The 253,261-nt window shown below is 50.1% G+C and overlaps 1 protein-coding gene across 3 annotated transcripts; it reads right to left on the reverse strand.

Moving 5' to 3' along the window:
- Window positions 1-4,795: 4,795 nt before the first annotated feature.
- GLIS1 (GLIS family zinc finger 1) lies at window positions 4,796-231,049 on the reverse strand. 3 transcript variants are annotated; one of them, XM_068537974.1, is made up of 11 exons: window positions 230,982-231,049; window positions 229,674-229,962; window positions 92,927-93,104; window positions 87,777-88,659; window positions 27,660-27,821; window positions 22,702-22,812; window positions 18,526-18,658; window positions 13,407-13,563; window positions 8,431-8,609; window positions 7,739-7,906; window positions 4,796-5,288 (listed from the first exon to the last, which is right to left on the reverse strand). In XM_068537974.1, the coding sequence occupies exons 2-11, from the start codon at window positions 229,918-229,920 to the stop codon at window positions 5,131-5,133; spliced, it is 2,376 nt and encodes a 791-aa protein (XP_068394075.1). In that variant the 5' UTR covers window positions 229,921-229,962; window positions 230,982-231,049; the 3' UTR covers window positions 4,796-5,130. The 3 variants fall into 3 exon arrangements, with proteins under 3 accessions (XP_068394075.1, XP_068394076.1, XP_068394077.1); XM_068537975.1 differs by having other exon boundaries at window positions 230,968-231,014; XM_068537976.1 differs by lacking the exons at window positions 229,674-229,962; window positions 230,982-231,049 and adding an exon at window positions 115,000-115,075.
- Window positions 231,050-253,261: the final 22,212 nt, after the last annotated feature.

The raw sequence follows: 253,261 nt of genomic DNA on the forward strand, positions 1-253,261 counted from the left end.
TTACCTAGCAGCATGTCACAGCAACGTCATGCAAGTGCCGTAGGAGCCGTAAAACATGGGCTGCAGCAGCTTTTTTGGTGGGCCGGCAGGGTATGTGGACAGAGCACAGGCTGGGTCCAGGAGGCCAGGGTTCTCCCCTGATGGTCACTGACCTGCTCTGTCACTTTGGACACATCACATCTCCTCTGGGCCTGTCTCCTCATTTTGAAAATGAGGGGTTGGTCAGGCAGTGAATTAACAAGTATTTGCTGTGGCCATACTGTGCACAAGGTTCTGTGCAGACGGGCCCTTGTTTCCTTGCTCCCATCTCTCTGCTCCATCAATGTATGTAACAAACAGGTGTTGAGCACCTCTGTGTGCCCGGCGCTGTCCTAGAAGCTGGGCAGTCAGCAGTGAGGAGGACAGGTCAGGACCTGCCCTCACGGGGCAAACATTCTAGTGGGAGCTTCCCCAATCCTTTCCTCCATGGGCGCGGGCGGGAGGTGGCATCTCAGATATCAACCTGGCGCATCCTTCCTGACTGGTTCCTTGCCTGGAGCCCCATTCTCCACGCCCTTTAGGCTGGATTAGGGAGTGTGCGTGGAGGCTGGAAGCGGTTGCAGAAATGGAGTCTCTCTGGGTCTTTCCCCATCTGTGAAGTGAGGAGGGTGGGGCAGGTGGCCTCAGCAGGCCCTCTCAGCCCTGATGGTCTGGGTCACAGGGGACCAAAAGGACCACCAGGAACAGAGGATGGGAAGGCAGGGGAGTCCCTGGAGGGCAGATCCAGGTATGTGCCCAGCATCAAGGGGAACCCTGGGCCTGGCTATGAAGGCAAAAGGGGAGGTCCTAAAACCCATTCACCCCAGAGACCCCTGGCAGGTGGAATTCAGGCTGAGGAGGGCATCAATATCATGGGTTCCGGTCCCGGCGGCAGAAATAGGGCAGCTGGGGCAGCAGTGGCACAGCAGGGGTCAGCGGTGGCTCAGGGAGCGAGAGGTGAAACAGCCTAGAAGCGCCGGGGGCCCGGGGACAGCCAGAGGGACCGGCCAAGGGATGCGGGCCGGGTTGCCGCCACCACCAGGGGGCGGTCCTTCCTGCCCACCCGAGTCCTGCTGCCTCCTGTTCAACCAAATGGGCTGCAACTCGCACTGCTCTGTGCCTGCTGCCGGCGGCGCCGGGATGGATGGACCAGGAATCATGGGCAGAGGCCTGAATGTGGGTGTGGGGGACTTGCAGGCAGAGGAATCCAGAAGCTTTGAAGTCACAAGAGAAGCCCTCACCATCACTGCCACTGTGGGGCATCTGCGTGGGTAGCGCGGCCGGGGACACGCGACTTGACAGGAGACTGAAACAACAACTGGCTGGGGGCTGGTTTTTAACCACAGAAGAAAACAAGTATCAAAGCACAAGGCTGGGAGATTCCACTTCCGACAGAGGATGATCTGAGTTGACACCATGCTCCTCTACCATCCCCACTCCAAACACATATAAATGCTGCATAAAATATTACTGGGGGAAAAACCCAACTGGCCACTGCCCCCAAAACCTCTCCCACCAACCTCCTCTAGGCTTGCCTCTCAGCCCTCCTCTGCCCCTTGGCCATCAAGGCTCAATGGGGCCTTGAGCAAGACCCCCTCGGCCCCTGGACCACAGAGACTCAGACGGGAGTGAGGAAGAAGGAAGCACACACGGGAGGGTCGGGAGAGAGAGAGAAGGAAGCCTCCTTATCTGGGATCAGACCTCGCAATTTAAAGAGAAAGGGAAAGAGAAAACGGAGGAAAAAGAGAAACAAAAGGAATAAACTGGGAGGAGCTGAGAAAGGGAGGAAGGAGAGAATTGGAGGAGGAGGGAGGGAAAAAGGGCACTGCAGAGAAATGGTGAGACGGGGAGAGGGAAACGGGAGGGAGGAGAGCCAGAGAGAGCCAGAGAACAGAGGGACAGGGAGACAGAAGACAGACAGGGAGACGGAGGACAGAGCGACAGGGAGACAGAGGACAGACAGGGAGATGGAGGACAGAGGGCCCCGATGGAGACAGAGACCAGGCCTAGGGAGGCAGGCCAGTCTCAGCCTGGCCTGGACAAAGGCTAGGGCTGCTGGGCTGTCTGGAGCGGCTGCGCTGGAAGGGGAGCGTGGTCAGTCTCTGCAGGCCTGTGTGTCTGCACTCTGGGTCCTCCTTGAGGTTCCCCAGGCTGACTCAGCTCCACTGCCCTACAGACCCCGCAGGGCTCCCAGGCTTGGCCACCTTGGACGGGCTCCCCAAGTGAGAAACACCACGCCCTCCACCTGACCCGGGTCCTCCCTTGGGAGGGTGGGCAGCAGGCATGCCTCCTCATTAGGGGCGGTAACCCCCATGCCCCCTGTGATGGCGTGACTCCTGTGGCGGAGTCTCTGGCACAGGGTCAGAGCTCAGGAGGGGCCATGGTTCTCCGTGTTTTCTAAATAAGGGATACAAACAGCACTGGCTGGGAAGGCGCTCAGGTCCGGTCCCCCAGAGGGCCCTGCCTGCTGCTGTGCTCCCCTAGACTTGGAGGCACCCTGCGGGCTTGGGGCATCAGGGCAGAGGATCCCCGAGGATGCCAAGAGGAGGAGCCGAGGCTCTGAGAGACCCCAGCAGGGAGGGGAGCAATCACATTTCTAGCTCATGGTCGCTCACGAAAGCTATGACCTACCGAGCCCTACTGCGTGCCGGCTCTCAGCACCCGCCTGCTCCCCAGCTCACTTGTCTGTCTTTTCTCTTTCTTTGTCCTGTGCTTCTCCTGCCTTTGTCTCCTTTCCTCCCTTTCTCTGGCTCTCTGAAATTAAATAGAATCCAACTGCCAGCTCCCTGTGTGTTCTCCTGCTCACGACTCAGCCCTTTTCATTATTAATAGAAATATGTCCTCATTGTACAGCTTAATTCTGCTTATCTGGAGTGGATTAAGTGCTCACAATGACATGCAGTATTGATTCCTGAGCATCCCTGTTAAAGGAATTCTACCACGACCTAATTAGTTCCATAAAACCAGTGGGGGACGGGACCAGGGGACGAGGGGAGCCTGGGTGGGAGTCAAGAGCCCTGGATCCCCATCCCATAATGTCAATGTGCTGAGTGACATCGTGCCCGTTCCTCCCGATGTCACTGGGGAGGAACTGGCCTGCTCCGGGAGGCTGGAGCTGGGAGAGGAGGTGGGAGCCAGGTCACCCCGAGTCTTCAAGGGGTCAGAGGTGCACTGGGTGAGAGCATGCGTTGTGGAGCCCGAGGCCTAGGTTTGGATCCCAGCTCACCATCTGCTGGCTGTGCCGTGAGGGCAAGTGACTTAACTTCACCGTCCCTCAGTTTCTGCATCTGTAAAATGGGAGGAACTGTCAGTCCGGCTCTGGCAGGAAGCAAATGGCCCTCTCAGTCTTGGGCAGTTGAGGAAGTTTCAATGAAGGGACTACACACAAGGCTGTGAGCCGGGTGTCAGGCAAGCAAGAGACAGTGCACTGTGCTGACTTCTCTAGGAGTGGGAGCAATTCCAGTGCCAGCCCCTGCCTGAACAGGTAGGCTGGCGGCCATATGAGAGGGCCCCTGACCTTCAGTGGAAGATATAGCCTGCCGGGGACCCTCCTTCTTGCCCTCACTTCCATGCTGGGCTCCTCATTAGCTGCAGCCAGCTGGGAGCCAGCACGAAGGGAGCCCCAGAGATAGGTTGGCCCTGGACACAGGGCAGGCAGAGCGTCTACCTGGGGTGAACGGGCGTCGGCGAGCTGACCCAGGAAGCACACGCAGGCCAGCACAGAGCGGCACTCACAGACCCCCGTAGATTATGGTGGGGGGGAGGCACGCGTCACAGGTTCTGTCGCCACTTGGCTGGGTGACCTCTCTGAATCCTAGTTTCCTCTCTTTTTTATAAAGAAGGGGTTGCTGGATCTTTCCATCTTGCTTTGCCTAACGCAGCCACGCAATACGAAGAGGTCTCCCTTTGACCTGGCTTTGAATCCTGGTTGCTCGTCTCACCTAAATGGGGATAGAAGGACCCTCCACAGGGCTGTTTCCCAGAGCGGGGGTGGGGTGGGAGGAGAGCCCTGCACAGAGTAGGTGCTCAGTAAACATGACCTCCATTGCTTCATTTCACTTCAGCAGTAATGAGGCAGGAATTTTCCCTGAGGATTTGTTTTTACAAGCTGACCTTCAGGATGACATGGTGAGACACAGGACACTGTTCAGGGCACCTGCATAGGCCTGGGCTGTGGGGAGGGCGGCCGCCTTGTGGGAGCCTTGGTGCCCTCCGAACTGGCCTCCTCTTCCCTCCCTCCTGGGCCACTCAGGGTGGGTGGGGCTCTATGTGAAAAGGATGTTCTCTGCACCCCCGCCCGCCTGTAGGGGCCCTGCCTCTGCCCCTTTGTCCGCTGGAGGCTGTTCGGGCTCTGTCGCTGGAAGGCCTGCTCTGCCCTCCCCTGGCTTCCCCTGTTTACCCAAAGCCAGTGCCAGAATTGAAGCACGTTTTCCCACCAGCTGAGGAGTCAGTGCAGAGAGCAAAGGTCTGGTTCATACAGGGATTCCAATTTCAGTCCCAGCCTTGGTCTGCTTGACTGCCAGTGGGGGTGAGCCTGCCTTTCATTGATGTCCGGGGACCAGTGCCGGTGTCTGTAAGGCCCACAGCACGTGGTGGCGGCCCTGTGGTGCGGGCCCCCGTCCCTGCCGAGGGAACCCAGGGACCGAGCTGGGCTCCGCACCTCGGCTCTCTTACACACGCCTCCACTGCTCTCCTGGTCTCAGCCTCTAGGCTGAATCGCAAAACAGAACCGGGCCCCCAAGTCTCATTTCCAGTTTTTAATGTTTTTCTTGTAAAACCAAAAATATAAAACTGGCAGGGGAATGGAAAACAAGTTCTGTACATTTTATATACACGAGGTCTGTGATTTCGAAACCATGGCGGAAACAAAAGGAAGACACGGTCAAGGGATGCCACAGGTCATGGATGCTGACGGGCACCTCTGAGCACCTGGCTCAGGCTCGGAGGCTCAGTCCCGGCCAGTGCTGCGCAGCTGCCACAGACCAGGCACCCCGCGCTCTGCGGAGCGGTGGCCTGGCTGCTCGGGCTGCGTGCCCCGAAGGTGGGAACAGACGGCGGGGCGGGCAAGGGAGCGTCTGCGGTGGAGGTCAGGCAGGTGTGGGCGGCGTTCCTTCAGGTGTCTGTGTAGATGGAGGGGATGTGACTCAGGCAGTGGTCAAAGGCCCCGTTGGGGAAGAAGCCGCAGTCCTCGGGGCCGCTGGACACGACGTCTTCTGACGACTGCGGTGGCAGCACTGTGGGGCATGGGGCCTCGGCCAGGGCCTCGTAGCCTGTGGGTGTAGGGGGACAGGGTCCAGACTGGAGAACTCAAGGGCCATGCCTTGTCATCTTTTCCCAGCTCCCAGACCCCACCCTCCTGCCCAGGCTCCCTCGTCACGGTGTCCCCTCAGCAGGGTGCTCTGAGCCCTCCGCTCTTCCAGATAGGGGAGCTGGTGGGCGGGGAGGGGGCTTGGGAGGAGGCTCCCTAGGCCTTGTACCTCCAAGGGGCCCAGGGCAGTTGGGGAGAGAGGCAAGGGCTGGCGTGGGGCAGCCCATCACCCAGTGCTGGACTGTGGGGCGGAATGTGGGGAGGAAGGGGAGGTCGAGGTGGGACCATCACAGCTCTAGCCCTCAAGGGCTGGTTTTCTCCTGGCAGAAGGACCCCAGCCCACCGCCACCCTTTCAGGTTCCTCTGACCCAGCAGACACAAGAAACCCAAAGAAGGGGGCCAGCACTCATTGGGCGTTTACCAAAAGCTCATTTAAATCTTGTCTCACTTAAGCTTCACAACAATCCTATGAGGTGGGATTCATTATCCCATTTTACAGGTGAGAAGACAGGCTCAGAGAAGGCAAGCTCCTTGCCCCAGGTCATAGTAAGCAGGGGAGCTGGGATTTGAACCCAGGTCCATCTGGCTCTGAGACACCTGGCTCTTCCACTGGACACACTGTCTCTGGGGTGGGGGCCTGAAACCTAGAAGGAGCCTAGAGAGGTCGTCTTATCCAGTCCCTGACCTAAGGACTCTGTCCCTGAGCTGCTGTCATGAATTTGTATAACCTGAGACAGATGGGTCTCAGTCTTCCTGTCTGTGCAATGGGATCTGACCAAACTAATCCTGAGGCCCCATGGCCCTACCTTGTTGGTCCGGATTCAATCCTGTGAGTCTGCTCTCAGCTTGGCAGAGGAGGTGTGGGCAAGGGCACTGGATGCTGGGCTGCCACCCAGACAGCAAGGGAGAGGGGAGGCCAAAAGAACCCCCTACCCAGGTGTGGGGGCATGGAAGCTGCCTCTCGCCCCCCCCTCAGAGCTATTTATTTCAGGGCTTGCTGCTAAACCAAGAAAATCCCGCCTAGAGCTGGATGGGGCCAGGGGGAGGATGGGGTGGTGAGAGCTGGCAGCGCTGGAGACGGCGGCGGCGGGTGCCTAATCACGCACCAACCCACGTGCAAGCAAACACGGAACACGCCCTCCCGCCCCCCGCAGACCTGTGGTCAGGTTCACATCTGCCTCTCGTGCATGCGTGTGACACATGTCCACTCACAGAAGTATGTACACCGTACCCGAACACACAGGCACACACGTGCACACAAGCATGCTCATATGAAATGGCCCAAACATGCTAATACACAACCATGCACACACACGTGTACACACACAGAGGGGAATCACAGGAGGAGGACACATGTGTGCACAGACACGGCATGAACATCAGCACAAGCACGATGTGGAGCACATGTCTGCAGACACAAACACATGTGCCACCGAGCTCCTTACACACATGGGGGGCTGACACTGCCGGGAACCCACCGTGCTGGCCCTGCATGCACATGCATGCACATGGCCACACAGATGTGCCCCACAAACACGTGTAGAAAGAAGACACGCACAGACCCGGAGCGTGTGTGTGAGCAGGAACACGGGTCCACACGCAGGTGACCCACAGGTTTGTGTGTGCTCCGCTGTGGCCTTGGTGCTTGTCCCTGGTCCTTATCCCTCCACCCCCAGCCGCACACACCCCGAGCTGCCCAAGGGGCCTCTGGGAAGGGTCTCAGGCTCCCCTTTGTCTGGGGCCCCACCATCCTGCCCAGGCCTTGCAGCTTCCAGCTAGATCTGAGCCCCGAGGCTGATCTGGGGTGGGCTTGGCTTGGGGACTTCCGGTACCACCCATCTGATGCCCCCGCTCTGACCAGGCCTGGCCCTGGGGTCTGAGACCTCCACTCGGGCCGTACGCAGCCCTCCCCTCTCACTGGGTTCTCCACCCCAGCTGGGGGCATTACTCGAGGAAGGCCCAGGGCCCTGAGGGGGACACAGATGCAGCATAAGGAACAAGCACAACCTCTAGGCTCTGTCTCTTCCTACAGTGTGGCCTCTGTGGGCCTCGGTTCCCTCATCTGTTAAACGGGGATCAGTATTTGTCTCATTCCCTGCTGTATTCTCAGGGTTTACAACTGTGCCTGGCACACAGTAGGTGCTCAATAAATATTTAAAAGGAAGCATCAGTTAGACGGGGAGCTCCTAGTCTGATTCTTCTCTGTGTGAGAGTGTGGAAGGAACACTGAGGCTGGGGTCAGGCAGCGTGCAAATCCCCACTCTGTGGGGTCCTGGGGCCTCCCTGCGCCTTTAGCTCCACCTCTGTAAAGTGGGGACGACTCTACCTCATAGGGCCGTCCCAAGGCTGTGGGACAATATGCACGAAGCACGCGGCACAGGAATGGAAAGGAAGCATGCAGGCGGGGCTTACCTGTGGCAGGTAAAGGTGCACTGAGGCCATGGTAGCCATTGGGCCGCAGGAGGTTGAAACCGTGGGCCTCCCCGGCCAGTCCATCCCCACTGGCGGCCTGCTCGGCTGACCGGTAGCAGTCACCATAAGGGAAGCAATTCTGGATGGAGTGGAAACTGCCCTGGTAGCCTGCAGGGGGAGTCAGCGGGGGCTGCATTCAGAGGGAAAATGCCCAGGGAGGGAGGGGATGGTCCCCCACTGCAGTGCTCAGCCCCCCACACTGTCCTGTGGGCATGGGGGGTGTGAATGAGTGAAGAGAGCCCCAGGGTGGAGGAGGTGCCGGGGGTCCTGCCCTGCATGGGGTTGGGCGAGGTGGTCTCACGTGGCTGTGCCCGACGACAGTGCTTGGGGGGAAGGGACTGTGGGCCCTCCCCCGACTTCCGCTCCGAGATACCCCATCACTCACTGCTCCTCCAAGCAGCAGGCCAGTCCCACCCCCAGCCATCAAAGGGAACGCTGTTCCCTTTGATGTCTGGTCAATGGAACAAACTCTTACTCAGCCCTGCCTCCCGGCTTTTCCCAGTGTGGCCCTCAGTGCCTGCCATCATTCCGAGTACCCACCTGCCACCCCCAGGCCAGTGTCTCCTGCCTCTTGGGCAGCCTGAGTGGAATCGGTGGGTACATATGGAGAGGGCCCCCTGGCCAGAGCTTACCTTGCGGGCTGGGCAGAGGCTGGGGCGGAGGGCTCTGGAAGGGCGGGTAGGGTGGCTTGCTGGGGAGCGTGGGGAAGGACTGGCCCCCTGGAGAATGGCTCTGGGAGGATGGTGGCAGCGGCGGTGGCGCAAGCCCCTTCAGTGGGCTGACCATGGGTGAGAGGAGGCCGGGTCCCAACCTGGAGAGAAGAGACAGCCCTTAGCAGGATGGGCTCTGGGGCATGTGGGCGCCACAGGCGTGCCTGCCACTTCTTGTTCCCCTCCAGCAACGGTGAGCTCACTCACTGACCTGCTCTAACTTACAACAGTGCAGTTAGAAGAGGAAGCTTTTATTTCTGATTATGTTCAAACCGGAATTAAAATTTTAAATCCTGTAAGCTTTAGAGTCCAAAGGAACCACTAAAGAAAAGCTTCTATTTGGTATTTTGGACTGATAGTCAAGACCACTGGTTATAACCACAACCTCTGGAGTCAACAAAACTGTTTAAAACCCCATCTGCTCTCACTGCCCATGTGACTTTGGGCAAAATGCTTAATGTCTCTGAGCCTTGGTTTCCTCACAGGGTTGCTGTGTTCTCCACCTCGCAACTCCACTGCAACTCTTTACCCAGGGCTAAATACCAGCCACCCCTGCTGGATCCCCACACCCTAACTCTGTGCAAGCCACTCTGGTCACCAGCAGGATGAGTCCAGGAACAGCCCCACTGAAAGCCGGGGCAGTTTCTCAGCAGGAGAACATCCCAAGGCACTAACAGTCACCATTCACCCATTGAACCTCTGCCTCGCTCCAGACCCTGTGAGAGATGTTCACAGATCAGAAAACCAAGGCTCAGAGAGGTTGCCCAAGTTAGTCCCAGCCACACAGCACTGACCCCATGGGTTATGGTGAGGATAAAATTAAATAAAGCAATGTAGACAAAGCACCCAGTATGATGTCAGATACATTCTTAGCCACACCGTGAATCATCAGCATTATCATCAAGGTGAAAGGAAGGAAAACTAGCACTTAGGTCTGATGTCCAAATTGGCCTCTAGTCCTCTGCATGGTGTACTTTTAGGGACCTTCTGTCTCCATCTCTGGCCATCTCTCCTCCACTTGCACACATCCTGTGATGGGGGACTCACCACCTCCCTTCGTACACAGCCTGAAGGGGTGCGGGCCTCAGCCCGTACTCTCTGGAAGCTCACGTTCTGAAACGAGCCTGCAGCCGGCCTGAACCCAGCTGAGCCCCAGTGGGCTGTGTAACTAGGCTTCATGTCACTGTACACCAGGTTCCTTCCTCTTGCCGCCTTCCTAAGCCTCTGAGGTCTGCTCACAGGAACCCAAATGACCCTGGGGTCAGGGGGACTTGGCTGAAGGCTCACAGCCTATGAAGCATTTATGTGCACTGCAGAAAGAGGACGAGTGTGAGGGCTCAGAGTCTTTATTTTCTTGTTTGCATTAATGGTTATGTTGGACCATTCACGTTAGAATACTCTATGAACTCAATGTCACAGCTCCAGGTGAAGCTTCAGGTGACCTTTTCAGGCTAGGCATGTTACCCCTGCCCACCCTCCAACACATGAAGAGGTGTGAACAGACAGATCAGTGCCTCTCTCTGAGGGGAGCAGGACTGTCTCAAAACAAGGAAAGATCTGGGGAGAGGTTGGTGGGCTTCACGTCTGTAGCTCTGCAGGGTGCCCATGTGCTCTAACTTGAGCATCCTGCTGTCACTGCCCCTGTGATGACACTGCACTGTCATCATTCCCATGTCTGGGACCCCCACCACTGTGTGAGTACGCTGAAGACAGCAGAAAGGGGCTTCCACGCCAGGTCCCTGGTCCCCAGGCCCAGCATCTAAGGCCCTGGAGGTACACGTCAGCCTCCGTAAGCTGATGAACTGATCCTCATCGTGACTCCATGAATTAATTGTCATTATCATCAACATGTATATTTTTAGACCTGTCTCACAGGGCCATCAAGTGGGTCTACAACTGTGCTCTATAAACTGTGTAGGGCTGTGCACAAGCCATGGGTCCTCATAACCAGTTCTCTCAGCTGAGGCTGGGTCCAGGTGTGGCCAGGAGGGTGGGTCTTCCTCCTTCCAGCCTGCTGAGTGGTACCCTCCTGTCTTATGCCCACCCCATCCTGGCACCCACAGCCCAGTTCTTCCGCGACTTCCTGTCGGTCCCCTCCCCTGGGAGCCCCTGCGGGGAGGGCCAGGCCTGGTCCTCTCAGTTACTCCCTGCTCAGCACCGGGCCTGGCACGTAGCAAACAGCTGATAAATACTAACAAATGGGCTTCTGAATCACTCAGCTACAAAATCCAGAGATTAACGGCACTGCAGACTTAAGGAGAACCAGATCCGAAGGGGAAAAAACATGCATTTTCAAAGTTTGTTTCTCCTGTCTCAAACCTGCCATAAATTCCCATTTGCCACCTTCACAGCCAGTGAAATTAAACAGAACACGACTCTCCCCTCAGCAGACATGAAGGCTGAGGTTATACTGCTCTACCTGAACTCTTTAAAAGGAAAAAAGATCATCTGGAGCTCCTCTTCTGAGTCATGCAAATGATCCCTAAATCAAATATTTTTGCTTCAATTGGAACCTATAAAAATTAATATAAAACCTCACTGGCCTGGCAGACTAGGGCTTCATACCTCGTACGGGGCCGGGGAGAAAAAAACCACCCTATTGAGAGTCTTCTCTTAGCCAGGGTAAACAAATTTGGTCATGAAGTCAGGCCCTCTTAGCATATTTTTGAGTGAATCAGATAATTCTGTCAAGCTATTTAACGTCCCAGCAAACCACCAGGGAGCTGCGAGTGGCCTTCCATGTTGACTTTGGCAGGAAGGGGAGGCTGAAGGCCGTCCCCCCTTCCTCGCCTCTTCTCAGGGGCTGAAAAAAGAAACCCATTCAAGCTGGGCCTGGGCCTGGTGTCAGGCGTGAGGGCCCTTCTCTCGGGCAGCCCATGGGAGCCTGGGCACCTGGCTGGTGGGGATGGCTTGCCCGTTGCTCCTGCAGGCACGGGTGGCCGAGCGGGCCTGGGGCCCTGTCTCCGTCCTGTCATCACTCTGCCTCTCGCTGCAGGAATTCTTGATGGGCACTTATGCAGGCGGCAGGGAGGTGACGAATGAGGCGGAGCAGAGTGCACAGGCCTGAGAGGGGAAAGGCCTCTGGTTTATTTTTCTTTCGTTGGTGATGTTTTGGGGCTGGCTGTGGGTGAACAGGTGGCCTGAGCCAGTGGGTGGGGGACAGGGGGGTAGTGTCCAAGGAACCTGTACCGGGTGACACATACATTGTCAGGCATGTGTAGCTGATCCTCACCACCTTCCTAGAGGAGGGTATTTTAATGCCCATTTTACAGAAGAGGAAACTGAGGCTTGGGGAGGGCTTGGTTTTCTGGGTCCGCCTTTGCACTCCATCATGCTGCCTCTTTGTGGCTCTTCCCCTACTCATAGCCAGTCTTCCCTGCTCACCCAGGGGTTCATCTCTGACCAGCCCTCCTCTCCCCACCCAGCCAGAGTGTCCTCAAGTCCTGCTCATTCCATGGCACTCATGCCTTCTGAGTGTTCCTCCTCCCTCCCACAGGTGCTGGCTCAGGCTGCCATCCACCCACCTTGGACGCTGCAGTCCAGCCCCACACTGCAGGCTGTGCCTTCTCATCCCCAAACCTGACCTGCTCACTGCTCAACACCCTTCAGACAGAGTCCTGTCACAGGCCCCGTGATCTGGCCCTGGTGACCGCTCTCCTGAGCCTATCACCCCACACGAAGGTTCAGGCTTCTCAGAACACACCAAGCTCTCACCACACCTGCCCATGCTCTGGCTGCTCCTTCCTCCCAACCTCTCTACTCGGCCAGCTCCTACTTAACCTTGGAGGCCCGGCTTAACACCACCTCCAGGAAGCCTTCCCTGACATCCTCCCCCCCCACACTGGGTTCTTCTCTGGGTTTCCACAGCGCCTTCTGCTTTCTTCCCTGAGGGCACTTGCGCCGCATCATCAATCCCTGTAGGTCTATCACAGGGAGCTTCACCAGGGCTGGCTGGGGGCATCAGTGGCCTCAGCACCAGGCCCAGGGCCCTGCCCTCATCAGGGGCTCAATAGCTGGACACTGAATGAACGGATGAGTGAGTAGCAAGAGGAGCCCTGGACAGCGAATTTGGTAATGAACTCAGGCTGATGGCCCCACGCACAGGCGGGCCACAGCTGCAGCCTTGAGAAGGAAGGGCAGGGGAGGAGGAAGGTGATGGGACCAGGCCTTGGGGGACAAGTTTGATCAAGTCAAACTTGGGGAACAAGTTTTGATCAAGCAAAAGTGGCAGGGAGGGCAGGCGGTAGGGCTGTGAGGCTTCCCTCTGCCCATTTGCAAGGAAAACAGATTTCTGAAGCATTAGGGGCCGGCAATTAGCACATTCCTCGTTTCCAGCCAATTAAATGGCCACAATGGGAACCACCCTGAATGCAGAAAGAGGCCTCCTCCCTCCAGTGATCCTGCAGTAAGGGCTTCTGGACAGCCCTGGCGGGCCGGCCAATGGTCACAGCTGCGTCGGCCGGAAGTGGGGACGAGACCAGGCGGGCCTCTCTGGAGTGGGCGGTGGGCAGTCTGCTCACCAGATACACGGTGCCAAGCAAAGAGAAGTCAGGGTGAGGCTCCCAAGGAGGCCTGGCTGTGGAAGCCCAGAATGCAGGGTCAGGTGGGGATGCAGCATCTTCCCAGGGCCGCCCCCCAGGGAGTAGAAGGGGCACGAGGTGAGGCACTGAGAAGCCCCAAACTGATATCATCCACCTGGTAGGGTTACTGTGAGGCACTGATGAAATCGTGCACGGCTAGTATTTGGTACAGAGCACAGTACATGCAGGTGCTGCATAAACGCTGGCTCTTTTCATTATTAGTAACAACCATTTAGTGTGTGGGACGCCTGCCCTCACCTGCTGCCCGTGCAGGTGCCCACCTGCTGTCCCGGAGGAGGACTGGCTTGCTGTACATACCCATCCCTGGTGCTCTCAGCCGTGGGCAGAGGGGACAGATGATGGTGGGAACTGGTGGTGGCGTCCAGTGGGTGGTGCCTGGAAGGGACATCGTGCATAGGGGGCAGGATGCTTGATGCGAGCCCATTATGGGGGGTGATGGAGCCGGGATACACGCCTGCAGGGAAGCAAACAAATATCACTGGGCTTCGGCCACTCCCCAGAGATGGCTGCGGATGCCCCAGAAGCCGTGCGCCTGCGGAGAGAGAAAGACAAGAAGGGAAACCAGCGAGGTTGTATTCATAGAAGGTTAGGGGCCCAAACGGGGGAGACGATGGCCCCACTCTGCTCTGTTCATGCTGTAGCTGAAGGGCTGTGTGCGGGACTGAGGCCTGTGCTGAGAGCAGGGGTGGACTGACAGGGGCTGTCAGAGGCATGGGGTGGTCGGGCTGTGTGTGTGCGTGTGTGTTTACTGGGGCAGAGGGGTGTTGAATGGAGCAGGCTGCCTCAAACCTCTGGGGCTGTTCTGGGAAAGAAGGGGCTTGCTCTGTGTAGCCCCAGTAGACAGAGACCCTGGAATGAAGAGAAGTTTGAGAGAAGCAGACTCTAGCTCCAGGCCTGGCCATTCCTTCTAATAGGCAGAGCTGCTGTAGGGTCACAGGCTGCCTTTGGAGAAAATTAACTACCCAACCCCAGAGATGTGCAAGCAGCGCCGGGATGTCTGCTGTGAGGGGTTCTAGAGAGAGAGGATGACTATGTAGCTGGATGGAAGGCTGGCCTGGGAGACTTGGGAGGAGGGATACCACAGATGGCTGTGTAGGCTGTACACTGCACAAGGGTCCCGACCGAGGAGAGGTGTCAGCCATGCTCTAGTCTCAGATTCTAAACCTCTAGCAGACACCTGCAGGGTGGTACCACCTTTTATCACCTTTTACTCTCAAGGGTCTTACCCTTGTTAAGAAGACAGGTGGGCTAATGAATCAAATGGGGGACACTAGTCAGTCCAGGGTCCCAACTGAGGGTCTGAGAGTAGTTACTGAGGCCACTGCTTCCCAAATGCCTTCACCAAGGAACCCCAATTAGAGGGGAGAATGAACCCCAACTCTGGGACTAGAGCCTGAGAAGGTCACAGCAAAGGCTGCAAGTTTTGACGTTCCCTATTTCATCTGAAAAAAAAAAATGAGGCCAATTTTGCACCCCTTCTTTAATCTGGCCATGTTTATTTGAACATTAATAGAAATTGACATCATTTTCCCAGAAATCAGTTCATCAAGTTGATGCCCTGGGAGGACTCTGTGAACCTGGGGGCTGTGCCCCGAGCTGCACTGATGCAGCGTCCACTCTGTCAGCTGCTACGTTTCGAACATCACTCTGGTCATCGTGGATCCAGACCCAATGTTCTCAGCACCTCATGAGGACCATCTGAGAACACACCACACTCCTTTCATGGATGCAGTAAAGGAGGAACTTTTACCTTCTTAGGTGGTTCTAAGGCTAGCCCATCCCAGGCCTGCAAGTCAGGGAACTACTACCAGGAACTGAGCAGGGCTATGGCAGGGATTGCAAGCTCAACGCCTTAGGTGGCACGGCAGGGAGCAAAGTAAATGAACCGGCAGGGTTTACGGTAGGGGACTGTGGCACCACACAGGTTGTAGACCAAACAGTTTGCAACCCCTGGCCAGGAGTTGGAGCAACAGACATCCTATGGAAGGGTTACATTAGGTGAAATTCTAATCTATTATTAACAACAGTTAATTAAGAATATACTATACATCAAGCTCTTTTTCCACACTATCAAGTTTAAGCATCTCAACAACTGTCAATCGGGCAGATAATATGATCTCATTTAAAGATGAAGAAACTAAGTCTTAAGAACTTCGGTGATTTGTCAAAAGTCATGCAATGGGCAGCTAATCAGGCCTCCCATTTCCCAAGGAAATGGCCTGGGGCTCCAGCTCAGGCTGCAGCCTGGATGTCTGGCTAGGGCCCTCTGGTCCAGGCTTCACTGTGGGCTGGCTGTGAGACCCAGGCTCTGAATGGGCTCCTGGGAGCCTCCGCCTCTCAGCCCCAGTCCCTCCCGCTCCGTCTCGGGGACCTCTGTTCCCACGGGCAACATCCATCGGCCGTCTCCTTCGGCCACACATCCCTCCCAGCTTGGTCAGGAAGGCACAGGAGGGGGTTTCTGCGGATGGGGCCTGGCTCAGTGCTGCCCACGGCCTGCTCCGCTCACCGCTCTCTACGGCACCTCCTCACCTGCCATCTTGAACCAATCTGGGAGTCTGACAGCTGGGAAGGCCTAGAATCCTGATAAATCCTGCTCCCTCTCCCTCAGCCATGCTGACCTCATGCTTCTCATGTCCTCACTGCCCATCACGTTACCAGGGTCAGCTGAGGGAGGCCTGCCGGGTAAGCTCCTGAGGGTTTCCTGTAAAGAGAGCTGGTCCTCCCTGATGAGAGACAAGCTAGAGGGAGCTTCCCATAGTCAGACAAATGAAGATTTGAGGCCACCCTCACCAGCCCCTCCCTAACCTCACCCCTCTGTTCTGGACTCTTCTGTCCACACTCATCGAATCTGTCCCATTCCCCCTGCCTTTGCCCTGCCTGGTCCAGGTCCCTCTCTGTACAGCCCCCTGAGGATGAACACACGGTAGGCAGCTGAGTATGCGGACCAGGCATGTTGAACATGTGGACAGACAGCGTGTGGGAAGGAGGGAACCACTGTATCGTGAGGAACAGCAGGAGCGGGGACACCATGGGGCCTGCCCGTTCTCTCCCCAGAACATACCACTTCAGGCTGTAAATCAGCATCATCAATCATCAGCCGTGAGCACTTAACCTCTGGCCCCAACATCTGTTCCCAACCGTGCCTCAGGCATCTGCTGTAGGGTCTGTAGAAGAACCTGACGGTCGAATCCCAGGGGGACCCAGGACTCCTGGGTTTTTCTGGCTGGTCCTTTTCTCCCCACTGTGCTGGAAGCAGCTCAAGGACAGGGACTAGAACAGAGCCTGGCACACAGTAGGTGCTCAGTATGGCGAGATGTAGCATTGGCAGCAGGGAGGCAGCAGATGGTTTGGTTAAGGGCACAGGCTGCAGCCAGATGGCCTGGGCTGAAATTGGCCTCTGCCATTTACTGGTTGTGGAACCTCAGCAAAAAGTTACTTAAGCTCTCAAGGCCTCAGTTGCCTCATCTGGAAAAGAAAGAGCATACTAGCATGTACTTTCTGAGACTGATGTGAGGATTATGTTAGTTAACACACATATGTATAGGCCCTAGAACGGCTCCTGGCAGCACATATTCAATAAATGTTGGCTGTTGCATTATTAGGAGATGGATGAGTAAATAGTTACTCTTCTCCTTCACCATGAGACACAAAAAATAATGATAAAATTCTCAGTCACATGGGTTCATATAAGGGATCACATCCACAGTCCCATTTGTTGCCACGGCAGGTGTGGGACGGGGCGGGGAACTGAGGCTCAAGGCAGGGGAGACACCCCTCACTCACTGTCGGAGCAGGCCTGGGCAGGCTTGGTATTACCCCAGTGCCCTTCCCGTCCACGATGCTGCCTCAGTGACTTCACTTCTCATCTGCAGCATGGGCTCACTGGTGACTGGATGAGATGATGTTTGTAAAGTGACCAGCCCAAGCAGGTGCTCAAGAGATGGTTGTTGCTGGTTCCGACTGCTGTTGCTGGGACAAGCCCTGGGATAGCATCTGGGAGAACAGGCTTCCAAATTGGATCTGTTGCTGACTTTTCTGGATGACCTTGGGTCAGTCCTTTTCCCGCCCAGACCTGAGTCCTCCCAGGGTAAAAATGATGCGGCTGCAGGACCTCGGCCCCAGGGTAGCCATTATTAATCAGTCCCAGCCCTCTTTCCTGCTGAGCCTCAGAATCCTTCTCAACACACAGCTCCAGCCACAGGCAGCTGGCACTTGAGATGCAAACCTTTATCCCTAGACTAGGTCATCCCTAGGGTCTCTTCTCTACTAGGGTCCCTATTTTAGCAACTCTGACCCTATGAGAAACAGCCATGGCAGATGGGCCCCCTAGCTGGAGGGAGGTGGGTGTGGTCCCTCCTCCATGGACCCATCCTCCTGGGGTGTCCTCACCTTTGTGGACCTGTATGAGCACAGACCCTGTGAAGGGCTACCTAGAGAAAGAGGAAACACCTTCTCTTCCCGAGGTTGTTTGGTGAGCGCTTTGACACAGTTTTAAATTTGCTGCAACTCTAAAGCTGAGGGGGGAGAATTTTTAAAAACTAGAAAATAAAAAATGTTTAAAATGGTTGGGGTAATTCAAGAAATCCCGAAGGGTGGGAAAAGCTTTTTGCTCTGATACTGTGGTTTCTTTGGGGGTTGGGGAGGGGGTAGAGCACAAGCATTATCAGCTGGAATCCACAGGCCACACTGCCCTTTTCTGGGCTGGATTCCCAAGCATCCAGGAATTCCTGCCAGGGCCTGAGACCTGCTCCATGGCCCGCGGCAGCTGGGAGGGACACACAGGCTGCCTCGGCTGGACCAGAGGCTCTGAGTGTCCGGATGGATAGGCTGCAGGGTTCCAGGGATTTGGCGGGCCCTATCTTATGATGAGCTGGAACTGATTATGGCCAAGCTGCCCACCCCCTCAGAGCCTCGGTTTTCTCCTCTGAAGCAAGGAGTCGTGGTGGGGAGTACATGGGACTTTAAGTTGGGGTCCAGGCCTGAGCCCTGAGGCAGGTCCTGAAGGAAGTGCAGGAGCTGCCTTCGTGAAGGGGAGGGGTGTGGAGGCTGGCAAGGTGTGTACAGTGGTTCAGAGGCAAGAGGGAGCATGGGGTGTTCGGGAACTGCGTCCAACGTGCCAAGGTTGGGGCAGGAGGCGGCCAGGAGTGCCTAGGCCCCGTGAGGCCTGGGAGGCCCAGCTGGGAGGAGCCTGGGCTTCATCCCACGGGCAATGGGGAGCCACAGAGGAGTGTGAAGGAACATACGCCTGGTCAGATAAGCTGCAGAGTCAGTAAGCCCCAAGGAGTGGGTGCCCTCCAGCAGGTCATGCCCACGTGGCCCCCGCTGCCCACAGAGCCTGGCCGTCCTCCTGGAGGGCTGGGTACAGGAAGGGGCCCTTCCGGGCTGTGCGCCTAGCCCTGCCTCCCTGCTTGCGTACCTGGGAGCAGCTCCTGGCTCAGGGTGCGGCCACCCTTCCCGTTGCTGGCAGCCAGCTGTGTGGATGCGTGGAGCTGCTGTAGGGCCAGACACTCGGTCAGGACATCGGCCTCGGCATCAGGGCACACGTGCAGCTGGCGAGTGAGCAGAGAGAGAGAGGGTGTGAGCGCGAGACCACCTGCCCACCGGCAACCCTTGCTTTAGGGGACAGGGCAGGAAGGACAGTGGCCCCAGGGCACGACCCCTCCCTCACTGTACCTCAGTTTCCTCATCTGTCAAATGGAGCTAATTATGTACACAGCGAAGGTTGTGTTAGTTCAGGGCTGAGAAGCAGATGCTAAGGGAAGATTGAACATGCAAGGGTTTTAATAGGGAGAGTGCCTGTGTGAGAGAAAACAGGGAGAGCTGGGCAGGCTGGGAGAGCCGTCAGACCAAGGGAAGGAGGGAGGGAGAGGAAGCTTCCTCGACTGGGAGCCTAGGGACCAGGGAGTCCTCAGGGAGCCAAAGTCTGCTGGGAGTCAGGGGGGTCCAAGTCTCCCAGGAAGGGGTCTGGCCTCACATCCCCACAGGGCCTGCCGGGCTCGGTCTCTGGCTGGGAGCGCCCGCAGGAGGGGTGGCCTCGGCACAGACGCTGAGAGGGCATCAAAGTGCAGCAGCTGGGGCCTCCCAGGTAGCTGGAGCTCTGTGAGGCCCATTCTCCGGGCTGCTGCCGGGGTGACCAATGCCATGGAGTAAGATACAGGGGGCGCGCAGTTAAGGGTCTCCTCTCTGGCCCTCCCCTCCCCTGCCCGTAATAAGCAACAATACCCCTCAGGCCAGGCTGCTGTGAGGAGGATGAGAGGATGGGCATGAACGCTTGTTGAAGGTGCTGTGTCAAGGGCTGGCTGGCTCCACTGGCGGAGTCCCCCAGGCTCACATGACAGTGGGCTCGCTGGGTCGATACCTGGCCTTGAGGGTGTTGGCTAAGAGTACGCTTGGGCGGGCAAGTCTTTGGCCAACCGCCCTCAGCTGTCCCTAAAGACAGACTTGAGCTCGACACCTCAGACCATCTTCACGTCTCCAGATGGGGCCAGATGGGCACAGAGAGGGGCTGGTTGGGGCCCTTGGGCAATGGGGGGGGGGGATGGCATGCACCAGGATGGGAGGGCCCACTTCTCCCAGGGAAATCCCAAAGCTGACCATCAGAGTTCTGAAGATTGGCTTGTCCAAACCCTCATTTTATCTGGGACGAAACCAACCCAGAGAAGGCAAGAGCCTTGTCACATGTCACACAGCAGCTGGGAGTCAGCCCTGAGGGTTTTTCTACCCTCTCAGGCCAGCTGGGCCAGCACCCAGGCTTGGGGAAGGCATGCCCAGCCTCCCGATGGGCTCTCGGCTCCCTGACCCAGCAGCTGTTTTCCATGTAAGTTAAGTTTCTGGCAAAAGAGGGCCAAGGCATGTTCTTACAGACCGCAATGTCGATCGGATTAGGAGCAGCGGGAGAGGAGAATTAAGGAAGAAAAGCATTTCTAATTCTCTCTGAAACGCAGCAGGGCTGCCAAAGAGCTGTCATAATATAAGGGTCGCTTTACCCAGAAAGATACATCATCCCCGATGGCTTTTAATGGATGCTTATTGTTGGGAAGTTTGCAGATCTGCGGCCCCGGGTCCCTGGGGCTCAATGCAAGCCAAGCACAGGGCCTGGGAAAACCAGGGCAGGATTCTGGTCCTCGGGCACCAGTCCGCTTGGGACGGAAGCCCCCCCCCCCGGTGTGGAGCCTGGGCCGTTCCCTGTCCCTGCCCAAGCCCCTCAACCTGAGAGCACTGGAGAGAGCTTGGCCCCGGAAGCAGATGGGTCTGGCACTGTCACTCCCACACTGAACAACTCTGGGCAGATTTGTTACCTCCCTGAGCCTCAGTTTCCACATCTCTAAAATGGGGGGAAAATTGCCCACGTCCTAGTTATAGTGAGGACTAGATGAGATACAGTCTGTGAAGCACCAGGCTCGTCTCTCCTTTCTCAGGGTGAACGTGTGTTCACGGCGAGCTCGTGGCCCATGCTGTGAACATGTCCCTACTCTGCTCTGCTGCTTCCAGGGGCTCCCAAGCCTGCCTGTTCCCTCCTCATTGTCTTTGCCACTGAGGCCTGCTTGCTTCCAGCACGCCACCTCTGTATACACCCATCCCACGGACTACAACAGTCTATTTCTCCAGCCTCTAGGCCTTTCTCTGCTTTATTCATGCCGTATCCACAGTTCTGAGACCAGTGCCTGGAGGACAGGAGCCGCTCCATAAATCTTGCCGAACAAATCAATGGGCTCTTCCCCCTCTGTCATGCTCATGTCCCCAGGTTGGCCCCTGGTGTTTCTCCCCCCCCCATACCCTCCCTGGCACTCAAGCACCCGTGGGCCCGGTGGTCCTCGGGAGATGTGGGTTAAACCCAGCGGCTCACACACCGCCTGTCCAAAATAGAACCTGCTGCTTTCTTCTGCAGATTCTCTTTCCTGGTGAAGGGGACCACCACCCATCCGTCCATCCTGCCCCCAAACGTCTGACACTGATGCTCCTTCTGCCAGCCCCTCCACTGCCTAGCCAAGCAGTCGCCAAACCGAATCCCCTCCCACCTGGCCCCAGGTCAGCCCCCACTGTCTCCCCTGCTCCCCAGCGGTGGCCTCCCTGCCTTGAATTTCCCTCCAACCACCTCGACCCATTCATTCTCCACTAGGCCCCAGAGCCATCTTTCAGGGTGACAGGCCCCTTATTTGCTTATAACCCCTCGATGGCACCCCCTGTCCTCAGCCCAGACTCCTCTGCAGGGCTTTGGGCTGTCGTGTCGCCCTGTCCCCACCGCCTCCCCTCCGTGTGGCCTGCTGCTCAGCTCCAAGACAAGTAGGGGGCCCACTGGTCCTCACATAGTGATTTCAGCTTCAGTTGCTCTCTTGCGCACCATCTTCACCGGCCCAATGCTTACTCCTTCTTCAAGACTTAACGACAACACCCACCGACTTGCGTTCTGAACTTTTACTTTGGCCAAGTACTGCTCAAAACCCTTGACATAATTTACTCACTTAATCCTCATGACAACACTTTAAAGCAAGTCCTCTTTGCCCCATCTGACAGCTGAGGACATGAAGAACAAAGGCGCTAAGACGCGTGCGTGCCCGAGGCCACGGGGCTAGTAGCGGTGAGCCCGCAGGCTGGCCAGAGCGCACACCACTGCCCCACCCCTGGCCCCATGTCACTTCTTCCACGACCCTCCCATTCCCACCCTGACGGGCTAAAGCCCCTTCTCTGTGCCCTGTTCTCTGCACACGTCTATTGCAGTCTTTGTCATATCTCTTTATGTCTGTCTCTCACTGCCAGGTCCCCATTGAAGGTGGGGACCGTGGTTTTGTATTTTTGCATCCTTGATGCTTGACATCAAATATTTATAAACAAGCCATGGCCAGTGGGCAGATGGATGAGAGAGGAGCTGGTGGACAGTCTGTGGGTGGATAAATGCCCGCTGGCTGAGGGTGAGGAAGTACAGATCTTCCTCAACTTATAATGGGACTACGTCCCCAATAACCCACTGTAAGCTGAAAATACCACAAGTCAAAAATGCATTTAATACACCTAACCTACCAAACACCATAGCTTAGCCTCACCTACCTTAAATGTGCTCAGAACACTTACACGCACACAAAGCCTATCTTATAATAAAGTGTTGAATAGCTCATGTAACATATTGGATACTGTCCTGAAAGTGAAAAACAGAACGGAGGTCTGGGAACAGAATGGCTGTTAGCGTATCAGCTGTTCACCCTCGTGATTGTGCAGCTGACTGGGAGCTGCGGCCACTGCCGCTGCCCAGCATCACGAGAGAGGATCTACTGCACATCGCAGGGCTGGAAAACGATCAAAATTCAAAATTTGGAGTATGGTTTTTACTGAATTTGTAAAAATACCATCGTACCATCATAAAGTTGAACAATTGTAAGTTGAACCATCATAAGTCAAACCATCGTTAAGTCAGGGACTGTCTGGACACTTGGGCTGGTGGGAGGCAGATGGAGGGCAAGGGACAGCGGCACCCTTGGGTGTGGAAGGCTGAACGCACGCAAGCAGTGTGCCTTGTACCTGCCTTGATGCTGGACGGGAGGCCGGGAGGCCGGGTGGGGGCATCTGCAGAGATGGACCTGGAACGGAGCCCTCTTACCTTCTTACGCAGCTGCTGCTCTTTGGCTGCATGGGCCTTCACGTGCTTGCGGAGGGAGCTGGGGTCTGTGTAGCGCTTGGAGCAGCCAGGGATCTGGCAGGCGTACGGCTTCTGTAACATCAGAGGGCAGAGGTGGGGTGAGTGAGGGTCCACCTGCCAGGCCCAAGGTACCGCTGCGTGGCCTGCAGTGGGGAGGACGACTGGGCAAGGGGCGGCTGCAGGCTCACACCCTGTCCCTCCCTCCGTGTCCTGGGCCAGGAGGGGTCTGACTCAGCCAGGCCTGCCGATGGGTGCGGGGAAGGTGCCTGGCCTGGCGGTGAAGGAGGGGGTTTGTGTCTCCATTCTACCCTCATGCTGGGACCTCAGGTAAGTTGCCTCCCCTCTCTGAGTCTCACTTTTCTCCTCTGCATAATGGGGCCAACTGAGTTCTAAGGATTCTTTCTTTCAGCTCTAACACTAGCTCTGAGAAAATATACCCTTTGGGGCTCATGGCTGCAGAGAAGCAGCAAGTAGACAATGAGTAAAGTGAGGTGGCTGCCTTGGAGAGGAGGAGGAGGAGTAGGGCAGGGAGATGGAGGAGAGGGGGACAGCACAGGGCAAGGCGGGCACAAACATTGGAGCCAAGCTGCACAACGGCAGGGCCCGGGCTGGGAGCAACTGACCAAAACTTGCCGTGGGTCCAGAATCACAGGTCCTTGACCCAACAACCGCAGGAGACCAGAGGGAACTGGATCTCAGACACAGCCCTGGGGAGGCTGTGCCTCCATCTGTGCCCTTTGCGTACCTTCCCCTCAGAGCCCCATCCCTCCTCTAGAACGAATCCATGCCCACCGCCTCCCCTAGCTCCTGTCCAGACCCCACCCTGCTCTCTGCGCCTCCAACCTCCCCTCACACTCACAGCCAGAGGGCCTTTCTCACAGGCCTGGCCATGCTCTCACCTTCTAACCCCCCTTGGCTCCCTGGTGTCCTTGGATACAGCCCACGTCCGGGCACTGATGGCCCTTTGTGACTTGGGCCCTGCTTGAGTCCTCACCCCTCCTCCTGCCCCTGCACACCCACCGCCCAGCCCTCGTCACCTCCTCTCCAACCTCTCCTCGAGTCTTCTTCCCACTGCCACCTCCCGAGCTGCCACGGGCAGCGCTGTCCACCTGCGCTGCTGGGTCTGTTCAGTGGTGAGTTTTCCTCAGGAGAGGCTCCCTTCTGATTCATCTCAGGCCCCAGGGTCTGACCCAGGGCAGGGACCCTGTGGCTCTAACTGAATTCTGAGCTCTCTGTAAGGGCCTCCACAAGACCTTGCTTGGGGACTCCAGCTGCTACTTGAAGTCCCTAAGGCGCCCTTTTTGAACACATCTAGTGGCTCCGATTTCTCGGGGCCTTCTGGCCTCCAGCGACTGCAGGGGATGTCATGGGGAGGGGACGTTCGGAGGTGATGCCTATGTCCCCGTCAGACACGCCCACTGGAACTGCCCCCCAAACCTCAAGGCGAGTCAGCCCTTCTGGACCTCGTGGGGAGGGGGAAGCAGAAAGAGACGGCCATACCTTGGTGCTGCCACGGAGAGTTGCCAGGTTAAAGAAACGGAGGAGAGCAAAAAGAGAGAGACAGAGCAGTGAGAGGCTTGCCTTGCTCAAAGGAAGGTATGGGCGGGAGGGTGGAAGGCAGGCCTCAGACCTGTCCCCACACAACCACACGGAGACACAGACACAGACCACCAACACGCTACAGGGTCCCTCTCACACAGGCCTGCTCCCTACCCCAACATATGCGCGCGTGCGTGCGCGTGCGCACACACACACACACACACACACACACACACACACACATAGACACACACTTTCTCTCATGGGCCCTACCCTGCCCTGCCCCAGGCCCAGTCCCCTGGGGACGCTGATACAAATCCACACGCTTTTGTCAAAAAGCAAACAAACAGAGCTCCGTGTGTGCAGGCACCCTCGCCTGGAAAGAGGGCACAAGGCCCATCTCTGTGTTTGTTTTTCCAGGGCCTGACGTGTGTAGAACATTCCTCTGGCCCAGCTCCCTCATGAGCCCTCAGGAAACCCTGTGGCTGTCCCAAGCAGAAGCCAAGGCCCGGGCCTGGAGTCCCCACACCAGCTCCGAAGCCTCGTTAACAGCAGGACGCTCACCGCCGTGCTGTGAGCATGGAGCACCTCACAGCGCCCTCACCTACTGAGTCCCCAGAGTGCAGGCCCTGCACGCGGGGCTGGCCACCCACGATCTCCTTTCAGTCTCACACCCACCCCGGGAGAAGCATCCCCGCTCTGCCGATGAGGATATCGAGGCTGATGCTTTGCCCAAGACCTCACAGTGAGTGGAGTGCCCATGACACTCTGCTAGGGTGCCCCCTCTCTTCTGCAGCCCTGAAGGGTCCAGGGAAGTGGGCAAAGGAGAGATTATCACCCCCTTCTTCCCTATAAGGAAATGGAGGCCAGGGCAGGATGGTCTGTGGCGGTCGGGACATGAACCCTACGTGGAGTGCCTGGGACATGGCAGGATTTAGTCAGCATTCAGTCAGTGAGTCATAGGTCAGGAAAGGAGGGACTCAAGTTTGCTGTGCAGATCCTGTGTCTGGGCTCCACATCTGTCACCTCAGTTGATCCCCTACCCCTCTCATGTGAGGTAGGTGTTTGAGGAAACTGAGGCCAGAGAGGATGGGTGGCAGTCCTCGGACCTCCGGGACCAGGTGGAGGGCCAGGGTTAGAACCCAGGCTGGTTCTCTCCAGTCTGTCCCACTGCTTTCCTGCCCATGGAGAGAATCCCATGTTCTCTGGTGTCAGAGGGGAGCTGGGGACACGACTGGGTCCTCTCTGGAAAACAAGGCCCAGCCTACATGGGGCTGACCCAATGGGCCTGAGCCTTGGGTGCTGGGAAAGCAAACTAGCCACGGGGGGTCCGCCTGCATGTCTCCATGGGGCTGGAGAACGCGGGGGCTGCGCTTGGTGGCTGCACCTCCCGGGCTTGACCAGGACCTTCTGGGGAGATGCAGGCCTGAGACAACCCTGCGGGCTCATTCTGGGCCTGACCCAACCCAGCCCTCAGAGCTCTGTTCACACACCAAGTTGGGGCCAGAGGCGTGTTGCTTTGGGGCTGGGTCCAGGAAGTGCAGTAAGGAGAAGGGAGGAAGGGGGTGAGTCAGGGTAGGTGACCCCGAGATGCTGGAGGGACGTCGCCCGGGGGGAGGAGGGTACAGAGAGGCCTTGTGCTGTTGAGGCTGCCTTGTGGCCTCTGGGAGATGTAACCAGGGTGCTGGGGCACAAGCCATGCCTCTCAGGGCCGGGACAGGTGCCAAGGGCCCCAAGGGCTGGGCGTGTGAGGAGGTAATGAAGGCAGAGGGATTTGTTAGCATACCTCCTCACTTCATGTCCCCAACCCCCGTGACAGTGAGCCTGAGAGGGGAGGGGTGGGGACAGCGGTTGGGCTCAGGTTGAGGGGGAGGGCTCTCCCTTCCCACCCTCTCCCCTCGGCTCTTCTCCCCTTTTCCAGCAAGGGGCACCGGACTTGGGGTCAGGCAGACTGGGTGGCATCCCAGCTCTGCCACTTACCAGCTGTGTGACAGCCAATGACTTCATCTCTGACTTTGTTTCTTTGTTTGCAAGATGCGGATAGGCCCCTACACCTTGTGGTTTGTCACTAGGATTAAACTGGGGGACAGTGTGTGTGATATTAGGGGAGAGGGGAGATGTGTAGAATATTCTGCCCAGGGCCTGGCCTGGCCCCAAAACCTGACTTCCCTGCTATTTTCTGCTACCCACTTCCCCCATCTTTTTTGGGTCTTGGTTTTCCCAGCTATAAAACCCCAGAGGGCCTCTAGCTCTGACCTCTATTGTTATGTGGCTTCCAACTTACCCTGGAGGGGTCAGTAGCCCTCCTGGGCCTCTGTTTCCTCATCTGTATGTCTGTATACTGGACAGGCTGGGCTGGACGGCCACTCAGGTCTCCCAGCCCCCGACCAGCAGAGTTCCCCAAACATTTGCACAAAATGCAGAGACACAGGCCAGTGGCCCAGACGTGGAATCTGGCTACGGACCCGTCTCCTGCTGCACATGGGGGCTGGGGGCCTCCCAGGCTGGGTGCATCCCATCACATAGGCCCTATGAGACTGGGGTGAGGCCCAGTTCTGAGTCAGCTCTGCCACCTTCCAGCTGAGTAGTGAAATGCCCAGAGCCCCGCTTCCCTCATCTGTCAAATGGGCTAGTGACCCCCTGACTGGCAGGGTCACTGTGAGATCATGGGAGACGATGTCCTAGGAAGTGCTCTGCTAACCGCTGAGGTCTGTATGCACAGGAGAGAATGCTTGGACTGATGTCATGATGGAGCTGCAGGTTATCACACTGGCACAAACAAGGGAAAGGAGGTGGACCCACGGGCATCCGGGGCCCAGGCCACTATTCCAGGGGCCTGGAGTCTTAGGCCCTGCTCACCTCAACTCCTCACCCACCATGCCCGGGAGATACAGAATGGCCCTGGAGAGCCTCTGGCCTGTCTCCATGGAGGGGGTGGGTGGGAAGAGCAGGGAGGACCTGGTCTGGGGGTGACTGACAGGCCTGGGGATAGGATGCAGGATGTGAGCCCACCCTCTCAGTGCGGCCCACACTAGTGCCTGGGCCGGTACCCCTGGGCTAAAGCAGTGGTTCTCAACTAGGGGAGAGTTTAATTCCTCCTCCCCGGGATTTTTGGCAACGTTGAAGGACATTTTTGGTTGTCATAACTGGGAAGTGGGAGATCGCTCCTGTCTAATGGGTAGAGGCCAGGGATACTGCTAAACATCCTATAATGACAGTACTTCCCTCTCCCCGCAAAGAATCGTCCTGCTCAAAATGTCAACAGGGCTCAAGGATGAAGGCAGGGTTTCTGCCTGGAGCCGCCTGCTGCCCTGCATAGGCAAGTGGGGGCAGAGTGCGCGTCCTCCAACCCCACCCTCGGCCTCTGCCCTCGGGCCTACCGTGTCGAGGTGGGTGCGCTGGTGCTTGGCGCGGTCGCTGGAGTTGCTGAAGGCCTTCTGACAGCCCGGGTGCTGGCACAGGTACGGCTTCTCGCCCGTGTGGCTCCGCAGGTGGATCTTGAGGTTCTCCAGCCTCGAGAAGGCCTTGCTGCAGCCCTCAAACTGCAGGAAAGGCTGGTGAGGGGTGCTCTGCAGCCCCCCGAAGGCCCACCGCCCAGCCTGGAAGTGGGCCCCAGCATCCTCTGCCCCCCAACCCCCTGACCCTGCCCGAGGCCTCCAGCTGCCCCAGTTCAGCTCCCCATGAAGTGCTCAGGACCCAAACTCTATCTGGGAAGCCCTGGTGGGTCCAGAAAAAAATACACCCCTGACTTACAAATGGCCACTAGGGCTTGAGAAAAAAGTGGTCTTTCCAACTCTGGATCTGGACAGGTTTGCCCTCCATCGGCATCTGGAAATGACGTGCTGCTCTAATGGCAGCACTGCCCTGAATGGCCAGGATGTAGGTACACGTCTATTGCAGACAGCCCTGGATTTGGAACCCAAGGCCTGGATGTGAGTCGGGCTCTGTCCCAGTGAGGCTTTGGGCAGTGCCCTTGACCTCCCTGTGCCTTATTTCCTTGCCTACAAACTTAAGACTGTGTGGCCACCACTCCGGGCTGATATGAAGGTCCCAAGGGGTAGGACACTGACTGTCAAAGGGCTTTGCCCACCTGGAACACAGCATCAATGCTGACTGCTGTCAGAACAATGACCACATTTGTAAACTCAGTGTCTCTGATTTACCATTTGGCCGTTTATCTGTTTAACATCCACCAAGTATGCACTAGGCCCCATGCCAGGCAGTGGGCATTCAGTAGGTACAGCACAGACATGTGATGCCCCTGGTCAGGGTGGGGATGAGCAGAGAGCAACAAATACAGTGCCGATCCCAGCAGCCTCTGCCCAGCTCCCATCTCTCTCCCCAGAATCCTCTAACTTCAAACTCCTCCCTCCCTACTCTCTACACAGCTACCCCAGGAGCCTCTGGTGTAGGAAAGGGACCCTGTTGCTTCCGCCTGAAGTCCTGCGGGCCTGGCATTCAAACACTCAGCCCGACACACGTTCCAGCCCCTCTTGACTCCCCACCAGAAGCTTGAAACAGCAGGGGTCCTCCAGGCAATTTCAAGCCTTTGTTCTAGAAAGGTACTCAGCAAAGAATGTCCTATCTCGTAACAGTGCATCCAACCCCCTTCAGCCTTCAAAATCCTTCAAACACTGCCCGCCGGAGCACGCCCTAGTCCTGGTGTGACTGGCTCCTTCTCCCCACTGTCTGGCCGCCATTCCCACGGTGCTCGCTGTGGGCGGGAGGAGGAGCTACACCGGCCCACCCCTGCTCCATCCGTCCAGGTGTGGTGCCGGGTGTTTAACCACATGACAACCGTGAAGTGTGCGGCCTCAATGTCCCCACCTCAGAGACAGAGGCTTCCAGGGGTGATCACAGTGTTGGGACAAGATGCAGGCCACATCAGGGGCAAAGCCCAGGTGGCTACTCTGTGCCCGCTGCCTTCCCAGGGCAGGGGGGCAGGGGGAGGTGACCCTTGAGGAAGAAGAGATCGGGGAGGCCGGGTTTCCTCTCATGAGCCATTGGTTCCATCCCTCAGGCCAGGGCAGACGTCAGAACAAGGACCCAGAGACAACGGTCTGGGGCGGGCTCTCCTGGAGCCTCTCCCTTGAAGACCCGGCCACAACTGCGGGCCGTGCTCTGCTGGGGCTGGTCCCAGGCAAGCTTCCCGCAGCTGGGTTTTAGAAGCTGTTCCGCTTCCTATTTCCAGATGTTATGCCTCTTCCGTGCATCGAAACCAGAAGGAAATCCTGTGTGGGGAGTAAACAGGCCACAAGCCACGCCCCCCTTGCTCTCCTGCAAGGCCGGTGCCAGGTTCGCCCACAGTGAGGTGGGGCAGCGGCTGAGGAGCAGGCTGCCTCTCGGCTCCCAGCTGGTCCCTCTGTCCCTCTCTGGCCCGAGCCGGGAAGGTGGACACGTGGGGCGGAGGGGCAATAACCCTTCACGTGCCGCGTGCCGCTCCTGACTTTGCAGGGTCCGCCCGACTCTGGAGATCCATATATCGTCTCCCCACCCGGTCTGTGCGCCTATCTGGCCAGCCGTCCGTCTCAGCACCGTTGCCCCCACCCCCATGCCTTTGTTCGGGCTGTGCCCCTCCTGGGACACCTTCCCTTCCAATTCGCTGACAATTCAATTCAGACACTTTTCACGATCTGCAGCTTGGTGTTCGCGGTCTTCCAACACGGCTGGACGCCTCTCCCATCTGCATACACCCCACACGTTATGCTGTAGCCACACAGGAGTGATCAGACCCCGAAAGTGTCGGGAACTTGAATGCCCCCAGGCCTGCTGGAGCTGTTCCCTTGGAATGGAACGCCTTGCCTTCCTTCACTCACTTAGCAGACATCTACTCATGGTGCCCAAGCACCACCTCCTTGGAGAAGCCTCTGCCAACCTCCTGCTCCTCCTCGGTCACACCCTGAGCTGTGTTGAGGTTTTCACTGCACACCCTTTGCCCTTTCTCCATGCCTCCAGGCTAAGGGTTTGGGAGTTCCCTGCGGGCAGGGCTAGCATCTCACTTATGGGGCAAAGGGTGAGTTAGAAATGTGATCCAATGGTGGGTAAGAATAAGGGTTCTGGAGCCGAGGGGTGCACACGCCTCCCTCGTGTTCATCAAGGTACCCCACACCTGCGCATGTGTGCTGTGCCCATGCCATGCCTGTGTATGCCCAGCTCATCCTGCCCACACCTACCCCATTGGAACTTCCCAGAGCTGAGTCCCAGGCTGGCCAGGGCACCATGATGGGAGACCCATCCCTCAAGGTAGAACCAGAGGTAGCAGCAGGTGGGGTAGCAACTGCCCCATCAGGACAGGTCTGGGACGAGGCTGTTGCAGGTACACCTGGCAGAGCAACGCCCCCATCAGAGCCAGCATCCCAGGCATGCCAGGGCCTTGAGGGGAGATGGGCTCTGCCTGCAGCTGCTTGCCAAGGTCCCCGCGACCCTCCCCCTTTAACAACCCCAGAGATGGGCTAACAGAGGCAGAGAGAAGAGGACGGAATGCTCGTGGGTTCAGCACCTGTGCGCTCACTCTGCTAGGCCTGGTAATGTCCCTAGTGTGATCGAGTATCCTCTCCATAGCCCTCGGGGCAAATATCTCTCCCACTGTCAGGAGCCAAGGCTCGGGGGAATCAGCACAACAGTTACAGACATGGACCCTGGTGTGGGACGACCACGGCTTGTGTCTTGTCTGCTCCACTTGTGAGTGATCCGAAGTGAGTCCCTTCAGTTCTTTGAGCCTGTTTCCTCATCGTAAAACTGGGTGAGTTCTACCAACCTCAGAGGGTGGCTGTGAGGACTGCACAGTATAGTGCTTATCTTGGAACCAGGTTCTTGCTCAATATCGTCATTGTAGCTATTATTTAGGATCACAGAGCAGGTAAGTAGTGGAGTGGCATTCTGCCTGCGGTGGCAACTCCCGGGCCTGCTGGCCCTCTGCAGAGTTGGAAGGGTGCGTGTGTATGTGTGTGTGTGTGATGTCCCGCTGGGCATGGTGGGCTCTCAAGTCCCCCCAAAGTCCTGTTTCTACTTCTCACTCCTTAACCCCTCACCTCACTCCCCATCTTCCTCCTCCAGCCTGACATCCAGACTAACCTTCTCAACACACCCTGGGCTCTCCAGCCCGTGGACTCAGGCATATCAAAGGGGTGTCAGCCTGCTCCTGGGGCCTGGAGCAGGCTGGGGACTGGGCAACAGTCTGGAGGGGCAGGTGCCCCAGCACCTCCTGTGATGGGGAGTTATCCCAGTGCTGTCCTGGCTCCACCTCCAAGGAACAGGTGCCCTGGACAGGTCTGCTCCCCCACCAAGCCCCCCATCTGTACCCTGGGGAGCCAGGACCTGGCAGGGCTCACACAGTGGTGGAAGGGCCTGGTCTGGAATCCTAGATCTGGGGCACCTGAGTTTCTCATGAGTCCTTCTCTGCTGCCTTACAGCTGGCAGCTTCATCAGACAGCCCCCAAGACCCCTCCAGCTCTAATGCTTTATGAGTCTATTTTTAAATTGTAAATCTAACCAGGTCACCCCTGTTCAGGACCCTCCAGGGCTCGTTGTTCCTTCTGACATCCGGTCAAACCCCTCAGCCTGGCATTCAATGCCCTCCACGGTCTGGTGTGTCAGAGCCTGGGGTGAAGGGTTCAAACTTGGAAAGCAGACGGCTCTGTAATCTTGGCAAGTCAGTGCCCTCTCTGTGGCTCAGTTTCTTTCTCTGTAAAATGAAGACGCGAGGAAGCAGCTCACAGAGTTGTGGCAGTGGGGCAATGTGCATATCTGCATGTCACGCAGGACATCAATGTTGTCACTGTTATCATGGTGGTGGTGGTGGTGGTGTCTTGCCCTGAGGGAGGACACCCCTGTGGGGCAGGTTTTACTGACCCCAGAAGTAAAGAACAGGAGGCCCTGGTTGATGGGTTTGCCATTGATTGGTGTGGCCCTAAAACTCTTTCCACGCCAAGCCCGTGGAGTACCTTGTGGGCACCTCCAGAGAGAGTGAGGCTGCCTTTTGGGATGGGAGTGGCTTGAAGGGGCCCCATGCACTGACTGTGTGGGGTCTGGGGGGCAGCAGGGAGAGGTGCCCCACCACTGCTGTGTCATGGGGGTACAGATGCTGCCAGAATGGAAACATGGGTCTTGTTGGAACAGAAATGAAGTCGACGGGCACATCCAGGCTTTGGGTCTCAGTTTGCTTGAGGGGGGTGGAGGATGGGCCTTAAGGCAATGCTATGGTGACCCAAGGGTGTAATGATGCTTCCGCAGGGTCTGCACCCCACGGGGTACACGCTAGGGTGGGGCCTTCCTGACATTCCTCCCCCAACACTCCAGTCTCCTGAGGTTCTAGGGCAGATTTTGCCCTGGACAGGCCCCTCCTCTCTGTTGTCCATGTCCAGGTGTATAGCCTGCAGAGCACACCTCCTGGAACAGCCCTGCTCCCACTGCAAGGGGGCAAGGAGGTGTAATTGCCCCCACTGTGCCAGAGGGCACCAAGCCTGGGCTCGGCTGCAGTCAGAACTGCCGTCTCTTCTAGAAAGAAGTGACCCATCCATCTTCAACACAAGGTAGCAATGTCAGACAAACCCTACAGCTCTGAAAGTCACTCGTGTGCCCCAAGTGTGGAGTCTTGGGATCAAAACATCCCCAAACTCACCTGCTCCAGAATGAATCACCACCCCATGGGTTTGAATGAAGGGACCCTCAGAAACTCCCATTTCTACTTCTAGATCTCCTTCCCTTCCTCCCCTTCATTCCGGCTCAGCAGATTCTTAGCTGTTTCCAGAATATACACCACCCCTCCAAGTCTGCCTATGCCCTCCACTCTGTTTGTCCACAGAAACTGCCCTGTGCAACCATTCACATGGCCCAGCCAACGGTGCAGCACAGGGCTATTCACTTGGGGAACTCTGGTGCCACTTCTGCTGGTTGGACTCCCCGGCCACTGACCTCCCACCTTCCACCTGGACGCTTGAGCCAGAAACCTGTTCCCTCCTCCCTGGCCCCTGCATCCAACCATCTGCTAAGCCAGGGAAATGAAACCTCTTAAACATCTTTCACATCCACCCACTACTCTGGTCCACACCCCAGCACTGCTCACCAAGGTGACTGTACCAGCCATTCTGCCTCCACCCTCCCCTCCCAATTCATTCCCACATGATATCCAGTATCTAGAACAAAGACAGAAGCCTATAGGTGTGTCTGAGCCCCCTTTCCCCGCCACCCCCGCTCACACCCTGCATGGCTCCCCAGTGCCTCGGCAAGTACAAACCCTCACCCCAGCATTCTGGCTGGTGCGACCTGGCCCTGGTAACGGCTTGGTGATGTCTGCCCTCTCCACCCCACCACCACTGCGTTTCAGCATCAAATTGGCCTGGGTTCAAATCCATTCTTCAGAACTGGATGACCTGGGCAAGTTCATTTCACTTGTCAGAGCTCAGGTGCCTTATCTGTAAATGGGGGCATCCACTTGGGCACACCTGGGCACACGGTGGGTGGGTGCTCTCTGTGAACCACAGGGTATATGCAGCATCCTGTGGCCAGAGCCCTGATGCCACCTGTGTGCATCCAGAGGATTACCCAGGCACCTCTTATTCGGGATGAATTTGCAACACATCAGTTCACATAACCAAACACAACAGATTTATCTGGCCAGAAGCCAAGGCTCACATGCCATGGGCAACAGAGAGGTCACTACTGTGGGTAAGGCGTACACGAAGAGGGGAGAAGGAAGAGAAGAGATATCTAACAGTCTAGAAAAATGTAAGAGTGAGTGCTAGGTTTTCTTATTTACTTAGAAGGCATAAACATTAAGATATGTACTAAGATGAACCTGGGGTGAATTCAGAATGACCTTAGTGACTGGGTGACACCCTCTCAGTCACCTATCAGGAGCCGGGAGCCATGTGTGTTTTGCGTGGTACTTCGTTTAATTGTGACAACATGCTCTTCTGGTGAGGCTCCTTTCTAGCGCCACTCTGCAGATGAGGAAACTGAGGGTCAGAAAAGTGACATCACTGGCCCTAAGTGATGTCACACAGCCAGTAAGTGGCAGAGCTGGGACTGGATCTGAGGTCTGGCTGAAGTGCAAGTCTGTATATATTTGTCCCTAACTGCTCTGGCTACCGCCTCAGGGACCCCTACAGAAAGCACCAAAAACAGGCTGGTACTCGGGAACTATGACCGTGATTTCCAACTGGGCTCACATCCCGGGTTCCTTTCCCAGGCAAAATCAGGCCCAGAGCTGATGCAGAGCTGATGCATTTGCTGATGCAAATCAGGATGCAGAGCTGATGCTGGGCAAAGGGGATACCCTCCTTCCTCCGAGTGCCTCCGAGAGGAGAGGCCACCACACAAAGAGGAAAGCCGAGGCGACACAGCAGAGAAGGGCGAGCCCGGCTGAGGCACAGAGTCTTGAAAGGCCCAGTTCCCACATGTGGGGCGTGTTACAAAAGAAGATTCAAATAACGGGGGAAAATACCCCGGGAACCATGAAGCCCTAGACCATCTGGAATTTTATAGTAACAGGCAGGGGAAAATCAGAACCTAATTGAAAAAAGTCCACTGCAATCCATTACCGCTGCATGCAGCTCACAGAACCAAGGGCAGGAGATGAAAGACTGAGAGGAGCCATCCCGGGAGCTGGGGAGGGGACTCCCTCTTCCCTTCCAGACCAAGCCCAAGGACCCTTCAAACTCTGGCTGGGGGAAGGAGAGGGCACTGGGTCTGGCGTCAGAATCTGCAGGGCTGGGCTCACCCCACTCAGCAAGCTGCCGTCTCTGAGCCTTTCTCGCACCTGTGAAAGGGCAGAGCGTGTTCATTCAGGGCAGCCCCGGCACGGAGCCAGCTGGTGCCGGGCATGCCTGTTCTCTCCCTCTGGGCCCTGGGGGATGATCAAGGGCCCTGTGTCACGTGTGAGGTGTGGGACATTGTGCCACAGGCCGAAGGCCGCGAGGTCTTGCAGACAGAAGTTTGTGCCAGGGCCTCGCCACCAACCGCCACGAGCTTGGGCAAGTCATGTCCCACCTCTGCCCTCATTTTTCTCCTCTCTAAAATGGGGCCACCACAAACGGCTGCTAGAAGAAAATAAAAGGACATGCCCAGCACGGGACCTGGCACACAGCGGTCCCTGAGGAATGTCAAGTTTCCTCCCTGTGGCTGACATGGGCCAAGGAGGAGGGAGGCCCTTTTCTCATGCTCTGGCTAAGGATCTGGACACAAAGGGCAAGGAGGAGGTTTGGAGGAACAGGGCACACGGGTGGGGGCAGGAGAGGAAATGCCTCCAGTTTTGGCCTTTGCCAGTGACTTGCTTCTAAACAAACACATTTCTGGTTTAAGGGTAAAATATATTGGGTTTCAACAGTCTGGCAGGCCATTCGGGGATCAACTTTTCATTTTCGTACAAACTTTTAACCTACTTTATAACAGTGATTTGGATGGGAGAGCTGCATGGTGCCAGATCCTTCTCCAAGATGTCAAATAATTCTGTGTTTGGCCAGCTTGAAAGGCCAGCCAGCCGGGAGCTGAGGTCCATGCCTCACCCTGCACCCCGGGAGGTGCAGGGTGCACCCTGCACCCCTGCACTTACTGTCCTCTGAACCTCACGGGTTTTCCACGAGGGTCTTCTCAAGGCCTTGTGCTTCGAGGGTCCTCGGAGGTAGGTGGAGGCAATAAGGGGAGGGACAAATGTGGAGAGTCCTGGGAGGTGAGGCTGGATGGCACTGGCCTGGACTGTGCCCTGTGAAGGCTGTGAGGGTTTGGTCCAGCCTCGGGTACCTAGTGCCGTCTGAGTGAATGAATGAACGGGCAGATGGGGGCAGGAGGGAGACCATGACTGTAACAGCAGCTATCACATTTACCAGGTGGGGGACTGGGCCAAACTCTCCCTAAACACGTCTCCTTAGTCCCATTAACCAGCATGACAGGTCCCCTTGTTACAGAGGCGGAAACTGAGGCCCAGGGAGTTTATGTGAGAGAGACCCCGAGCTCATGAGGGATGGAGCCTGGGTTTGCCTCCAGTGCCCTTCTGTGCCTGGGCCCACTCTTGTCCTAGGCAGCCAGGACCGAGGGGCGCCATGAGATCCAAGGCGAGCGTCTCTCAGCTCTCTAGGCCTTCATGACCACCTAGAGAAGCTGGAGGCACACAAAAGGCAGAGAGAGACTGGGCTAGGGGGCCACAGGCCTCCTTCCCAGAGCTGGTCAGACTGGGCCTGCCCTTGGGAGGAGATTTCTCAAGCTAGCGAGGTGCGGGCTGGAGATTCCCCAACTCTTCCTCACCAGGACTGCGCTGGAGGCTCTGCGCTGGGCCCTTTTCCAGCAGAAAGTCCCTGTCTGGGCAAGAAACAGGTTCCTGTTCCCAGCCAGAGAGAGCCAAGAGGGCTAGGCCACCTTTCCAGGGTATGCAGAGCCCCCCAGAGTAGGAGGTGCACGGGGAGGTTGAGTCTGTTCACCAGTAGACAGGTGGGATCCAGGGGGCTCCCTGTGCTGGCACATGGCTTGAGGTGTGGAGAGAGGCTCGGCTAGGGGCCAGGGCCCAGCAGAAGTCAGACTGCGCAGAATGGCTGACACACCCACACACACATAGCAAGCCACCAGCCGCAGACCCAGAAATGCAGACACACACACACTCTGACACCTCTTCTGCCAACCAAGCCACACATCAAAGACACAGAACCCCAGGACACCAACACACAGTGCACGCGCGCACACACACGCACAATCATGACTCATGCCACACACACAGGCCAGCACGCACACACACACACACACACACACACACACGCTCATACATACACCCAAGGACACCCAAGCCCAGACCCCACCACAGGCACAAACATACAAACTCCGCAGACTCTAGATGCACTGACACACAGCCCCACGTACAGCACAGCAGAAACTGGCTCACATATCAGAACACAGATGGCCTCATGGTGGTCTGTGTGTGCACAGGGAGAGACACCCAGAGACAAAATCCAGCAAAGGCTTCCTCCAAGAGGCCAGTGGATAAAGACATGTCCTCACACCAACATCTCCACACCCAACACAGCCAGACCCATGGACAGTCACGCTCCCACACGCCTCTCCATGGCTCCAGGCCGCCCAGGAGAGGAGGCTGCAGGTGGGAAGAGCCAGCTGAGCCCGCTGTACCTCCTGATTTTCCCACGGCAGCTGGACTGGCTTGGCTTTGGGGAGGGAACATGTGGCCGTAGAGAACTCCAAGACAGGGCCGCAGGCCACCCTTTGGTCCCACTGACCTCTAGCCCAGTGCCCACTCCCCCTTTCTAAGCTCCAGCTGCAGGCCTTTGCCCATGCAGTGTCCTCCGCCTGTCCGGTCCTCCCTGCCCTTCTGGGCTTGGCTCAAGCCTCAGCCCTCCCCTCCTCCTGTGCCAGGCCTTCCCTAATCGCCCCTGTTCCCACCCTGCCCTGAGTGCCCGGACACCACCCTGATGCATTGAGGCCAGGACGGCCTGTCTCCCACTGCTCGTCCTCTCTGCAGACGCCGCATACCCCCTGGGCCTTGCCAGATGCTGCCCGGCCTCTAGAGCTCACCCCCAAGAGGGGAGGCAGGCACAGGCGGGAAAGCCACAAGGCAGCCCATTCCATCTCCACAGCCAACTAAGAAGCAGAAGCACCTGGCCCATTTGCTGAGGAGACACCTTTCCAGGTGCATCAACATCTGATCCTAAGAGCTGGGGGTAAGGCAGGTGAGCGCTGCTCCAGGAGGAGGAGGGGAGGGACTGTAATGAATGAAAGGGTTCTCTCCAGCCTCAACCCTCCCCCAAATAAGCCTGCGCCCACAGCCTGGGTCTCAGGTCCAATTCCTCCTCTTCCTGGCCCCTGCGAACCTCAGTGTGCACCCTGCAAAGGGGGTGACACTCCTGGCCTCAGGAGCCTATTATGGACATCAGGGTGTGGCCTTGGTACTGGGCACAGGACAGGTGCTCAGTCCTCTTTTCGGCTCCTCTTCCGAATTCCAAGAAGAAACAACAGAGGATGGGTCCATGATGTGAAAAACATTAGGGTCTGAAGACCTGATTCCAGCCCCGGCTCTGTCACAGGTTACTGTGTGACCTTAAACCAGTCACCTGCCTTCCTTGGGCTTAATTACCCGGGGCCGCCTGCCCAGGATTGGCGAGGGCACGGGTGGCGACTGCATGAATTAAGCCCTGTATAACCCGCAGCACCCTGGGGCTGCCCCGGGGAGAAAGGAGATCCAAGACATGCCACCCATCACCTGAAAGAAAACCTCATGTCACGTCAGTGCGAATCATGACAAATGTACACGTGCGAAGTTCCCTTCTGAGGTCATGGTTGGGTGGGAGCAATCTGCCCCGTGTGCACCTGGGGCTCAGTTCCCACCAGGAATGTCCCGTGAGGCTCTGGGCCCCTTGGGAGGGGGCAGGGGCAGGGCTGGGCCAGACAGCTGGTGTGTGTAGCTCTGGGGTAGCAGGGGCCTGTGGAGGTCGTAGTGAGGGTGTGGGGAGCCACAGAGGGCTGTGCTCAGTCAGGGGGAGCCCTACTGGAGAGGACATGAGTGACCCATTCCCAGGTGCTCAGGAACAGAGTCGGGTGACTGCATGTTCACCAGGGCTGCTTGGAGGGTGCAAGATGGTTCCTAAGTTACCTTCGGGGATATCCAATGGCTCTAAATTGGGTTGGATCTGACACCTGGGCCCCAGTGGGATAAACAGGCCAGGCTGACCTGCCTCAGAATTGTCACCACTGTCCCACCCGCCACAGATCCTCTGGGAGGCCCTGTGATGGCAACTTAGGGCCACACACTGAAGAGGGTCACGTGGCTCCACATTGCTCGCTGCTGCCACTGACTGAACCCAGTGCCTGGACTCACTAATAATGGTGGATGGAAGGAACGATGACAGCCCAGCTTTCAAACTCGAGCTAATGAAGGAAGGTCAATTGCCATTAGGAACCAAGTACACAAACAACAATAACAACAACAAAACAAATGGAATCCAACCTACGGAAGGACGAGAAGCTGGGAAGAGACAGGGCAGACCTTTCCAGTGACCAAGTGCCTCAGTCTGCAGGACACCTCTCTTCCCTGGTCTAACCAGTATCACGGCCACCCCGCCAGAGGCAGGACTGAGGCTCACAGGCTCGCTCTGGGGCTTCTCGGCGGTTGGGAGCCACTGCTCATGCCTCCCAACGCCCAGCTGGCCCACTGTGCAAGAGACATCCAGCTGTGAGCTGTGCACCTGGCTGGTTCAGCCACAGAGGACTCCCTTGGGCCAGGTGTCCTGGGGACGTCCCTTTCCCTGCTAGGCCTCAGTTCTCATCTGTTAAATGGGTATGTAGTAATAGCATTGTGCCTCCACCCAAGTGCTTCTGGAGGAGATAAGTTGGCAGAAAGCAGAGCAGATAGGAGTGAACTCGTGGCTTTTGGGTTTCAAAATCTCAAGTCTCAGGGCCGAATGGAAAGAACTCTGGAGACAGAGATGAGTCACGCACGGTAAATATTTCAAACGATTTTCTGCCATAAACCCATCTGAGAGTGCCCAGCACAGGCCTGGCACACAGTGAGCTTGTGTGAGAATATCTGTTAATGAATGAAAGAAGCAAGCAACAAACATACGAACCTTGAGGGAAGTGTGGAGCAGGGCAGGGAGCCCCCCAGATTAGTGGAGCCCAGGAGAAGCCTAGGCAGGAGGAAGAGCAAAGCTTCCTGTGTTCCCAGCCCTGGAAAATGTCTGGCTGGGAAAGGAACGCTGGAGGGAAAGCAAGACACGGGGAGATGGCAGGGCTCCCTCAGAGTGGGGAGGCTCAGAGCTCTGCCCTTTCACCCTGGGGCCAGGCTCTGGTGTGCTGATAGCACCCCCAGTTAGGCTTGTGGGACCTGAAGCAGGGCTCCTCCAAGGCAGGGCCGAGGCCCCCTGTGGGCAGGACTCTGGATCTCTCAGGAGGTCCCACACCCAGAAGTTGAGTCCAAGCTGGCCCCAGGGCAGCCTTTCAGATGGACGGGAGACCGGTGCGCTCTGGCCAAAGACGAGGTGGGATGCTGGACGGCTCAGAAGACGCCGGTGTGAGAAATGACTCTGAGGGCCCCTCGGTTCAGTGCAAGCCCCCCCCTACCCACAGAACTGGCACAGGGGTTTGTGAACTGCCTGAGATTTGCTACCCAGCTACGGGGACTCAGAACAGGATGGGAGTTCAAGGAAGACTTTCAAGTTACATTTCTTTTCTCTCACACTCAAGTCTGTGGACTTCAGGTTCAGACCTGACATAAATAAAATAGAGATCACTGTCTGCCCTGTCACGAGGATGTGGAAAAGGCAGAAGGGAGGAAAACTGCTCCTGAGGTGTGCACCTCTGAGTCGGCCTGTGCGGCCCCCTTTCTGTGCACCGCCGTCTGTGCTCTTCAGGGCACCCTGGACAGAAGGTGCTCTATCACCCTCTTTCCCAGAGAGCCTGTGCTCAGGGCGCCCAGGGCTTAAGAGCAGCAGCCGGACTGAACCCAAGGCTGTCTGATGCCAAAGCCCTGTCCCTGTTCCCACATCGCATTCAACAAAAAGCAGACGGGTCTGCAGATTTAGGAAACATTAGGCCACGGGCAAGAAATGACTAGAAACAAAGAATTAAATGTTTCACGTCACCAGAAAATAACAATACTAGTGATAATAGCCACCACGCTGTTTTTCGGATCCCCTGAGAGTGTTTATTTCCCTTAAAACACAAATTCTCCAGATGTTCAGTCCAACACAGGTTGGAAAGCGCTGGAAGGGTCTGGGGGAGGCATCCCACCCCTCACCTGCGCCTGGTGCCTCAGAGGTCTGAAAAGGAAGCATGCCTTCTGCTGGGCCAGGGAAGCTGTCTGACTCTCGTGGGAACCTTCCGTCTCTCGAGCAAGGGAGAATCACCCTGTGGTCACCACACAAAAGAACGACCAAGTAAACTGAAAAAAATTACAACCATATGATAAAGCAGGAAGGGGTCCTTAAGGAGGAACACACTGCGAGGCACTTCTCTGAGAACCGAGAGGGTGGCAGGAGGGGCGTCCTGGGGAGCAGGGCCCCGCCCAGATGGCTGGCTGCACAGCCTGACTCAGGGGGACACCTGGAACTCATTAGCATTATGTCAGGAATAATGTAAAATTAAAACATTTAGCTTTGGATTCTAAAATTAAGGAGGACAAAAAGAGAAGGATGCCATTGTGCTGAGCCACTCAGCTACGACTTGGGCACCAATAATTTACAGAAAATAAAAAAATCACTGCCTTGTACTGGGGCCCAGCCGGGGCACCCTGCTAGTGGGGGCTGAGGACAGAGAGCGGAGTCTCCAGCTCCGTCCTGGGGGAATCAAGTTGGGAGCCTGGGTGGGGCCCAGGTGAGGTCTTCCGACCACTCACTCCCTCTGGCAGTGCCAGTTATATGCCAATCCTGCCACTCTCCTCACTGTCTCCACCCTGGCCACCGCCCCCAAATCCATCATCTGTCCTGCAGCCAGAGAGACTCCTAAGTGGCAACCTGCCCCCATCATTGCTCAGAACGGCTCCCTACTGCCTTCAGGATACAACCCAAGGCTTTCAGCCTGGCATTTCCAGCTTCCCACCATCTGAATCTGCAGGCCTTCCAGCGGTGGCTGGCTCCCCAAGCTCCCTCCTCCCTCTCTAGTCTCCACTTACCCTGACTACTTGGGCTCTTGGACCTTTATACCTCTGTTCTCTCACATATGCTGTTCCCTCAGCCTGGAATTCCCTCAGACACCAGGGCTCAGCGCCAATGGTGGCTCCTCTGCAGAGGCCCTGGGCTCTGGGGGCAGGTCCTGGGCCAGACTCCTCTCTGGGTCTTCCTAGGCTCATGGGTAACAGCAAGGTGGCTGGGCTGGGCTGCGTGGGGACCTGAGACTCACACAATGTCAGGACTGGCCAGCCCTCGGAGGCCCCTGTGTTATAGGTGGGGACACCACGACAGCCCAGAGAGGGCATGGCTACCCCTGCCCCCAGCTTTGGCCCCCCTGGATTCTCAGGGCATGCTCATTCTGGGTTAAAGAGTGCTCTGAAGTCATCCAGGCTGAAGTTCAAATCCCAACTCCCCTTCCACTCTATGAGAGGCACAAATCACCTAATCTCTCTGGGGTTCAGCATCTTTGTTGGCATTGCAAGGATGGAAATGATGGTATAGTGTTACCCACTCCCAGGGCTGTGGAGAATCGGCACCAGGCTCTGCTCTATCACCACCAGTCACTGCCAGTGACCCCCTGTGCAGACAGAGAAACTGAGGTCCAAGGCTACAGAGGACAGGGAATCAATGACAGGATGGAGACGAAGGCTCCCGGCTCTGGAAAGGTAGTCTGGGCAGAGTTCACAAAGCCTGACTTGTCCAGTGGCACAAGAGAGCAGACAAGTCATTCACTCATTTCCTCACTCATTCATTCACTCAGCTAAGTGCACATGGCTAGGTGTCCAAAATACACTGCAGTGAAGAAAGCAAATTACCAAACAACATATCTAGTATGATTCCATTCCTGTAAAGAGTATAATTATCATATACACAGAGAAGTCTGGAAAAATACTCCAAAATGTTAAACAGTGGTTATTTCTGAGTACTATAGCTAGAGGTAACTTTTCCTTTTTTCTTTATACTTTACTCTCCACTTTCTACCTCTTGATACATTATACTTTTGCTTTATACTTTATACTACTCTGTTTTGTTGAAGTTTAAAAAAAAATTCACAGTGGCCAGTGTGATATTTTCATAGACAGATCTAGGTTGCAGAAGAACTAGACTTCCTTCTTAATTCTGCACGTGGCTTTGGGTGAGTTGTCCTGCATAACAGGACCTGGGGATGTTCCCACCCTCGATGTGGAGCCTGAAAGATCTGAGTCAGGTCTGGATCCGACACTTGCCCCTGTCCTATGTGATGTGGGCGAAGGACTTGCCTCTGATCTCAGTTTCCACACAAATACATGGGAACAACATGATGACCTCCAGAGGGGATCTGAGGATCAAGGAAGACATGGATGGTGACCAGCTTTCATGGATGGTGACACAGCCCATGACGATGACAGCTGTGTGCCTGCATCAGGGAACCCAGGCCCACCCCATGGGATGCACTGAGGGATGCCTCCTCACAGAGTGACATCGCCAAGCTGTTTCACACATGGTGACCAGTGATGACTGAGGAGTCTCAGGAGACAGAGCGGCCAGCTTAAGTAAACAGTGGACACAAACAAGCTCACTCCTAGGGCAGAGGACACACAGGCAGGTCCGAGCCACAAGACTGCATGGGGGCGGGCAAGGCTGCATTTCACGCTGCAGCAGTAGCCATGAGCCACAGAGCGCCGTGGGGAGCAAAGGCTCCTTCAACATCCTTCTCTGCAGCCTCAGCTGAATGTCTGGGGACACGTCTCTGAGCCAGGTAGATGGGCTGCGGGCTTTAGAGCAGGAGGAGCTGGGTTCAAGTCCCAGCCCTGCTGCTGACTGGCCCCTGCCCTTAGGCGTGGTACTTAGCTGCTCTGGTCCAGAGCTGTCTTCTGGAAAACAGTTAACACTCCTTCCTTGTAGGTTTATTGTAAGGGCCAAATGAGATAAGAGACTGCATGGGATCTATCATTTCTTGCTCCTACAAGTGAATCAGTAATAATAAGTTTAATTTTTTAAATCTATTAAATCATATAGAAAAAAACCCTAATACCCATCAAGTGATGAATAGATAAACAAAAATAGTATATCAATACAATTGAATATTATTTGGTCATAAAAAGAAGTAAAACACTGATACATTCTACAATATGGATAAACTTTGAAAACATTATAGCGAGTGAAAGAAGCCAGATACAAAACACCACATATTGTATGATTCTATCTATGTGAAATGCCAGAATAGGCAAATCCATAGAGACAGAAAGTAGATTGGTGGTTGTCAGAGGCTGGGTGGAGGGGAGAATGGGAGTGACTGCTAATAGGTATAGGGTTTCTTTTTGGGATGATGAAAATGTTCTGGAATTAAGATAGTAATAATGGTTTCACAACTTTGTGAATATGCTCAAAACACTGTATACTTTAGAAAGATGAATCTTGTGAGTTATATTTCAATAATACTTTAAAACATTAAAAAGAGAGAGGGAGATGGCAGGGCCTTCCACCTCTGGGCGTGGACAGGCCCTCGCCCCAGCACTACTGCATGCCAGGCATGGGTGTCATTCTCCATGCAGCCTGCACTGATGTACCTCTGCTCCCATCACCTGCCACTTCACCTGGCAAAATTCTGCTCATCCTCCAAGTTTCAGATCATATGCCACCTCTTCCAGGGGGCCTTCCTTGATTCCCCTACTGTTAGGGCAAGGCTCCCCTGGGGTCCCACAGCCCTGGCCTTCCCTCATCACAGACCCTAGGACTCAGGATCGTAACTGTCTGCCTCTGGGTCCCTTGCTCCCACCACCAGGGCTGTGACTCAGACATGGAACAGTGTTGGTCCCACCAGCTGGCCTCTCACCCAGGGCCCAGCAGTAGACTGTACTCACAGCAGGGGCTCAGGGAATGTTTGCTTACTGAAACAATCTGCTCAATTGGGGTTAGCCACCCATGTCCCATCCCCCCCTGGGTAAGGAGAAAAAATCACAGGTCTCATTGGAACAGGTGTTAGAATAAGTCTGCCCGTTTTATACTGGGGAGACTGAGGCTGGGGAAGGAGAAGAGACCGGCTCAAGGCTGCCCAGAAAGTCAATGGTGACACCAAGACAGGGAGCCCAGACTCCAGGCTCCCAGCCCAGTGCTCCCTGACCTTTGGCCTCGGGGCACTCTCCTCCTCACACCCAGAAAAAAGGCAGCAGCTCCAGTTTCAACATGGGCTGACGGTGGTAACAACAGTGGGTCCTCATCTGTGGCCCCTCCCTCTCCTCCTGCATCCGCAGAGAACTAGCGGAGAACTAGCTCTTGACTCCTGGGTCCCGAGCTCTCCTCCACCTTTCACGCTCCTGCCTTTAATGGATGGAAGGTGTTGCTTATCTCTGTAAGGTCCCATTTCTCAGGACCTAACCCAGGCAGTCCCGCCGACACATGTAGCTCCCAGAACTTCACCACCAGCAAGCCCTCCAGTGGACCCCGCAGGCCCACTCAAACGTATTTGCTAACTGCACGCTACACAATGGGTTTTCATTGTCTTTTGAATGACTGTGCATTTTGGAACGCAAACTCGGTGAACCGGGCTCAGACTGGGTCTGGCAAATTCTATTTGTTGCTTCTCCCTTCGTGCGAGCCAAGCCGGGCTGCCGGGGATTACCGGAGCAGAATGACAGTAATTTCTCATTCGAAATATGTTTCATAAAGTCCATTTCCATTTTCCTCAAGGAGCCAGGAACAGCCCAAAGAGGTCCAACTTGAGAGTTTCTTTGTGAGGGAGCCGCAGAGAGGACTTTTGTTTTCTTATAAATCTATGATTATTGTGTTTTCCATGTTTTCTGCAACAAGCATATAAAAACTTTTACGAATATTTATTTTTAAAAACTCAAGGATAGAATCCTCCTGCTTCTCCGACTTCTCCCTGCTGGCCTCTCGTTGCTCCTTTGTACGGGGTTGGTTTCTGCTGAACACGGGCTGAATCTCTCCCCTCCAGCTGCCAAGCTCTAACTGGACCTTGTGTCTGCTGGCTTTACCTTCTCAGCAACTCCACCTTTTAAAGATGACTCCTGTCCAAGGCCGCCCCAGGAGTCCCTGGCTGACCGGGACCTGAATGCAAAAATGCACTTCCTCTTTTCCACTATACCACCTCGCCTCTCTGGGCCTCAGTTAACCATATATAAAATAAAGGGGGACTTCCCTGGCACTTCCACTGCAAGGGGCACAGTTTTGGTCCTGGGTTGGGGAACTAAGATCCTGCATGATGCGTGTTGTGGCCAAAAAATAAAATAAAATAAAGGGGAAGGGACTGAAGGTGGTCTCACAGACCCCTTCTGGCTCTGGCATGCCACACCTCGTGTGCACCGCCAGGCACCTGAAGGCAAGGCTCAGGGGTGAGTTCTGAGGGCCTCCCTACTCACACCAACATTGGACTTTGCCCTTTCCAGCAAAAGGCCCTATATGTGCATGTCTCTAATTGGAGAACTGGGGTCTCTGTGCAGCACTGAGTAGGTGTTTATCTGCCAGACCTGTAGCATGCTGCCATTGGCACTGCCATGTCCATCATGGATGGGGGTGTGAGGGGGGGGACTCGCATGGCAGTAAGGGGCAGGGGAGGAGGGCCACACATGATATGTGGACCCCTGCTCTGGGCCACATGCTTACACCTATGACTTCTGCTAATCCTATGACAATGGTGTCACGCTAACGTAATCCCAGCTCAGGGTCCCACCACTTAACCACACTGTCTTTCACTGCGACCACAACTCTGGGCCTGGCTTTTGGGGACAGGCCTGCATGAGTTCAGAAGTTGCTGACCTGCTATGGCAAGATGAGGATTAGATGGCCTCTGCCCTATGAAAGCAGACCAGGAGGAATGCTGAGGGTGGGCCAGGTTCTTTGGGTGATGTCATTCTGTGTGTCTGCTTCCCTGTGGTCTTCCATGAGCCCTTCATAAAGTCTTTTTTTTTCTTTTCTTTTTTTTTTTTACAGCTCTGTTAAGATGTAATTCACATAACCATAAAATCGATCCATTTGAAGTACACAGTTCAGTGTCTTGAAGTATATTCACAGAGTTGTGCAACTATTACCACAATCAATTTTAGAACATTTTCATCATCCCTAAAAGGAACCCCATACCCATTAGCAGTCATTCCTCCCTCTCTGTAACCCCTGACAACCACTAATCTACTTTCTATTTCTATAGATTTGCCTATTGGGGAAATTTCATGTAACTAGAATCATCCAATATGTGGTCTTTTGTGGCTGGTTTCTTTTGCTTAGCATAATGTTTTCAAGGTTCATTCATGTTGTTGCGTGTTTCAGTGCTTCATGCTTTTTGTGGCTAAATAATATTCCATTCTATGGATGCACCACATTTTATTCATCAGTTGATGGATATTTAGGTTGTTTCCACTTTTTAGTCATTGTGAATAATGCTTCTGTGAACATTCGTGTACAAAATTTTGTGAAGACCCATGTTTTCATTTATTTTGGGTATATATATCCAGGAGCAGAATTTCTAGATCACATGGTAATTCTATGTTTAATTGTTTGAGGAACTGCCAGACTGTTTTCCAAAGCAGCTGCACCGTTCTACCTTCCCATCCTCACTGTATGAGGGTTCCAATTTGTCCATGTCCTTGTCAACACCCGTTACTGCCCATCTTTTTCATTACAGCCATTCTAGTGGGTGTGAAGTAGTATCTCATTATGGTTCGGATTTGCATTTCCCTGACAGCTAATGATGTTGAACATCTCTTCATACGGCCATCTGTATACCTTCTTTGGAGAAATGTCTATTCAAGCCCTTTGCCCATTTTTTACTTAGGTTATTTATCTTTTTCATTATTGAATTGTAAGGGTTCTTAATATATGCTGGGTACAAGCCCCTTATCAGAAAAGTGATTGCAAAAGTAAAGTCATTTTTGAGCTAAAACAACAACAGCTAACATTTACTGAGTGCTTAGCATGTGCTGGGCCCTGTTTCAAGTGCTTTACATGCAGTAAGTGTTTTAATCCCTACAACAGCTCCACAAGGTAGATTTTACTGTTGTTGTTGTTATCCCCATATTACAGATGAGTAAAGAGAGTCACAGAGCAGCACCCTTTTCAAGTCACCCATCTAGGAAGGGGCAAAGCGGAAGTTCTGGGGTACTAAGGGAAGGTCATGGCAAACCCTTGAGCCATGGGACAAACTGGGAAGTGATGCCTCCTTGGACTGATATGGGGCAGAGCAGCCAAGGACCCCTGAAAGGGGACTCAACTCTGGGACAGGAGACAGGGCCACAAGACTGAGCCCACCTCACAAGGTTTTCTGTCTCCTCTGCCAGCCTCAGGGACTCTGGGTTCAATTTTATTCAGGAAGGATTCAGTTTCCTTCAGCCATGCATGCTCAGATTGGGTGGAGATTGCAGACTGGCTCAGGAACTGACCCACTGCAAATCATGGGTGATGTTTTCAGCCATCAGCACCAGAGGGAGCCCAGCCCATTAACACATTAGCAAGCGAGCTTCCCTGGCCTTTCTCTGCAGTAGGCCTGGGCAGGAAGGAGGTGGTGCCGGTGGAACACAGGGCTCAGAGGGGGCAAGGGGTTGGAGGGTTAGATGTGACAGTGGACAGAACGAACACTGGCTCACACAGAGCCAGGTTCCATTGCTCTTTGACATCTGGGTTCTGGGCGCCCACCCAGGCTAAAGATCAGACAAACTTTGTGCAAGAAGGTGGTTAATGAAACATTCTTGTTACCAAATATGAATAGTGGAAAATTAGGAACAACCTAAATATCCAACAGTGGGAGAAAAGCTGAGTAGACTGCACCACAGTCCTCATGATAGACTACAAGACGGCTATGAAAAACGATCGTGATGACGCACCTGGAATCACGGGAAATTTCTTAGCCCCAGTGCTAAATTCATCAACGCTTATTATTGTTAATAATCTTCTCAACAATCCCATTGAGAACTTGAGGCACAGAGAAGTGAAGCACCTCATCTGAGATGAGGCCTGGACTGGTCCATAGCTTGGACCCTTCTCACTGTAAAATCCTGGCAATGAATCTGAAATCACCCCTGTTGAGCACTTACCATGTGACAGACATTGTGCTAATAAGCACCATGTCATACATGGATGGGCTCATGACCGAAGAAAACATTCCACTCTGGTGGTTTGAGTCATCTGTTCTTTTTGGTTTTGCAAAATTTCTAGCAAATGATTATGTCACACTCAGAGAAATTCAGAACACCCAAAACACCCACCTCTTGGGGATGCAAGGAAGCCCTTGGGACGTCACAACGTAGCACTTTGGAAACTGTGGCGGCCCACCTACACTCAGCACCCAAACCCCAGGTCCCCAGGATGGAGGCCTCTCCCAGCTGGTGGGAGATGCTCAGGTTGGGAAGGAGGAGCCTCAGGCCGCTTCCTCCCTCCCCTCTGGTCCGGTGTCCTCATCCGCCAAATGGGGTAACAACCTCTGCCCTATTGCCTCCCTGAGTGCTGGGAGGAGGCCAGATCAAGCAGTGATCTACTGCAGGCAGCGCAGAGCCCTGGGGGACCAAGGTGAAGCCTCAGGAAGGGGCTGCTTTTCTCAGGGACCCCATGAGTACCTGAGAGAGTGCTGTTGGCAATACCGCCCCTACTAGGGCCTCTTCCATTTGTGAGCTCTGCAGTCATGCCTGCTCCATCTCTCCCATCCTCTGCCCACAGGATCAAGTCTCCACTCCTGGGCTTGACATTCAGACTCACCAGGCCATGGCCCAAGCCTCACTTCCTTCTGCCCTCCCTCCCCCTACACTCCACTGCTTTCCTGGATGCACTGGCTGACCTGCCTCCTGGTCCCTCTGCCTTGAAAGTCCTTGGACACCGTGCTCTTTTCACCACTCCAGGCCCTGCTCAATCTCATTCCCTCCAAGATTCTCCCAGATGTCCCCTCCAGCACCTCACATGGTCCTCAACTTGAGGATGAAGTGGGGGCTACAGGCTCCTGGGTTCAAATCACAGCCTGGGCTGGGCAGGAGACTCTTCTCTCCCAGCCAGTGTGAGCCCTACTCCCTCACCCTACATCCGACACACCCCCCCCCCCAATGCACATCCAACATCCTACCACACGCCTAAATACACACACACGAACCCCAGGCCAACACACACGCCCATACCCAATATATATGCACGTACAGCAAACAGATTTTCAAATACACTCCTCCAAACACACGTGTGCCTTGGCCACGTGCACACCCAAAACAGTCAACGCCCAATGCAACACCATACACCTGACACACACACACTGAACGTACGACACTCACCCAAACACTCAAACTACTCCCCACAACACAAGCACAGACCATGACCACCCACCCCCAAACTTAAACTCAAACTCATACCCCACACAAACATATGCACACTCACACTCACTTAACCTAACCACACACACACGCACGCACGTGTACTGGAGGAGGGTGTTTGAGAGTGTGCTCTGGGAGTGTGCTGGATGTGTGCATGGGCGTGGCATCGGGAGTGGCTGCGTATGCTGTGGGTGTTGACATACAGGGATACACGGAGTGTGCAGTGCGTATATGTCTATCTCAGCCACACACTCCGCAACCATAACCCCAGTACGTAGGTACTCAACTGCACAGACACCCCCATCCCACACCAAACCTCCCCCACACCCCAATCCCAATCCCAAACATGAGCTCTACAACCACACACATTTCAATCACACTGTGAACAACCCGCACACACACCACACAGACCTACTCATACCAACACGCATGCCCACTTGGTCTCCTAATCCCCCCCAGTGCTTAACACACACCCGGGTACAGGCAATCACGCGCATACACACACACTCACACAGAACCCCTGCCCACACCCAAAGATGGAACCCCTTGGACTCCCCCCTACCTGCTCTCCGGGCCTCACCATACACCCCAATCCTAAACTTCTATGGGTGGAGGGCAAACCCCATGGGAGTGGGACCAGGCAGGGACCCCATGCGCCCCGTGCGTGGGCTGGCTCTGTGCAGAGGGACCCAGGTGGCAGGGGGATGGGCAGCCCCACAGGGCCTGCCTTCTCAGGTCCCCTGGCCACATTCCTGCCTGCTCCAGGGGTTTACTCTTCCCTTGTTCATTGATGATTAAAATCCTTTTAAGCAGACCGCAAAGATTGTTGTCTTCGTCTTTTTTTTTTTTTATAAAAACCAAAACCAACAGATGCATATGGGGACCCTCTGATTTTCCTCCAGGGTGATTTACATGACCACAACCAGTTCTTGGAGAAAAAAGGAAAACATTCCAGCAGCCTAATAGAAACATTCCCCCTCTGCTCACCATCCTCTCAGCCGGCTCAGCTCATTCCCAAGGACGGCTCCTCCGGCCCCCTCCCTCCCGCCTGGAGGCCAAGAGGCGGAGGGAGGACCTGACTGGACCCTGGGCCGCAGCCCCACGTGAGACTACCTCTATGAAAGTTTTCTATTTTTATGTTTATCATCAACCCCAGGGGAGGGAGCTGGGCAGGCAGAGACAAACTTCCTCAGCAACAGAACCGAAGACTCCTGTTCACTTAATCGGTCCTCTTAAACAGTTAACAACCTGGGGGTCCGGTAGGTACTAGTGTTATTTCCATTTTACATAAGAACAAACTGAGCGTAGAGGTAATAAGTAACTTGTTCCAGTCCTCAACTAGTGTCAGGCCCCAACCAAGGCAACACAAAGCTGGTATTCGAGCTGAGTCCACAGCCCGAGCAAGGGCACCACCAACCTTCTCTGCCTTTCTTAAGACATTTCCCCCACTGGCTGGTCTGGCAGCTGCAGCCAACCCCACCCCTGGAAGCCTTGGTGAATACAGGTTGTCCTTCAGACCTGGGGTACACCAGGAGAGCACAGCCAAGGCTGGAGGGACTTGTGGGGTTACTTCATCCACTTTCCCCAAGAATAGGAATCCATTCCATGGCCCCCTGCCAGGGACCATTCTCCTTGGCTTACTACACACCTGCTGAGATGGTACCCCGGATCTGAGGCAGCCTTTCCCTATCCAACCACCACCTCTCCATCCAACCGTGACCCTCCACACACTCACCCATCTAATCTAATGTTAAGTGCCTACAAGATGCTGGGTACCATTCCAGCTGATGGTGACATAGTGGTGAACAAGACACACATGACCTCTGCCCTTGTGCAGGTAACATGCTATTGGGGTGACACAGACACTAGCCAAGTAAGTAAATAAGATAATGTCCTGTGACTTATTATGATCTTATTGTGTCTCATCACAAGGCCAAGTGCTTTTTCCCATAGCACTCACATGGTGACCCATACCATGTGAGTGCTATGGGAAAAAGCACTTGGCCTTGTGATGAGACAGAAGTACTGTGAGGAGGTGGCATTTGACTTGAGACCTCAAGAATGAGAAGGAGCCAGGCACACTAAGCTTTAGGGACAGAGAATCCCAGGTAGGACGAAACACCAGCGCAAAGGCCCTGAGGTAGGAAAAGAGATAGAGCAAGGAGGCCAGTGTGAGTGGAGTAGGGAGGGCAAGGGGGAGGATGGCCAGAAGGGTCTAGAGAGGTGGATGGGCCTGCCTTATTGGCCAGACGAGGGTTTGGCCAGTGTTCCAGCAGAGGGAGTGGCATCACCCTCCTTGGATGTCCCTAAAGAGAAACCAGTACACTGGGCCTCCCCCAAAGCCTGGCTCAGGGACCCCTGTCAGTGCAGAGAACGCCATCGGGCACCCACAAGGCCAGAAGACCCTACCTTGAGTTCCTGGGCATAACATCTCACCTTCCATTACCTGCCCTTGTGGGACTTTCACATTTGCAGTCCCATCTGAGCATCCTCAAAACAAGGAAGGGAGGGACAGTCATGACAACTTCTTTTTGACAGATGAGGAAACTGAAGCACAAAGAAGGCAGAACTATCATCTGAGGTCAGACAGTGAGTGGGATTTGAATCCAAGCCCTTTTCTGGGGTATCCAGAGGATCCCACCAACCCAACCACAGCCCTCTGGGGTAATGTTTGGATAACTGAGGTAGGGGCAGGCAGTAGGGACCAGGCAAAGTGCCAGGTTATTTATATGTAGTAGCTTATAAAACTAGAGAACCAAAGCTCAGGGAGGGTAAATGACTGCCTAAGGTCACACAGCAAATCTGAGGAGGAGCCAGGACTTGACTCAAGTCTGGCACCACGGGACTAATCAAGCAGCTCATTAGTTCAGGCAAGTTTCCTCTTCTGCTGTCGATCTGGACTCAGGTTTGAGTCTGTTGCGATAGGGACACTGGGGAAGGGTGTGGGTGGGGACGGGTCACTTCAGGGAGGCAGTGACATAGGCCCCACCAGTCCTGACCTATTACCAGGCCCTACTGGCCAGCTCTGAGAAGCTGGGGGACACTCCCAAGAGCCACTGTCTCACGGGGCTCAGGAGGGCTTCCCCACCCCTGACATCCCCTCTGATCCTGCTGAAGCCACCAGTGAAGGACACTCTGTCATCCTCCCAGGCTTCGTCAGGGCCTATGAGACTTGAAGGAGACATTCTCTGGGGTGCAGAATGGAAAAGGCCTCACAAGGAGGGCAGGGGACCTGGGAATCTGAGAAGGGCTGGCAGCTGTCTTTCTGGGCAGACTTGAGTGCCGTGCAGGGGTAGCTTCTCTAGGCGCAGACATAGGAAAGGTTGGCATGTTCTGGAAAGTTCCACGGGGACTGTCAGGTCTAAAGATTGGCCACCCCTCGCCCTGCCTCAGGTGACCAGGTCACTGTCTTCCCTACAAAGCAGTGTGTCAGTGGCCTCTTGGGCCACTCTCATTCTGAAAATCCTCTGCCTCAGACCTCATTTGTGGCTTGGCCTTGGCACAGAGCCGGACTGAAGGGGACCCGAAGAGGGTGTGCGGGTGAGTGCGTGCTTACATGAGGGCACCGGGCTACCCTGCCCCAGTGGGCTTGGGGCTGTGCTGTCCTGCTTTGGGAGAGCCTGAGCAACAAAAGCCCCTCAACTCTGAAACAAGGCACCTTGGGGAGCTGCAATCAGTCAAAACAAGAAGCATTTACTCCCAGGTGTGGGAGGAGAGCACTACGCTGCAGACCGTGTTCATCCATCACTCAGAGCCAGCCTGGAGCGCAGCGTGGTTTGTGCCCAGCACAGGAGCGTTGCGGGGCCAGCACCCAGACCTGCTCACCTCCTTAAACCCCAGGCTGGGACTGGAAACAAAATGTATCTGTTCGGTCATGCTTGTGCCACCCTGGACACTGTACATTATATCATCAACTCCCCAGAATGGCCCCAATGGTCCCCAGAATGGCCCCAATGGCCCCAGAATGGCCCCATGATGACCATATCATCATGGTCCCTACTTTACAGATGGAGAAACTGAAGTACACAGCATTATGGAACTTGCCCCTGTTCCCTCAGATGGAAAATACACTCTGCTTCTGCATCCACCAGTTCGCACCTGTGGATTCAACCAACTTCGTATCTATGGTACCCACGGACGCAGAAGGTCGACTGTACTAGGCCATTTTATATAAGGAACTTGAGCACCCGCAGATTTTGGTAACTGTGTGGGTTGGCTGGGGAGTCCCTACTACAGGAATGACTGTAGTAGCAGCTAGGGTTTGACTCAGGCAGTCTGGCTGGACAGAGAGGTTTAGGAGTCCGAGTCATCAGCACTTGGTAACCAGCGAAACATAGGGAGGTGAGAAAGCATCCAGAAAGCCTCTTGGGGTTGTGGAGGAAGGGGGTGGGGGCAGCAGCAGGTATCCAGATGCAGAGTAACCACATGCCATGGCTGAGGCCAGCTGGGGAGGAACCGACCCTCTGAGCCCATCAGGTCTGCCTTGAAACAGGTACGTGGCAGAGCACATGCTCACATGGTGCTGTCCAGCAGCTTCCATGAAATACCTTGTCACTCCAATAACATTTCTGAATACCTCTCCTAATTCACTTCCCGTATAATCAGACAGACGAGGTGAATATATATCTTTTTTTAAGTGAAGCACATTATAGTACCTAAATGGTTTTTATCAAGTTCTTTCCAGTCTCCTGCAAATTTTTGATTTCTAAATAATCCCTTATCCATTCCATATGCCCTTCTGAAGTCATTGTTAACAGAACAGCAGAAAACACATAAATAATCTGCCCTTTTGCATGAGCTTATGGTTGACTCCAGTTATTGCCAATCAAATGTCCTTAGGAGAGCCCCAAATCAAGGCAGGACGGAGCCGCTGATTAGATGGGGAACGGGGCTCTGGATAATATGGGATGAGGCCAGCAGGGGCTGGCAGCACCAGGCCTGCAGTGGGCACTGCTTGTCAGGCTGTAAGGGCTCACTGTCAAACACACAAGGTGTGCAAGCAATGTGATGGGAGCCTGGGCCTGGGAAGTGCGACAGCATGCAGGTGGGGCAGAAAGGCAGAGGGACACATTCAAAGGGTCCAGTTTAGCGGGGTAGCTTAATGACCCCTGGAGGCAGGCCCAGGGTCATACTGAGCGCCATCCCCTGGGGTTCAGTCCCTCACCTGTCACTATCAAAGTGATCTTTTGAAAGCAGCCGCTGATGATAGCAGCCCTCAGTGGATCTCCAGGAAAATGTCCCAGTTCCTCTGCATGCGTGGCTCTATGTGATCCAGCCCCAGTCAACCTTCCCATCTGCTGCTCTCCACCCCAGACCCTCTACTCCAGCCCCGGCAAACTCCCAGGCATTCCCAGAACATGACATTGTCCTCCACGTCTCCTCCTAATAAACTCCACCCTGCCTTGGGCCAACGCTTATGTCCACTCCCCTTGCTCCAGTGTTTGGCTCCCCCCAAAACTTGGGACAAGGGTTGAGAAGCGTGGCCCATTCGTGTCATGGTGCCCAGCACCAGCCCGGGGCCTGGTCCAGAGGAGCTCTTGGTAAAGGCTGAGTCAATGAGTGAAGGAGCACCCACTTCCCCTTGGGTGAGCCATTTACCTTGCTTGATTCAGGACCCTGTATGTGCAGGACACCCTTAGTGTGTATTTCTTTGCTCTTCTGGGCCACCTAGAACCTGTCACAGTGCCTTACGGCCTGAAGGTAAACGGAGCGTAGTCTTGGACTTGTCTGTGCCATCCTGGAAACCGAAAAGCAGGAACGACGCAAAGCCCAAACTGATGAGGGTTTGCTGTAGCAGAGAGAAGAATCAGACCCGCAGCTAGAAGGGCCTGAAAAATTTTCTAGGTCTTAGAAACCCGGGGCTTCTTAGAAAGAGTAACGCACAATGCAGTGGGCTTTGTTGGCCTCTGCCATTTTGTATAAACCTTGTCTTTTCAGACTTTGGCTTCTCTGAAGGCAGGGACCGAGTCTTTCTTGGCTGTGCCCACTGCCCTCAGAGACTGACCTGGCACCGAGTGGACAGGCACTGGGGCCTGCTGACTGGAGAGAGGACCTCAAGGCCCCAGAGCCCACAAGGCCACAACCCTACCTTGCCATGTGTTCAATCCCAGAACTGGCCCAGGACTTGAGACTTCCCAAGTTAGAAGGGCTCTGTCCTCTCCCTTGACTGCTTGTCAACCCCTCAGTCCTGGTAACTGTCCTTCTGAACATCCCTCCATCTGCTTGGCCCCTGTCCTGATCCTCCCATGCCACTGAAGGTTGAGATGATGACCGGCAGGCTTCTACTGGTACGCAGCTGCCAGGCCTACTCCTCCCGCCCAGTCCCACCCCACGGCTCCCCTTGTCCGCAGGGTCAAGCCCGATCACCTTAATGTGGCGTAAGGGCCTGGTCCTCGGCCCTGTGTCAGTCGCTCCTTTTGCTAATCTTCCCCGTGACTGAATCCCCTCACAGCACTCAGCCTACCCAGGATGAGAGCTCACTCCCTGCTTGAAGGGCAGAGTTTCTACCTGTGGACAGTTTTGATCAGGAGAAACTTGTCCACGTGCTGACCTGACGTCAGCTTCCCTCCGACATCCATCAGACAGCCCTCCCCCTCCCCACGAGGGCAGAAGCTGCAGTGAGGAGGATGGAGTGGGGCGCAGGGGAGACTGGAGACAGCGTATAGCTGGCCTAAGGGCACATCAGCATAGCTGGCTTTACCATGCCTTCGGCAAGTACCGTTGATGGCCTGTTATGAGTCCAGCATGGGGCTAGGCACTGGGGCAGTAGTGCACGCAGTAAGTGCTTTAAGAAGGCCTCGGCCACAGCCTGCCCAGTAGACTGCTCAGATGCAGCCTGTGATGGTGATGAGTCTTTGGACTCACTCCAGGGTGGACCACCCACCCTGCCCTCAGGACTCCAGGCCTCGCTGTCTGAAGGACCACAGGCAATAGATAACACTCTGCGGCCTCTCCCTGCTCCTGCTCCCACCCCTGCCAGGCAGCTAGGCAGAGTACCAGAGAAGAGGCCAGCCCCATCTTGGACTGTTGTCCCTTTTAGGAACTCTAATGTACACGCCATCACTGAGCACCTACTATGTGCCAGAAACTGTGATGGGTTCTCTATAGCTGTTACCCAGTTTGTTTGATCCCCACAAAGCAGAGTGTCTACTACTCTTCCCAAGTCCCATCCTGCCACACTAGTCAAGTTATAGATGAAGAAATTCAGGAACAGAGAGACTAAACCACTTTCCAAGGTCACGCAGCAAGGAATAGAGAGCCAGGATTGAAACCAGGTCCCACTTTCCAATAATTTCCTAGGGTCACTTTAACAAGCAGCTAGGCCACGGGGGCCCCGGCCTTGCAGGTAAGGTGAGCAGCAGGGCAGTTAAGAATATACTGCATTTATAAATGGTGCATGAATTTACAAGCCTCCAGCTATAATTTCATCATAAGCCAGGCCCTGGAAAGTCTGCATAATCCTGAAAGGTGCTAGGTTTTGTCTAAAAGACGGCTATGACTGCTAATTGGAGCCTTGACCTATGCTGTAAATGAGATCAAAGTGTGGGCACCTAAATGCAATCTTTTGCAAACAGGCACTGTATATCTTTACATTACTGTTGGCCAACCAGGGCCTTAAATAGTTTCTGTGTGACCAACTTCATAAATCTGCCCTCGCTCCATGGCTGGCAAATGCTGCCGGAGAGGACACCATGTTCCCAAGGTAAACAGTTGGCTGGCAGCTGCCTCCCGGCCAGCCAAGAACTAGAGCAATGGGCCTGGGGTTGGGGCCCAGACAGCTCCCAGGAAGCCACAGAACATGCTGGGCTCGGCAGAGGCCGAAGGGAGCCAGTGGGCCCAGCAGTTCTTGGCGTTGTCATCCTAAGGTGTGGAGTAAAGGAGCTTAGGCCCATGGGAGCCACAGCGCTCTGGTTGTGTGGAACACGCCAGCAAACGGGGTAGGTCCAGAGGCCGGCCAGGGAAGCTGGAGGGAACTCACCCTTACCATGAACCCACAGCACGCGAATCTCTCCACACCCCTGGGAGGCTGGCTTCCCCCTCCCCATTTTAGAGGTAGGGAGACTGACACTCACGGGGTTACACTATTTGTCCACAGAGCCAGCAAGTGGAGAAGCCAGTTTGGATCCAGGGCTGCCGAGTTCCAAAGACTTTTTCCATGTCACACACGAGGTGAGGACTTGGAGCAGACAGGTAACAGAGATCATATTTGCCAAACCAAAAATCTGTCCACCAGGAATGACAAATACGAGTATGGTTATGAGGGCAACGCAACAGAGCATGTTAATGTGGGATGATGCCAGAACACAATACTGGGGAAAGGAGTGAGCGTCCCAGAGATGAATGAACAGAGGCTTACAAAGATTCTGTAGATGGGGTTTGTGCACAATGCGGTAGAGAAGATCCATTGTGAATTCCTGTCATCATCATTTGCTGAACACCTGCGGTGTGCCAGGCCCCTGCCAGGTCACAAAGAGCCAAGTAGAATCAGTGCCGGCCTTCAAGGAGTTCAGCCACTCAAGGAACTAAGTGGTGAACAGAAAACAGGGCACCAAGAATTCTACTGCACACAGAGATGAAACACAGAAGAAACCTGGGGACATCAGAGAAGTATAATCCTACCTGGGAAACAACTGGGGTTGCACCTCCATGGTGACTCACAATGTATGGAAACACTCCTGCACCCACAACGCACCCTTCTGCTCCCAGGAGACGAGCAGGCTGGGATTCTGCAGCCAGCACCCCAGACCATGAGCTGAGCTGGCTCAAGATCACCCAGCAAGAACCCACCCTTTCTCCTGAGTCCCAGCCCAGCACTCCCCATTGCACCACACGGCCCTTCAACCAATAGGCAGGCACCCCGCCCCACTCCCTTGGACCTGCTCTGCCCACAGGTATTCTCATTTCCCTCTCCTCCAACAACGTAACAATCATGATAATAGCAAGGGTGAGGCACATGAACCTTAACCCTTTGAAACCAATTTTCTCACGGGGGTGATGACAGAACCAGATCTGTTGGAGGATTAAATAAAATAATGCATGTAAAGCACTCAGCACTGTAAAAGATCAACAACGTATCAATAGCTGATTCTTAAAATGACACATTTATGGTGTTTTGCCATATCTGAGTTCCTATGATTCTTGTAACAACTCGTGGGGGAGTTGTTGTTACTATTAGTGTTATTATGACTGGTGACCATTTTACAGACAAGGAAACTGAGGTTTTGTTTCTGGGCCTTTCTGCTGCAAAATAACCAGATTATATATAAAACATGGTTTTTGTTGAGTTACTTGTATCCTAGAAGGTAAGGAAAATTTCAGCTGCTAGGGGAGACAAAAGGAGGAAATCATGAGCTAAAAATAGACTGCTGCCGCATGGGGTTGCCCTGAAGCAGGTGTTGACACCACGACTGCAGCAAAGTGGGGGGGCTAGACCTTCAACTCCTACACTGGGCTTGGGGACCTGGCCGGGGTTTGGGGCAACCTGGTTCTGAGGGCTCCTGGCTTCTGGATTTCCTCTAGGGAGGCAAGCATGTTCATCTCAGGCCTCCGGGGTACCCAGAGATAAAGATCACCCACACGTCCTCACACTCAAAACTACCCGGCACACAAGGGGACAAGCAGAGGAAGAACCCGAAGAGACAAAGGATCACAAAAGTAGCCACCCCTTCCCCCAAGGATTTCAAATTTAAAACTATCAGATCTAGAATATAAACTAATATGGGTGAAATGTTTAAAGAAATAAAGGATGGAATCACAAAATATGAGCAAGTAGTAAGAGACTATCAAAAATAACCAGTGACGTTTGAAAAAGATCAAACAGAATTTCTAGCAATTAAAAATGTAATTGCTAAAATAAATTTTTAAAAACCAAAATGGAGGGTTTCCCTGGTGGTGCAGTGGTTGAGAGTCTGCCTGCTAGTGCAGGGGACACGGGTTCGAGCCCTGGTCTGGGAGGATCCCACATGCCGCGGAGCAACTAGGCCCATGAGCCACAACTACTGAGCCTGCGTATCTGGAGCCTGTGCTCCGCAACAAGAGAGGCCGCGATAGTGAGAGGCCCGCGCACCGCGATGAAGACTGGCCCCCGCTTGCCACAACTAGAGAAAGCCCTCGCACAGAAACGAAGACCCAACACAGCCAAAAAGAAAGAAAGAAAGAAAGAACACTTTTAAAAAGTATAAAAAAAAAAAAAACCAAAATGGATAAAACAGCAGGTTAGACACAGCTGAACTGGAAAAGCTGAAGAAATTTCACAGAATTCAGATCAGAGAGATAAGTAGCGGGAAAATAAGAGACTTGGAGGCCAGAGTAAAAAAGGCGTAATATACCTTTAATCAAAGTTTCAAAAGCAAAGAAAAAAAATGGAAAACAAGCAATATTTGAAGAGATAATGGCTGAGAATTGTCAAGCGCTACAAGGAGGAAAAAAAAAATTAAAGAAATCCCCTTCTACTTACAGGGTAGTGAAAATTCAGAACACCAAAGTAGAAGATCTTTATATAGAAAATAACAGAGAGAAAACCTATGTTGTGAGAAAACTCATAAAAGAATGCCAATTATATCAACAGGCTTTTCTACAACAAAATGGAAACAAGGGGCAATGAACTAGTATTTTCAAAGCGCTGACAGAAAATAACTGTCATGAGACACAGATGTAGAGAACAAACGTATGGACACCAAGGGGAGAAAGTGGCAGGGTTGGGGTGGTGGTGGTGATGGGATGAATTGGGAGATTGGAACTGACATATATACACTAATATGTATAAAATGGATACCTAATAAGAACCTGCTGTATAAGAAAATAAATAAAATAAAATTCCAAAAAAGAAAATAATTGTCAACATAGGATGGGTACTCCAAAAACTATCTTTCAAAATGAAGGTGAAAGAAAAGATATTTTCAGATAAACAAACGAGACAGACAAACTTACTCCAGGAGCTTCTAAAGGATAAATTTCAGAAGAAGGAAAATGATCCCAGAAGGAAGGTATAAAATGTGCAAGAACTGATGAAGGGCAAATAAATTTGTAAATATGTAAACATGGAGGTGGAGCTAAAAAAACATTGTTTTATAAAATAACAATGCTCTCTAATTTGTGGAGTTGAAACAAGGACAGAACTAGAATACTGTCCAACAGTAGGAACAAGTTTGGATGGAGGAATTAGAGGTAGTGTTCTAAGGGTCTTGTACTGCTGGGGAAAGGCTTAAGGTATTAACATTAGACTTCTAGAGTGTATAACTTCCACACCAGCAGAGAGAGGGAAAAGTAATATGGAGAAAAAAAACCCCAAAACAAAAAAACCCAACCTCTTGTAATCAATCAAAAAAGCAAAATAAAATGAACAACAAAAAAACTAAGGCAAAACAAACAAAAAAGCACAGAAAAAGCAGAAGTAGAAAGCAAAATGTAAGATATCAGAAACATGTCCTAATACGTTGGTAATCATAACTGAAAATGGATTAAACTTGAGAGCACATCAGAAGGAACTAAAGAAACAAAACAAATCACACCTCCCACTATGTGCTAATTTCAATAAATACACCTAAAGCATAAGGACATGAAAAAGTTGAAAGTTAAAGGATAGAAAAAGATATATCATACAAATGCTATCCAAAAGAAAGATGCTATAGCCTATTAATATTAGATAAAGTAGAATTTAAACCAACCAATTATTAGGTATGGAGTTATCTAATGATAAAAGTTTTAATCTTCTAGGAATCTAATGATGTTGCAAATACTGATAGAAATGCAAAGCCTACCATCTTGGTGGGAGATTTCAATACTTTTCTCTCAATTATTAATAGGTCAAACAGAGAAAAAATTAGTAAAGTTATAGAAATTTTGAATAATACAAGACTTTTGATCTATTGAACATAAAACAAACACATTCTCTTCAAGCACATGGAACATTTACAAAAAACTGTCATAATTACAGTCATAATGGGTGATATTATATAAATAAATGTTCTCCAATGACTGTAAAATTAAATTACAAGTTAATAACAAAAAGGGAAACATATTTCCCTATGTTTGGAAAATTAAAGACTTACTGAGTCAGTCAAAGCATCGTAATGGATATTTAAAATGTTTACTTAGAACTGAATAATAATGCCAATACTACATATAAGAAATTCTGAGATGCAGTCAAAGTAGCATTAAAAAATTATTTTGCAAATGATTATACTAGAAAAAGAGAAAGTCTGAAAATTAATGTGCTAGGCAATCCATTTTAGAAATTATAAAAGGGACAGTGAAATAAACTAAAAAATATAAAAAGAAGAAGATAATAAATATAAAAGCAGAAATGAATAAAGTTGAAAACAAAGATACAATAGAGAGAACCAACAAAGCCAGGAATTAGTTCTTGGAACAACTAATAACAGAGACAAACCTCTGGTGAAATGAATTAAGAAAAAAAGAGAAAAGGCATACAAGAAGAGTAATATTAGGATTTAAAAAGGGAGACATAACTACAGATCCACCAAAGATTTAAAAATTAAAGGGAACACTATAACCAATTTTATGACAATAAATTTGAAAACATCAGACAAACCCAAAATGATGCACATCTTATAAAACAGCCGGCCTGTAAGCTTCCAATGTATCAAAGACATGACAGTCAAGGAAAGTCTGAGGGTTGGGGGAAACAAAACAGATGAGACAAAAAGGAGCAATGAATGATTCTGACCTGGATCCTTTTTTAATAAGGAACATTACGGGGACAGTTGGTGACATTTGAATGGGGCCTGAGGATTAGATGGTAGCAGTGTATCAGTATTAATTTCCTGATTTTGATGGTTAACTTTTATCCTTTTTTGTAAGAAACACATACTAAAATTCAAGACTGATAGGATATCATTTGGCAACTTATTATCAAATTATTCAGAAAAAAATTTTTATACTGTACTTTCAACCTTTCTGCAAGTTTCTATTGTTTTAAATTTTGTAAAAGAATGAGGGATAGGGGTAGGGGAACTGACTTCAGAAGAAAAAAAAAGCCTTAATAGTTCTATGCCAATTAAGATAATTGAAACAGTAGTTTTAAATCTTCCCACAAAGATAACACCAGACTCAGTTTTACAGGCAAGTTTTACCAAATATTCAAAGAACATATCATTCCAATCTTATACAAACTCGTCAAGGGATAGAAAAAAGAGAACTACTCCTCAACACATTCTATGAGGCCAATAAAACCCTGATACCAAAATCAAATGACAGAAGTATGTGAAAGGAGAACTACAGGCAAATATCACTCATTAACAAAGATGTAAAAATCCTGAGTTAAGTGATATAAAGAAAAGATAACACACCATAACCAAGTTGGGTGAATTCTAAGAATGTAAGAACAATTTAACATCAGAAAAATCTATAAACTTAACTTACCATATTTACAAGTTGAAGTAAACTATATATGGTAACCTCAACAGATTTAAAAAGACCCTTTGATTAAAATTCAATGCTCATATATTCTAAAATTCTTAGCAAATTAGGAATAAAAAGGAATGCCTTAAAACAAAACAAGGATGTCCCCTATCACCACTCCTTTTCAACATCATACTGGAAATCCTAGCTAGTGAGAGAAGAAAAGGAAATAAAAGGAATACAGATGAGGAAGGAAGAAATAAAACTGTCTTTTTTTGCAGACGACATGATTGTCTATGTAGAAGATACAAAAGAATCAGCTAACTACCAAAATTAATAAGTGATTATAGCAGTATACAAGGTTTACATACAAAAGTCAACCACTTTCTTACATGTCAGCAATGAAAAATGGAATTGAAATAAAAAACACAATAGAATTTAGATTAGCACACCCCTGCCAAATAAAATACCTAGGTATAAATCTAACAAAATATGTACAAGATCTATATGAGGAAAACTATAAAACTGTGGTGAAAGAAATCAAAGAAGAGCTTAATTAATGGAGATATAGTCCATGTTTATGGATAAGAAGACTCAATACTGTCATGAAGCCAGTTCTTCCCAATTTAGTTAATAGATTCAATACAATCTCAATCCAAATCCCAGCAAGTTATTTTGTGGATATTGATAAACTTATTCAAAAGTTCACATAAGAAAGGCAAAATACTCATAATAGCCAACACAATATTAAAGGAGAATAGCAAAGTTGGAGAACTGACGCTACCTGACTTCAAGACTTGCTCTAAGGATATGGTAATCAAGACAGTGTGGTACTGGTGAAAGAACAGACAAATGGATCAGTGGAACAGAACAGACAGTCCAGAAATAGACCCCCATAAATACAATCACCTGATCTTTGACAAAGGGGGAGAAGGTAATACAATGGCAGAAAGACAGTCTTTTCAAGAAATGGTGTTGGAACAACTAGACATCCACATGCAAAAAAAAAAAAAAGTCTAGACACAGACCTTACACACTTCACAAAAATTCACTCTAAATGGGTCATAGATCTAAATAAAAAATATAAAACTATAGAACTCCCAGAATATAACATAGGAGAAAATCTTGGTGAACTTGGGTTTGGCAATGATTTTTAAGATATAATACCAAAGGCATGATCCATGAAAGAAATAATTTATTCTAATTGGAATAAATTGGACTTCATTAAAATTAAAAACTCCTGCTCTGCAAAAGACATTGTCAAGAGAATGAGAAGACAAGCCACAGACTGGGAGAAAATATCTGCAAAAGACATATCTGAAAAACAAATATTATCCTTATTAAAAAATGGGCAAGGGACTTCCCTGGTGGCACAGTGGTTGGGAATCTGCCTGCCAATGCAGGAGACACGGGTTCGATCCCTGGTCCAGGAAGATCTCACATGCCATGGAGCAACTAAGCCCATGCACCACAACTGCTGAGCCTGAACTCTACAGCCCGTGAGCCACAACTACTGAAGCCCCCGTGCCTAGAGCCCGTGCTCTGCAACAAGAGAAGCCACCGCAATGAGAAGCCCTTGCACCGCAATGAAGAGTAGCCCCCGCTTGCTGCAACTAGAGAAAGCCCTCACAAGCAACAAAGACCCAATGCAGCCAAAAATAAATAAATAAAAAATAAATAAATTTTTTAAAAATGGGCAAAATATCTGAACAGAAACCTCACCAAAGAAGATACACAGATGGCAAATAAGCATATGAAAAGATGCTCCACATCCTATGTCATTAGGGAATTGCAAATTAAAACAATAATGGATACCACTACATATCTATTAGAATGGCTAAAATCCAAAACACTAACAACACCAAATGCTGGAGAGAATGTGGAGCAACAGGACCTCTCATTCATTGCTGATGGGAATGCAAAATGGTACAGTCACTTTGGAAGACAGTTTGACAGCTTCTTACAAAACTAATAAGTATACTCTTACTGTATGATCCAGAAATTGTACTCCTGGTATTTATCCAAATGAGTTGAAAAGTTATGTCCACACAAAAACTTGCACATGGATGTTTTTGGAAACCTTATTAATGATTCCCAAAACTTGGAAGCAACCAAGATGTCTTTCAGTAGATAAATGGATAGACTGTGGTACATCCAGACAATGGAATACTATTCAATTCCAAAAAGAAATGAGCTATCAAGCCATGAAAAGACATGGAAGAAACTTAAATGCATACTACTAAACGAAAGATGCCAATCTGAGAAGGATACATATTGTATGATTCCAACTGTATGACATTCTGGAAAAAAGAAAATTATGAAGATCAGTGGTTGCCTGGGGTTAGGGGGAAGGGAGGGATGACTAGACACAGCAGAGAATTTTTAGGCCAGTGAAACTATTCTGTTATGATACTACAATGGCAGATACATGTCATTATGCATTTGTCAAACTCATAAATGTACAACACCAAGCGTAAACCCTAATATAAACTATGGACTTTGAGTGATAATGATGTGTCAGTGTAGGTTCACTGATTGTAACAAATGTACCACTCTAGTCCAGGATGTTGACAGTGGGGGAAGCTGGGGCGGGGGGAGGGTGGTGCAGAAGATAGATGGAAACTCTCTGTACTTTCCACTTAATTTTTTTGTGAACCTAAAACTTCCCTCAAAAATAAAATCTATTTTTTAAAAAAGTAATGCCTTTTATCTGATAGAAGATATGTACAGAAGTTCTATAGGAAGTTTTATACTTAATGGTAAAATGTTAGAATTATTTTAAGAGCAAGACAACAATATCCACTATCATTGTTTCTTTTCAAAGAGATAAAAGTATAAAGATTGAAAAGGAAGAAGTAAAATCATCATTATTCACATATATGAGAGTCTGTATAGAAATCCCCAAAGAATCTATTACATAAAAATTAATAGAAATCATAAGAGAATTTGTCAAGATAGCTGGGTATAAGATACATATAGTGAGAGCAATTGTATTTCTATTCACCAGGAACAAACAAAAAAGATAATTTAAAAAGAGATATAATTCACACTAGCAGCAAAAATCAAAAGAAGCCTATGAATAAATACTTAAAAGAAATACATGCAATACATGTATGAAGAAACATAAAATCTTGCAGAAAATCATTAACAAAGACCATGTTTATAGACAGAAAGAATAAATATCATAAAGAGGTCCATTTCCCCCAGATGATCTGTAAGCAGAATTGCAATAAAAAATGTTAAGTTTTTGAAATTTTAAAGTTGATTCTAAAATATATATGGAAGAGTAAAGTCCTAAGAATAGCCAAGGAATACCTAAAGAAGACTGGAGTGAGAGTAGGGCGATAGATTTTCCTAGTAGATATTAGCAAAAACTTCTTACAAAACTATGGTAATTAAGATAGTGTAATACTGGTACAGGGTTAAAAAAAAAATTGACTAATGGAACAGAAGCACCTAGAAACAGACTAATAAATACATAAAAACGTATATATGACAGGGCAGTATTGCAGATCTCTGGAGAAAGGATGGGCAATTCAGTGAATGGCTACCCAGATGGAAAAAAATTAAATTGGGTTCCTACCTCACACCATACCCTCTAACTCCAATGGATTAAAACCTTAAATGAAAGTAAGACTTTAAAAACTTAAAAATAAATCCTCTCATTATGATACAAGAGAATTTACTTGTGACATCAAGGTAGAGAAGGATTTCTTTTAAGAAAGAAAAGATTTAAGCAATTAAAGGAAAGATTGATAAATTCACTCATTAAAACTAAGACCTTCCGTTCAAGAAAAACACCATCAAGAAAGAAAATATGAGTCACCAACTGGTAGGAAATACCAAGAATTCCTATCAATCAATAAGAAAAAGACAAACCAATAGAAAAATGGGCAGAGGACATTAAAGGCATTTCACAGAAGAGGAAACATGAATGGCCTACAAACTATGACAAGGTACATAATCTCATTAGTAATCATCTATATGAGAATTAAGACCACCACCAGATACCATTTCACACCCACCAGACTGACAGTTATGCAACGCTTTTGAGGCTGTGGAACAACAGAACTTCTACACGCCACGTGGGTGGGAGTGTAAACTGGTACAACCACTTTAGAAAACAATATGGCATCATCTTACATTCTCTGAGCCAGCAATTCCATTTCTAGGCTCACACTCTAGTGAAACTCTTCCACTCGTCCAAAAAGACACATGAAGAGGAATGTTCACAGCAGCATTGTGAGCTAGCACAAAACAGAAACAACCCAAATGTCCATCAACAAGAAAATGATTAAAGTTTACTCACACAATGTAATATTACACAGTAGTAAGAATGAATGAATTATAGCTACACACAGTAATATGGATACAATCAAATATAACATTAAGTGAAAATATGGCAAAGACCACATACAGTATGATACTATTTTTGTAAAGTTTTAAACCAAGCAAAACTAAACAATACATTGTTTATAGATATATATGTGTGATGCTAAACAGAAAATAAACAGTGGTTCCAGAAATTCAAGGATGTTCATTTTGCTATGCCTTATTATTTACACATATTTGCATGTATTACTTTCCAAGTATCAAATACGATATAATTTTTTAAAATGTAGTCTAAATCTTGGTTGTCTCTACTTCCTAATGTGTGACCCTGGCAAATCCTTCCCTTTCCAAAGCTTCTGTTTCCTCGTCTGTAAAATGGGGTTAGTGACACCCCTCTCCTGGGGTGTTGAGAGCCAATCCTAATTTAGCACAGTATCTGGCATGTATCAAGCACTAAGTAAGGGTTTGCTATTTTTATTATTACTATTAATAGTGATAAACATAGGCAGTGGCAGGGCAGGGACCCAGGCCACCCACATCTCCCAATCTAGTACTTTTTCTATGCTGTCCTTTCTGCCTGGTGCCCCCAGACCCCTGTGGGCTGCAGCAGGGTGACTCTTTCCCGCCTTGTCAGAGGGGCAACTGATTCAGACAGCACCATGGCCAACAGCCCCATGCAATCAGGGGACGTATACATTCCTGCTGGATTGAAATCCTCAGCCAGCACTGCGGTGGCCTCTGGGCCTTACTGATTAATAACCTGGCCTAGCGCTAAGAGCTCTCAGAGGATGGCTGGCAGGGAACAGGCAGGATGGCACAGGCACCTCCTGGATGCACATGAGCTCTGGGGGCAGAAATCAGCCTCTTCTAGGCCCTGGCCAGCACCATCGCCTAGAGCTGGGGCAAGGGAGGGGGGCCGGCAGCTCAAGTCCTCCTGACTCAGGGATGCGGGTTCCAGTCCTAGCTGTGCCTCTGCTTGCTGCAGGGTCCCCAGGCAAGCTGCTTCATCACTGGGGCTTCTGTCTCTCATTTGTAAAACAGCACCTGGCCCAAATGTGTTAGCGAGCTTAGAGCGGTGCCCAGCAGTGTAAGGGCTCCATCACTTTAACTGCTATTATGCCTTTTGGGACTCAGTCTCAAGGGTTAATATCATTAGTCTGTGGGTCCCGGAACTCAGCCTGAATTCCGTCTGTCCCAGGGCCCAGAGCAAGGCCTGATAAAGAATAAGACACTTCAGGGAATGTTTGCTGAACGAAATTGCCAAGTGGCAGGCCAGCCTCTGCTCCCACAGTTCCCTCCACTGGGGAAGGTCCTGCGTGCTATAAAGTCCTTCCTGGTACTGGGCTTAACCTGCTTCCTGGCAGCTTCCTCCCTCCAAGTTTTGGGAACAGGGGAAGAACAGTGGGGAGGAGAAGCGCCCACACACCCCATTTGTACACACTCGCCAGGGCCCAAATCCAGTCTGCACTTCTCAGTGGTGCTTCCCCTGACCACCCTGACCAGGAGGAATGACACCTTCCTCAGGCTTGTAGAACCCACATTCACAGACATATGCTGCACGGACACACAGAGATGTGCAGACACACACCCCAGATACACACTTACAAATCAACCCACTCAGAGGAACACACACAACACCCTGGACCTTGGGGACACGTTCAACAACACAAACGTGCCTACAGACACTAACACACAGGCCTGCGAGGGTGCACGCACGTGCGCGTGCGCACACACACACCCCACAAGCACATAGAGACCTGGCGACAGGCACCCAGAGACAGGCAAACACACATAAGCACGGGCTCTCAGAACTCCAGAAGCTGGGGAGCCAGGGTCAGAGCCCCTTGTGGGGGAGGGCTCTGTGCTTTCCTAGAAATGGACTTGATTTACCCTGGACACGTCCCTGGGGGGCAGCTCAGGCTGATGCCGGAGACCACAGGTCTCCCGTTGGTTGTTCAGCAAGCCTGGCATCTGAGGGGCATTTTTAGAGATGACATAAACAGACATTCAGGGCATAATCTCTGCTCCATTCCATGCCGTACAAATTGTCGCACAAATTGCAGTACAATGACAATTAGAGCAGCAATTGCCGCAGGCCGGTTAGCTTGTGCAAACAGAGACCCCGCTGCTCCCCACACCGCCCCTGCAGCCCACTCCAGGCGCTCCAGACAGCAGGACGCTGTGACCCCAGCAGGGCCTCACCCAGCGAGCGAGACCATCTGCACTTCTGACATCCACTTCTGTGGTCCTGGCTCTGAGTTGCTCTGAGGTCACGCTGGGTGAGGCCCTGGTGGAGCACAGCTCTGAGCCTCAGTTTTCCCAGAGGTCACCGGGCCTTTGGTCAGCTTCCGCTGCAGCTTCTCCACCCAGCCTGCCTTTCTCCCAGGTCCCATTCACCTCTGTCCCCAGCACTTCACTCAATGCCGGGCATATTTCAAAGACTAAGTAAGACTGTGGAATGAATGAATGAACCCCCTTCCCACCCTGGAAGACAGGCATCGTTACCCCCACTTGTGGTAGACCCTCACCCCCGGTCTCCCCTGGGAGATCACTTGTACACAAATCTTCCTCTCAGGGTCTGCTTCTGGGGCATCCACCTAAATGCCATTTTACAGATGAGGAAATGGAAGCTTCAGAAAGGTAAAGTAACTCTCCCAATGTCACACAGCACAGCTGCCCTTGGGGGTTAGTTCTGGAGAGGCAGCCCCCCACTTCTCCTCTGGTTGGGAGGCTGGTGAGGTCCTGATGTCTGCTGGTCCCTAATACGGGTAAAGGAAGCAGCCCTACTTTGCCCTTGTGTCCAAGCCACATTCGTGGTTCCAGCTGTACCATCAACAAGGGGCGCTGTGATCCCCGCCTAGCCATGGGGTCTAGATGTGAATATGTCTAAGAAGAGGAGGACGGAGTTCAGCCAGGGTTTGACCACAGGCCCGCTGGAGGGGGGACGTTCAGCCAGCCCAAACCTCGGGCTCCTTGAGAGGAAGCCTCTCCATAAACAGTGTGATCAGTCCAGGGGCAGAGTGGTGGCCCCCCTCGGGACCTGATATCTTGTCAGGGGCCCTCACTGGACACCCTGGCCCAGCACAGAGGATTCTTGGGCCAAGTTGGAAAACTGCTTGCAAGTGCAGTGCTCTCCAGCAGCCTATATAAATCTGGAGGAAAGGGGTTATTGAGCCCTGGGAAACTGCAACCAAAGGCACTAACTCCGTTCTTAGAAAAGCCTCTAGAATTAAGTCATTACCTGTTAATTAACACGAGCTGGGCAGAGATTTTAGTTGATGGCATGGCTGTGTGCATGCTGGCCCTTGAGAGGCAAGGGAAGCACACACACATCTATGTTCACACGTACCTCAGGCCCCTCCTGCTCTAACTCACCCTCGGGTCTCTGCAGCCCTGCGGACAGAGCCCGAGCTCCTCCATCTGACACACAAGGTCCTCTGTCACCAGCCCTGTTCACCTCTCCATCACTCCATCACTGAGCCATTTGAAACTCTCACCTCCAGGCTTTTCTTATGCTGTTCCCTCTCCTTGGGACACCCTTCCCATCCTTTTGCACCTGGATAACTCTTACCTACCTTCTCTCTGGAGGCCTCCCCACCCGGTATTAAATCCTCTCCTCTGAGTTCCCATTTATTTTCCTCCAGGGGATTCATCATGGCATTTTGTAACTCAGGTTCAAAGACTGGCCCCCCTCTAGATGGCGAGCTTCTCCAGGGCAGGACAGGCAGAGCACAGAGCAGGCGCGTGGTGGTAAATGAATGAACACACACAAGCACAGCTGCACACGCTCAGAGGCTGCTCTGAGCTGGCCCTTGCGCCAGCCTGGGCCCCTGGAGATGGTGCAGGAGCCACCGCACAGGAGGACTTCGTCAGGGCGCTCTGTTATCCCAGCAGGAGGAGGCATCCCAGCCTACTGGCCTGCTATCTCTTCTTGGAGACACGGGCAAGCGCAGTCAGGAGGGTGATGGCTCTCTCCAGTCCCCGCCCCCCATCCATCTCCCTGACCAGATCCTCCAGCCCCTTATGCTCTCAGGCCCACCTCTAGGCTGATGACACCCATCTCCTGTCTCAGGAGCCCCAGACTCCCACATCTCTAGCCCCCTGGGGCCCTCTGGCTGGCACCTCCCTACTCAGCACACCTGAAACCAGCTCACATCTTCCTCCCTCGTGCTGCCAGGGCTTGTACTCACGTCCACACAATGAATGCAGGCGGGAGAGTGGAGCACCAACCTGAGCTCCTCCTCTAACCCCACATTTAACAGGCTTCCCATCCCTTTCTGTCGACTGTCTCTCCTGAATATCTCTCAAATCCAATCATTTCTGTAGCTGCAGATGTGCCAGTTTGATTGGTTGCCCAGTTTCCCCATATTAAAGAATCCTTCAGTGTGGGAAGTGAAGGTGTGAATAGGGAGGACATTTATGCCTCCCACAAAGGAGGGGGGGCAACCCCTGTCAACCTGGGTGCGGGGGACCCAAGACAGGCCTGGTCAGTGGGATGCCCTGCTACAGCTTTAGCCCTGGAGCGAGAGCACAGAGGCTGAGGACCCCAGTGTGGTGTCTGGATAGTGTGGTATCTGGAGAAGCAGGTCTAGGTTCCCTGCTTCTAGGCCCCTGGGGTCCTGGGATCCTGCCTGTCCTCAAAGCCTGCTCCTCTTTCCTTAGACAAATGGTCTGTGGTCACAGGGCCTGCCCATAAATTCTAGGGGGTGGGGAGGGAGGGGATGCAGGGCTCATTATGGCCAGAGCTGGTTTCTGCTGCTTATAAGTAAGAAACTAAGCAGGCAGCTGCTTCTCTCCCTTCTGCCACCACCCAGATCCAGGCTTCATTGCCTTACCTCTCGGCCCACGCTAGTGCCCTTTCTCACCTCCTCCATGATGTTATTCTGATCCCACCCCCCCACCCTACGTCCTGGCTGACAGATGCTCCCTCTACTAGGCCCCATCACCCCTGAGCACCCCTCAAGGCATGGATCATGGTGTTGCCCTCTTCTTTTTAAGATCTGCAGAGTCCACTAGGCTATGAGCTCCTTGAGCAAGGGGCTGAGTCTGCCCCAAGCAACAGACTGACCCGTGAAGTCTGTAGAGAGAGGCCACTTGCTATAGAAGTCAGCTCCCACTGAGTGGTCGGGGTCAAGTCACTTAACATCTCTGAGCCTCAGTTTCCTCATCTGTAAAGTGAGAATAATGACGGCCACCTCAGAGGGCTGCTGTACGGACAGACTAAGAATATAACATAGACTATAAGACACAGGTGAGGTTCCTTCATTGTCAGTATTTACTTGGCCCTGGCTTTTCTCAAAGAACATTAGCAAAGTTATTTGTGAAAACAAGGTCTATGGCTTTGTTCAGTGACTCTGTATCATCATCAATCATTCGTACAGCCTTCCTCCAGCAATCAACTTGTGTGACTCTCACCAGGCCTCATAAAGATTTGATATCCAGACAAAACTGGCCCCAACACACAAGCTGGCTGCTCTTCTTCCTTTCCCAGACAATAAGAATTCTACAATTCAACAACTTGCCTGCTTTGCCTTGGCTTCAATCGCAGGGTTGAATACAGGGTTCAATCGCAGTAACTAAGTGAGCTTAGGTTTTTCACATATTTATGTCCTTTACTCTATGTCAGTTTAACTGCATATAGATCTTTTGTAGTAAATACCCATGAATTCTTAATGAAAGACAAGAACTCAATGATCAGGAATAAGATGGACTAGAACAGAATGGGACATAGTAGAACATCACAGCAGGATTTTCTGGTGTTTCCTCCACTCATTCCTCTTCACAGAGGATGAAACTGAAGTCTAGAGAAGGGGAGGGGGAGGCAAGGCCTGGACTGCACCTCAAGTGCTCCCAGCCTCTGCAGGCCTTGCTTTTGGGCTGCCTTGTCCACCAGGCACAGCACACACAGTACACAAGAGTCCACAATACTTTTAGGAGCCCTTGAAAATGTTTGAATTTAATTTATAATCAGAAGAAAAAAGGAAATTTTAGGTCAAAGAAAATGTTTTAATACATAAAATTAATATGTTGTCTTTAAACCAATGCTGTCATAAAATGTAATTTTTAGTATTTTTTACGGAGGAAGAGGCTGAAGCCAAAAGTCCTGGGGTCAGCAAACGTCATGACGAGGCCCTGCTCGCCTTACCCACCTCACTAATGAGTACGGGAAGCTTCTACTTCCCACCTGCTGGCTCCCAGGGGACCCAGGCCTCCTCCACACTTCCCTCTCTGACGGGATCCAAAGGGAGCGTTTTCATGAAGATTCTAGTGGGAAGTGGGGCCTTGCCAGGTGAATCTAATTTATACCCGGTAGTAAGCACCTCAGAGAGCTCCTGAAAGCCCGAAACCACCTCCTGGCTGCGGGGTGGAGGCGTTTCCCCTGGCTGACTTTGCCAACCAGTTGTCAGGACAAACCTTCCTGGGTTCACAGTGTGGAGACAATGAAAGGGCTGGCGCTTGGAAGGCACGAGCCGCGAACTTCCTGACAGAGGTGTTGACTGCGGGCCGCAGACCCTCTGTTCTGCTTGGCTCAGGACCACCCCTCGTCTTCCCCAGCTCACGAGCTGGGCTCACTGCGGGGGCCACAGCAGGAGCAGAGCGGGCCTGACAAATACCACCATCCCACCTGGGGTACAAGCAGCAATGGAACTCAGAGGAGAGGGGCGGCAGGGGAATAGCCTGTCCTGGGCATCACCACTGACGCACCGTGTGACCCTGGGCACCCTTCACTGGTCACCCTGCCTCACCAGGTCCAAGTGTCCTCACTGGGAAGATGGGGCAATGGTTGTTGTGAGGATGACATGGGATGACGGGCAGTAAACAACCTCCAGCAGATGAAGCAGGATTATCATTCCCACTAAACAGAAGGAAATTGAGACCAGAACAAGGAAATAGTTTGCCTAGCCAACATCATGGTGAATAAGGGATCAGAACTGGATTCCAGAAGCCTTGAAGGTAGGGTTCAGCTCTTCCTGAGGAGCGGTTATGCCTTCAGGCTTCCCTGGATTCGAATCTCGACTCCAGCTCTTACTGGCTGTGGGACCTCCCCACATTCTCTCTCCTGCCCCGTGTACATAGTCATGGGCCACAGAGGCCTCCATCCCGACCTGGTTCTCTCATCCGGTCTCAGGGATGGAGCCCCAGGTAGCTGCCCCCGAAACCCCTCCCTTCCTCTGACCCCTGCACACCTCCCCTAACCCGTGAGGTCGCTGTCTCCCTGCACAAGAAGCCAGGGAAGTGGGGCAAAGGATGCCTTGGGCTCGTGGTGCTAATTCTGGATAAAGCAAACCCCACCCCCGACCAGTGTAGGTTAAGTGCAAGGATCCATGCAAAGTCCAGATTACGTGGGATTGTTTTTGAGGAGTCACAGTAACTAATTAAGATGTCTTGACAGGCATTCTCTGGGCTGAGCTCAATGAAAACAGGGAGTGATCAGCTCATGATCAATTACAGAAAAACATGCTGACACAGAGGACAACCCGGAGCAGTGGGTGGCCGGGGATTGGAACCCCAGCACTTAACTTCTCTGAGCCTCAGTCTCCTCATCCATAAAATGGGACAGTAATGCCAACATCAAAAGATTCACTGAGAAAACAAAGGGCTTAATCTGCTATCTGGAGAAGAGCACATACCTAAAAAAATGGCACTTTCCCTCCTTCCTCACACTTTAAAGTAGCTGCTTTGGGGTAGTTTAATCATTTCCTCTGCTGCATTCTTGGCTATAATAGTCCTTTTGTTGTCAATTAATGCAAAATTGTACTCTTACTCTATCTCTGTGCCCATGGTCATAAAAACAGGATCTGTGGAGACCGAATTAATGATAAACAGCTGCAGCAGCAGCAGCAGCTAATTACAGAGCTTCTACTCTGTGGAGGGCTTGATTGTAAATTTCTCTCCAAGCGTGGGAATGTGGACAAGAACTCCTCCTCTCTAGGCCTCAGTTTCCAAATCCACAAACAGGATTGAGCCAGATGGTTTCCAAGCTGACGGTTTCTAAGCTCTTATCTGGGTATGACATTCCATGAGCTGGAGGACTTGGGGTGCAGACTCTCCTTTACCCTCATATTGCAGATTAAGGAGGGAGGGAAATCAAGGCGGGGATGGGGTAGGAGGAGTGAACTAACACTGTGCACCGGGTGCTTGGCTGGGCCCCCTGGGCACACTACCCATCTAGCCTAACCCAGAAATGCCCCTCAGACAGCAACCCATGCAGTCCTCACCATGGCCCTGTGAGTTTGCTGCAAAAACCTTCATTTTACAAGACAAGACTCCTGATTCTCAGCCTGGGCCCTTCCCAGCACACTCCATCACTTCTGCCCCACTGAGTCCGGCTCTTCCCCTTTTCACTCAATCACATTCATTCAGGAAACAGTTGTCAATCACATACTGTTCAAGACCTTGGAAACGTAACAGAGAACAAAACATAAAAGGATCTAGACTTTATGGAGCTTACGGTTGAGTGGAGGGACCAGATCAGAGACAAACACACAGTGTTGGGTAGTATGAGGGGCAGAGAGGGGATGAAGATATTACATTAGACAGGTGGTCAGGGAAGGCCTCCTGGAGGAGGTGACATGGACCTCCATGAAAGCCCTCCATGGGCCTGAGTGAAGGGAGGTGGGGCTGGAGCAAGAGAATTCTGGATGGAGGGAAGAGCCATGCAGAGCCTGAGGTGGGAATGAAGCTGGCATGTATGAGGAACAGCCAGGAGCCAGTGTGGCTGGAGCAGAGCAAGAGAGGAGTGTGGAAGGAACTGAGGTCAGAGAGCTCAGCAGAGGCCCACACCTGCCCCTTCCTTGTCCTTCACCTCTTTCCTCCTCCCCTAGGGCCCTGCCAGGAATGTGGAAAGGTAACTGTCTGAGTTCAAAGGATCTTGGGGATTCTGGAGTCCTTTCATTTTATGGATGAGAAAACGGAGGCCCCATAGGGTCTGGTGACTCTCCCAGAGCCATAAGGCAGTCTGATGCAGAGCTGGGGAGGGAACCGAGCGCTGAGCCCTGGCCCACGCTGTCTCTACCCAGACTGCTGGAGTCAGGGTCAGGAAACCTAAGGGCTTGGGACTGATCAAAGTCCTTGTCACACACGTGAAGAAACTGAGGCCCAAGGCCAGGTGGCTGCGTGTGCATGAAGAAGGGGTGGGGGTGGGTAGAGGAACTGCAGACTCTTGTTGGTGCACACCCGTGTGGGCCTTTGCACAAGCCAGGCTTCCTCTGGGCCTAACACCCAAGGCAATCAATCATCATGCTTTTCTAATGCACGTGAGGAGCTGTGATGTCTGAAACCCACCACTGATTACAACCTCCCTGGAGCCTGCTGGACAGTGCTGCCTGAACCCGATCCTGCTGGCAGGGAAGGTGATTCTGACACGTGTGGACTGCACACGCTGCCAGCCATCTCCTCTGCATGACCTCCAGGGGGTTGTCTCCCCACCCTGGGCCTCGAGTCCTCATTTGTCAAAAGGTGCTGCAGGGCTTGGGAGCAGAATCAGATGAGATTCCCTGGGGGGTTCTTCCCCAGCGTGAACACAACACAAGCCAGCGTTCTCCAGAATTTGGGAGGCAGTGATGGTACAGGTGGAGGCGATGCAAGTCAGCTGTCAACACGGGGCCTGGCACATAGTAGGTACTCAACAGACTTTGCAGCTCTGCACAGCGGGACGAGCACTGCACTGGAAGGCAAGGGACCTGAGCTTTGGTTCTTTTGCTCCGTGATCTCAATGAGCCAAACCCTCTCTACGTGCCTCAGTTCCACAGCAGCAAACAGCAAAAGTGCAAACACAGGCATTCGGACTTGTGGCCTCCACGAGGCCACCTCCTCTGGTCCTGGTTGCCTGGGGAGAAGCAACGGGAGCAGGCCGTGGAGGGTGGGATCTTGGGGAAGTATTGGAGGCACAGTAGACTCATTTTTCTTCCTGGGGCCAAACTCTTCTTGACTTCCAATTGCTATCATGTTCCTTGGCAACTAAACCTGGTCAGAAATGACCCCATAGGCCGAACCGCCTCCCCAAATGAGGGATTCAGCAGATTCTGGGGAGCACAGACTTGTGGTTAAATAGGGGTGCAGAAGGCAGCTGTAGGCAGTGGGAAGATGACAGAGCATGGAGCCAGGGACAGGAGGTGGAGTCCCAGATGTGACACCCAGTCAGGTAGCTTCCCCTCCGTGGATTTCAGCGAGCCCATTATAAAACAGGGATCCTGCCACTGCCCTGTGCATTCCCTGAGCACAGGAACTACACCCATCAAAACTGCACCCCAGGGCCTGGTCATGCCCTGGGAAGCTACAAATGTTACTTTCAGCTCGAAAACCCTACACTTTCTGGCTCAGTACAACAAAGAGGCTGGCTCATGGAACATCAGCTGAACACTCACAGGGCACTTGCCTTCCTCCATGCCCAGCAGAGACCGATATCCCCAAGAAACGCACAGCCCAGGAGTACCACGCTCTCTGCTCTCCGAGGCTCATGCTCCCAATGTGGCAGACTTATCAAGGGAGGCTTGGGGGGTACGTGCAGGAGGCAAGAGCAGGCCGCCCTCCATCAGGCGGCCACCTCCCAGCTGTTTGGAAATGGCCATTTGCAAGGCCATGAGTCTCAGTGATGGACTCTCATTTTATCATTACCCACGTCAGAAGAATGCATCTTGAGGGGGCAGCACTGCACATGTCAGCGCTGTAATCACTTACAGACCACGGAGGCCCCAGTCCTGGCAGTGGAGGAAGATTTATTGTGGGGATGGACGGAAAACAAAGAACAGTTGTGCAAACTTTACGGAGCCACATTATGGGAAATGCCTTTCCCATTTCCCACTGGTAAATGTGCTGGATGCTGTTTCCAAAGGGGGACTGAGCTCCGGGACCCAATCACTGCGCCCGGCACGGCTCGCTGGGCTGAGCTGGCCTGGCCCGTGGTGCCCAGGCCTTGGCTGGCAGCCAGGTGCTGCTGTCTGCTCTGGTGGACCCGGGAAGAAGGCTCCTTCCTGGGCCTCTGCGTCCTCATCTGCCTACTGCTGCTCCCCCTCGCACGCACCCACCACACGACCAACATTCTAAATGTTAATGCTGATAGTGTCACTCTCCTGCTCAGAACCCTTCCACCACTCTCTCCCTTGCCCTCAGGACAGAGTCCCAGCTCTTCATACTGGACTTCAAGGCCCTTTAAGGTTCAATTCCAGCTGCCATTTCTACTCTCAGCCCCCATGCACGGAACACACTCCCGGCACAAGAGGCTACCTATGCTCCCCTCAAGGGCCAAGACTGTCACATCTTTTGCATATGCTGTTCCCTTTCCTTGAAATGCCCTTCCTCATGGTCTGCACCTGGAAAGCTCCTACCCTCCCTTCAAAGCCCAGCTCTCATGACATCCTGGGGGAAGCCTTCTCCCTCCTCTGTGTCTCTGAAGCATTTGGTTAATCCCTTCGGCACCAGACCATTCCTCATTTGATGCTGGCGCCTCCTGCTTCTAGCACCAAACCTGGCACAGTATGGGTGTCAATAAAGCTGTGTTGAAAAGGTGGCAGAAGTGAGGGGGGAGACAGCACAGCTGAGCCCAGGGCACTCTCCCGAGGGAGGGGAACAGGTAAGCTGAGTGTCCCCTGGGTCTTGGAGAGGACTGAGGCCATAGCGCTGGTGTGGCCCATCACCCCTTTAACGGATGAGGTCGGTCACTGCAGCAGGCCAAGTGAGGCGCGTGAAGTCGGCTCAGATAACCCATCTGCCATCCTGTGGAGACAGAGCCTATTAATGCTCAATCACGAAGTTTACCATTTCCAGGATGTCCCTCTTAGAAAACATGTTCTGGACACTTTCTTCAAGTCACTGTTGATTTTATCTGACTTTCTCAGTCCAATAAGAGAATCATTTCAATTCCATTTACATTAAATTCAAAAGCTTTCTCTCCTTTTATTATTTTAAATTCAATTCAGAGGGCTGTGTTTTTTTATCCTTAATTTTTTTCATATTCCATAAAGCAGTGTGGAGTTCACAAAACTTGGCCAGTGTTCCTGTACCCTCAAGTTTGGTGCTCCCAGGAATTCTCATCTCTATGAGAGCTTGGGTTTGATGACTCAAAAAAAAAAAAAAAAAAAGGAACAAGGGCTCCTGTTTTCAAGCATGGAGTATTTTGCCAGGCATGAGATAAGTGCTCCATATACACGATCTCATTTAATTCTCACAACACTCTCCCTTTTACACAGACAGGAAACTGAGGCTCAAAGAGGCCACGTGACTTCTTTGAGGTCTCACGGCTGGTTAAGGGTCAGAGCAGAAATTTGAACCCCAACAGTTATCCTATACCTTTAGCCATTGGTCCACCCTGGCTCACCAATTTCTGGCTCAGAATTCAAATAAGATGGAGGGCGGGGAGTCAGGGATGGAGATGAGGTAGGGCTGGGGATGGGGAAGTGAATGGGAGTAGGAGGGATGGGGGATAGAGGTGGAAGGGAGAGGGGGGAGGTATGGGGGCGCTGTGGAGCAGAGAAGGAGGAAGCTGGAAGAGCTGCAGACAGAGGCCTAAAGGCCAAGCACTGCATTTGGGGAGCATGTGGCTAAAAGATTCTGTGCCGGATGGGAAACCCATCTGGGAGGGACACGCCTATGAGGGTGATTGTGTACTCTGGGGCCGGGTTACGGGCAGGAGCACTGGACCGGGAGTTGGGGACTCAACTTGATCCCCTCTGCAGAGCCCTCTGCAGTTTGTGGACCACAGGTGTCCACCCCTCACAGAGACTCTTCTGGGGTGAGCATCAGAAGCCCTATTTTACAGATACATTAACGGAGGCTCAGGAGTGAAGTGACTTGTCCAAGGTGGCACAGTCAGCGAGCAGCAAAGCTGGGATGAGTCTCCAGCTCCACCTGTCTCCTTCCTCTCCTCTTTCCCAGGCAAGTCTTTTCCATCTGCGGCCTCAGTTTCCCGCTCTGTACAGTGATGAGAGGGGGCCCTCAGGGCTCTGAGTTGAATGCAAAGCTGGAGTTTCCAGAAAGCCTCTCCTTATGAAGGTCCCTGAGTTTGATTTTTAAAAACTGGGGGAGATAGGAAGGCATCCAGTGTAAGCCAAGATCTGTGGAGCTGGAACCTTGGCTTCAAGAGGGGAAAGGGCATTAGCATCTGCTGGGCACCCAAGGAACACAGAGTGCTAGGCATTAATCCCATTTCACAGTTCAGGAAACTGAGGCTCAGCATAGCCAAGGGACCCATCCAAGGTCACATCCATGGCAGAGCTGGGACTTACAACAGCCTTTTCTGTTCCTTTAGGGACACTCATGACTGCATGGCTCCTATGGTTTTTAGACCCTCCCTCTTCTCCTTTCCTAATGCAAACTGCCCAGAGCAGTCAGACCATTTGTTGTGCACTCACTGTGTGCCAGGCAGTACGCAACAGCTCATGTATAGTACCTCATCGAAGCCTCACAACAGTTCTACTCCCTCCACTTTACAGGTAAGAAAACAGAGGCTTACAGAAATCAAGTTACTTGCACACAATCATAGGCTGCTAGGTAGCAAAGCCAGGTTTCAAATGAAGGCTTTCTTGCAGGAAAACTTCAAGCACCAGATTAGGGATGGATGTGACCATCTTTAAGGTCCCTCCATTCTTGTGACTTTATGGGAAATTGCTCTGGAGGGCAGTGTCTGGGCAGCCTCACACAGTGTCGGAGCAGAGAGGGCAGATGGCCACTAGGGCAGAGCCGCTGTACTAGGGAGCAGACTCAACTCCTCTGCCTCCAAGGCTAGGCCAGGTGCCAAAGAGCATGTGGTCCCCAAGACACTCAGCCATACCAGGAGCACTGTTATAAATGGGGCAACATGTGCTGGGAGGGCAGGACACACGGAGAAAAGGGGTGCCGAGGAGGGGACACTGGACTGGGTTGTGCAGGATGGTTAGGAGTTTGCTGGGTTGGGAAAGGCATTCCAGGCAGAAGTATCAGCAAAAGCCAAGGCCCAGAGGAGGGACTTCAGTAAGGGTTGTTAACGAGGGCGTATCTGGATGCAAACTAGATGGCTGCCTTTGCTCAAAAAGGTTTTCCTACCCAGACCCTCCCGCCCCCCACCCCCAGAACGAGGTGCGGCTCAGGCCCGTTTCCAAAGTGGGTGGGCTTGACCTGGTTGGAACAGCTTGGCCTCTATGGGCTCATGTACAGCAGGCTCCTCCAGGGCAAGGGGTTTAAAACCATATGCAATTTTGCAGCCTTTTAATCTTACCAGAAACCCCAGCCTCCAGAAAGGGAGACTGTTTTCAGGTGACTTATTTATTTTTAAAAAGGTAAAATGTCTTATTCTTCATCCCACGAGTGCTCTCTCTCCTCTCATATAGGACAAAAGACCCATCATGTCAGCAGGGCAGGGACCTGCAGGCTCTCAAGATGATGGGGCGCTGGCTTGGGAAAAGTAGTTAAATGCAGACGTCTATCTGCTTCCCTGCTCCATCAGGGCTCCACAGGGCCAGGCTGGCTTTGATTCCCTTCTGTGACCCCACAGCCCACCAGGGCCTGGCACACAGGAGGCGCTCGGTGTCAGCTTGCCAAATAAGTTTCAGATCTGGATATTCTCTCGATATTTGCAAGCAGACTGATGATTCTCTGCCTGGGAGGTGGCTTGGGGTCATGGCTAGCACACAGTCTTTGGAGTCAGGCTGAGACCTGGGTTCAAATTTGACCCCATGATGCACTTGGGGCCTGAACTTGGGCGTGAACTGGACTATCCTTTCCCCATCTGTAAAATGGGGATAATTTCAGTCTCCAGGAATGTTCTGAGTGCTGAGATCACACATGTGTGGAAGCCCTCGATACTGAAAAACACCCAATGAGTATTTCAATAATGTTCCTGTCCCCCTTGACTGACTCAAACAAGCTTAAGCAGCCAGGCTCAAATCCTCAGCTCCTGGCTTCCCTCCCTCCCTCCATCATCCAGCAATGAGATCGCAAGATTCAAGGGCAGAATCCTTCCCACGGCGCTAGAAGTCTCACATCACGTCATCTTCGTCTCTGGACCCACGACTCCTGGCACACAGGAGAGGCTGCTGCCCCTCCAGTGAGGCAAGTGTCTCAAGGGGAGGATTCTTCCCTCAGTTGAGGGTCACTTTCCCACAGTCTAACTTCCCCAACGTTTGGTTACCGGCCCCTTCAGGAAACCCCCTGCCCACTGAAGTTGCCCCATTTGCTGTGCCATCCTGGACCCCCATCCTCTCAGGGCCTGTCTTCCCCATGCCCTGTCCCTACGTGATGAGGATGGACTGGTAAAGCTCAGACACCTCGAACTCCCGGATAATTCCCTGGGATGAGCCTGAGATGTTGAGATGAGTCAGGGGTGTCGGCTGCCCTGGGAATGTGCCCAACCCACTAGGCTGCTCTCAGGACACGGGGGCCGGAAGGAGCAGATGCCCTGGGACCCCACACACCGTGATGTGAGACGCACAGAGGACTCTACTCTGCTGAATAGAGAAGCTGGGCAAAGGCAGGTGGTAGAGGGCAGTGTGGCCTGTGGAATGGTCCAGGCAGCTGTGCCCGGTGATACAGAGCAGGCCATTGAGTCTCTGAATGTCAGTTTCTTCTTCTGTAAAATGGGCATGGTAATCCCTGGCTGGAGAGAGACTGTCTCAGAATATATTAGGTCTCTTCTCCCTCAGGATTTCCCATAAGATGCCATCCCGGACCCCCTGTCAAGCCTCTCTCTGAGGTATATCCCTGGTCCCAGGTCCAGTGGCACCTAGGACAGACTGGGCGGGGTAAGGGATGGGAACCAATGGTCAGTGCGGCTGCAGCTGCCAGAGGAACCCGGGCAGGATGTTAAGTCCAGCCTCAAGGCTCCAGCTGTGCATCAGAACTTGGAGGGCAGGGACTAGAGCCTCCTCCCTGTGCCTCTGCCCTGGCTCCCCCTTCTTACCCCGAACAGCCACTGTCTGGCACCGAGCAGGGGCTCTGCATCGCTGGCAGACACCTGACCACAAGGCCACCAGCACATGTGATAGCTCTGCCCACCTCACCAACCAACAGCAGAGGCTGCAGCAGTTAGCTGACCTCAAGTCCAGGTTCCACTCCTGACTGGCTCTTTTGAGCCTCAGGTTCCTCATTTGTAAAATAGCTGTCAAAGATCCTGTCCTAACTCCTAGGGCTAATGTATGAATCTCCTAAGACCATCAGTGTGAAGAGTGTGATTGGGGAAGATGAGAATTAACTAAGCAGTTCCCTGTGTCATCTCTTTTAATCCTAATAACGACAGTCCTAAAAGGTAGGTACTATTATCACCCCGTTTTACAATTGAGTATGCTATGGTTCAGAAAGTTTAAGTCACCTGCCTGAGGTCACACAGCCGGTAAGTGGCAGGGCCTGAGGTCGGTGTGACTCCAGACTTGGGCTTTCACCTGCCTTTTACACCTTCATGCTGCGCTCACAGCTTTGGTCAAGCTCTTCACAAAAGTCAGGGGTTGTTGTCATGATTATTTCGTAAAACCCAAGGTTATGAGAAGTTTTCCTCTTTCTCCTCCGCCTATCTTTTTCTCGATGTGGAGAAATGCAAACTCAGAGTCTGCTAATTTCTGCAGTCTCAGACAATCAGAATTCCAACCGTCTGAGAGAGCCAACCTAAGAAAGCAAGAAAGTAATCTTTTCAAAGTTAACGTCTTCGAGGCGTCGCGTCAGTATTTGGGTTGGACGTAACCTTGCTATCGTAACACAGATGAAACCCCAAATATAATAAGGCTAAGACAACTCTGACAACGTAAGAAACATAACAGGATATTGCAAAGAGATTAAGGAGCTTCCGCTGGACAGCGTGGAAGGGCCGTGGAAAGGGCAGGGTGGGGGGCGGGCAGTGCACCCTGGGGGCCAGTGAGGCGAGTCCTGAGTCCCTGGCTGAGCCTGAGGATGAACGGCCTGGGCAGAGGGGAGCTGGGCTCCTCCAGGCACCTCTAGGCCCGCCCGGTGCGGGAGCAGAGGCTCCGCAGGCTAAATGTGAACCAGCTGCAAGGATGGGAGTTGTTACAGTTGGACGGGGCGGGGAAGGCTTACCTCATGAAAGAACTGTGGAAACGGCTGCTGGAAAGATAATAAAAGGATTAACTGCTATTTTAGTGGGCCATTTACTCTGCAATCAAAGTGTCTCATCTATTTCCTGTTCTCCAGAGGCTCCTGGTCCAAAATTCCTTTGTCTATTACAGCACATGGTAGCAGAGGCCTGTCATGAGAAATTAATAATTTTACAGGGAAGGGAGATTGTATTTATCTGGGGTGCGGGTTAGGGCCCGCCCCTTCCCCTGGGTTACCTACTGCACCAGCCTCGCAGGAAGCGGGAGCACTCCCACTGCGGGCAGGGCGGAGCTCAGAGATCTCTGCTACTATCTCCAGAGGATGGCACCCGGCAGGGCTGGTACCTGGACCCCAGAGAATAATCAGTTTAACAGGAGAAGATATACACAAACAAGAGCATCACGGCTTAGAAAGATGTGAGTTCAACTTCCACTCCAATGGTTACTAGCCGTGTAACCCTGGGCAAGTTACTTTTATCGTTGTTATCAATACTATTATTACTATCATGATTATTAGCCTCTATTATTATTGTTACTATGGTTTGTCTCTAACTAGCTGTGTGGCCTGGGGTAAATTATGCAGTCTCTCTGAGCCTCAGTTTCCTCATCTGTAAAATGGGGATTAATAGTATCTGCCCCATAGGGTTGTTGTGAGGACCACATGGAGTATGAGGACCATGGGCTTAGAATAGCCCCCGCACACAGTCAGCACTCAGGAGCTGCTTGCTGGTGTTATTACCATAATCCTAAACCCCCTAAGAGGCAAGATGAAGTGTTCTCACAGCAGCAGGTGGAAGGCCAGCTGGACCCTACTGAACCTTTGTTTCTTCATCTGTATAAACCCTTGGTTTTACAGGACTCTTGTAAAGATTAAACGCAACCATAGGTAAGTATAGACATGGCTTGAACATCATCTCCTACATGAAGCCCTTCTAGATCTCTCCTCCCTGGGCCGATGCAAACTCCATCCCAGACCCCGTCACTCATCGCCACACCCATCTCCCACGCATCTCTGACTGTGAGTGCCCTCAGGCAAAGATCTTGGCAGGTCCAGGTCTGTCTCCAGAGCCAGGTGTAAGCCAGTGTTCTGTGGAATCTGCTGAACCAAAAGAGATTCTGGCAGGCTGGCCCCAGAGAAGAAACCCTACAGAGAGATCCTGAGACTGCTCTGAGTGATTTGAGCCTCTGTGACCCACTCACTGGGCATCAATTTCCCAACCTGGAAAATGGACAGGGAAGGCCTAGATCATCTCCAAGGTCCCTCATGTCTAACACAGAAACTCCTGGATGCTGTGATTCTACACGGGAGCCGGAGTGCGAGAAGGCCACTGACCATGCCACACGAGGGTTCAGGCCAGGCAGCCTCTTCGAGGACCCTGCGTACACCACTGGGATCACCCCAGGAGAGAAGACACGAAGGAGAACTGTAGCCTGGCAGCTGTCAACTGCAGGATCTCAGAGAGAGACAGGACTGTCTGCGGTCCAGGAGCCTTACCCTGCGATGTCCGCTGGGCATCTCTTTCCAGGCAGGGGCGTGCCCTCTCACAAGACACGTGTTACAACACCCCAAAGGAACAGGGGCGTCGCCAGGAACCGGCCCAGCCACCAGTTCTCCCTCCAGCACACTCTCGGCCCAAAGACACACGATACAGTCAGCTTCTCAGCCTGCTCACTCCAGCCTCTCCCCCTGACCCCAGCACGCCAACCCTGACCCTCACTTGTCTGCAAAGAGAATTCCTTCTCATACTCAAGACCCAGCCTCCTCAAAGCTGAATAAGTTGGTCCAGTGGGTGCCCAGCTCACAGCTCCACAAGCAGATGCGCCCCAAGGGCGAACAGCTAGTCCCAGGAGGATGGAGTTTATGCTGCTGGTTGCCCCTCCCTGGTCCTGCAAATGCTGCCCTGCACTTTGAGCAGGGACAGAGGTGCACCTCTCCCCGAGCTGCACCCCTTCCCAGACTGAGTTCTCCATGAGGCAGGGCCCAGTGACAGCACACAAGTGTTGGAAGAACTCAACTTTGGCTACGACACTGGCCCTGAAGACCAGACACACTGCTTCCTTCCTCTGCCTTACCCAAGCCCCAGCAGCTGGGAAGACAGAGCTGGGCCTTGGTGGCTCCATCAGCCCTTCCAATCCCAGGCAGCCGCCTGTCCTGGTGGGCTGGCTGGGCCTTGTGGGTAGGCACAGTGGCTTGGCTAAAGATATCAGGGACTAAGACTACATTTCTAACCTCTGATACGGATTTCCACCACAGTGAGAGCAGAACATGCAAATGACCACTTACAAGGGCTGGAGGCCTGGGTGCCTATATTTTGTGTGTGTGCGTGTGTGCATGTGTGTGTGTGTGTGTCTCCCTGGAAAGCTTAGTTTCAACCCCAGCCAGGACACTGCAGGTGCTATCCAGGGCCTTATCTGCTAACCCTTGGCCTTACCCCAAAGCCTGCCCTGGGTGCCCACAGCTCTGAAGCCGGACGCCTGTGAGGACCCGGTGCTCTCTGGAGGAAATCAAGCCTGTGGCCGCTCCAGGAGGCCCCAGAGCCTCCCTGGGAAGGGCTCCGGGTGAAGAGCCAGTGCTGGGGGAGAGCGTACTCTCCATGACTCACCTGGCCATCGGCAGGTGTGACACTGAGCATTTGTACGTAAGAGAGAAGGCTGGCCGAGCCGCTTTGACCTCAGAGCACGTGTGTCACCACCTGAACGAGTGTGTGTGACACCAGGCCGTGGAGGGTGGAGGATGGGGTACCTGGCCCTCCACCAAGGTTCCCAGTGACAGGGCACTGACCACTGTGACCAGTGGCCACAGCCCAGCCAGCCCCCAGGGTGAGGAGCCTAGGCAGGGCTCTCCCAGGGCAGTGAGGTGGGTGCTGCCCTGCTGGGGGCGGCAGGGGCACAGCCCGGCGGCCGTGGGAACTCACCATGCACTTGTTGGGCTTCTCGCCCGAGTGCACCCTCATGTGGATGAGCAGCTTGTAGCGGGCATTGAAGGGCTTGTAGCGGCGCACGCACCCCGCCCAGAAGCAGGTGAAGTCCTCGCCCTTGCGCTGGTCAATGTGGCTCTTCTCAATGTGCCGCACCAGCTCCTCCTGCTGCTCGTAGGCTGCACAGCAGTCCACCCAACGGCACGCCTGCCGCCCAGCCACGCCCCTGCCCGCCAGGCCCAGCCCCAGGCCTCCAAGGCCCGGGCCAGGCGGCAGCTGAGACAGTGGGTAGGGGGGCGGCAGGCCCTGCTGGTGAGGCCCGAAGAGCTCTGAGAACTCGTCCGCGGGCTCCTGCTTCAGGAAGCCGGCCTTCCGGCAGGCTTCCAGTTGCAAACTGCCCTCGTGGCTCTCGGTGGACGCAGGGCTGGGCCGGGCCCTCTTGGGAGGGCCCCCCGGGTCTCCCGGCAGAGGGGGGCTCCGGAGTCCATTTACGCAGGTGACCAGAGCTGTCTGGGAGGAGCGGATGATGGAGGTGATGTCGGAGGAGGCGCAGGGTGAGGCGGAGGCTGAGGAGGCGGGGGGCAGGCCCAAGAGGCAGCAGCGCTTCAGGCCACCCTCGGGCGGGTGGGCCTCAGGTGGGGGGCCCAGGCCAGAGCTGGGTTCACTGCCCAGAAGGTAGCAGGAAGGTGCGGGGTTGGCGAGGCCTCGGCCCGAGAGGTCCAGGTCTGTGTGCAGGCCCGTGGCTGGCGGGGCCCGGCAGTGGGCAGACAGGGGTGCGCGAGCTTCCGTCATGGCCCGGTAGTCAGGCAGGGACTCCTGCTTGATGTGCTGTGTGGCCGGGAGGCCTCCGTTCACATAGGTGGCCTGGGGCCTGGGCGACCTGGAAGACAGTGCACAGGGGTCATGAGAGGGTGGGCACTCCACAGTGGGGAGGTCCGGGCAGGGGACAGTGGCGAGCCTGACGACCGAGGGGCGGAGAAGCCCAGAGCAAGAGAGGGAGGCTGAGGGCTGGCAGCAGACAGACCAGGACTGGTTGCCCGGTCAGCAGGGAAGAATGTGGAGGGAGAAGGGGAGAGAGAGGAAGAGGAGGGGGCTGGGGAGAGGTTCAAGGAGGCAGGAGGTCTGAAAGCATGAATGTGCCGAGGAGGATGCCCGAAAGGAGCGCATTTCATCCTTTTATTAACTCCAGACCACCCTCTCCAGCCCAAGTGCTATCCGTCCTGCCACTGAGGCCTCCCTGGGTCTGCCCTGTCCCCCTCCCCGTGACCTTCTAGTGACTTCTGGAGGACGAAGGCTGAGGATGGCTCTTTGAGGGACACCAGGTCCAGTTTGTTTTAAATTCTGCTTACTTGTCCCTTAAATCTCTCTTGATTCTTGTAATCTTTCTTAATTTCTCAAAATGTGATGTTTTGCCCCAAGTAATCTGTTCTTTCCACTGTGAACATCAGCGGGTGGGGTTTGAATCACAGTCACAGTGAGGGGTCATCCTAGGAAAAACTGAGGAAAAGTTTCTTGGGGGGAATGTCCAGAATTTCAAGGTCATGAATGTACAAAATGAAGCTGTAGGCAGGCAGGCCAGGTGCGGCAGCAAGAGACCTGGGTTAACATCTCTTAACCCTCAGGTCTCAGCCACTCGCAGCTCAGCGAACCTTACTTAGCAAGGTGCTCTGGGCCTCTCCCTGTAGCCCAGCGTCGAATGGTTCTCCTGAGGGTGAGGATGGTGATGGGCAGGGCCCAGCTGGCCAAGATGCTATCATCATCACACATGCGGTACATGCATTCCTGGAGGGGGCCTCTCCCAAATGTGGGACAAGTAAGTGCAGGAAGAGATATCAGGGCCTGCCGGTCATCAGAGGGCTCTGAGAAGGAGAGAGACCAGCAAGGTGACACTGGGCTCAGGGTCCGAGAAGCCCCAGGAGCTGGCTGGGCAGAGCAGGAGGCCTGCTTACGTGCCCAAAGTCTGACTAGGATACCCCATGCACCCTCACACCTGTCCCCATCCGAGCCTCAGTCTTCTCACCTGTGAAATAAGGACTAACCCTCCCAACCTCAGAGGGAGGCTACCAGGATCAAGGGAGGAAACAGATGCTGTGACAGCCCTCTGGGAAGAGGACAGCAGGGTGAATGGTGCAATCAGCACTGCCATCATTAACACTGCCGTCCTGGGGCTCTTTGCAGCCGGGGGTTGTGGCGCCATCACCTGTCCCTCTGCTTCCCAGCGTGGCCCTGTAGCCCCAGCCCCTCCCTCTCGGGCTCCCTGCAGCTGTGGCATCCTCCGCTCCAGCCCTGAGGTGGAAGGGAGGGGACAGGACAGGGGAGCAGGAAAGTCAGAGCCCGGAGCCGTCCGAGAGCACCGGCTCCAACCCCATCGCTACCAAGAGGGCACAGGGCTCACTGCAGTCACAAGCAGCAAACCAGCAGCAGGGCTGGGACCAGAACCCAGGCTCCCCTTCTCCCTCCGGGGTGTAGAGCTCTCCTGTGTAGACCTAACCTGAAGTGCTCCCTGGATAGGAGGTTGGGGGAGGGGCTCTTCTTCTGTTTGGTTCTCAACTACACTTGAACAATTCTCTGCCTCACTCACCAGAGACCTCTCTTCCCTCCCAGGAACTCTGCTGTCCAGAGCACGGTCACCAGGTGGAATCAGAAGGAGCAAACACATACCCCTCCATCTCCAGGGCTGGGGATCCTGGGCCCACCATTGCCAGCAGAAAGCTCCGAGTGGCTTAAAGATCGGATTTGAAGTTGTGACTTTGTGGAGCTTTAAAAAAAATAAGTGCACAGCTGTTCCTTGCGTGGTCATGATCCTGGGCCTGGCAGAGGTGGGCACGGGTGGGGAAGGGCAGCCAGGTAAGCATCTGTTTGAAGCAACTGCTTTAACAACAGTGCCAGCTTAAAGCAACCAACACCAGAAGAGAACAGCTGTGGTGTTCTGTGACTGAAGTTACCCGAATAATCAACAGCAAAACTTCGAATGGCATCAGGCAGGGAGGGGGCAGCTCAGGCCTTAGGGTTTCCTGGCTCCGAATGCCAGCTAAGGCAGCCCCTCCCCTTGCCCTCAGTGTCCCTGTGAGGCTGGGCAGTGGTTCTGGCCCTGCTCTGCCGCTGAGCCCTGTACACCCCAGGCAAATCCCATCACATCGCTAGAAATTGTGAGTGTGGTCCCTAGAAAAAGTGGACAACTCCAGGTGCTTTCCCAGGGGCCGTCTCATGAATCCTAACAGTGTAAGGGTGCACGGTATTTACTGAAGTCATGGCCAAGTTCTTCAAGGGAGAGACTACTATCTGTTTGACACTTTTGAAAACTGAAGCAACTTGCCCAAGCCCTCAGAGGCAGGCAGTGATAGAGCAGGAAGGTGAACCTGGATCTGTTTGAATCAGAGGGAGCCGCATGAACGGAGAGACCCCAAACACAAGGCAATCTGGTGGGAGGGAGAAGGCACAGGATCCAACTGGGTATGGGATAGGGGCTGGGGCCCTCTTTTTCTTTAGGAAAATGAGGGAGTTTGGGAGAGCCAGATCAGCAGCAGAGGTGGCAGCAACTCAGACTGAGGCTGGCATAGGGTTCTGGGTACAGACTCTCCTGTGCCCTGTCAAATGACATTCAAAAGACAAATGATGTTTCTGATCATCTCTACCAAAAGAGAAAAGAAAACAAAATCCACTTCCTTAGCTTTCACTAGGTTAGTGTAGCTTCTGCCATGAGACAGAAAGAATTTCACTGGAGAAACTGGATGCTGCCAGGGGGGCCTCAGTGAATAATCAAGCAGATAAATGCATTTGACTGTCGCCAAACAATGCACAGCTCCAAGTCTAAAAGATGCTTGCTTAACTCCTCATCATGTACTTAATTGTGTCCCCCTAAAATTCACAGGTTGAAGTCCTAAACCCCATTGTGACTGGATTTGGAGGTAGGGCCTTCAGGGAGGTAATTAAGGTTAAATGAGGTCATAGGGTGGGGCCCTGATCCAACCAGACTGGAGTCCTTGTAAGAAGAAAAGACACCAGGGGTGTGCACACCGAGAAAAGACCATGTGAGGACACAGCGAGTGAGAAGGTGGCCATCTGCAAGCCAAGGAGAGAGCTCTCAGGAGAAACCAAACCTGCAGACACCTTGATCTTGGACTTCTAACTTCCCTGTGAGGAGATAAATGTCTGTTGTTTAAGCCACCCAACCTGAGGTGTTTTGTTATGGCAGCCCAAGCAGACTAACACACTCCTGTAAATCAGAAGTCTCACTAATACCAAAGAAAGCCACAGGGAATCTACATTCTCAAAGAAAAATGGTTCCATGTGGGAAGAATAAGCACCCTGCTAATTAGTAATATCTCCCACCATGGAGCTCCCACTGGAAAGTAAAACTCTGTCGGGGAGATCTCTGCTTCCTTCACCAAGGCACCCACCCCTGATAAATGACTGGTGAAGGAACCAATTGCAAGCAACCAGTTGCAGGCAACTGGGCCAGTTTTTAGACTCTGTGATCTGTGAGACAGGCCCCAGGCCAGCAGCCCCAGCAGGTGGGTGCAGAGGCCTGTCTGTCTGCCTGTCAGCAAACCAGAGGGCACAGAGGCATGGCTTGGATCCTGGGAGAAGCCGCAGGAGGCAGAGTTCAGCCCCATATGCAATCTGGCAGAACATCTCTCCAGAGGTGAACATCACTGGTAATGTGCCAGCACTGAATGATGGTTACCTGGCAGAGTTCTATGGGGTGATGGCTTCCTGGGGCAGGAGATGCCTGGGTGGAGGAACCCCTCTCGGTTCTCGGAGCAGTCCAGGGTTCATCACTACAGCATGCGTGAGCCCTGAGCTGGGTCTTCCCTCCCCATCCTCTCCCCCATCCTCTGAATCTTTTTCTTCTTCTGAAATGACTGATTCTCTGTAAAGTCAGCTCAGCTTCTGCAACAGGGAAACACACCTCAATAAAGCCACTCCTGTCTCTCATGGGGCCTTGCAATGCTGAGGTCCAGAGCCTAGACCAGGCAGCCATCCATGTGCTACTGGGCTCCGGCTGGTCTCTGGCCCTCCTGTGCCTCAGTTTCCCTGTGTGTCCCACGAGCCAGGCAGACCAGGTGAGGTCTGGAGGCCTTAGGTCTGTGGCTTCCAGCTACCGTCCACAGAAGGCAGCTGATGCATGGGGTCGGAGCACATACCTGCTGGGGTGGGGGAAATGCAGCAGCCTCTCGCAGGCTGAGGGGTGGCCCCGGGGTGGTGGGCTTCCTGCAGGGAGAAACAGGCCCTGGCGGCAGGGGGGGCCAGGGCCTTCCGCAAGGTCCAGGTCCAGTAGACTCTTCTCCGAGCCCGGAGTGCAGTGGCCGTAGCTCCCGTTCACTATGCAGAGAGAGACAGGAAAAGGAGACAAAGTGAGTGGGGATGGCCTGCAGAGGGCAGTCACTGGGGTACCGGGTGGGACAGAGTGCCCTTGAGAAACACTAACTGAACCCTTGCTGCATTCCAGGCACTGGGGACACCTATTAATTCCCATAATCACCAGCAGGATCAATAATAAAATCCCCAGTTCTCAGATGCAGATGCTGAGCTTCAGTGGGTAATTGATCTTTACACAAACACAGAGCACTTACAACGTACCAGACACTATCGTGGGTGCAGGAAACATGGTGAGCTAGACACACACGCCTGCCTCTTGGAGCTTACGATCTATGATCCTGGCGCTCATTTGACAAGATGCAAGGCCATGGCTGGTGCTGGCTGCCCAGCAGGCCGGGTAAGCATCACTAACATCTGTAGGTCAAGGAGGAGGTGCTCACTAAACAGCATGTGTTCTTCTTATCACCGGAGCTGAATCCACATTGTTTTCCAAATTGCATTACCCCATAGAAGCACGGTATAGAGTTATGCACGCCTCTGTATCCTCCACGGTTCTTTGATAGCCTAACTATCATATGCCCTGCCGTGCCCCACCCCTGGGATTTTTAGGAAGACAAACTGAGGCAGATGTGCCTCAATTAGTCTTGAAATCTATAGAAAGCCCTTGAAAGCCCTTAAAAACTATATAAAGTATAACAAAAATGTTAGCCATGGTTGTTATAAGCCACTTGCCCTCTCTGGGCCTCAGTTTTCTCATCTATAGTGTGAGGAGGGTTAATCTGAAGACTATCTTCTTGGGCTTTCTGCCCAGCCACTTGGCAGGGTTATGCTAAGGAGGAAAGGGCTTTGGGGCCTGATGTGCCCAATGTGAGCCCCTACTGCCCCCAAACAAGCCTGTGACTCGGACAGGTCCCTTCCGGAGGCTGAGTCCCCCTGTGTCAAATGGGGACAGCCACACCAGTTCTCCAGAGATGCTGTGAGGTGTGGAGAGCTGAGGTGCAGAGCCCCTAGCCAAGCGCGGGTGCCTAGTAGGTGGTGCATCTGGAGTGGAAAGCGATCGTATTGTCCAAGAGCACTTTGAAAAGTATAAAGTGTCTGACAGATGCAATAAAACGTTATTAACAGGCCCAAGGATTGTTCAGGGACTGTCAACACTGAGCGAGATAAACCATTAAGATGAGAAAAGAGCTGACACCAGCACACGATCAGCCCTGAAGCTAAGCAGGATGTGCAGGCCCTGACTCCACTGCCTCACTGGGGCTTCCTGAAGCCCTCGCAGGGAGAGATCAGTATTATGCCCATTGTACAGAGGAGAGAGCAGAGGTTCAGGAAGGCTAAACCACTCACCCAAGATCACACAGCTAGTAAGAGTCTGGGCTGGATCTCTGGCTCAGGTCCATCAGACCCAAACCCATGTCTTAATCACTATGTAATAAAAAGTGGCCTCTTAGGAAGACAGAAGTCCAACCTCATCCTCAAGGATCCAGCTCCCCCAACCCTAATTCTAGCTTTACCCCACCCCCAGGCAGCCCCTTCACAGAAGGCCAGACCCTCAGTGCTTACTCGTCATGTGCCCAAAGCTCCGAACAGGCACTAGGCATTCACCTGCCGAGCACTTTACAGTTTGCAGATGAGAATACCATGCTCTCAAGGCCCCAGGGCAGGTGACAAGTCTCCAGACAAGTATTTCCTCAGAAGTGGACCTCTGGTCACCTTCCCAGGCCAAGCACTGGGCCAATGTCCTGCTGTGAGCAACGCTCACTCCTGCTGGCTTTGGCTGCTGCTTGGCCAGCCCCTCACAAGCTTATTTTTTAATAACTTGGTTGTTTTTTAATTAAAAAGAAATCCCTGGTAACAAATGTGAATGGCCTGAGTTAATGAGAGCCGGCTGCCGCTCATTTAAGTCCTCCTCTGCAAGGCGGTCTCTGCCTTTTCCAAACTGTTTCTGCTTGTGATTTTACTGCCCCATTGAGGCAAACCCTGGGACTGGGCCTGAGAAAACTGTGGATGATTTTATGACCATTAATAGCATTTGGCGCAAAGAGAGCTTCATCACCACACGGGGCTGTTCTGCCAGGGTCTTTCTTCCGGCGTCTTTGGGTCAGGGACGTGGTTCCAAGCTTCTTTCAAGGACCCACGAGGCCCGTTGGGGACCTCTGGTTTACCTACCCCTCCTTCCCACAGGAGGATGTATGGAGAGATGGAAGGCGGGGCCCCAGAAAGGCGCCAGGGAGCCCAGCATGTATCAAGCCCTATTCATCAGCCCTTCCTATTTGATCAACAGGAACATTTGATTCTTTTAAGTGTCCATTCCTGTGAGGTGGGCTCATTACAGCCACTTTCCAGATGAGAAATGTTGAAGTGTGGAGAGATTAGGTGCCTTCCACCAGGCTCTGGGGTCTGTAAGACGCGGGGCCACAATTCAAACCCATATCTCTCACACACTTCAAAGCTCAAGTCCTGTCCTGCTGCCTCTCAGCCAACTGATGAACGACTGGGGACCCCCAAACAAGCATCCCCACCTTTGACGCCAATAAGATCATGTTGGGGAGCCTTTGGGGAAGTCAAAGGGCAACCGTTACAATGACTGCTAAACTTCAATCTTTGCAACAACTCTGCCAGGCGGTAAGACCACTCCATCTCAGATGAGCATACGAAGGCTCAGAGAAATTTAGTGGGTTACCCAAGGTCACACAGGGAGTAAGGGGCTCAGTTGGGTTGCAAACCCATCACCTCTGGGGGAAGAAACAGTCATTACCAGACAAACAATTGGGGACTATTGGCTTCTTTTCCACTGGATACAGTAAGAAGTTTTCCTACAATAAATAAACACACAGCTTTGGGAGGGAGGGAGGAAGGAGCCCCTCAGGTCACAGTTTGGCACTGCTCGGGGATCCAAGCCCATTCAAGCCCTTGTCTTATGTGACTCTCACAGCACCCCGATGAAAGCGTTGCCCTCCCCGCCTCACAGAGGGAAGGACATGAGCACCAGAGCTGGCAAGTGGCCACCCAAGGTCACATGGCAATTGCTGGCATAGCTGAGTCCAAACCCAGGTCTCCCCAAACCCATGCTGGACCCTGCTCCAGGCCACCTGCTTTCTCAAAGCCTGGAAATTAAACCAGACGTTTTGTCCCAGCGGTGCTGTCACCACTGGAAAGATGTGGCTACAGTCACTCTTCAACCCTGGGCCCTCCCACTGCCTTCCTGCCTATTGACATCTTGCCTCTCTGTCCCCAAGGGCATCACAGGACCCACCCTGGCTTACTCTCTATCTCCAGGGAGCAGGGATGGAGTCTTTCTCTGGGAAGGCAGGGGAATGAGAGGGGCATGTCAGCCCCGCTGCCCTAAGGCAGGCTGGGGGTGCCCTGAAAAGGGACTGGCACCCAGCAGCCATGCCCCCCTCTGTGCCACAGGGGGCCAAGAGCAGACCCTGGACCTGGCTCTCCCCACATACATCAAGCTTCTTTGGAGGCTTGGAGGGTGAGAAGGTCCTCTGTACATTTTTACAGATTGAGGAGAAAACCTAGAATGTCAGGGCTGGGACTGAGTGACTATTTCATTAATAGATGAAGAAACTGAGGCTCAGAGAGGGAAAGACTCTGCTTTAATCACACAGCAAATCCATAGCAGAACCTGGACTGGCACCCCCAGGGCTAGGTAAGAGTTTGGTTTAGTTTCCTCTTCAAGCCTCAGTTTTCTCATTTGTAAAATGGTGCTAACACTTACCTCACAAGGTTGTGGTGACAATTAAGTGAAATTACAAACACAATGCATTTGGCATGGTGCCTATCTCACAGCAAGCACTCGAAAAGTTATGATGATCATAATGATAATTACTTCTTCTGTTTTTCCTTGAATTCAGGATGGGGCTGGGAGGCAGGGCCTTGTATGAGAAGTATTCTATCCCCAAGAAGGTCAGGTCTGGATGACCCTGAGGCCAGGCTCAGAAGGACAAGCCCCCAAGTCTCAGGGGTCGCCAAATGCAGAAGTGGGCAGCCTGAATGAGGCCACAGCCAGCAAATCCAAAGCAAATGGCTCCAGTTACACACCACAGAGCTTTGCAAATTACCGTAATGACTTGGCTATAAAGTGGTACCACATATAAGGTGACTCCCCACAGGAATTTTAATTTACACTGAAAACTGCCAAGTCTGCATGAGAGGGACAATAATGCATTCAGCATCTCGGGCCCAGATGCCGCCTCCTTGCTGTCCCAGAAGCAGCCATTGGCTGGGTCTAGGAAGGCCCACACGATGACTGCTCCTCATTCATGGACAAGCAGACTTTTAGTGCTCGCCAGGTGCCAGGCTGGTGACAGGGTACTGCACTTTACAGTCCACGAAACATTTCAGAGCCATCACCTATGAGCTTTGCTACAACCATCAGAAATTGGCCAGACAGGCTCAGAGGGGGCAAGCAATTTACCCAAGCTCACACGGCAAGTGTAGGGCTCAGAGAGCAAACTTTCTCTGTAACAGGCAAGATAGCACATACTTTAAGCTTTGCAGGCCATACATTCTCTGCCACTACTCATCTCTGTTGTTGTACCATGAAAGGCAGCCACAGACAGCATGTAAACAGAAGATTAAGCTGTGTTCTAATAAAACTTTATTGAGAAAAAGAGCTCACCGGCTCTTGGGCTGTAACATGCTGACCCCAATCTAGTGCAGCAGTTAGAGGTGGGCTTTGCAGTTAGAAAGACTTTCCTGCATCTGTAAAACGAGGAGCATTTTACAGGTGTTGATGACATGAAAACCACTGTCGACTCTGACTGCAGGGCCAGCCCCTGGTGGCACCTGATAAATGGAGGTGCTATCAGCCTGGCTCAGGGGTCCCCACAGCCTGGGCTCACCTCCTATCTGGGCATTACCTCCCACTCCCACAGTGCTTTGCTGCTGCACTGTATACACCCCAGCCCTCCAGTCAGGGTGCCTGACACCTCCCAAATCTCTCTGGGCCCTCAGAGCTCAGCAGAAGTGCATCTCCTTCTGGAACGTTCCTTGGTCTCTCCCGCCCTCCCCCAAGCTTCCCCACCTCTGCACACAGCAGCCCCTGCAAATAGCTGCCTGTTAGGGTGCACCTAACCCAGCATCTGACATGTGGTTTCTTTCTTTCTTTCCTTCTTTCTTTCTTCCTTTCTTTCTTTCTTGTTTTCTTTCTTTCTTTCTTCCTTCCTTCCTTCCTTTCTTCCTTCCTTCCTTTCTTTTCTTTCTCTCTCCCTCCCTCCCCCTCCCTCCCTCTTTTTCTCTTTCTTTCTTTCTTTTCTTTCTTTCTTTCTTCCTTCCTTCCTTTCTTTTCTTTCTGTCTCTCCCTCCCTCCCCCCACTCCCCCCTCCCTCTTTCTTTCTTTCTTCCTTTCTTTTCTTTCTCTCTTTCTTTCTCTCTCTCTCTCCCTCCCTCCCCCTTCCTCCCTCCCTCATCCTTCCTTCCTTCCTTCCTTCTTTCCTTCCTTCCTTCCTTCCTTTCTTCCTTTCTTTCTTTCTTGCTGCGTTGGGTCTTCGTTGCTGTGCACAGGCTATCTCTAGTTGCGGCAAGCAGGGGCTACTCTTTGTTGCAGTGCGCAGGCTTCTCATTGCGGTGGCTTCTCTTGTTGTGGAGCACAGGCTCTAGGCGCACGGGCTTCAGTAGTTGTGGCATGCAGGCTCAGTAGTTGTGGCTCCTGGGCTCTAGAGCGCAGGCTCAGTAGTTGTGTCGCACGGGCTTAGTTGCTCTGTGGCATGTGGGATCTTCCCAGAACAGGGATCGAATCTGTGTCCCCTGCCTTGGCAGGCGGATTCTTAACTTGCCACTGCGCCACCAGGGAAGTCCCAAATACTTGACATGTTTGATCTCTAAATCTCCACAACATCACCACAAGGTGGGGACTATAATACTCTGTACGGCCACATTGACGCTTGTAAGTGCGGTTAAAGTCCCGCCTCATCTAGAGTCTGTGAAATCCTTCAGGACAAGGTCTTGGAGCTCCAGAGCTGCTGAATGTCAGTGCATTCTGACACATGATTTTGTTCAACTTACTCCACATACAGAAGAGAAAACAGGGGCCCGGATGGGGGAGAGGCTGGTCCTAGTCACACAGCAAGCAGTTTCTCTCAACACCTGGTCCCCACTGGGGATATTCCCCTCACTCCTAGCACACGGTTAGAACTACAGTAGGTGCTTGGAAACACTGGGAAGGGGGCAGGGTGGCTGGGAGGATTGTCCAAAGTTCACTTTCGTGCTTCCTCTACATCAGACACCGTGACTCTGGGAAACAGAACAAGCTTTTGCACACACACACCTAGGTTGAAGCCCTAGCTCCACCATTAACTTTCTGGCTGCTTCATCCTAGATGAGCTACCTTACTCTTCTGAGCCTCAGTTCCTTCATCTGTAAAACAGAGATAAGAATCTCAGCTCCAAGGGGTGGCTGTGAGGGGTAAATGAGATAATACATGTAGCAGTCTGGTGCCTGGTGCAGTCAGCACTTTAGTAAAAGTCCCTCTATTGCCTTTTTGACAGGCAGGGGACACACGGTCACAGCACCCTGAGGTGGTGTTTCTCCAGCAACAGTGGCCCACTTTCCCAGGCAGTGAGCCCCAGCGGCCACAGAGGGCAGCCTCAGGCCAACAGGGTCTTGAGTCTGAGCCTGGGCTCTGCAGGCCCCCTCTCTGAGCCTTAGCTTTCCCCTCTGAGTAGTGGGAGTGCCAGGCCCGAGCAGGAGGGGCACTAGAGACCCCAAACAGCAGGGAATATCAGGCTCCATTCTCAGGCCCAGGGAGGTGAGTGCTAGCTCTCTAAGGATGTTCAGCAGATGCCAAGCCTGTGCTGCATCCACACTCCAGGGCGCCTTCCGCCTCCGTGCTGCCTCTTCATCCCCTCTCTTCCCTCTCCTCATCAAACCCAATGGCCTGGCAATCAGCAGGAAGTGGGGGCTTCTGAAAGAGTAGAAGCAGGAAGGTGGACATCCGAGCTTTTTCTCCAGTCTCCACAGCCCAGCGAGATGGGCTGCTCGATGCAGAGCTGTCTTGGGGTGTCCCAGGCCCCATCAGGGGGTCTGTAACCTTGGCAGGGCCTCTGGAGCTATAGAGCCTGATGCTCCAGGCCTCACGCCGGGCTTATGGCCGCCCGGCGTCTCTTATCCCAGGTCACAAAAAACTCCATAAATTCCCCTTTAAAGCTAAGCTAGATTTACGGGGACTCAGGCCAGTAAAACCCGAGCAGGCTCACCTCAGGCTCACTAAAACCTGAGCAGCATGGAGGCGCCACAGCGAAACCAGAGTGAGCCTGCAACTCTGTCCTATCCAGGGCCAGGAAATGAGCAGCCCAAGGCTGGCTGCACGTGGAGATGCAGGTATGTATATAAACACACATATGGGCCAAGTTTTCCCTCAGACTCTCTTATTGCTCTCAAATTAGCTCACATTTGCTATAGAAAAAATTAGAAAATGTATTGAGGCAACAATTAGAAAATAGACATCATGTATAAGACCACAAACCAGAGAGCCACAGCAGACATGATGACACATGAACCTCTATGGTATTTCCCTAAGCATCCATATAATTTTTTGACAAAAAGAAGGATGATATACTTATTTTCTTGTATTCTGCTTCTTTCACTTAGTAATATATCATGAATATTAAAGTTTATAGAGTGCCCATTATGTGCCATGCACAGTACTAGGCTCTTTCCATGCCAGAATTACTAATGCCATTTCCCAGAGGAAGAGTAAGTGACTTGCCCAAGGTCAGGCATCTGTTGAATGGTGGAATCAAAATGCAAGTCCAGCTCTCTCAGACTTGGAAGGCAGTGGTGACCCAGACATTGCTCCACATCATTAAGAAATTTAGGGTCAACGCAGCTGATTGCTTGTACACGTCTGCTTGGACTGACATTACACAATGCCATAGACTGGGTGGTTTAAACAACAGAAATGTATTTTCTCACAGATCTGGACACTAGAAGTCAATGATCAAGGTTCCTGATGATTTGGTTTCTGGTGAGGGCTCTCTTCCTGGCTTGTAGACAGCCACCTTCTCACTATGTCCCTCATATGCCCTTTCCCAGTGCATGCATGGAGGTGGGGGGTAGGAGAGGGAGAGCACACATGTGCTGTATCTCTTCTTATAAGGACATTAATCCTATTGGATCAGGGCCCCACCATTATGACCTCATTTAACCTTCATTACTTCCTTAGAGGTCCCATCTCCAAATACAGCCACACTACAGGTTAGGGCTTCAACATATGAATTTGGGGAGGGACACAAACATCCAGTCCATAACACCTAATATTCATTCCCTCCTTTCCTAGCCTTAATAGGGTCCCGTATTTCCATATCTATCTATGAGGCTTGAGAAGAAGAGACAGTATAGCACAGCAGATAAGAGTGCAGATTCTGGGGCCTAACTGACTAGGATTGAATCCTGGTTTTGCCATTTACCAGCTGTGATCTTGTCTAAGTCAAGTGACTTAACTTCTCTGTGCCACAGTTTATGAAGTTAAAATGGGTTTATATACCAAATGTAAAGTACATAGAACAGTACACCTGGCACACAGTAGGCACTATATAAATGTCTGCTCTCACTGTTGTTCTTATTCATTTTCCAGGGTAGGTTAGACCATCAGCATAGTCTCATCTCCCCAGCCACAGTGCCACAGTGACAGGCTCAGAGATAGGCATGTAATGCAAGTTGGGTTAATTAGACAGAGGCCTGGAACTTCTCTAACACTAAGGAAAGAGCAGCCTCCACTCCCCTACATGCAAAACTGTCTGTTTTGAAAAATTACTAGCCATCATCACTTCAGACATTACTTTTGCCTGTTATCTATCTTTCTGGGGCAACAATGTATGTTAGACCTTTTCACCATGTTCTATATCTCTCTTATGCTCTTTTCTGAATTTTTCATCTTTTTTTAACTTTCATGCTTCTGTCTAGATATTGTCTACTAACTTATTTTCCAATTTATCAATCTTCTCTTTAACTGCATCTAATCTATTAAGTCCCTATGATAAAAATTCTCCAGGAAGTGGGTATAGAGGGACCCTACCTCAACATAATAAGGGCCATATACAACAAACCCACAGCAAACATCATTCTCAATGGTGGAAAACTGAAAGCATTTCCTCTAAGATTAGGAACAAGACAAGGATGTCCACTCTCACTTTTATTCAACATAGTTTTGGAAGTCCTAGCCATGGCAATCGGAGAAGAAAAAGAAATAAAAGGAATCTAAATTGGAAAATAAGAAGTAAAACTGTCACTGTTTGCAGATGACATGATACTATACTTAGAAAATCCTAAAGATGCTACCAGAAAACTACTGGAGCTCATCAGTGAATTCGGTAAAGTTGCAGGATACAAAATTAATACACAGAAATCTCTTGCATTCCTATACACTAGCAACAAAAGATCAGAAAGAGACATTAAGGAAGTAATCCCATTTACCATTGCATCCAAAAGAATAAAATACCTAGAAATAAACCTACCTAGGGAGGCAAAACACCTGTACCCAGAAAACTATAAGATACTGATTAAAAATCAAAGATGACATAAACAGATGGAGAGATATGCCATGTTCTTGGAATGGACGAATCAATATTGTGAAAATGACTATACTACCCAAAGCAATCTACAGATTCAATGCAATCCCTATCAAATTACCAATGGCATTTTTCACAGAATTAGAACAAAAAATTTTACAATTTGTATGGAAACACAAAAGACCCCGAATAGCCAAAACAATCTTGAGAAAGAAAAATGGAGCAGGAGGAATCAGGCTCCTTGGCTTCAGACTATACTACAAAGCTACAGTAATCAAAACAGCATGGTGCTAGCACAAAAACAGAGATATAGTTCAGTGGAATAGGATGGACAGTCCAGAGATAAACCCACACATCCATAGTTTAATCTATGACAAAGGAGGCAAGAATATACAACGGAAAAAAGATAGTCTCTTCAATAAGTGGTGCTGGGAAAACTGGACAACTACATGTGAAAGAATGAAATTGGAACACTTCCTAATACGATACACAAAAATAAACTCAAAATGGATTAAAGATGTAAATGTAAGGCCAGATACTATTAAACTCTTAGAGGAAAACATAGGCAGAACACTCTCTGACATAAATCGAAGCAAGATCTTTTTTGATCCACCTCTTAGAGTAATGAAAATAAAAATAAACAAATAGGACTTAATTAAATTTAAAAGCTTTTGCACAGCAAAGGAAACCATAAACAAAACAAAAAGACAACCCATAGAAAGGGAGAAAATATTTGCAAACGAAGCGACTGACAAGGGATTAATCTCCAAAATACACAAACAGCTAATGCAGCTCAATAACAAAAATAAACAACCCAATCAAAAAAATGGGCAGATCTAAATAAACATTTCTCAGGACTTCCCTGGTGGTGCGGTGGTTAAGAATCCGCCTGCCAATGCAGGGGACACAGGTTCGAGCCCTGGTCCGGGAAGATCCCACATGCCGTGGATCAACTCAGCCCGTGCACCACAACTACTGAGTCTGCACTCTAGAGCCCGCGAACCACAACTACTGAAGCCCGTGCGCCTAGAGCCTGTGCTCCACAACCAGAGAAGCCACTGCAATGAGAAGCCCGTGCACCACAATGAGGAGTAGCCCCGCTCGTCACAACTAGAGAAAGCCTGTGTGCAGCAACGAAGACCCAATGTAGCCAAAAATAAATAAATAAATAAATAATTTTTTTAAAAAAATAGACATTTCTGCAAAGAAGACATACAGATGGCTAAAAAGCACATGAAAAGATGTTCAGCATCACTAATTATTAGAGAAATGCAAATCAAAACTACAATGAGGTATCACCTCACACCAGTCAGAATGGTGATCATCAAAAAACAAACAATAAATGCTGGAGAGGGTGTGGAGAAAAGGGAACCCTCCTACACTGTTGGTGGGAATGTAAATTGATACAGCCACTATGGAGAACAGTATGGTGCTTCCTTAAAAAACTAAAAATAGAGTTGCCATATGATCCAGCAATCCCACTCCTGGGCATATATCCAGAGAAAACCATAATTCAAAAAGATACATGCACCCCAATGTCCATTGCAGTACTATTTACAATATCCAGGACATGGAAACAACCTAAATGTCCATCAACAGAGGAATTGATAAAGAAGACATGGTACACATATACAATGGAATATTACTTGGCCATAAAAAGAATGAAATAATGTCATTTGCAGCAACATGGATGGACTTAGAGACCGTCATACTGAGTGAAGTAAGTCAGACAGAGAAGGACAAATATCATATGATATTGCTTATATGTGGAATCTTTTTAAAATGGTACAAATGAACTTATTTACAAAGCAGAGATAGAGTCACAAATGTAGAAAACAATCTTATGGTTACCAGGGGGAAAGGGGCAGGGATAAATTGGGAGATTGGGATTGACATATATACACTACTATATATAAAATAGATAACTAATAAGGACCTACTGTATAGCACAGGGAACTCTACTCAATACTCTGTAATGACCTATATGGGAAAAGAATCTGAAAAAGAGTGGATATATGTATATGTATAACTGATTCACTTTGCTGTACACCTAAAACTAGCACAATGTTGTAAATCAGCTATGCTCCAATAAAAATTTTTTAAAAATCTATTAAATCCATCTTTTGAGTTCTTAAATTTTTCTATTTTTTAGTTTAAAATTTTCCATTTGATTAATTTTTATAGCTTTCAGATATCCATTGAAATTCTCCATTTGGTAATCTATTTTCTTGAACACATTAATCACAGTTATTTTAAATCTTGTACCCGATAAATCCAACACGTGGACCACCTGTGAGTCTGTTTTTGTATGTTTCCCCCCCCCCACATTGGTCCTGCCTCCTTGTATCCCTGGTACTTTCTGACTGAATGCCCAACATTGCGTATGAAATCTGTACAGGCTCCAGATGATTATCTTCCTCCAGAGAGAATTTTCTTTTGCTTCTCAAAGGCAGTTAAAAGAAGGGAAGATGATCTTTATCCACTCTAGGATTTCAGCTTTAGGCTTTGTAAAGGTTGCTCTCTTTCTGGTTCATCCTTTCTCCTAGGATGCTGCCCTTCAGGGTCCCCAGCTGAAAGCTTGGGATGCCCGGACTCCTCCTCCCTGGTTGACACTGAACTTCAATATAAGTTCCCAGAACCTAAGGCTGTTGAAAGCTTTGCTTAGTTCCTCAACCTCTTAACTGCCACACTGTTGATTTCTCAGCCGTATAGCCTATGCCACTTAAGAATCAACAAATATCTTGGAAGGAAACGCAACATTTAAGGTTCAGCTCACTTTTCGGCACTTCCTATCTCCATGGAATCTTGGTCCCTCAAAATCTGCCTATTTTGGTGGCCCTAAACTCCAGTTTTTGTATCTTTAGCATAGTAAGGCCGCAGAAAGCTCTGTTCATTTCTCCAATTCTTGGTCCTATACAACTTGGTCCTATACAACTTGCAATCTGGCAAATGCCTGAAAGGAAGAAGTTGTGCAGAGTGTCAGATACATGTCAGTGTATTTCCCTTCTCTTCAGGGTGTTGGTGCCTCAAGTCCTCATTGTCTTGGTAGTTCATGATGCTTTCAAACAGCTGGGTTTTATATTTTATTCAGAGGGAAAGTTAGTCTGATATAAGCTTATCTGCTATAAACAGATGCAAAAAGCCCCTTCCAACATATAATTTTAATGACTGCATAGTATTCCATAATATGCTTGTACATACTTTATTTAATCCATCCTCCATAGTTAGGATTTATATTGTTTAAAAAGATTAAAACTAGAAACTATCATGTAATGAATGTCCTTACAGACCTGTCTTCATGTCCACCCATATTTATAGCCTTAGAATAAATTCCTAGATGTGAGATGGCTGAGTCAAAGGACATGCAAAATTTTAAAGAATTTTGCTACCTGCTATTCAAACTGCTCTCCAAAAGGAATATATCAATTTATACCATCAGCAGTGCAGGAAAGCCCCTGTTTCCTTGCACTCTCACCACTCTAGGTATTCTCATTTTTTAAAAAATCTGTTAATTTAACAGTTCAGGGTGATTTATAATAGAAAAGAATAGGATATAGCCTGTATATCGAATAATAGAAAAATGATTACATAAAGTTACTCAGCAGAAATTTTATGTAGCCATTAAATATAGTAGAATTCCATCATAATGCAATTAACTGTGGTCCAAAATCTTCAATTACTTTAAAATGCAGAGCTTAAAATGGTATTTTTGGTGTTTTTTCCAGTTAATATATGGGAAAAAGATGTTTTCATTTATTAGATATGCCAGAAACAGCCCACTTATCACAAAGTACACACTACACAAGGAACTAAGAAAACCTCAAATGGTTATGAGGCAGTCACTTCCTAACCCATAATCCCCTGCAACCTCCAGAGAAAAGAAGAACTCTTTTGTGAAGAGGCTGGACAGGGGACAGGAGCTACTGCCATGTTTTATATGAAGGCATCTTATCACAAGGTATCTTATCATGAGTTTTATTGGATTTACTAAAGGTTTTAATTACAAGGGAAAATATTTATAAGAATTAAATAAAAATAAGATTCAAAATTCCACATGCATGAAACTAACTGGAATAGAAAAAAAAGGAAAATCAATACATCAAATATTAATCACGGACTTCCCTGGTGGCGCAGTGGTTAAGAATCCGCCTGCCAATGCAGACACGGGTTCAATCCCTGGTCTGGGAAGATCTCACATGCCACGGAGCAACTAAGCCCGTGCGCCACAACTACGGAGCCCACGTGCCACAACTACTGAAGCCTGTGCGCCCTAGAGCCTGTGCGCTGCAACTACTGAAGCCCGCGCACCTAGAACCTGTGCTCCGCAACAAGAGAAGCCACTACAATGAGAAGCCCACGCACCACAACAAAGAGTAGCCCCTGCTCGCCACAACTAGAGAAAGCCTACACACAGCAACAAAGACCCAACACAGCCAAAAATAAAATATAATAAAGTAAATTTAAAAAAACATTAATCACTCATTCATTCATTTAACGTACGTCTATTGCATACCTACTTTGTGCAAGGACCAGGCACCAGGCACAGGAATGCAACGATGAACAAGAAAGGAAAATCTCTATTCTCACGGTGTTGACATTCTGATCAGAGAGAAGACAATTTCAAAAGTAAACACATAAATATATACTATAATATCAAGTAGGGATAAATGTGAATTAAACTAAAGGTAAGAAGCTAGAAAGTGCAGGGAGATGGGGACAGTCGGGGCAGGTCTCTCCGAGGGGCAGACATCTACACAAAGGCCCTAGTGAAGGGAAGAAAGGAGCCATGTGGACACCTGGGGAAAGAACTTTCACACAGAGCGAGCAGCAGGTACAAAGACCCCGAGGTAGAAGTGTTAGCCAGGGTAGGAACACGAGCAGGCCAGGTGTGGCTGGAGCCTAGTGAGCAAGGATGAGAGAGGCAGGTGATGAGACCCAGCTGGGTCTGACCAGCAGGGTCTTGAGAGTCCTGTTGAGGCTTCAGGTTTTTTTTTTTCACTGTGCTTTTTGTTATTGTTGTTTTGTTGTTTGTTTGTTTTGGCCATGCCACGCGTGCCATGCGGGATCTTAGTTCCCCAACCAGGGATCAAACCTGTGTCCCCTGCATGGAAGCACAGAGTCCTAACCATTGGACCGCCAGGGAATTCCCGAAGCTCCGGGTTTTGTACCGACATAGCAGAAAGCCATGGAAGGGTGAGAGACCAGACTTGACTTATGGTGTGGAAAGATGTCTGAGTTTGTGTTGAAAAAAGACTTTAGAAGAAAAACAGTAGCTGCGGGGAGAGTGGTGGCTTTATTATCAGAGTGCTTCCTAAAACCTCCATTCCTTTTTGGATTGAGTGCATTATTCTGATTTCTGATTGTAATGGTGATAACATGACTGCATTTATCAAAACTCACAGAACTGTTCATACACAGACTGTTTTAGTGATTTTTACTGTACATAAATTTTGAAAGATTTAAAAATCTCTGTATTACATATTTCAAAATATTTCATATTGTTTCAATAATTAAAAAAACTGTGCCAATATCCATCCTTGAGAAGAGACCAAAGATAGAGCTGGGATAGACTGCTGCCCCTAACTCGGCATGGACCATCGTCCAGCACGTGGATCTGTGAACAGGCCCCGTCCTTCCCAGCCCACCACCAGCAATTCCAGGCAGGGGGAGTGTGGGTACTCCCCACACTGGACCAGAGGACCCCTGGGTACCCTTCCTCTTGAAGGCTTACAGAAGAGGACAGCCCTAAGGAGACAGGTGCCTTCACATGAGATAAGATGGCGAACAGGAGAGATGCACAGCTCAATGAGTCTTCAGGACCCAGGGCGTCCCCTCCTCAGGCTGCTCTGCCGGAGCCTCTGTCCTCTCTCTGTTCCTACTGCAGTCTCACAGCCTCCCACCTCCTCCTCCTCCTCCTCTTCGTCTTCCTCCTCCCCCCCTCCTCCCCCTCCTCTCAGATCCTTCCCTGGAAAGGCTGCACCTACACTAGGTGTAAATGACTGCTAGAGTGCCCAGGAAGATACACACACACACACACACACACACACACACACACACACACACACACACACACACACACACACACACACACACACACACACCAGATTCCAGGTTGAGTGAGTGAGTGAGTGAGGAGGGAGCAACACAAAGCAGGGGCCCCAGGGCTGCCAGAAGAAAGCACTGCACGTATTCAGCGTATTTATGTATTTCCCAGGGGTAAGGGAAGCGGGGTCTAGTAAATAAACTGATAGCCCTTAAAACTCTCAGATTCTACATTTCATCATAGTGAGCCATCATGGTTCCAAAATTTAAGATTAGAGATTTCCATGCATCTGGGATTCTAAAATTCCATGACTCTCTCATTCTGAGATGATGTAATTTTATAAAGCTAAGCATTTAAATTACTATGGTTCTAAGAGTCTATGATGTTATGAATCAGACATAAGGAAATTCTCTGATTCCAAGGGTGTAAAAACCCATGCTTCTCGGATCAGAAAGCCTGCCACTTCCTAGGGGGCCCTGAACCCCACATTAGTCCCTGCATGGCCTAAATCATCAGGGAGCAATAGTTATGGTCACCAAAACCCCTTTGTTTTTGTCCAAGACGAAAACAAGAGAGTAACGGGATGACAAGAAATCCAGAGGAAATGGCTGTTAAAATCTATAAAACTTCTCAAAGACAAACATATTCCATCTGTGTTTTTTCAGTAAATACAGGACCATAAATATTTATGTCAGGCATATATTTAACATTTCATGTTTGGCCTTTTTTTTAACTCCCTCCCCTTAAATCAAGCTAATTAGTTAACTCCTATGCCCATGTCAGTTTTTTACCCCCTAACCGATGAAACATCCCCTCAAACTGCTAAAAATATCTATAAAGCAAGAAGGAAGACATACAGGCAATGAGGAGAAATGCCCAGCTCCAGGCAGCTGCAGGCAGGTCTGGGCACGCAAGATGTCAGCACCTTAAAATCCCCTCCCTCCATCTTGCGTCCTTGGGGAAGGATCAGTTGTTATGACTGAAAAAATACCACCATCCCAAGGAAGATGTCCCAACTTTCAGAAAAGATTACATCCAGAGATGCAGCACGGAGCAGGCAGTGAGAATGGTTCCTTGTACCTCAGAGAGGCTCAGAGTTTCTAGACTCTTGGAAAAGATCATTTGTTCCACAGTGTGGCCAGAAAGGCTGGCAAAGCTTACTGAGGAAGTCATAGATGTTGATTTGAAAAATCCCCTCTCCTGGGCCCCAGAGCTGAAATCACTCAGCTCCCAGGGACCCTCCTCCAGGAAGACCTCCCTGATCAGCCACATCCCACAGGGCTTTCTGCTCTCCTCCTCTGCCCTCCTCGAGGACCAACAGCCAGTGCTCCAGTCTGCACCCTTACCCACAGGGCACAAGGCGCCCTCCCTCAGCCATCATTGCAACAGGGATTCCCCAGAGTGGAGGTTCTGCCCCAGGGGGCACACTGAATATCCCTGGGGGGATATCTGGCGTCACAATGACTGGGAGTCACTGTCTTTTAGTGGGGAAGAGCCAGGGATGGCCAACTCACTGCCCAGGGTGGGTCAGCCCTACACTAACTTTTGAATATGTTGCCAGATATTCAAAATATCTGTAAGCAAGCAACCTGGTCATCTAAGTCTAGAACATAGCCCCATTTTACACATAAACACAAAGTATTTTTTTCATGGTTTTAATATACATTGAATTTTCCAGGAATGGAACTATGTACGATGTACATGGAGGAAAGATGGTACTGTGGTTTTGTTTGTTTGTTTGTTTGCTTTTTAAATTTCTTTATTTATTTTTATTTTTGGCTGTGTTGGGTCTTCGTTTCTGTGCTAGGGCTTTCTCTAGTTGCGGCAAGCGGGGGCCACTCTTCATCGCGGTGCACGGGCCTCTCACTATCGTGGCCTCTCCTGTTGCAGAGCACAGGCTCAGTAGTTGTGGCTTACGGGCCTAGTTGCTCCGCGGCATGTGGGATCTTCCCAGACCAGGGCTTGAACCCGTGTCCCCTGCATTGGCAGGCAGATTCTCAACCACTGTGCCGCCAGGGAAGCCCGGTACTGTGTTTTGTTTGGAACTTGACCAGTTGTTCACCATTTCAGAAAATGAGGTCACCCTCAGTCCCTCCGTTTGTGACGTCTATGCGTCTGTGGCTGGCAGGTTTGGTCAGGGATGCCGGGCACAGGTGTGAGCAACTGGCGACTTCTCTGGGCGCTTATATGGGGAAGCACACATGACTTAAGGGTTTCTTCCCTTTCATTTCTTCTCTATAATACAGTTGAAATATTATCTGGAATTTTTAAGAACTGTGGTGCCGACGGGTATCATTATCTACCAATTTCATTTCAAGAACGTAAAGGAGGCAGTACAAGAGGGTCCTGTTAGAAAAAGGAAGTGCTGAGAACCACTGACCAGGCCAACTCCTCGTTTTCCAAATGGGGAAAGGGAGGTGACCTCCAAAGTCACATAGTGAGGTGAGCATGGGGAGGTTGGGATTCAGCCAGGTGTGTCTGACTCTGCAGCTCTGAGACACTCCGAGGATAGGCCTGGTATGATGTCTTTGACTCCCAGGACCTGTTTCTGGATTCAGTGACACACAGAGAGCCCTGGGCCCATAAGGACCCCCAGGAAGGCAGGCACACGGTTCCCATGCGGGCTCTCCAGAGAAGGCGAGTGGGCAGCCCAGGCCCCGTGCCAGGGACAGGAGGTGTGGGTGTGCCAGGCTGACTCTGGAAGCCCTGGGAGAGGCAGGCCAGACAGAGGGCCTCAGGCAGGTGAGTCTCCCAGGCCTGGGAGCAGAGTCTGAGGCTTGAGACTTTGGGACCAAGCTCACCTCCCCACTCCCTTTCCCCCCACCCTACACCTTCCCCTTCTCCTGCTGTGCCCCCTGACCCAGCTCTCTCCTCACCCTCAGCCCCCGTGCCCCACACTTGACAGCTCTCAATCCATCCCTTCCTCCCCGTCCTCACCATCTTTGCCTCAGTTCAAACCACCACCATCTTTCACCTAGACGTGACATAGTCACTCCACTGCAGCCAGGGTGATCTTTCCAAAGCACAAAAATCTGTCCGGTTTTCCCCCTGTTCCTAACCCTCCATGGCTCCCACTACCCACAAGATACCCTCTGAATGCCTAAGCCAGGCAAATAAAACCCTGTACCTTCTATTTGTTCCCACCGTCCAGTCCCTTTCCTGCAGGTTCCCAACACCGCCAGCCTAGAGCTGCACCCGGCTGCTCACAGCCCCCCAGACCTGCCCTGTAAGTACTGCCCTTGCCCTTGCCATCTCCCTGTGGAGCAGCCTTCACTACTCCCTCTGCGCTACGCCAGCCCCATGTGGCCCCCGTCACAGCTCCCTTTGCACTGCGTGTGTGGCCCATGTATAAGTGCATTAAATGACAATCTGAAGGACAAATGCAGAGAACAATACATCAGGGGAGAGCTGAGCAAGGCCTTGAATGACACTCGAACCTCTGCTACCAGGAAAGAGAGACCTAGAAACACAAGACAGACAGAAGCCTTTTCTCAAAGACATAGGCCCCTGGTTGGGGCAGGGAGGGGGAGTGGGTGCCGGTCAGGCTGCAGACTCCACTCCAGCCATTACAGCTTTACTGGCTGAAACTCACTGATTTCCCTGGAAAGGTGGGGGATGGAAACATAAGGAACATTTCCAAAAACATGATTGAGGGAACTTGAAGCAGCACCTAGAAGTGTTTTCATTCCAAACAGGAGCAGGCCTCGGTGAGGAGTGGGGAGACTGCAGGTCCAGCCCTGGCCCAGCCTGGGCTCTACTCTGGACTGCCCGGCCCACACAGGACCACACTGCCCCGACTTCTGAGGCTGCAAGGGAGGGTGTCTAGGAAGATACAGCTGATGGGGCAGCCTATTCAGGCACATACCGTCGACATATGTCACAGAGGAGAAAGGTCCACGAGGTCACACTTCACTCCACGAGGAGGGAGCTGGGTTCTCAATCCAAAATAAATGAATCAGTGCTCGTGCGTTTGGTGCAGTAGCCCCCGAGTTCAGTCCCAAGCCCCTTTTTCACACTTCAGGTTAAGAGTCCGGGGAAAGGCCCCCTGGGCAGGGAAGCTGAGCCCAGTGTTCTGGGCTTCCCAGAAGACTCACTACATATCTTGGGCAGCCCCCAGCTCCTGGGTCTCAGTTTCCTTTGCTGTAAAACAAGGGGAGTGGACTGGCGGTGTCTCTAAATGTTCCTGTTCTCTTCTCACCCCAAAGAGCATCATGAATGCCCTGTCAAGAGGCCTCATGACCCAGAGTGGGGGCCGGTCTTGAACAAGACCCTGACTTCTCCTTCCCGCCAGCTCTAGCATTCGGCACTCCTTACTACCTGACAGGCCTGCCACTTCCCACGGCTTTCCCTGGAATGGGCTGAAGTCAGCACCCATCCACCCCCCGACTCTGAGCACCTATGTGTGCCAGGCCTGGGCACTGGGACACAGAGGTGAGCCAGACACTGGTGCTTCCCTCAGGAGCCCATAGTCTCGTGAGTGACATGAACCCTTAAACAGAAAAGACTCTGGGATGGATCAGTGCCAGAACTGAAGCCCTCTTCCCTCTACAAGGATGAAGGAGCATACCTGCCTCCTCTTATCCTTCCTCTAGCATGGCCACTGCCTCCATGAAGCCTTCTCTGATTCTGCCACCCTCTCCCCACATGGTTGGCTGCTCCCAGGCACTCTGGGAGTCACTCCCCCACAGTCCTTACCATACGATGTAAGTGATGTGTCCATACCTTGGAGGGCAGAGCTAAATGTTTCATCCAAGCCTCTCCACAGTCTTGCTAGATAGATCTATTAGCCCATTTTACAGATGAGGAAACTGAGGCCCAGGAAGGCAAAATGACTTCTCCTGAGTAACACACTTAGAAAGAAACGGACCTGGGATTCGATCGCAGGGCTGGTGATTCCAGACTACAGTCCTCAGCCAGGGCTGCAGTGATCATCCCACACCCCACCCACAGGGTCGCCCAGAGGCCCAGAGAGGCCATTCCTAGGGGGAAGGAAGTGCACACTCCCTGAGGAGCATCCCTCAGTTACTCTATTGTAAGATGTCAGGGCTAAAATGGCCCTGAAAGATAATCTAATCTCAGCCTCCTATTTTACAGAAAAGGGATACTGAGACCCACAGAGAGCAAGGGGCTTGTCCACATTTATACAGCCAGTGGCCAAGTCAGGATCAGACCCAATTCTCCAGAGTCTCCATCAGGCATTCACTCCATGGCACCCCACTGCTACCTCTTAAAGGCAGCTGGAGAGGGTAACACTCTCCCTAGTGTTCTGGCAGAGACGGGACATTCACGGGACAACTTGGTTTATGAATGTATCTTAAAGCTTCTCCCATGAGCTCTGCCAGGCAGGGATCATCGAGAGATAAGGAAACTGAGTCTGGGAGGTGATGAGAGCCATGCCCGGATTCAAGCCAGGTCTGTCTGGGGTAAAGCCCCGGCCGTCTCCAGGGTGCTGGGCTGCTGGCCTCCACAACGTGGCACTTCGCGTGTACACAGATGATCTCATCTGTCCTCACCGAGGCCTGTGGCTAGCACTGACCTGCATTCCTGATGCCAGCTCAGTGCCCAGCATCTTTTCTTCAGACCAACCCTGACATCACAGTGTACCATCCTGACGGATGAATCTGGTTAAAGGATGAGGTGAATAGAAAATGGGCCAGAGGGCCTCCTGGGGCTCAGGGCGTGATTTCCCCAAAGCCCTCCTGCTTTCTTCTCACCATCGCACTGCCAGGTTTTGCCTGGTTGAGCCGCGGCAGCTCACTGCCAAGCATGGGGACCCCGTCAGCGGACAGGCCGTGAATGAGTGCAGTGTTTGGGACCAGTCAACAAGATGGATGTTGTTTCGGTTCAGCTCCGTGCACCGTAAACATTCTGTGGCAGACGCAGCTCCAGGTGGCTCGCTGGCTCGCGCTCGGCAGCTGGGCCAGCCTGCAAAGGCCCATTAACAGGGACATAAACAAGGAGGGCTGGGGGATGGAAGGCAGGAGGCCGCTGGGGTCTGTCCCACTTTCGGAGACAAGAACACAAAGACAGAAATCCAGGAGCCAGGCTGGAGGTGGTGGCAGCCGGGTGGGGAGGAACGAGGCCCCGCCTGGTTCCAATCTTCGCTCTGACGCACATACCGGGTGACTTTTGTTTTGACAAAACTCACACCTTGTCCAGGCCTCAGCCTCCTCATCTGGAGAAACAGGAAAGGGCTCCACTGTCGGCTGCAAGCAGGCCCTCAGAAATGCTTGATGAAGGAGCTGACTGCACCAGCAGCTGCTTGAGGACAAGAACTACATCCGATCCATTTTGGCCCAGTGATTAACAGCACGGGCTTCAGAGACAGACAACTTACCTGGTCTGGAATCCGAACTCTGCCGTTCACCCACTGATGTGTTCTTGGCCAGGTAACCCAACCTCTCTGAACCTCCCTTATCTGTAAGATACAAATGATCATACCTGTTGCACCAGCAGTGGTGAGGGGCAAATGAGACAATGCTCACAGGCGTTTTATAATGCAGTAATAAAAGGTCACTCTCATTCTGTTAGGATTTGTATGCCCCAAATCTCACAGAGCCTTGCCCAGAGCAGGCTCTCAGGATGAAGCGGGTGGCCAAGGCTGGGGAGTGGCCAGGTCTTCTGGATTCTCCCCTCCCGGTCCAAGATGATCTCTGGATCCCTGACCAAGCGCTCAGCCTGCCAGGCGCCCATGTGGGCCTCACAGCCTGGCCCCAGACATCAAGCCCCAGGCCCGTGTGGGAGGCTGTCCAACTTGACGAACATCAATTCTCAAGTGCCAGCTGGCCGAAAATCAATGTGTCAAATGACCAATTCATCAAAAGCCAATTAGCCACAAATTACTTCGCCAAGTGGCTACATTCCCAAATTACCTCAACAGTTACCCAAAACTTATTTATTTTAGCCATTTATAAAGATGACAACCATTTGTGTTGGAGGAGATGGTTTCAGTTTTAGTTAATAAGTTTTGATTTTGTGTTCAGAGCAGCATTTTAAAGAATATTAAGCTGGTCAAAATCAAGGATCATGGGTTGGTTTAGTCCTCTTATTTAGTATTTACTATTCAGTGTATTTCATTATCAGTTATCAAATGTCAATGTTTCATACAGGAAATCTTGAAGTTATATTGTGCAGTAGGTTGAATGGTGGCTCCTGAAAAGACATGTCCATTTCAAATTTCTGGAACCTGGGAATGTGATCTTATTTGGAAAAAGGGTCTTTTTAGATGTAATGAAGTTAAAGATTTTGAGCTGAAGAGATTACCCTGGTGGGTCCTAAATCCAGTGAAAAGGATCCATATGAGGAGAGACACAGGAGACGACATGACCACAGGGGCAGAGACGGGAGCAACACAGCCACAAGTCATGGAATGCCAACAGCCACCAGCAGCTGGAACAGGCAAAGAATGCATGCTCCCCGCAAGCCTCCAGAGCCAGCACCTTGATGCCAGAATCTTCCACAGCTGTGAGAATAAACTTCCATTGTTTTTTAAGCACCAAGTTTGTGCTAATTTGTTATGGCAGCCTCAGGAAACTAATACACATTTCTTTCATCATTATTTAATGTCATTTTCTGTTTTGCCTATTACTTTTTTTGGAGGGGAAGATTCTTTTGCTAATTTCTCAAAAAACTTGTTAACTTTAGTTCGTCTGTTTCTAGCAATTAACACACAATGGTGATAGGGCTGCTTACACCACGTCTTAGTTTATTTATTACTTTAAGTATCTGTTAGTACTTTTTATGGTTTACAACCAACTTCTTTTACTCTTTACAATTTCGCATTTATGGTTAAAGTATCAAATTTGATACCAACTCTTTTAAAAAAACTAATGAATCAAATCCAGCAATATATGAAAAGGATGATTCATCATGACCAAGTGAGGTTTATCCTCAGAATGTAAGGTTCTAGATTAATCAGCATAATTCACTAATCAAAAGAATGAAGGAGAAGAGACTTATGATCAGCTCAACTGATGCAGAAAAAAAATTCACGATAAAAATTCTCAGCACACTAGGAAAAGAAAAGAATGTCCTCAATATAATAAAGTACATCAATGATAAACTACAGCTAACATCAAGCTTAACAGTGAAACACTGAATGCTTTCTCCTAAGATTGGGAAAAAATAAGGATGTCGATACTCACCACTTCTATTCAACATATTAGAGGTCCCACAGCTAGTACAATTAGGGAAGGAAAGAAGATGGCATGAAAATAGAAAAAGAAGCATAACTCTTTACTCTCAGATGACATGATTACTTACATGGAAATTCCTAAGAAATCTCCAAAAAGAAAAACATGGAAAGAATAAATTAATTTAGCAGTGTCACAGGATACAAGGCCAACATGTAAAAACAATTATAATTCTACATACTAGAGGAATTAATGGGGAAATAGAATTTAAAAAGCAATCTCGGGCTTCCCTGGTGGCGCAGTGGTTGAGAATCTGCCTGCCAATGCAGGGGACACGGGTTCGAGCCCTGGTCTGGGAGGATCCCACATGCCGCGGAGCAACTGGGCCCGTGAGCCACAACTACTGAGCCTGCGCGTCTGGAGCCTGTGCTCCACAACAAGAGAGGCTGCGATAGTGAGAGGCCCGTGCACTGCGATGAAGAGTAGCCCCCACTTGCTGCAACTGGAGAAGGCCCTTGCACAGGAACGAAGACCCAACACAGCCAAAGATAAATAAATAAATAAATAAATAAATAAATAAATAAATAAATAAAAATTTTTTTAAAAAAAGGAATCTCACATATAATAGCATCAAAAAAACATAAAATTGTTGGGAACAAAGTTAAAGTTTTGTAAGACCTTTACACTGAAAACTATTAACACTGCTGAGAGAAAGTAATCAACACCTAAATAAACAAGGAGAGATACTATGTTCATGGATGGAAGATTCAATATTGTTAAGATGTCAATTCTATCCAAGTTAATCTATACATTTAATGTCATCCCAATCAAAGTTCTAGCTGGTTTTTTGGTAAAGCTTGACTAGTTAATTCTAAAATATATATGAAAATATTAAGGACCTAGAATAGCCAAAACAGTATTGAAAATGAAGTACAAAGTTGGGGGCTCACACTATCTGATTCAAGACATTCTATAAAGCTACAGTCATCAAGACAGCGTGGTACTGGCATAAGAATAGATGAATACACATAGATCAGTGGAAAAAACAGAAAGCCCACAAATAAACCCACATTAATATGGTCAACTGATTTTTCCCTAAAGTGCCAAGACAAACCAATAAGGGAAAGAAGTCTCTTCAACACATGTTGCTAGAATAACTGGATACCTATATGGAAAAGATGAACATTGACCCTTATCTCACACTGTACCCAAAAATTAATTCATAATGCATCATCAACCTGAATTTAAAGCTAAAACCATAAAACTTCTAGAATAGAGTATACCTCAAGACAGGCAAAAGTTTCTTTAAAAAAGCAGGAAACAAAAGAAAAAGTTGATAAACTAGACTGATTCAAAATTTAAAATCTTTGTTCTTTAAGAAACACCATTTAGAAAATGAAAAGGCAAGGCAGATAATGGGAGAAAATATTCCCTACACATATACCTAATAAGACTTGTATCCTGAATATATAAAGAACTCTCACAACTCAATAATAAAAGGATAAATAACCCAATTGAAAAATGGACAAAGGACTTGAATAGATTTCTCAAAAGAAGATATGCACATAGGAAGATCCAAAGATGCTTTGCATCTCTAATCATCAGGGAAATTAAAGTAAAACCAGGGGACAATAGCAACACTGGCTTATTGGAATGTGGGTAACTGGACACTCACTGAAGGGCTAATGATTGCTGCTATAATGAAGGACTGTCTTCCTGCTGGCCAGTTCTGAAGAGAAAACAAAATGCAAGTCCAGCTTCCTGCAGCTCCGGGTCTGGATGACACACCTGGCTTCATTTGTATGGACCTCCTTTTCCTCCTAGCTGGAAAAAGTCAGAAAAACCTCCTAGAGGAGATGACTCGAGCTAAATACTGAAAGATTACTTGCCAGGAAGGCAGGGCATGAACAGCATCAAAAATGCAAGGACCAGACATGCAAGAGCAGGAGGTATCGGGAGCTTTGAGTATTTCAGAGCTGGGATTAGGAAGCCCAGGAATTAAGATGAGCAGGGGCTGGAGCAGGTGGGGCCCGGTGGGCCACCTCAGTAACCTTGGACTTTATCCTCTATCATGATGGAGTCACAGATTCTATCACTTGGTCCAGTTCTGGACCAAGTCCCAACATGCAAACTGTACTATCCATTCGTTCTTCATTGACTCAAGTATTCATTCAACAAACATTTACTGGGCACCTGCTGTTGACATTCTTGTCTCCCCAGCCTAGAGAGCACCCTGCATTCCCAGCCCTGACTCTTTCTCTGGGATATACAGCCACTATAGAGTGAACTCCTATTAGGTGCCAGGTGCTGGGCCCAATACTATATAAGCAAAATCTTATTTAATTTTCATGTATTCTCCATTTTGCAGATGAAGAAATGAGAGGCTCAGAGAAGAAACTGATTCAAACCTTGGCCTAACTGATTCCCAAACCCCCATTCAGATTGATCCACCCATCTGTGCAGAAACAATACCCAAGTACAGGCTGCAGGCCAGGCCCTGTAACCAGCACAGGGGCACAGGTGTTCACAGTGCTGCCCTTGAGTGCTCACACCTGTCTGCCCGTGACTTGCCAGAGGGGAAGCCACCTTCCTTCACAGAGGTCCAGGCCAGCCCCCACATGCCCAGGCTGAGTGACCGTGGAGCTGTAGGGAGGGCACCAGCTCGGTCTTATGGACTCCCCTCTCTAGCCGCTCATGACAACAGATGCTCTGTCCCTTTGCCTCCTGGTGGAAACACCAGGCCCAGAGTGCAAACGAGGCATGGTGCCAAGGTCCAGCCTCTTCCACACCAAGCCCACATCTCCCTTTGGTGTGACCAGACCCTGGCCAAATACTGAAGTTCCCAGTACTGCAGCTAGTTGTTAATCCATCTAGAAGTAAGTCAAACAAACAGCAGACACAACCCATAGCTTCCCCAGGAGACAGCTCCCCACACCTCTCTCTGGAGCTCCTGCCAAGTCTGTCCTCCACAGCTAGGCGGCCACAGGCTCTACACACTGCCAACTCACCCCAGGGACCCCCATTTCTGCTCCAAACCCTTTTCAGTGACCCTCATTCCCCAGGCCTGATGGTCACCAGCCTGTGTCCAGAGGATCCCCGAGCTAGCCGGGCTAACTTCTCTGCCTATCAGCCCCTCACTCCTCTGCTCCTGCCACACCCACTGTGACGGACTGAATGTTTGTGTCCTCCAAAATTCACGTGTTGAAACCATACCTGCTGTGTGATGGTGTTAGAGGTGGGGCCTTTGGAAAGTGATTAGGATTAGATGAGGTCACAAGGGTGGAGCCCTCATGAATGGGATGAGTGCCCTTCTAAGAGTCAGAAGAGAGCATACTTCCCTCTACTTTCCCCCATATGAGAGCACAGAGAGAAGATGGCCACCCACAAACCAGGAATCGGGTCCTCGCCAGTCACTCAATCTGCCAGTACCTTGACCTCAGAATTCCTAGCCTCCAGAACTGAGAATTAAATGTTTGTTGTATTTTTGTTACAGCAGCCTGAATGGCTAACACACATGCCCTGTCCCCAAACATACCTCAGGGGCTTTGCTTTCCTAGTCTCTCTGGCCTCTCTTCTCTCATGTCTGTGCAGCTCCTTGTCCCCATTCATATCTTGGAGCAAAAGCCACCTCATCTGGGAGGGCTTCCCTGATGCTCTGGGAACCTCACCCTCACACCATCCAGTTTGACCATCTTTATAGCACTCATCATTATTTAAAAGCATCTTGTTTCTTTACTCACCTATTTATTTTCTGCTCTCATGAACTTGGTCTATTTTGATCACCACCTAGATCTGAGAGCACTGCCTCAGAATAATAGGAATTCAACAATTCAACTGTCACGTGCATGAATCCCACAAGGCCCAGCTGAAGTGACGCCGCCTCAGTGCAACCTTCCTGGACACCTCTGCTCAGATCTCTCAGAGGTGCAGACCTCACCAACCCCTCCCAAATCTTTCCCACTGGTGCCCAAAGGCCGGGCTGTGGCTGATTCATCTCTGTGTCCAGCACCTAATATAGGGACTGGTACGCCTCAGGGGTTGAATGAACACATTTTCTCTGAATAAATAAATGAATGCAATTCAGCTTCCCCACCTGTGATAAATGTAAAAGGGCTTTGTCAACTGTAGAGTGCAGCGGGCACTCACGTACATGCGCGTGCGCACACACACACACACACACACACACACACACATACTCCAGGGCCTGACAGTCACAGGGCCTTACCGCATGGTCTGTTGAACTGAATTCTGGGCAGTTCTGCCTGTGCCCTAACTCCAAGGCCAAAAGTCACAGCCACACATGGGCCCTGTGCAGCCCCTACTTCAGTTGGCGTGAGTCAGACAACTCATTATCTGAGTGGCCAGGAGGCAGAGGTTAAGAAAACCACAGAGCTGAGTGCTCCGCAGTCCTGGAGGGGGTGTGGAGAGCTGCCTGCACATGTGAGCAGCAGATGGTCAGCCTGGCCAATCGGGAGGGTTCCATTTCAGTGACAATTCATTTTCAGTAATTATCCCTCTCTCCTTTAAAGTCACCTAAGGTAGCCCTCGTGGGCACAGCGGACTTCTTCCCTGGGAGAACTTTCAAGTTACTTGCACTTTTGGAGATGCATAGAATTAAAAGCAGATGTGCCAAATTGAGCCTCCTGCTTGCTGCTCCATCTCTGATTTTTTTTCCTGCCGGCCCACTGTAAATGTTTTTAAAATGGGACCCCGGTACTAGACATGTCAAACAGCTGAATTCAAGGTAGAGGAGGCTGCCAGCAGGGAAGATGGATGAAATTTAAAATCCCTTTCGACAGATTAACTAGAGACACTTTGAAGCCATAAATCATGCAGACAGTCTAGAAGAAGCTAATAATGGATTTCGGTTTTATTCGTATATTTATTATCTCGAAGAGATAGCAGAATGCCGGGCCAACACGCCTGGCTGGGAAATCCACCGGGACTTCCTATGGCTGATTATCAACCAGAGAAGAGGTGGGACAGGAAGGGAGGAGGGACATAAGAACCGACATTAATTATGTACCTGCTGTGTGCCAGGCACTGGGCTTGGCGTGACTTGTTTTGTTTAAGCCAACCATGTGAAGAAGACAATATTGTTCCCATTTTATGGATGAAGACTCTAAGATACTCCAAGATAACTTGTTCCAGGCCACACAGCCTGGCCTCCCTGACGCCAAAGCTCTACTCCTTCCACCCAAAAGAATGCAGGAAAACAGATGGCCCAACGTGACAGCAGAGAGCACCTGAGAGACAGACAGACAGACAGACAGCAAGTGTATGAGCTTCTGCACCCCAAGGGGCCAGTGCCCCAAGGATTGGTGCCCTTTTCCACTGCTGGTCCTTCAGTCTTGCTGTGCCCTCTGCCTGGGGTGCCTTCAGTGGTCACGTCCTGAGCTCACGATCATGTCAGGACCCAGCCTGGGTCTCTGCCCTCAAGAGAGTGCCCTGAATTACAGCATTTTTATATTTGTGTTATATATCCCTAGAAGGCTTCCCTCAAATAAATATGACCGTATCCATTCCTGTATCCTTCCATGGCCACCCAGGAGATGCTCAATGCTGTTTTTATCATTCCCTGATGCCCCAGCACCTTGAATACGAGCATCACATCTACCAAGAGCAGGGGGATGGCCAAGGCAAGACGCTAATATTCATGAAGCACCTCACACATTTTTGGTGCCCGCTCTGTACCAGCACCAGGGATAGAATCGTGAACCAGACATAGTGCCCACATGGACCTTACATCTGAGTACCAGGCACCTTATAAACTAATTTAACCCTATCGACCTAGGGGGACAAGCAACACCCTGAGAGGTCAGAAGGGACGGCCATCAGGGAAGGCTCCCAGGCCAGAGAACAGGGTCCCGGATCTCTCTTTTACAATTCAATGACTCTTCGTCCACAGCGGTGAGCCCCACACTCTGTGGCGCATCGGAATCACCTGGGGGACTTATGAAAAATATATCTGGGCCCTGCCCTAGATATAGCAAATGAGAATCTCGTGGGATACGGCCAGGGAAGCTGCCTTTTATGAGTGCTCCAGAGGGTCCTGCTGAGCTGATCCTGCTGCTAGCCTAGTGTTTGGCCACCACCAAACTTTAAAAGAAAGTCTCCCTCTTTGGCCTGGCACACTCACGGCCCTTCACAGCCTGGCTCCAAACCACCCCTCTGGTCTGATCTTCCAAGACGACACACACACACACACACACACACACACACACCCCATATAGTCATATAGTCCAGGCCTAACAGCTATTTACCGTTCCCCTGATAAGCCCTGAATGTGCAAGCCCACCCCACCCCATGCTTCATGCCGTTCCCTCTCCCGAAATGCCTTTCACCCACTTCCACCTGGGGAATTCATTCCTACTTATCTTTCAAGGTCCAGCTCAAACATTTCCTCCCTGAAGCCCTCCTGGATCTCCTCCGTGCTTCATAGTCCCATGAATTAGCCCCCGCTGGGCCCCCGCTATCCCCATCACTGGACGGTTGGCTCCTCAGGGCCTCTCCCCAGTTCTCCCGCCAGCCTGACTCCCTGGCCCAGCACCTGGCTCAGAACGGTGTCCTAGAAATGAACAAGGCATGAGATGGTCTCGGAGAACAGGCCATGACCCAAAGATACAGAGGCGAAGGGGAGGCATCACTGGGCTCCTTGTTCCACTGTCCCAGCCCCACTGCAGACACGCTGGCCTCGTCCCACTCGGGGAGGTTGCTCCTCCTTCTGGGCCTTTGCACTAGCTGTCTCCTCTGCCCCGGGTTCAAGGATGCCTGCTTCCTGTCATTCAGACCTCCCTTCCTACGAGAGGCCCTTCCCTGACCGCCCCCAGGCCCCACCACTCACTAACCCCTCATCTGCTTCATCTCCCTTCTTAGCACATACCATTGCCTACATAGTATTCTGGCTGCTCACGTCTGTCTGCCCCACCTGAACACAAGCTCCATGAGGGCAGGGACTAATATTTACTAAATCAAGTGGTTTCTGGAAAGCCTGGAGAGCCTTCCTGATTATTCCTGCACACACGTACAGGCCTTGAGAAAGCCATCCTAGACCATTCCATATGTGAGCTTTGGGTTTTCCTCTCCTATCTGACTCACCATGTTCATGTGTCGTGAGTTTTAAGGGACAAAATATCTTCAAAAATTGTTTTAAATTCCATAACCCTATCTCTCAGACAGCTTAGATTTCTTTCTTTTTTAAAAAATTGTGTTAAAATACACAGAACATAAAATTTACCATCTTAACCATTTTTAAGTGTGCAGTTCCTGGTATTAAATACATTCTCATTGTTGTGCAGCCATCACTACCATCCATCACCCTAACTCTTTTCATCTTATAAATCTGAAACTCTGTACCCATTAAACAAGAACTCCCTATTCTCCCCTCCCCACCAGCCCCTGGCAACCACCATTCTGCTTTCTGGCGCTATGGTTTTGACCACTCTAAGCACCTCATATAAGTAGAATCATACAGTGTTTGTCTTTTTGTGACTGGCTTATTTTGTTTAGTATAATGTCCTCAAGGTTCATCCACCTCGTAGAATATTACAGAATTTCCTTCCTATTTAAGGCTGAATTATATTCCATTGTATGTATATACCACATTTTGGTAATCCATTCATTGGTCGATGGACACTTGAGTTGCTTCCTCAGACTGCTTAGGTTTTAAAATGTTCATTTTTTTCCACTACACCTATGTGTGTGATTATATCTGTGCATATACACATACACACACATATTTAACATTTTACTACATATTGACACTTGTTTAGTATTTGTAACACTAACTATCAAATCATGAGCATTTCTTCCCTTGTCACTAAGGAGTCTTCAAAAGCCCCCTTTGAACAGCTGCATAGTATTCCATCATGGAATTCATCATAACTTATTTAGTTATTCCTCATTGTTAGACATTTAGGTAGGGTGTTTCCAATTTTTTGCTATTATAAATAATGCTGTTATGAGCACCCTTGAACATAAATCACTGTCTGCATCTCTGAACGCTTCCTCGGGACAACTTCCAAGAAGAGTCCTGGGTCAAAGGGATTGAATATTTTCCAGGCTCACAGAACGTATCGTCAAATTGCCATCCAGAAAGACTGTCCCCATTTACATTCCCACCAGTGACTGGTGAGGCGGCCAACTTCACTGCACGTTGCAACAATAAGCAACAGGATTTCCTTTAGCTTTGCTAATTTGTGAGACTGAAATCAGACTTCATTTTTATTTGGATTTTATTACTAGTGGAGGCAAATATTTGAAAATATCTTTGGCTATCCATATTTCTTCTTCTGTCAAATGCCTGTTCCCATCTTTTCTGCATTTTTCTTATCATTTTGGGGAGCTTTTCTTAGGTATTAAATACATCAGGCTTACATACTTTTCTCATTTTGCTTATTGCCTTTCATTATTGTTTATAAATTTTTACACATAAAAATGTTCTAAATTTTCAAGTAGTCTAATCCAACAGTCTTCAGTTGAGATCACTTCCATGGGCTTTAAGTAAAGCTAGTTCTTTTCCAACCAGACATAAGATAAATATTTCCCTATAATACCTTCTAATTTTTTGTGTGGTTTCATTTTTCACACTTAACTCCTTAATCCATCTGGAATGTATTTTGCAGGATAATGTAGGTGAGGATTTAACTTTATTTTTTTCCCCAAATAGTTAACCAATTGTCCCCATCTGTGTTATTTTTTTTCAAGACCCTTATGGCAGGGTTTCTACCATCTCCCTTAGTAGCACCACAGTGTAATAATAATCACAAATATCACATATATCACTTACACTTTACAAAGCATTATTCATTTATCATTCATCATCACGTTTTTGTTGAGTGCCTGTTATGCACTAGGGACTATTCTAAGTGCTAGGAATCCAGCAGTGAATAAAACAGATAATAATCTCTGCTCTCATGGAGCACACCTTCTAATGGGGGAAGTAAAATAAGTAAGTAAATTATACAGGATGTTCGTGATAATGAGAAAAATAAAAAGGAAGGGGGATTGAAGGTATTTGAGGGGAGGACGCACTTCTACATAGGATGCTCAGGGAAGGCCTCACTGAGAAGTGTCACTTGGATAAAGACCTGGGTGGGGGGCTGAGCCATGTGGATGTCTGGCTGTAGGGGGAGGACATCCAGGCAAAGGAAACAGCCAGTGCCAAGGCGCTGAGGCAGCAGGAGACCTAACGTGTTCCAGGATCAGCAAGAAGCCAGCGTGGCTGAGGTGGAGCAGGCCTGAGGGCATGAAGGAAGAGCTGAGGCCAGAGGAATAAGGGTGCGTGTGTGTGCATCATGTAGGACCTCCCAGGCCTTTGTGCTTTACCTCCACATCTGGATGAGATGAGAGTTCTGGTGAATTTTAAACAGAAGAGCAACATCACTGATATTTTAACACAGGGTTTGTCAACCTCAGCACTGCTGACATTTGAGGCCGGATAATTTTTTGCTCTGGGAGGCTGTCTTGTGCATTGCAGGATGTTTAGTAGCATGCCCAGTAGCTCACATGTGTACATGTACGTGCACACACACACACACACACACACACACTCTGCTGACAATTAAAAATGTCACTGTCAAATTGTTCCTCGGCGGGGGCAAAATGCCCCAGTTGAGAACCACTGCTTTAACAAGATCACTCTGACTACTGTGCTGATGGGGGCAAAGGCAGAGACAGAGAACCCAGCTGAGCAGCTACTGCAATCGATCAGTGAGAGATGATGGTAGTAGCTTCAGCCAGGGTGGTGAGGAGTGGCTGGACTGGATATACTGTGAGTGTAGAGGCACCAGGATTTATTGACAGATCAGCTATAGGGAGTGAAAGAGAAGAGTCAAGGATGACACCAGGGCTTGATCCTGAAGATATGTAAGGACGGAGTTGCCATTTACCAAGATGACGACAGGAGGAGAACCAGGTTTGGGGAGACTCCCAGGAGCTATTTTGGTCACGTATGTTTGAGACATGCCAATGGAGACCCTGAAGAGCAACAAGATTGACAAGTCTGGAGTTCAGAGCCCAGGTCAGAGCCCAAGACATGACTCTGGATCAGCAGCAAGTCGATGGTGTTTGAAACGAAGTGATACAAGATGAGCCCATCAAGGGAGACAGCATAAACAGAAATGCAAGTGGTCCAAGGACTAAGCCCAGGGCCGCCAATGCTAGAAGTCAGGGAGCTGAGGAGCAGTGGCCCAAGTAGTAGAAGAGCAAGAGCCGTGTCCTGAAGCTGTGAGAGGGCGGTGTTGCAGGGAGTAGAGAGCGGTCAACTGCATCCAAGGCTGAGCGTTGTCCATTGGGCCGCATGAAAGGCACTAGAAACCTTGGCTAGAGGCAAGAGCTGTTTGGAGGTGAGGGTGGAGTGAGGGCTTGACTGGAGGAGAGCAGTGTAAGACGCTGAGCCAAGGCAGCTCTTTCATTTTGCTGAAATGGGTTCCCAGACCCCTCTCGGCCACGCGTCTTACTGCTGTTACTGCCACAGCAGCCAGGCACAGGCATCCTTCCCGGCTTCAGGCAGGGGCAGCCTGACAGTGTCTCCTACAAAACACACACATGCCAGGCAACCTCAGACAACGACCCTAAAGTGGGTGGCGGGTTAATGCTTCTGCTGTGCCCCTGACCAGTGAGTATGGACGCCCATGAATAAATACTGTCCCCTAGACAGTGCTCTGAGAGGAATTTAATTTTTTTATTTTTATTTTTTTAAATATTTATTTACTTATTTGGTTGTGTGGGGTCTCAGTTGCGGCACGCGGGCTCCTTAGCTGAGGTGTACATGTGGGATCTAGTTACAAGACCAGGGATCAAACCCAGGCCCCCCACACTGGGAGCGTGGAGTTTATCCACTGTGCCACCAGGGAAGTCCTTGAGAGGAATTTTAAAGACCCCTTGGAAGGTGAGGCAGCTCAGGAATGCACTCTTTTTTTTTTTTTTATTGGAGTATGGTTGATTTACAATGTTGTATTAGTTTTAGGTGTACAGCAAAGTGATTCAGTTATATTGATACATACACATACATCCACTCTTTTTTAGATTCTTTTCCCCTATAGGCCATTACAGAGTACTGAGTAGAGTTCCCTGTGCTATACAGCAGCGGTCCCCCGGGCCGCTGACCAGTAACGGTCCACGGCCTGCGAGGAACCGGGCGCACAGCAGGAGGTGAGCGGCAGGCGAGCAAGCAAAGCTTCATCTACCGCTCCCCATCGCTCGCATTACCCCCGAACCATCCCCCCCCCACCCCTCACACCCCCCAGCCCCATCCGTGGAAAAATTGTCTTCCACGAAACCAGTCCCTGGTGCCAAAAAGGTTGGGGACCGCTATTACACAGTAGGTCCTTATTAGTTACCTATTTTATATATAGTAGTGTGTATATGTCAATCCCAATTTTCCAATTTATCCCTCCCCCCTCCTTACCCCCCAGTAACCATAAGATTGTTTTCTACATCTGTAACTCTATTTCTGTTTTGTAGATACGTTCATTTGTACCCTTTTTTTAGGTTCTACATATAAGCAGTATCATACGATATTTGTCTTTCTCTGTCTGACTTATTTCACTCAGTATGACAATCTCTAGGTCCATCCATGTTGCTGCAAATGGCATTATTTTGTTCTTTTTATGGCTGAATAATATTCCACTGTATACATGTACCACATCTTTTTTTTTTTAACATCTTTATTGGAGTATAATTGCATTACAATGGTGTCAGTTTCTGCTGTATAACAAAGTGAGTCAGCTATATGTATACATATATCCCTATATCTCCTCCCTCTTGCATCTCCCTCCCACCCTCCCTATCCCACCCCTCTATGTGGTCACAAAGCACCGAGCTGATCTCCCTGTGCTATGCGGCTGCTTCCCACTAGCTAGCTATTTTACATTTGGTAGTGTATATATGTCCATGCCAATCTCTCACTTTGTCCCAGCTTACCCTTCCCCCTCCCCATGTCCTCAAGTCCATTCTCTACGTCTGAGTCTTTATTCCTGTCCTGCCCCTAGGCTCTTCAGAACCTTTTTTTTTTTTTTAGATTCCATATATATGTGTTAGCATACGGTATTTGTTTTTCTCTTTCTGACTTACTTCACTCTGTATGACAGACTCTAGGTCCATCCACCTCACTACAAATAACTCAATTTCGTTTCTTTTTACAGCTGAGTAATATTCCATTGTATATATGTGCCACATCCTCTTTATCCATTCCTCTCTTGATGGACATTTAGGTTGCTTCCATGTCCTGGCTATTGTAAACAGTGCTGTAATGAACACTGGGGTGCATGTATCCTTTCGAATTATGATTTTCTCTGGATATATGACCAGGAGTGGGATTGCTGGATCATATGGCAGCTCTATTTTTAGTTTTTTAAGGAACCTCCATACTGTTCTCCATAGTGGCTGTACCAGTTTGCAGGAATGCACTCTTGCACTGGCTCTCCCCACGTCCCCACCCCGCTCTGTTTCATTCCCTCAGCTCTCATACCTGCTCCCTGGGATCACCTCCCAAGGAAACTACCTGCCCCAGAGCATGAAACTCTCTGCTGTCGGGGGAAACCAGGCTAAGACAAATGGGAAGGAGAGAGAGGAGAAGGAGGCTGGAGGTGGATATGGAGTCACGAGAGGGTTTGGGTTTTGTTTTTTTTTAAGACGTTAGAAATAACAGCAGGCATGTATGCTGATGGGAATGACCCAGGGGGAAAGCAAAAATTGATGCAGGAAAGAGCGGAGAATCATTGGAGCAGTGCTGTCCCTGAGTAAGTGAGAGGAGGGTCCACAGTCGTATTTACAAAACTGGGCCACAAAGCGAGTCTGAATACATTTCAAAGGACTGAAATGAATAGAACATATTCTCTGACCACAGTGTAAAAGATAACTCGAAATCTCATATGTTTGCAAATTAAAAAGATGCCCTGTAACTGTGGGTCAAAAAATAGAATGAAAATTAGAAAATATTTTGAAGTAATTGATAATGAGAAACCTACATATCAAAACTGTGGGATACTGCTAAAGCAGTACTTAAGAAAACTTTATGGTTTTTAATGTCTTAAACACATTTATCAGAAAAGAAATGTTGAGATTTAATGAGTTAAATGTTCATTTCAAGATTTTTGTTTTTAAAAGAGCAAAATAAAGCAGGACGAGAGAAATAATAAAGATATAGGCAGAAATCAATAATACAGAAAATATACACAGATGTGCACATACACAATAGAGAGGATCAATAAATTAGCCTGAAGTTGGTTCTTTGAAAACAAAAATAAGACTGACAAACAACAGACAAGACAGATCACAAGAAAAATGTAGGAGGAACAAATAAGTAATACCAGGAATGAAAAACAAGGCAACACTTGAGGGCTTCCCTTGTGGTGCAGTGGTTAAGAATCCGCCTGCCAATGCAGGGGACACGGGTTCGAGCCCTGGTCCGGGTGGATCCCACATGCCGCGGAGGAACTAAGCCCGTGCGCCACAACTGCTGAGCCTGTGCTCTAGAGTCCATGAGCCACAGCAGCTGAGCCCACGTGCCGCAACAAGAGAAGCCACCGCAATGAGGAGCCCGGGCACCGCAACAAAGAGTAGCCCCCCTGGCCACAACTAGAGAAAGCCCTCGTGCAACAACGAAAACCCAACACAGCCAAAAATAAAAATAAATAAATTTAAAAAAAAGACAACACTTGATGCTACAGGCAATATAAAGATACTTAGACAATATTTTAAATGTCTTTATGTCAATAACTTTGAAACGTAGTCAAAATGGACAAATTCCTAGGAAAATATAATTTAACAAAACTTTAAAGAAGGAATAGAAAACCTGAATAGTCCTATAGGCATTAAAGTAATTAAATAAATGGTCTAAAATCTTCCCACAAAGAAAACTCCAGGCCCAGATCCCTTTTCCAGTGATTTCTACCAAACGTTCAAGGAAGAAACACTTCTAATCTTATACTCACTCTTCCAGAAACTAGAAGAGGGAATACTCCACAATTCACTGTATAAGGCTAGGAAAACCCTGATATCAAGCCTCAAAAAAAGACAGTATGAGGAAGGAAAACTACAAGTTAATTTCATTCATGAACATAGATGGGAAAATTCTAAATAACATATTAATAAACTGAATCCAACAGTACATAAATAGGAAAACTACATGATGACCAGGTTGGGTATATTCAAGGAATTCAAAGTTGGTTTATCATTTAATGTTATTCATCACATTAACAGATTTAAAAACAAAATGAGCATCTCAATAATTGCAGAAAAAGCATTTGATAAAATTCTACACCCATTCATAATTTTAAAAGAAAACTGTTAGTCAATCTGGAAAAGAAAGGAACTTCCTTACTATGATAAAGAGTATTTAGAAAAAGCTAACAGTCAATTTCACAGTTAGTGATAAGTTATTGAAAGATCTCCCGTTGACACTGGAAGCAGAAAAGGTGCCCTCCATCCTTGACTTCCATCCTCCAGTCCTACTATATTACATAGTATGTGCTATATAAAAATTTTACATATTATATTCTGGAGGTCCTAGCCAGAATGGAAAGGCAAGAAAAAAGAAATAAAAAGATTTAGGATGTATGAATACAGCTGAAATCCACACCCAGGTTTCTCTGATTCCAGCTCATACAGAGGACTCCCACCTCTGATTCCAACCTGTGCTTTACCTGTCTTTTTTTTTTTTTCCATTTCACCGGTCTTCAGTCCTCCCCCTACTCCCTCAGCAAATGCCTGCTGGGCCTTCTGTGAACCCACTGGTCACCTGACATTTTCTGCCTCTCCCTGCTCTGCCCTGTGGTGTGTTTTTGAAGACGCTTCCTCACAGACTGCATGCGGGGGGCCGGGACCACTCTCGGATTCTTCTGTGAGCTGCACTGTCCTGACCTCAGGTTCTTCAGCTCCCTGTGGGCAGGACCAGGTCTGATTCACCTGGGCTCCTAGCCCCTCACACACAGCATGTCCCAGCCCACTTACTAAACGACGAGTGAGTAGATGGAAGGTGACAGCAGCAGCAAGACAGTCTCCCAGGCAGGGCTTCCTGCTTCACCAACATATATCAGCTGCTTCCTTTCTTCCTTCCTTCCCGCTGCCCTGCACTGAGCAGCTACTCTGTACTGGCCCTCTGCTGGGGGCACTGGGGACATAAAGGGGCACGCCGAGACCCAGCCCCTCCCTGGTGTGCTGACAATGGCCACACAGAGCACTGGGAGCAAGAAGGTGCCTGACCCAGCCTGTAAGATCAGGAGAGGCTTCCAGGAGGAGGGGACTTCTAAACTAAGCTACAGAATATGAGAGGTGTTAGTTATTGTCTAAAGGAGGTTGGAGGTGGGAGGATGTTTGGGGCTGAAGAGCTACAAGTGGGTCCCTGCGGGTAGAGCACTGTGAGAGTCAGCAGGGAACAATGAGACCAGAGACGTCGCTCCTAGAATGTGTGGAACTGTGAACCCTCCTGCTAGAAAAATGCATGAATGCATCATAAGATTGTGCACATACATTGAAGCCCACCCTGGAGCCCGGGGTTCTAAGAATCTGGGCTATATCCAGAGGATGGCAAAATCGAACTGTTCCAGATTTAGGGGAAGAAAGATACAAGTGAGCTTCAACTGCTGTCCACTTTCACCCATGACCTTGGCCAAGATCCAAAATAATCCCCCCAGGGCCAAGCTTGACCTCCTGGCTGGAACAGACACTCAATCCAATATGCGAGGGTCTCGCCGGCACTGGGCAGAGCACGCCGGACAGAGGCCTTGCAGTGACCCCATCACTGGGAAGGAAATGTCACCATCCCCCTCGTGAGCGGCACCATAACCACCAAGATTGCTGAGCACTCAAGCAGGGATGGACAGACATGTGCCAAGCAGACAGGAAAGAGAAGAAAGTTCCTAAAACAGGACACGTGTGAGCAGAGGACATGGGCATGAAAGAAGCTCGTGCTTCAGGGGGCCTGGCTGGAGGATCCAATGCCAGGACACTGACTGGATATGTGTGAGAGAAGCTGGCCCCTGTGGGCCAGACCCCAGAGCTTAGATGCTGTCCTGAGGGCAGGAGAGAGCCAGCATCCAGTTTAGGCTTAGAGAGTGCACTCTGGTTGGGTGTGAAGAAGGATCCATAACCGTGGTGGTAACTGCCATGCTATGTCCAAGGGAGTGCCCGACCTGCGAGAGGCAGTGTACACGGCCGGGGAACCAGGGAGAGCATCTCTGAGGAAAGGGGGGTTTCTGTGTTGCTTTTCATTTTGACAGATAACAACTACAGGCCTGCTTGGTGATGAACACCAAAGATCCAAAGGAAAGAGTGCCTGCCAGCTCGTTAACCATCACAGCAACTATACTGGGCATTGGCTGCAGGAAGGAACGACTGAGCGAAACAGATATTGGCCGAAAAGGACAGGTTTCCTCTATGTCAGCAAAGGCCCAGCTGGTCAGGAGTCCAGGTCCCTCCCTCAGCAGACACATAAGGCCAAGACCCGCACAGGGTTAACCAGGGGCCACTGCAGAGTCACAGAGTCTATAAGTGGCCACGGCAGTCCTGAATCTGGTCTGTCCTCCCTCTTGCCCCAGCCTGGCTGCCTCCCAACCCCAGTGGGCCACTGAAGCAGCACAGAGCCTGGGAGCAGGGAGTCCCGTGTCCACGTCCCAACTGCCACCATCGTGTGGCCCTAGCCAGCTCCTCTCACTGCAGCCTCAGGCCAGATGGCAGTCAATAAGTTCCTTTCCACCCCTAAAATTTCACACACCCAGAAGCCAACAGGCAGAAGGAGCCAATGGACATAAAACCAGAAGTGACCGTGGAGGAACCGGTCAGGAAGGCCACTGGAAGGGGCAGGGCTGGTCCAGGCAGCTAGAAAACAGAGGCAGCAATGGGAAGGGGGCTGCTGGGGTTTAGGGGCTGCCTTGACTCACCAGAAGAGCTCAGGCAAGTCACGCCCCACCTTGGTGCCTGGACTTCCTCATCCACAAACTGGGGTCAGGGGGAGTGAGCTGGACCGGTTGCGTCCAGGGTCTTTCAGCTTCACACTGACAGCACAAGCCTGAATAACAAAGGACTGAAACCAGGATCTGCCACTGGGAACTATGTGACTTCAAGAAAGTCCTTAGTCTCTCTAAGCCTCAGTTTCCTCATCTGTAAAATGGGGATAATACCACACACACACACACACACACACACACACACACACACACAAACACACACACACACACCCATAGGGTTGTTCTAGAGATTGAACTACACCAGGTGACGCAGAGTAGCTACCTGACAATGACCACACTCTCCAGCATGACCCCAGGGGAGGCTAAGGGAGGATGTGGTCTGTGGGCTCTGCCAGGCCTCTCTGAGCTGCACTAGGTCTGCGGCCATCCGGCCAGGCTTCTGGGGAAGCCTCTCCAGCCCACAGCTGGGCTTTCTCACCACATTCGGAGGCATTTTCCTTGGTCCCGGTGGGCTTCTCTCCTTCCCTCTCCCCTTGGCCCACAGGGTGGCAACTCTGAGAAGGCCTGTCCATCTCCTCAGGGCTGGCAGGAGGCGACCTATAAATCAATAAATAAATTCCAAGCAGATGCACACACGTTGTTTTGCTTGGAACCTTGGCTCTTTCCTACGGTTGCCATGAAACCAGACTCTCTCAGGTGATTCACAATTTGACGGGGCCGGGCCTGGATCCACCAGAGGGTGACGATAATATTTTCTTTCCTGTCTTACCTCGGAGACAGGGTGCGGTTTTTTTTCCAGCCCTCTATCCTGGGCTGACAGCAAACCCAGGTTTACTCAGTGCATATTTATAGACCCCAGGCTTGGGGAAGCCAGTAGCAAGGATGACCAGCATTGCCGTGGGGCTTCCCAGTGTGCCGACACCCTCCCCCATAGGACTCCATTTTCCTCAAGCTCCCTACCAGGCTCTGCCTGAGGAAACCAGCAGAGGGTAGCTGTGGCTAAAAGCTGAGGCTTTGCTCCTGATGGTCCCGGATTCGAACCCCAGGTCTGACACTTCACCAAGCCTCAGTTTACGTTTTTATTTTGTAAATAGGGATAATACATTTGACAAATCATAGAAAGCTGAGATTTAAATTAAAATAATATACGTTAATAGCTTACCCAGGACCAGCACATTTTAGATACTCAATAGACTGCCACTACTAGTGTTAATAATATTCTGAGTGCTCAGAGAAGGGATAGCTAGCCCTATGACAAGGTCATACTGTAGACCCTGTCATCCTATGTCATACACCATGTCGTCGTCGTGTGGAGGAGGTCAGCCGCCTGCTCCAGCTGGTTCCACGGCTTTGTCTGCAGCCCACTGGACTGGCTGGCCCCTCCCCCTGTACAGGGGGCACCAGGGCAGCCAGTCAAGGAGAAGCAAAGGAAAAGAAGATACACCACAATGGGTGTGCCTTTGTGCTGGGCCCCATCCCATGAGGCAGGGATGTGATACCCGGAAGTTGGAGTTGAGGTGCCTACCCAGCACAACTCAGCCCGTTCCTCGGGCGGCCAGGCTTCAGGCCAGGCAAACACCAACTCCCTTCATAAAGAATGTCCAGTAAGTAGGGAAAATATCTGAGTCTGCATCCAGAACAAGTTAATGACTCAACTACTTTTTGTTGTTACCAAAGAGAAGGAATATAAAAAAGCTACGCATCTGGTTTAAAAACAGGCCAGTCCCCACACACCTTTTCTGGCTAAAATCCCGACCTGCCCCTCCCTGGACCTCAGCTGTTCATCCGATGGCAGGTTTCTGAGATCCCCAGCGCTCTGCCCATCTGTCTGAGGGGCCTGGATCTGAGCCTGCCTGTCGGATGGGTATGTGGAGTCAAACCACCACAGAGTTTACTGAGCACTCACTATGTGTGGGCATCATGCTGTCTCTCTCCCTTCTCCCCACAGCCTGATAAGGTGGGGAGCACCAGCACTGTGCCCGCTACACAGAGGAGGAACGTTATCAGGCAGAAAAGTTAAGTAACTGACCCAAAGTCATCTAATGGCAGGATTTGAAACCCAGGCAGTCTGGGCCCTCAGCCACTCTGCTGCCCCTACCCTTACCCTGTTCCGTTATATGACAGACATACACACACACACACACACACACACACACACACACACACACACACACACACACACACACACACACACCCCGCCTATGCTGAGGCAGCTCCCAGAGTCTAGGCTCAGCTGAGATTCATAGCAGGACTGTGACCTTATTATCTCTGAGCCTCAGTTTCCTCATCTGTGAAACGGGGATAACACCTACCTCACAGGGCTGTCCTATAGATTAAACTACACCAGATGACACACGGTTTCAGAGGTGAACCTGACACAGCCTCCCTGCCCTTAGGAGTTAATGGGACAGTCAAGCATAGAGAATTACAACAAGATGCAGACAGCACAGGCCTCAGCCTGGCCCTCAAGGCCCTCTACAGCCTGGCCTCTGCCCACCTCTCACCATGACCTGCTCTCAGGGTACAGCTACCCCCAAACTCCCACAGAGCAGTCTGGCTCTTTACTGACTCCGGGCCTCTGCTCTCTGAACCTATCTGCCCGAATGTCCTTCCTCACCCTTTTCCTTGGCAAACTCCTAACTCATCCTTCAGGACTCAGTTCATCAGCCACCTCCTCCAGGAAGCCTTTTCTGACTACTACAGGTTAGGTTGGTGCCTCTTCTAGCTCTGGCTGCTCCTCTCTCCATCCCAGCCCTGCTCACCCTGGGTGGACGCAGCTGTTACATACTCTCCTCCAGCAGGCTCTGGGCTCATCTAGGGCTAATGCTGTGTCTGTTCACCTGGGGTCCCCAGCACAGGGGCTGGCCCAGAGCAGTGGATGTTCAGTGGATGTTTGTGGCATGAATGTGTCAGTAACTCAGCAGATGGATGAGGCAGTGATGGGTGGCCAGAACACCTCCCTGAAGACCCAGCTCTGTGCCTCTCGCACTGTGAAGTCCTCTCTGCTCCCTGACGGCATTCTGTCCGTCCACCTCCCTCCCACTGCTCCTTTAGGACACCCGTACTGACCCCTTCTCTGGACTGGGCCCAGGGAACATGGAGATGCACCAGAGGGGCTCAGGAGGGACTGCAACTCACAGGTAAAAGTGTCGCACTGGGTCCTCCCAGCAACCACCAGCACTGGGAGGGAGGGGGCTGTGCCACCCCAATGGCCACCTGCTTGGCCACCATGGTGTGGCCAAGGCAGGCAGGCGGGCTGAGCTTCCAGAGCTGACTCTGCAAAGAGATAAAAGCCTGGGAAACAAGAACATGCAAAGGAGGGTAGGGAAATGGGGAGACGGAAAAAAATAATCAAAAAAAGGGTTCTTTCAGTATTTGTTTTCAAAGCCACTGACGAAAACCAGATTTGAAGTTTGGGGGAAAAAAGGGATTTGGGCCTTTCAAATTCCACTCTCCACTAATTGACTGCAGTTTCCTTTGAAAGAGCCCCCAGCTCTTCTGAACAATCAACGGCCCAGCTGGGACTCGACAACCAGCGGCATCAAGGCCTCCTGGCTCCAGAGGGTCGCTGTGGTTGTGTGAGCTCTGGACAAACAGATGGACCCTCAAAATGAACACTCAGAGCCAGTTCCTGTGTGAAGTGCTTTCCATATAAAGAGGCCAGGCCAGGACTCAAACCCAGGTCTGTCTGACCCCAGTGCCTGTCATTTTGCCGTTTTGCTGCCTGCCTCTCAAGGTGCTTATGGCTTATCGGCGGCAATAGGGAGCCACAGCAGGTTCAAGCACAAAACTCCTGGAGGGTAGGTTTTCTGACAGGAGAAGCAAACTGCCCGATCCAACATCCTCAGGACTCTAAGAATGAAAATCCTCATGGGGTCAGGTGCCCACTCCATCACACACACACACCCAGCACTCCCTCCCCACTCTACCAGAGAAACTGTCGTGTTCTCTATTCTTCTCCTCCCGACAAAGTCAGAAATGCCTCCCAACTCAAGCCCTGTTAACCCTCCTGCCTGTTCCCTTGCCTGACCTGGGAGCATCTGGCCAACCATTTCCCTTTGGAGCAGCTCAGAAACACTTTGTACTTGGAGAAATCTAAAACCAAAGGCCCAAGAATCCCAGCAACCCAGCCCTGGGAAAATCCAGGAGCCTCACCTGATGGCAGCTCAGACCATAACTCCCTCCCGCATGAGACTCTTCGACCTCGTGTCTCACAGAGAGGTCCAGAGGGGCAGGAAGACTTGCCCAAAGACACAGGTCAGTCGTGGAGTTGGCACAGTCTGAACCCAGACCTGGTATGAACCCTGCTGCCTTTCCCCTGGTCCATCCCATCCATCTGGACAAAGAGCCTTACTTGCCTTCCTGAGCCATTACCCCAAAGGGATCTATGAGCAGCAAAACCAGAATGTCCTGAAAATGTCAGTTTTCCTCCCATGAATGAAAAGGGCCAAGGTCCTTCAGCAAAAGCTGGCCTCCTGCTTTTGTACACGCTGTTTCCTCTGCCAGGAAAGCCCTTCCCCTCAGAGAAGTCCCTCTCTTACTAGGAGGCTTGCTCCAGTGTGCACGTCCTCCAAGACACGCTCCTTGACCCCTCTCCTGTGCCCCTGTGTGTCCTCTCTCTCATGCCCTGTGTGGCACAGTGTGAAACAACTCTGCCCACCTGTTGATGCCCATGCATTAGCTCCTCTAAGGCAGGAATGTCCCAGCTCCCACAGTAGGTGCTCCAGCGGTGTCTGGGGAAGGAGGAGGGCAGAGAAGGCCAGAGGAGGGCAGAGAAGGCCAGAGGAGCCCAAGCACTCTGGGAAAGGTCCTGGGAGTGAGTCCTGACTCCATCACTTGCCAACTGTGTGACCTTGGGAAACTTAATTCCCCTCTCAGGGGCCTTGGGCTCCTCACCTGAAAAAAACATGAGTGACAAATTTTGCCCTTTGGGGTTGTCATACAGATCAAATGAGATTGAGAGTACAGAGGCACTTTGTGAATTATGGCGCTTTAAATAGATAAGGACAATGGGGGGTGGCTAGTAATGATGATGGGGCAATGGGGACAGGCACCACCTCAGTGGTGGAGTGAAGGTGATGTTCCTAACACGCCCTCCTGACACATGTCCACCTCACCTCCAGCTTCTCGGGATGGAATAGTCAGTCTGCTCACCTGTGCTAGAAAAAAGTAGGGGAATGAATGATCACTGAGCACTTGTTCTGTGCTGGGAACTGCCACAGATAGCACCTCAGCTAATCCCCCAGCCCCAGGAAGCATCAGCCACTGATGCCAAGAGGTGAGATGCTTGGCCCAGGTCTCACGCTCAGGGCACTCCCACCCCAGAGCCTGTCTTTTCTGCGTCTCCCACTCTAGGCTGCGTCCAAAGCTCTCCTTGACCACGTGTCTAGCCTCCCCTTAGGCACTGCCAGGCATGTGGACTCACAGGCTGCTCCTGGGGCCACCTGGCCAGGGCCAGGTACACCTCAGGGGCCCAGCGGAGCCCCTTGGGCCAGGCCACACCCACCCTGATGAATCCCCAGGCAGTGTGCCGCCCTGCTTCTGTTCCCCATTATAAGCGAGGACCAGTGCCCGTCAAACAAATCAGGCTCATGAAGCCTGATGAACAAAGATTCTGACGGTGGGATGCTGTAATTATGAACAGCAGCAGCTCAGCAATCTGGGATCAGGGGAGCCGCCTTGCTTTGATGGGGGGCAAGCAGCAGCGCAGCTCAGTTTAGATTGTTCTGGACATCGGAGGCAGGAGGAGCCAGGGTCCTCTGCTCCGACTTCCCAGCACACTGCTAGGGAGTTTCAAGCTGCTTCATGGCACACGAGGCCTTTCACCACGGGACCCCGCCGACTTCTTCACCTCCGCCTTCACCCCCGCCTTCGCAACACCCCGCTGGAACTAGAACTGCTCATTGCTATCCACACTCACCACGTCACTTCACAGTTCCAGGCCTTTGCGAAGGTTATCTGCGTGCCGATGAAGTCCTTTCCATCCTCTAACACCCGGCTCAAATGCCACCTCTTCCTGGAAGCCTTCTGAGCACTCCATACAGTAAAGTACTCCCTCCCCTTGCTGTAAGACCTGTCTCTCCAGCCTCACCTGAACTAAACTCCATCTTTTCTCTTGTCTTTGCGTATGCCGGTCCCTCTGCCTTCCCCCTGCAGCTGTAACTCCAGCTCACCTCTCTTGCCTCAGATTAGACATCATCTCCTCTGGAAGCCCTCCCTGATCTGCTGCCAGGCTGCCTTGGGTGCTGCCCCACCCTCCACCCCAGCTCCCTGCACTTGCCTACTGTGCTGTAATTGTCAGTTTGCATATTTGTGTCCCATCCTAACCTAGAAGCTCTCTGTCCCCAGTGCCCAGCACAGGCCTGGAACCCAGCAGGAGCTCAGAGAATGTGTGCTGAAGACGTGCATTCACTCGCTATCAAACAGTCAAGGGGCAGGACAATTTGAGGCCCACGGACTGTGGTCTGAATCCCCTGAATCCTGTCTTCTCAGACTGACAAGCCCCGGCTCCTAATAACTGACAAATGAAACCACCGAGGGCTGCCATGACCCAAGCGCAGAAGGCTTCATATGGAAGGAATCAAGAGGACTGAGGAATAAAGTATCAGTTGGAATAGACACTTTATTATCCAGGCCATAAACCTGATTTACACTCAGGTTTCTTCTTTCCAGAAGCTCTGTAAAGTTTTACCTTTGCCCCAGCAAGCCCTTGGAACAACCCTTCAGAGCAACAGGAAATGGCCCATTATGACTCAGGAGGAGAAGGGGCTCCCAGATGCTTCTGCCCTCCCAGTAACCCTGTAGGTCGAGTCACCTGAGCCAGGTGCAGTGGATGAGGCCGGGAGAGGGCTGGGGGCCCAGAGACACGGATTCTAGTACAGACTCTGCTATGCCCATGGGTGTGGCTTTACAGGCTACTCCCCAGTCTGGGTCTCAGTCTCCCCATCTGTACAATGGCCTTAGGGAAGGAGGAAGTTAGGCCAGATCTACCACTAATGTTCAAGGGTGCAGCATAACAGCAGCCGTGGGTTCGAATCTCACTAGCTATGTGATTTGGACAAGCTATTGAGGCTCTCTGCCTCACTCTGCACATCTCTAATATGGGGGAACGGTGTCAGGACGGCACCAGGAACTGTGTCAAGAGCTGCCATGAGCACTACGGGGGTTTGTGCTGGAGAAGGGTGCAGACCAGCGCTCTGCACACAGTGAGCCCCCCATTCTGCTCCCGTGGGTCTTCTCCCACCGTCCTCAGCCGACAGATGCTGACAAGTGGACACGAGGCCCTTCCAAATCTATTGTCCAAGTGTATCCCTCAAGCTAGCTAGGAGGTGCATGATGTTATCTCCGTGTTAAGAGATGAGAGAAACAAGGCCTGAGAGGGGTCTTAACTTGCCTGTAATTCAGTGAGCTGGGGGCCCGGCCTTGGACTCCCAATGCCAAGCCCCGTGTTCTTCCCCTGACACAGAATGTTCCAGGCCAACGTGTTTCGAAAAAAGAGGCAAAGTGGAGGAGGGGGCAAGGATCCATATTAAGGTCGACTCAAATATACTGGAAGATGTGCCTAAAAGACACCACTTAGGGTCAGCTGACCTGCCTCTGTTTCTTTCTGTCCCACCCCAGTCGCTAGCTCCCACTGCGGTCAGGCTGCCTGTTCCCTGCAGAGCGCTGGGCCCCTCCCTCACTCTACTGAGGCCTGTGCTCAGATGCCACCGCCCCAGAGAGTCCATCCCCACCCAGCTAAAATAGCACCTCCACCCCGTCAGTCCCCAGGCTCTCACCCTTCCTTTTCTATAAATCACCATATATCATACTACCAGACACAACATCAATTTTTTTCTCATTCAACAAATACTTACTAAGTACCTATTATGTACAAGAAGCTGTAGTAGATGTTTGGGAAATGAACAAAACAAACAAAAACCCCTCCCCTCCTGGAGCTTACATACCAGAAGGGGAGACAAATAATACATCATAAACAGGATAAATAAGTTAACTGTATAGGCTGTAAGAATGTGAAAAGTTACTTGAAAAATAACTGAGCAGAGTAATGAGATTAGGCATGACAGGGTGGGTCAAGGGGGGCATTTTTAAATAGGGTGTTGAGGTGGGCACCACAGAGAAGAGGAGGAGTTGGTCCCGCAGATATTTGGGGGAAGGGCATGCCCCACCAAGGGAACAGACAGTGCGAGGGCACACTCCAGTGTGCTTGGCTGGAGTGGAGGAAGTAAGAAGGAGAGAAGTAAACGATGCTATGGTCAGAGGGCTCCAGAATCGTACTGCAGGACACGGTGAGCACTCGGGCTCCTGCTCTGAGTGAAACGGGGAGTCATCTCACAATAGCAAGGATCAATGACAGAGGAGAGACAGATTTGACTCACAGAATAAAAGCATCACTCGGGCTGCTGTGTTGAGAGCAGACTGTCTCGCCTGTTTGTTGGTTTACTGTTCGTCTCCTCCACAAAAATATGAGATCGCTGAGGGCAGCACTTGACCTGAGTTGGTCACCATTATCTCCTCAGTGTCCAGAACAAAGCTTGGCACATACAGGTACTCATTAAATGTCTGTGAGATGACTGACCAAACAAGCAAACAAGTGCTCCAGCCACACCTGCCTCCCGGCTAGCCCTCACACATGCCAAACACGCTCTAGCCTCAGGGCCTTTGCATTTACTGCGCACTTTTACTGGAATGCTCTTCCCCAGATATCTTCATGGCTTATTCCCACGATTCGGACCTTTGCTCAAACATCGCATGGACCCTGAGGCCTTTCCTGGAGGGGTATGCCAAATATCCCCCTCCAGCACTTCCATCTCTCTTCCCTGCTCACTTTTTTCTCTGTTGCACTTGTTATCAAATGACATACACTCTATTTTCCTTTCTTACTATCTGTCTCCACCCACTAGAAAATAGGCTCCTGGAAGTTAGAGACTTTTGTCTATGTTACTCACTGATCGAGCCGCAGCATTTAGGACAGTTGCTAACACATAGCAGGAGCCCAGGAAATGTTTACTGAATGAGTGAGTGATTCCTCCTGCCTGCTCCCTCGTCCAACCTCAGTGAGCAGGATGGTAGGCAAGGGCAACAAGCGATGGTGAGGAACCCCTGTCCAACAGCAAGACCCCCTGTTAACCATAAGCCTGGAGACAGAGGCCAGAGCAGAAGGAAGGGCCGTGCCATCCTGTGGTAAGTGGTTTCATAAAGTTATCTCATGAACCACACAAACTAAGTATCATCATCTCTGTTCTACTCAAGAGGAAAAACTGAAGTTCAGAGAAGCTAAGTAATTTTCCCACAACCACAGAATTTAGGAGATGGCAGAGCTGGGATTTGAACCCAAGACTATTTAATCCTTCCAGTTTTTATTCAGTCCAAGTCTTATTGACCTGCCAGGCCATGCGTGACCCTGTGCTTGGTCCTGAGGAATGCAGCAGTGAACAAGGGGAATGGGGGAGAGAGCGAGGTGAAGAGGAGTATTTCATGCATGGAACAGCAGGTGCAAAGGCCCGGAGGTGAATGCTTCAGTCTGGATGGACACCTGTAAGAGGAGGCTAAAACAGGAGATAGGAGTTGAATGACATAAGGCCTTCTTTGTGAGTTAGGAAGCTGGGACTACAAGGAAACTCAAGTCAAGACTGGAAAACAGCCTAAATACTGGAAACCATCCAAATACTCATCAACTGGCGTGGATAATAACAATGGTATATTCATACAATGAAACATTACACAGCAGAGAAAATGAATGAACTAGAGGCACCTGCCATGACCAGTAACATAATACTGGATTTAAAAAAATGAGTCCCAGAATATAGAATAAAGTTCAAATTCAACTAAAACTAAACAATATGTTGTTTAGGTACACATATGTATGTGATGAAAATTATTTTTTGGATAAAACTATTTTAAGGAAATAGAATGACAAACATAAAATTACATTAGATAGGGATAAAAGAAATAAAATATGTAAGAATTAAAAAGAAAGAAAGAAAATTGTTAGCATTCACAGGTGACAAAAAGAATCTAGAAACAAATGATCAACATTAATAAGTGAACTTGACAAGGTCAGTACACATAGGTTGAATCCTCAAAAATCAATTGGGTGTCAATCTGCAATAAACAGAAAAAGAAATTTTTTAGATAGCATTTACAATAACATCAAAAAACATCAAACAGCTATGGATAAATCTAACGTAATACATGCAAGACCGCCACATAGAAAATTACAAAACATTATTGAGAGAAATTAAGACTTAAGAGGGATATATCATATTCATGCCCCAAAAGATCCCAAACATGAATTTGCAAATTCTACATTTATCTTCTCAAATTTATCTAGAGAGTCAATGCAATCTAAATCAAAATCCCAACAGGGTCTTTTCATGTGTGGAAATCACCAAGCGAATTCTAAAATTTATATTAAAATCCAAACATCCAAGAACAGCCAGGGTAATCTTGAAGAAAAATGAAGTGGCATCCACTATTAGATATGAAGCCTCATTGGAAAACTGCAGTAACTAAGACTGTGAAATTGGCAAAAAAAGAAACAGACCAATGGAACAGAACAGAGAATGCAGAAATAGACCCACTCGCTGAATTGATTTAAGGGAGAGTGGAGAAAGGACATGGTATTTGATAAAAGCTGCTGGCTCCCTCAATTTCTATACTTAAAAAAATGAAACTTCAAAGCAATCTACAGATTCAATGCAATCCCTATCAAACTACCAATGGCATTCTTCACAGAATTAGAACAAAAAATCTTACAATTCGTATGGAAACACAAAAGACCCCAAGTAGCCAAAGCAATCTTGAGAAAGAAAAACGGAGTTGGAGGAATCAGGCTCCTCAACTTCAAACTATACCACAAAGCTACATTAATCAAGACAGTATGGTACTGGCACAAAAACAGAAATATAGATCAATGGTATAGATCAAGGATAGAATGCCCAAAGATAAACCCACACACATTTGGGCACCTAATTTATATGACAAAGGAGGCAAGAACATACAATGGAGAAAAGACAGCCTCTTCAATAAGTGGTGCTGGGAAAACTGGACAGCTACATGTGAAAGAATGAAATTAGAACACTACCTAACACCATACACAAAAATAAACTCCAAAAGGATTAAAGACTTAAATGTAAGACCAGACACTATAAAACTCTTAGAGGAAAACACAGGAAAAACACTCTTTGACATAAACCACAGCAAGATCTTTTTTGACCCACCTCCTAGAGTAACGGAAAGAGAAACAAAAATAAATAAATGCGACTTAATTAACTTAAAAGCTTTTGCACAGCAAAGGAAACCATAAACAAGACAAAAAGACAACCCTCAGAATGTGAGAAAATATTTGCAAATGAAACAACAAAGGATTAATCTCCAAAATATACAAACAGCTCATGCAGCTTAATATCAAAAAAACAGGGGCTTCCCTGGTGGCGCAGTGATTAAGAATCCACCTGCCAATGCAGGGGACACGGGTTCGAGCCCTGGTCCGGGAAGATACCACATGCCGCGGAGCAACTAACCCCGTGCGCCACAACTACTGAGCCTGCGTTCTAGAGTCTGCAAGCCACAACTACTGAGCCCGCGCCTAGAGCCCGTGCTCTGCCACAAGAGAAGCCACCACAATGAGAAGCCCGCGCACCGCAACAAAGAGTAGTCCCTGCGCGCCGCAACTAGAGAAAGCCTGCACGCAGCAATGAAGACACAACACAGCCAAAAATAAAAATAAATAAATTTTTTTAAAAAAAATCAAAACACAAACAATCCAGTTAAAAAATGGGCTGGAAACCTAAATAGACATTTCACCAAGGAAGACATAGAGATGGCCAGGAGGCACATGAAAAGATGCTCAACATCCTAATTATTAGAGAAATGCAAATCAAAACTACAATGAGGTATCACCTCACGCAGGTCAGAATGGCCATCATCAAAAAAGCTAGAAACAATAAATGCTGGAAAGGGTGTAGTGAAAAGGGAACCCTCCTACACTGTCGGTGGGAATGTAAATTGATACAACCTCTATAGAAAACAGTATGGAGGTTCCTTAAAAAACTAAAAATAGAACTACCATATGACCCAGCAATCCCACTACAGGGCATATACACTGAGAAAACCATAATTCAAAAAGAGACATGCACCACAATGTTCATTGCAGCACTATTTACAGTAGCCAGGACCTAGAACCAACCTAAATGTCCATCGACAGATGAACGGATAAAGAAGATGTGGCATATATATACAATGGAATATTACTCAGCCATAAAAAGAAATGAAATTGAGTTATTTGTAGTGAGGTGGATGGACCTAGAGTCTGTCATACAGAGTGAAGTAAGTCAGAAAGAGAAAAACAAATACCATATGCTAATACCATATATTTCATATATGGAATCTAAAAAAAAAAAAGGATGGTACTGATGAACCTAGCTGCAGGGCAGGAATAAAGAGGTAGACATAGAGAATGGACTTGATGACGCAGGGTGGGAGGGTGAAGCTGGGGCGAAGTGAGAGTAGCATCGACATATATACACTACCGAATGTAAAATAGTTGGCTGGTGGGAAGCAGCAGCATAGCACAGGGAGATCAGCTCAGTGCTTTGTGATGACCTGGAGGGGTGGGATAGGGAGAACGGGAGGGAGGCTCAAGAGGGAGGGGATATGGGGACATGTGTATGCATATGGCTGATGTTTTGTTGTGCAACAGAAACTAACATGGTATTGTGAAGCAATTATACTCCAATAATTATATAATTGTGAAGCAATTATACTCCAATTATACTCCATATTTTTAAAAAAATGAAACTTGGCCCCTACCACACACCATACACAAAAATAAAATCCAGATTGATTATAGATCTAAACATGAGGTGTGAAACAGCCAAGCTTCAAGAAGAAAATACAGGAGACTATTTTCACAATTTGAGGTAGGCAAAGATTTCTTAACTGGGACTCAAGCGCTAACCATAAAAATAACAACCGATAAAGAAGACTGTTTTAAAATTAAGAGCTTCTACTCTTCAAAAGGCACCATGAAGAGAGGAAAAGGACAAGCCAGAGTGGGAAAAGATATTTGTAGCCCACTTGACTAACAGAAGGCTTAGATCTAGAATGAAGATCTTCTACATAGAAAAAGGTAAATTATCCCCCCTGAAAAAAATTTTTAAGGACTTGGATAGACACTTCACAAAAGAGAATATTCAATGGTCAAAAAACATATGAAATAGTGCTGAGTATAATTTGTCATCAGGAAAATGCAAATCAAAACCACAGTAAGATACCACCACACACCCATCAGAATGGCTACAACTTAAGACAGGCAACACCAAGTGTTAGCAAGGATGATGAGCTATGGGAACTCTGTTTCGCCGCTAATGGGAGAGTTAAAATGGTGTGGTCACTATGGAAAACCATATGGCATTACACATTAAAAGTGAACACATCTGAACCCTATAGCTCAGCAATTCCATTCCTAGGTATATACCCAACAGAAGCACAAGTGTATGTGCATCATAACACATGTACACCTGTGTTCATAGTAATGTTACTCAGTCACAAACCAGACACAACCCAAATGTTCACCAGCAGATTAAAAGATCGACAGTAATTCGAAAAGATACATGCACCCCAATGTTCACTGCAGCACTATTTATAATAGCCAGGACATGGAAGCCACCTAAATGTCCATCGACAGAGGAATGGATAAAAAGGATGTATACATATATACTATGGAATATTACTCAGCCATAAAAAGGACAAAATAATGCCATTTGCAGCAACACGAATGGACCTAGAGATTGCCATACTAAGTAAAGTAAGTCAGACAGAGAAAGACAAACATCATATGGTATCGTTTATACGTGGAATCTAAAAAAAAGGGTACAAATGAACTTATCCACAAAACAGAAAGAGAGTTACAGATGTAGAAAACAAACTTATGGTTACTGGGGGTAAGGAGTGGGGGAGGATAAATTGGAAGATTGGGATTGACATATACACACTACTATTTATGAAATAGATAACTAACAAGGATCTACTGTATAGCACAGGGAACTCTACTCAATACTCTGTAATGGCCTATATGGGAAAAGAATCTAAAAAAGAGTGGATAGATGTATATGTATAACTGATTCACTTTGCTGTACACCTGAAACTAACCCAACATTGTAAATCAACTATATTCCAATAAAAATTTTTTAAAAAAAGAAAAGATCAATAAACTATAATACAACTATAAAACTAAAATACATCTATAAAAACAAGTAAACCATAGCTACACAACAACATGAACAGATTTCAGAAACATGTCGTTGGGTGAAAAAAGCTAAACAAGAGAATGTACCATACGACCCTAGCTATATAAAGTTCAGAAGCAAGGAAAACCAGGCTGTGGTGTTGGAAAGCAGGCCTGTATTCACCTGGGGGAGGAGGCAGGGAGTAGACACTGGGAGGAGCCAAGCTCTCTGGGGTGATGGTGATATTCCATTTCTTGACCTAAGTAAGTACTGGTCTCACAGTTATGTCCGCATTGTGATATTCATCAAACTGTACACATGATTTGTGCACTTTTCTACAGATAAGATTTACTTCAGTGAAAACACAATTAAAATGGAATAACAGGAACAGAATTCAGTAGAGTGATTGAGAGCACATAGGTAAATGTATTTTCTTATTAGTGGTTGAATGAGGGGGGAGGAGAAAGGACAGGGAGGAGGAGGGAGAGGGGAAGAGAAAGAGGTGAGCACATTAACGGACCAAAGAAGACAGTGACACAAACTAATAATGGGCTTTAATCCAATTCTATGCATTTAAGATTAAAAACATAAATACCTAAAAAGGACCACATTCCAGGAGGAAATCATTGGAATCAGAACACCACCACCTACCTCATGGGGTCATGAGACAAGTAAGTGATGTCGTGCTCTGTTAAAGCTGGAATAAATATTATTTTTTAAATTTGTATTCAGCATGTAGAACAAGACAGATCTCCAAAAAATAATTTCTGCATGAAGAGATGGATGTTCTCTTAAGATAAATAAGTCCTAGGCATGTAATGTACAGCATGGTGACTATAGTTAACAATACCACACTGTATATTTGAAAGTCGCTAAGAGAGCAGACCTTAAAAATTCTCATCACAGGAAAAATAAGTCTGTTAACTATGTGAGGTGATGATTTTAACTAAGCTTATTGTGGTAATCATTTTGTAATATATACATATATCAAATCATCATGTTGCACACAAACTTACAGAGGGTTATATGTCCACAGTATCTCAATAAAACTGGAAAAAAGAAAGACAGATGGACAAACCAACAGGTGAAGCAGGACATGACCCTCAAAGAGCGTCTCACCCCATCCATCCACCAGCATCCTCTCCCCATGCTTATGTTTCATTTCAGCTAGCACTGGCCAAATTAGTGCAGCCTCTATTCAAACCCCCTCGCCACCCTATCTCCAGCATCGCACATGGGCCCAGGGAGCCCTGGACGTTGGGCCAAATGAGTTAACAATTTCCTTTCAACCCTATGGCATTTCTCAAATGTTAGTCCATTTTTTCACAGCCTGAAAGAGCCAGAGTCTTTTTTAACGGTCCAGTTCTGGGCTAGATCTGTCACCACGACAGTAAAAAATAAAAATAAAAAAAAAAGTTTAAGTGCATCGTGTGCTTATAATAAATAGTTTGCACAAAATTATTCATTCCACATATGGGCAGAGTGATGCCTTTAATGTGCATATTGTTTGTGGAGAGCCCGTAACCCAGGCTGTTACTGGGCAGAATGTGGAAGTCGTTTTCCACTATTAAATAAGGGAAACAAGGTTCTCATTTTAAAATTAATTCAGTGAAAACTATTAAGCAGTTGGCCGTGAATGCCTCAGTATTTTTTCCAAACTTATACTAATAAGGGCTCCCACTCCCAGCCCTGCCTAAACAAAAACACGAAATTAACCACGTAATTTCCAAGAACATTTTCCCAGCGTTGCTGTTGTTGTTCTGAAACATGTAACCCAGAGGAGCAGCAGATCCACTCAAAACCGAGACCCAAGTCCCCATGATGATGCCTTCAGGTGGTTTGGGCAGGGCAGCGGCCTCGTGGGTGCCATGGACTGGTGAATGGCGTGCTGTTCTCTTTGTTCAACCATCTGTGAATGAGCGAGGCACACGAGGTCCCGGGCTCCACCAGAGTAGCGAGGAGTGGATGAGACAAACACAAGTCCCCAAGGCCTCTCCAGGGACATGCGGTCAGCAAGCGTTGACGGTGCACCCGCTGTGGGGCAGCTGGTCAAGGGGAAAGACTGCAGGACCAGGAGTCAGACAGATGGACTAAATCTCAGCTATGCCACGTCCTAGCTCCATGGTCTCAATGTCTTCATCTGTAAAATGGGGCTGTTCTATGAACTTGATGTGTCCTTGTCAATACAGAATCCAGCACACACTCGGCATGCAGCAGGGTGTCATCGGATGTTGGGCCCTTTCTCGCCTTCTGAGCCAACTCTGTGCTGAGGATGCAGAGACAAGAATCGGTCACTGCTCCCGGTGGACAGCCAGCTCGCTGGAGCAGGAGGCATGGCATGCCATGGGAGCTCAGGGGCAGAGGAGGCTGGGATCTGAGGCTCAGGGGTGAGTCCCACGTGTGCCATTCCTGAAGGGGTGTCCTCAGCTGCTGGCCACTCAGACCAGTGCTGACCAGGAATGCGGGTGGCAGCACAGTTGAGGAAGCCAGGCCAGGAAGACACAACCAAGGACCCTCCAGGAACCCCAGGCCATCCTGAGATGGATGGTTTATATGTCCATGTCCCTCAGGCCCTGTGACCATCAGCCCCCTGAGGGCGAAGATAGAGTCTGACTTGTCTCTGAGTCCTCGGTGCCCAGCCAGGCCGGGAACAGACAGAAACTCAGTGACGGTTCTTGATAAACAAATGAGCCCCCAACGACATCTTCCCTATGTTTCCTGTGGTTCAGGATGGAGGGCATCCTGGGTGGAAGCATTTATCCCCGTGCGATACAAGCCTCCCAAGCCTCTTAAAACTGAGGTGTCGCAGAAGAACCTGGACTCTGGGGCCAGTCCTAGGAGACACAAGGACCGGCTAAGGCCACCGAAAAGGAGGAGGGGGCTGAGCCTCCACTTCCTCATCCGTAAGTGGGGATGATGAAGCAGCCATTCTGCCTGCCAGGGCTGCCGAGAGGACCAAGTGACCTAACAGAAGGGAACGAGGAGTGCTGGGCACACAGGAGGCTCCCATCTCTCTCCAGCTCTCTCTGTCTCTATCTCGCAACCGATTTCGACTGTGCACCTACTGTGGGCAAGACTCTGTGGCCTGGGGGATGAGCCCAGGCTGGAGGCTAGCCTAGAGGCCAGTGGGGGTCCTGAGTATCACCAAGCCTGGAAAAGGCGGAGGGAAAGAAAAGGCGGCAGTGGACACAGTGCCTGGCTCGAATGGGAGCTTAGTAAATGGTGGACTGATAAATAGACGGAGGGATGGACAGATGGCTGGGGACGAAGGAATGAACGAAGGAGTGGGCAAGACTCAAACCTCTAGTTTTCGGTCCCTCCTGCTCCCATGGAGGCAGTCTGCTATGCCCTGTCCTCAAAAACCCACACCCAGATCCACATTCTTCTGGTGACCCCATGGTAAGGCCTGTAAACAGCGTGCATCACAGCCCAAAGACCCAGCCCACGTGTCTGCCTCCCACTCTGTCCCTATTTGTCTCTTCCTGGACATCTCTCGGTTCCTTCACTCTCTGACTTTCTGTCTCATTCTGTTTTTCTCAGTAGGTGGGTATCTTTATCCATCTTTCTTGGTGTCTGCCTCTCTTTTCGGCCTCTCTCTGTCTTCTCTTTTCTTTTCTTCTCTCCTTCCCTCCACCCCATCGCCCATCTGTCTTCCCAGTCCCCCATGAAAGCCTAACTTCCAGCCGGCACAGGTGTGTCTGCAGATGTTTTATCCAGGGAGACACTGCTTGTAAGCAGTGAGAGAGGATGAGGGCAAGGCAGACATCCCTGTTGAAAGGGGGCATGACCTGAAGCCCAGCTGTGATCCAGGTCAAAGCAGGGGGAGACCAGCGTCCCTGTCATGCCCCACCCTACCCGTGCATCACACCTCCTCCCCACCCCTGGCACTCCCTTGGCCCAGCCCTCCTGGCTGCCAGCAGTGGGTAAGGAGGAAGGGAGGCACCCAAAGGAGAGGGTGCCACCTGGACCAGACCCTAATGAATGGGTACCATGGGACCACTGGGCTTAGTTTTCACTAAGGGGCTCCCAGACAAAGTACCACCACCCTGGCCAGAAGCAGGGGGATCCTTCTGTGCGGGACAGCACCAAACCCACCTGGCTTGGGGCTGAGAACCCCTCAGCACAACAGCAATGTTGGTCACCTGCACACATAGGCCAGCACTTCATAATTTCCAAGGTCCTGACACTCCACCCATCCATTCAACAGATACTTACTAAGCACTCCTCTGTGCCAGGCATGGTTCTGGGTCCTGAACCTAGATAGAGTGGGAACAAGACGGACAAAAGCCCCTGCCCATGTGGAACTGACAGTCTAGTGGAGGAGATGGACAACATGCAACATACATAATCAACCACTGGAAACCACATGGAGATGCAGGGAAGGCAGCCAGAGGTACACGTCTGAGCTCCAGGGGAAGGTCTGGGCTGGGCATATACAATGGGGAGTCATCAACAGATGGATATTCTTCAGAGCCACAGCCTGGATGAGGTCACTGAGAGAGGGAGAGAGGTCAGTGAGATAAGGAGGACCCAGGGAAGGGGGCCAGAAGCAGCAGAGAGGTGGGGAGGTCAGGAGAGCGCGGGGTCGGTGAGGAGGGGAGTGAGCATAGGCAAACGCTGCTGATGGGCAGAGGGACTGAGGGATGATGGTGGCCTGGGCAACACGGAGGCCACAGGGACCTGGACAGGAGCAGCAGCAGTACAGCTGCGGATGGGAAAGCCTAGCACAGGCCCAGAGAGAAGAGAAGAGGAACGGGACAAAGAGCACAGCTGACTCTTTCAAAGAGCTTTGCTCTGAAGGAAAGAATTGAGGCGGTATCTGAAGAGAGAAGTGGGTCCAGAGGTTTGTTTTGTTTGTAATATGGTAGAGAAAACAGCTTGCTTACGTGGGGTTGGGAATGACTCAGCAGAAAGGAAGAGCTGACACGGCAGGAGCAGGGGGCCTGCTGGGGCCGCGTCCTTGAGCAGGTGAAGGGCATAGAGTGCACGGTCTGTCTGACGCCCACACATCCCACAGGCTGGTGGGTAGGGGGGCCTGTCCTCATTTTTCAGATGAGGACACTGAGGGGAAATGGCTATCCTGCACCTCCAGAACAGTCACCCAGGAGTTTCCTTCCTTCCTCACCTGCGCCCTGCTCAAAACCCTCCTCTACCCACTGAAGTGGGGCAGGAATCTGCATTTGAGCCTGCCCCTTAGATGTTTCTCACCCACACAGAAGTATGATAATCACTGCTGTAGGCCAGCAGGCATCAGACTTTTTTTTATCTCATATCCCTATCAGGAGAAAATGTATTCATTTCTAAATCATAGACGTGAACTACTATTCTTATATGTATTATCAAAAACACTCTACCACATGCTAGGTGTGCAGCCTTGGGCACGTGGCCCAAGTAACCTCTCTGTGCCTCAGTTTCCCCACCCATAAAATGGGACATTATAAGAGACCCACCTCATATGGTTGTTGTGAAGACCACATGAGTTAAAAACACAAGCAGTGGGCTTCCCTGGTGGCGCAGTGGTTGAGAATCTGCCTGCCAGTGCAGGGGACACGGGTTCGAGCCCTGGTCTGGGAGGATCCCACATGCCGCGGAGCAACTAAGCCCGTGAGCCACAACTGCTGAGCCTGCGCGTCTGGAGCCTATGCTCCACAACGGGGGAGGCCGCGATAGTGGGAGGCCCGCGCACCGCGATGAAGAGTGGCCCCCACTTGCCGCAGCTGGGGAAAGCCCTCGCACAGAGACGAAGACCCAACACAGCCAAAAATAAATAAATAAATAAATAAGTAAATAAAGGAGTTCCTTTAAAAAAAAAAAAAAGTACCCCTTTATTAAAAAAAAAAAACAAAAAAACACAAGCAGTGCTCAGAACAGTGCCTGACACATAAGATCATTGACATCACTATACCAAAAATGAGCTATGTCATAAACATAAATCACTCTCTAATATTTCTCCCCCACCCCATAGATGGTCTTGGTGTCCCACCTTAGTGATCACTGGCCCACACCATGAGGTCCCCAAGGACCAGGACCATGCGTCTCGTCAATGCCTTGCAGAGGGCCTGGCACACAGCAAGTGGGCAACAAACTGTTGCTGGAATTAAGACTCGCCATTGTTGAGGCCCAACCGTGAGCCGCACATCACTTAATCCCTGCACCAACCACTGAGGTGGGGATTGATATTCCATTTACAATGGGAGGGACTGAGGCTCTGAGGGGTAAGGTGATTGGTCTAAGGTCGCAGAGCAAGTTAGAGCAGAGCTGGGGCCACGCTGGGGCAGCCGGATGCCTAGTGCCCTGGCTAGTAGTGGCCTCTCCCCATCACAGAGGTGCAGCCAGAATATACTGCCCGAATTCTGGCTCCTTGGGGGGCAAGGGTTGGCTCTTAGCTTGATTGTCCCCCAGCCCCCCAGCAGAAGAGGAAGGATTAGCTGGGCAAATGCACACACCCCTCATAATTAGCAGAAGCGCAGAGGAAAATGGAGCCTGGCTGTAGGCAGGAAAGGCTGGAGGAGACAGAGACCCTAACCTGGCCGTCCCGTCCCACTCCACCCAGTCTCCTGGCCTGAGCCAGAGACGCATCGCTGCCATTAGGGAATCTGCACCTTCCCTTCATCTCACGCCTCCCTCCCGGCCGAGCTACAGATCAGCTGGCAAGCCTGCATTAACGGATTTCTGAAATGTCACCAAGAACAAAGCTCCCCTTTCTGCCAGCCCCTAGTATTTACAAGCAAGCACAAATCTGTGAGAAAATTCAATTGAACGCAGATGGCAGGAAATTCCTCTAAAATGACAGTGGCCAAATTCAAACCACAAGACATGAAAATAACCCAACATACTAGACATGAAGAACATATCTTATAGACTTCTCCTCGTGCGATTTGCAATCTGTGATTGATTACCAGGAAGACAGACTGCAGATTTATTGGACTTCTGTAGAACACGGATTCCATTTGCAACAATTAAACCTTCCGTGGTTGAGAAAGGGGTCGGAGGGAGCTAGAGGGAGATGGTGAAGTTAAGGAATGTGGTGTGAGGCTGATAAAGGCTGGTGTTAGCAACCGTCAAGCTGGGCGTCTGCCCTGCTCAGGTACCAGCTGGCAGGGGAGGGTCTAGGTGTGCTGGTGCATCCGAAACCCAGGCACGTGCCATCGGCTTGGAGGCCCAGCTTGTGGTGATGGGTTGGGGGCAGAGGGGTGCTGACAGGCTTTCGAAGGGACAGGTATTTGCAAATCTGCTGACCCTCTGGGTATACTTGGCTAGGCTAGAGGGATCCTTACAATGGCAGTGGTCCTGGAGGTGCTAAGGGGAAAGAGGCCACCAGAATCAGTGAGCTGAGGGACAGTGGCACTGCTTCTCCCCTTGTCTTGCACAAAGCAGACATCACTAATTCACACCATCTCTTTCCTGCTAAGTTCAGAATCCTGCTCAACACAGTTCTCCAGGCAGCACCAGCAAGTGACTGAAGCTGAGCTAAGAGTGGAAACCCGTTTGCCAGCCCTGGGCTCAAGCACTGGGGGGCCTCGTGGTGTGTGCTGAGGCTGGAGCACCAGTGGTGTGTTGCTCGGGCATTGAAGGAAACAGGTGTGCTTTAAACTCCTAATGATCTTGATATATGCTAATAAGCTCCAGGTTCAAGTGTGTGGAATGGTTCAGGAGTTGAGGTGTGTGCTAACAGGTCAGAGATTCAAATCTGTGCTACAGAGTTAAGCTTCTTTACCAAGTGCCTGACAGCATCTGGAAGATTTCACCTCCCAGTCCTCAGAGGGACTCAAATCTCTCTGATGGAGATGGAGGAGAGGGGTTGCATGTGGAGTAAAGATGGCCGAAATTCTTTGATAGTCCTCCCACTAAGAGTTGGGCTGTGTCCCCTCTCTGAATGTGGGCTGGCCTGTGACTGCCTTGACCAATGGAGCATGGTGGAAGTGAGCCTGTTCCTGAGCTTGCCTTTCTAAGGACTAGTGGCTTCCCTTTTGGTCTCCTGGAGCCCTGAGCTGCCACATAAGAAGTCTGACTACCCTGCTGGAGGCACCCCATGGAGACTGCAGAGAGAGACAGAAGAGTCCAGCTGAGCCCAGCCTCCCAGCCACCCTCATCCATGCGTCAGCACACGACCAATCTGTCCTGGACTCTCCAATCAGACCAGATGCCAACTGAATACCACCAAAGTGACCCCAGTCGATGTCATGTGGGAAGGTTCACCCAGAAGAGCCTTGCCCCAAATTCCTGACCCACAAAACTGTGAGACACAGTGAAATGTCTGGTGATTTAAACCGCTACATCTTGGGGTGGCTCGTTATGTGAGTCATCCACCCTTGCCCCCTTCCTCCCCAGACTCACTGTTCCCTCCCTTTCATCCTCATCATCTCAGCCTGGAGAGCTGCCCTGGCCTGGCTTCCCAGCCTCCCATCTGGTTTCCTACTAGTCAGATCCCTCTGGCTCCAGTGACCTTGCTAAATAAGCTGAGGCTCTGATCACATCCACCCTCTTCACTGGTGCTCAAAGCCCTGTGGGGTCCTGACCACCTCTCCAACACCCTGCCTACCACTCCCCTTCCCACCTGTAGGCTCATCATTCCGCAGAGGGAGCTCACTCTTGAAAGCCCCTCTTGCTGCTGCACATGCTGTTCCCTCTGCCTCATGCCCTGCTCCCTGCTGTCTCTTGGCAAACTCTTACTCATCCCTCAATGCCCAGCTCAAATCCAGGGCATTTGTTAGCTCCCTCCCCTGGGAATTTTTAGCCTTCACCATCCTGTAGTGTCATTATACGCTTGACTCTCATTATAAAAGCAACTTGAGAAAAGGAAGACACTTTTGGGTTTCTCTCTGCCCAGTGTTTAACACGGCACCTGACATAGAATCCAATAGAGTTTTATTGAATAAGTTAATAAAATAAATGCATGATGCAGGAAGTTCAGTACACGTCCTGGCCCAACCTGTCTAGAGGAAAGGAAAACATGACAAGTTGAATTCCAACAAGCAGCACAGCAGAGATTAAGGGTTCAAGTCAGAGAAGGCAGAGGCCACTGGGGCCCAAGTAGCCAGAGAGGACTTCCTAGAAGAGGAAGACCATGCTGATGTCACAGTCTCCTCCTCCAGAAGCTCCTCCAGAGAGTCCTCCTCTGTGCTGAGGCTGCCCCCTGCACTCCCACTAGCTGCACTCGCCTGACTGCATCATGGGTGCTGCTCACGCACCCCGCTCCCCACTCACTGCTGCATCCACAGCGCCCAGCCTGGGGGATTAGGGACAAGCTGACTTCCACCAGGGCATCATAACTCGGTTGTTTGTCTCTCCTCCCCCTCAGAGACAGGGACCAGCAGGGGGACCCACCCAGAGCAAGCAGGAAGAGGCTAGTTGCTGAATGAATGAGGGGGAGGTTAGGGAGGCACTGTGCGAGGAGGAGGGTCAGAGAGGCCTGAAGAACACACCAAGGAGCCACAGGGCACTGACCTGCAAGCCCACAGCTACCCCTCTGGGACCAGGGATGGTGGCAGGTTAGTGCATAAGCGCCTGGCACAGAGTAGTGCGCACTGATGCCCACTAGACACGAGTCTGAGCTTCTGGGGTTGCTAGGGGATGAGCCTGGGCCCTGAAGGCCCCTTGGAGAAGGCAAGGAAGGCCCAGGAAAGGGATGGAAACGTTTCCAAAGCAGCAGCCAAGGGCCAGGCCCCAGGCTTGGCTGCCACACTCAGGGAGAGATGAGGGGAACCAGGAGGGCAACAGGCAGCAGAGAAACTCTGGAGCACTCAGAGAGTTTGGTTCCACATGGAGGAGAGCTGTCCAGCACTGGGGTGGGCTGACTGGACAGGTAGTGAGCTGCCCATCACAAGACATTTAGCAATCGGGTAACCTCAGAATCTCAGGTCTGGAGAGTCTTTCAATTTTCCTCATTATGCACATGGAGACACTGAGGCCCAGAGAAGCAAAATACCTCGCTCAAGGTTACACAGTGAGTTAATGACAGAGCAAGACTTGCACCCTGTCCTCCCTACTCCCAGTCAAGACAGCACTCCCCACAGACCCTCCTCAGCTGACCCAGAGAGCCAGGGATGCTTATGAGGGGGCCTATAGGCAAACTCCACCCCCAGACACCCCCAGGCCCCTTCCCACTGATGCCAAATCCGAACCCCAAGGCTCTGCAGCACCAAGAGGGTTGTACCACCCTGGGAAAGCTGTTCAGTGACTTTGATTCTCAGTTTGTTCGCTCACCTGTAAAATGGAAATAATAATAGGTCCCACCTCAAAGGGTTTGTGTGAGGACTAACAAAATAAAAGATAAAAAGCACTCAGAACAGGCCCAGGATGTTGCAAAGTCTCAATAAATGTCAGTTGTTGCCTTTTTTTTTTTTTAAACCATTTGAGGCACTGGAATGGAAAGGACCCAGCTCTGCTCCCTTCTGGCTGGGTGGCCTTAGGAAGGCCTCTTTCCCTCTCTGAGTCCCTTTGCCTCATCTAAAGTGAGCAATTTGTGTAAGTGATCACAAAGGTCCTAGCCAGCTCAAAAATTCTTCACATCTACTTCAGGTTTTCCCAGACATTCTCTGAGTTGGGGAGCCATCTCACTAGCATAGGAGAAGCCTGGCCCCTTTTCCAGACACCTCAGGTTGGGGGAACATCCGAAAAGCATTAGGGCCTTCCTTAGGAGGCCAGGGAGCCACTGCCTCGTTCCCACCTTCCAGACCTCTGGCAAGGTTTTTCTTGGCTCACTTCACATGCACCCCGACCCCATGCCTCTCTCACCCCGCCGTCCCCCATTCTCAGCAAGAAAGAGGCTGGTTTCTAACGAACGCAGTAAAAAGAGCTAACATTTATTCAGCATCTACTATGTTGCACTTTGGGCACCAGGCCCTTCACCTATGTAATTTCACCTAACTGTCACAGCCACTCCTGGATGGGGATAGCATACCCCATCTGACCCTGAGAAAGCCAGCTCAGAGAGGGGAACTGACTGGCCCCTGGTCACATTGACCCTGGCCACCCTGGTAAGGTGGCAGGAAAGAGACTGGACCTCAAGCACACACTCCACCCTCAGGTACCTTCCTGGGACCCCAGGCTAAGTAAGGACCCCAGGAAGAGGGAGAGAGCTTAGACCACAGTCCCCTTGAACCTGACCGCTGGCCAGGAATGGGGAAAAGGGGACAGCCTGGGCCAGCCTGGAGTGGGGCAGGGAGAGGGGAAAGCGGGGCCCCAGGGGGTGCATGCAGATTTGGACCCCTGAGCTGAGCCCAGCCTGGACATTCCTCCCTCTCATCTTCTTATCTGGCTGGTTGGGGGAGGTGGGGGCTCCCTGTGATGCTCAAGTTTACAGGAATGTGTCCCCCCAGGGCTCAGTGGGGAGGATCAACTACAAAGAGAGCAGTGGGTCACTGCAAGTCAAAGCTCAGTCCACCAGCGAGCCTGCTCTCCCAGCCGGGCGGAGTGGACCCCACTCAGCAGCCACAGTGCCATTCCCCGGGGAGGTGGCCGGGCTGGGTGGAACATGCACTGGCAGAGCCACGTTTGAATGTGGCTCTGTGACCTGCCCACTGAGGGGCCGTGGGCAATACCCACTCCACAGGTTGTAGGATTGAGCAAGGAGATAAATGCATATGTGGGCGAACATGTATACATATTTCAGTGCTGCCTGGCTCATAGGATATAATTGGGAGAGGCACCAAGTGAGAAATACTAACACTTTTTGGGAGTCAGGGACAAGGGTGGGGTCCCTGACTGTTGAGAAGATAGGAAAGCAAATGGTTGGTGACAGAGAGATGCCTGAGGACTGCAGGAACTCAAAAGAGGCCCCTCACCCAGTCAAGGAAGTCAGAGAAGGCTTCCTGGAGAAGGCGGTATTTGAGCTGCGCAGGAGCATGGAGGTGGGGAGACTGAGGGCAGCGAACTGGGGCAGAGAGACAAAGGAAGGGTTGAAAAGGCAGGTCAGGCCCACCACGATGGCTTGTTTGCTTGGCTACACATTTGAGCTCTCTCCTGAAACAAAATTCCCAAAAAAGCCTAATTTGCTCTTATCAAAAACAATCCCTCAACACTGAACCCCCCTCCAAATGCCTGGTCTTCTAAGCTCCCCTAGACTATTCCACGCAGGCCCACACAGGTGGAAGGCCCTTAAAGGGGAGGGGCTAGAGAGGACATGACTGAGTCTTTGGACTCCGGAGGGACCTTAAAGACCTTCTGATTCAAGGAGGACTAGGAAGATACTGACGTGCCAGGATCAAGCGGAGCTCAGATCCCCTGATGCCCAGCCCAAGGCTCCTTTGCACACCACTCCCCACGTGGTCTCTATTCTGCCCCCTTTCTGGGACAGCCCCAGGATGTGTCCTAATAGGGGGCAAGATAGGCAGGGATAGTGGGACAGGGCGGGGGGGGGGGGGGGTGGGCGCCTGGATAACATCTGGTCATTTGAAAGGTCATTCAGCCCAGGGCTGCACATCAGGAGAGACAAACCTCCTGTCCTGATGTCTCAGCCAGGCTGTGCATCGCCAGGCCAGCTAGGACCAGTGGGAGGGACGGAGAATCATGGATTGGGGGACAGACCTTTGCTTGACTCAGGTAGTGAGCTTCCCATCCCTAGAGGTATGCAATCAAGTGGCTGAGCTGCTGCTACAGAAGGGAGGCCTGCCCTGTATGGAAGGCTAAACTGAAAATGAAGACCCCACAAATCCCTCATTTTACCACTTAAGTCCCAGCCTCATAAGCTGGGTCACCTCAAGCAAGTCACTGGAACTCTCAGGGCCTCAGATTTGCTTGTCAAACAGGATGTTCATTCCTGGTTGATGGGCCTTGTGAGGAGCCATAGTGAGAGCCAAATGTGAGCATGGACGTGAGGGCACTTGCCAAAGTACAAAGCACTATAAAAATGCACGGCATTATTATCATTTGAAACAGACTTTCAGAGGAGTGGGCCCCACAGGACCCAAGAGAAATGCATCCTTGCCTTCTATTGGAACCATGTGTTCCCAATGAGGTAATGGAGGAGAAAGCACTTTGTAAAATGTAAATCCCCACACAAATGGTAGTTGTTATCATTGCCATTATCATGATGATGGTGGTGGTGATGGTGATGATGATCACTGTTCTCCCAGCTCCAGCCGCAGGGACCCCAAGCGGCCAAAAGTAATCAACCCATAGGTTCTGAAAGCAGACCTGTCACCTATGGGGCCATCAGCCTCCTGGTTTGGAGGTGGCTGACAAGCACTTTTCAACAGCCCTGGCCAAGCCCAGAAGGGCCTGCGCATCTCCATGGGATGCCCCACAGGTACCCCGGATTCAGCCAAGCTCCCTCCGACCCCACCCCCAACCCGCTCCTCCTTTCCCACCTCCAGATACCCAAGGCCTCATCCTAGATGCCTCCCTCTGCCCCAGCCCCCCATCCGATCAGCCACCAATAATAATGACAGCTAACGTGAGCACCACATATGTGGGGATCCTCTAAGCCCTTTTGAAGGCCATCTCCCCTAGCTCATAAAGAAAGGACTGTTAACACCCCCATTTTATAGCTGAGGAAACAGAGTCACAAAAAGGGTAAGTAACCTGCCCAAGGTCACACAGCTGGTAAATAATGGAGCCAGGGTTTGAACTGAGGCAATATGCAGCCAACAAACTGCCTCTCCCATCTCCTAAATGCATTTCACATCTCCACTCTGTGACCACAGCCATCACCCTAGTCCAGGCCACCAGCACCTCTCACCTCAGCCCGTATGACCACCTGTCTGCCACACCTAGGGTGAGTAACTCAAGGGCCTGGACCTGTCTGGCCTCTTTTCTAGGCTTTCAAATTCTGGCCCAAGGCTGGGCCCACAGCAGGCTGGCATCAATGAGCACCAAGTACACTGAACCAAGCCAAACCCACTCGGGCAGCCTGGGGGCTGCTAAGGCTGGGGAGGGGGCCACAGGCAGCAAATAGATGGCTTGTGGGTGCCAGGAATGGACTGAGTGCTTTCCACGCCTCACCCCATTTCATTCACGTGAGGACCCCTCCAGGTACAACTGTGCCACTGGGCAGATCCAGGCTCCTTCTTTTCCACCAGCTGGAGAGTTCTCTTCTGGACTGCAGAGGTGAGCAACGAGCATGATTTCAGATGGGAGATGAGGCTGACCTCTGAGCCCCACCTCATGGCCCTTCGCTGTGCTGTGCCTCAGTTTCCTCGTCTGTCCGGCGGGGCGAGCCATGCCTTCCTGAAGGGTGGTCGGGGCAGCTGGAGGAGTGCACGTCAATGGGCGGCCGGCGCAGCTCTGGCATGGAGCTAGAGCTGGAGCAACGCTGGCTGCCCATACTCCACAGAGGTCTCTCTTGGGGAAGGGTGCCGGAGCCAGGGGTCAGGAGGACAGAATGTCCCGAGGCAGAGCTGTGGCTCCCTCTGGGCCAGCGGCCGGGCAGCCCCAGGCACTGGCCTTTACAAGGAGTCGTGATTTATGGGCTCAGGTCGTAAGGAAAGCCTCCTCTGATGTGGCTCCAGACACCTATTAAAGCAGCCGGGAGAGCAGCACAAGACTAGCCCGGGTGGCCCCATCCCAAGCCTGCCCTCCCTTCCCCCTCCCTTCCCTTTTGCCTTCCCCTAGCCCATTGATTGGGAGGGGGCCGGAAAGCCAGCTCAGAAAAAGAGGGACAACCGGAATGTGCTCTTCACCCAGTCAAGCCCCAGCCAGAGTCTGAAATATCCTGACAGGGTCCACCCAGTAGCCATTCCAGGGAAAGCCCAGCTCACTGGAGATTCTGGTGTGCAGTCACTGGGGGGTTCTGAGCAGAGAAGTGACATCATTAGGCTCCTGTCAGAACAGGACCCTGGCCACAAGGGGGCCAGGGTGGAAGCAAGGAAGCCAGAGAGGAGGCAACTACAATAATCCAGGTGAGAACAATGGTGGTGTGGGCCAGGATGACAGCAGGGAAAGGACGGGATGCAAAGGGTCAGAGTCTGCCTGTGTGGTGAAGGCAGAAGCAACAAGATATGCAGAGGAATTTGATGTAGGATGTTGGCGAGAGAAGGGACTCCAGGGCTTTGGGCCTGAGCAACTAGCAGGAAAATGGGGGAGGCTGGGGTGTTATCAGGAGTTCAGCTCTGGATGTGCTAAGTTTGAGATATCGATTACACACATCCAGTTGAAACGCAGGGCAGTCTGGAGTTCGGAGGTGAGATCCAAGCTGGAAGTATAAATGTGGAATTCACCCAGTGATATTTAAAGCCATGAGCGTGGAGGAGATTACCAAGGGTGAATGCAGAGATTAGAAGCTTGGGGCACAGGGACATTCAGATATCAGGAGGAGGAACCAGCAGAGGTGAGTGAGGAGCTGCCAGGGAGGGAGGAGGAGGGAGAGCCAAGAGGTGTCCCGGAAGCAGACAAAGAAAGTGTTTCAAGGAGCAGGGAGTGAGCAACTGTGTCGGATGCTGCAGAAAGGTCAACTACAATGAACCACTCCCAGATCCAGCAACACGGAGGGCACTGCTGACCCTGACTGGGTGACTCCTGTGATGGCGGCGAGAGCCTGAGTGGAGAGGATTCAAAGAGAATGGGAAGAGAGAAAGCTGGTATTAACTCATTTGATACAACCATCCCAGGAGGTCAGTACGATTTTTCTCATCGTTATAAATTAAAAACAACAAAAACAAAAGAGACTCAGGGAGGGCCAACCAGAGTGCCCAAGGTCACACAGCCAGGCTTTGAAGCCGGGCAAGGTGGCCCGAGGGCCTCTGGTCTCACCCACTCTGCTTTGCTATCCTTCACTCCTATGGACATACAGCCGCCTGTTTATTGAGCACCTGCCATGTGCCAGGGCTAGCTCTTCACTACACCGCTCAGGCAGCATTGCACCTCCCTCCACCAGCTGAAGGTCAGTTGTGATTTCCCACCTCGCGAATGAGGAAACCTGGGCTCGGAGTTAGCAAGAGGTGAGGCCGGCGTTCGAACCCAGGTCAGGGTGACTCCAATGCCTGTGCCCTTAATTGATAGCTTCCAGGATGGCATCCCAGGTCCCACTGGATTGGACACTCTGTTCAGGCAGGGAGAGGGCCAACCCCTGACTTGGGGCCCCCAAATCCCACTGGTTGAAAGAGTCCAAGCACTGTGGGCGGTTCTTGGGGTCCCTGCAGAGTCTGGCCTGCTTCCTCTCCAGCTTCATCTTTTGCCCCACCTCCCACCCATCTGCTGTCATTCCTGGGGATCCACACCCTGGTCCGGCAGACTTAAAGCCCAGCACAGAGAGGCGCGGAGCCCAGGCAAGCCCCTGGACGGTGGCAATAATCATGTACACCCACCCCCACGCCCTCGAGAGCACTTTCCCAAATACCTTCTCCACTGCTGGTCCTGGGCGCAAGCCCTTGCCCATCCTGGAGGAGCTCAAGGTGGGAGGCATGGACACAGAGAAGTACACTGAAGTGTCATGGGGGCTATGATGGAGGACCCACAGAAATGGGGTGGGGTGAGAGCAGGGCTCCATGTTCTCCTCCCTGGGGGCCCCCTCTGTATACCCAGTTACCAGCACAGGGCCTGGATCCCAGCAGGAGCTCAGTAAGGGGTAGATGGAAGAAAGGGAGAAAGGAAAGACAAAGAGAGGGAGGGAAGATTGTTTCCTACCAGGTAAGACTGGGTGATGACTGATTCCCCCCTAACAAGCATACCTGGGCTGGGTTAGGCGCTACCTAGTTACTCATTTCACAGATATCTACTGGACGTCTACTCTGTGCCAGGCAGCATGGAGGGCTGAAGGTACTGTGGAGAACAAGCCAGGCACAACCCAGCCCTCATGAACCCTACGGGCTGGCAGGATGTCCAGCTCCACAGCTCCCGTACTTCCCTCCGTCCCAGCTCCTCCCACCACCTGGTCACTGCCTGGTAAGTATCTGCCCCACATGAACCGAGAGCTCCCTGAAAGCAGAGGTGGGGTCTACCTCCTCCCTGTGTGCCCACACCCAGCACCCAGCACCAGCCTGGCCCTGAGGGACCACTTGCTGGTTGAAATGAACAAACAGTGCATCCTAGGATTGGGGTGAGGGGCGTTGTCTGCTCCAGAGAGGACTTCCTGACCAGGGCAGCCTGCAGCCCAGTGCTGCTTTGTCAGACCAGCAGCAGAGCAGACACTTGAAACTTTTTACCTGTTTTTTTTTTGTTTTTTTTTTTGCTATGCCACACAATAGGCGGGATCTTAGTTCCCTGACCAGGGATCAAACCTGTGCCCCCTGCAGTGGAAGCATAGAGTCTTAACCACTGGACAACCAGGAACATCCCTACCCGCTTTTATCTAAGTGACCCAAAGCATAAAACCAAAGCGGCTCAGCAGCCACAGCCCAGGCGGGAATCCTAGTTCTGGACTGGATCTCTCTCTGGATTCAATACTCAACCAGCTCTGGCCAAGAATGGCTCAGCTGACAAGAATTGAGTTCTCTCCTAGCCCAAACCCACATCTCCAGTGAGGGCAGATGGCTTCCCAAGTCACACAGCACACGGCCAAACAGACGGAATAACTTGGGCAGCATGAGGTATATCAAACAAGGCAACAAACCTTTGGATTATAAATCCCCCCAAAGTGAGACTGCTCCCGCAAGCCGCAATCTGCTGCCTCCTTCTCCCTCCCACCTCCTCCCTATCTCCAACCAAAAGGACTAACGCTAGGAAGTTAATGTAACTTATCCCCACCAGGAACACTTCTGACAGTGAAAGGGGACTCTTTTAATAATTATACGAGGATGAGAAGAGTAATTCTGGGCAAACTCTAGAAGTGCCTTGGGCTCAGATGTAAATGGGAGAATGCATCTCATTTGGAATTAGTTATTGCTATAGTGCTATCAGTGAAGAATTTTTTTAAAAAAATCACTTACAGAAGAACAAGAAGGTGGAAACCTGTCTTAATAGCAGAGGATGTCTTTAAAGGATAGAGGGTTTTGAGGGATGGAGATGCTTGTATATACTGAGTTGACAAGTTGAGATCTCAAGCTGCATTTGCTGCAAATGTTCAGGTGTAAAACTCTACTCCCAGGCCCAGCTAGGTTACCTGGGGAACCAGGCTCAGCTTCTGGCAACAAATTCTAAAAGCAGCGTGGGTACCCTGCCTTCTGAGAAGGATGCCCAGAGCTGATGGCCCCAAGGATATGGCTCCTGGATAAGGGAAGGCTCACTGGCCTCCAGTGCCTGAGGCCTCACAGAGCAGAACCAGGATCAGTGGGGGAAGCTACAGGGGTCAGATTTTGCTCAATACTGTCTTGAAAGTAGAAAGCTCCCCCATCACTAGGGGTATTCAGGGCAGACTGGAGAATATTTTCCAGTCTGGGAATATTTTAGGGAGATAAGCAGATGAATTTCATGCATGCTATGGGAAATAGAACTTACATTTATTCAGCACCTGTATAAATTGGAATACACTTTAAATACATACTATTCCATGGGATCTTCACAGATTTTTACAGATGAGGAAACTGAGGTTTTGGAAGGTGAAATGGTTTGCTCAAGCTTTCAAAGCCAGCCAAGGCAGAGCAGAAATTAGAACCCAGATCCGCCCAACTCCAAAGCTCCTTCCCTTCACTCTGACCTTTAACTTCTTAAATATTTCCTTCATTATCAAGAATACACTCTAGTCTTCATTCAGACTTCCTCTTCCTGTAGGATGAGGCAATTCTCAACTTCCCCATCTATGAGCTGTGGTGGCGGGAACACAGCAGGCCCTGGCCAAGCTGGCAGCGGCCCACCTGCAGGGTAGGAGGGCCAAGGCCAATGGGGTCAGGCCCTGCCTCCAAGCAGCCCTGAAGCCGCCCTGCCCAGCCGTTCCCCCTAGTCCAGGAGTTCAAGTGGAACAGACGCCCAGGGCACATCCTAAGCCTTCCCAGGGCTCCTGCGGTGCCTGAGAGTGGACCTAGGAAACAGTGTGGGGAAGTGGGCAGAACATCGGATGAGGAATCAGGAGGAGGTCTGGCCTCCATCACCCTAGGCAAGCCACTCCATCTTCCTGAGCCCTGCTTTCCTTTGTGCAAAATGGAACCATTCCATCCACCTGGCCCAACTCAAAGCTGCACGCAGTTCTGCCCGAACGTCCTCTCACTATCCTGTCTGTGAACTGCTACACATCCTTTAAGGCCCAGCCCCAAAGTCACCTACTCTGTGAAGCCTTCCCTGATCACTTCCTATCCCTGGGCCCAGAGTGAGTAACTCTGTTCTTCTCTAGTACTCAGAGCATCCCTTATCCCTGGATTATTTATGTGACTGTGGGCCTTGGAGCGGGTGCTGTGTGTCTCCAGCTGCACAGACTGGTAAGCTGGATTGACAACAAGGCCTCTCTGCCAACCCAGAACCAGCATGGCATTTACAGATCTCTGTGGAAACTCCCTGCAGCCTCTGGGAGCAGCTTTTCCTCCTGCTCCTTTCACCCCGCCTCCCCCACACAAACGCTGTTTTCTCTCTCCTTTCTATGCCCCCCAGTACCTAGCTCAGGGATGGGCACGTAATAGGACCACACCTCCCCAAATCTATCTGTGCGCAGCAGAGAGAGTGCCCTGGAGCTGCTGTGGCCCTACCCTTCCTCTCCACTGGGACTGGCCACCTGGCTCTTGGCCACTCCTTACCCCACCCACCAGGCTGCAGCAGTGCAGGGCCCTCCCCCAGGCCCAGCCGGGCCAGACTGTCCCCAGGTCTTTGCCCAGCCAGGTCACTCCAGTTTGGGTGCATTATTCCCTGAGCTGGCAAGCACGCCATGTTCCCCACAATCTCAAGCCTATAAAGGCCAGAGAGGCGCCAGTGGTCATGGAAGCCTTGTTCCAGTCCAGCTCCCTGAGCCCACGCTCAGTTTAGGACTGTAAGCGTTATGTCTTTAACCTCCTGTCCACACCATCCCTATAGAATTTTTTTTATTAGTGGAACACTGGAGTAGTCTCGAGAGATAGTGGTGATAAAATTACTCTGAAAGGGCCTGGATTAACACTGGAGCCACTTGCCCAGGGAGAAAAACCCAGCCCCAGACACAGAGGAAAAACAAAATAAATCCATGCCTCCAGTTAGACCGTGTTGAGAAAATGAGCCAAAAGGGTTTTATAGAGAGGCAGCACAGTGCAGGGGAGACCTGGCTTCAAGCCTTGACTCGATGCTTATCAACCATGTGGTCTTAGGCAAGTCACCTCCTCCAGGGAGCCTTCCCTGATCCACCCCCTGCCCCTGACCAGCCCCTATCTATGGGCACCAACTATTCCTTGAGCTTCCCATGCATCTCCTACTTCACTGGGATTTCCTTCCCAGTCAGGGACACTCAGCTCAGGGCCTGGGGCAGAGGAGCTACCGGTGGGCTTTGGCTGGATGGGTAGATGAATAGATGGATAGAAAAACAAAGAACAAACAAAGTTCAACTCTTTGGGCCTATTTTTCATCTTTAGAAAAAGAATTAAGCCTCCCTCCACTATACCCTTGGTGCCAAGCACAACACTTGGTGCAAGGTAGATGCTAATGGCTGAATGAAGGCAGGAATGAATGGAAACCTGAGTGGCCTGGCTCCTACGGTGGTAAAGATCAGCGGAGATGCGAGTGAGAACACTGCAAATACCAGTGTGAGGGTGGCTTGGACTGGGGCCACCCAAAGTGTGGGCCGAAGTCCAGCGGCATCAGCATCACCTGGGAACTTGCTAGAAATGCAAATTCCCAGGCCCCACCCCAGACCTACTGAAACAGATTCTCTGGACATGGGGCCCAGGAATCTGGAGCTTAACAAGCCTGTCAGCTGATTTTACTGCATAGGAAAGTCTGAGAAACACTAGTTTCGATCATAGGTCTACGTTACTTAAGTTCTCTGTTGCCGTTTCAACCTCTGCAATGCGGGTACAATACATGGAAATGTGCTCAGGAGAGTCGCAGGCGGGCTGTTGTTACTAATTGGCGACAGCCTGCGGGAGGCCCTGGGAGGGATACAGCCCGGCCTGCTCTCCAGAGTTCTGTGCGCCAGAGCTCAGCCTCGGGAGAAAGGCACGTAACACCGAGGCGGGTGTAATGACGTGCTTGGCGGTGTGGCTGGGGTCACGTGAGTGAAACCTCACGGCTGACCCAGATGTCCCCGGGATTGAGCTGAAGCTGTCCCCATAAAGGATACTAGGAACCTACAGGAACCTGCAAGTTCCATTTTGTACAGGAGGAAACTGAGGTCAGAGAGGGACAAGACTGGTCTGAGGTCACCCAGCCTGGGATGCAGGCTTCTATTTGCAGCAGATTTCAAGCAGAAGTGCCCACTGCAGGACCCCCTCACTCACCTCAGCCCAAGAGCAGTGGGGACAGGCTACCTGCATACAGTAGGGGCCAACTCGCTCTTGGCCAGGAGCCTGACATGAGCTGACATTCAAGGTGAGGAGCCACAGCATCCCAGCTGGTGACAGCTGGTTTTCTTGGGCCCCCTGCTTTGCTGGATTGGGGTTAAAAGTGGGGGTCCAGATAACTCCAGCAACCTGGAATTCCTCCTCAAAGCAGCCTCTTCTCCCAACTCTGACTCTTAAACTCACATTCATTCATTTAGTCATTTGACAATTACTTTCTGAGCACCTCCTATGCCAGGCTCTGTGCAGGTGGCTCTAATCCCAGCGAGGGCAAGACAATCATTCATGTGGGATTATCACTGTGCTTTTAGAGATGAGGCTCAGAGAGGTTACATGACCTGCCTGTGGTCACACAGCTCAAGAGAGGCAGAGTAGGGTGGTCTGACACCAAAGCTCGTGCTCCACCCGTGCTCTTGCTGCTTCCCTGAATTAGAAGCTTGGGTTTGTGCCTGGCTTAGCCCCACATTAGGTTCCAGATTAGGCAAGTCACAGCTCCATCTGAGTGAGCCCAGATGCCCCAAAGCCAGGGGGGAAAATATCATCTATCTCCCGGGCCTGTCTGGAGAAATCTAACGAGAAGACGGAAACAAGGAGATGTGAAAACATGCAGAGTCCTTGCCTGGTCACCTCTCACCCTGGCTGCAAGGACAGACACCTGCAGGGGATCTCTCCTCACCACCCTGCAAGGGATAGTTCCCCCATTCCAACAGAGGCTTTGAGACTCACTGCTCTCAAAGAGGCGTACCGCAGCAAAGCTGGCATTTGACCTCCTGGGCCAGGGCGCCTTCCTTCCACCGGGGCTCTCACTGTCCTGCCGCCTCTTTCACCGAACCTCCTCCCATAACCGCTGCTGGCACAGGGCCCTCCCACCCTACCCATTCCACCTCCTCTCCCTACCTGGCCCAAGGAATCCAGCCTGGAGCCAGCAGCTACCAAGACCCTGGCCAAGGAACCCTAGACAAAAGCAGAAGGGCAAAAACAGGCACAGTTAAGAGGCAAAACTTCTTGAACAGAGCCTTCTTTTACTGCGAGGAAGAAACTGGAGACTTGGTTCACAGTTCAAGGGAAAAAAATTCATCTTTGGGTTTGGTGTGGGATCCAGCACATTACCACCGTTTGCTCCAGTTTGGGATTTGAAGTTTTGGTCAAGTCTGTGGGAAGCAACAATTGGGGATACCTCATTCCACAGGCCCCAAAGGCATCGGCCTCAATGGCTCTATTTGAGGGACAGGGAATAAAAAAAAAGACCATTCAGGCAAGAGTCCCGGTTCTCCTTAAAGTTCTAAGAGCAGGCAGTCCAGGCCTGGACTGAGAAGCATCCCTCCTTGCCCAGCTCCATCTCCTCCTCCAGCCAAGGAGAGTGCTGGACCAGCCTCCTGGCCGCTCGCAGGAGAGCCCAGCGTCGCCCCTGACAACGCTGGTACGGCCACCCGATTTGGGACCTCTGAGCCTGAGGGTTCCAACTACGTCCTCCTCTCGGCCTGCCCTGGTCTTCCCAACGATCCTTCCACCTCTCACCTGCACTGGGGGCCCCTGCGAGCAGGTCCCCGTGCCAGGCCCAGGCCTGGCCACATCAGGCTCTCAGTCAGAAATCACCTACCCATTGGGTCTGTCACAGACACATTCCTCAAGAAAAATCAGGCTGAAACAAGCAAGGCACCCAGTCCTTCTCCAACCCTCAGGCTGAGCCTTCCAGGGCTGTAACCCCTTCCTTGGCCTCACTGAGGAGCTTGAAGTTATTAAAATTTCTCTCTCCCTCCTGCCTCACACCAGAAGGGGTATGGGCTTTGGACAAACATGCCTCCAAATCCCACTTACCAGTCATGCAACCTTGAGCAGGCCCTCAGGCCTCTCTGAGCCTTATCTGCAAAATTTGAATGTCAATAATACCGATTTTGCAGGGTCTCAATATCAATAATACCTAGTTTGCTCCTGGAGTGGTGAGTGCCCCCATCATTCCCAACTGTGCTCCCCACCAGACCAGGCCCAGGAGACACTCTGCACCCCTTCCTGGGAATCCATACCGCGTACCAGCACTACACCCCCGAGGGAGCCTATCTGTCGTCAGGAACCTTGCTGTGGAGTTGTCTCCAAAACACTTAATGATTGGGAATTCCCTGGTGGTCCAGTGGTTAAGACTTGTGCTTCGGGCTTTCACTGCCCAGGGTTCGATCCCTGGCCAGGGAACTAAGGCCCCACAAGTTGCACGGTGCAGCCAAAACAAAAACAAACACACAAACAAAAAAACACTTAATGATTACACCCAGCAGAGCAACTGGCACATAGTAGGTACCCAGGAAACCCCAGTTCTCCTTCCTCTCCTCCTCCCTCCCAGGGCGCAGTCCCTTGTTTCTGCATATGAGGACAGGGCACGCCGCTATCCACAGCTCGTAATGACAAACGCACATGGGGGTATAGCAGGCTTCACTCTGGGGCTGACGGTTCCATTAGCAGGGTGCGGAGTGTGGATTAGTTGTAATGGGAGTTAATGATTGCTGAAACGGCTTTTCACCAATGAACAAGATTGGTGGTACCAGAGTCCCTTTCTGCGCAGGACATGCAGTCGTCCCCGTATCCCAGGTGAGAAAATGAGGGCACAAAGCAGCCGAGCAACTTGCCAAAGTCTCACCGCCAGCGGCGACCAAGCTGGGGCTGGAATCTGGGTGCTGGCTCCGGGGTCAACCGTGGAGAAACACCCCGCAAATGACAGCCTGGCCTCACCAACACCTCAGCGTGTTCCCAAAAGTTCTGCTCCCCAGCTCAGCCACTCAATGTGCGACAGCCAACCGGAGGAAAAACAGCCCAGTTTAGAAGGCAATAAAAATGTGTTTTTTCTTGCTAAACAAATTAGTTTACATCTGGTGATGTACAAATAAATAGAGGGCACTCGGCCAGGCCCAGACCAGACGTCTCCCAGGGCCTGGGCCCTGCTCTGATTGGCTCTGGCACGGGGCGCCACACGGAGTACCCTCACTTCTCACTTGTTCTCGTGCCATCCCCGGGGTCTGCTGCACCCCTCCCCTCCCCACCCCCTTCTCTGCTGTCACCTCAAGAACTGCGCAGTCCCTCTCCCCCTGCCCCAGGGGAGAAGCAAGGTCTCTGGTGGTTGCCTCCCACCTCCCTGCTCTGAGGTTCAGGGGGGCCTCAGTCTCCTCATGTGTAAAATGGGGGAAATGATGTCTTCCTGCCAGAGGTGTTACAAGAACAAAAGCACCTGAAGTCCCTGCTCATAGAGCCTGGCACTTAGGAGACGGCCCCACTGTTCCCCAGCACCCTCAGGTCCTTGGGAAACATACTGGCTGTGGATCACTGGAAGCTCAGCCAAGCCTGTCCTCCCAAGCTCCTGGGGCAGCGAGCACCCCCATCACTCCTGACTGTGCTCCCCACCAGACCAGGCCCTGGAGACAGTCTGTGCCCCTTCCTGGGGATCCACACCGCGTACCCCGCGCTACACCCCCGAGGGAGCCGGCCTTGTCATCAGGAAACTTGCTGTGGAGTTGTCGTCAAACACAAAGACTGCCCATCAGGTCCGGCAGCTCGGGCTGTTCCCCACCACACGGAATAAGAAAAAGAGGCCCAGAGAGGTGAGGTCATTTGCCTGGCATCACACAGAAAGCCAGGTCTCTAGACTCCCAGTCCCAATATTTTCCAGTTCACACCAGTGAGAAAGAGCTGGTACCTGCCACCCCAAGTCATGATGGGGAGGTCAATGCAGGAGGCGCTGATGGCACATTGGCTCACAGCCTGTCCAAGTACTAACATCCACCCTGAGTGCCCAGTTCCCTTGGGACTTAAAGGCTCTGGCTTCCAGAGCCACTCATTTGAATGAAACATCACTCAGGGTGGGCATGGGGTCAGTCATTCCTGGTGCTATCAGCCGGGACACAGACAGAATTAGCTGGGAGCAGAGTAAGAGTGAAACCTCTGGGCGTGGGGAAGTGAGCCCCTCACTCTCTGAACCTCAGTCTCCTGAACTGTAAAAGGAAAGCACTGGACAAGATAACCCCCAGGGCCCTACCCTAGCCAGAAACTGACTTATTTAGACCCAACTCTCCAGCCCATTTCTGCTATAGAGTGGGGTGTGACTGTGGTCCTGGTAACCAGAGTGTAAGCCTACAAACGGGCCGGACTGCTCCTTCCCTAGCGACCCCTCCTCAGCCTGGGAGGTCATTCCCGCTCCGCTGTGTCTTCCTCCCACAGGCCCAGGTCCAAAGCTGCCCTCTTGGCCACTGCAGCCCCTCGAGTTCTTAGATGCATCAGCGACCTGGGAGGGAGCGGCCTGACACCTCATTTTATCTCCCACCACTACCTCCAGGCCACCCTGGGCCCCTGGTGGGAAGGTGATGGAGTCCACAAGGAGAGGGGAGGGAGGTGGCAGCCATGAATGCCCCCAGCAACAGCTGGATGGCTGTGGGAGCTGGGCCCGCAATTAAAATAAACCCCCAAACAGCCTTAAAATAACTACAAGGCATTTCAAGAAGACTGTACTGTTGAATTTACTGTTTGTTTACTGAGACAATCTGAGTTGGGTTTCAGATGAAAGTAGGAGGGAGACCAGATGTGAGGCTGAACGTCTGACCTGCAGCATCTGCTGCTCCGGCAGGAGCCCTGGCACGCCTGGGGAGCAGGGGCCGCCCAGAACAAGACAGTGAAGACCCAGAGACCCAGACCCCTGCCCCAAACCACAGGCCGTCCAGGGCCCGGAAAGTCAGCGTTCCAGCTCCGTTTGTCACCTTCCTCCACTGATGCAGAGGGTTACTCAGAGGCAAGGTGTCCCAGAAAGAAGTCTGGCCTTCAGAATCTCTCAGAATCAGAGATGAAAGTTCAAATGCCAGCTGTGCAGTCCTGGACAAGTCACTGTGCTGCTCTGAGCCTACCTCCTCAGCTGGAAAGCACACGCCCACTTCCTCCATGTCGGGGAGATCTAGAAAGGCCCTGGCCCAGGGCTGGCCACAGGGGGCTCCAGGACAGCAACACAAGCCCACTTCCCTACTTCTCCCTCCAGCCTGTCGGTCTTTTCTTGTAAAGAGAGACCCCCAGGCTGCCCACCTGAGGCAGCCTGGCCTGAGAAGGGCCACTGCCACGTTCTATGAACTCCTCAAGGTCAGGTACAGGTCGGATTCTCTTGGTCTCCAGTCCCAGCCCAGAGCTGGACACAGAGCAGTGGTCCCCAGACATTCTGTTGAACGAAGGAGGGAGACGGCAGGGAGGGAGGGAGCCTCCACTCACTCCAGGAAGGGTCTGACTGTCCATCAAGTGTCAGCTAATAGCTTTAAACCTTTTCCTGTCAATTACAACATTTGCCCTTAATGTCCTCATAAGGAAAGGCAAGGAGAGAGATTTCCATCACACAGATATCATCATGGGAACACTGAGGCCCAAACAGATTAGGAACTTACTTCCCTGTCCACAAATCCCTGTTTTTTGGCAGGAAGTGGATGCTATCTGTGTCGTGAGCATGGGAACTGCTCACCCAGTGGCACCAGTACCAGACAGGGACAGTGCAGAGAGAGGGGACAGCCACAGAGCTCTGCTACTGACCGAGCTACATAACCCTGGGCAAGACACTTAACCTCTCTGAGCCTCGGTTTCCTTCTCTTACAAAATAGAGACAATAAATCCCCCTCTCCTCATGAACATTAAATGAAATAATGGAAAGGAAGATGTTCCATGAAATGTAAACAGCATGGAAACGTGAGGGGCCACCATCCTGTTATGATCAGAGAAGGTTTTAAAACTCACATGATCAGAAAACAAATCAATCTTATTCGGGGAAGGGTTAGATATAGGCAAGTGTGTGTGATGCTTCCTCATACAGGCTGAGTGAATGAACAAATAAGTGATATTCCAAAAGCAAAGCTCCTCAGGCCATCTGAATGTGTGCCAAGACTAACTCGCCCTAAGAGCAGTACGAATAAAATATCCAATCCCACTGCCTTTTTTTTTTTTTTTTTTTGGCCGCACTGCACAGCTTGTGGGATCTTAGCTCCCCGATCAGGGACTGAACCCAGGCCCTCAGCAGTGAAAGCTCGGAGTCCTAACCACTGGACCACCAGGAAATCCCCCCGCCACACACACACACACACACACACACACACACACACACACACTGCATTTAAAGAGCAGGGTGAGATGCCTGAGGACTTGGATTTGACTGTGGGCAAGAGCCTCACCCCTTCCATACCCAAGGTGAACTTCTCCAAAAGTTGGCACACACATCGCCACCATCTGACACTTTCACCCTGCAGCGGACACTGGCCCAATCATCTCAAGACTGGACACAGCTGGGTAAATGATTCCTGGGCCTGGGGCCTGACTGCACTGATTAACATCTGCCGGTGTCAGAGGGAGGCGTGCACATCCCTCTTTCCCGGCCTTGGGTCCACCCAAGCCCCAAGTCTCCTAAATTAAGTCAAAGAAGAAAACTAAAGCACTCTTGCAGCTGCCCTGGGATCTACAGTTGCACCAGGAGAGCAGGGCTCTCTTCCAAGTTCATGGCTGCATGATGTGTTCTGGCCGTGAATGGACTAAGATGGGCACACGGCACAAACTGCATCAGAACCAGGAATGCAGCCGTGGGGCAAAGACCACTGCGGCAGAGCTGCACAGCCTCGCTGCCTCTTGTCTGGGCTGTTGAGACGGTCCCCTCACTGCTCCAGGGATGATGCCAAGTGGGGTGGAATATGCTGATCAGAGCCGGGGCGGGAGGAGGGACTGGGACCCGAAAAGAGACTTGGAAGAATTCTTGTAAAACCATGAGCAAAATGAGAGAAATGGATGCCGCCCGCCTGGACCAATGTCTCCAATCAAAGGCGGCCAAGAAAGAGAACATTCACATTGTCTCTGCTGACCAAGTGAGAGGCTGAACTTCCCAAAACCTCCAGAGCTCTGGGAGGCTGACTGCTTTTCAAGGACTACCAAGGAGGAGCAGGTAGAAGGGCCTGGGCCCACTGCCGTCCCACAGACACGTGTGGAGTGCCCGCTCTGCCCCGGACACGGCCCTACCCTCAGGGGACTTACACGACAGACATCCCACCTCCTCCCAAACAGCTCAGAGGTAAGAGAAGTGCCCCAGGTCACATGGCTGGTAGGTGGTGGAGCTGGGACTCAAAACCCTGTTTTCCGATCTCCCATCGTCTCTTTCCATAGAACCATAGCACCCAGTCAGCCATTTGTTCCTTCTCTCGGGGTCCTTCCCTGACTGTGACTGTCACCCCCCTCCACACACACACACACACACATGCACACATTCCTGTGCTGAGTTTATTCTACACTAACTTAAACCACTTTGTCGGCTACTTTGCAAGTGTTCTTAATCTTTCAACTAATTCATCAGCTCTTGAAGAATAAAGGAAATTTGAAATTGCTAGGCTGCCTGCAATAAACTCTTGGCATCTGGCCGGCGGGGGCCATTCCAGGCAGTTTCGGCACCAACTCTGCACAGATGCTTCCTGTTGTAAAGGTGGGGAGCCTCTCTCCTTCTCTGCAACCCCTTCAACAAGCCCGACGGCGGGACCCACTCTGCAACCATTCATTCTCTCCTTGAGCCACGCAGCTAACAGTCATCCGTAGAGCTGACACCTGGTGGCAGGCCCTGGGCTAGGCCAGGGATGCAAGGTGAATCGGGCACGGTCCCCAAGTCCCTGCACAAGGAGCTCAGAGTGTGCTCTGGGGGGGATGGCCTAGGGCTATGCACCTCTCACCCTGTAGATGTGGCTAAAATAAACTGCATGTTATCAGAACAGGGCCTTCCTCTGTGGGTTACCTTTCCACATGTGTCCCCATAAGGAATGTTGGGGCACAAGCTGATGCCAAGGGCCCTAGTGGTGACCCCGAGTGCTGGTGCCGCGGGTTGGTAACTTTTCACCAGGGTGGATATGGCATCACTTACTAGAATACATCTACCTCCTGTGAACTGATTCTTCATAAGCAATAACCACAGAGCCAAGGAAGGGAGGCAAGAAGGACAAGAATTAGGAGAGGCCTTTTTACCAATGGTTAATCTATGAGGATCTGTCTTCTACCCCGAAAAAAGTGCAGGAGTAATGCATTAAATCATACGACGAACGAGTAGGAAGGGACCTCAAAGATTGTCTCAGACAACCCTGCCATTTTACAGATGGTGAGACTGAGGCCCAGAAAAGAAGAGGGGCTACCCCAGGCCTCACAGAGAGCCAGGGACAGGACCTGGACAGGAGGCCAGGTGTGGTGTCCAGCAAAAAGGCTGAAGCCAGCTTCATTAGTCCAGACTGCCCCTGCCCGCCACAGAAAGGTCCCAGCGGCTGGAGGAGGATGTTGGCCCACAGCCCACGAGCTCCCCAGCAAGGTGCCAAGAAGAAGTGGAGTTGTCACAGGGAGGGTCCCTGGAAACGCTGACCAACTTGAGACCCGGGCCAGCTTCACTGGAGCCTCTTCCTCTCCTCCCAAAGGTCCCAGGTACTCTGATTTCTTTTCTTTGAACTTATATTCAACAAGTATTGGTTGCGGGCCTACTATGTGTGGGACACTATGGACAAAATGATGGGCCAAACAGATGTCCCTGCCTTGAGCTTAGCACCTAGGGAGGATGCTAAGGTAACCAAGAATCGCACAAACAGATGCAGAATAAACTCTGTTAGTGGCATGAAGTGCGTGGACAGGGCAATGAGAACACAGGAGAAAAATCAGGGAAGGCTTCCCTGCAGAAGTGGCATTTGAACCAAGACATGAATTATGAGTACATATTAAGTGAGCAAAGGTTTCAGAAGAGGAAGGAAGAGCATTCCAGGCCATGGGAATAGCCTGTGCAAAGACCCCAAGGCAGTGATAACAGTGCTTTGGGAGGGAAGGAAAGAGAACTAGTGTGGCTGGAGTACAGACAGTAAGGGGGCAGCGAGGGAGGAATGAAGCCACGGGGGTAGTCGGGCCAGATTGCGCAGGACCCTGTGGGTCAAGGTGCAAAACGTGGATGCTGTTCTGAAAACAGCAGCAAACTAGTGAAGTCTTAAGCAGGTTGAGGGTATGTGACAGGATCACATTTGTGTCATAAAATAAAAGGTCACCCTAACTACAGGGAGGGAAACAACCTAGAGGGGAGACAGGGAGCCCAGCTGGGAGGCTTGGACTGGGGTGGTGACAGTGGGGATGGAGACAAGTGGACACACTCAAGAGAGACCCAGGAGGTTACAGGATAGAGCCTGCAGAGGAACTGGGACTAGGGAGTAGGGAGCTGCCCTCAAGAACAATTCTGAGGTATTGGTGGCAGCGCCCTCCACTGCGCCAGAAACATCAGGCGAAGATCAGACGAGCTCAGTCCTGGCACGTGGAGTCTGGGATCCCACTTCCTCGCTCCTCTACCCGCACTAACACCTGCAAGCATCTACCAAGTACGGGACCTCTTCTGAGCACTGACACCCATAACTCCCTTTCTATAGTCCTCGAATCTGGTGGATGTGACTGTAACCCAGACAGAAAGTCTCCGGAGCCTGAGCCCCTCACCAAAGGCCCCCCTCTCAACAAGCCATGGTACACAGTGACCGAGAGCAGAGACCGTGGGTCAGAATCCTGGGCTCAAGCTCCATCTCTCCTTCTCATTTCCTGCATGACCTGAGGTGAGTTACTCTACCTCTGTGGACCCCATCTGTGAAATGGGGATACGATGGTACCACCTACCACAGAGAGTCCCCACATAGATCAAACGAGAGCATCGCAAAAGTCAGTCAGCACCATGTCTGGCTCACAGGGCACAAAGGATATAAGCCAGTCCTGGCCAGAGCAAATCTGTTATTTCCAACACTGGGAAGGCCTGGCACAGGGCAGGTATGTGGAACAAAGGAACGGCCCAGGTGCCCAGTAAATGCTTGTCCAGTAATGAGTGTTACAGTCCTGAAGTGGGCACACCATGTGCGGGTGGGTGGAGATACTCAAGCACACACGGGTGGTCACTTGCTGGGGCTGCTGCAGAAGGGATTCGGGCGCTGGTAGGGCCTGAATTAGAAGGAGGAAGGCTTTGTACCGTCCTTTCCAGGCCTGAGCTCCAGTGACTCTCCCCGCCCACCAGCCTGCCAGAGCAAGGACAATTTTATGGAGCTCAGTTTCTTAATCAACCTTATTCTGCCAGGGCTTAGAGTTGAATCCTTTCCCCAAATTGGACGTTTATGGGGCTGGAGGAGGGACAGAAGAGCAGGATGGATGAAGTGTCCACATTCCAGCTGGGAGGTTAAGGGCTTTTGTGTTCCTTCCTTCTAAACCCCAAACGTTTCCAGCCAGGCCTGGGGGCATCCGTGTCTCCCTCAGATGGGCGTCCCCCTCCCAGACCTCTGTAGTCCAGCTCCTCCTCCCGTCTCCGGAGGGAGCCAGGCTGCCAGAACCTCAGAGCATCCCCAGGGCTCACACAGTAGGTGTGGCACACAGTAGGTGAGTGTTTCTGGAGTGCGTAAACCAAGCTCAGCCTGATTTTAGGCTAGTCCAGCCCTGCTCCCTCTCACTCCTGGGCTGAAGTGGCCTCTCTGTGATCAGGACCAGGCCAGGCCCCTTGAGGCCACGCATGGAGACCAGTGCAGGTGTGCCTCAGTTTGCATTGCGAGGTGAAGCAGCTAGTGGAGGTCAGATCCACCAGGGCAGCTGGGTGTGCAGAGGGATCCCATCTGACAGCAGAAGAAACAGGCTTCTCCTGAAGCTCAGTTTCTGTCACTGCCCCAAATCAAGCATCTTCAATGGCTCCCCAGTGTCCAGAGGGTCAAGTCCATGCTCTTCAGCCTGGCACCCACATTCCCATCATCCCTTCCAGCACATCTCCTTCATGCACTTCAGCCTGGCGGAGCCACCTGCCTCTCGGCTGGGCAGCAGGTGAGGGAGATCCGGGGGACACCTTCCCCGGCCCGCACCCCGTCCCCACCCCACGAGCACCTCTCGACAGAAGTCCTGGGACTACTCCCATGACAGGCAGGTGGAGCCTGACCTTGCTTTGCTCTTGCCCAGCTGTGCGGTTTCACAGACTTGGCTCTGACCACATCAGTGAACACAGCCTGACATCTGCTCTGTGCCTGGCACTGAGCTGGACACATAGGACATGGAGAGGCATGCTGCCATCGAGGGATTCACAGTCAGGAGGGGACTTGGGGACACATGTGGACACAGATGATGACAACCCTGAGTGATGGGGGCTGTGGGGACCCAGAGGAGACACCTGACCTCGCTGGGGGTCAGGGAAGGCTTCCCGGAGGAGGTGCAAGCAAGCGGCGTCCTGGAGGGAAACAGAAGACAGGAAAGGGTGAGGGAGGCATTCGACACAGCAGGAGGGGCATGAGCAAGCTCACAGAGGTGGAAAACAGCAAGGCGAGCGCTCTGGCCGACCTGTGCCGATGGAGCAGTCCCCACGCAGAGGCTGCGGAAAGAGACAGGCCACAGAGAGGGAACGAGGCTTGCACAGGCGCCCCCTGTCACCTTCATTCCCCTTGGAGCCTGAGGACACACCATTCCTTGTGGCCGCCCCGCCACGGAGCGCTGCGTCCCCAGAGCGCCGTGGTGTCTGCGCTGCCGGGTGCGATCTGTTATTATTCCCCGTCAGCGCTGCCGGCCTGTGTACATTCCTCCGTAATGAGTCTGACCCTCCTCAGCCATGTTTAATCAGAGCCTAATCGACCCTGGCTTTGATCTGCTTCATTTTCTGCAAAAACCCCGGTACCTGATTTTTACAATCTGATTAGCAGGGCTGGCTCTCCAAAGCCAAAATTACCCTGAGTTGCAGAGATCCCTGCTGAGTTCTTTGTGTTTTTCCCCTCTCTTCCAACGAGTTATTTCCTGAGACAACTGTCACTTCCCCACTTGCCCGTGACTGTCTCCCTCACCCTCATCTTTCACATCCAGTCAGTCACCAAGTCTCAAACAGCGGGCCCTGGCCCATCCCCTTCTCTCTGGTGGCCTTGGCCTTGGCCATGGTTAACCAGGTTATCCCAGTCTACACCTCCTGCCCTGCCTTGCCCCTCCAGCCCACACCACAGCCACACCAGAGGCACCCCCATCCCCAACCGTCTGGCCTCAGGAACGGCTCCCTGCTGACCCCTCCAGCCTGACCTGTGACCTCCCACCAACTCTCATGTCCACAGGTTCTGTCGGAAACACACCCTCCCCTCCACCGGACCCTTGGTCTAGTCCACGTCTCCCCATCATTCACACGCCTGGCTCTGCCTCACTCTCACACCAGGCTGCCGGCTGGCTCCTCTCAGCTTCCGGGTCCTGGGGGCTTCCCTCCGCCTCCCAGTCGCCCCACCTATGGTCACTGTTTCCTCCATCTCTCCCACCAGATTGTGAGCTCCTCTAGGCAGGGTCTCTCTCTCCTGTTCTCCACTGTTTCCCTGGGAACTAGAGCAATGCTGGACATGAAGTCGGGTACTCACAAAATGCTCACTGAATGAATGAATGGAGATCTCTTGCAGCCCACTATGGAGGCAGCACACTGGTGGTCAAAGCCTGGCCCCTTCTCACCTTTCAGTTCCACAAAGCACACTTCTCCCCTGCCTGGCTCAGCCCCATTCCACTTTCCACCAGCTCCTATGCCTCCCAGACAGAGGACACTGCTCTCGCCTACAGTGCTATTTCCTCCAAAGGGAAAAAGAAGAGCAGGTGGGAATGGAGCAAAACTCCTCACGAGCAGAGGAAAATGGTCCTGCTTGGTCTGTGCCAGACCCTGAGCTGGGTGCAGAAGGGGTCTGGACCCTGCCCTCTTCCTCTCCCTGGGAAGCTCAAAGCCTACTGGGGGAACCAGAGAGAGGAGCAGATAAACTAGAACACGGGGAAAATACTGCTTGTACCTAGTCAGGGTAACTGACTGCCTGAAAGAGATGGGAAGGATTCAAAGAGGGAACATCAGATCTGGGTTTTGAGCAATAAATAGGAGCTCTCTAGCCAAGGAAAGAGCGACCGTGCAAAGGCCCAGAAGTATGAGAGCACATGGTATGTTCAGAGAATGGAAAAAGTTCAGGGTGGCCTGAATGGAGCAGGGGCGGAGCGGTAAGTTTACTGGGGCCAGATCATGAAGGGCCTGCGGGAGCTTGCACCATGTCCTGCAGGATCACCATGTCTGCCACGAACTGAACTTCCTGACAGTGTGGAGCCTTTCCCTTGCCTTTATATGCAAAGGATTCCAGAGCTGTGTATACAAGGCTCCTGAGAGCTCCCAAAGCCAGGATCCTTCCTGTGAGGATACAGGCTCAGAGAAGCCAAGTGACTTAGCCCAGGTCACACAGCCTGCAAGGGGCAGAGCCTAGGCTGGAACCCAGCATTTCCAGAGTTAAGGGCAGAAGTTCCCAGGATGGAGGCAGATGAGCAAGGGGAGGTGGAAGCCAGAACCAGAGCCAGGCAGGAGAGCTGGACTTGCAAGGCGGCCTCTTCGACAGACGTCGGAGGGGGTGGGCCCAGCTCGAATCGCCTCTCACACCCTCCAAAGCCCACCCGCCTCGTCTCTCAGACACTCTCTCAGGCAGGAGGAAAGAAAGTGAGGATCTCCTGAGGCCTTCCCTTGGGGTTCTTTCACTAATTACTCATCCCCAGCCATTCCAAGGAGACTTGGAGGCAACATCTACCACCTGGTCCAACCATCCAACCCTGCTTTTACCAAAATTCAAGGCCCCTGTGTCAGCCCTTGTATGGTTTAATCCCCACAGGAACGCCTCGTGGGAGATACCACTATATCCCTGTTACCCGTACCCCAATGACAAGCCAAGGTCGCCCAGCTAGAGAATGTGTTTGTTTATTCTCTTCCTCAATCCACAAGGTTTGCTCAACAAATGATGGATCCACCCAGAGAAGAAGTGACGGCGCTGGACCAAAGCCCCCACCTCCCGCCACCAGCCCAGGGGTCTTTTCTACACCATCTGGTCACCTCCTCTGCATGGCGACGACGGTGAGACAGGGATGCTGGCTGATGGGGGTTCCAGTTAACCGGGTGGGCAGCCTCAGGCCCTGATGGCAGCCCCACATCACCAGGTGATGGTGATCACTGTCTCCACTGGCAGGAGACGCTGACAGCCTCCCAGGTGCAGGCTCTGGGCCAGGGGCTTACCTCGCTGTATCTAACTCTCACCCTGACTCGGGGAGGCCAGCGCATCCATCAAGTTACAGGTGAGGAAACAGTCGCAGAGGTAAACTAGACCATCTGGGGCCACACAGCCCCATCTCAAGCCTGGAGAACCCCAGCCTCCCTGCCCTCCCTCGTGCCATTAGGACACTGTCAAGGCTGCGGAACTGTGGGCCGCCCCACCGGAGGCCAGAGTGGCCCTACGGCCAGATAAGCAGAGTTTCCTGCACAGCCAGCTAGGCCCTGTGTGTGGCAGGAGATGCCTGCCCCACCCCTGGTTCACGGCGAGCCCCCTCATCAGACTCTCATTAGGCTCTGTTTTCTCTGCAAACATCTCCACGGGCCCGCCGCCCCTCCTGTGCCCAGGAATGCGACCATGGGCTCACGGGGGATAAGTCCGTCTGAGTCTGTATTTTGACTAGTCCCTACAACACGTGCTCTGAGCTCTTAGCAAGGGAAGTGTGGGGAAGAGGGGAAGAGGTGGGAGGAGAGAAGGTGCTCCTGCTGGGGCTGCCAAGCGGCCCCCAGTCCTCCTCCCACCTTTGTGCCTGCCTCCCCTCCACCCTCTGCTCTCCCTCCCATCACCACCCCTAAAACCCTTCCCATTCTTTAACGCCATGGGCACATGCCCCCTCCTCCACGAAGTCTTCCCGGGTTCACCCCCACTGGGAATGACGCCCTTCTGCCCTGAGCTTCCTCCTTTCTCTGACGCTTGCTTTCCCCACGAGACCACAAGCTCCTCAACAGCAGGCCCACAGCTCCCATAAAGCATCACGTACCACAGTAAGGAAAACCCTGCTCACGAGTAAGTCAATAAATAAATGTTCTCACTCTGACAGTTTTCCCGTTGTTACTGAATGGTAGAGAATTCACTCGGTGAGCACCCGGAGGACTCTGGAGGGGCACCTGCTGGCAGAGCCCTCAAAGGCCCAGGAGTCGGGTCCACGTGGCACCATCCACACCCCCAGGTCAGGGGCCAACTCGATGCCAGGCACGGAGGGGGCATAAAACACAAATGTCAGGAACAGTAGCACTGCCTTTGGCTCTAACAGCACTCTGTGTGACAGAGTGCTCTCTCTCGGGTTATTTCATTGTCTCCATAAGTCGCCACCCTTGTGAGATGAGGGAGGTTAAGAGACCAGCCCAAAGTCAGTTTATCCATTTGTCTAATTCAAGAGAGTGAATTAGACAGACAGACACCGAGAAAGGAGGGGGGTGGTGGGAGCACTGGGGGGCCACTGGCCCAGTTAGAGGGAAGGCAGTCTCAGGGAAGGCCCCACCGAGGTGACATCTAAGCTGGATATTGAAAAGCAGGTAGGAAATAGGCAACAACATAAAGAAGGGCAGCCCAGGCAGAGGGAACAGCATAGGCAAAGGCGCAGCCATGTGAGGGAAGAGCACACGGTTCAGTGTGACTGAAGTAAAGGCAGCAAGACAGACGAGGCAGAGTGCAGCAGGCACTGCGTGCCAGGCCGGGTCCTCGCCCCCGCGGAAGGGGGCAGAAGGAGCCACCTGCAGAGGCAGGCCAGGCCGGGAGGTGCAGACATTAGCGGGAGCAAGGGAGGGAAGACAGAGGGCTCCTGGCTCTCCAGGCAGCACACCTCTTCTGGAACGAAGCTTTCTCGTGTCCTGCACTGGGCCTGGCTCCCTCTGGGCTCCCCGACCCTGAGTCACTCTGTGTGGTCATCATTTCACACCCGGCTGTCTGACCCCTCAGCTGTGAGCTCCCCGAGACAGGCCTGGATCTGATTTGTCTCTGAGTCCCCAGCATCCAGCAGTAGCCAGAAGGGACAGAGAACAGGCATCAAAAAGAGGCAGGCAGGTCCAGCTGAGGCCTGAGTCATGTGCTGTTAATAAAGGCATCGGGCAAGTGAGCCTCACCCACTCGGCACCATCCGGAGCATCTCCAGGGCCGCAGGCAGGGATAGGCTGTGTCTGTCATCTCACACCCCTGACTCCAGTCCCCCCGACAGCACCACGATTGGGAAGGTGTGATGTCCAAGGCCCACCGAAGGTCTGTAACGCGGGACGCAGCTGGGACAGTTTCAGCAGGTCTCGTAGGGACACGGCAGGGTCTCCTCCCAGGACCAAATACCAAAGTGCCCTCTGCCTGAACTGACCTGCCAAACCCCAGGATGGAGGGGACTCTAACACAGTAAGCACCTCTCAGGCTCAACTTCTCACCTTGAAAGGGACGTGGGAAAACAAGTCAGAGACTGCAGAGCAGCTTCCGTTGTACAGCACCATGCAGTGTGCCAAGGCTGTCTCTCTTCCCTTTGTCACCCGCTGAGGCAGCAGGACAGGGATGATCAGCCCCTTTTTACAGCTAAGGAAATGAGTCAGAAGGCAGCACACTCGACCTGGGCCTTAACAGGCAGAGATGGGAAGAGAGGGCACTGCGGCAGAGGGACTGACGTCAGCAGGAAGAGACACTGGTGGCGATGCCTGGGCTGTCCCAGGGCGCGCCTGGAGCAAGAACAATCAAAACCGGGTGCCACTCTAGCCACCCTGCATGGCTTTAGACCTTTAGCCCTCATGACAGCCCCTTGAGGTGGAGACAATTATTTCCCCCTTTCTACAGATGAAACACAAAGATCAAGTACCTTTCCCAAGGCAGCTGGCAGGGGAAGGAGCAAGAACGATGCAAACCCAGGCTCCAGAAGCCTCCTGAAAAGTACAGGAGCATGTGAAAGCACTCTGTTCAGCGCCTGGCCCTTAATTCATATTTGATGAGCAAACACGTGGATGAATGAATGGAGAGGCTCGGCGTCTCCCCCTATCTGTAACATTAGCTCCCCGCCGGCAGCCCTCACCACTGGCTGGGACTACTTACCGCCCCAGCCCAGCACACTCATCCCCGCCCAGGCTCTGGGATCCAACCAGTTGCTGGTGACGGTTTTAAGGGATCCAGAGTGAGGAGCCCAGGGCGACCTACTGGTCTCGCTCTGACCTCAGCCCATCTCTCTGGGAAAGACCACTGTGTCCTCACCACCCACACCATCGTCAGGCTGGCTCTGGTCCTGCCTCTGTCTCCCTAACTGTGCACCCCTGCTCCTCGACACCCCCCGAAGTCTGATTCCCTGGTCTGACCCCCCTCCAGTCCCCATCCAACTCATGGATCCACACACACACACCCGTTTTACCATCCCTCACGACCAGCTTCTAATCAAAGCCCTCTAAAGGCTCACTCCCACCCACCCAGGCCAGGGTCCCTCTCCTCCACCCAGGCTAGGTCCACCCCTTCCATACCTCCACTGGGAGCCCCTCATGCCCAGACTCAGCCCCTCTCAACATCTGCTGCCTGCCACATCATCCCTCTACCCACCATGGGGGCCGGAGGTGGACCTAAATCAGCGTTCCTCAGAGTCTGGTCTTTGCCTCTGTCTACAGAATCATGTTGAAAATGCAGATTTCTGGGTCCACCCTGGACTCCCTGAGTCAGAACCACCAAGAAAGGAGCCTGGGAAGACCCCTAGGCCCAGGGTCCCAAATGCACACACATTCAGAGGAGCTGAGTGCCCTGCTCACCCACACTCCCACCTCCCAAACCTCCCTCCCTCCCTCTTCAGCTCCTCCTCCCTCATCCCTCCACCCACACCCCTCCAGCCTCCCCTCTGCCTTTTCCAAAGCCCACTCCCTGCAGCCTGCTCAGCCAGCATCAAATCATACACTAGCCCGGCTCCAGGGTTGCTTAAAAAAAAAAAAGGGTTCGTCATTTCTGCACAGGCCCACCTTATCGAACTTCCAGTTTCTCTAAATGGCCTCTATATTCCTTTCATGGTCAATTCCAACCTCCTTCCTCCTCCCACCCCAATCCAGAGTCACACCCACGAGCAATACCAGGTTCCGAGTTCAAAGCAGCCCCACCCCAGGTTTCTGCATCCCTGAAGGCACAGAGATGATTTACATTCTGATTATTCTCAAGTCCCACATGTGTGGGGGCGATGGGGTGGGGAGATTCCATACCACAGTCTGACCTGAGGGCACTGGCAACCCCAGGCCCAGTCTTGCAGCCCACTCGACAGGTCTTCCCATCTCTGCTAAATACCTGACCTCCTCCGACTGTTTTCTTTCTTCTTAACACAAACCTTCTTTTCCTTTTCCTCCAACCTCTCTTTTCCCCTCAACTAAATAGGAAAGGATTTGAAAAGTCAATTTTTAAAATACCATAAAACAACAAGTCCCTTTTTGAGCTAACCACACCTCGTAATGAGGCTTAAACCCACTTCCAGGTTAATCATCCTGGAGCCCAGCTCTATGTCACAGCCTTGCTCAAAAGCCCTCCATGGCTCTCCATTGCCTGAAGGATAAAAGTACTCAGCCCAACCATAAAACAGCAAGTGGTATCCAATGTACTTGGGATGTGTGTGGAAAGAATGGTGTAATAACGTGAAGAATGTAACAATAACAAAAAATGTATAATCTAACAATTATTGAGCACTTACTGTGTGCTCCACACATATTACTTCCATGACCTCACAGGGTTATAGTAACTGGCACAACAACCCTGCCAGGTGGGTGCTATTATTGTCCTTGTTTTAGGGTTAGAGGCTGCAGTCAGGAGCAGGGTTGAGAGGGGAAGTTAGAGAAATCCAGGCCACCTCAGCTGCAGGCTCCTTTCTCCCCAGTGGGCTGGAAGCACACTCTGGCCCGGGAATCCCTGCAGGCCCAGTTCTCTGGACGGACGGACATTGCCACCCTGAGAAACACCCCAGCTCTTCCCGGAACCCACCAACTGCCTGCCTGCACTCTGGCCAGAGATGCCCAGGCTTTGCTGGCTGGACTGGCCCATTTGTCAGCCTGGCCCTGGGTTGGCTCCCAGGGGTCTGTCCTCCACATCCACCCTGCTTCTTTCTAAAAAAAGACAGGTGCACAGCAGTTCACAGTGTACAGACCGCTTCATGTGGACCTCACATCAACCCAGGGAGATGACCAGAGTAGGGTAAAAGGCCATTACCCAGGAAAGGAAATAACTGTGCCACTCAGTATGCTCCAGGCACTGTTTAATAATTTAATCCTCCCTCTGAGATTACTACTATCCCCGTTATACATAAGAAAACTGAGGCACAGAGAAGGGAAGTGACTTGCATAGCCTCAGGTCAAGTGAGTGGCATTACCGACCAGGTAGAACTTGAACCAGGTCTCCCTGGTGCAGTTAGTGCCTGAAGGCCACCACCATAGCCAACCTAACCTCAAAAGGCCAGAGGAGTCTGATCCGTCTCCCTGCTGCTGTTGACCATCCAAAACCTTCTGGATACCCAGATGCATGCAGCAGGCCTCTGGCCAACCACTTAGGATGGTTTTCACCAGCCCCCAGGGCCAAAGGCCAGAACCACTAAGTCTGGTTCTGGTGTGTTCACCTAGACCCCCCCACCCATCCTGGTCCCCCAGCACCTGAGCCAAAGCCACCCCCGCCACCCCGCCCGCTGGTGCAAATTTCCATTCCCTCAGCAGCATGAGCTCAGTGGGGAGGAAGGCAATCTGATTACAAGCAGTCGCGGCCTCAGGGTCGCCAAGGGTGTGGGCGCCATCGGGGCACACGCACGCGGTGGGGGGAGACAGCGCAGTGAGCCTTGGACGTGGAGGCCAGGCTCTACCACCATCACCGTGGGCAGCTTCCTGAGCTTCTGCTTCCGAACCTTATGACCACTGCCTTACCTAACTCTCCAACAGTTGTGTGGCTCAAAGGGACCATGGACGTGAACATGCTTTGGAAAATAGACAATACAGTCCAAACACGAGGGGACTATCGTTACTAATCAAATTGGACAAGCCTTCCCCCAGCGTGCCAGGCCTGATGAAGGGCACTGGGGGGGCCCAGAGAGGAATAAACACAGTCCTAGCCCCCAAGATCTGCTGCCTGTTGGGGGAGACGGACCGTGAACAAGCGATCACCACACAGGTGAGTCAGTGCTTTGCGAAAGGATGCACCGGGGACTGCGGGCGCCCCGAGAAAGAGCTCCAACCCAGCCTGGGGGTCAGGGCAGGTCTCCTCGGGTCTTGTAATGCATCGTAAAAGACCAGCAGGAGTTAGCCAAATCAAGAAGGAGGGGAGGGCCCTCCAGGCAGAGCAGGGTGTGGGGAAAAGCGTGGAGATGGAGGCAGTGTGGTGGTTTCAGAGTAAGGAGAGCTGGGGTGCTGGGGAGGTGACAAGGAGCGATGACGCAGCAAAGGGCAAGGCACACAGTAGGCTCCTATCCCCGCACGCCCCCACGGACTCAGGTCCAAGCGCAGGGCTCCGCACTCCCTCTCCACAAGCTGGCTCCCTGTGGCCTGGACCCCATCTGCCTTCTCTGCTCCCTGGGCTGGGACCCAGTGTTCCAGGAGAGCCCTGCTGACACGGTCTTCTGGGCTCCAAACTGGGACCCACCCATTAATTAAGATGATGCCAAAGGGAGACCGATGAGGCAGGAATGCCACCCAGGGAGAAAGCCCAGGCTGGACAGATGCTATGGGGACCCCGGCTCTGCCTCGTAGCGGCTGTGTGACCTCGGGCAAGTCGCTCCCGGGCTCAGACCCCAGACTTGCGGTAAAGGGAGTTGCTGTGGACAAGGTTACACAAGCCTCCAGCATAGTCCTGCACGCACCATAAGTGTTTGGGAGTGGGAGGTAAATTCTCACTATCTGAGTAAATTGAGGATCTCTCCAAAACTCCAGGCCATAGGGTCATTCGATAAGCATGAAATGCTGTGTGGGCAGCAGCTCTAATGCAGAGGGCAGCCACAGTCGTGGGGCAGGGACAGGGGAGAGGGCAACCACAGTGGAAGGCTGCTCAAGGCCACTCTGCAAAAAAACGCTGGCTCTCTCCCACCCCCTACGGGAGGGACCAAGGCCAGGGAGCAAGTGGTTCCTAATAAATGGGGAAGGTAAGTCAGTGAAAAACATGACAATCCACAGTAGGCCCCTATCTGCTAAAAAGCCCGCTGAGTGGTCTGCTAGGGTCGCTGGGGCCTAGGAAAGCCCGAGGCTCTGCTGCCCTCTGCCAGACTGCAGCCGGATGCCCATCTAGGTGACCCCCCGCCTGTAAAGGGTGGGTGAGAAGCCTCCAAGGTCGAGGTGAAAGTCCACAGAGAAGATGTGTGTAAATGCGGAGGAGGTGTAGGTGAAGAGTGAAGGAGCCGGGTGAGGGAGGAAGTGGAGGTCAGGGAGAGGCCTTCAGGGCTGGGTGAGCAGACACCTTCCAGCCAGAAGGTGGCCGCCACAGGGCTGTGACAGCCAAGAAGGCAGTCTCCCGCAGCGAGCTCATTCCCCCTGGTCCCTCAGAACGGGAAACCTTCCACCGTCCCTCAGGCAGGACGAGGTCCCGCCCGGCCACTCCGCATATCACGGTGGTTCACTCACCTGTCTTCATCCATCCAGCTGGGGCCTCCCTGAGGGCAGGGACCTGTCTAGGGCAGGGGCCTGTCTAAGGCAGGCATCAGGGAGTGAACTGCCCAGCACGGTGGAGGGGTCAAACTGAGCCAGGGCCTCTCCCCTCTGCCCTGTGCATGGGGAGTGGGGTGGGAACTGGCCCTTGGAGCAGGGCTCCGGTAGGCAAGAGCTTGGAGCCTGGAGTCAGAACAAAGGAGGGGAAACAGCCTGGAGAAGTGTGCCATACTAGGACCCATTAACTGGCATTTATTGAGCATCACTGAATACTAGAGTATTCTGTTTACATATAGTGTCTCATTTATCCCTATCAATTACCCCTAGAAATGAAAACTCCCCATTTGTAAAATGTGAGATTAAGCAACGCAGCCAAGTTCACCCATCTTAGGAGAGACCCAGACCCGACCCAGGCACCAGGATCCTTTTCTCAGCCTTCCTCGACCTCTGTTCCCGGTATCGGGGGACAGAACGAGGGCTGAACCCACCATCAGGAGGCTGCACTCCAAGTACAGAGATGCCTGAAATGCAAGAATCCCCGGGGCCTCTTGGATCCCAGCAGTAACCCTTGCTTTACAAGGTGGGACCATTCTGAGGGTTTTCCTCCCAGCAAGCTCCAAACGGCTAATGCTGTGCTCGGCAGAGGGTTGAATTTAATAAAACTAGAAGCAGCTAATGGCTAACAATAAAAAATAATATTTTTCCTCCAAGCAATTAAATGGTAATATAGAGCTCACTAATTCCTTCCTATTCTTTCCCATGGGATCTCAGATAAAGCACCAGGAGAAATAAATTATGTATCGCTACTCCCCCCTTGAAACCAAAGTTTTAAAGAATCTGTGGGAGAAGACCTGCCTCCTTCATTAAGGCAGAAATCTCTGAGGATTTTTATAATGGTTTCATTACAAGTTACCTTTCTACCCACCCCCATCTTGAAGACTGATAAATTCACTCCTTGCCCCTTCTCCAAAGAATCATAGTCTATAAAAATTAAGGGTACCAGAGCAAAAAGCTCTCCAAACAAACAAACAAAACTCCCCTTACCCCTCGCCCCTCCTCTTGCCCTGGCACACAAGGCCCTCCAACCTTATTTCTCTCTGTTCCCTCCATAGACCCTTCTCTCCAGCCAAGCAGAACCCATGGCTGTTCCTCACACACGCCCTCTGCTTTCCCACCTCCGTGCCTTTGCCCATACCAACGGCGCTGCCTGGAATTCCCTTCCCACCAATGCCCAATTCCTGAGCTGGAGCAGGTCGTCCACTCATGTAACTCCCGCAGCATTCTCTGTCTCATGAAGACCTTCTCCTTTTGGCCTCGGGTGATAGCCTCCGGCGAGAGCCACCTTGACTAGAACCGAACACCTTCAACATGGTATCACCCTGCAACTGACTCATCTTTGCACACCCCTCCACTGTGCCTGGCATGGTGCCCAGGATTTTCCAGGAGTTGCATCCAATTCCACTGCACGAACTAAGAGATGGACTCCATAACCACTGAGGCCTATTTCCCTCAAGGCCAGGAAGGGAGGAGGCAGGACAAGGACCCTCGGGACACTAACCAGGTAGTGGGGGAGACAGCCATACGCATACAACCCTGAGAATGATGCAATGGCTCACTAAGCAAAATAAGGGGAAGACAACACCAGAAATCCCCCAATGGCTCCCTTGCCTATTGGGCAGAGTTTGGATTTCCTTACGTTGGCATTCAAGGCCCTTTGTGAACAGATTACCAGCATCGTCACCCAATTCTCCGCTTGCACTTCCGAACCTAGTCGCCTTACATGTGCAATTGCTCCCCTCCACTCTGCCTAGGAAACTCCTATCCATCCTTCAAAACAGAGCCCACTGTCGCCTCCCTAATCCTTCCCTCCCCTGGGGGGCCACTGTCTGTTCTTGAGCCTCCCTTCACCCAAGCTGTGAGCATTCCCAGATAGGCTCAGAGGATTGAATCCACTCCCAGCAGAGCGCTTACCCCTGCAAAGGGCTCAATGACCATCAGTGGAGCTGAACTAAACAGGAACTCAGAGGAAGAAGGAGAAACAGTTTTTCTGGAAGGACCGCCCTGTCCTCCATGCCTCTTGCACAGTCCAGTGAAGGTTTACTTAGCATTACTCTGTGCCAGACACTGTTCTAAATGCTTTGCCTGTATCACCTCACTTCATCTTAACAACAACCTATGAGATAGGTGCTACTATTGTTATTTTACAGATGAGGGAATGGAGGCACAGAGAGGTTAAGAAACTTGCCAAGGTCACAGAGCCCATCAGCGGTGGAACTGGGTTCAGCGCCAGTGGTTCTAACCACTACAGCCAACGCCTCTCTGAAATACAAGGACCTATGGGGTATGGCTAGACCAGAGCTATTCTAGCAACCAAACCCCCTACCCCTCATGTCTGAAAACCTCCCCGTCTCCACATCCGTTTTCTGACGTCTGCCCTCCTCTGCCCCAGAGAGGCCTTCTGTACTGCCCAGGCCAACATTCCGAGGACTCCCCACCCCACAGCCCCAGACCAGACAGCAAACAAACAGGACATGATTAAAGAACCAACCAGAAAATCCCATAAACTCTCCCGGGAACATGCCCCTCCCGCCGCCCGGTGTGGGACGTCTGAGCTGGGGAACGACCTCAGCCCACAGCTCTGAAGACAAATGCAATGGTCTAGGACCCCTCGGGACGCGCTCCAGAGGATGACGCAGAAGGAGTTCCAGACAGTGCTTTTCCATCCGAAGACTTCCGAGTTCCTGATGTCACAGAGCAGGATCAGGAGCCAGCTCGGCTGGTGCTTCTAGGTCTCCTCAGCTCCCCAAAGGCAGCTTTTGGAATCAGCCTGTGAGGTTTCCCTGTTATCCAGGGTGCTCCCCTACTCAGGGTCCGACACTGCCAAGCGGCAAGGTCATGAGCTGTTTGCAGGTCTTCCTCCACCCCGAGTCCTGAGCACACACCACTGCCTCTGGGCACGTGCCCCTCTTCCCTTCCACCTGGCTCCCCATTCAGTGACGAGACACTGAGCCCAGAACACCAAGCCTAGGGACTTCTGCCCAGCCGCCTGGGTACAGGTAGAGACAGATGCTGCTGCCAAAACAGAGACTTCCTGAAAGGACCACACGGAGAGCCTCCCAGCCAGGAGTGCCCGCCAGACCCACTGCATCACGGTGCCGCTCCCACTCCATCCCACGTTTGTCTGCCAAGCTCCATTCCATAAACACCCAGCCCCTTCGACAGGCATGCCATCTCACTGTTTACGAGCCCCTCGACCTAGATTATCTTATCTGACCGTGCCGCAGCCCTGAGTGGGCGGCGTCTTGACCTCCTTCTACAGAGGAGGAAGTGACAACACTTCAGAGAGTCAAGTGACTCACCCAAGGCCCCACAGCTACTAGTGACCACCACAGTCATAAATGGAGACACCTGGGAGTAATAGCAGGCATGCCTGCCACATGCCAAGCACTGCACTCCGCACTGTACATCCGCACTACTGTTTCTAATGTCTTCTTGTAGTCTGCTCGGGCTGCCATAACAAGATACCACAGGCTGGGGGGGTTAAACAACAGACGTTTATTTCTCACAGTCTGGAGGCTGGAAGTCTGAGATCAGGATGGCACATGGTCAATTTCTAGTGCGAGCTCTCCTCCTGGTTTGTAGATGGCCACCTCCTGGATGGGTCCTCACGTGGCAGAGAAAGATGAAAGAGAGAGAAGGAGAGAAAGCTCTCTGGTGTCTCTTCTTATAAGGGCACTAATCCCATCATGAAGACCCCATCCTCATGACCTCATCTAAACCTGATTTAGGTGAGGCCCTATCTCTAAATATCATCACATTGGTGGGTTAGGGCTTCAACATATGAATTGGAGAGGAGACACAATTCAGTCCAAAGCATGCCTACCACAACCCGTGTCTACTACAGAGGACACTGAAGCACAGAAAGCTGAGCCATCTCAAAGGGTCACTCAACTAGGAAGAGAAGAGCTGGGATTCAAATCTAGGCCTTCCTGACCCATAGCTGGGACTCAGAGCTGGTGCTGCCTCTATCAGGTGATGGCAGAGCCCAGCTCTCTGCTCACCCAGGGCCTCGGCCACTGTCCTACACTACACCAAACATTCTGGAACACTTACCGTGCACAAGGCACTTGACCTGAAGGAACTGACGCACGATGGAGAATGCAGATGCTCCTGCTCTCGATACCTATACCAAGCCGCTGCCTGCCCTCATTTCCCCCCTCACAAGAGTCCTACGCCAGAGATTCTATCCTCCTCGCTTCCAGGTAAGGAAACTGAGACTCAGAAGAAGGGGCACGAATGGGAAATTGCAAGGCTCGGTGGCTCCAAAGCCGTGGGTTTCTTCCCAAGATATCATCTATGAAGTGTTTACTTCTTGGCCCAGACAGCCTGCCAAGGGGGAATGGGATGGAGAACCAGATGAGCACAGGCCTGGCTGCACCAGATCTTACTGCCTGGAGCGCAGAGCGAGATGTGTCCCCAGAGCGAGTGAAGGGGTCAGATCAGGGAGGGGTTTTGTTTTACTTATTTGTTTTTTAAAAATTGAGATATCTTTTATTTTTAAAGTGTTATTATTAACACTATTAACGTGTACTATTGGTGGTTTCAGTATATTTGCAGAACTGTACACCCATCACCTCTTGTCTAATTCCAAAACGTTTCCATCAGCCCAAAAAGAAACTCATACCTGTTAAGAGTCACTCCCTATTTTCCCCTCCAGCCCCTAGCAACCACTAATCTACATTCTATCTCTATAGATTGGCCTACTGTGGGCATTTCCTATAAACAGAATCATATAATATGGGGCCTTCTGCATCTGACTTCTTTCACTTATCAGAACGTTTTCAAGGTTCATCCATGTTGTAGCATAATCAGTACTTCAATCATTTTTATGGTTGAATAGCATTCCTTTGTATGGATAGACGACATTTTGTTTGTCCATCCATCAGCCAATGGACATTTTGGGCTGTTTCCACTTTTGTGCTACGATGAATAATATTGCTATTAACATTCGTGTACAAGTTTTGTGTAGATGCATGTTTTCAATTCTGCTGGGTCATATGGTCTCTCTATGTTTAAATTCTGGAGGAACTGCAGACTGTTTTCTGCAGCACCATTTTCCACTCCCACCACCAGAGTACAGGGATTCCGGTTTCTCCACGTCCTGCCTGACACTTGCTGGCATCTTTTTTACCAGAGCCATCCTAATGAGTATGCCACGGTACCTCTTTGTGGTTAGGCAGGGCTGTGAACTCCTGACTCAGGGATAGTCCTCTTCCCCCATAAAGAATAACTTTGGGGTTTAGAGGCTCCCAGAATCTGCTCCACCTCCTCTCCCTCCTGTTCCACACCCTCCTCTCCTGCAAAAAGGCACACTTACCGAGAGTGCTCACGATGTGCCAGGTACTGTCCTAAGCCCTGCTGTTATCCCCATTGTACAGATACAGAAACTGAGGCACAGAAAGAAGTGATTACCCAAGCTGGTAAGTGGTAGAATCGGGGTTCAAAGCTAGGAGTCTGGCTCCAGAGACCTGGCTGGCTCTTAACCACTAGGATCTTCTGCCTCCTGAGTCAAAAAGGACAATGCTGGGAACACACTTGGTTTGGAAACTAAAGGACTGCACCACCACTTGCAGTCACTGCTACCATAAAGCCCAGCTTCCTCTGCAGTCAGCCCAGTGCCCCAGCCACCGACACAATGCCCAACAAACAGTAGGCATTTAGTAAATGTTTATAGGAGACAGGCAGGCTTCAAGCATTTCTCCCTCCCTGCATTTGCTCCCGGAGCTTTGCTTCTACCTCCGATTCCTTCCCACTCCTTTCCATCAAGGGCTACAGGGTCAAGACAGGACGTGCGCTAGACCTCCGTCCTGGCTCCGAGGTCAGTACTCCTTCCCCTCGCCAGGCTGCCTCTCCAGGAGGACGCCAAGGCTCTCTCCTCACCTGTAAAATGGGGTAACAATAGCAGCTACTTCACAGGGTTACGGTGAAGATTAAGTGAGTTAACACAAAGAAAGAGCTTAGAAAAGGGCCAGGCTCAGGACGAATGTACAGTAACCATCGGCTCCCACAAGGGAGGCTTCCCTTGCATCTGCCCCCTCGCCAAAGTGTGGGGAGCACAGATCTTCAGCCCGGGGGAGTGGGTGGCAGGGCCTCCTGGCTGTGGTAGGAACAGAGAGAGAGAGATGCCGACCCTGAGACACCCGGCCATGGGCCAGCTTTCTTCTCACCGACCCCCAATCCGAGTCACACTCACAGCCCAGACCAGGGCACCCCTGCTGGCAATCCCAGGTAGCAGAAGTGCAAGGGTGCGGGGCTGCTCTCCGCTTGGCAGTCTGCCCTGAACAAGTAATGAGGAACAATTGTCAGCAAGGGACCATCTGCCTTGGGACTTCAGCCACCGAAGATTCTGGCCGCATTCTCTGCGTGGCCATAAAACTCTAAGCAAAGCGCCAGCCCTGACCAGTCTGCTAAAGCCCTCCCACACGCTCGGGATCCTGTCCTCAGAAGCCCAGCCTGCCCACAGGGCTCGTGGGGGAAGTAGCACTGGAGACAGCACGTCCCTTGTGGGGACGCTCCTGCAGCCGGAGACGCATCGTGGCGTCAAAGCTCTAGTCTGCCAACAGACCTTCTCTGGCTCCGAAATCGACCAGACCCAGGCTCGAACTCCTGCTCTGCCACTCACCAGCGTGGGCAAATGACTTCACCTCTGTCAGCTTCATCCACATTCAACGTAAAAAGTAATTCCATGTAAAAGTAATTCCATGTAAGTGTAAGTGACACTTACACTTCCATGTAAGTGTCAGTAATTCCATAGTGCAGCCACTATGGAAAACGGTATGGAGTTTCCTTAAAAAACCTAAAAGTAGATCCAGCAATCCCACTCCTGGGCATATATCCGGAGAAAACTATAATTCGAAAAGATACGTGCACCCCAATGTTCACAGCAGCACTATTTACAATAAGCAAGACACAGAAGCAACCTAAATGTCCATCATAAGACGAATGGATAAAGAAGATGTGACATATATATATATATATATATATATATATATATATATATATATGATGGAATATTACTCAGCCATTAAAAAGAATGAAATAATGTCATTTGCAGCAATATGGATGGACCTGGAGATTATCATACTAAGTGAAGTAGGTCAGAAAGAGAAAGACAAATGCCATATGATACCACTTGTATGTGGAATCTAAGATATGACACAAATGAGCTTATTTATGAAACAGAAACAGACTCACTGACACAGAAAACAAACTTACAGTTACCAAAGGGGAAAGGGGATGGGGGAGGGATAAATTAGGAGTTTGGGATTAGCAGATGCAAACTACTATATATAAAATAGATAAACAACAAGGTCCTACTGTATAACACAGGAAACTACATTTAATATCTTGAAATAAACCATAATGCAAGAGAAAAAAAAGTCATTTCATCCCTCCTGGCAGGGTCCTCAAGGGAGCTGACGTTACTGTGCATTTACCCTGTGCCCTGCCCTGCTCTAAGCTCTTTCTATGTATTAACTCACTTTACCTTCACCACCACCCTATGAAGTAGACACTGTCAGGATCCCCACTTTACAGAGGAAGGAACAAGACAGAGAGAGGTGTACAGGCGACACGTATGCAGGGCGCCTGGCACAAGCCCTGGCATCTAGAGCTGCTCAAAGCATGAGTCCTCTCTCCTTGATTGGATGGGGGCAGGGCTTGGGGTCCCTGAGAGTAACAGGACCGCCCTTGTTCCAAAGAGTCCACAGAGCAAACTGGTTGCCATGCAGCCCTCAACACAAACCTCCCGACCCGAGGCATCCAGAGCCAGGGGAGGTGCTGTGGATTCTGCATGCCCAGGGGGAAGGCTTTCCAGTTCCCCACTGTGGTGCTGGATGGGCTGATCACTGCCACAGACCCTCTGCGGCCTCCTGATCCTATAACCATGGCCAGGGAGACGCAGGGCAGGGAAAGCACTCCGGATCGCTCCAAACCGCACATGTTTAAGCCTCAGATTTTCCGATTCTAATCAAGCCTAGCCTCGAGCAACATTCTTCAGTAACGGGGGATTCATTTAGCTTGTTCTGAGAATCAGCGTTACCTACTAAAGAAATAAAACCCTTCTCCCCCCCGGTCCCACTTGCACATTTAAGACCATACGTGGGGGCTTCCCTGGTGGCACAGTGGTTAAGAATCCACTTGCCAACGCAGGGGACACGGGTTCGAGCCCTGGTCCAGGAAGATCCCACATGCCGCAGAGCAACTAAGCCCGTGCGCCACAACTACTGAGCCTGCACTCTAGAGCCTGCAAGCCACAACTACTGAAGCCCATATGCCACAACTACTGAAGCCCACGCGCCCTAGTGTCCGTGCTCCGCAACAAGAGAAGCCACCTCAATGAGAAGCCCGCACACCGCAACGAAGAGGAGTCCCTGCTCGCCGCAACTAGAGAAAGCCCGCGTGCAGCAACGAAGACCCAATGCAGCCAAAAATAAATTAATTAAATAAAAAAAAAAAAAGACCATACGTGGCCTTTAAAAATCCTTCTCTCTCCACTTAGAAATGTCTGGTCACAGCCGAGGCTGCAGACACAGGGTCTTCTCCCAGGATCAACGTGCCATAAGGGCACCTTGTGCGACAACTCCTTTAACTGGGTCCCACCTGCTCACGTTGTGGGCACTACTTTTAATCCATTGTAACAAATTTGTGGCAGGAATAAAGCAGATGTTATCAATCCTATTTCACTATTGGAGAAATCAAGGCACAGAGAGAGACAGTAACTTGCCCAAGGACACATAGATTTAGCGGCAGGGTCATTCACGTGTTCGTACTCAGAGCTTTTAATTCAGTGGACTCCCCGTCTTGCACCACTCAGCCACACCACCCTAAGCCTGGGTCAGTAGATGGACTGTGGAGAAGAAGGGGGAGGGGAAAGGATGAGAGAAGAGGGGGAGGGGGAAGAGGAGAGCTCATTTAGGATAAAGGGAACTAGAGGAACCTCCTGCTTAATGAGCCCTTCCAACTCCAGGAATCCAGGGTCTCTGCAAGAGTGGGGCTTCAGGGCGGGGATGAAGCAGGCCTGACCTGCAGTGGGACAGACCTCAGGTTAGCTCCTGGCTCTGTGGGACCTCGTAGTCCCCAAATCACTTCCCTTCCCAGCACTGCCTCATAGTGAGAGAGATGACAGCCACCCCAGGGGAGTGCTGGGAAGTTAAAGGAGGATGTTCTTTATAACCTTCCATGGGAAGCATGATCATCGCTATCATTATTTTATTTGTAGGGTCTGCAGTTTTCCAAGTACTTTCATAAGAGCTACCTCTTGGGAGGCAGAAGATGGATTCTCATCCCCATTTTGCAGATGAGTAAAGGGAGGCCAGGGGAGGGGAAATGAGCAGGGGAGCTTGCACTCACACCAGCTCCCTGCACACACCTACGGCACTGAGCAGTGAATGAAGGAGGCTTTGGCTCCTTAGGGCTTTTCCTAGGTCCCTGCTGCTTCCCGGGAAGATCTGGCAAATTCTAACGTGGTGTCAGCCCCAGTCCAGAACCTTCACATCTACTATGGCATCTGACTCCCATAACAACTATTTATCATATGAGGACACCAAGGCCCAGAGGGAGAAAGCAACCTGCCCAAGATGCCCAGTTGGCAAGTGGCAAGGCCAGGGGGTAAATCCAAGCTGGCAGATTCCAGAGCCAGCCTCCCCACTACTCCACAGATCCCTGCCTTACCCCTGCATCGCGATGAAAATCAGATGTCTAATCTCCAGGGAAATGGCCAATGACGGTCCATAAAGGCTCTTACACAGAAAGGAAATCAATGTTTCCAAAAGCAAGCTTTTCTATTATGGGAAGTGGAGGGGGGTTGGCATCTTTCCTTCTCTCCTCTTTGTCAGTCTCTGCTCCTATAAAGCAGCTAAGCTAGTTTGAGGTCCTAAAAAGAAATTTTAAATATGAAAAATATCCAATCCTGTTCTCATTAGTTCTCAGGTCACCTGCCACCAGGTGTCCAGAAAAGGAAAACAAGGTGAGTCTTCTGGCTGTGCTCAGTCCCACGGGTCAGCAGCCACCCCCCCACCCCCACCCCATCCCTTCTGAGGCAGAAGTAGGGAGGAAGTGGAAGGGAGGGAGAAAGAGGGAGGGAGATGGGGGCAGGGAAAGCCTCCCATCCCAAGCTGTTTCCACTTTTTATATTTACCCAAATCCTTTAATTGACCTCCATGGAAAGACTCCCGATTAGGCTAATCCTGCCTACCAAGCTTTCCCATTAATGCTCCTGGGAAGTCTCAGGAAGGCCAAGGGAATACCCCACATCCCAGGGCAGGAGTCAGCAGGCAGGCCCTTGCTGGCCATCTGCTGCCCAGCACAGCCCCATCAGAGCAGCCTGGACAGCATCGGGAAAGGCTGTGGAACCTGAAGGCCTGGGTTCTGGCTGTAATCTCCTACTGGCAGTGACCTTGACAAGTTAGCCTCTCGGTGCCTCCATTTGATAACACTGGCTCATGTACCATGGAGCACAGACAATAATGGTATTACTGTCCCCACTTTACAGGTAAAGCAACCAAGGCTTAGTGACAGTGAATTGGCAGAGCCAAGACCTGAAAGCAGCCCCTGCGGGCTGCAGTCAACATTCTCAACCCCATGCCTTTCGGATTCCCCTTCAGGAAGGTAACAACCTCAGAGTTGTCGCGAGGTTCAGCTAGACTCTGCAGGAAAGCACTTCTGCAAGAGAGCCTGGCACACAGTAAGCGCTCCAAAAAGGAGCACTCTTTCCCTTCCTTCTTCCTCAGGCGGTTGAGACTAAGAGGGGCTCTTTGTGACCATTTTTTTCAGACCTCTATGCAGCCTACATCCCTAGGTGGGAAATCGCGACAAATGGGTCCCACCCTGGCAAAGGGATGGCCTGCCACCTTCCGCATTTCCTGCAGCCAGCTGAGGGGCGACTCCACCATCCAGGCCCCATCAGGGACTGCCTCCTTCTCTCTGAACCTGGCCTTTCAAAGGGGCTTTCATTTATCGGGCTTTAATGTCTCACATGATTTAATCGGAAACACGTGCCTTGTAAATATCATCTGTCATGTTTCATTAGGTTCACAGGGAAAAGTACAAGTCAATAAACAAAGGTTGCAGCATAAATCTACCTTGAACACATAATACCTCAAATAAGAAAATCAAAACATGTGTGGCCTCTGACCTGTGTGGAGTTTCACAAGCGGGAACTCTGGGTATAGTGAGGAACATTTCTAAATGTTCATAATTAATAGAGAGACTGGAGCTGGTCCCGTGCATAATGAAAGTGCACGCAGAGCCCTTCAACAAAAGATTCTGCGTCAGCAGCACCTGTTAAATCATTCCAAAGCATTCCTAGCTGGACCAAAAACTGGCTATCTCCACTGCAAAAAGGCTCTGAGGGCCCAAGAAGCTTCTTTTGTAAAAGAAGGAGTGTTACTCCCCATTTTCCTCATAGGGAAAATACAGGAGAGGGTGATAGGATAAAAGCCTCCCCTCTTCCCTTTCAATCCCCTTCCTCCCTGGCACTCTCCCAGGCTCTTCAGAAAGCCCTGAAATGGAGACAGGGAAAGAGGATGAGGCTTGGGGAGTCAAACAGTCTTGGGTTTGAGTCCCAGTTCTGCCACTTAGGACCAAGTGACCACTGCCAGCCTCTTGTCTGACCCTCATCTAATAGGAAAGCAGTTAATTACAATATGTTCTTTTCCAGTGTCCCTGCTATTAAAGACACTGAAACCATTTATTGACTTCTTCCCTCAAAAAGAAATGAAAAAGCATTTGCCATCTTCAAAGATGATACCTACTAGGTGAAGGCAGAGCTCTTGTACCCCTAACACGTGCCCTGCTCAGGGCAGGTGCTTCCAGACACACACGTCCATCCACCCAGCAGTGAAGCTTTCCCTGAAGCTTTGAAAGGAAATCAAAGGCTAAAAGGCAGCTTGATAGAGGGGGAAGACTCAGGTTTCTCATAGGCAAAATGGGGGTAGCACCTCCTCCCTCACAAGACTGTTACAAGGATTATTACTCGAAATGGTATATTCAAGAATGCCACCATAAAACATGACATAACTATGTCTCCCCTACTAATTAGATTCATAGATCTCAGAGTCATGGTCCAGAAGACTTTATAGTTCATCTCATCCCACCCCTTCATTTTGTGGTTCTGGACCAGGGGCTCAGAGTGGGCAAGGCTCTGGCTTCATCCAGCAAGTTTAGTGAACTGAACACTGGATCCGGGAATCGGACGGCACTGAGGGACCTCATCTGCGTGTTTCGGCAGGTCCCCGGGTACTGTAATGTCCTAGGCTAAACTCTGGCTTCCCTTCCCCAGGAGGTCCTCCTCAGCTACCCCTCTGACCACCTGGAGTCCCTGCTGTACAGGTGCACTCCACTTTGGAACACAGCACACACAGACAGAGTCTGGGAGTTTCATCTTTGACCAAACTTGTCTCACTGCCAACTAGACTAGAAGCTCCCCGAGGGAGCCTCACCCACAGCTGGCACACAGAGGCACTTACTGCAATTTATTTACTCCTTTACTGTCTGTCTCCCCCACTAGAATATAAACTCAGCAAGGTTGAGGACTATCTGTCTTGTTCACCACAGTATCCCAAGTGTCTAGAAAAGTATCAGGTACACAGTAGGCATTCAACAACTGCTGAATATGTGGATTTGTTGAATAAATGGGAGTAGGATCCCTGCCTTGTGCTTCTATGTATTTCAGAATGTCAGAGCTGGAAGGGACTGTAAAAGTAAATCCCAGTAACTCAACTGACCCAGGGCATATATCAGGCTAGTATTCCAGAATCTAATACCGTACCTCATACATACCTATTGGGATCTTGAAAGTAAGGTGTAAAGGTGAATGAGTTGATAGGTTGCTGGGTGGGTGAATGGGTCGCAGGATAGTTGGGTGGTTCGTGGCAGTTAGATGGCTTCATGGTGGGTTATATAGATGGGTGGGTGAGTGGGTAGGTGGGTGGATAGATGGCAAGATGGATGGACACGTGAATGAGTAAATGGACAAGTAGGTGGAAGGGAAAGGAAAGGTGGAAGGGAAAGACTTATTCAGATTTACTGTCTGATCTGATTCATCTTCAAAGGAAGGTCAAGGAGTTTATGGTCTTCTTTGATGTCAAAGACAGAAAGCCACAAGCACCTCCAATGACTCCTCACAGAGGCAAATCTGATTCATCTCATGTAATCTAGTACAGAGCAAGAGCAGGGCTCATGATGGGGCTTGGTGAATGTTGGCTGATGGATGACTAGCTAGATGGATACAAATACTGATGGGTGTTCACACAAAGAGGCATGAAGATGGATATGGAGCTGGGTGGGCAGAAGAACAGTGGGTATCTGGAAGCCTTATTGTTGGGGGGAACGGTGGGTGGACAGATGCGGAGGCACGTGGGAGTACCCACAGATGTACAGAAGGATGGGAGGGGAATCCTTGGACAGAAGAACGGGGAGGTTGGGCGGGGAAGCGCAAGGCACAAGAAACCTTTATCTATGTCATCATTTTTCATGCTGCCCACACCCCTTCATCCAACCCTACAGGAGTAGGGAAACACTGACAGCCCACTAGCTGCAAACCCCCGCTGGGACCACCCATTCATCTCGGAGGGGGGCTCCTTCTTCCTGAAGCTCCAAAGAGTCCTGGGTGCGGCTCTCTGCTCACCCAAGGCCCCCAAACGCCATGCCTCTCCGCCGCCAGGGGGCGCTCTGAAGCATACTCGGCCGGAAGGTGTCTTGTCTCCCCGACCAGGCTGTAAATGAAATAAACAGCCCCACGGCCTTTTACACGTCACACGCAGGAGCTGTGTGTGGGCGCAGAGGCTGTGCACTCTCACTGCAAGTGGAGCCCGGGGAAGCTGTGAGCTACGGCAGCCCCGGTCAGACAACAGTTCAAGTCCTCTCACGTGCTTCATCTCATCTTCACAAGCCTGAAAGACAGGCGGTCTTAGACAAACCAAGAAACCGAGATTCAAAGAGGTGAGGGCACTTGCCCAAGGTCGTACAGTGAGAGGGCTGTCTCGCTGACTCCGAGTCCCGTGCTCTGTCGCGATACCTTCCTCCGAGGCTGTCTCTCACTCCTCACGGGGACAACACCACCTATTTCACGGGAGGACGAGAGATTCTAAACAAGCTCTCCTCTTCAAGCGCCTGCCTAGACCAGTCACTCCACCCTTCCGCCTGCCAGGGCCCGGGAGGAACTCCCTGAGCCGGTCCTGCAGGGTCCCTGTGCCCGTGCAGCTACGGAGCTCCGACACAGCGCCCTCATGCTCGTGCAGACGTGGTGCCTCCTCGCAGGCCCCCAGCACATGTGGGAAGCCAGGGCCAGGAACCCTCCCACGCATGTGAATGTTCCTAAACAGAGTAATTAGAGTGGTGTTTAGGTAACTTTAACACAGGCCCCCTAATCAGAATCACATGTGGGACGGAGTTGGCGATGGTGGCTGAGCTGGAGGGGAGGCTGGTCAGTCTCCCCCCCCCACAACCACCACCCCTTCTGCGTTTCTCTGACTACACACCCCCCCCCACCTCCCACCCCAGGACTGAAACGACCCACACGCTGGTAGGTCCAGGGCCACGCCACCCACCAGCAGCTCTGCAGTCACAGCATGACACACCCGAAGCCAGACTCAGGATGGACCTTTGAGAGCCTCTACTAGAACCCAAACAGGTGAGGAAACTAAGAAGGGACTTGCTCACCCAAGGCCATCCAAAGAGCTCAGGGACTGCCACGCTGGTGTGAGCTTCCCAGAAACCAGGTCTGACCAGCTCCTTCCCCTGCTCAAAAGCCTCTATGACTTCCCATCCCCTCTAGGATAAAGCTCACATTTCTCTGCCTGTCCTCCAGGTGGGTAGAGCAGCGGGCCCTGGAATCAGCCACACATCAATTCAGAGCCCAGCTCTGTCTCTTAAGTCACTTGTCGTTAGGCAAATGACTTTACCTCTCAGAGCCTTAGTTTCTTGCGTGTTAAATGTAGATCACAATAGGGAAATGAACTATTTCATTAACCCAATGGGAAGCACTTAGTTCCACGCCTGGCCCATAGCATGACCTTAATAAGCAGTAGTCATTCTTTTTTTTTTTAATTGTATTTATGCATTTATTTATTTTTTTAATACTTATTTATTTATTATTTATTTTGGTTGCACTGGGTCTTAGTTGCGGCAGGCGGGCTCCTTAGTTGTGGCATGTGGGCTCTTAGTTGCGGCATGCATATGGGATCTAATTCCCTGACCAGGGATCAAACCCGGGCCGCCTGCATTGGGAGTGCAGAGTCTTAACCACTGCGCCACCAGGGAAGTCCCGGCAGTAGTCATTCTTATTACAAGCAAACACATTCCCAAAAGAGTCAGAGAACTGTGGAGTCTGAGAGCCATGATTTTTCATCCCATCCCTCATCTTATTTGCTGTGTGATCTTAAGCTAGTCACTTGGTATCTCTGGGCTTCAGTCTCCCCATTCATCTCGTGAGAAGACAGGACCTGATGATCCCTAAAGCAGTGGTCCCCAACCTTTTTGGCACCAGGGACCAATTTCGTGGAAGACAATTTTTCCATGGACCGAGGTGGAGGGGGAGGGGATGGTTCAGGCAGTAATGCAAGCGATGGGGCTCAGCAGATGAATTTTCGCTCGCTCACCCTCCGCTCACCTCCTACTGTGCGGCCCTGTTCCTAGCAGCCCAGAGACCGGCACCAGTCCTCGGCCCGGTGGTTGGGGACCCCTGCCCTAAAGGGCTTCACTGAAATGGTGGCCTGGGGGGTCTGGCAGGTACTGTGAAGCAGCAAGCATGGCTCCAGCTCTGTCCTCATCTTGAGTGGATTATTTAAGGCCCAGCACAACCTGAGTCCATCTTCTGTTTCTAGCTTCATTCTGGCCACTTTCAGCCAATCTCCTGCAACACCAAATTCCTCCCCACTGCCCAACACACGGGCTCTCTCCCACCAGACCTTTACACAGTCTTGGCTGGTGCAGTGCTTCTCCAGCTTTTGCGCACATGAATCACCTGGGAATCTTGTTAGAAAGCAGATTCTGGTTCAGCAGGTCTGAGGTAGGGCTGAGATTCTGCGTTTCTAAGAAGCTCCTAGTGGTGCCCATGCTGCTGGTCTGCAAATCACACTTTGAGTAGCGAGGGCCTAGAATGCCTTCTCCCTGCTCACCACCTAGTAAAGGGCCTCCTCACCATTCAAAGCCTGGCTCAAGCAACCCTTCTGTTGAGACACCTGCACCCGAAGCAGGATTCATAAAGCCCCAGCAGTACTCCTGTGTGTGGAACTGATGATCACCGCCCAGCGATGCTCACGACAGCAGCTTCTCTGTCTGTGTCCCCAGCAAGGCCCCCTTGAGGGTGGGGCATGTCCCGGTGTCCAGCACAGGACTTGCACAGAGGGAGGGGCAGGAGCGTCCCCCAGCTGAATATGGTCATGGGCAGCAGGGTCGTTCTCAGACCTGCCCACTGGGGCCGGTTTCCAGGCAGTTCAGGTGCAGAGAAGAGCTGCCATGGCCGTGCACCACCACATGGGTTCTTTGTAAACACAACTCCAAAGGGGGACCTTTCAGCAATAGCAGGTAGCAGGAGCCTAAATGTTAATATGGACCCAGAAAGGCAGCACCAGAGAGAAGGAAGGAAAAAGCACAGAAAGTGAGGCAGAAAGAAGCCTGGATAAAAGGACATAGAAGGATGCAGAAGGGAAAAAAGGGAAAGTCAGAAATAGAGATAGTATAAAGAGAGACACCAAAAAGGAGGGAAATAGGGGCCACAGAAAGAAGAGGGGACCAAGTACATAGAGAGACAGAGAGCACATGCTCAGGAGCAGGAGAGAAGAGAAACGGGGGAGAAGAGAATTTTGAAAAGGGAGCGAGAGGGGACAGCCCCTAAGATTATAGCTAATTCATCCCGAAAAGACATGAATCCAGAGGGTGTATGACAGCTTCCTCACAAAAGGATGTCTGGTCCCCTGAGGGCCTTAGCCGCTTCATGCTGGGATGGGATTTGGGGTATGTGGCTGGACAGGGAAAGTCCTGAGATCTCCCCATTTCCCTCTACCTTCCCTAATCCTCCCCCTTCCCCGTAAAGTTACTAAATGAAGAAAGAAACTGGAAACAGCAATTAGAATTTTTTTTTTTTTGGTCTAAACACAAAGTCCAAAACTAATAGGAAACTGAGCTGAGCCTAAGAAAACACAGGTATCACAAGCTCTGCAAATTATCAGCAAGTCATTCATCTTCTCAGAGTCTCGGCTTCTTCAGGTGCAAAATCACCAGGAGCCTCACAAGAGTGTTTAAAGATTAAATGAATTATGTAAACATGAGAACAGCCCCTTAGTACAGCACGCAGTAGGTGCTTCATAAATGGTCACTGCATTTGAACTGCAGAATGGGTTACACAAACACCCTCTTTTTAGGTTTGTTTTTTTCTTAAGTCCTTTCCTATCCTGTTTCTCCCCTGAGCCTCACGGGAGCCCAGGCATGGATTATTGCCCCATTTCACAGAAGAGAAAACTGAGAGATCTTCCATGGCAGCCCCCAGTGCTCAAGACAGTATGGATGTTCAGGTCCACAGTGGCCCCCACCTTTTCTACTCTACCAGCTGCAGGCAGCATCAAAACTAAGGCCCACACAGGATTAACAAGAAATGCATTTTTGGGGCTTCCCTGGTGGCGCAGTGGTTGAGAATCTGTCTGCCAACGCAGGGGACACGGGTTCGAGCCCTGGTCTGGGAAGATCCCACGTGCCGCGGAGCAACTGGGCCCGTGAGCCACAACTACTGAGCCTGCGCACCTGGAGCCTGTGCTCCGCAACAAGAGAGGCCGCGACAGTGAGAGGCCCGCGCACTGCGATGAAGAGTGGCCCCCGCTCACTGCAACTAGAGAAAGCCCTCGCACAGAAACGAAGACCCAACACAGCCAAAAATAATAATAATAATTAATTAATTAATTAATTTTTAAAAAAAAAAAGAAATGCATTTTTTTCCTACAAAAAGTGGCCACGCCTCTGCGAAAGCCGCAGGCCCCGTGCAAAGATGGGCCCAGAGGTGGATGAAGCGTGGCCCTGCCTCCCTGGGAGACGGACATCACAGTGTGACCACTGCCGAGACAGACAGGAGCGGTGGGAGGGCACTCTGCCCACCTGTTCTAGGCCCTGCGGGGTCCTTGTGTCTCGTGGAGTTTTCCTTCTTGGGAGTGAAGGATGACCATGAACAAGAAAACAGGGAGTAGGGGCTTCCCTGGTGGCGCAGTGGTTAAGAATCCACCTGCCAATGCCAGCAACATAGGTTCGACCCCTGGTCCGGGAAGATCCCACATGCCATGGAGCAACTAAGCCCGTGTGCCACAACTACTGAGCCTGCGCTCTAGAGCCCGCAAGCCACAACTACGGAGCCCGTGAGCCACAACTACGGAGCCCGTGAGTCACAACTACTGAGCCTGAGTGCCACAACTGCTGAAGCCCACGCACCTAGAGCCCGTGCTCCGCAACAAGAGAAGCCACCGCAATGAGAAGCCCGCGCACCACAACAAAGAGTAGCCCCCGCTCGCCACAACTACAGAAAGCCCGCGCACAGCAACAAAGACCCAACGCTGCCCCCCCCAAAAAAAAGAAAAGAAAACATGGAGTAATAACAAGTGCTCCGACGAAAACCCACTAGTAAAATAACACAAAGAAACTGGGTGGTCAGGGAAGGCCTCTCTGGGAGGTGACCCTTAAGCAGACACCTGGGTCTGCCGTGCGAAGATGAGCTAGAAAAGCGAGTCAGGTAGCGGGAACAGGCCACGCTAAGGCCCTCACGAGAGGACAAGCTTACCGTGCTCACAGGACAGAAAGGTCAGTGTGGCTAGAGTGCAGTGAGGGAGGCAGAGGATGTAGAGGATGAGGGCAGACATCACGTCAGCCTCATGGGCCTGGACAGAACAGAAAACTGATGGGTGGCTTTAAACAGAGAAGTGTCGTGGCGTGACTTGCATTTTAACTCATACCTGCACTGGACTCCAGAGAGGTGAGGGTGGCAGCAGGGGGCCAGTGAGGTGACTGCTGCAACTCCCAGGAGAGGGGTGCCAGGGAGCGGCACGGACCAGGTGGCAGAGACGCAGGGCTGAGCCCGGAGCCCAGAGACTCTAGAACTTGGGCACTGCAGGTGGAGAGGCCGGCAAAGGCAGTGAGAAGGGGCAGCCAGAGCAGGGGGGCAGCCAGGGAGAACCGGGAGCGGTCACTGCACTGATGCTTCTGCGTGGGCAGTGAGACGGAGACGGGCACAGTGGTTAGCTCCGGCCACGCGGAGGCCACGGGCACCTTGACACGAGCAGTCTGCAGACAGGGGAGGACAGAAACTGGGACGTGACCGAAGGAGGGCTGTAAACCGAGGTGGCTCCTTCTGGAAGTTTCAGCCTCAGCAGAAGCAGAGAAAGGGATCTGTAGCAGGAGGGAGTGTGAGCTCAAGGAAGCAATGCTGGTTCTGCTTTTCAGGCTGGAAGGTTCTGGAGCAGGTTGTATGCTGATGGGAAGGACCTCTAGAGAGGGCGAAATTCACACTGCAGGAAAGGGAAGTGCAGAAGCAAAGTCTGTGAGGAAAAATGAGAGAGAACAGGATGAGAAGAACAAGTAAGGACAGTTTGGCCTTGACCAAAGCAGGGTCCCTGCGGGCACACAGCGAGGAGGAGCGGGTGGCCGGGCTGCGGAGAGGCCCGCTGGAGCTGAGCTCACGGATGCAGACCCGACCACTCAGCACGGCTGTCTCCAGCAGCACCCGTCAACAGGCAGGCTCAGGCAGTCCAGTCTGAACCAGGGTTGGGGCCTGACGTGAGAAGAGCTGCTTGGAAAGGAGTAAGTATAGGGATGGACTCTAAGCTGGTCAAGGAGAGCAGACGCAAGGGGCATTGGGCAGCCAAAAAGAGATAGGGTTAGTAGACGAGATGTCTTCATAAGGTCAGGTCATTGTCACCAGCATGGGAGGAAAGCCCCAACCTGAAAGAATGAGACCAAACAATAACAAATGGAAATCCACAAATAGAAAACAGGAACACAGGGGATAGGAGGAAAGATGGTTTAAAATCCTAAAATCTCCTTAGAGAGGTATAAGATATTGCATCCATAACCAGAGACAAAATGCATGAAAAGGAACTGCTGGAGACCAAGAAAGTACTTCCGCAAACCAAAAATAACTAAAATTTTTAAATAAAATGGGAGAGAAAGTCAAGGAAATTCTCAGAAAGCAGGTCAAAAAGACAAAGAGCTACATATTAAAGAAAGATAAGAAAACGAGAGGATCGATACAGAAAGCAAAACATGCAACTAGTGGGATTTCCAGGAAAAGAAATAGACAAATGGCATGGAAAAAAACATCTAAGACCTGCTACATAAAAACATCTAGAACTGAAGGTCATGGATCTTCAGAAACAAAGGGCACAACACGTACTCCGTCCAATTAATGGAAAAAAACCCACACCAAGGCACATCACTAGAAAACTTCAGAACATCAGGGATGAAAAGAATAACCCGAAAGCTAGAAAATAGATTGGAGGGGAAGGGGACCTACGTGGAGTTTCAGGAATCACATGGCATTGACTTCTCAACAGCAATGAGGGAAGCTGGGAGACAATGGGACACTATCGTCAAAATTCTTAACAGGATCAGCTCTGAAGCCAGACAGGCTGAGTTCAACTCCTGGCCCTGACACTTACTAGCTGTGTGACCATGGCCAAGTTACTTAACCTCACTGGATCTGTTTCCTCATCTGTCAAATGGGCATAACAGTCAATGGACTGTTGTGAGTATGAATTAACTGATGTAAGGCACTCAGAACTATGCCTGGCACATGGTAATAAGCATTTAAAGATTAGTTCTTCTTATAATTAAAGTTCCCCAGCCAAACTATTAATCAGGAATGAGACACTTTTCAGACAAACACCCTTACTTACCTTTCTTACAAAGTCATTGGAGGATGGGCTGCAGCAAATTATGGGGTTAAACTAAGAAAAAGGAAAATACAGTGCGAAGGACATTTGTCTTTCTTTTGGGTGCTCAGCATCTGAACACCTTTCTACTGGTAAAATCACTCACCTTACAAGGCAAAAAACCCCCACTCTACCCCAACACACACACACACACGCACGCGCGCACACACACACATATGCGCGCACACTGAAAATGCACACAGAAGCTGAAAGTGTCAGATCCCTCACGTACTTTGTCTTTGCTCAGCAGAAGTCCCCAGCCCTCTTCCCTGCTTTTTCTCCAAAGTATGTACCATCATTTGGTAAACATTATATTTGATTGTTTATTTGATCATTGTATCTTCCCCCTCTAAAATGTAAGTGCAGAGATTCTTGCCTGTCTGCTTGTTTTCCCAGCATCTAGAAGGGTGCCTAGCAGGTGCTCAGTAAAAATATGTTGCGTGAAAAGATTGTGTTTCCCCAGCCTCCCCTGGAGATGAGGCGTGGGCACACGGCCCAGGCTCTGCCAATTAGAAGCATAAACCTAGGGGGATGGCTCAAATCCGTCTACACAAGCAAAACCAAGGAGTCAGCGACAGCCAGTGACCAGGGGTGGGGCTCTGCTGCCAATGTCTGGCACCCACTGTTTTCGCTGCACAGCCCTGTAGCGGACTTTGGGGTACAGTTCTCAGCTACGTAGCTTCCAAACCTTAGTAAGTAATTCTGAGAGCCACCCAGCATCCTTTTAATAAAATCTCTTTTCTGCTTAAATCAGCCAAATAATGTGATACACGTGTGAGGCAAGAATTAGGGAATCTTACATAGGACGGCATCAGTGACAATCCCAGGAGGTGCAATAGAAGTGCTCCCCACTTCTTTGGGGTGCATGAGAAATGGAACTAAGATAACCTGATGCATTTGAGCATTTAAGAAAGTATGACTGACAGATGTTTGACAAAACTGATGGAGTATTTAGGGGAAAATGGTAATAGATACATACATATAAAACTAAGCAAATGAAAAAAAGAGACCCTATTTAACCCCAGGAAAACAAAATGCTATACCCCAAAGGGAGAGTTCCCACAGTGCATGACTTAATTCAACATCCTGTTTCAAATGTAACCAATCCTATGCTGAAAAAGTGGACCCCAGAGGGTGCTCCAGAAACAATGTCATTACCCCGTGCCACCCGACCCCACCGGCCCTTATTTAAAACCCAATCTGCAGACTTGTTCCCCGTCCCCACTCCCCACCCCTGTGAAGTCTCTAGAAGTTCCCTTAACTCTTTGAACCACTCTTAGATCATAAAACATCTTCCAGACACTTTCAGTCCTAAGAATAGTCTCATCTTAGCGATTAAGATGTCCCGTCCAGATTAATAATCTCAACTCTGAGCTTCATTTACAGCCAAATTCCTCCCCTCCCCCAGCTGGGGCCTGCCTCCTGCTGGGGCCCCTGAGCAGGGGTGGAGGGGCAATGTCTCCAGTGCCCTTACTCTGTCTACTGGAGTGGCAAGAAGGGACTCACTTGCCAGGTACCAGGGGAGCTCTCTGGACTTGCGTGTTCAGTGCCCACTTCCGTGGGTTGCCAGGAGAGAACCCCACTGTGTCCCACGGGACACCTCCAGTTTCTCTCCCCTCTGCCTGGCAAGAAGTCCTCTCTGGCAGGGTGGGTCAGTCTGAAAATGACCACCAGGCAGGACCCGTGGAACAGAACCCTCTGTCCATCACAACAACAGTGCAGCCACCCCCTTCACTCTGCTACCAGGCAGGGGCTCCAACCACAGCTTTCATCTTCAATACCTTCAGGCATGGAAAAACACGTCGTTCCTCTGAGTGGGGCTCTCAGAGCCCCTCTCACTTGAGTCCTGCGTGAGGAGAAAGCAACCCCCTCCCCGCCCACCTGGCACGGGGGAGGAAGTGTCACAGCTTTCTCAACAGCTCTCTCTAAGGAGATGCCCTCCCTCGTCTCCTCCATCTCAACCCTTTGACACCCTCAAAGTGTGTGCCAGTTAAGGATCTCAAAACCAGAGTTAAGTTTAGGCACCTGAAATCCTGCTCTAGAAGGTAGCAGCCAATGCCTATTATCAATACCCATCGTCTTGGGGCTCAGCCAGAACCAAGCAAGCAAAGTCCCCACACTGGCATCCTGCTACCCACCGTCCCACCTGTGCACAGGCTGAACGGCTACAACCAGAGCAGGAGGGAGGAGAGGGCCAGCACAAGCGGGATAAGAACTGGGTGCGGGGGGAGTGGTTCAAGAGAACTAAATCCTCACCCATCACACAAGAAGCCCGCAGCCAGTGAATACAGCTGATCCAGAAACAGCGGCCTAAGTCTTACTTAGAGGCTGTGGAGCCTAGCAGTTCAGGCTTCACCACTCACCAGCTGTGCAACCTTGGACACATGGCTCCCTCCTCTGGGTCTGTTTCTTCATCTGCAAATCAGGGATAATAACAGCAACTCCTTCACAGGGTTGTTGGGAGAATCAAAGGCATTACGTTCGGAATGCTCTTAGAGCATGACTGGACCATGGTAATAAGCACCATGTTTAGCTATTATTGCTTTTATTTTTGTAACTGAGACAAATGGAAGCAAACACTAGAAAATGACAACTAAATGAGTTGAAGGCAGGACCCCTGTGTTGCGCAAGTCCAGGGAGCACCATCCACGTAGATGGGGGTAAGCGATGCCCTCTGGAAGTGAGCGTCCCAGCAGCCCTGGCTGAAGGCAGCTGCCTCTCAGCAGCGTGACAGTGAAGGCAAGGGACTGACTCCCTGTAAAGTCTTACAGTATTAGGTGATTTTAAAACTATGTTTAGCATTATTTTGCTGAAAATAAAAATATTTTTAGAACGTTAATAAAACAAGCTCCCCAAAATAGTAATAATAGCAAACAATAGGACTTGGCCAATGACAAAAAGAAAAGCAATGGAGGAAATGACAAAAGAAAATCTTGGAATTAAGACTATATAAAAATTTTGAATTTTTGTTTCAAAATCATCATAAAAAACATTGAAACAGCAGACTCATAAAAATATTAGCAACAAATATGAACAAAATATTAACATTCCTAACTTACTGAACACTTTAAAATATGTAAAGTTTTACATTTTATACGTAAAATGTTCAGACCCCAACACAGACACCAACTTGCAAAAGAGGAGCTATGAACTGTGAATCAATACACAGTATATATTCCACTACACTAACGATCAAATAAACGTTAAGGTGAAACAATAACCAGTTGTCACTTCCACCTTCCAATTAGGAAATTACTTTGGACACACTGGTGAAGATTCAGGGAAGTAAGTTCTTTAAGACACTGCTTGCAGTTGTGAAAATTCGTGCAACCTTCTAAAGAGCTATTTGGTAATATGTGTGTCAAATGCCACTAGCCTTTGGCCCAGTAATTTTCAATTCTGGTAATCTAGCCTAAGAAAACAATCATAGATGCAAATGATGATTACTGCAGAAAGACAGTCACTGCAGCATTATCTATACTAAGGGAAAAGATGAAAAACTCTAAGCATCATGCACACGCAAGTAATATATATACATATTTGTTTGTACTCACATCAACTATCTGAGAGGCTAAATAAAAATGGGGGAAGGAAGAGGGGGTGTTACTAGTTGCCTCCAGCAAGAGGAACTGGGGGTTGGGGGGAGAAAAGGAAGGCTCTTCCTAAGAACCCTTTTTTGGGTCTTCTGAATTTTGAACCATTTTAAATGTATCACCTATTCAAAATAATTTAACAAATGTAGTAAAATGCAATACATTTTTGAATGTTCACAAAAAAATTTAACAGCATGGAAAAGATTTATTATGTTAGAATGTTAAGTTTAAGTACACAAGGCTTTATATTCAGAATGATACCAATGATAATGAAAACTATTAACATACAGATAAGCACAGAAAAAAGACTGAAAAGAAATATACTAAAATGTAAATGGTAATCACTTCTGGGGGTGAGATTATTTCCATCTTTAAATGTTTTTATAGTTTCCAAATTTTCTACAATAAGTATATACTACTGATATAAGTGGGAAAAATAACGATTATTAAATTATCTTTAAAGGGTCAGCCACTTCCCAGAGAAGGATTAGGAGTAAGATCAAGTAATTTGTTGGAGGGCAGGAACCCAGTCCTATCTAAGTGGCTATGCGGGATGCCGTCAGGAGACCCTGTGAGTGATTCCAGCTTCAGAGCTGTACTTGCGTGAACCATTTGCCCTCTCTGGACTGCTTCCTGGGGAATCAGCAGAACACACCCACTAGGGCCCAGCCATTCAAATGCTACCTTTCCAGGAAGGCTGCTCTGATCTCTGTCTTGTCAGTGGTAGCCGGTGAGCTCTCTGAGAGCAGGCAGACCCTAAGATTCACGTCTGCATCCCCAGCAGGAGCCCAGTAACCAGCACGCTGGCCCCACCTCCAAGCTGGTATGTCCATCTGCCTGCCCTCTAGACTGGATGCTCCCCAAAGCAGAGGCCGCGCTTGGGTTATACCTACTTCTCTAGAGCCTAACAGAGAGTCCAGTATATGATAGGGCTCCAGGAAATGTTTGCCGAACAAATGAATAAATTAAAGAAAGATACTCTAGACTAGCACCGTCCAACTGAACTTTCTCTGGTGATGGAAATGTTCTGTATTTGCTGCCCAATATGGTAGCCACTAGCCACGTGGGTCTACTGAGTACTAAAATGTGGCTAGTAGACTCAGGGACTGAATTTTTGATTTTATTTAATTGTAATTAATTTAAATGTAAATCGCCACAAGTTCTTCCATAAGAACACTTACGTCACAGGATAATTATAAGATGATCCATTAAAAAAAAAAAGAGATGCTCCAATGTCTTGCCGTAGTCAAAAGATGATCACGGCAGGATACTGAAAATGAGGAGGAGGAGGAGGGGGAAGAGAAGGAAGGTCCCCAACAGCCCCCAAGCCCCCACCTACCTGGCCAATATCACACAATGGGAATTTACTTGTCTCCATGACTCCCTAGCAAGTAGCTCTGCTGTATTCTGAGTACCCAACAGCCAGAGCCACTGGGAGAATGAAAGACTGGGATGAGTGAGAAGAAGGGAGGGGTGTGAGGCTGAGACAGGAGAGACTCTAAACATGTTGCAAAAGGAAAACTCTGGCCTTTTTTTATTGCCACAGGTAAGGAGAAAGGATATTCCCTCCAAGAGGAAGGCTTACGCAAGCAGGAAGTGGCAACAGGTGCAGGAAAAGGGCTGGCAAAGGTGTCCCCACCCCCGGGACTGGGTAACCTGTGCGGCTCCACAACCAGTGTCCTGCAGAGAGCTGCTCTACACACCCCTGTTCCCGCCCGCCCTCAGAGGCCCCGCAGTCAGCCCTTTCCCTGCCGACGTCACTGATTCTCACGCTGGCCTCACAAGGGGAGCTAGCTAGTAAATATTTCCATTTTATAAGCTGGCAAACCAAGGCTCCGTGAGACTGGCTGAGGTCATGGGTCTCAGACTCTCTGGAGCTCAGGAGTCTGCTTAGGACAGCAAGCCAGGTGATGAGGTGGTGAAGCCGCACAGGTGAGGACTGGGGACCCGGCCGGGCTGGGAGGGAACCTGCACACACTTGCCCACCGCCCCCCAGCCCTCCTGACTGACAGCCCCATGCAGGCACGGGCTCTATCTGTTAGCCCACCACAGTGTCCCAGGGCCCAACCCAATACCTGGGACAGAGCAGCCATTCAAAACACTGATGAACGAACCAAGCAACAACCAAACCCGGATGCAGCCCTTCCATTTTCAAGATACTTCCCCACACTTCATCCCATATGCTCCTGACAATTGGCCAGGCAGAGATCACTACCTGAGGCTCAGACATAGAGAGCCACTCTGGGTTCCTGTCCTGAAAATCTGCTTGGGGAACTCCCCAGGAAGCCACACCTGGACTGCAGAGGGACAGATTAATTCTGCTGGGATCCTGCATTCATTCTCTTCTCTGGTCCACACTCCTTCTGCAAGTCAGAGATGCAGTCATTACAGACCCTGCTCCACGGAGCTCACAGTCTCGTCAGGGAGGAAGCATCTATAATACCCAACTGTTCAACGGGAGAAAAGTGACAAAGGGCAGTGGAAGATGAAGGAGGGCAGCGGTAATTCTGGCTGGAGGAGGCAGTTTCTCGACCGTGACGAATGGGGAAGATTGGACCCAAGGCAGCAGAGTTCAGAGGGCCTGGGGAAAGGCCCAGAGCAGTGGCAAGGTGTGAGAAAGGGCGGGGTCTTGGAGTCAGGCCTGCAGCTACCACCTACCAGCTCCAGAACCTTGGGCAAGTCATTTGGTCTCTCTGGGCCTCAGTATTTCTCATCTGTAAAATGGGGGTGATGATACTCACCTCACGAGGAGTGAATGGCTTCAGGGGATATCTGCTCACAGCAGGGCCCAACAAATGGAAGCCTCCACAGTGCTGCAGAGACCCGCAAGCACAGGGATGTGGGAGCAGAACAGGAACAGCATCATGAGTTTGGGAGGCAGAAGCAAGGTAATTCACCTGGATATTAGAGTCCGAAGGCAACTCCCAACCCAATAAACCAGGAACAGGGGGAGGGAGGTCTGTACCTCCTGACCCACCCCAGAAACAGCCCCCTCCTGCCAGACACCAGAGCCACCACAGGTTGAGTGAATGTCTTGGACTGACCCCAGGGCCAGGACCTGTCAGACAGTCGTGCTGAGGTAGCCCATGCCCAGCTGGGCAAGGGACATAGACAGCTCCTAACCTTCCCCTAACCCTAAGTGAAGCCAAGGGGCTTCAGATCTGTGTCCTCCAGTGCTGGGGTTAGGACCTCAGTCTCTGAAACCCCAAAGTCCTTATTCTTCTAATTTCTCCAAAAAAAAGAAAGAAAGAAAGAAAGAACAAAACAAAACAAAACACCAGAGTAAGGGGATGGGACACCGCAGTGTAGAGGAGAAACAGCATCAGACCAAGTCAGGCTTGGGGACCTAGGCCCAGCTCTGCCACTCAGTAAGAGCAGTAACAGCAGCTTACCTGTGTTACATACCTACTAGGTGCCAGCCCCTGAGCTAGGTGCTCTACAGACGCCTCACCTTAAGCCCCTCATCAACTCTATGAGATAGGCATTATCTCCATTCTACAAATGAGAAAGATTGGGACTCAAGAGTCCAATGAACTTGCCCAAGCAAGTTCCAGCAAATGGTATAATCAGGATCTGAACTCAGTTCTGACTCCAAAAGCCATGTGGCCACCTTTGCACAGTAACATGACCTCTCTGAACCTTAGTTTTCCCATCTGTTCATGGGGGATTGAATGAATAACAGTGATTTGGGCAGAGCTCTACAGTTCACAAAGCTCAAACCACAACAGTACCCAGAGAGCGGCCAGGAGGCCAACACAATCCCCCCGGGGTCTGTCTAAGCCTGTCCTGAAGTGGGGATCCGGGGTGTATACATCAATCTCCACCCCAGCAGGGTGACCAAGAGCTGGCTCCTCGCTCTCATTTCCAAGGTTCTTCTTCATCGTAGAGAAATCTGGGTCAGATGTGTTGCAACCACCAATACCTGCTCTTTAAACCATAAGATGAGACACACTTTAAAGCACCTGGGACTTTGCCTAGAAGGGGGGCAGGTGTGTGGCAAAGTGTACCTACGATCCAGGCCAGTCACTCGGGACAGCCGTCAGGCCCCTAGCTCCTCCACCTGGCCCATGGCCTGGCAGCCACCAAGAAAGATCTGTGATCACTGAAGCCAACTCTTCCCAGAAAGGAGAGGAAAGGGAGGCCCAGACAGGTGAGAAGACTTGCCCAATGTCACCTAGAAAAGTAGGACAGACCTCGTTGTGAAGTGCCCCAAGACGGTGTGGGAAGGAGAATAGGGCTGTGTCTGTACTTGAGAACTCCTTGTGCATTCACTGGAGTCTCACATGTGCTGAGACCCTACCATGTGATTAACCTTGTAGGAAAAACAAAGACATAAAACTCAGCTTCTCCTTTCTAGGCTACAAGCTCCTTGAGGGCAGAGACTGGGTTGGAGTCCATTCCCAACCTTCCTTGACACCCACCTTGAGCCAGGCCCTGTGCTGGGCACTGGGATGCAGGAATAATGAGACTCTGCCCCTGTCCTCAAGGACACATAAGTAAATGGAAAATCGCCACAGAGTATGACCTGTGCTACCGCAGAAGGAAGAATAAAGGTGTGGGTGCCAGAGCTCTAGCATAACCAGGCCAAGGGAGAAAGGGAAGGCTTCCAGGAAGAGGTGGCACCTGAGCTGGGTCTTAAAGAATAAGTAGGAGTCAGACTGGTGAAAAGGAAGGGAAGAAAGGCCCTTCTAAGAGATTCTGTTTACCAAACATTTACATGGTAGCAATAACAATAACAATAATAACCTCAACATTAATTGAGCATCTTACCATGTGCCAATCTCTGTATTTAAGCACCTATACATGTATTAACTCGTTTCATCCTCGTAACAGTCTTTTGAGACTGTTACTATTATTATCCCCATTTTACAGGCAAGAATATTGAGGCCCAAAGAGCTTAATAACTTGCCCAAGATCCCGAAGTTTGTACCTGGAACCAGAGTTCAAACATAGTGGTTTGGTCCCACACCTACAGCCCCAACCAGCACACTATTTGCTTCTCAGATATGTACCTTGCCAGACCTGGTACTGGACGTAAGGCTACAAAGATGAATATTTGAATATGAACTAGTTTATGTTCCAAAAATGATTTAAAGAGGCACAAAAATGAATAAAAAGAAGCTCAAAGTGTGTAAGGACAGAAGGACAAGAGAAAATTCCGGGTCTGAAGCTGCACAAGGAAAAGTCCGATGCTGGGACTTCCCTGGTAGCTCAGTGGTTAAGAATCCTCCTGTCAATGCAGGGGACACGGGTTCGAGCCCTGGTCCGGGAAGATCCCACATGCCGTGCAGCAACTAGGCCCGTGCTCCACAACAAGAGAAGCCACCGCAATAAGAAGCCCGCACACCGCGACGAATAGTAGCCCCCACTCACCGCAACTAAAGAAAGCCCGCGCACAGCAACGAAGACCCAACGCAGCCAAAGATAAAAATAAATAAATAAATTTATAAGAAAAAGAAAAATCCGACGCTGCTGGAGGACAAGCAAAGCAGACATTAGGAAGAGGTGGAACTGGATTGGCGGGAAGGCCTTGAACACCAGACCAAGGGGCTCAGATTTCTTCCATCAGTCAACTGGTTGCGAATCTACATGCCAAGTTGTAATTTCAGGGGAGAGCTTGAAAGCAAAGACTGTCTATAGAACAAATCGATGTCTCTACAGATATGTGAGTGGTTGATAAAATACAAATCTATTTAAAAGAGCCCTTAAAACTAGTAACCTCCAGGTATTTTCTCCATCAACAGATACTAAAAATATAACAGCTATCTGGACAGGGGATCGATTTTTGTCCTTGTATTTAGAAAACTTGGATACCCCTGCTGTCAGGGATGGGAAGTAACAAAAAGGTTTTAAGCAAGGAATTCTTTGGATTGAAGGTCTGGGATTTTTGCCCTCCACCTACCCCTATACCTCCACCTCTCCAGGCTGGAAATCAACCATCTGAAGTCCCAAAGATGAGCCGAGCCCGGCAAAAAGCTCCGATGCAGAGATATTCTCACAAAGAGAGCTACGTAAGTACAAATGACTGTTTGATCAATCATTTGGCCTCAGCGTGGGATTTGGTTAGAATTAAAGCCATCTGGTTGTGGGGGGGGGGGGGGTGGCTGGGGGAGGAGACAAGCAGGCGGGAAAATGACCCACCCCCTCCCCCAAAAAGCATTGTTAAAATATAACGGGGAAAAACAGTAAAGTCTCTGCTGTTATTTCAGCCTAAGCCACTTAATACTTCAGCACATAAAGCAACTTATTTTATGACCTTTTCCCTTTAAAAAGTAAATCAGAAGACGCTGCCTTGAATTCAGATATCTCTGAAGCACACTACTCATCCCTCCCAGTGAAATATCCTGTTTCATAAACCTTCTTCGAGATACTTGAAACTGCAGATCACTAAATGCCTAGCTTTAGGCATCTGACATTCCAGAGAATTAATATTTAAACTTATTATAGGAAAAAAGAATTGAGTTTGGTTGAAGCATGAAATATTTAATAGTGTCTCCAAATTAGAAACCCGATTTTGTTTCGCACTGGAAATGCCAACGTTATTACCTGGGCTTTGCACTCAAATAAGATAAAATGCACAGGCGGTCTTGAGATTAAACACACAATTACGGCTGTTTTCTCCAGAGAGAAGGGGAGCGAGACAGGTTTGCGGAGTGGAAGCGATTGAGTTTCATTTTTACGATACACTTAAAATTATATTATCATTCTCTGCCTTGGGGGTTGGACTTGAGAGGGCTGAAGCTACTTAACCACTGAAAACTGTGTCAAGATCGGTGAATCCACGGAGGCCTGTTCGTGGGCTCATGAAACCGTCTACATCTCAGAATGGGCCCGCTGCTGGGCGAAACCCGGGAATTTTCTCTACTCACTAGGACAAAAGTATTAAGTGGTTTGGGATAAAAATTAAGCTTCAATTGACACAGTGGATCCTGGCAGCCTCTGCCGGCACGTGTAATTTATTTACAGGGTTGGAAAGTCGGCAAAATACATCATCAACTCTTATACAAACTTCTATTAGGTATTAAATACCCAAGCCTCAGAGAAGTAATTCATATAGTCCACCAACGTTCCAAAATAAACCCAATCTCCAGGCCCTCCGGAGAGCTTAAAACAGCAAATGGGATCTGTATTTTTAAAGCTGGGTTTATAACACGCCCTGGTTTCTTGCTAAAGCCTTATTTGCCATCAAACCTGTTATTTAAAAACAAAAGCAACAACATCTAAAAGAGTAATCTGGCTGCTAGAAAAGACACAGATAGGAAGAGACTGGGCCACAGTGCAAGCAGGCCATCCCTGATACCCCTTCATACTCTCCCTTTCAGACCCAGGGTCAACATCCAAAGGCAAAGAAGCTTTGGGCAATAAAGCCTCCTGCAATTTCCACTTCAGAAGAAGTATGATCCCTTGAGAATGTCCACACTCACATACATTCTCATGAATGCACACACCCCCATGCAAGACCACAGACACAACCCAGCCGTGGGACCTCTTCCTTCCATAGAGGGTCATTTGACTCATTCATCATTTGACACAAAAGACCCATTTCCCACAAACGCTCAAGTTCACTCTGATCCCTGGCCTGTTCTCCCCACAAGCCTTTCTTCATCCCACCAAGCGTTTAATAAGAAATAATTATTTAATAGATCTCAAGCCATCATGCCCAGTGAAGCATGCATTCTACACACGACGTGTGGTGCGATCATGAGGAATTCTCTTCAAACAGATGTCTTCAGAACCGGTGGAAGGGCGACTGCAGCCAGGGCTCGGGCAACGAAGCTCCCCAAACTGCATGACAGGCTCAAAGAGGGACCTGAAGCTGCAGTAACCGGCGGGATGCGTGTATGCGCTGCTTCTGAGAAGGGGCTGCTTCTAGAGGCCCTCCGGTCTCGGACTCCTTGCCTGAGGACCCCATGTCACAACCGGGAACCACTGTCCTTCCGCCACTTCTGCAGCAGAGTGGTGGGCAGAGCCCAATGGAGGCAGAGCCCCCCCTAAAATCACACCTCGGCCTGTTAGCTGAGACTCAGAAGTCTGCTCCGGGGACTGGTCATCCGGACCGGCCTGTGGCCTTCTGCTGCCTTCCCCCAGGGTTTGGGGCACACTCTGCAGCCACAGCGACTCCTTGCCACTACTTGGGTTTTAAGGGCTGTCCGTGAGAGCTCTGTGTTTTAGGGGGAAAGCACAGGCTTTGCAGTCAGACAGAGCTGGGTTCAAATTCCAGCCTCTACTACCTGCTACCTATACAGTGAGTCACTGTGAATTAAATTGTAAGCTCATTATTTGGACAAATCAATTAACCTTTCCAAGCCTCATTTCCCCCATCTGTAAATTTAGAATAATGCCTCCTTTCCTCATAGGGTTGTTGGGCTTTATTAAGTGCAATGACAGCTATAAACTGCTCGGCCTGGCAATGAATAGGTGCTCAATAAAGATTAGTTGACCTCCCTCCCTCTTCCGGTTCCTTCTGTGCTCTACTTCAGGAGTCAAGAGTTCCAAGGAGAGATCAAATCTAGAACCTGACCTCTTTCCATACCCTAGATCCTTCCCAACTGCCCCAGCGAAGTTCATGTGGAATCCCGGAGCAACAGAGTAGGAAGAGACTATGGGTCATCCTATGGAATTGCTTCCCATTTTACAGATGGGGAAACCGAGACTCAAAGCCAAGGGCATGGCCCACATGCATCGAGGCTGTACAATGGCGCGTGTGTTTGCTCCAGACAGGCCCAACCATAACCACCAAAAAAATTCAGGCCATGCAGGAAATGCATTATTCAGTGAGCGGACTGAAGGGCTCCTCTCAGTGCATCTGACTCAAATGCTGACTTTAAAAACACAGCTCGTAATGCTAACACAATCCGCCTCAATCCACCGGAAACCTTCTGAAGGAATAACCCTTTGGAGTTTAGGGAAAGACGGGGGAAAGAAGAAAACAGATGCTTCAAGTGACTTTAAACGAGAAGACACTGGGTTAGGGTTGTATTTTCTCCACCCCACCCCACCCCAGGTCTCTGTTTTCTTTCAGTTTCTTATAAATAAGGCTTTAGGAGACCAAAGCAGCCACAAAACTTTTCCCCCCTCTTTTCTGCTTCCCTTAACTCAGTAACTCAGCTATCAGTCCCGGACTTTGCTTCTAACGCCAAAGCATTTTTTTTTTTCATTGTAAACTATTAATTCAGGCAGCGGCTGTTGATAAACAAGAAGTCCGTTTTTAAACTGCTAGAATCATTAGCACAGGGAAGGCGAGCAGCACAAATATTTCAGGAGGTTGCTCTTTTTTCCTGGCCCTGGTATCGCAGCTGGGCTTTCTGCATGTTGCAGCTGAATTTTTCAAAGCCCAGGGTAGAGTTTGTTTCATTTCTTCTCCCCCTTGAACTGAATGTCTTTGTTTCTTTAAACACAAAAATAGACTACCCCCTACCAGAAGAAACAACTGCAAGTCTCCAGGTCTAAACTAATTGCAACTAAAATCTGTATTAGGAAAAAAAAATTAGCAAACCACACCCTGTAATTTAACTTTGAATGTAATCACAGATACAAGGTGAGGTTGTTGAAATACTACCATATCAGCTTCAAAACAAGGAATTGCTTTTCTAAGAAAATTGAGGGAAAGAAGGGAGATTATCCTCTCTATGCAAAAGTCACAGTTAGCGACAGTCACTGGTCAATTTACAAATAAAGTTGGTATTTATTTGTTTGTTGTTTTTTTTTCCCTATTCCTATCCAAAAAAGGGTTGAAAACCCCATTCCAAACTTTAGTTTCTCCCCTTTTCTAGGATGCTGGCCAAACTCCACAAAATAAAACCAAAGAAAATGATGATAATTATGCAACATTCAGAACAAAGAACATAAGAATATATTTTTTTAAATGATTCATTGTGCACTTATGCCTGTAATGGGATTTTAACACACTGTAAAAATAAGTGTGCTGGCTCACTTCACTTCTCATGCAACTGTAACGCAGGGAGATGAAGAACTCAAAGATGGGGTGAGGTTTTTGTTTTTTTTCTTCAGAAGGAGGAGAAGTGTGAAGGAAAACCACGGCGTATAACCACGGCGTATAAAGAAACATGTATTTTCATCACAGATGGAGCAACACAGCCTATGGATATGATTCCGCAGCCAAGACAGTCCTGAGACCTCAGCCCAGCTGAGCACTTCAGGTAAACGACTCAGAAACAACTAAGCCTAAATTAAGTTACGATCTCATGTGCCGGTCCCCTTTCCATTTTGCACGCCAAGTCTTAGCAGCTTCTAAAGAGCTTAGGAGGCAGGAAGGGAAGAGGAATTCTAGCCACACAAGATTCTTAGGGAATCTTTGGGAATTATATTTCCGCTACATGTCTATAAAAGATTTGTCGGGTACATAATTCTTATGACTGTAGACGCAACATGTTCCTATCTTATTTGTGTACCCACACACATACATGTTTCTCTTTGTCTCACTGAGCCTGACATTTGGCCAGCAGGTTTTTCTCCCCCTTATTTGAAACCTCAAGCACTGAAAAAATTTGGATCTGATTATTTCCGGATCACAGGACCAGCACTTTAAAATGGATGAAATGCAAGCAAATTGCCCACTAGAGCCGGAGGGGGTAAATGCTTTCAAAATAACTCATACCTTTCTATTATGGATGTGCTGGCCCCTCAAAAGCCTCCCCAGAACATCACAGTGGCTTCTGATTCAGATGAAGAAACTCTACCAGGTAATGCCAACCAAAACTGTCATGTCTTACTTTCCACCACCAGCCCCTAATGCCCCTAATGCAACCTACAACTGCTCTCCTTTTTTGTTTTCATTTTTAAAGAAAAATATATATACTAACTTTTTTTTAAGTTACAAGATTAACTACTTTTTGGAATTTCCAGCCACGTTATGATGGCCTTTTACTAATGGCAGAGTTCACATTTGTCATGATCGTCAGCCTCCTTTTTATTGCTAGGACGTGTCTAGTCTCAGAGCACAATGAAAACTGCCCAGTGAGTCGCTGAGAATTAAATAGTGAGCTCATTATCTGGTTTGGTCTGAGAGCAGCAATTCTGGTCAAACGGAATCTTCTGGTAAACTACGAAGTTATCTAATGATGGCATAGATACTAGTTACCAACTTCCAAAGATTCGAGACAGAAGAAATACCAAAAGCAAAAATATTTTAAATTCTCTGGGAACATTCGGGAGGCCGTCATGAACACCCAGCTCTCGGCCCCCAACACACACACATAGAAGGTACAAGTTGTGGAACCAGAATCAAACTTTGGGACAGGAAGCCTTAGAAACTGCCACTTACTGTCTGTAGCCTTGAGCACATCCTTGAACCTTAACGTCTTCATCTATAAAATGGGAATCACAGTAATAAGAAGCCAGCGCTTCTACATCTGTCCCCTCGGAACAGCCCACAAGGTAGGCAGAGCTCAGCTGGCATGAGGGCAGATGAGGGAACGTGTGGAGGACACATGCTGAAAACTGTAAAGCACTGTGCACAGGGAGCGAGCATCATCGGGCCATCGCCACAAAGCTGACCGCCTCCATAAAGTCCAGATGTTTACTTTCTTTCCTTGTCAGGACTTCCAAAAGCAGAGTGTCGGGTATTTAATAATAAGAAAGAAAAAACGTAGCATCTGGTAATTTGGCCTTTTCAGCTGTTTGGAATCTGGATAAACAGGACTCTGTCATAAACAGATTGTGATTCTTATTGTAAATGATGACAATGTTAGCCCATGACGACACACCATCCCCAGTGCCTCCTAACTCCAGATCTGGAAACGCAGAGGACCCCAACATTTACGGATAAGCTGCTGGATTCAAGAGCTCACTCCCTTCCTCGGCTTAGGGTCTGTCCGAAACGGAAGGCAGATCATTTGAAACCTGATCCCAAACCAAGCAATACTGTCTTCTCTCCGGTCACCAGGCAGCAGTGGCCACAAAAGACCTGCAGCTTGGCTCCTCTCAGCTTCCTCTGGCTAGGGCACCAGAGTTAAAGTCGTTAAAGTCAACATTTAAAAAATCAAACCTCTCTCCCTCCTCACCCGACCCTCTTTATCTCAAGTATCGCTGACCATAACACGGTGCCCTACATGAATTAATAAAAGTGACCCCTTTTTCCTTCTTAGTTTATAAGGTATTCTTACAACAACTGTTTCATTTTCCCTTGGGAGGAAGCATTATTACCTCTCGTGCAAATGGAAAACCAGAAGTTGAGAACGTTAGACACATTACAAGAGTAATCTCCAAAATAACCAGGCACTGAGGCGGCCCTTTCACACTCTATCACTAATGCTCTCTTCAGTCTATCCAAGTAAGTCTCACGGTAGATTTACAAATGAGGAAACTAAGACTCAGAGAGGGGAAATAACTTCCCCCGGTCCCACAGATCCTGGATGGCAGAGTCTTAAAATTTCCAGCACGGTCAATAAATATTTTTCAGTTGGTATTCTTACCTGTCTGTTTCCAATAAGCCTGAGACTTGGAGCTAGACACCAAATATTCAAAGGGTTGCGATGTCTAGGGAATATTTGGGTGGGAATGGTGGCAGTAAGAGGTTTCCTTTACGGCATTTTCAAGAGGGCTGCCCAGCTCTGGTTTTGTGTCAGGCCACTGCCTGGCTTGACTATGGGGAAAAATTCGCATAGAGGGACAGAGGCCAGGTCGGAAACCTCTCCAAGCCCAGGTCCATAAGCAATGGGCTGGCCAGAAACCCCGCACACAGTAGGCCTCAGTTTCCTCATCTTTTAAATGGGTGGGACAAATCCTACCCCACCAGCCTTGCTGGGGGCTATGAAGAAAACAGAAGCATCTTTAAAAAGTTTAATCAGTACAACCATCTTAAAGTACAAAGAAAGAGGTGCTTCCTCGCATTCTTTTATCCTCCTCTGCCCCTTTCAAATATAATCCTGATTTAAAGATCTCATGTTTTAGACACTGTGGGGGTGTGGATAAAAATAATTGGGATTTGGGGGAATGGAAGTCAGAAGGTGTACACAATGCATCCAGACAAAAGGTCTCTAACTATGGCTTGGAACAAAGGCTATGTTTGGGAGAGCCATTTATTAGGTCTGCAGAGAACTCGATCTCCAACTGACAGCTATTTTTTTTAAACACAAAATGTTGCAGGAGGGTATCTATTTAAGGGAGGGTTGTGTATGGAGGGGGCAAGCGAGGGAGCTCAGGGCAGCAAATATTACTCATGTCTTGCTGCACAGCCCCCTCTCTCCCTAGTAAAAGAGAACCTCGTGTGTATTCCAGTAACAATACGCTAAAGGCGTTTTTTTCTATATCTACCCTTTAAAATATGACCTCTGTCTCTTGGAGAAGAGACTGACATTTAAAACAATGAGACAAGAAATAGTGCTCTCCTACAAAGTCAGGTGTTTTCATTAAAAAGAAAAACAGTGTTTATATTTATTTCATTTTACCAGTCTTTGCATTGGGGAGTTGGGGGTTTTTTTGTTGTTGTTTTTTTTAACCTAAAAGGAGCTCTCATCTCTAAAAGCAAGCCACCCTACCTTTTCTAAGTTGCTGGGGCTCATTGATGCTAAAGTAGTGATGCCTACAGAGCCATAAAACACACTTTTTGTCTTTCCTTAAGAATCAGCTGGAAATAGAACCAAGAGGTCCCAAACACTGAAATAATGAAACCCCAAAGCTTTGGTTTCTCCCAGGGAAAAAAAGGTGGGGGCAGGGGGGAGGACACGGTGCCTCAACAATTTCCCCAATTTCTGGTTAATTATCTGTCAGCATGAAACTTATAAATAATGGCTCAATAATAATTAACTGTGATGAGAAGAACATGTTCATGAGAATCCAGCCTCATCGCTGACTTTGACCCATTAATTATACTGGAGCCTGCACCTTATACCCACCAGCCTCACTGGGTAGAGGAAGGGTATGGCAAACTAACTTTTGACCCAAAACTATGCTTCTGAAGCATCAAATACAGAACAGCCATTGTTAAAGTCGGGACTTGACTCAGGCTAGATTATAGATTCATAAAATTTTCCATCAGGAATCCAGAAATCATCTGGTATAATTAATTCCTTACTTGACAGATGGGGAAACTGAGGTCCCAACAGGCGAGGGGTCTTGCTGAAGGCTTCTGGTTTTTGTTATTGAGGGAGACTGGAATACTTCAAAGGATGCCTTTAGCAGCCTCAGAGATAGACATACTCGAGTTGCTACTCATCCTAATTTATAATAAGACTTTGACAAGTTTCACACAACTTTTATCAGAAACATACAGAAGCAAAATTATGTAATCTGAGCTGTCTATACACCCATCTCCCCCAATATAGGCTACTGAGTTTAAATTAGATGCTTCCTAAACAATCATCGTTTCAGAATGACAAGAGAGTCCCAAACAACTTGAGAGAAACTGATGAACTCCGGAGAAGGTTCTACCAAGTTTTCCCCGGAGGATTCCTACAAAGGCCTGCGGTGGAAACGTCAGAGAGCCCAAATCTCTCCACACCCACGGCCAGGCACGTCGGCGGGGCCAGACTTACCCTTCCCGGCGGCAGAGGCCTTGGACGGACCATAGTCTCGGGGGCTCCGGGGCTCGAGGAGGTCGTGGGCGCGCGGTGGCGCGGGCAGCAAGTCACGCGGACCCCCATCCCCGCAGCCCCCGCTGCTCACCGTGACCCTGAAGGCCATGTGCGGGCCGAGGCCAGCGGGCCCCCGGCCGGGACCCGGAGCGCCGGGGGCCTCCTTCGGCCTCTTGTCTGAGTGCGCCTCGGCCACCTCGCAGTGCATGGCGCCGGGGCGGGGCGCACCGCTGGAGGTCGCGCCGGGCTCCTGCGGAGGGGAGAAAGCACAGGCGCGTTAGAATGAGCGGAGCGGTCCCCTTCTCGTCCGGAGGCCGAGGTTTGGGCAGGTCACCATCCCTCCGTTTATTCCTCCTTTTTGAAACGGGTTCGCGCCACCACACTCACCCTAACGTGACACTCACCCTAACCTACCTGATCCGCGTAAAAGCCCCTTCCAGGGCGCAGGAGCGGCTGGCCGTCCTTCCCTGGCTTGTGGAGGGCCCGGCCACCCAATACGCCCCCACCAAGCCCTCTTTGGACGAATGGGGAAACTGAGGCCTGGAAAAGGGACAGCGCCTGTGCGCGTCACCCAGTGAGATACAGAGCGGGCGGCAACCAGAGATTCCCGGAGCAGGGCTCTGGAGAAGCCGCGGAGACTGCTCGGGGTGGGTCACCCGCTGCACTCCTCGCCTCGTGGGCGCTCTGGGAGCCGGCTGCGCGCAGGGACCACGGACTGAGCACCCACGGGCCGGGGGACAGACCCTCTGAGATCCCACCACCACCACCCAAGCTGCGAAAATGGGAGTCGGAGGATGAGCGCTCACTCCCGCGACGCGAACCCATCACACGCACCGAGACACGCACACTCCCACGCGCAGCTGAGAAAACGAACCTATCGCGCGTGCAAACCTGCACAAAGTCGGTAGCCCATGCACGCCCGCTCCCACACACACCAAACACCCCGCAAATGCACACTCGGGGACACGACGTGCCATACACACTACCCTCATTCACCCGCTCAGACTCTCAGCAACACTAGCAGCCGCACAGTCTCACACTCCCCGCGCGCGCGCGCTGCGTGCCCCTCCACAGAGCCTTGGGCCTTCCATCGTCCCTCCTGGAAAAGGGCCCCGGGCCCCCAAACTCTCCTTTCCCCTCGCGCTCCCCGCGCCATCCCAAAGCTCCCCAATTCCACCTTCCCTGGGACGCCAGCCTCGGATGTCTGGCCGGACGCCCGCCCGCTTCCCGGGCCGCGGGCCGCGCCCCCTCTCACCTCGCCCCGCTCACCTCGCGGCGGCCGCAGCAGCTTGCTCCCGGGGCGCGAGGCTAGGCGCGCCTCCACTGGCGCCGCAGCCCCAGCAGCAGCAGAGTCCAGCGGGGCGGCACCCCGGGGCGGGGGCGGGGCCTCGGCCTGCCTGACAGCCTCTCCAGCCACTGGCTCGCTGCGGCCGCCCCCCCAAGGCCAATCGCTGCGCGAGGGCGGAGCCTCCGTCCTCGGGCCCGGGCCAGCCGGGCACAAGGCTGGGCGGAGGGTTTGACAGGCGGCGGCCGGCGGCGCCCGGTGTTGCGCGGCCCCCCTCCTCCGGCTGCCGATGAGGGCAGGCCCGCGGGGCGGCGCCGCGGGCTGCAGGGCCTGGGCTGTGTCGTCGCGGCTGGGCTGGCCAGGGCGGCGGAACGCCTTGGGTATCAGGAAAGCCGGGCTCAACCTGGCTCTTCTCCGCCTTTCCCAGTGGCTGAGACAAGACCCTTCTTGCCCTGTCCAGCATCAGTTTTCTCCTGGTCAAATGGGACCGGCCAACCCTGCTACCGCGGAGACAATGGATGTGAAAGTGCTTTCAAAGTTTTCCTGCAGAATCCAACCTGCTCACTCCAGAGCTCCCACAGCTTTCACAGCGGGTCAGCAGCGAGGTTGGGACCGAACCCACGGCTCTCAGACCACTTGTCTTAAGTTTTTGTTTCTGTGGTGTTTTTCACCAAAAAGGAACCAGACTAGAGGGTCTCATTCCGAAGTTAAACAAAAATAGATACCCGGATCCCAACTAGAAAACACCCCAAGTGAATCTGTGAATCTGTCTGGGAGCAGGGTCCCAGCACCTCGAATTTTAGCGAGCCCCCAGGAGGTGCTTACAGCCCTGGGGGTTGAGACCCACTCCTCTAAGTTCCTCCAGGACCTGCAACCTGGTTCCCCTGCATTCTGGCTCCCCTCACAGACAGCAGTGTCCCAGCGAGTCCTGCCCAATGTGTACAAAGAACACTGGACCAAGAACAAGACCTCAGGGTGACTGGAAGCGGTAGCTCAGTTCCCTTTTCTGAGCCTCAGTTTCCTCCTGTGTAAAATGGGGTTATTCACCCAGGCCAGGTCTATTTGCCAAGACTACTGGAGTTTCCACCCAAGTCCTTGAGACGGTCTCTGCATTTCATGTCGGCCTGCCCTGCTCCGCACTGTTTACTTGTGATCTGGGCCCACTCCAAAGACCCTGCCTGGCTCCGCACTCTTTGAAGAGAGGGGTCTGGTCTCTTTGGCCTTGGTCTCAAATTGAAAAATGTATATGGAGCCCCTCCCTACTACTCAACAGGTCAGGCCTCACAACATAGGAGTCCACACGGAGTAAGAGACCTCAAGCAGCATCCCTGGATTCTTGGAAAACCAGGATTTCAGACTCACAGAATCCTAAAATCTGATTTCCTATCATTGGTTAAATATAGCATCTTACAATTAGAGAGCAATAAAGGTAGGAAGGACCTTGGAGATTTCGTTAGACCCACCCCCACGTTCAGAGGAGAGATGATGTGACCCGCCCACAACAATATGGTGGGGTGAGGCAGAGCTGGCACTGGAATCCAGGCTTCCTGACTCCTAGTCCAGCACTCTTCCTCTCTACCAGCCATGATGCCTCTAATAGGTACAGGATGTCAGCCAATCCCACCCATTGCACACAGGCCAAGGGCCATGGGCTACATAAGACAGCACAAAGGTCTTGCCTCTACCCGAGGATCTGGAGTTGGGGATTACTGCTACTTATATGGCAGGAGGGGAAGGGATGGAAGGAGTAAGAGTAGCTCACGAACGCCTCCAACGCACCACCAGGTGCTCCTCCCCCACCCCCTCACTCTTCTGAAGCTCTAGGGCTGGTTCTGGCACCAATAAGCCTTGCGGCTTTAGGTAAATCAGGACCTCATTCTGCACCTAAGTTCCCCCCTCAAAAAGCAAGAGGACTGGGAGATCACTGACCTTTCCAGTTCTGCTCTTTGGTGAGGCCAGGAACCAAGTCCTCTGCCTTCCCTCCCCACCACACGTACACACACATACCCACACACACAGCACTGCACACTTAGTCAGAACTCAGGAAACATTTGCTGAAGAAGTCACTTAACGAACTGGAACTGCAGGCAAAGATTCTCCAAATTTCCAAGTTGCAGCAACAGCTCATTTAGTTATTCTTTGCTGAGCACCTACCCTGATGCAAGTCCCATGCCTGAGCTAGGGACGTGGAGATCCTGCCTTTCCCTCAGTGAATTCACAGCTCCACCCTACCAGGACGGATGGGTTTGTGAAGCCTGGCAAAGCAATGAGAAGGTTAATCTGCTCAATAGAACAGACCTCTTAAACGTGGTATGTGGCAGGACCTCTTTGCGGATATACAGAATCCAGTGGGTATATACATTTTTTTTTTCCTAGAAGGAAACACAAGAAGTGTTAACAGTGGTTAAGGGAATGGAGGACTTGGGGGAAGCCTGTACTTTTCATTTTACATTTCTCTGAACTGTTTGTATTTTCTAACAATATATATTTTCCTCTCTCCCTTTCAACAAGGGCTATTTAAGAGTAGTAGGATTACAGACTGCAATTTTTTCTTTATACTTTTAGTATGAAAATAAAATTCATTAATATTTTAATTGTCAAGAACAAAACAAAACAAAACAAATAAAATCCACTTATCCCTTTAGCAGGCCAGGCAATAATGTGTGCTTTTTTACACTAACCAACGTGCCTGCTCAACACAGTCTGTCTTGTTTTGGGGTTTTTTTGGTTTTTATTTTTGCCCTCTGGTCCCACATATGGTCTGTCTACTAGGTAACTCCATCTGTATCCATCTACCAAAACAAACATCATTATTTCTTCTCTGACTTTGTTCCTCCTCCTCTCCCATACTACCGTATCTGATCTGCCATGAATACACCTAACAGTCCTCCTCCTCTCCATCCTCACTCCTCACTGCTACATCTCTTCCCAACTCTTTTTCCTGCCTCCAGCTTCATCTTCTTCCCAATCATTCATTTTCCACACTGGTCTCCCTATAAATCTCTAAAATGTAGATCTGACCATGTCACTTCCCTGTTTAAGCCTCATTAACAACTTCCAATGGCCATCTAAATAAAGTCAAACCATTTTCTCACTGCACCTCTTAGCTCTATCCTATGTTCCAAGTACCTTAGAATATTTTTCATCTCCTAGAACCTGGAACATATATTCATGCCTTCATAGCTTTGTATATGATGTTTCCTATGCTAACACTTTCCCTTTGGCTCACTCCTTCCTAAGAATCATTTAATACCCAGCTCAAGCATCACTTTTTCCCAGAAGACTTCCCTGAATCCTCTGGCTAGAGTTATTTTCTTCCTGCATATTCTCACAGCAATCTCTGCTTCATTCTATCTCAGAACTTGTTACACTGCTTTATAATGACCTATCTGTCTCTCCCTCTAGACTGAGAGCTCTCTGAGAGCAGGAGCACCTTTTGCCTTTGTAACTCCAGAGCCTAGAACTGATTCAGGCACAAAGTCAGCACTAGGTAAGTGTTTATTGAATGTCGATTGAATTATTAAAGAATGACCACTACTTCCTTTGCTTGCCTGAATTTCTGGCTAAGTGCTTCTTCATCCTATTGTGACCTCCCCCCTCACCACCCTTATAAGCATATACTCAGAAAAAATAGACATTTCTATGTCTAGGGTCTCCTGTGTCCTGGAGACATGAAGAAGGAGAAGGAATAGAGGTGATTGATAGATGTTACGCTGCTTATCCTGCCTCTATTTCTTGCAGCAAGGGCAGAATTAACATTCACTGGGGAAACTACTATGTTCCGGGTACTATGGCTGATAGTCTCCATATGTAATCTCATTTAATTCTGACAACTCTGAGAAAAAGAGGATATCTTTCCTATCTTATAGATGAAAAAAATAAAAGCTCAAAATTGATTTGCCAAAGTTCTCACGGTCAAAAGTGTCTGCCTCCCATACATCTATGGCCAACTGATCTTTGATACGAGTGCCAAGATCGCTCATTGAGGAAAGAATAATCTTTTCAACAAATGGTGCTAGGACAACTGGATATCTACATGCAAAAGAATGAAGTTGGATCCCTATCTCAAACCATATACAAAAAGTGACTCAAAATGGATCAACATCCTAAATATAAGAGCTAAAACCATAAAACACTTAGAAGAAAACATAGGGGTAATCTATGTGACCTTGGATTTGGCAATGGATTCTTAGATGTGACACCAAAAACACAAGCACAAAAGAAAAAAATAGATAAATTGACTTCATCAAAATTAAAAACCTTTGTGCATCAAAGAACATTATGAAGATAGTGAAAAAACAACTTAGAGAATGGGAGAAAAATATTTGCAAATCATGAAACTAATAAGAGCCTAGTATCCAGAATATATAAAGAACTCTTACAACTCAACAACAAAAACAACCCAATCAAAAAATTAGCAAAAGACATAGAGAATGGACTTGAGGACACGGGGAGGGGGGAAGGGTAAGCTGGGATGAAGTGAGAGAGTAGCACTGACATATATACGCTACCAAATGTAAAACAGATAGCTAGTGGGAAGCAGCTGCACAGCACAGGGATGTCAGCTCGGTGCTTTGTGACCACCTAGAGGGGTGGGATAGGGAGGGTGGGAGGGAGGCGCAAGAGAGAGGGGATATGGGGATATATGTATACATATAGCTGATTCACTTTGTCATACAGCAGAAACTAACACAACATTGTAAAGCAATTATACTCCAATAAAGATGTTAAAAAAAAAATGGGCAAAGGACTTGAATAGACCTCTCTCCAAAGAAGATACACAAATGGCCAACAAGTATGTACATGAAAAGATGTTCAACATTATTAGTAATTAGGGAAATGCAAATCAAAACCACAATGAGATATCACTTCACACCTATTAGGATGGCTATAATTTTAAAAATTAAAAATCAAAAGAACAGGGACTTCCCTGGTGGCGCAGTGGTTAAGAATCCACCTGCCAATGCAGGGGACACGGGTTCGAGCCCTGGTCGGGAAAGATCCCACATGCCGCAGGGCAACTAAGCCCATGTGCCACAACTACTGAGCCTACACTCTAGAGCCCAGGAACCACAACTGCTGAGGCTGCGTGCCACAACTACTGAAGCCCATGCTCCTAGAGACCGTGCTCCACAACAAGAGAAGCCACTGCAATGAGAAGCCCGTGCACCACAACAAAGAGTAGCCCCCGCTTGCCGCAACTAGAGAAAGCCCACGCGCAGCAACAAAGACCCAACACAACCATAAATAAATAAATAAATAAATAAATAAATAAATAAATAAATAAATTTATTTATTTATTTATTTTAAAAAAATCGAAAGAACAGAAAATAACAAATATTGGCAAGGATGTGGAGAAAGTTGGGCCCTCATACATTGCTGGTGGGAATGTAAAATCGTTTAGCCACAACTGGAAAACAGTTTGACAATTCCTCAAAAAGTTAAACATGGAATTACCATATGACCCAGCAATTCTACGTCTAGGTATATGCCCAAAAGAACATTGTTGTGAAAACAATCCAAATGTTCATCAAAGAATGAATGGATGAATGGATAAACAAATTGTGAAAAAATATATGTAAAGGAATAAAGTACTGACACATGCTACAACATGGATAAACCTCAAAAACATTACGCTAAGTGAAAGAAGCCAGACACAAAAGGCCATGTATTGTATGAGTCCACTTATATGAAATATCCAGAATAGGTAAATTCATAGGAGATAGAAAGCAGATTAGTGGTTGACAGGGGCTTGGGGGAGGGACCAATGGGAAGTATCTGCTTAATGGGTATAGGTTTCCTTTTGAGATAATGAAAAAATGCTGGCACTAGGTAGAGGTGGTGGTTACACAACATTGTGAATGTACTAAATGACACTGAATTGTTCACTTTTCAATGGCTACTTTTATGTTATATGAATTTCACTGTAATAAAAAATTTTAATTTAATTAAAATTTAAAAGGTTATCTACCTGAGTCCAAAGCCTGGACTTTTCACTGCATTTCAGGGCTCTCTCACTGGGGGCAGTCCATAGAAGAGCTTCTATAATGGTTGTGGCTCTGGCGCTATCAAGCTGAGGGACACGAGCAAGTCACCATCCCTGGGGTTCCTCGATACTACACCTGTCAAATAAAGCTGATAGTGCCTGACCCACCAGGCTTCTGTGGAGACTCAATGAGAAGGTGGAAAAAGGTAAAATCAATTGGAAAATGAGAGGTAATGATGATGATTAATGAAATACCCAACTTACTTCTCCTACCATTTCTAGAATTCATCTTATAAGTTGAAGATGCTCTTTTAAAAAACAAATCAGGGACTTCCCTGGTGGTGTAGTGGTTGAGAACCCGCCTGCCGGTGCAGGGGACACAGGTTCGATCCCTGGTCCAGGAAGATCCCATCTGCCGTGGAGCCACTAAACCTTTGCATCACAACTACAGAGCCTGAGCTCTAGAGCCCACGAGCCACAACTACTGAGCCTGGGTGCCACGACTACTGAGCCCACATGCTACAACTACTGAAGCCCGTGTGCCGAGAGCCTGTGCTCCACAGCAAGAGAAGCCACTGCAATGAGAAGCCCATGCACAGCAATGAAGACCCAACGCAGCCAAAAAAATTTTTTTAGTTTTTTACTTAAAAAATAAAATAAATAAAAACCAAATCAAACAAACAAACAAAAACCTGGAGAATCCCAATATGGAACACAGTCACAAGAAGCCAAAGATGATGTTTTATATGTAAACTCATATGTGACTAGAGAATAAGAACCAATTTAGGAATAGAAAGAAACTTTCTTAACTAGATAAGGGCAGCAACAAAAACAAAACAAAACCTACAGCTAACATCACACACTTACACTACACTTAGTGGTAGAGACTGAATGCTTTCCCCCTGAGATCCAGAACATGGTAAGGATATCTACCTTCACTATTCCTATTCAACATCATACCGGAAGTCCTAGCAAGTGCAGTAAGGCAAGAAAATAAATAAATAAAAAGGCATACAGCAGAAAACTATAAGACACTGATGAAAGAAATTAAAGATGATAAAAACAGATGGAGAGATATACCATGCTCTTGGACTGGAAGAATCAACATTATGAAAATGACTCTACTACCCAAAGCAATCTACAGATTCAATGCAATCCCTATCAAATTACCAATGGCATTTTTTACAGAACTAGAAAAAGAAATTTCACACTTTGTATGGAAACACAAAAGACCCTGAATAGCCAAAGCAATCTTGAGAAAGAAAAACGGAGCTGGAGGAATCAGGCTCCTGGAATTCAGACTATACTACAAAGCTACAGTAATCAAGACAGCATGGTACTGGCACAAAAACAGAAATATAGATCAATGGAACAAGATAGAAAGCCCAGAGATAAACCCACGCACATATGGTCACCTTATCTTTGATAAAGGATGCAGGAATATACGATGGAGAAAAGACAGTCTCTTCAATAAGTGGTGCTGGGAAAACTGGACAGCTACAGGTAAAAGAATGAAATTAGAACACTCCCTAACACCAAACACAAAAATAAACTCAAAATGGATTAAAGACCTAAATGTAAGGCCAGACACTATAAAACTCTTAGAGGAAAACGTAGGCAGAACATTCTATGACATAAATCACAGCAAGATCCTTTTTGACGCACCTCGTAGAGTAAGGGAAATAAAAACAAAAATAAACAAATGGAACCTAATGAAACTTAAAAGCTTTTGTACAGCAAAGGAAACCATAAACAAGACAAAAAGACAACCCTCAGAATGGGAGAAAATATTTGCAAACAAAGTAACTGACAAAGGATTAATCTCCAAAATATACAAGCAGCTCATGCAGCTCAATCAAAAACACAAACAACCCAATCCAAAAATGGGCAGAAGACCTAAATAGACGTTTCTCCAAAGAAGATATACAGATTGTCAACAAACACATGAATGGATGCTCAACATCACTAATCATTAGAGAAATGCAAATCAAAATTACAATGAGGGGACTTCCCTGGTGGCGCAGTGGTTGAAAGTCCACCTGCCAATGCAAGGGGACATGGGTTTGAGCTCTGGTCCAGGAAGATCCCACATGCCACAGAGCAACTAAGCCAGGGTGCCACAACTACTGAGACTGCGTGTCACAACTACTGAAGCCCACATGGCTAGAGCCCGTGCTCCACAACAAGAGAAGCCACCGCAACGAGAAGCCCACACACCGCAACAAAGAGTAGCCCCCCGCTCGCCGCAACTAGAGAAAACCCGCATGCAGCAACGAAGACCAAACGCGGCCATAAATAAATAAATAAGTAAATAACTACAATGAGGTATCACCTCACCCCAGTCAGAATGGCCATCATAGAAAATCTACAAACAATAAATGCTGAAGAGGGTGTGGAGAAGAGGGAACCCTCTTGCACTGTCGGTGGGAATGTAAATTGATACAGCCACTATGGAGAACAGTATGGAGGTTCCTTAAAAAACTACAAATAGAACTACCATATGACCCAGCAATCCCACTACTGGGCATATACGCTGAGAAAACCATAATTCAGAAAGAGTCATGTACCACAATGTTCATTGCAGCTCTATTTACAATGGCCAGGACATGGAAGCAATCTAAGTGTCCATCGACAGATGAATGGATAAAGAAGATGTGGCACATGTATACAATGCAATATTACTCAGCCATAAAAAGAAACGAAATTGAGTTATTTGTAGTGAGGTGGATGGACCTACAGTCTGTCATACAGAGTGAAGTAAGTCAGAAAGAGAAAGACAAATACCGTATGCTAACACATATATATGGAATCTAAAAAAAAAAAAAAGGTTCTGAAGAACCTAGGGGCAGGACAGGAATAAAGACGCAGACGTAGAGAATGGACTTGAGGACACGGGGAGGGGGAAGGGTAAGCTGGGACGAAGTGAGAGAGTGGCATGGACATATATACACTACCAAATGTAAAATAGATAGCTAGTGGGAAGCAGCCACATAGCACAGGGAGATCAACTCTGTGCTTTGTGACCACCTAGAGGGGTGGGATAGGGAGGGAGGGAAGGAGACGCAAGAGGGAGGGGATATGGGGATATATGTGTACATATAGCTGATTCACTTTGTTATACAGCAGAAACTAACACAACATTGTAAAGCAATTATACTCCAATAAAGACTTTTTTTTTAAAAAGAAGGCATACAGGTTGGAAAGGAAAAAATAAAACTGTTGGCAGGCAACCTAATCATCTATGTAGAAAATTCCATGGGATCTACGAAAACAGGTTCCTCCTAGAACTAATAAATGAGTTTATTGAGGTTGCAGGATATAAGATTAATATACAAAAATCCATTGTATTTACATATACTAGCAATAAACAATTAGAAATGAAATTTTTAAAATACCATTTATAATAGCACTGAAAATTATATACTTAGATATTAATCTAACAAAACATGCAAAATTCGTATGGTGAAAACCATGAAACTGATGAAAGAAATCACAGAAAATATGTAAATGAATGAAGAGGTGTATTGTGTTCATGGTTTGAAAGATTCAATATTGTTAAGATGTCGACTCTCCCCAAATTAATCTGTAGATTCAACATAACTTCAACCAAGATCCTAGCTGGATTTTTTAAATAGAAAGCAACAAACTAATCCTAAAATTTATCTGGAAAGGAGCTAGAATAGCCAACACAATTTTGAAAAAGAAGAACAAAATTGGAGGACTCACTATTTGATTCTAAAACTCACTATAAGGCTACAGTAATCAAGACTGTGATAGTGGCAAAAAACATAGATTACATAGATCAATGGAACAGAATATTCCTATTCTATGGAACCCACATATGGTCATATGCTTTTGTCAAAGGTACAAAAGCAATTCAGTGGAGAAATAATAGTCCTTTAACAAACAGTGCTGGAAAGGCTGCACATACATATGTAAAAAAACGAACCTCAACCTATACTTCACACATTATGCAAAAATTAACCCCAAATGGACCAAAATGCAAAGCTATCACTCCTAGAAGAACACATAGAGAAAATCTTTGTGATCTCAGGTTAGGTTAAAAAGTAGTTAGATAATGATGCCAAAAGCACAATCCAGGGCTTCCCTGGTGGCGCAGTGGTTGAGAATCTGCCTGCCAACGCAGGGGACACGGGTTCGAGCCCTGGTCTGGGAAGATCCCACATGCCGCGGAGCAGCTGGGCCCGTGAGCCACAACTACTGAGCCTGCGCGTCTGGAGCCTGTGCTCCGCAACAAGAGAGGCCGCGACAGTGAGAGGCCCGCGCACCGCGATGAAGAGTGGCCCCCACTTGCCACAACTGGAGAAAGCCCTCGCACAGAAACGAAGACCCAACACAGCCAAAAATATAAATAAATAAATAATTTTTAAAAATTTAAAAAAAAGAAAAAGCACAATCCAGAAAATAAAAAATTATTAAATGGGACTTCATCAAAAATCTAAAATTTTTGCTCTGTAAAAGATACTGGTTGTTAAGAGAATGAAAAGACAAGCCACAGACTGGGAGAAAATATTTGTGAATCATTTATCCAACAAATGACTTGTATTCAGAATATATAAAGACCTCTTACAACTTAATAAAAAGAGAACAAACAAATTTTCTAAATGTGCAAAAGTTTTAAACAAACATTTCACCAAAAAAATATGAAGATGGAAAGATGAAAAGATGCTCAGCATTAGGGAATGCAAAGTATAAGCATATTGAGATACCACTACACACCTTCAGAATGATTAAAATTTAAAAATAAAACAAAAAACTAACAATATCAAATGCTGGCAAGGGTATGGAACAACTGGAACTCTCATACCTTGCTGGTAGAAATGCAAAAGGCACAACCACTCTGGAAAACAGTTTGATATTTTCTTATAAAGTTAAACTTAATACTTATCATATAACTCAGATAATCCAGCAATTCCATTCCCAATATTTACCCAAGTGAAATGAAAACCTATGTTTACACGAAAACCTGTACATGAAGATTTTTAGCAGCTTTATTTGTAATCCTCAAAAATGGGAAACCAAATGTCCTCAACTGCAGAAAGAACAAACTGTGGTAAATCCACAGAATGGAATACTACTCAGCAATAATATGGAATTAACTATTGGTATTCATAACAATGTGGATGAATCTCAAATGCATTATGCTAAGTAAAAGAAGCCAGGCTCAAAAAACTACAGACTGTATGGATTCCATTTCTGTGACATTCTGGAAAAGGCAAAATTACAGAGAACAGATCAATGGTTGCTAGGAATTAAGAATTGAGATAAATTTGACTGCAAAGGAATAAGGAAATTTGGGGGAGGTAGGGTCAGTGAGAGAATTGTTCTGTATCTTGGTGTTTACATGATTCTATGCTTTTGTCAAAACTTGTAGATATATACATTGAATTTTACTGTATGTAAATTTAAAACAAAAGATTCAAGTTGATTATTCCTAAAAGTAGTCTCTTCTGGATGAAGCTTCAGTTTAATCAGACTGTCTCTAGAAATAGAAACTGTTAAACGGCTTGAGAAGCCAAGTTCTACTAAACTCATTTTCTCCCTGTCTCGCTCTCCTTTCTCCCCTCCTCATCCTGTGTTTTCTCTTACGTGAATGATGACACCACCAAGCTGGGACCCTGGGAGTTATCCTAGGCTCCTTTCTCTCGCTTCACCTATGTTCAGACTCCAAGGCCTGTGATTCCTACCTCCAATGTACCTTCTGTAAGTGCTCCTTCTCTCCATCTCCACATGTGTGGCCCTTGCAAGCTTCATCGTCTCTAGCCTGAACCACTGGACCGGCTTCTCATCTGGGTCTCCCTGCTTCCAGCCTGGCCCTTCCAGTCCATCCTCCTCCCTGCAACCAGACTGGTCTTTCTAAATCACTGATCCAACCATGTTGCTGTCCTAGCTTAAAGCCTTCTGAGTGCCCCTGGCTCTTTGGGGGCAGGAATTGTTTCATTTGCCTCTGCAGCTCTAGTACGAAGCACAGGGCCTACCATCCATGCACACTCAGTGAATGATGGTTGAATAAATGCATAAGTTAATGAAGGAGTTATTAAAGGATGTGCAGGCCCTCAAGAAACCCATTCAGAGAAGTCAGAAGACAATGGCTAAGAGTGCAAGGAGGAAGCACCAAGGTTTGTATCCCAATCTCTTTCCTTGTCCAACAATATTGATTGAGTACCTACCATGTCCCAGGCACTGTCCTAGGTGCCAGAGATTCATGGAGGTTCCGACTGGTGGAGGACAAAAAGTAATCAACTAGGACTTCCCTGGTGGTGCAGTGGTTAAGAATCCGCCTGCCAATGCAGGGGACACGGGTTCGAGCCCTGGTCCGGGAAGATCCCACAGGCCACGGAGCAACTAAGTCCATGTGCCACAACTACTGAAGCCCCCGTGCCTAGAGCCCGTGTTCTGGAACAAGAGAAGCCACAGCAATGAGAAGCCCACGCACCACAACGAAGAGTAGCCCCCGCTCACCGCAACTAGAGAAAGCCCGTGCACAGCAACGAAGACCCAATGCAGCCAAAAATCAATAAATTAAATTTAAAAAAAAAAAGTATTCAACTAATCATACAAATGAATGCATACTTACAAACAAGGAGAAATGCCCCATGCTACGAGAGGATGTGAAGTGGGGAGGGGGGGGTCGGAGGCTTGCCGGAGTCTAAAGGGTCAAGGAAGTCTTCCCTGAGAGGTGATGATTAAACTAGAATCTAAGAGGATAAGAAGTTAATTGTCGTAGAGTTGAGGAAAAGCTTTCCAGAAGATGGAGGAGTACGTGCAAAAGGTGCAAATGTTTTGAAATGAGAGGAATAATATTCCTTCCAGGCAGCAAAAGAGAGGCAGTGTGATTGGAGCCACAGAGTGAGAGGAGGGAAGGCATCAGGTGAGACTGGGAAAGGGAAAGGGCTGGGTGCAAAATCAGTGAAGGACTTTGGGTTGGACACTGATATGATCAGATCTGTTCTGAAAATATCATTCTAGCTGTTGTGTGGAAAATGGATTGAGAAAGCAGCAAGCGTGGATAATGGAAGACTAGTGAGGAGATAATCCCAGAGAGAGATGCTGAGGAGCCAGGGGTTGGTGCAGATGGGGAGAGGTGGCTGGAATGCGGCTTCGTTAAGGAAGAAAACTAGACAAGCCTGGTGATGGGAGAGAAGAGAAAGGAGAAGCTGAGTATCTGGAAGAAGAGTAGTTTTAGAGTTTGGAACTTCCCCTGGGTGGCCCAAGGCATTCTTCATCCTTAAGGGTGATTTTCTAGAAGCAAAGTGTCACAATTAACAGGCCATTAAGTTATACCCCTTCCTCACTCTCATTATTATGCAACTGCTTTTCCATAACAACTTTAGTTGGTTTCCAGCACATCATTGTATCTGTAGGGAAACAGAATCAGACTTAATATAAAATGCACATCAAATGCTTCTAATGAAGACAATAAGAATTGACAGCTTGAAAAGTTGTGAGGGACAGTTTGGGTTGTCTGTTTAGAAGGGGCCTGTTATTTATGGAAGCACAGAGTACCATGCCCTGTGGCAGGTTCTTTTATGTAAATTACTGCAGATGACACTACATATATACATTTAATACAGACAACAACCTATGAAGAGAGTGGTATTGTTCCTATTATAGATGAGGAAAATGAGACCCAAATAAGTTAAGTGACTTGCCCAAGGTTTCAACTAGCAAGTGGCAGATTCAGGGTTCAGCCCTAGGTCTGCTTGACCCTAAATACCATGGTCTTTCTGTCATGCCACTGTACCTCATCTCCAACTGAACTGGAACACCCTCTGTCACCTGACCTTTCTTTTCCTTTCATCCAGAACGCCTTTGTGGCTGACCATTCCTACCTGGACCCATCCAGATCTCCAAGGTGCACCTCAAATGGCCCCTTCTCCACATAACCTGCTTCCCCTCCCAACCAAACACTAGCACACAAAGCCCCTCTCAGAGCATTTATTTTCTGCCTTGTTACATACCCAATTATAAACTATAGACCCCTTGAAGGCACAGACTTTCTATGTGTATGAGAGATAATCAGTGGTGTGTGGATTTGAACACATGTACTAAATTGTTTGAAGAGGTGAAAAAGTTGGCAAATGAGGCTACGACAAATGTATATATGGAGTAAGGAATGAGATAGTTGATTATTCACATTTTTATTAATTAATATTTTAATTTGTTAAAGTAAATATCAAGTTCATCTGGTATACACTAGTATTATGTAATTCATATACTTCTTTTTGAGCCAGTATTAAAATCATAGATACCTATAGGCAGAAAGCATTCTGAAAAATAGAAGAATGGAATGGTATTCATGAATAAGTTTTAAATGAATCTTTCAATTACAAAAATCAATTTTAAGACATTTGATAGACATCTTCTTACCGTAATATTTTCTTCTAAGACTTTTTATCTCTTTTGTGAAAAATATACTTACCTTACTATGTGACAAGCTCAAAGACTCATGCAAAATTAGTCAGAAGGGAACTTAAAAATCATTCAGTCCAATTCTTTTATTTTGCAGTTGAAATAGAGGTTTAGTGATGAAATCTTAGCTCAAAGTCACACAGCTATGCCAGACTAGAACTTGCTTCTTCCAAAATCAAACTTCAAACTCTGGAGAAGAGACTGCTCACAGCCTATGTTAATATTCATTTAGAGCCCCAGTAACAGAATCCCAATTTATTTAGGAGTTACATACAACCTCTAAAAGACATTTCCCAGGCTCCCTTGCAGCCAGATATGGCCTCATGACTATGCTTCAGCCAATAAGATGCAACAGTAAGTGTGTGGACTTTTAGGAAGTCTCCTTGAAAGGGAGGGGATTCACCATTCTCTCTTCTCTTCTTCCTTCTTGTCTCCAGGAATACAGATATAATGGCTGTAGTTCTAACAGCCATTTGGGACCATGAGGATGAGGAGCACACCTTGGGGCTAGCTAAGTAGAGAGCTAGAATGAGCCTGAATCCCTGATAACTTCAGGAAGCAATCCTGAGACAGCCTATTTCTGGATCTTCTTTTATGTGAAAAAAAAAAGAGAATAAATTTCTATGTTACTTAAGCCACCATTATTTTGAGTTTTTCAGTTATATGCAGCCAAACTTAACTAACCCATCATACTTACTCCACTGTAAACCCATTCCTCTCCCATCTCAGCAAATGGCAATTTCAGTCTACCAACTGCTCAGGCCAAAAACCTCAGAGTCCATGTTACTGACTCGTTTTCTTTCATACTCCACGACCATTCCACCAGCAATTCTCATCAACTCTTTCTTCGTAATAGACCCAGACCTGTCTGTTTCTCATTGCTTTCACTATCACTCTGGTCCCAGTCACTGCAGGTGACCCTTGAACAACATAGGGCTCAGGGGCACCAACCCTCTGTGCAGTAGGGAAATCTGCATAGTACTTTACAGTCAGACCTCCATATCCGCGGTTCCACGTGCCTGGATTCATCCAACCACTGATTGTGTAGTACTGTAGTACAGATTTAGTGAAAAATAGCTGCGTGTAAGAGGACCCACGCACTCCCTTGGTTTTCCTCTTGCTTCTCTGGCAACTCCTGCCCCTTCTTCTTTCTTCATCTTCTATTCAGCCTTAAATGCTGGCTTAGATCTTCTTCCCTCTCCGGCTCTACATATTCTCAAAGGCAAGGTCATCCATCCATATCCCCAGAGCTGTCACCATCATCTAGAGGATCATCATTAAGAATTCCAAAGTTAGAATATGAAAAAGAATATATATATATGTATAACTGAGTCATTTTGCTGTACAGCAGAAATTAGCACATTGTAAATCAACTCTACTTCAATAAAATAAATTTTTAAAAGTAGTAAAAAAAAAAAAAAAAGGACCCACAAAAGTTCGAACCCATTTTTCAAGGGTTAACTGCATCTTCTCTCACCTGCTTTACAGCAGTAGCCTCCTAACTAGTCTCCCTGCTTTCTTTTTTTTTTTTTTTAAGATTTTTTTGATGTAGACTATTTTTAAAGTCTTTATTGAATTTGTTACAATACTGCTTCTGTTTTATGTTTTGGTTTTTTTGGCTGCGAGGCATGTAGGATCTTTGTTCCCCGACCAGGGATCAAACCCGCACCCCCTGCATTGGAAGGCGAAGTCTTAACCACTGGACCGACAGGGAAGTCCCAATCTCCCTGCTTTCATTCTTACCTGTTTTCCAGAGAACAGCCAGATTTAATTTTTTTAAACGTAAGTTGTTCCACGTTACTCCTTCGCTCAGAACTTTCCAGTGGCTGCCCCTGACTCAGAGTAAGAGCAAAGTCCTTGTTGTTGTCTACCAGGCCTGACATGATCTGGTCCCCTCCTCAGTCTCTGACCACAGCTACCGCTCTTCCCCTCACCCACTGAACCCCGCCACCCTGCCCTCTTTGCTATCCCTTGAACTTATCAGGCATGCTCTGGTCTCCAGGTCCACTGCTTTTAGGAACTCTTCCCCCAGATACCCACATATCACCACTCTTACCTCATTCAGGCCTCTGGCCAAACATCACTTTATCAGGCGGGTGTTCCCTGACCACCCTATCTAAAATAGAATCCCACCCCCACTATCTACTGTCTAATTGTTCCCCTGTGTACTCGCCACCACATGATGTTTGTTTATACTCATTGTCTATCTCCCCCACTACAGCCTTAGTGTTGCTACTCTGAGCAACTTGCCATCCACATGGAAACTTGTTAAATATTTGCTCGCAACAAAAATAAGCCAGTTCCATCTTATTAGTTAATTAAGAAGATCTATAAGGGTAATATGGTTTTCTGTTCTAATAATAATAAGCATTATTATTACAGTTAACAGCAACCACAAAACATTAAAAATTTTGAAATAAGAATGATGGACAGCAGTACATCAGACCAATTTGTAAGACTGACTCCAGAACCAAATGTCCTTTTATAGCAGTCCAAGAGATACAAAGCTTTTTCTTACTGTTCTCATATGACCTCTTCAGTGAGAACAGGGCGGGGTCAAATTGACCACTCGTTATTTGGTGATGAACACAGCTGTCTTCTCATAACTCTCCAGCTTTATGGAAAATCCTGATAATTTATTAATGTTTTTTAAAACATGAATAAATAAAAGTCCACTAAAACAGATTTATCTTTTCATTCACAAACAGCTTATTTCTTGTCAAAGTTAGGAAGTTTTTCCGTTGGATTTATAAATTGAAATTAGAAATCTTTTTAGTAAACTACTCACCAAATAGGTCTTAAGCTTGAGACATTTTTGGAGACAATGTATTACTAACATTTGTTTTCCTGTGGAGAAGGAGCAAAGGCTGACAGAACATCACAGTTCCCATCTTCAGAGGACCAAGAAGCCAAGTTTAGCTTCTTCAAGAACATTTGCAAGGAAAAACAGCAAGCTATTTCTGAGGCTTTGCTTCAGATGACTGCTAAAATATTCCTTCTTTGAAGAAAAAGTATAGCTCCCAAGAAAATGAAGAGCCGAGCTTTGAAGACAGAACTCCCTGCATCTGAATCCCATCTCCATTAGCTGTGTGCCCTTGGACTTCTCCTCACCTCAGGCTCCCCTTCTGGAAAACTGAGCTAAGCATCACAACCACTCCAGAAGATAGATGGCTATTAAAGATAAGAGAGTGGATAGTGTGGAGCACAGGGTCCGGTACCTAGTAGGTGCTCAATAAATGTTATCACTACATAAACAACTGTCTACAGAAGTCCACGCAAGCCATCAGCACTTTTAAACGTAATATATTACAAAATGGATTTTTTTTGGAACATTTGGAAAGTACAGAAAAGTATGAATAGAAAACCTCCCACCAGTACTCTATGAATAAAACCTCCCCCAAACAAAAGAGAAGTGGTGTGGACTATCATTTTTCCTCTGACAACTTTGAAATAGTGACCTCTGCTGGCCAGTGGAAAACATGAGCTTTCCAGTCAACTCTTGCGACTGAGCAAGGGTTGAGTCAGCCAGGCTTGGTCCGTGTCCCAGAAACAAAAACCAGGTGTTGCATTACAAGGGGCAGAAATCATCACAAGGGTTACCACGATGTAATTGGGATGTTAACAAAATTAAAGGCTGGCCTTTCCATTTGCTTATCCGCCCAGAAGATTCTTTTTTTCAAACTCCATGGTCTCCTATTTTTAAAATGTCATAATTACATGCAAATGTTACAGTCGAAAAACAATGCAAGGGGCATTAAAAATCAATCTTCCATGTAAGCCTCAGATTTTCCAACATGATGATCCAAAAGCAGAAGTGGTGACAAATGTGTAGAAAACAGAGTGAAAAAGTCAGAGGGCATCATTAAGAATATTACAACAAAAGGAGGAAAAATATCTTTGGGAACACATGTATGATTCAGCTGGGGTAAACAGCCAACTACAAAGAAGGCTTTAAAAAACCCTACAAACCTCTTACAGATATGACCCAGAAATCCAGTTAGGAAGCAGTCACGACCCTTTTCTTCAGGCAGAAATAAGCTTGATGGAATAGGCTGCCCAAGAGTCTATTGGCTGAGGTATTTAGACATGAAACACATTCCCACCTCTTAAGGTATGAAATAAAACAGAAGTTGCAAACTGGCAACCACAGGGCTGTGTGGTTTGATTTGGCACTTACTGTATCTTTTTTTAATTAATTAGTTTCCAACATTTTAAAAATGGAGATTTCACAAAAATCTGAATTTCTGCCTTCTTAAAAACAAATGGAGAGATCTAGACATACCAGGCAAGCACTCTCCCACAGCAACAATCAACCAGGGCCAAACAGCAGTGGTTCCTTTATTTTATTTTATTTTTTAATTAATTTTTATTGAAGTATAGTTGATTTACAATGCTATGTTAGTTTCTGCTGTACAGCAAAGTGAATCAGCTATACATATACATATATCCACTCTTTTTTAGATTTCCTTCCCATTTAGGTCACCACAGAGCATTGAGTAGAGTTCCCTGTGCTATACAGTAGATTCTTATTAGTTATCTATTTTATATATAGTAGTGTGTATATATGTCAATCCCAATCTCCCAATTCATCTCACCCCCCCTTCCCCCCTTGGTAACCATAGCTTGTTTTCTACATCTGTGACTCTATTTCTGCTTTGCAAATAAGTTCATCTGTACCATTTTTCTAGATTCCACATATAAGCAATATTATATGATATTTGACTTTCTCTTTCTGACTTTCTTCACTCTTTTTTGTTTGTTTGTTTTTGGCCACGCCGCGTGGCATGCGGGATCTTAGTTCTCAACCAGGGATCGAACCTATGCCCCATTCAGTAGAAGCGCAGAGTCTTCACCACTGGACCGCCAGGAAAGTCCCTTACTTCACTCTGTATAACAGTCTCTAGGTCCATCCATGTCACTGCAAATGGCATTATTTCATTCCTTCTTATGGCTGAGTATAATCTCACTCCTGGGCATATATCCGGAGAAAACCATGATTCGAAAGGATGCATGCACCCCATTGCAGCCCTATTTACAATAGCCAGGACATGGAAGCAACCTAAATGTCCATCGACAGAGGAATGGATAAAGAAGACATGGTACATATACACAATGGAATATTACTCAGCAGTCGTTCCTTTAGATGGGGCACGTCCTCTCCGGTTTGCTGCGTCCCCCATCCTGACAGCCTTACTCATCACATCACCTGTTTGGCTTTTGTAAGCTCGAGATTGAGATCCCGGGTTTCTTTTTCTTTTTTTAAAATATTTATTTATTTATTTGGTTGCACCGGGTCTTAGTTGCAGCGGGCGGGCTCCTTAGTTGCGGCACATGGGCTCCTTAGTTGTGCCAGGCGGGCTCCTTAGTTGTGGCATGAGGCATGCACGTGGGATCTAGTTCGTTGGATTGAACCCTGGCCTGCTGCATTGGGAGTGCGAAGTCTTAACCATTGCACCACCAGGGAAGTCCCGTGACCCTGGGTTTCTGACCAACCTAAGGCACTGAGGATTCAGTTAAAACAATTATCAACCATGTGCAAGGTACTTCAACAAGCACTGGGTTTATAAAGAGACATGATCCTTGAACCCAAAGAACTCCTATATCACCATTTCCAGTAAGACCAAGTAAACTGGTTAATTATAATACATTATGACATGTTCATTGAAAAGATATAGAGGTGGTAAAGACAAAAGTGATAAAATTCACTTTCTAGCTTTTTGAGATGCTACTCAGCCCACTGATGTTCAGCCTTTCTTCTTTCTTAATAGATGCATTTTAAAAAAATTAATTAGTTAATTTATTTTTTGGCTGCACTGGGTCTTCGTTGCTGTGCGCAGGCTTTCTCTAGTTGCGGCGAGCGGGGGCTACCCTTTGTTACGGTGTGCAGGCTTCTCATTGCGGTGGCTTCTCTTTATGCGGAGCACAGGCTCTAGGCACACGGGCTGCAGTAGTTGTGGCATGCAGGCTCAGTAGTTGTGGCTCACGGGCTCTAGAGCGCAGGCTCAGTAGTTGTGGTGCACGGGCTTAGTTTCTCCGCGGCACGTGGGATCTTTGCAGACCAGGGCTTGAACCTGTGTCCCCTGCATTGGCAGGCGGATTCTTAACCACTTCGCTACCAGGGAAGTACCCTAATAAATGCATTATAAGGGTATAAATTTCCCTCTAAGCATGGCATTAGCTCTATCTCACAAGTTTCAACATGTATTCTTATTATCACTCCTTTAGAATCATTTTTCTAATTCCCACCTGTGTCATTTTCTGTGGGAGATTTTGAAGTGTATTTCTTAATTTCCAAACATATGGAATATTCTAATTATCATTTTTAATGGATTTCTACCTTAACTGCCTTACAAATATACTCTAAATCATTTTAATCCTTTGAAATTTGTTGAAACTTGCTTTATGGATCAACATACGGCCAGATTTGTAAATGTTCAATGTGAGCGTGAAGAGAATGCCTGTTTTTTAGTTGTCAGGTGCAGTGTTTCATATGTGTCCATTAGGTCAAGTTTGCTGATTGTGTCATTCAAATATTCTACATCCTTATTGATTGCTAAAATCTACTTGTTCTATCAGTTACTGAGAGAGGTGTGTAAAGAATCTTGTTGTAATTGTGGATTTATCTATTTCTCCTTGTAAGTGGTTCTGTCAGTTTTTGTTTTGTGTATTTTTTATTAAGGTATAACATACCAATACATAAAGCACATAAATCTTACATATCCAGTTCAACAAGTCTTTTACGTATACACCCAAATAATTCAAATCAAGATATAGAACATTTCCAGCACCTCAGGTTTCCTCATGCCCTTCTAAGTCAATATGCTGCCCCTCTCTCCATTACTATTCTGACTGAGGACGATAACATGAAGTTTTACCTGTTCTTGAAATGCATAAAAATGTAATCGTACAGTATATATTCCTTTGTGTCTGGCTTGTTTTGCTTAATACCATGTCTATGAGCTTCATTCATGTTGGTATACATAGCAGTAGTCCGTTCTTTTGCTTGCTATGTAAAATTGCATTGCAGAAGTGTAGCACAATTTATTTATCCATTCTACTATTGACAGACAATTGTCTCCAATTTGGGGTTATTTTGAAAAATCCTGCTGTAAGCATCCTTGTAAACATGACTTTTGGTGTGCACACACACTTATTTTTGTTGAGTGGTATCTCAGTATAGTTTAAATTTGTATTTCCCTAGTAACTGATGGTGCTGAATACCTATCTTCTCTTATAAGCCATTTCAATATCCTCATTTTTGAAGTGCCTGTTAATCTTTTGCCCATATTTTTTAATATACTTTAAGGCTATGTTATTAGGCGCATTAACATTTAAAACTGTTAACTTTCTCATGAATTGAATCTTTTATTTTGAAGTGCCCCTCTTTATCTCTAGTAAGGCTTTTTGCCTTATACATTATCAAAAATTAATGCAAGTATACCGGCTTTCTTTTAGTGTCTGCATGTTTCTTTCCTATTTTTTTATTTTCAATGTATCTTTCTTTAACTGTGGCTCTTGTTGACAGCTAACAGTTCAGTTTTGGTTTTTTGTTTGATGATCTTTGCTTTTTGAGTGGAATATTAGTTCATTTATATTAATGTAATTACTGATATCTTGGGTTTATTTATTTATTTTTTGGTGGCCACACAGCATATGGGACCTTAGTTCCCTGACCAGCGCTCGAACCCATGCCCCCTGCATTGGGAGCGTGCAGTCTTAACCACTGGACCGCCAGGGAAGTCCTGATATCTTGGGTTTAAATCTACAACTTATTATGTGGATTTTCTTTGTCCTGCCTATTTCAGATTTCTTTTTTCCTCCTCCTTTCATTCATTTTTTGTTATT

The sequence above is a fragment of the Eschrichtius robustus genome, chromosome 3 (assembly GCF_028021215.1).
Source record: "Eschrichtius robustus isolate mEscRob2 chromosome 3, mEscRob2.pri, whole genome shotgun sequence".
Classification (NCBI taxonomy): Eukaryota; Metazoa; Chordata; class Mammalia; order Artiodactyla; family Eschrichtiidae; genus Eschrichtius; species Eschrichtius robustus.

What these genes read in the sequence shown, in the direction of transcription:
- GLIS1 (XM_068537974.1), bottom strand. Translation starts at nt 229,920, where the DNA reads ATGCACTGCGAGGTGGCCGAGGCGCACTCAGACAAGAGGCCGAAGGAG. An exon ending in GGCCTCTGCCGCCGGGAAGG is followed by an intron (nt 93,105 to 229,673) that starts GTAAGTCTGGCC and finishes CTCTCTGCATAG; the next exon opens with TGAACGGGAGCTACGGCCAC. An exon ending in AGCAGCAGCTGCGTAAGAAG is followed by an intron (nt 18,659 to 22,701) that starts GTAAGAGGGCTC and finishes CTCACTCGCCAG; the next exon opens with CTGCACGTGTGCCCTGATGC.